This window comes from Lissotriton helveticus, chromosome 11 (assembly GCF_964261635.1).
Source record: "Lissotriton helveticus chromosome 11, aLisHel1.1, whole genome shotgun sequence".
Classification (NCBI taxonomy): Eukaryota; Metazoa; Chordata; class Amphibia; order Caudata; family Salamandridae; genus Lissotriton; species Lissotriton helveticus.
Window position 1 is genome coordinate 75,649,141 of NC_136072.1, and position 259,420 is coordinate 75,908,560.

Here is a 259,420-nt window from a genome sequence, read left to right on the forward strand (position 1 = left end):
TTTAATGTTTGTTGTATTATTTTAGAAAATGTAGTATACAATTAATTTTAAAAATATCGAAAGAATATATATATTTTTATTTATTAAACATAATTATTTACTTTTTATTTATGTTATTGTTTTATGTGTGTAGCTGTATTTGTAATTTATAATACTTTTTAATAATGTATAAGTTATTAAGTAGTTATTAAAATGTATTAAGTAAGTATATATTATATATTTTATATATATGTTTAGATAATGTTTTATTAGTATATATGTATTATTTATTAATTTGAAACATTATTAAATATGTTTATTTTATTTAAAAGTATTATTTACTTTATTTTACACATTTTTTCACAGAAAAAAACGATATTTTTAATTATGATATTTTTAACATCGATATTTTATTTTCGATATTTTTGTACTTACCATGCTGTAGATAGGATGTCGATATTCTTGCCTTCGATATTCCTGCATCGATATTTCTGTAGGTCGATATTCTCAACGTTGATATTCTGTCAGTGATCCTGCCACCACACCACGCATGTTGGAGCATTCAATTCTCTGCTCAAACTCAGTCCATTCTGAGACTCTGAACAGTGACACAGCAGGAGCCCCACCAGTGCTCCCAGACTGCATTTAGGATTGTTAACCAGCAGCACAGCAGCCTGGATGCATTTCTCAATTCTTAAACCAGGTAACCCAAGTCAGAGATGCAGCCCTGTTTGCATTTCAAGTTCTACTTCATCTTGCTTTCCTTAGGACTATATGCTTTTAGCAAATGCGTTTCAGTGGTTTACTACCATGCAACATGTGATTCTTTCAAAGTGTATTACTGTGAACTGAGTCACCTCTGGGTGTCTGGGTAAGTTCAGTTGATGAGTGAATATGCATGAGGGAGCACGAATGACAGCTCTGGGGTTAGGGTTAAGAGTTGCAAGTCCTTCTCACAGTGCCTGTTGGTGATTCATAAAGGTGTTCGGACTATATGCTCATGCAATCATTGGCCTCTTTAAAGAGCACATAGAACAGCATTAATCCCTTACCTTAAGGTGATCCATGTCAGTGATGCAGTTCCTGAAATAAAATCAAAATTTTCCTTTACCTTATATTCACTATGAGTATGTGCTTTTTCAAATGTTGTGTTTCTGTTCTTTTCATGGACCACGTGACACTTGCATTGTTCTAAGTGCAAACAGAGACACATCTTGGTACCTGGGTAAGTTCTGGATATGGGTGGATGTGCATGACAGGGCAAAATAGAGAGTGCTCAGGAGTTGAGGCCAAATAGAGCGAAACATATTTACAGTGCCTATCAGCAGCTTATAAAGGATATAGGGAGTGAATGAGTGTGGTGGACGCATCAAAGAGGTGGCTAAAAAGAAAAGAACAAAGGGGCATATTATCAAGGGGATTTATCTCCGCTTTTTTGGCTTTAAAAGCCAAGAAAGCGGAGATAAAATTATCTCCCTATTACCTAGCTGTCGCTAACACCAGTTAGCGACAGCTAGTAGGAGATAGCGACCATCTTGGGCCCCACTTTGCATGTCAGTGATATTTATCACTAATGACATGCAAAGTGGGCGTGCCAAGATGTTAGCGACTGGAAACAGTCGCTAACATCGCTATCTCCTATTACCAACTTTTGTAGATATTCGCGCTAAGCGCGAATATCTCCAAAAGCTAACACCTGCCCTGAGCAGTTCTTAGCCATGTTATCCAATGGGAGGTGGATAACATGGCTAAGAGCATTAGCTCAGTAATGCATGAATATCGCTGACTTTTCAGCGATATTCATGCATTGCGGCCGATTTTTATCGCATTTGCGATATACCTTGGTAATACCAAGGTTTATCTGCGATAAAAATCGCCGCAGCTCAGCGGTAAATTTTTGTCTCTAACCAAGCAATAGCGATAATTATCACTATTGCTTGGTAATATGCCCCAAAATATTTTAAACATTTCATATTTTCACCCTCAGGTAACTGCATCTAAAATAATGTGCAAACAACTTAACTGGAAAAAATGCAAGTTAAACTAACCAGTGATAAATGTACTCAGGTTATGAAATCTCAGTTGGCAAATATAATCACTGCAAATATCGGTGTGAATGAAACCTGATCTTTGTGTTTGTAATGTTAAGAATTCCAAGCCTCCAGCAGAAAACACTGTGAATATGTATGTAATTTCTGCAAATAGTAATACACAGAATCTAAGCTAGGCTCTTGCAAAATGATGCAGCGTTTGAGATAAAACAAGTTCTTGCGAATTATAGTTTTTAGTAACAAGTAATCAGACTGTACCTTGTGAAAACATTTTTATAAGACCCTCCATTATTGCAGAACTGCTAACACCCCTACATTACCTCTCGAAAATAATAAATCTGTGTCACCTCAATTGTACCAGTTTAACACCCAAATATAGCAATAATGAACTGAACGTTGATCAGTCAACCCTTGTAAAGGGCCTTCCACTGCTCCGGAACACGTTGCCACGTTTTTAGTAATGTTTGATCCATTTGACCTAGAATCAGTTTTTTGGTTAAAATCTGCTGACTATGCATCAAATGATGGATAATGCAGCAAATGTGGGAAACCCATAATTACACAGAAAATGCTGCTACAGAATCATATAATCACCTTGGCCCTTAGGTGACTCAATAAATTAACAGCTGGTAAGAATACTTGTTTTTTCTTTAACACTCTGCATTATCACCACTCCCTTTGCTTTCAGGCAGAGGCACCTCAAAGTCAGCATTAACTATTCAGGAGCAGTTGTTTTTGTACAAAGTAAGTTCAGTGGCTGGCAAGGAGGAGGCCAGCAGGGTTGCATTCAGATGAAGAGTCCCTTTCCTCTTGACACTAGGGCCTAGGAGTAATGTTCCAGGAGAATAAGGAAAGGAGCAGAATTCATGGCTATTGTCAAAGAGATACCCCCGAAGAGGGAGCACTGTGTGTGGCTCATTTTTATGTTTACTAATGGTCAGACACCTCAGAGAGTTACCCCAAGCAAGAGGACGATAGAAGTGGGTGCCTGCTTCTCAATTATGGTTGTCTTACCATGGAAAAGTGGAGTAGGAGGCCATTTTCCTTTCTAGCATTAAAGCCCATGTCCACCTTTTTTGTTTTTTAACACAAAGGGGCAGAAAGTATGATTGGTGTTGGATGTACAGTGGCACCAGGGCCCAGAGGCATGAGGAGTCAAATAAACCCCAATTATAGATATTTTATTATCTTTCTTTGCTTGCGTTAGGGCACACTGTACACTTGCTTTGCCAGTGTGGATTTGGGGCTAGGAACAATGGCCCATGGAGGGGGAAATTAAAGCAGAGGCCTTAGAGAGATGGCAGAGAGGGGGGGTGGCAAGAGTAGAGGCCATTTTTTTAACAGAGAGCAGAGGAGACTGCCCTCTTGGCAAGGTAGTAGCTATTACTGGTGAAGCAGGTGCAGCAGCACTGGGGCCCAGGGGTCTGAAGTGAGAATCACAAGTATGACTGTCTCACTTTAAAAAAGGGGCATGGAGGCTTATTTTCCCTTCTAGCAATAGGACTGCAGGGACCATTGCAGAAAAAAGGGAGACAACACATGGGAAATCATTGTATTGTTCTGGAAGGGACAGAAAGCCTTGCTAAAGATTGTAGTGATGGTCAGGTATGGTGGGGAAGGGGTGAAAGAGGCAGAGGACTAGGCAATACTGCAGTTTTCATTAGTGTATTAGGTGTTTGCATTGCTGTCCAAGTGTTTGAGGGACTGAAGGCACTCCAATTAAGGAGAGCAGTATTTTTGTGTTAATAATTGTTTTTGTTTGATGTATTTTCTGTTTGTTAAGTCTTATAGTTAGTGTGGTTTATGAGCTATAGAAAAAGCCATCCTGAAATGATCACATAAGCCCTGGCTCCTGTGTTCACCCCTGTCCCTCCCTCTCCCCAATCCTTGCCATAAAGATTTGAAGGTGGGGCCTGACTTCAAAACCTTTTGCTTGCGTGGGCTCAGAACAAAACAATTTTGAAGCCCTCTGGCTTACAGTGAGCTGAGAGTTAATGTATTGCTTACTATTTGTTGGCTTCAGTGTCATTGTCATTTGTTTAATTCGTATTCATTAGTGGATGTGGACATTACTTTCTCTTCTACTGTTTGTTCCTCTCCTGGACCAGGGACACATTCCTGTGTCCTTATACTGCTACTTTTTCAGCACTACTTTTTTGTTTTTAAACTCAAGGTTGCATGTGTTTTCTAGCTGCCTGCCTTGTGTACTTCCCTCTTCTACCACTTGCATATTGTTTTTTCTCTGCTCATGTGCTCATTTTCTGCCCCATCATGATGCACTCACTCTTGTGTGCTTCTCCCTGTTTGTTTTTTACCCATGTGCTTCCCCCAGCTCCACTTTGCACCACCCCTCATCTATTTGCTTCCCCTCACTATCCATTTGTTTCCATCTCCATGCCCTTCATGTTGTTACTCTTCACCCACACCTTCCATGTTACATTGGCTCAATCTTGCCATCTGTGTTGCTCCCCCCTACCTGCAACCTCCACATTACTTCAACCTCACCATGCTGCCCTCCCATTGTTTCCACAGCACCCCAGAGTGTTAAAGGTTTAAGGAATAATTATTATGGGAAACCTATTTTGATTTCTCAAATAAGGAACTACGTTTGATTGAAGGTTGTTTAATGTTTAATTTAAATACACACTTTGCTTTGTTTGGCCCTAATTCAATTTGCTTGATTTGAGCTTACATACATTTAGATTAAATAAAGATGCAGTGGGATTGGAAAAAGGCAATTAGTAGAGCAAGTCCACCATTGGCTGAACATAGTAGGAAGGCTTTAAAATCATAACAACATAGAGAATGTTGATTAGGAATCAAAATGGATGAGCCCTTGCAGATTATAGACTCTTAGAACTGCAATCAAAGCCAATGTCGCTTTCACATATAACAATAGGTAATCATGTTATGATCTTTAGCTTACATGCTGTACAGAGTCTCTTCACTTAATACCCCAAGGGCTGAAAGAATGCCAGGATTTCACGTCACCTCCGTCAGATACTTTTGCATGTGAATAATTCATATATAAACCACTGAGCCTGGGCAAACCGAAAAGCACGAGGAGTACCTACCCTCAGAATGGATCTGGACAGCCATACTACCTCATTCAGTGCTTTTGCAACCCTTTTCCATTATTGTATAAGTATGATTTTCCTTGATTAGCAAAACTGATTAAATAAACACAAGAGGCATTCAAACATGCATTACCTACTCTTCACTGTGATCGCCCCATTCCATATTCTATCAGTTATGTTCATTCATTATTGAAACTTGTTACCCATTCAAAAGTTTTCTTTAGTTTCCATAACTAAAGGGAGTTCTTTCCCATAAATCTCTGCTCACCTCACCTCTCTTCCCGTTTTTTAGGTCAGGCCTAGACAGCGTAGCTCTCTCTTCCAGACATGTTGTATATACTTTGTGGGCTTACAGACTGCCCATTGCTTTTCATTTGTTTATGTTAATGTCCTTTAAAAATCCTAGCTTCCTCATGGTTACCCTTCCTATTTGTCCCTCCTTTTCTTCGCTAGTTTACTCCCAGCAGAGCAGCACTACATTACTTGTACCCTTTCACTTGTATGCATTTAGGCTTGTTTCTGCACTCTATTTTTTCTACTGTTTCTGCACACCCGCATGGGAAGGCTCTCCGTTTTGCACAGCTGTTCCCCCTACCTTTCGATTTTGAGTGCAATTGAAAACAGGCCTGTAAATGTAGTCGCCTTTCATCAGCATGGCACCCGCTTCTTTGTTTCACCATTGCGCGCCTTTTCTTTTTATCAGCACTTTTCTTTTATCAGGAGGGAACCCCACAGCTCGTTTATGCTTTCCTTCCCCTGGGAACAGTTTGTAATGAGACACAGCAATCAACTGTTCAGCACATACGCACATCCCTGACCCTCCCACTCATTCTATATCAGGCAGCTGCATTGCAGATCCTAATGCTCTGCAGCTCAGAATAGGGGAGTGCATTTGCTTAAAATGCTGTGGAGTCAGCATGCCACTTTTTAGTTGAAGAGTTATACAGAGGAAGGGATGCTGAGTTGAATGCTGTTATTTTATTGGTGCTATACAGCCTATAGTACATTCACATTATCATTCCTCATTTAAAGCGTGAGTGCATAATTCCTGCTTGATATGACCAAAAATACTTATATGAGTGATAGCTTAAACAACAATATATGTGCCTGTCAAAATGAGTCTCCGCATGACCACTCCGTGATTACATGAGCAACTGAATGACCGGCTGTATTACAGATTGCATAATCTCCTCAGGACATCCTGTATGACTCATTACGTGACATTTTTCAGCAACTTCATAGAACAGAATGTATCGAATCTACCCTAGGCGCATCGGGAATGTAAGGCCTGCTCCAACCACACCAGAATCAGGATCACGTGATGCAGTCAAAAACTGTCAACAGTAAACAGGATCAGCTTCCTGGAGTTGTTTACCCACATGAGTGCACCCAACAAACATAATAAATGCACCAGTGAGCATTGTAAAAGATGGCTGCTTGGGATTATCCACCTGTGAGGGGAAGGGAGATGTGCAGGGAACAGGCTTGGTACTGACCTGCTTTCAAGCTGAGATTTAGGGCTGTGGAAACTGTTTCTGTCAGAGATATGGAGATGTTTTTATATCGGGGTTAGCTCCACTAACCTTAAATTTGGAGAGATTTAGTTTCACAATCCACCACCTGGGAGATGCTTCACCAATCAGACTACAGCAGCCTGATAGAGGAGGGTATGTCAGCAGTGGAAACGGGAGATCTTGATTCTAATATATTCCTTCCCATTTGACTGCATTCACCTTGTGACCCTCAGCAATCACTTTACTAAGTGTATCACACAACTGATCTTCTAATATCGAGACCTGAGAACAAGACGTTACCTGGTATAAAGCACTATATAGTGTGGACAGTCACAATGCACATTTAATAATTTCCATATGCCAGTGCTGGTGTTCCCAGAAATCTGAAGTGTATCTGGCTTCCAGGCTCTGGATGTGTATATTTAAATATGCCTGCTTCAGCTGGCCCTTTTCCTGTTTTATTTAGGTTCTGTGTGGTATTGTGTTGTATTTCTGTTGTATTTTACATGTATTTTATTCCTTAAGTGTATTTAAGTACATGGTTAAGCATGCATCTTTCATATTGTTTTGTAACCTAGCAACATAGAATCTTGGTCTCTTGGAAGCCTCAGTCTTCAGTTATTGAGTGGAGGCTGAGCAAGAGAGACACCTGTTGGATCTTTAGAGTTGTTCTTATAAGAATAAAACATATTTCAACTTTACTTTGGACATCTTGGATTTCTTTCTATTGGATGCAACATAAATTTGGCGACGAGGTGGAGAAGACAACATTTAGACAAATTTAGCATCTTTCAACTTACGACCTCTATGTTGATTCCACACTTAAAAGATTCTGTGAAACTGTGTAAGGTGTAGGTTTAAAAATCACCTGTGGTCTTATAAAGATCTTATGTGTGGAGGAATTGTTAAGCCTGCAAGAAATATCGCTTTACAAGAACATCGTTTTGAAATATGACGAAACCTTGAAGTTTGCTTTGCTAACGACACTTTTGAAGTTTGCTTATGGTCTTTTGGAAGTAGCGTATCTTTCAAAACTCACCGCGCACTAGCATCTTTCAGAACTCTTTGAGTTGTTGCAACTGGTGTGACGAAGGGAGACTCACCGCGAGCCGGCATTTTTCAAAACTCTCTGCGTGCTGGTGGGACGAAGAGAGAATGTTCATTGTTCTTTCAGAACGCGATTCTTGATAGTCCAGGAGAGCGGATTGAACAAAGAAGGCTCCCGTAGATTGATGACGCTATACGTTATCGCGTCACAACGTCACAACGTCATGCTTGTCAACCATTTTGAGATGCTTCTTAGTTAAGTTTCATCGGACTTCGTGGAATCGAGAACGGAATTGTATTCAGCGTGTGTTCAATCAGTGACACACACACTTGAACAAAAGATTAATTTTATTCTATTGTAAGAATTTTCTTCAATTTCATCGGACTGTAAATCGCATCTCCATTAAGTGTAAAAAGCGCGGTGACGCGCACACCATTTATACTTTTTTTAATAGTTTACTTTGCAGTGTCCACATCTCAGTTTGAATTTGCGCATAGTGTTGCATACACCTTTTATGGTTAACTTTACACTTTACAATTTTATTGTAAGTATCTTGAAGGCAATGTTGCACATATTTTTAATGTAACTTTTAAATGTTATGTTTTTAATCCTTTATTGACGATTTGACTAATTTATGATTTTACTCACCATTGTGCTATGTGTATTTAACGTGCTTATTTGTCTTTAAATAATCAATAATTTCTCTGTGCATATATATATATATACATTCATATATTTATATATATTCCCCCTGCTAGCATTAGGAACAAACTCATCTCCTTAGCTCACAAAGGTCACACTGGGATTACCAGTACCAAGAAGAGGTTGCGTTTGAATTATTGGTGGCCTGGAATGGACATTATGGTTGAGACTTCTTGAAATAGTTGTCTTGAATGCTCACATGCAGAAAAATCTCTCCATACTGCTAATTCTCCTTTGTGTCCAGTCAATTTCCCTCATAGCCCTTGCGAAAAACTTGGGATTGATTTTGTTGGTCCTATTAATGGTCTCAATCAAGGGCATAGGTTTATTTTAACCTTGGTTGATTTACCATTCTAAATGGGTTTCTTATAAATTTATGAGAGATCCCAATACTGAGAATGTGATTCAGTATTTGAAACTACTTTTTAAATCTGAAGGATTACAGTCTTTCTTAGTGTCTGATAATGGAGTACAATTTGTTTCACACAATATGAAAAGTTTTCTGCAAAACCATGGTATCAAACATCTTACGACTGCTCTTTATAGCGCACAGGGAAATGGTCTTGTGGAAAGAGTGAATCGTATTTTCAAAGATTCGATTCAATTAGCATCATCTTCAGGATTAAATGTTCAAGAGGTTGTTAGCGACAGAATTTGGTCATACAATAACACTCCTCATGCTACCACAGGGGTTACTCCTTTTGCAATGCTGAGAGGGAGACAATTGTTTAATGAAGTTTCTCCTCAATTGGTTATATCTAATACTGGTTCTAGTAAGAGTATTCCATCTTTAGAACAAATTAAAACCAAGGTTGAACATTCTCAAATGGTTTCTAAATCCAGGTATGATGGGAACAAACATGTTAGGATGAAGTGTTCAATGTTGGTGATAAAGTTCGCATAAGGAGACCATTTAAAGTTAGGGGTTCTAAATTCAATCCAGAGACTATTGTTGTTAAAGTTAACAAACACTCTGTTATGGTTTCTGGAGGAAAATGGTGGAGTAAGAGAAATGTGGCCAGAGTAAAAAAAGCTGATTGCAATTTTAGGTTTTCTAATCAAATTGAACATTCTCGAGTTTCAGGTTGCCTTGATGATGTCAAATTTCCTTTTAATGATGTGACATCTTATTCTCATATTCAAGAAAATACATTTGATGATTCATGTACTAATTCTTCACATAAATCATTTTCACAAGTTCAACCTACTTTAAGAGATCAATTGAGTTCAGATACATTGCACCACTGCTCTAGTGGGATGTCTATTGAGAGTGCTGATGACGATTTTTCTTCTAATGTTTTGAATGATGTCACCTGTTCGAGACAGAGATCTAGACCAAAGTATTTGGAAGATTACATTACTTAATTTACTTATGTTTTAGCTTCCCCATAGGAAGGAAGATGTGTTATATTTCTGTTGTATTTTACATGTATTTTATTCCTTAATTGTATTTAAGTACATGGTTAAGCAGGCATCTTTCATATTGTTTTGTAACCTAGCAGCATAGAATCTTGGTCTCTTGGAAGCCTCAGTCTTCAGTTATTGAGTGGAGGCTGAGCAAGAGAGACACCTGTTGGATCTTTAGTGTTGTTCTTCTTATAAGAATAAAACATCTTTCAACTTTACTTTGGACATCTTTGATTTCTTTCTATTGGATGCAACAAATTGCCTGTTTGGTTGCAGCTTCACTGCAGCAAGAGTGGCCCTCTCACCAGCTCCCATAATACAGGGCAGAGGAATGCCTTGAATGCTGGGCAGGCCTCAGAAGTGCACTCTGTGTTTGGCTACCACAACAAGCTTGGCAATTCCTGTTTACGAGTGCTCTTGCGGATCAGCACATAACTTTTTTATTACTTCAATCACGACAAACATGCAAAGATAATGGCTGAATGGCTGCTCAGTAGTCTCGTTAAGCAAATATGCCTTATGTCTGGAATGCAAATGTATTGTTTTGAGGATGTTCCACTAAGTGCAGAGATACTTTTCATTAATTCAAGGTGCGGGCTTTGACATTTACACTAGGAAAAAAAGCTTTCTTTTCTTGGTGGGCAAATTGAAGTCTGTGTTTTATAGGTGAATACTCCAAAGAAACCAATCAGATTGAGTGTTGTCTTCGGATTCTCCTGTCTTGGCAAACAGAGACACGGAATACTTCTAGGTGGCGTTAGAGATCAAATGTATTAGCTGCAGCTAGTAACAGTAAATCAAGCAATACAACACAGTGTACAACTCAGGAAACTGCTCAATGTTCGTAGAGCAAGACATCACCTTTTATGTACAATTTCAGTTCATTACGAATGCACACCCTCTGCGGCCAATTCTGACCAATAAAATATATTTTACATACATTATTACATTCCAAGAAGCTCAATTTACATCGTACCAACCCACAAGTTAATTATTAGGAATGTCCCAAATTCAATTTCCACAAGTCGGACAAACCCATAATTGAAAGCACTACCCATGTAATGAAAAGTCGTAAGGAAAGAAACAATTCAGAAGTTGAGTAGGATAAGATATGTGCAAGAACACTAAAAGTTAACGATATCCTGAACATTGATTGGCAATTACAGACAACGATCAGTTAAAGAAATTGGCTTCGTGGAAGGGTCAGTTTCAGGTGACGGGGTCAGCATCTTACAGTTCACTCGCAAGTCGAAAAGGGCAAGTTAATATGTACATGGACAACGGAGCCCATGCAACTTTGTTCGTTCGTTTACTTCCAAGGCCTACGTGAGGGCAACATAAAATGGCGTCTCGAGCAACGCAAACAAAATGGAGTCCGGTCCCAAAAACCACGGAACCTCAGGCCCTCCTTTTGCCATTACGTAGGCAATAACCTAAACTCACGTCAATCTGAATCCAGGTCTATATCTATTCTCAACAGGTCATCAAGGTGTTGCTGTAACATCATCTTATTATCCTTCACTTCTCTCGGGACGGGTCTTCTCACACAGATCGTAGCACAAAGACTACAAATGGCGGGACCACACTGGATGCATAAGCAACACGAGAAAAGGATTGCTAAAGCCATACCAAGAAACATCAGAATCTTCCATCCCCATTTGGACAGCAGTTCCCAAAACCATTCTATCAATGACCAGTTCCCTTCGTCTACATGTATAGACTCAGCGGACTTATGTAACCTCAAGATGGCTTGGTACACTGTCGGGCGTTATCTGGTATGACAACACAGCAACTAGACCCGATCAATTTACATACTCCACCTCTATCTGCAAGTATAATATCTAAAACAAAGCGGTTCTGTAATGTCATAAGGCGATCCGCTTGAAGCTCAGCCGTAATATTGCTTAGAGCACCTGCAGTCTCATTGATAGTGCATCGACCACTCTTGTAAGCTGACGAATATTCCTACCATTAGCCATAGGACCCCAAAAGGGCAGAAAACCCTTAAAGTATCTTCCGCATCGATAACACCTCTACCATATCTTGTCTTATGGTAATCGAAAGCAGCTCTATACGTGGGGGGAAGCAAAAATGCCACATAACATGTGCCTGAAAAATCAGAAGGCAACCATGTATATGCTCTGTCGTAACAAATAAAATACGTGCCTTTAGCTGGCACGATTGGTGGAGATTTCTGGGACGTATAGACATAGGTGTGAACACACACACTCTTACCAAGCTGAGCTCTCGGATTCTGACCATTACCTTGCAGACAAAAATGACCTCGGTGGGGTATAATCCAAATAGGAGGAGACCTTTTCTGTCTCTCTTTTTCTGTCAAACTAATGCTATATCTCGTCTTCTTCCAACCAACATATGCTTGTACCTCATCTTTTGGGATAGCATTATACGCATCGATATCTCTAATCATATCTACTATTCCCTGTATCAAGGCATTATTACTCGCATTATCTTTGACGGAACGTACAGGAGATGCTTCATTCGCATAGATAAACATTGATTGGAGTGCCCATCTGACCCATTAGGCGCAAAAGGCAAAACCAAATATGGCATTCCCTTATCTGTCGTATGTGACATAAGACCACAAACCCAACAATTCGTGGTATTTACGACTAGCTGGTGCTGATGCAACATCTGTATAAACGAATTGTTCACAAATTCTGATCTTCATGTCTGTTGATGTTCAGGTGACGTATGAAACTCATGTGGAGAAACAGTAGAAAAAGAAAGAGTAGGTTTGGAGGTAGATGCAAGTGTCTGTCGTGTGACATAGACAATCCAACCCACACATGCTAACGTAACATTCAAAAGCATTAGAAAACACATTATTAAAAAACATTTATTACGGATCAATGTACACATTTTCGCTCTAAAATTAACTCTCTTAACACCCTTGTCGGACTCAAAAGACTCCATCCTCTAACGTGCTGCTCACGGCTATTACCTTCTTCACTTAAGTGTGCGCCAAGATCGCACTAACGACCCTGAACCACAGACCTTGTGTCAATACGCGGCTCACCCCTTAAGGCTGTACCGCGACCCTGCAGCTGAGTCCGGATGGTGACTCGAAAAAGAAAAAGCAAAAAAAAGTCTCTTGATCCGACAAGGTGTAATTCACTACATAAAAAATTCCAATCTTTATTTGTCCATAGCAATAGGCTTTCTTGGCCTCAAATCGTAGCGTTCTTTACCAGGTACAGTTAGATCCTTAAATAAAAGTTCCGGATTGGTGGTGTCGATCTTTAGATGAGGAGGCACAGCAGCTTGCAGAACATCATCATCCTCGCGCTCTGATCGTGTCCATGTCAAATGAGCATCACTAAAAGGCACAAATCAAGGAGTCCTTTCGCATTCTGAGTCTGCTATTCCATCCCTCACCCACTTATCATACGGTAAGGGCAAACGAACTCGTTTGCAGTGGTTGGCATGCACCCAATTCTTTTTACCAGCTACTCTAACAGCAGTCTGAGTTACCAGCAGAACTAAATAGGGACCAGTCCATCTTGGTTCCAAATTTTTAGTTCGCTGAAAGTTCTTGATTAGGATATATTCTCCAGGTCGAATCGAGTGACCCGCATCCACAGAAGCTGAAGGTAAAGTATCATACACCTGTTGGTGAAGAACACGCAATTAAGCAGTCAAGTCATGTAAGTAATCCACCAACATAGGGTACTCAATTCAATTCATTATGTCTTTATTTCGAAGTAAAATTCATAAAAGACAACATACAATACATAAAAACATATTAAAAACTACAGTGAACATATCCCCAAATACCTGAAAGAAAGTTACAAGCATACGACATGTAATTCATATCATGGCAATTAATTTAAGAAGTGTTCAATTTCTTGGTACGGATCAGCCACGCCCAACCCAAAAATTTAGCCACACAGATCACAGAGATCTCAGATCTAATACTACGAAATTTCTGCAGGGCTTCCAGGTATCCCCTACAATCCAAAATTCTACACAAAGGTTTCAGCCATTTGAATCGAGGGGCACTGTATGCTGGGCAGGCAAAAAACATATGGCCAATGCTTTCTACCTGGTCTGGACACCAAAAACATTTGTTACTTACATTCTTCGCCCACTTTGTAGTAAAAGAATTAATGGGTAAAGAACCTACACGAAACTGGTGATAGAGTTTACGATCCAGGGTTTTACATATCAAGTCCCAGTAGGGCTCGAGGGAAGGAGTCACCTTGTGAGTTAAAAAAAACCCCGTTAGGTTCTTATCCGAAGAATGGGTGACCAGGATAGATTTTTTCGAGGCCCAAAAAAGATCCTTGAAAGCTTTTATTGGGGGGAAACTGGATTGCCCAGGGTTAATCCACAGCTCAGGGAGGCCCATTGTGTACAATATGTGTTTGACTTCCCTGAGCCAGGGGATGCTGTGAGCACCCCACAATGATTTAACCTCATCCAGTTCACGGGCGAATAGGCTGAGCTCTGGAGTCGTCCAAAGCCGATGCCAGAGTGCCACTAATCGAAACTGTGCCATCTCGTCTAGAGGTCTGCAACCTAGGTCTAACAGCAGTGGTTTGGTGGGAGAGGATTGTGGAAGCCCTACCAAGCTCCGCAGGAACCTATTCTGAGCAGTGGCCAAAACTGACAAATCCTTGTAACCCCAGATGTCAGCTCCGTAAAGGGTTGCTGCATTGACCTTGGCTTAATAGATTTTTAATGCTGGAGTGATGCGTTTAGTCAAGGATTTTTTCTGTTCTTGCAATAAACAACCCGTGAGACTGAGGAAAATGAAATTTTGCCTGACCAAGATGCCCCCTACGTGTACCCTATGTTACATGTAAGTGCATGTCACCCATGCATATTTCTCTCAGTGGCCTGAATCACAAGGCCTCTGCAATCACGTCCTGCATTAAGGTGCCTGTCATCAAGTTTCCCAAACGTTAAGCTAACATGAAGGCCCATGTATTTGCATTGTGCACTTTTAAATAAATGTCGTAATGAACCCTTTTTGTGGTTCAGTCTGAACCACCAGTCCCTGAATTAGTGTTTTCATAACTCCTGACACACTGAAGGCTGCAGTTACGTATCTCTGACCTCGCATGCTTCTGGCTCAGCCGAGAGAAGCTCAGCAAGGGTTGCCAAGACAGTATATTTTGCTTAACAGTTATCTGCATGCCCAGTGAGGAAGGTAAACAGAACCCGTCCACGGAAGATAGGGCCTAGCTTCTCTGTCTCCATTGAAATAAATCACAGTGCTTGCATCTGCAGAAAGCTCACAGCCCCCATGTAATGAACGAAGAAATATATGCTTTTTCTGTCTTTTAATGATGAGCAACCTTTGCTTCAGATAATACATCCCCTGACTTAAGATATCAGTTAGTACCAGACGTGCTGGTCGCCTTGACACTAAAGATCTCTCTACTAGACTGAAAGTCAGCTCTCCTCCCAGTTACACGTCAATTGCACGTCATGCTCAAATTGCGTGCACAAGTAGGGCAAAGTTCCAGCCTGCCATGTAACTCCTCCTCTATGTAGCCACCCACCTATCACCCACCTGTGACTCATCAAGTGTACACCCTCATGCACGCCCACATGCTCTTATCTCTTTCTTTCTTTCTCTGCCTGGAGTGATCCTCCCTATGTACAAGGAAAAATGTATATATGTGTTGTTCTCTGTAAATAATGTTAGAAGACCCTTCCTGAACCTCAGTGGTGATGGAACAGATTCTCCCTTAACTCGAGTTATTGGAATAAAGCCCTTTTAACTTGGACACCACGGACTCTCTGCCTCTCATTTGATACATGCTAATTGTTAATGCCTAGAAATTATGCCAGGGTAATATTTTATTTACCACATTAATCTGGCGCCCGAACAGGGACTATCCCTTTCCCCACGCGCCGGCGACGTAGGTCCAGCTTTGCCCCCTTCTACAGCCGTGACGGACTTTAAAGTGTACACGCCATCGGGATTTCCCGCTACTCCCTCAGGCCCAGGAGGAGGACGGACTGCGACCAGGCGTCCACACGAGGCGGTGAGGATTGCGGATCGTCTCAACCAGAGCCCACCCGTGAGAGAGCAAGGTCCGAGGTTTCCGAAGCCCACCAGTTCCAAGGCGCAGGCGTAGTAGTAGCAGTATCAAGTTTCCGAGGCCTTCAAGTTCTGCTTTCCCGGTGAGTACCACTATGGGGAATGCATAAAGTTTCAAGACGGGTTCATTTTATATGAACACGGTCAAGACGGGTTCACGGTGAAACGTGAGCACGGTAAAGACGTGCCTCATTCACGTGAGCACGGTCAAGACGGGTCCACGGTAAAACGTGGGCACGGTAAAGACGGCTTCACGTTATTCGTGAAAACGGTAAAGACGGGTCCACGGTAAACGTGGGCACGGTAAAGACGTGTCTCATTTTTGAGACCGGTATGGTTGTACTGTATTCCAGTGCATATAGTTTTTCAAGTACATGTTTAGTTCTCTGTATTGGTTTAGATCATGTTTGTTTTAATGTTATGATGTTTTAGTGTGAATGATTGTTGATTGTTTCAGTCTTTTTTTTTGTGTATTGTATTTCCATTGTGTTGGTTTCAACATGCCACTGTTTTCGAAATTGCGTCAGATAGGGACCAGAAAAGGTATACTAGAAGAGTCAGTTAACATCCCGCCCAGAGACACACCTGGTCATTATATGTATAATAAGCATGGATTAGACGCCATCTTGTTTTTAGATTTATGGGTAGACTATACAAAGGACCTGGAGGAAAAGTATAGATGGCCTATCTCAGGAACATGGGATTCAGAATGCATTATGAGAGTAGAGGAAGCGCTATGGAAAAGGAAGTCAAGACCCTCTCAGAAAGATGCCATCGAGTTATGGCGCAAAGAGTCACACAGGAGAACAGAGAAAGAATTCAATAAAGCAGAGAGAACTAAACAAGCAGAGGAAAAAGCCAAAGAAAAAGAACTACGGGAGGAGGGGGAACGGGTCAAAACAGAACAGACTGATAGAGAAAGAAACGCCGTCGTTACTGGTATTTATCCCGTCCTGGCTGAAGAACTAGCTAGAGTGACCCCCTAAGAAACACCCAGTAGGTCGCGAACGCCACCACCTGTACCCTTTAGAGTATGTAGAAAGAAGATTTCCCTCCCCCCTCATCGGCCATATAAGTTTACTGTGTAGTTCCTTGTAAATAGCTCCTTGTAAATATGGTTTATGAAGAGCATGTCATTATTATGACTTGTTGAGTTTCTTGTGAATATGGCTTGTGAATAGCGCCATGTGGTTATGATTTGTGCAGAGCATGTTATCATTACGTTAGGCAGGAGAGAGCTGGATCTCTTTCAAGTGCTTGGAGAAAACGTTTTGAAGATGTGCGTACGTGTTATGTGATAACGTGGAGAAATGAGTTCATGACTTTCCCATGTACTGCAGTCATTGGGGAAAGATTGTGCTTCAGCTGCCAAAGAGTTAATATCTTGTATTGAGAAGGCAGTATTTGGTTTAACATGCTGTTTAACATGCATGGTTATGTGAGCTGACACTAAAAGTCGGTGAGTGGTTAGATGAATGATGGTTCGATGTAACCTTTTCATTGGTTGTTGGGTCTGCCTATGTGCTTTGTCAGCTTGCTGACTGAATGGTAATATCTTGCATGGAGAGTAAAGAAGTGTTCATTTAACATTCTATTTCAAATGCAGTCTGCGTATTTGCTGGGTCTGCCTTGGAACACTTGATTTAATGTGTTTGACTCAAAGGTCGGTAAGTTGTAAATAAACCAGTCTGATTGAGATAAGGGTTTGTACAGAGGGTGCTTTAATGTTTTCACGGTTGAGAAGAAAATATAAAACAGACCCATCATAGAATGTGCTTTTAATTAGTGTAATGCAACCGTGTGATTTTTCTAAATACAAATATGTTCTACAAAATATTCATTATTATTTTTCCCAATGCAAGCTGCCCTTTAGAATAGCGTGTGACGGTTAATCCACTCAAGTAGAAAACATGGCTTATTGAAATATGATGAATCTGGACCCCTCAACATGGCCCTTTTAATAGGTAGAATAGAAGAGCTTGCACACTTAATTCTGAAAATCTTGGTTTTGCAATGCAAAATTATGGTGTTTCACATGTTATTTTCAAAAAGTAAAATGTGACGTGTTTCCATGTCATGTTGTTCTGTTTCTTTTTTTTCCTTTGCAGCTAGTGACAATATTTTATGATATAATTATTTTAAAATGCTAGCATGTGTCTAAGTTACTAAATAGAAAATATGTCCTTATTAATTACTGATTTTAGGAAGATTTTTATCACGTTTTAAATTTGCTTCAGTTAAGTTAGAGGTACAGATATGTTTTGAATTACAAAGACTGTGTTTTTCAACCTTGAAGTGGCCTGGCTCCCGGGGAAAGATATTTTGTGAAGGGAGGGCTTTTCACTCTTGGAGCTCCGAGCAGTGCCTGTCTTGTTATTATTGGCCATACTCCAATTCCTTTCCGCGGAAGAAATGTTTATATAAGGTGGGGGTCAAGTTGCTCTTCCTTACAGTCAACACTGAAAGCTTCATTGACTTCAAGAAAGTGCATGCTTGCAAATGAATAGTTTTTCCCTCGTAGTGTAAACAGAATATTTGGCAGGAGTTTCGCTCTTGCAATGAGTCCTAGCATTTACAGCCAGGCATTGAAAAGACAGCTAGACAGAATTCATATGCCTCCCAACACTGCCCTACTACAGTACGTAGACAACATCCTGATTACAGCACGTTCAGAAAAAGAATGCGAAAATGCATCACTGACAGTTTTACATTTTCTGGCTGACAAGGGACACAAGGTGTCCCCTTCAAAGTTGCAATTCTGTGAAAAGCAAGTGGTGTACCTTGGACACTTGCTTTCCAAGGAGGGTAGACAGCTAACACAAGAACGCATACAGTTAATTGCTAACCTTTCACAGCCAAAGACACAGAAGGAGGTACGTGCCTTTATTGGCCTTACTTCATACTGTAGGCAATGGATTCCCCAGTATGCCTATCTAGCCAAACCACTCATACAGTTAACTACACAGGAGGCAGCCACTCCGACTGTCCTCCCTTGGACACAAGAACACACCTTGGCATTTGAGGAATTAAAAAGAGCATTATGTCAAGCGCCAGTTTTAGCGACTCCAAGTTACAGTAAACCTTTTATGCTTTTCGTAACTGAACGAGATGGAACAGCGTTATCTGTCCTCACACAAGATCAAGTAGGAAAACACAAGCCTTGCGCTTATTTTTCTAGTACACTAGATCCAGTGGCCCAGGCTCTGCCTGCGTGCCTGAAATCAGTTGCAGCAACAGCCCTAGCCATAAGACAAAGTGACTCGATAGTGCTAGGACACCCTCTGACAGTACAGGTTCCACATGCAGTGGAGGTTCTCTTAAACAGGACACAGACACAACATTTGACTGTAGCAAGACTGACAGGATATGAACTGACATTATTTCAACCACACATAGAGATCAGACGTTGTAATATTCTGAATCCTGCAACACTTTTGCCCTCAAGTACAGTAAATGCACCACCACATGACTGTGTGGAAGTAATGAATATAGTGACGAAACCAAGACAAGACCTGACAGATATTGCACTTCCAGACCCAGACTTAACGCTCTATGTAGATGGATCATGCATGAGAACGAGTGCAGGAGAATTAGTAGCAGCTTATGCTGTGACCACTGCCACTAAAGTCATAGAGACACAGAAAATAGACACACTATCAGCACAAGCAGCAGAGCTCATCGCTCTGACACAAGCCTGCATAAGAGCTAAGCACTTGAGAGTGAACATTTATACCGACTCACAATATGCTTTTGGCGTAGTTCATGATTTCGGAGTACTTTGGAGGGAGAGAGGTTTCTTGACCTCCCATGGGACCAAGATCCAGCACGGCCAGCTCATTCAAGCCCTGTTGGAAGCAATACATTTACCTACAGCCATTTCTATCCTGAAGTGCAAAGCTCACACCAAAGTTACAGACACCATTTCTCAGGGTAATGACCTGGCAGACCGAACAGCTAAACTTACAGCCCAGACAGCCCAGACACCAACAGACACGACAAGGACAGAGGTACCATTACTGACAACATGTATGACAGTCAGGGATCCCACTCAAGATGTACTCGACATACAGACACATGCCACTGCAGATGAGATAAAGAAATGGACTGAACAAGGAGGGGTCCGGACTGAACAAGGTTGGATGACTAAGGGAAAAGGTACATGGTTTCTTCCAGATTCTATGGTACAAGTAATCATAAACACAGCACATAGTCCAGCACACTTGGGAGAAAAGGCAATGATAGACAGCTTACAGAATATCTGGTTTAACAAGCACATGCGTGCAGCAGCGAAACAGAAAGTACGAACATGTATGATCTGTTGCCAGTTCAATCCAGGTAAAGGCATTCCGGTGGAACAAGGTGGATTTCATCCTCCTGACCACCCTTTCGAGGTCCTCCAGATGGATTATATCCAAATGAACAGATGTAGAGGTTACAAGTATGTCTTGGTAGTTGTGTGTGCACTATCTAGATGGACAGAAGCATATCCAGTTCCAGATTATACTGCTGTGACAACAGCCAGGCAATTAGTGCGCGAGTACTTCCCCAGGTATGGTTTGCCTCGGGTCGTATATTCCGATAACGGTCAGCCATTCTCCTCTGAATTAATGAAACAAGTGTCTCTTCTGTTAGGATATACTTGGAAATTCCATTGTGTAAGACATCCTGAAGCAGCAGGCCTTGTAGAAAGACATAATCAGACAATTAAAACGAAATTGGCTAAGATATGTGCAGAAAAAGGCGTGGATTGGATGGTAGCCTTACCGGTTGCCCTCTTTTACATGCGTATGGTAGCCCATTCCAGAACAGGCCTATCTCCGTATGAAGTAGTTTTCGGTAGACCGCCAAATATGTGGGGTACGCCTATGCCTAAAAGAATAACTGATATTTGACAGTAACATGCTGACAGATTACCTGGCTTCCTTGATGTCTGCACTACTCTCTTGTCGTTCACAGGTTGCTGCCGCCTTCCCTGACAACACCCAGGTCAAGGAGCATGCCATATCACCAGGCGATTTTGTATGTGTTCGGAACTTTGATCGTTCAAGCCCCCTCGAGCCTCGCTGGAAGACCCCGAAATTAGTGCTTCTTACAACAAGGACTGCGCTGAAGGTGGAGGGACGCAAAGGCTGGATTCACGCTCATCATTGCAAAAAGCATTTTGGACAATCTGGAACATTGGTAACAAACACAGACACTAAAAACATTAAGGACAATACAGACTTTGCGCCGCCTTTGCTAGAAAAGACTCCACAGCAGGAGTATAAATCTAAGTTAAGATCTAGTAAGTCAGACGTAGTTTAATTGTCTAAGTCCACTCGGTGGTGAATCGGTTAGACTAGATTTCTGACATGTATAAGATCACAGACGAGAATAGTAAGAAAAACAAGATGAAAGCAAAATACTGCAAGCTATTACGCAGTAGATGTATAGTTACTTTGATCATTCTTTTTATTCTGTGCATTGTTATAATATGTATCAGTTTATTACTACATGTTTTCTTTCCTATTTCCTCACATATACACTCTTCCAGTAACAGCACCATAGAGCATACATTTAGTGAACTGCCACCTCATGAATTGTCATATCGACTTGCTTTGCGTAACAATACTTTTATTCGAATGTTACACCATTCTCACCAGACCAGCAATGCGACTGATTGCTGGGTATGTGGCCAACTGCCTTCTTATCAAAAGACGAAGGGAGTTCTGCCCTTATATCCTCTACCGTTCTCACACAATGGTTCATGTGGAGCATGGTTTGCCTTAATGACCTCAATAGATAGAAAGTACATAGCTTATCCAGGTGGCTGGATATATGGAAACCTGAATAAAGTAATGAATGAAGCATGTTTTCCAGACAAAGACGGATTTCCCCAAAGGAAGGGAACCGATCTAGAGAATGAAGAGTACGAGCAGGGAAATGCATCCGTTAATTTTATTATGTTAAACGTTCAGCCCAAGCAAAATACAGGTCCACCGTTTATTTCAGTTCTACCAGCAAAAGGTGATTTATGTGTTAATAAGAAAGGCTCAGTACATATGGGACACAGCGAGTGTAAAGTTGTAGTAGAGTTTAATGATAAAGGACTTTCTTCTTTCAAAACATCACGCCATACCTATTTCATTTGCGGTAAGACAGCCTATGTACATCTGCCCTTAGACTGGGGTGGGACTTGTTATATAGCATTCTTATTGCCACCTGTATTCTTGGCCCCATCCCATTATCATAGAGATTCACGACTAGAACATGTTAGAGTAAGGAGAGAGACAGATGCCTCAGGGATTGATCAGACTGAAACAGCTTGGGAGTAATATACAGATTTCAACAAAGGATTCTTTTTCTTCATAGGTCCCGTCCAAAACAGTAAACTTATACGCAAGTTAACAAGGACTCTTGAGGCAGTAGTGAATGTGACTGCATCTGCCCTGGCGAACTTGACCCAGGAGCAGTCTGCCATTAGACTTGTCGTTCTTCAAAATCGCCTCGTTCTTGACGTCATACTGGCGGATAGGGGCGGAGCCTGTAGAGTGATTGGCTCCACTTGCTGCATTTTCATCCCGAATAACGCGCCATCTGTGTATGCAGCGATAACAAGGCTCCACAAGATCGCTCATGTCATACATCAAGACCCAGGCACATGGACTTGGTCCAGTTGGCTCTGGGGTGTGATATCTGCTTGGGGATGGAAAGTGTTGTCCTTCCTAGGAATGATCCTACTTATGATATTTGGTTGCTGTCTCTGTCTGCAGTGTGGCCTGGCCATTTGCGGCCTGTGTGCAACTGCATGTGTTCCACATCCAAGTATACAAAGGGTTAAGGACGAACAAATGATGCTGTATGATCAACTATACGGTCTCATGAATATAGATGTATCCTAAAGGGTTAAGTAGGGGACAAGGAGGGAATGAGGAAAATGAAATTTTGCCTGACCAAGATGCCCCCTACGTGTACCCTATGTTACATGTATGTGCATGTCACCCATACATATTTCTCTCAGTGGCCTGAATCACAAGGCCTCTGCAATCACGTCCTGCATTAAGGTGCCTGTCATCAAGTTTCCCAAACGTTAAGCTAACATGAAGGCCCATGTATTTGCATTGTGCAGTTTTAAATAAATATCGTAATGAACCCTTTTTGTGGTTCAGTCTGAACCACCAGTCCCTGAATTAGTGTTTTCATAACTCCTGACACACTGAAGGCTGCAGTTACGTATCTCTGACCTCGCATGCTTCTGGCTCAGCCGAGAGAAGCTCAGCAAGGGTTGCCAAGACAGTATATTTTGCTTAACAGTTATCTGCATGCCCAGTGAGGAAGGTAAACAGAACCCGTCCACGGAAGATAGGGCCTAGCCTCTCTGTCTCCATTGAAATAAATCACAGTGCTTGCATCTGCAGAAAGCTCACAGCCCCCATGTAATGAACGAAGAAATATATGCTTTTTCTGTCTTTTAATGATGAGCAACCTTTGCTTCAGATAATACATCCCCTGACTTAAGATATCAGTTAGTACCAGACGTGCTGGTCGCCTTGACACTAAAGATCTCTCTACTAGACTGAAAGTCAGCTCTCCTCCCAGTTACACGTCAATTGCACGTCATGCTCAAATTGCGTGCACAAGTAGGGCAAAGTTCCAGCCTGCCATGTAACTCCTCCTCTATGTAGCCACCCACCTATCACCCACCTGTGACTCATCAAGTGTACACCCTCATGCACGCCCACATGCTCTTATCTCTTTCTTTCTTTCTCTGCCTGGAGCGCTCCTCCCTATGTACAAGGAAAAATGTATATATGTGTTGTTCTCTGTAAATAATGTTAGAAGACCCTTCCTGAACCTCAGTGGTGATGGAACAGATTCTCCCTTAACTCGAGTTATTGGAATAAAGCCCTTTTAACTTGGACACCACAGACTCTCTGCCTCTCATTTGATACATGCTAATTGTTAATGCCTAGAAATTATGCCAGGGTAATATTTTATTTACCACAAGACGGACAAATTTGAGATTTAATGCCTCCAACTGGGGATTCCAACTACGTTGGTAATCAAGTGTCACACCCAAATACGTCATGACCTTGACCTGTTCGATTGGGGCACCGTTCAAACTAACTGAGCTTTTAATTGGGGTTCTCTTGCTAAAAACCATAAATTTGGTTTTATCTACGTTGATTTGCAAGTCATTATTCTTACAGAACTCTGCAAACCTGTTCAAGGCTGACTGTAACCCGCTCCGGGTTTTAGAAAGGAGCAGGGTGTCGTCGGCAAAGATTAGCATCGGATATTTTGATCTGCCTAGGGATGGTGCATCAGTCTGTGTTTTGTTAAAAAATTGGACTACCTGGTTTATAAAAAGGAGAAACAGGGTGGGAGCCAACACGCAGCCCTGGCGCACCCCCCGTTGGACTGGGAAGCTGTTGGTCACCTGACCCTGTTTCCCCCACCTTACTCGGGCGAAATTATCCTCATGCAATCGCATGACTAATTCCAGGAGTTCGACAGGAAAGCCCATATGTCTAAGAGCTTCCCATAGTTTCACCCTTGGAACTAAGTCGAAAGCCGACTTAAGGTCAACGAATGCGGCATAGATGACCCCTCCACCCAGGAAGACCACCTTCCAGTAGAGCATGGTGAGCCGGAGCACCTGGTCTATGGTGCTAGTGCCTAGTCTAAACCCTGCCTGCATAGGAGAAAGTATGTTGTTCTGTTCAATCCACCCCTGGATTCTTGCTAGGGTCATTCTTGCTACTATTTTTTGAAGTGAATCGATCAGGCTTATGGGGCGATAGTTGTTTGGCAATGATCTATCCCCTTTTTTATATATTGGCAATATCTCAGCCCCTTTCCAGGATTGAGGAAACCTTGCCCCTGCTGCGATAGTATTTGCCAATAGGGTGATGTATGGGACCCATAAATCAAGATTTAGTTTAAAGAGGTCCGCTGGGATAGCATCTAGACCCGGGGCTTTACCTGGCTGGACAGAACCTACGGCATGCAACGTGTCTGAGGCGGAAAAAGTGAGTTGGTCCCCAGGGTTTATTGATAGTGCCCCCACTACAGACTCAGTTACCAGTTCTCGCTCGGCGCTCATGTCTTTAAATTGGGCACCGGTCAACATGGTTGACCGGTGTTAGGGAATCAGGATCCCTACCCCACCTAACAGTCTCCCAAAATTTCACTTGATCAGATGACTTGCACGCTATAAGAAGATCTGACCAGTAGGAATCATCCCAATCCCTCTTATCTGTCCAGAGGGCCTGTTTGTAAGACTGCCTAGCTTTCCTGATGTCATGAGAGATCCTAGATTTAACAGCTACTTTTAATTTACTGTGGGCCTCCCTGCAGCTCTTGTTATACCATCTTTTGTGCGCCTTAACTGTCTTATTTTTTGATGGCTTGGTGAGGAGATTTTTAAGATCCATAAAACACTTCTCATGGAGATTGATAATTAAGGAATCGGCCCCACCAGAGGGGGATAAAGCTGTCATCCTGCCCCTTGTGTCTAAAACCAACTCCTCTATTTCACGAGTGAGCTCTGGGTCAACTATGACCCTGGACCATTTAACTCGTCTTCTGTTGTCACACAATACTATGTCGGACATTAGGCAAGTTGTTTCCAGTTGACAATCACCCAGTCCGGGTGCCCTAAGACCCAAAGAGAGAGGATTGTGGTCACTCTCTGGCCTGGGCTCTACCACCATATCTATTACGCGTGACCAAAGTTCTACATTGACCAATATGTAGTCAATACGACTTACACTGGTCCCATTATCAAAAGTTGGTTTCCCGAGACTATCAGACGGAGTGCGGCCGTTCACTGCCCGAAGCCCCCACTCCAGGCAGAATCCCAGCCACTGGAGGGCCGCCTCTGTGCCCCTTACGCCCTTGCTTATGGTTAGTGGGGGGATATTCCAGGCAGTATCTTCATCAATTCCCACATCTTCAGCCAAACTAAGGATGGGTTCGTAAGAACAGTTCAGGTCACCTGCTACTAAGACAAAATGATCACCACTGTGCTTCTTCAGAAGACTATCTAGATCGTTCAAGACCGGTTGCTTCCTACCACCCTGACAGCCTCGGGCGTAAATATTAATTAGGAGAATGTCCTTGCTGTTATCCCTTCCAAGGCTAATACAAAGGAGGTCGGCATTCTCAACCAAGATTTCCTTAGCTCGGAAGCCCAGGGTGTTTCTGATCCACACCACAAGTCCTCCGGAGGCCCTACCCCAAAGGCCCTGTACGGCGGGTTTGTAATAGTTCAGGTAGCCTACTCTACATAAAGGGACAGTTGCCCAGGTTTCCTGAAAAACGACGATATCGTATGTATCGATAAAATCGACCCAATCGTCGCCATCCAGGCGACCCCTTAGCCCTGCAATATTCCAAGATGCCACCCTAATTGTTCCTACTGGGCTACTAAATGGGGTAGTCTGCGATAAGCCCAAGTCGCCTGCCCTGATCTCAGAGGAGACGGTGACATGACCATGGACTGGACTAGGTCCTTCGAGGAAAATTGAACAATCCATACGGACTACTGGGACGGTTGTGGGGGCAGACACCTGAAGGGGATTAGATTCCATGGAGTACATTGAGGCGTCAATCCCCCCCAGTCAATCGACCTCATCCAAACAACCAAACATATTGGAAGTAGGAGCCCCTACCCACCAGTTGTTTTGACCTTGCCAACCATCCCTTCGTCCTTTCCGTCTGATGTTTTGGACTGTTGACCAACTCCCCTCTATCTCAACTTTCTGCCGTGGAGGGTACAAAAATGTAAGGGGTCTGACGACAATAGATGAATCGTCTTCACGAGAGACCCATGAACAAAGATGCTGAGCTGTATGGGGGTCCGCAAAGGACACTACTATGCAGTCACCCGCAATAGACTTGCGTGTGGGGCCTACCCAAGGTACTCTACGTGCCATTAGTACCCTGCTTCTTAGGTGGTTAGGAAGCTGTCTATTGACGTTGAGCCAGTAAATGACCTTGTTTTTTAGCGACCAATGGTTCTCTTGGGTTTGAGGATCCAGGACAGGCACGCCAGCTAACACGATAGCATAGGGTCCAGCTTCTGGTGGCAAATCAATGAAACCCCCAAGGAAATTTGGACGGCTGGATTGCTGTGAAAATGTACTCGTGGTTGCTGGCTGGTTAGGCTGGTGTGGAACAGCTTGTATCTTCGGTTTAGATGGTGCTATGCTTTGGGGGGGACGGGTGGATGGGGCTAAGGTTCTTGGGATATTAGCAGTGGGGTTACAGACTTTTGTACGGGGTTTAGGTATGGGTTTGGGTTTTGGGTGGGGCATGGCCGGAGGTTCTAACACCGGAGCCTGAGAGGGACAATCATTACCCTGGGAAAACTTGGCTTCCATTTGTTTTAGACCAAGGCTAGCCAAGGTAACTATGGTCTTGTCCATTTCTAGTAAGCTGTTTTCGATACGGGAAAGTCTCAGTTCCAGGGGAGTCAGAAGCTGTTTTAAAGTAGCCCAACCGGTTTAAAAAAATTCCTCGTCACCCCCCCTGTCCTTCCCTGGCTCACTCAACCTACCCTCAGTCGGCCTCTCATCGATATTAACAAGAAGGGTCCCCATTGTTGGGTCTAACACAGCGCTAGGTAGACCAGAATCCTTTTCCTCTCCCAGTGAGCAAATATTAACTTTTGGGGCCTCTTTATCAGCCCCAGGTATAATCAGCGGTCGTCGACTATTAAAAAATTGGGACCTCGCAATTTTTGCCTTTTTGCTTGCATAGGCGGATCTGGCAAGACATTTCCTTTTGTGGGTGTCGACTTTTTTAGTGTTAGCAGCTTGTTTGGACAATTCAGGATTGCTCGAAAAGCCTATACCAGCCCCGGGGACATATGGTGCACACACCTCAGTGAGCTTAAGAGGTGACGGTGATGAAATAAGAAGAGGCTCAGGTAAAGGTGTAATTGGGGCATAATGGATGTCCGCCTGTGTTAACAATGATCGTGGGCCAGATGTACGCTCCGGGGTTAAGACGGAAGCTATATTCCCTAGGGATGATTTTTTAGAGGACGCTAAATTCAGGGAAAGCCTTCGTGCTGCTTCTAATTCTATGGATACCCTGTGTTGCATTTTACTGATTTCCACATCAATGGCCAAATTGGTCTTGGTGAGGAAATCGTCTAGAGTCCCATTGGGCTTATTCACCCCCTTAGCAGTTTTACTGCGACTACCCCGTGTGCACATAATGGATACAAAAGATTAACAAAATATCGGGGATGAAATATGGCAGTAACGAGGCAAGGGGGGTGGCCCAGGCCAGGCCTCTCAGACCTCGAACGGCCTCAAACGGCCCGCTCTTAGCCCGGTCTTCGCCCGAGCTACGTCCCGCGCGCGTCCCGCTGCGCGAGACGATTAGGCTGTTTAAATCCTCCTGAGCGGGAGGGGCGGGGCCGCTGCGGGAAGAGGCTTCAGGTGTTGGAAGTGCCTCGCAGTCCCGCAGCGGTGTGGGCGGTGAGGGCGGTTCCTGGTCCAAACGGTGGCAGCTCGGTTTCGAGAGCCGCGTCCCAGGGAAAAGGGATCAATGACGCAGTGTGTCCTTGTCAGCAGCAGAGACAGAAGAGATAACGCCCAGACAGGTCAGCCCACGATTCCAACTGAGTAGCACCCGCGAAGCGGGTGCTGCGAAAGTTTATGCAAAAGCACCGGGCGAGGCGGGGCCGCTGCGGGCAGAGGCTTCAGGTGTTGGAAGTGCCTCGCAGTCCCGCAGCGGTGTGGGCGGTGAGGGCGGTTCCTGGTCCAAACGGTGGCAGCTCGGTTTCAAGAGCCGCATCCCAGGGAAAAGGGATCAATGACGCGGTGTGTCCTTGTCAGCAGCAGAGACAGAAGAGATAACGCCCAGACAGGTCAGCCCACGATTCCAACTGAGTAGCACCCGCGCAGTGGGTGCTGCGAAAGTTTATGCAAAAGCACCGGGCGGGGGGCGGGGCCGCTGCAGGAAGAGGCTTCAGGTGTTGGAAGTGCCTCGCAGTCCCGCAGCGGTGTGGGCGGTGAGGGTGGTTCCTGGTCCAAACGGTGGCAGCTCGGTTTCAAGAGCTGCGTCCCAGGGAAAAGGGATCAATGACGCGGTGTGTCCTTGTCAGCAGCAGAGACAGAAGAGATAACGCCCAGACAGGTCAGCCCACGATTCCAACTGAGTAGCACCCGCGCAGCGGGTGCTGCGAAAGTTTATGCAAAAGCACCGGGCGGGGGGCGGGGCCGCTGCGGGAAGAGGCTTCAGGTGTTGGAAGTGCCTCGCAGTCCCGCAGCGGTGTGGGCGGTGAGGGCGGTTCCTGGTCCAAACGGTGGCAGCTCGGTTTCAAGAGCCGCGTCCCAGGGAAAAGGGATCAATGACGCGGTGTGTCCTTGTCAGCAGCAGAGACAGAAGAGATAACGCCCAGACAGGTCAGCCCACGATTCCAACTGAGTAGCACCCGCGCAGCGGGTGCTGCGAAAGTTTATGCAAAAGCACCGGGCGGGGGGTGGGGCCGCTGCGGGAAGAGGCTTCAGGTGTTTGAAGTGCCTCGCAGTCCCGCAGCGGTGTGGGCGGTGAGGGCGGTTCCTGGTCCAAACGGTGGCAGCTCGGTTTCAAGAGCCGTGTCCCAGGGAAAAGGGATCAATGACGCGGTGTGTCCTTGTCAGCAGCAGAGACAGAAGAGATAACGCCCAGACAGGTCAGCCCACGATTCCAACTGAGTAGCACCCGCGCAGCGGGTGCTGCGAAAGTTTATGCAAAAGCACCGGGCGGGGGCGGGGCCGCTGCGGGAAGAGGCTTCAGGTGTTGGAAGTGCCTCGCAGTCCCGCAGCGGTGTGGGCGGTGAGGGCGGTTCCTGGTCCAAACGGTGGCAGCTCGGTTTCAAGAGCCGCGTCCCAGGGAAAAGGGATCAATGACGCGGTGTGTCCTTGTCAGCAGCAGAGACAGAAGAGATAACGCCCAGACAGGTCAGCCCACAATTCCAACTGAGTAGCACCCGCGCAGCGGGTGCTGCGAAAGTTTATGCAAAAGCACCGGGCAGGGGCGGGGCCACTGCGGGAAGAGGCTTCAGGTGTTGGAAGTGCCTCGCAGTCCCGCAGCGGTGTGGGCGGTGAGGGCGGTTCCTGGTCCAAACGGTGGCAGCTCGGTTTCAAGAGCCGCGTCCCAGGGAAAAGGGATCAATGATGCGGTGTGTCCTTGTCAGCAGCAGAGACAGAAGAGATAACGCCCAGACAGGTCAGCCCACGATTCCAACTGCGGGTGATGCGAAAGTTTATGCAAAAGCACCGGGCGGGGGGCGGGGCCGCTGCTGGAAGAGGCTTCAGGTGTTGGAAGTGCCTCGCAGTCCCGCAGCGGTGTGGGCGGTGAGGGCGATTCCTGGTCCAAACGGTGGCAGCTCGGTTTCAAGTGCGGCATCCCAGGGAAAAGGGATCAATGACGCGGTGTCTCCTTGTCAGCAGCAGAGACAGAAGAGATAACGCCCAGACAGGTCAGCCCACGATTCCAATAGGGTACTCAATACTGCTGTATTCTTTTGGACGAGGCACACCCCAAACATTCGCTGGACGACCAAAAACTATTTCGTATGGGCTAAGTCCCACACGAGAATGCACTGTCGTCCTTGTTGACAAAAGAGCCAACGGCAAGGCATCCGGCCATGTAAGACCAGTGCTCGCTTGTACCTTAGCTAATTTCAGCTTCAAGGTACCATTGTAACATTCAACAAGTCCAGCAGACTGGGGTGATTCGCTGCGTCGAACTTCTGCCTGATACCCAAACCAACGCATACTTTCTTCATGATTTGACCCACGAATTCACTCCCATTGTCCGACCATACAATTCTCGGCAAACCAAATCTGGGGAAATACTCTTTGAGCAAAACCTTGGCTTAAGACAAGGCAGTATTATCCTTTAGGGGGTAGGCCTCTATCCATCTGGAAAAGGCGCAAACAACCACAAGGACATACTTCAAATTATTGCATCTCTCCATGTGAATATAATCTAGCTGTATCACTTCAAACGCATACGTCGGAGGAGCAGAATGACCAGCTGAAGTTGGAGTTCCCTTGCCAGGATTATGCATCAAGCAAATCATACAATGCTTTACCACGTTCTCAGCACATTTCGGAATTCCAGCATTCTGCCATACTGAAAGCCCGTCCACATCCAGCTCTTCTCTATCTGATGATTTAGTGAAACTAAAGAAAAAAGAGGTTCGTCTACTCCTAATGATTAGACTTTTGACTGATTACCTAAAATCCAATACTATTCCACTTGGTCTACAAGTGCGCAACGTGCCTGGGGTCTTCACCACCAATCCAAAATATCTAAAGGGGTTTAGTTACATTAGTACGACCTGTTCAAGGCACTGGATGGTGTTAGGAATTGAAATAGCAACAGAAGAGCTTCAACAATTGAGCACTGAAATAACAGATCTAGAAAAGCAAATTAAAGACAGCAATACTGGATCAGAAACGAGTAAACTCTTAGAAAAAATAAACAAAACTATAGAAGAGTTTCATAAATTCGAACTCAACAAAAAACAAATTAAAGTAAAAAAAGATATCAAGAACTATAACCAGGAAAGAACATATCCCTACCTCACCAAAGATTACTATACTAATCGCCCCTATAGCGGCCCACAGCAACAGAGACCGTGGGGTAGATTCAATAGGAGACAACAATACGTAGGATTCTCCGACACCTCAGCTGACTCATCTGGCCACTCTGATCAAAGTGACAGCCCAGGACCCTCGAACAGAATTTTTTTAGAAGGGGGCCGAGGACAACCGAGGGGCAGAGGAAAGACATGGTCCAAACCACCGAACCCCCCCGGGGAACGCTCTACACGCCGCCAACATTACAGGTGGTAGATATACCAAACCAAAATGCCAATGATTCTTTAACTAACATTTCAAAAACTGGTCTCTCTCCGATCTTTAATCTTACTGACCATATGCTATCCAGCAATGAAATATCACTCCTCAGCAAAGGTTTGTCATTCATACCCACAATACTTCCTAACTTTCAGGAAGCTCAAACTGAACTATTAAGGTTCTTCAGAAAAGTACGCCTAAAAAGCTTTTTCAGTCTTAATCCATCCTTACCTAAGAACTTTAACACTCCGTTCAGACCTCCCTCAAAATTCTCCCCCACAGCCAACATGATCCCAGCGGAGATTCCAACATTTGAAAAACTGGTACTCAAGGACCTATCACACCTTGAAAATAAAAGGTCCTACATCCCATATAACATTACTCTAGATGAGAAAAAAGCGATCTCAACCTTGAAAAATAACCAGTCTTTGATTATAAAACCGGCAGACAAAGGGGGTGGAATAGTTATTCAGGACAGTGAAGCCTACAAATCTGAAGTACTACGACAACTTAATAACGTCGAGCACTACTGTAAACTCCCTCGGAACCCCACTAATGAGATTCAAGACCTTATCTTAACTGTCACTACAAGGGCACTTGACTCAGGATTCCTTTCCAAAAAAGAACATGACTTTCTGAATACCAAATCCCCACGTATCCCGGTGATATACTGTCTGCCCAAGATTCACAAGAACCCTCAATCGCCACCGGGCCGCCCGATTGTTTCGGGCTGTGGGTCAATCCTTGAGCCTTTAGGTCATTACATAGATTACTTTATCAAGCCCTTCGTCCCTGAAACCATTTGTTACATCAGGGATAGTATGGCCATGATAACCCTCATTGAAGAGTATCCCTTTGACCCCACATCCAGCACTATGTGCACGCTGGATGTGGAATCATTGTATACTAATATTCCACAATTTGAATCCCTAAGGGTAATTGAGAAGGTTCTTGAATCAAGAGCACGCCCACACAATGTACCCTCACTATTTATCCTTGAATTACTCGAAATTTGCCTCACCAGGAACTTTTTCCTTTTTGAGGGACAATTCTATGGTCAAGTAAAGGGTACGTCCATGGGAGCTATTTTTGCTCCAAACCTAGCCATTCTGTACATGGACCATCTGGAAACCAGTACCATTCTGCATACGTCTAATCCTTTCCACGGAGGAATTTCTCTGTGGAAAAGATATATAGACGATATCTTCCTGCTATGGAATGAGTCCCCTGAGAACCTCCTAGCATTTCAGCATTGGCTTGACAACAATAGCGGAGGCCTCCGCTTCACTATAACCACCAGTAAAGATTCAATCCCATTCCTTGACTTGCAAATAAAACATAATGAAGGCCGTTTAACTACCACACTACACCGCAAGCCCACTGAGCGGAATACACTGCTCGAATATACCAGCCATCACCCTAGGGCCTTACGCGACTCCTTACCCTTTTCCCAGTTTCTCCGGATTAGGCGTAACTGCTATTTTAGGGAAGACTACTTCTCTGAAGCAAAGACCCTTAGCAAAAAATTAAGAAGCAGAGGTTACCCACGTAAACTGGTGCGGAAGTCACTCAAAAGAGCCTGGTACTGCCCTAGAGAAACCCTTCTTGAGCCTAAACTAAAAAATGAACAGGACAAACTCATATGTGTCACTACGTTCTCACCAGTGTCCAACGCCATAAGAAAAAGTGTTCTAAAGCATTGGCCGGTTCTCAATGCTGGACAACTAACTCTAGATAAGCCTATGTTTGCCTTTAAACGTGCAAAAAATATTAAAGATCACCGAGTAAGGGCAGCGCTCCCATCACCAACACTGAAAACAACGATAAATGATGTGTGGGGGCTCCCACCTGTTACTGGTCACAACAAATGTGGTGGGTGTATGTACTGTGATACCACTATTGAAGGGAAAACGTTCACATATGACAATATCAAGTTTGAGCGAAAGTCCTTCTCTAATTGTAATTCTGCAAATTTAGTTTATGCCATCTTTTGCCCTTGTGGTCAAATTTACATTGGACAAACCAGCCAGAAAATTAAACTGCGTATTGGCCAGCATCGGAGCAGGATCAAATGCAAGACAGCAAATGCACCCCTCATGGAACATTATTCTGCAAATGGACACAACGAGAATGACCTACAATGGACAGTGATCACGGTTATCAAACCCCCCCCCAGGGGGGCAGACATGGCCCAATTACTAAACAAAGCGGAACTACACTGGATCCTACGGACCAACAGCATTCGGAATGGGTTAAATCGGATTGAGGACTGGACATCCCTGTTGTAAAATCCTCCTTTATGTCATTTACTGAAGTGCACATACGTTATTGTCTGACATGTTTTTAAAAAAAAAAAATTAAATTTGGATTAAGGACGGGTGGTCCTTGTTGCATATTCCTTTCATATGCCCATAATAACGTAATGTACGGTTGTTATCTTCATGTCCGCCTTTTTAATAAAATTGCATGCTCACGCTAGTTTAATATCACCACTCTAAGATGGCCGCCAAAATCACCCCCTTCACAAATAGTATCCGTCAGCCAGTCCCTCAACACTGTTTACCTCACCGCAGTTTCATCAAAAGCCTGGGAAGCTAGGTTCACTGCTCACTGGATGCCACACCCGCAGCAGTGCCGCCGCACTCCTCTAGTAAGTAAAATAGCCGACCTAAACCCTTATTTCTTATACTCAGAATCAAGGCACTTTACTGAGACCCTTGTTTTTTTGCCCGTGTTAGAAAGCCATCGCGCTCCTTTGCCATTGAAGCTACTGAGTCCCGGCTCGCTACCTTTCTGCTGAAATCTACCACATTTGCAGAAAACCGTCGGACAGATTAGGTAAACAACACCCGCACTTTTTAATTCAGATGCCCAGCATGCGCACCCTCAATTGTTTTAACGTTCCGGTTTCATTTTCAGATCAAACGATCCTCCGATTTTGTCGTTTTTATTCCTAAACGGCCAGCGTCTTTGTTTTGACGAAGTATGTACACTGCAACTATTCTTTTATCACCAGCACGTCAACATCCCTCTACCCTTGCGCCCACGTGCACTTCTGCTTCACTTTCCCAAATACTGCCATGCATGTAAATCTGCACCCCAGACCATTAGCAATCGATTAATGCTTTGACTAAGGTGCCTCAGTCTCTGGATTCATAAGAATTCCTTTTAAAGACCGAAATCACTTATTTTCACATCCAAATCCCGTGTTTTAGAGTCACTGCGCCGGTAACAGTCACTGCGTCGAAAACTTTGGTTTTAACTCACGCACCACTGGGCTTCACCAAGAAGCATTTCACTTTTTGTAAATAATAGGATCATTAATACATGCCTTTACTTATCCTAATTCTTGTTGTTTTTTCTCTCTCTCTCTTTTCTCCCAATTGTAAATATGGTTGTAAAAGTAAATGTAACTTAAAGGCATTATATATTGCTTTCGCGCAAGACAACAATAATGTTAACCCTTGTCCTGATGATGATGCCCTCATTTCTATAGGCATCGAAACGTCGTCGACTTTTTAAAAAACCCCATATGCGAGCTATTTCTGTACAAATTTGCAATGGAGCGGTTTTCATAATATTCTGTGCCTGCTTTACTGATGTACAAGTATGCAGACTTATTTTCTTGCCTTGTTCACATTTTTTCCTTGTTGTTTTTGTCTTGTATGTTGAGGGTCACGGCTGTGCCCGCTTGACATTCTTCCAAAAAAACCTTATCTATGCACTCATTGATAAATAAACCCTGTCCAAACGGGCAGAAGACATATTACTTATCAAGTATATGATTATTATTTTTCTGTGTGTATTAATTCCATATAGGGACCACTGTTCTTCAAAATATACTGGAGCCAACAACTTGCATATTCCTTTCGAGGTAATGTGAGCCATTCCATGAGCCATAGTAACCACTGGGAGCACATACGCATCGGGCAACAACCATCGCTGGTGTTCTGACAACTCAACCCGACAACCCGTCGAATCCAACACACCCGTGCTTTCTATCCACGTACTCACTTCCTTTTCCGTAGCTTCAGCCTCAATTGACTTCACACTTTCTATTGTGTCTTCACACATTCCACCAGCCATAACCCAATTAGCAGGGCCTGCAACGTACAAACGGCTCATCATATCTCTTGCCGTTTCCTTCGCAACTTCATCCGCAAACGCATTCCCTCGACCTACATCATCCACAACTTTCTTATGCGCACTACACTTCACAATTGCAATCTGTTTTGGGAGAGTAAGTGATTCCAAAAGTTCATTCACTAACTGCCCATGCTGAATTTTCTTGCCATGGGAAGTAAGGAATCCTCTTTCTCTCCACAAACGTCCAAAACTATAGGCAACACCAAACACATACTGGCTATCAGTATAGACATTCACTCGCTTTCCCTCTGACAACACACACGCTCTAGTCAGTGCTATTAGCTCTGCTGCTTGAGCTGAATTCTGTGCTATGCGTGCTGTTTCAACAACTGTATGTAAAGTTGTGACAGCATTTGCCGCAGTCGTCTCACCATTCGGAAGCTTGAAACACAAACCATCTACCCATAAAGTACCATCAACATTCGTAAGAGGAGTATCTTTTAGGTCAACTCTAGCCTTCGTTTCCTCCTCTGTCCGGAGAACACAATCATGCTGTTCTTGAGCATCCGTCTCTGTAGAGATCGGCAACAACGTAGCTGGATTCAACACATTACATATTTTGATGTGCACATGGCTAGCCAAAAGTGTCAACTCATATCCTGAAAGACGTGCACTAGTAAGGTGCTGTGTCTTGGTCCTGTTTAATAAAGTATCCACTGCATGTGGGACCATCACAATCAACGTATTATCCAATACCAAACCAGCAGACTGTCGGATAGAAACAGCCGCTGCCGCTGTAGCTCTCAAACAGCTCGGCAACGCTTTAGCTACCGATTCTAACGTCGCTGAAAAATACACACATGGGCGTTGCTTGTCCCCGAATGGTTGTGTCAACACTGACAACGTACAACCTTCTCTCTCGTGCACGTACAACGTGAAAGGCTTACTATAGTCCGGAGTACCCAACACAGGAGCCGAACACAATGCATCGCGTAATTCAGAAAAACGTTTCTGACATTCGTCAGACCAGGGAAGAGGATGCGGAGTATCTTTCAGAGTCAATGCTAACAGAGGTTTCGCTAACAATGAGAAATTGGGGATCCATTGTCTACAATACGATGTGATTCCTAAAAAGGCACGCACTTCTCTCTGTGTAGATGGCACAGTCATTTGCGCAATCGTTTGAATTCGTTCTGGGGTCAACCTTCTTCCCTCCTTCGACAAGAGATGACCTAAGTAGGTTACTTCTTGTCGACAATACTGTAACTTTGAAGGTGACACTTTATGATGAAGGTCAGACAAATACCGCAACAGAGAAAGGGTAGCCTCTTTACAAATCTTTTCATCATCAGCAGTAATCAACAAAACATCAACGTACTGAATAAGAGTAGCACCAACAGGCAACACAAAACCATCAAGCTGAGTTTTCAACGCTTGACTATAGATGGAGGGACTTTCACAATAACCTTGGGGAGCTCTCTTAAACCGGAAGCTTCGGCCTCTTAAAGAGAAGCCGAAAATATCTCTACTCTCCTGGGCAATTGGAATACTGAAGAAAACATTTTTCAAGTCGATGACAGAAAACCAGGCTGCCGAAGCAGAAATCAGAGTCAACAAAGCAGTGATATCAGGGACAACAGGAAACTGTGGCACAACAATCTTGTTGACCTCTCGAAGGTCGATCACAAACCGGTACACAGGTGGCTGAGAAGCATCAGTACGCTTAATGACAGGCAAAACCGGCCTATTACACACATTACCTCTCGTTTCCTCAACTACACCCTTCTCAACCAGATCATAGACAATCGCTAATAGAGCTCTCTCACCATCGCTCGAAATCTTGTATTGTGGAATACGAGGTAGCCTAGCATTCGACTTAAGCTTAACAACATACGGTGGAATCTGCAAAAGACCAACATCATTTGGACCTGTAGCCCAAAGCGTATCAGGAAGCGAACGCAATTCCAGTGGCAGACAATCTTTAGACAAATACATTGGAGAAATCACTTTCTTACCAAGTTGTACTCCCGAAGGAGAACAATGCAATGTTGCATACAATCTTTTCAGCAAGTCCAAACTCAACAGATTCTCACCACAACCAGTCGTTAGAATAAGAGGAGCTTCCAATTCACAAGGACCAATTGAAAGGGACAAAGGACTAGAAACCGTATTACGAACTGGGGCGCCTGAAAATCCTATGGAAACATTGGTCAAGCCAGACAAAGGTGCGCCAGGAAGTTTAGAGTGCATAATCGAACTCTTTGTCGCACCAGTATCCAAAAGAAAAGGTTCTACCACACCTGATGTAATCACTTCAACATAAGGTCCACTCTGGTCTACTGGAACTGATACTACTCCCTCACTTTGCCCTTGGCTGTCCTAGTTATCATTATAACCAGAACTCTCACCTTCAACATAGTAATCTTCAACATAGTACTGGGCAGACTAACCACTCGGAACATTCTGTCTGTCAAAATAATTCGCAGAATTCTGAAGGGAAGAGGATCGCTCATTCTGGGGTAACACACCACGTCCCCTACCCCTAGGGGCTTGCTGGAAACCACCACGACCTCTCTGACCAGACACACCATCCGCACGCTGTAACAAAGCTGGGCAACTATTCTTGAAATTACCTTCCTCTCTACAATAAGCACACTGATTAGGACCATGAAAGAATCGCTGAGCATAAGGCTCAGGCTTCTGTAACAATCTCTGAAACTGTGGAGGTTGCTGAAATTGAGGCTGATTCTGACGAGGCGGATAAGCTTGCTGCAAAAGAACTTTCGTCTTTAGATATTTCGTTTTCTTCTCCGCTTTATCCTTCTCATCTTTATCCCTAGTCTCGTAATATTGTGCAGTAGCCAATATCTGGGCCGACGAAGAAACAACCCATGAACTCTCAGAGTCCTTTAACTTATTAGAAAGTTCGGGGAGCAAATTAAAGACAAATTTGTCCACGAACAACCTTTGACCACCTTCAGTACTCATGTCCTGACCACTATGATCAATAAACGTTTCTTCAAACCTCGTGAAGAAATCAGACACACTCTCGTCTTTCTTTTGTTTGCATGCTGCTAACTTGTCCCAATTCACTCGTAGAGGAGGCATTATAGTTTTCATCAAATTAATAATTCTACCAGGTAATTCTGCAACTAAGGGCTCAGGTTTGGCACCTCCTACTTGCCGACCATCTGCAGCAACAATATTAGCCCAAGTATCTCCTAATTCTTGCGCATGATTCTCATGACGAATCTTCGCTCACAAAGGTTGAGGAACTACATTACCCATTAACATATCTATGTCAGCTAAATTCATAATACACGCTTCAACTGTCTGGTACAACTCTTTGTAATAACCAGCAGGATTCTTACGGGGGTCAGGTAAGGTCTGCTTAAGAGCCAAGACCTCTGCTCTCTTCCAAGGAACATGTACCCATACTTGCTGAAAATGTGCCGGTACGGCATTAATATTATGAACGGCATCAGCCTGAACTGCGTCTCCATACAGGATGAACCTCTCTCATAGGATACTGTTTCACTTTCCTCCTAACAGAAGAATCAGGTTCATACAATGGCTGAGGCGGTAACCTAGACCTGAAAGCAAGTATCGTCTCTACGGCATCTGTAATATCAGATTCCACTATCGTCCCTTTAGCAAATTCTTACTGAACATCAAGCACTTCCTGTGGAATCAGACCCAACTCATTATTTTCCCATTCCTGATGCAGAAAAGTACACATTACATCAAAAACATACCTTTGCTTAGGCGGTTCCCACTGAAAGAAAACATCCATAACCGCTTGTAAATTATACCTAGAAACATTTCAAACGCATCTACCAGCCAAAAGATCCAACACTGCCTGCTCTTCAGGACCAGGAAGCTGACTACGACCCTGCTTACGTTCCGAAACCGGGGTCAAATTCAGTGACCCAAACAATGGAGACAACAGATTAACAACAGTCTGGGTCATTCGTTTCCGAGCAGAAGGAGAAGAAGCAGACATAAGAACAGGAGAATAAGTATTTTGAGGCAAAAGAGGTGTAGGGACAAGAGCAGTAGGAGTCGAAGATGCATAAGTAGAAGGCAAAGGAGTTTGAGCCAAAGCTGGTAGCAAAGCCTGCGACCCTAGAGTGGGTTGCGCAGTAGGAGGCAAAACCATCTGTGGAGCACCGGGTGGCTGAACAACAACAGGAGGTTGAACAACAAAGGGTGGTACAACCGGGGTAATGGAGGCACAGAAGCACCCTGCACATGAGGGGGTGGCAATCTCAGTAGATGAGAGATCAAAGGATCTTTTTCAAGATCTTCAATTACTTTCCGAGGAGAAGGCGGCAAAGCCGGATAACATTTATCTATGGCCATGCAACGCTGTCTATCTGAGACTTCACTCGCTCGCTCTTCTCCATCTTCCCTAAACTGCCTAGCAGCTTGTAGTATTGACATATTCTTATCTTTCTTATCTCTTTTAGCTTGCTTAATTTCTCGCTGTTTGGCTTCCTTTCACCAAAGGCAGAAAGAGTCAAACATTGCCGGCCGGGCTTTCTTCTTAAATAGCGCAACTTCCAAATTATCTAAAATATTTAATTCAAAACTACCATGTTGGGGCCATCGTAAAACACCATATTTTTTAGTATAGCGGACCCACACATCATTATAAGCAATGGGACCCACTCCGTGTTTTGAATAGAGCTCATAAGTCGGAGTTCCAACCGGAGGTATCGGACACGAGTCCTCCAATCGGGAATCCCTGTTACAACCACAACTAAACCATTTCCTAATTTTGCTAAGACCAGGCATCTTATAGCTCACTAATCTAGCTTCAAGGGGATATCAACTATCGATACACTCATAAATATACAAGCCCCTCTGCTTCGGCTATTGCAACATCCGAATCAAAACCAAGAACCAAAACAAAGTCGTGGGAGCGACCCAATTATACTTAACCAAAATATCTGTCACGCCACCAGAAGACCGTCTATCGTCTCGCTCTACAAAGGATCAATCAAGGGTCCAAAACAGGGCGACAGTCAGGGCAGCAGTCCTTCTTAGCCGTCGGAAAGGGGGAAGCCCAGCAGAAAAGACCTTCAGTCCACGTCGACATGCAGGTGTCATTGAAGTGGTGGCCTTCCTCCAGAATTTCCTCACGTGGCTCCTCACGATCCTCAGACTTGGACCGGTACCGCTGAAGTCACCCCACGTGGGGCGCCAACTGAAGAACCGGGTTTTCTTAGAACCCAGCGGTGCCAGGGACACACCCGAAGTCTTCAGATTCTCCTGTCTTGGCAAACAGAGACACGGAATACTTCTAGGTGGCGTCAGATATCAAATTTATTAGCTTCAGCTAGTAACAGTAAACCAAGCAATACAACACGGTGTACAACTCAGGAAACTGCTCAATTTTCGTAGAGCAAGACATCACCTTTTATGTACAATTTCAGTTCATTACGAATGCACACCCTCTGCGGCAAATTCTGACCAATGAAATACATTTTACATACATTATTACATTCCAAGAAGCTCACTTTACATCGTACCAACCCACAAGTTAATTATTAGGAATGTCCCAAATTCAATTTGCACAAGTCGGACAAACCCATAATTGAAAGCACTACCCATGTAATGAAAAGTCGTAAGGAGAGAAACAATTCAGATGTTGAGTAGGATAAGATATGTGCAAGAACACTAAAAGTTAACGATATCCTGAACATTGATTGGCAATTACAGACAATGATCAGTTAAAGAAATTGGCTTCGTGGAAGGGTCAGTTTCAGGTGACGGGGTCAACATCTTACAGTTCACTCGCAAGTCGAAAAGGGCAAGTTAATATGTACATGGACAACGGAGCCCATGCAACTTTGTTCATTCGTTTACTTCCAAGGCCTACGTGAGGGCAACATAAAATGGCGTCTCGAGCAACGCAAACAAAATGGAGTCCGGTCCCGAAAACCACGGAACCTCAGTTTTCCATGCAGACCGGACGCCAGATCTTCATTGTGAAGAACAAACTGTTCAGTGTTGTAAAGAAGAAGATGTATATACATTTTTAAATGCAAAGATAGCAAAACTTACCATCTTATTTCTAATATGGTTGCGTTATGCTCATCTGAACCATTGACTACATTTAAAGAGTTTATTTGTATATCCTACCTTTTATTTCCATTGCTTGATTTGTCTTGTAATAGTCCATCTGCAAAGAGTTTTTTAAATAAGGTAGATAAAAAATACCTCCACATAGTCTGAACACTTGTTTCAGTCTGGATGATCAGTCACTATTCTTTGTCATTCCAGAATTAGCAATGCGGGTGGCTTTATATACACCCCAGGCCGACAATTCATTAAATGTTTCTTTCTCTGATTTGATGTATATCTGCTTTGTGCCAAATATCTGATCTTCTTTTTGAAGTAACTGGACCTATTTTGCCAGTCCTGCTATCTACCCCCAACCGACCTCCCCTTCACCAACAACCCACCCTCCCATTCACCAACCCCACCCAATTGCTAAAGGCAATGGCTCGCCAAGAAGCGAGACCTACTGGCTTTGCCAATGTTTGTTTTATATACTTTCATTCCAGGGCTTGGAGGAGGGGGCTTCAGAAGTTCATTAAATTTCCATCTGGGGCTTCTGGGGCACAACTGTCTCAAGAGAATTCTGTTCTGCCCAAATTTAACTGCATATTACATCTTTAGGTATATTTTAGCAAGAGACAAATGGTTTCACCAGACATCTCATCTTTTATTGTTAAAAAAGTTCTTCAGGGGGGCGTGGATAATCGCCAACGGGAATAGCTGCTCGGTCATTGCTCCGGAGCGCCACTCCCAAACTATCCTGATTTCCTGGGCTCCCGCTGGCCCGACTCTCACCCTGATGCCATTGGACTACTGCTGTGGTGCCCGGAGATCTGCCTGCAGAGTTTGAGGCAGTTTGGCGATGCTGCGCTGGCAGCTCCGCAGTCAGGGGTGCGGCGGCACACCAGGAGCGCACCAAGCAAGACCGCTGCTTTGGCCTATCCCGACGGGGCTACACAAGTTTGTCGGTGAGGCTGGTGTGTACGTGGCGCCCTGCTCGGGGACTGGCAGCAATAGCGGAAACCCTCCCTTGGGCCCTGGGAGTGTCGGGGGCTGAGTGAAAGGTGCGGCGGCCCCCGCAGTGAATGTAAGAGTAGGCCAGAGATGGCACGGGTGCGTGGGCCTGAAGTGGACCTGAGGCCTAACTACAATTGCCTGATAATGCGCTGTGGGTGGCCTCCTGAGCGGAGGGTGTGCTCCGGGGGACCCATATCTAAGAAATGCCACAAATAAACGCAGCGCTATCCAAGTACAGACTGCTGGGACCAGATGCGGGCACCATCCTCGGACTCAAGCAACTGGTGACCACCCCCACCCACGACGCCGGACACACACTCGACCCCGTCTTCTCATCCAGCAAGGACATCGCCTTCAGCCACGCCACCGCACTCCACTGGACGGACCACAGCTGCGTCCACTTCAGCTTCAAAAGGACCACGATCCACCACCAACAGCAACAGGTTGCACGCAGAAGCTGGAACAAGATCACTGCCGACCAGCTCGCGACCTCCCTGAGCAAGAACCCACCCACCAGTGCAACGAACCCCAGCCAAGCGGCCACCAACCTCACGAAGTGGATCAGCGACTGCACAGACGACCTCGCCCCTCTGAGGACCCCGCCTAGCAGACCCGGAAGCAAGAAAGCCCCATGGTTCACCGACGAACTCAAGAGCTCCAAGAGGAACTGCAGAGCCCTTGAGAAAGCCTGGCGCAGAGACCCAACTCCAGACAACATGACTGCCCTCAAGCTCGCCACCCGAAAACACCACCAACGGATCCACACCACCAAGAAAACTGCATTCAAGGAACGACTGGACAACAACGCACACAACAGCAAGGAACTCTTCAACATCGTTAAAGAGCTCTCCAACCCCAACGCCGGAAACAACGACATCACCCCTTCGCAAGACCTCTGCAACTACCTCGCCTCCTACTTCCACAACAAGATCGCGGACATACACAACAGCCTCAGCACCCAACCGACTCATGCCACGACCGAACCACCGCCCCCCACCACCACCCTCCGCGCCTGGACCCCGGTCAGCATCGAAGACACCGTCCGCACAATGAACTCCATCCACTCCGGATCTCCGACCGACCCCTGCCCTCACCACGTCTTCAACAAGGCCGACGCTGTCATCGCACCCCACCTGCAGGACATCATCAACACCTCCTTCGACACCGCTACCTTCCCGGAGAGTTGGAAGCACGCTGAACTCAGCGCCCTACTAAAGAAGCCATCAGCCGACCCCACCGACCTCAAGAACTACCGACCCATCTCGCTGCTCCCGTTTCCCGCCAAAGTCATCGAGAAGACCGTCAACAAGCAGCTGGCCGCCTTCCTCGAGACGAACGGATCCCTCGACCTCTCGCAGTCTGGCTTCCGGGCCAACCACAGCACCTAGGCCGCCCTGATAGCAGCAACCGATGACATCAGAGCCCTGCTCGACAACGGAGAAACAGCGGCCCTCATCCTCCTAGACCTCTCCGCGGCCTTCGACACTGTCTGCCACCATACCCTAGTACAGCGCCTCAGCAACGTCGGAGTCCAGGAGAAGGCACTGGAGTGAATCATCTCCTTCCTTGCCGGAAGGACACAGAGAGCCCACCTTCCCCCGTTCAGATCAGAAGCTACCGAAGTCATCTGCGGCGTTCCTCAAGGCTCCTCGCTCAGCCCAACCCTCTTCAACGTCTACATGAGTCCCCTCGCAGCCATCGCACGCCAGCACAACCTCAACATCATCTCCTACGCCGACGACACCCAGCTGATCCTCTCCCTCACCAACGACCCCGCCAGAGCCAACCTACACGAAGGGATGAAAGAGGTAGCCGAATGGATGAAGGACAGCCGCCTGAAACTGAACGCGGACAAGACGGAAGTCCTCATCCTGGGATCCTCACCCTCCGCCTGGGACAACTCCTGGTGGCCCCCAGCCCTAGGCAGCGCACCCAAACCAACAGACCACACACGTAACCTGGGCTTCGTCCTGGACTCCTCCCTCTCCATGACCAGACAAGTCAACGCCGTCTCCTCATCGTGCTTCAACATCCTACGCATGCTACGCAAGATCTTCCGATGGATCCCCACCGAGACCAGGAAGACGGTCACCCAGGCCCTCGTCACCAGCCGACTGGACTACGGCAACTCCCTCTTCGCCGGAACCACCGCCAAACTCCAGAAGAGACTCCAGCGGATCCAGAACGCCTCAGCACGACTCATCCTGGACATCCCCTGCCACAACCACATCTCCGGACACCTGAGAGACCTGCACTGGCTCCCGGTCAACAAGAGAATCACCTTCCGTCTCCTCACCCACGCACACAAAGCACTGCACAACCAAGGCCCAGGATACCTCAACAACCGCCTCAACTTCTACGCTCCCAAACGTCAGCTTTGATCGTCAAGACTTGGAACTCCCTCCCGACCCACCTCCGCCTGACCCAGGACCATCTCGCCTTCAGGAAGCAGCTCAAGACCTGGTTGTTCGAACAGTAGCAGACCCTCCCTCACCATGCGCCTTGAGACCCTCCGGGTGAGTAGTGCGCTATACAAATGCTTTGATTGATTGATTGATTGATTACCTACTAATCATTACTAGAATGTCGCAACCTGGGTTAAGATTATTGAGGCTGCGGTGGCCCCCTGCTGTGTGCTCAAGATAGAGCCGTGAACGGCTCGTGAGTGCGGGCTGGAAGCGGCCCGACGCTGGAGTACGGTCTCCAGGGGACACTCTGGTGACGGCCTACTGTTTTGAAGGTACACTTTGGTGGCCCCAGGATTCAGGAATGCCTTGTGTGCGCAACGCCCAATCCGGGAGTGAACCACTGACACCCAGAATAGGCACCAGTGGATCGTCGCTTATAACTGGCCATTGAGAGCTGGAGGGGGCTTCTGGGGGGACCCGATTGGTCGGCAGCAGGATTGGCCCCCGTGGGACAAGTCGTTCTACTGCCAGAGTGCTGCGGAAACAGTGGATCTGCTTGATCCTTGTTGCACCCGATGCACCTTGAGGAGGTCCTGCAGCCCTGAAGGTTCGTGGGACTTCAGTATCCCGCCACGACTTGCTAGATACACAGGAAGGGTGAGACGTGAAGTGGCGGAGTGGTGGTTCTGTCTGCTGGGAAACTAGACCTGACCTTGCACCGGCCAGTCACAGCTAGGGAGCTGGTGTGCATGGTCTTCACTGCTGCATTTCCAAAGTCACGGAACTTGTCATAAACCCCTCTATATAAGGTGCTCTTTGCGAAAACCGACAGGCCGAGTGAAACTCTTCACTGCAGGCGGCGGGGAGTAGCGGTAGTGCCCTGATTCTGAGTGGGGCCAACGTGACAGGAGACATGGCATCCAGATGCAATAACAGGACTATGACCCAAACCAAACTGGAGAAATTCGCGTGGCAGAAGCAGCAAGCTGAAGGCCAGAGACGATGACCCCGGGTGACGCAACGGAACCCTCGAACAAAGATCTCCTCATGGCAATCACGGCAATAAGGACCTCCCTCGAGGTGAGAATTGACACTGTGGGCACGGATGTAGCACTGATCCGAGAAGACATGAAGAAAGTAGTGGAGAGAGTGGGCACAGTAGAGAGCACCAAAAATGAACTGGTCACTGACACTGCCCTGCTCAAGAGACAAATTACTGAACTGCGCTCTTCCCATGAGGCGATGGCCATACAGTTGGACAATTATGAAGGTAGAATGCGGTGGAACAATGTCCGCATTATTGGGGTTCCAGAATGCGCAGAAGGACAGGCTGCGGACCTTTTTGTTGAGGAACTGGCCCTCAAGCATCTACAACCCAAAGGACTCTCTAAATGTTTTACGATTGAAAGAGCTCGCCAAGTGCCGGGAAGCCGTCCGAAACCGGGTGCTCCCCCGAGACTGCTCCTTGCTTGGGTGTTTAACTGTTGAGACCGTGATGTAATTCTTCAAACAGCGAGAGCGGCCCTGCCGCCCACCCTCGAGAACAGCAAAGTCATGTTTTTTCCGGACTTCATGTTGCGAGTGCAGAAACATCGCCGTAGCTTCCTGGAGGTGAAAAGGGCTCTCCAAGACTAAGAAATTAAATACGCAATGATGTTTCCCACCACACTGAGAGTGGAAACCAATGGAAAATCGTGCTTTTTCACTCGCCGGGGGGAAGCCTGGGACTGGCTGGAAGGCTGGCGCACGGTCGAGAAGAAGACAAGGAAGGGATTCTCGGTGGCAGATGATCACGTAGACTGGCGCCAGTAAAGGCGATCTCCGTCACATTCTGACTCAGACTCCCAGGGACACACAGGCGGGGTTTGATCTGGTGATTGGTAAGATTAAATGGGGTTGACCCTGGCCCCTTGGGGCTCTCTGGAACGCCTCTAAGTGTGGACACGGAGACACGGCCTCCTGCACATGAGATCACTGTTCGGTTGGATGTGGGTGGGGATGGGGGGAGCCTGATGCCTATGTGATGTGACTGGTTCTTGTTCCGGGGATGGTCCTGGCGTTCGAATGCCTTTCTGTGATTTTGATTGCTATGATCGTTCAGCATGTTTAACTGTAGGTCAGTGGGTTTTTTTTTTCCAGAGATTCGCTGCCGCACTGCTCCTAGGATGTGGGCACTGCGAGACGACTGCAGGGGGCCGTACCGGGCCTCTGTATTATATACAGTATTTTGAGGGTGGGGATCAGGCCGGGGGTGAAGCATCTGCTGATTCACCGTGGAATGATGGGGAGTGGGGTAGCTCACGTTCCCTTGAGTTGTTTATGGGGGCGACAGGCACTCTGCTTGTTGGGGGTGGCGGGCGGTTCTAGTCCCATTAAGCAGGGAGGCAGGGAGGGGGATGTATTTTCAGACCTAGGGGCAAGGTTAGGTTTATTTTGTTGGGGAGGTTGTAATGTTGGGTGTTTTGCAACAGGACTAAGTGGCAGCTGGTATATGCACATCTTAGCAGGTATCTATATTCAGTTCGCAGAAGCAGTGTTTCAAAGCGTTACAAGTGATATTGAAGGCCGGGGGGGGCGCCCAGACGGAAGCAGTGGACGGTTTGCTGTATTATGTATCCTTAATAACTACCAATGTTTTACCATCTGAAGCTAATGGTAAAGAGTCGGGGACTTAAACTTAACACTTGGAAGGTCAACGTGTTGGGAGACAAAATCAAGAGAGGTATTGTGTTGCAGTATGTCCGCCGCCAAGGGCTTGATTTAGGGTTGTTACAAGAAACCCATTTGATTGGTAACTCTTGCATGGCCCTCAATAGGAAGGGATCTCAGATGGTGGCACACTCAGGTTTCACCACTGGGTCCAGGGGGGTGGAGGACCTCCTTCGGAAAGGATGCCCTTATGTGGTACAAAATACTTGGACAGATCCTCAGGGTAGATACGCAGCTTGCACTGTATGTGAGGGGGCAGAGTTCTAAATATCATCTCTGTGTATGACCCACCAGGCCTGCAACACTTGACATTGACAGATGTGGGGGCGCTACTGATGAACTTACCCGTGGGAACCTTGGTTATGGGAGGGGACTTTAACCTGACAATAGATGGCCGACTGGACCGATCCCCGCCCAGACGTGACTCGGCACAATGCTCACAACTACGGGATTTTATTAACATCCTGGGAATGGTGGATATCTGGAGATGGTCGCACCCCCATGACACACACTTTGCGTTTCAGTCTGGTGTACACGGTAGTCAATCACGGATTGACTATTTGTTCACACATGCACAACACATACACAAATTTACTGACTCATCGTGCTTAGCACGGGGTATCGGATCATTCCCCCTTTTCTGGCGATCCTCTGTACACCGTGCACTCCACAATCTGGTCCAATTATGATTCAACCTTGGGCACTAAAAATTCCACATATCAAGGAAACCTTGCGGAAAGATACTGATTATTATTTTGAGGGGAATTTGCGATCGGTTAAGTCGGCAATTACACTGTTGGGGGCATATGGTGCAGTGATCAAAGGGAGGGCACTCTCTGTGATGGTGGGACATAGGGCTGAGCGCAATCTGAGGGTGTTGGAATTGGAAACTGAGATCTTACGCCTTGAAGATGTCATGATAATCAACACCTGCTGAATATAAAAAGACAGGATTATAGACAGTTACTCCTGAAGGACGCTAATAGACGCGCTCTGGCCTCCCGACATTGAATATACGAACAGGGAGAACGGACCAGCAAACTGCTGGCATGGTTGCAACGCAAAGAGCAATCAGTAGATGGGTGCATGCAGTTAAGGGACCCGATAACGATCTTATTACGGACCCCCGTGAGACCTTTGCAAACCATTACAAAAACGGATACGGTATTCCGCAAAATTCACAAACCTCGTTGGCTGCGGAACTCCTTGCTACTATCGGAGTAACGTGTCTCTCCGAACAGGGTAGGGAGGCGTTGGACGCTGATATTTCGGTTGAAGAAATTCAGAAGGCAATTCAGGACATTCGCGCGGGTAGAGCGATGGTCCCTAATGGGCTTCCTATTGAGCTGCTCAAACCTATGACTTTCAAACTAGCACCCCATTTGCTAAATTTATATAATGAAAGCGATGAAAACACCCTCCTCCTCGCTGATATTCGAGCGGCCACCATCATGGTTATCCACAAACCTGTTAAACCGGTGGATGAGTGCTCCTCATACAGACCTATATCTCTGATCACGGTGGAGGCCAAAATTCTTGCCAAACTGCTGGCCACTCGTTTGCCCCCCATCTCACCGACCTGGTTCACCCAGATTAATCGGGTTTTATGCCGGGACGGAACACAGCGCATAATCTGCGTCTGTACTTGGTGCATTGGGCCGTGTGGACACACTGGAGGATGGAAGGGATCTTGCTAGTGCTTGACGCAAAAATGGCATTTTACTCCATAGCGGGAAACATCCTTTACAACGCAAATTTTACCACGCAGCGCCTTTACGACGCAACTATTACAATGCATGTCAGTACAACGCATTGCACTGGGGGGCGCTCTAGGATAGGGAATGGATTTAATTTACTATCCAACACCTTCCCTGCTATCCACGGGGACTGGAGTTGGAATAGTAAATTAAACTATTCACTATCCAGCACCCCTAAGCGCTATGCGTTGTAACAGCATGCGTGGTAAAAACTGCGTTGTAACGGCATGCCTGTAAAAGCATGTGTTGTAATGTCATACATCCCTCCATAGCATGGGAGTATCTGTTTGCAGTTCTTTCCCGCATCGGGTGCGGACCCAAGTGCATCGGGTGGATTAAACTGATGTACACACATCCCATGGCTCATGTTTCAGTAAATAACCATTGCTCTACTCCTTTCCCCCTTTGTCGAGGTACAAGACAAGTATACCCGTTATCACCGCTCCTGTTTGCCCTGGTTCTTGAGCCTCTGGCGGTTTGGATAAGGGGGGACCCAGGCTTCAGGGGCATTAAATGGACAACTGAACATGAAGACTGCATTTCACCTTATGCGGATGATATTCTGCTCTATCCTACCTCACCCGCGAGCTCACTCCGCCACGTACTTCATATTTTTCATATATTTGGGGCACATTCGGGGAACCAGATAAACTGGTCTAAATCCCAGGTGTTCTCTCTTTAGGGAGATCCCCCACATAGTCCTTGCGGTATGATATTCCGGTGGCATCCCAGGGCTTTTGCTACTTACGGATTTTCATAACTACCAATGCTGCTCTATTTTTTTAACCAAATCTGCTGGGGCCGTTATAGAGGTTTCGTTCGGATGTCACCCATTAGAAGACACTCCCCTTACTCTGTTGGGATGTGCGTCTCTATTCAAAATGCTCGCTCTGCCACGCATTCTTTACACCCTGCAAAATACTCCTAATCCTGTTCCGAACACCTATTTTTTGCAGATTGAAGCAGCAGTGAGAGATTTACTCTGGGACAATAGGCCGCCTCGGATTGCTATAAACAAGCTCCGTATGGGATGGTATGATGGGTGGATTGGATTGCCAGATATGCACCTCTATTATCAGGCTTCGCAACTCACGGCCGTTAACCAATGGGTGTTTGGGTGACATGATGATCCCAGCTTCCGCACCGACCATTGGCTAATGGGGAAGGGGTGGCTACAACAGAGCACTATATACAAACCATAAGAAATTACGTCTGACCGGTTCCAAGGCGCGCACGTTGCAGGTGTGGCACGGGGTGCAGTGGCGTATGGGTTGGCAGAGGCGCCTAACAAAGTCATCCCCCTGTGGGAGCCAGACATTTTTGGATGAATCAGTGTCTATGCGGGGTTTGATAAATGGGATACGATTGGGATCTCCATAGATATGTGGATTAAGGGTAAGAAGGCATTGTTTATGGATCTCCAGACTAAATATCAGCTTGCACAGTCGGAAAGCTTCCAGTATCTCCAGATCAGTCATGCCATTGACTCCTCCCTGCCTAAAAATACCCCACTTCCAGACTCCTCACCTCTCGAGGACAGGCTCTTGTTGGGTCCAATGGATTGCAAGGCCATCTCCCTCACGTATAAGAAATTAATCAATAATCGGTCCGATCCAATGTTGAAACTGCGGGCGAGATGGGAGGTTGACCTGGAAGAAATGGCCGATGAGGACTGGATAGAGGCATTGGCCTTACCCCGAGAAGTGGCCATCCCGATGCGACTTTGATTGTTCCAACTTAAAAGTCTCCATCGGGTATATTTTGACGCCACACTGCTATACCGATTGGGTAGGAGATCTGATACACTGTGCCTCCGACACTGTAACCAGACTGGCACATTCATGCATATCCTGTGGGCCGGCCCCCACATACAACTACTTGGCAGATGTCACCAGAAAATTAACTAGGACTTGTGACAAACTTATATATCGAACCCCACACTATGTCTCCTCCAAATCTGGGAGGCAACGGACCTCACACAAGCCGAACAATCTTCGGTCACTATGGGGTGGTGTATAGCGAAACGGAACATTGCTCAGAAGTGGGGTGTAGACACCATACCACAATTGAGAGATTGGGAAAAGATATGGACCACACCATGAAAACAGTGTATAAAGGGAGAGGATGCCCGCGTAAATGGGATCACAAGTGGGGATGATGGAATAAATATAGGGGGGATATATATGTTTCTCCGACAGTAGAATTGAGAAGGGAGAGACTATTGGTGTTCGAGGGGGAGGAAGAGGAGATTATGGCAAATGATGAGGACAATCAATATTAGGGTAGACCAGTCTTGTTTCTCGCCCCTAATATGTGGTAGCAACCCTCATGAATATTGTTATGATATTACTAGAATGTACTCCGCTAGGCTCCTGCTGGGTTGATGTCTGAACATGTAATGCCTTAATCTTATGAACCATTTACCAAAGATGTCAATGTAATGTCATTATTGCTGCAATGTATTCCTAATAAAAATTGTGTAAAATAAAAAAAAGTTGTTCAATGGTGGAGGATCGATTTCAATACCCCGAGCGCATCCCTCGTATGGCAGTGTGGCTTGCATTGGTCAGAGCGGTGCTATGTTGGCAGTGTGCTGGCTCATCTGCATTTATTTCTCTGTGTGGTGCTTTGTCCCACTTTCTTTTGCTATCTGGCTGTGTACCTGCACTTTGGTCTGCTTCCATTTTCTTTCTTGTTCTGTGAAGTGCCGCTTCTGTTTAACTTTTTCATGCGATGCTACGGACAGCAATAACACCGGTTTCTGGCAATGCTATGGCCCGCGGTCAACTAACAGTGCATTTGCACTTAATAGGCAGTCTTTTCTAGCACTGCTGAGCTACTGTTAGCACACCTGTGGCGTACCCAGTGTGTTTGGGTCTTCGGTTCTATCAGCCTCAGTCTTACAGAGGATGAGTGTGGTGTTTTATATATGCAAAAGGGAGGGCTCTTTTTCTTCACAGATCTACAGACTGAATTAGACGAAGATGTATGCATCTAAAAGAGCCTGTAGTAATGTATGTTTTATTTTAGTTACTTTATTCTGTCAGGCACATTCTTTTGGTGCCTAGGCCTCAGTACCTAGGGGGTCATTAGGAAAGTCCGCCCGCCACCCTAACGGAGATCGGGACCGCCTGCCATAAGGGCGGGGGTCCCATAGGGGGAATTAGGAAGGGCCCGCCACTGTGGCGGGCACATCCTACATGTATATCATTGTGGCGGGCGGTGCACTCAGCACCGCCAGCCACAATGACAAACATGTCAGCACGCATTTGCATATGCAAAGCGGTAGGCACCGCGCGGAGCCTGCCGCCTTGCATATCCAAATGTGGGGGGGCACCATAGGTACCCCCCATGCCCCCCTCCACCTCTGCCATCACCTGGGGGTCCCGCAGGTGGCCCCTGCAGCAATCGCCGCCTGCCTTTCCATGGCGGCATTGCTGCCACCATATTAATCTATTACCGCCGCGGTCGCAAGGCGACCGCGGCGGTAAAGCGGCGGACGGTCTTCCGTCCGCCGCTGTCCCCTCCGCCATCCTAATCTGGCGGGGGGGAATCAGGAAATGGATGTCGGGCGGATTGCCTCCGCGAGGCCGGCGGTGGCCCCCGCCAGCCTGGCGGAGGCAATCCGCCCTACATCATAATGGGCCCCCTAGTGTCAATATAAATAGTTGCTTTAACTTGGCTTGTTCTATACTATTGCTTTTTTGCTTGGTGTAACCATGGGGAAATACTTGCAGAAAAGTCGTATTAACTCTCCTTCTCCTGCAGCTGATATCTTGATGGAGTGGGTGCAAGGAGAAAGAGAGCTAGATCAAAGTCTTTTTCAGAGAGGGGCCTTCAAAATATGGCCAACTCTCTGTCTGAGCCCTGTAATCACCATCATAACAGGACCTCTTCCCAGCCTTTATCTCATTCTTCTCAGGGGTCATCTTTTTTGGTCTCTTCGCCTACTTCATTATCATCATGGGCATCCTAAAAGTATGATGAAGATGATGTCAGGTTTACTGCTGACTCCTCTACACCTAATGAGAAGTACATTCTAAAATAGGAGCTCAAACCAGTGAGCTCCAATGTATCCTCCAATCTTCAGCTGATTATGTTGGAAGAGCAACCCAGATCTAGTGGGAAGTGGGTCCACCAGTTTCATATGCCTTCTTCCCCTTGGCCAAAAGAGACACAGATCTTCCGCAAACTTTAACAGTGTATCTGCTGTTGGCAAGTCCTACTGGAAAACCTTCTCTTCTTACGGAGAATGTAGTGATAGCAGATATTATAGATAAGAAGGTGGAGAATGCCCTTAAAAAATCTCACGCAGGCCCGGTTTGGCAATGTAGCCATACATGCATGCTGTTTATTTTTCTTAACCCCTTGTGCAGGACTTCCATACCCCTTTCTTCCTATATCCAGGATGGTGAGGACTACTATCAGCTGTTAGCAAGAATGAAGTAACAGGCTGAATTTCTGTCAGACCTGAAGTTTGATAATCTGAGAGCAGCGGCAATGGCTTCCATGAGTTTGTTGGCAGCCTGGCATCATTTGTATCTCAGAAATTGAGAATGTTAAAGAAGTCAAACCACATAAACATGCTCTGTTTTTTTGTTATAAACAGGCATCTTCTGAGGGAAGAATAAGGAGATCTTAGAATTTCAAGAGGGACTGGTTTGACTTTCATAACAGAGCATAGTTTCAACTGAAGTGGTAGTCCAGTTCAATAGCTCCTTGCACCAGTCAGGAGGTAAAGGTGGACAAAAACAGAACTGCTGACTATTCCAAGATTTCTCAGCCTGTGTTGGAGGCTGTCTCCCTTAATTTTCAACAAAGATGGAAGGATTTCATTTCACAGCGTTGGGTTCTGCATATTTTTTTAAACCGCTATTCAATCGATGTTTCGTCTCAGATTCTCGGTCCTCATTGGTACGTACAGCTTAGCAGGTGGACACTATAAGGAGGATAGCTCTTTGGGAGAGTGCTTCATTGTTACTCAAGAAGAGAGACATACTCCCAGTACCTTTTCAGGAGAGGGGAGAGAGATGCTATTTCAGAGTGTTGTTAGTGAAGAAGAAATTGGGGACTACAGAATGAAAATAGATCTCAGGTACCTCAACAAATGTATCCCTATAGTATGCTTCAAAATGAACATCATTCATCTGATTGACAAGGGGGAATTCTTGACTATAATATCTCCAGGATACATAACTACATATAACTATATTTCTTCTCTTCAGAGATACCTCAGATTTATCATAGGCATCAAAATAAAGTTGTCACTTCCAAGTGTTACCGTTTGGTCTTTACAAAGGTGCTGGCATCGGTGCTGGGTCTACTGCATACTCAGGGTATCATAGGTCTTTGCAATCTGGATGATCTCTTGGTTCAGGCTCCGCTCCAGGTATAGTCCGTGAAGGACACACAGATGACAGTTCAAAAACTTCAGCGCTTTAGTTTTCAAATTAACTGGGAGAAATCTCACCTGGCATCAGTCCAGATGTTGGAATTCAGAGGAACCGAATTCAATACCATCAAGTCTCTTTGTCAGAGAGCAGGAACACGAAACTCCAGAATCATGAAGATAAATTCACAATTTCATAGGAGCAAGAGATAGTACTTTATTCACCAAGACCAGATTCTAGTATTCAGAATTACTCCTTTCATCCTCTAGATTTCATAAGGACATTGCGGATTTATCTCAAAAGAACATCAGAATACAGAAGGACATATAGCTTTTCAATAATTTCGGTCCCATTAAACAGGGAGCAAAACTATCTTGTTCTACCCTAGTAAGCTGGGTAAAGACGATAATTACAGTGACCTGTCAGAGTAGTGGCAAAGAGATACCAACATCAATTAGAGCAACATTTTTTTTACTATGGGGAGGCTGCTTCCTGGTCAGAATTGTCTAAGGGCACTATATGGTTGTATGTGATTTCATAGAAAATTGATTTCATGTAATAGCATTACTGAGAAATCATTTAACCTGAACTGTTCAATCGAAACTTGCAGGGTGAATGGAATTAAGCATTTCATAGAAAACATATCATAGATTGTTTTTAATAGGCTTTTGTATGCTTATTTTTTTAAGCTGTAAATGGAATGATTACAGTTCCGTTTTTTCAGAAACATTTTTTCCTAGGTCTTCATTTCATTTCTTTACTTCAAGGAACATTATTTTAGATGTATTTCTTTTACATAGTTAAACAATTACTTTTTATACTTTTAATTCACTGACCGCTCACCCCCTCTGAATACCAGTCATCCCTGTCCCCCAAAAATCCCTCACCACAACCAAGCTATACCCATCCCTGGCCCCTAAACTTCATCCATCCCTGAACCCTAAAAGCCATTTTTACACCTACCCTCCACCCTTGACTGAGCCTTAAAAACTCCTTTCAATGCCTGAACTTCACCCATCGCATACCCATAATCACCCCTCATCACCCCTAAACATCACCCTTTACTGAAACCAAAAAACCCTCACTACCATAAAACTCCACCCAAGTTTAATGTAATTTGGGATTTTGTCTTAAAAGTATCTTTATTTTAAAATTCTTACTTTAATATTAGATTTATTTGTATTTTCTTAAATTTGTTGTCCCTTAAAATGTGTTTTCCCTAATTTGGTTTCCTACAATGTGATTTATCAGTTTTCGTTTTTCTTTGAAGTCACATACTTCACTGTTTATCTCATGTCTGTAGATCAACCCCTTTGGGCTTCCCCTCCATGCTCATTACCCAGTTAGGTTAATTGTAGCTCAAGCTTCTGAACTGTCTTTCAGCTAGCTTCCTATTAAGGGGTCCATGTCAGGTTAATGAACATGGTAACTTTTGCTATTTGTCTGGTATTGTGTGGACAAGTAAAATCACAAGACAACACAAGTAATTAAGATAAAATGATTACAATTTATTTTCCTTTCCCAACAGATTAATTTGTACTGATGATAGAGACCCTCCCTCCTCCTTTCTTCCCTCATCTGCTTTCAATTTTGGGCTTCTTATGAAAAGGAAGAGAGGTTATGGAAAATAAAACAAGTTTTGGAATGGGCATGCTTCAGTAATAAAAACTCATTACTCACAGAGTAAGATTCAGAGTAACGAAGATTATCAGCAACTAATCTAGGCATTATTCTTCAGTATACGAGAGAGACCTGAGGTGTTCCCTTTGTTATCTGCTGTGAAACAAATAATAGTGGTCACTGTGTTATTTTGCTTAAGCAAAACAAGTCCCAGAGTCACATTGTTTCAGCTCCCCACTTTTTTTCTTTTTAGACACAAAACTGCTTTGCATCTTTTTTTCTGATCAAACTAGGATTGGTAAGTAAAAAGAATAATAAACACCTCTGTCATTTTGTAGACGGGCGCTACAAAATGATGTGGTAAAGGCCATGCTGCAATGCATTAGGGAAATGATTTGTAAAGCGTAGCTACTACCCAGGGGGTGTCTAAGCGCTGACTACTGTGGTGGCAATAGAAATGAACAACCCTAAAAATTACTGGTTCAACAATCAGGTTTTTATATTTTTTCTGAATTCCCTCAGGTTCTGCTTGTTCTTAATCATAGTGGATAAAGAGTAGCACAACCTGGTGGTGCGGGAGACAAAACTCTTCTCGCCCCGTATAACAGTTTTGGATTTGGTGACGACAAGCCTGCCACTCAATGAAGAGCAGAGAGATCTGGACGGGACATTGGGTATTAAAAACTGTGTTAGTTGAGCTGAGGCAAGGCAATTTATAGACTTGAAGGCAATACACAAGGCCTTAAACTCAATGCGCTTTTCAACCGGCAGCCTTGTAGCTGGTCTAAAGCCTGAGCCACGGATTTATAACTTGGAATACCTAGACATAAGAATCTGAAGCAGTGAGAAGAATCTGTAGCTTATTTAAGCCTCTTTTTTAGGAGCTTGTAAAAAGAGTATTTGCAGTAATCGAGTCTTGATGATATAAGTGCCAAAACGACGATTTTCTGCAAAGGCAATGGGATGTGAGGAAGGACCTTCCGGAGAACCTTTAGGATAATGAAACATGAGGAGGTAGTTTGGTTGATCTGTCCTTCAATAGATAGTTTTGTGTCAAAAATCACACACAGGTTTTTAGCTTTGACACTGGGGGTTGGAAGGGGCCCAAGATCAGGTGCCCACCACTTGAACAAAAAGATGGATTGTTACAGAAGAGTGGAATCTTTGGTGAGTTCAATTTAAAAAATGTTCCCTTATCCAGGAACCTATATGGAGCATACTGTTGTGGAACTGAGTCGCTGTTATGTCTAGGCTAATTGTTACCAACACAACAGTTTGAGTGTCGTCAGCATATGATACCAGAGAAAATCTGTAGGATCTGATGAGGCCAGCCAGTGGGGTAACATACAAATTGAAAAGGGTGGGGCATAAAAAAGAACCCTGTGGCTGAGAGAAGGATGGTGATAGAAATTCTCCCAAAGTCTCGGATCAGGTGCTGTCTGTAAGAAACGAGGATAGAAGGGCAAGAGCTCTATCCTTGATACCAACAGATGCAAGACGGTCAATCAACTATTGGTGGTTGACAGTATCAAATGCGACTGACAGATCCAATAGGATCAAGGATGCATTTCCTCCATGATCCAGCATCTGCCTCAGTTCTTCTGTTGCTGTAATTAAAGAGAGCTCTGTGCTATGCTGAGCACGGAACCCGAACTGCGAAGGGTCAAGAATTTGAGTATTGTGAAGGAAGGTCTTTATTTCTTTATGAATGGCCTTCTCAACTAGCTTTGCTGGAAATGGAAGACACAATAACGGTCTATAATTGTTCAGGTTGCTAGCATTTAAGTTACCTTTTTTCAAAAGTAGAGAGATTGAAGCTTTTTTCCACACTTTGGGAAGTGACCTGAACAAAAGATCTAATTGAATATAAGCATAGGATGTGTGTAAGTTGCCTCCGGAACAATATGCAGGATTCTTTGGGGACAAGGATCACATGTTGAATCCGATTTGACTTGTTTCAAAGGTTTTAATGTCTGGTCCACCATTAAAGCTGGAAGACTAGACTAAGTGTTGTTCATAAATTATGGAGACAGGGGAATCATCCGTTAACACACAGGATGTAATATTCTTCCCTAATGGAGTATTTGATCCATTACTTGGAGAGGAAATTATTCCTGTTGTGTGAATAGTCATATAAGAACCTATAGTGCTAGAGATAGAGAAAGAGTTCTATACTGTTTTAACCTTAGCTCGGAAAATGGCTGCCAAGTTACCACAAAACTGTTGGCTATCCGATACGTTTTTCTCCTCAGGTAATGTAGAATGTTTGTTAACGTTGATGAATAATTACTTGGATGGGTTTTTAGAGGCTTCTATTTTGATTATAATGTATTGAGATGTTTGGCTTGTTGTATAGATGCCTTATATAATTCTTTGTAGTCAGCAACATTTTTGTTTTGAAAGTCTCATATTCTTGTTGAACCAGGGCTCTGAGTGAGTGGATTTTCAGTTGTTGCCGCTCCTGACTATAGCCAGCTGGTGTATGGATGATTACAGCCAATGGTGGTAATTGTTCATAGCAAGATCAAGATCTTAAGAGATCTTGGGGGTGGTCTGGGCAGGTTTTAAAGTTAACTATTCTGCATTGACTTTATGCCAGGGTCGACGTAGGGTAAGATTAGAAGAAGTGTTGCTGATATGGCTGGAAGGATCCCTGATCTTGAGCATGATCGCCTGAAGATCAGACTAAACCAGAGGAAGAGAAGTTAGCGAAAAGCTGTGTGTTATCAGTAAAGATTCCATCGACATGTGTGGGGCCATGGGCCAATTGAGTTAAGCCCGCACTTGACATTAAGTCTAAGAGACGGATAAAGTCCTTATCTACAAGGTTTTCTAAGTGGTAATTGATGTCACCAAGTAGAGTAAAATCCGTGTGATTAGCTTTTAATTCCACCAGATGACCACCCGTCTTGGTAAGTACAGTTCTCGGCCTAGGAGGGCGGTAAATTAAAACTCCATTGAAGGAGTGGTGGCTGCTATATTAAATTTTAAAAGCAAGTGCTTCGCAATCCTGTGCTTCAGAGAGGGCCTTAAAGGAGATTTTGAACTGACACCTAAGGAAAAGCGCTAGCCCGCCACCTCTTTTCCAGCATGGTCAAGCCTATAGATCTTGCATCCTGCAGGTACAGCCATCAGTAATTCAGAAAACATTGGCAAAGCCATTAGGCCCGAAAGGTAAGACCTATTGGCATTGCCAGTGCTTGTATGCAATTGGGTTGGTCATTAACTACACTAAGAGGAAATATGGAGCATACTCCAGGAGCCAAAAAGAGCATAGATACAAGTCCAGAACCCATACAAAGTGCATTTTATCATTGAGTCCCATGGTTGTGCTACTCCCGTACTGTGCAAACCCACTACTTGTGCTCTTTGCTCAACATCAGCTGTCCAGTGCTGCAGAAAGTGAGCAATCTTTTGTAAATTAGCATAGCCTGCTAATTCCTGAACTTTCTTACTGTATAAATGACAAACATTGTCCAATACAAATATTATCTACCAGTAAACATTGCCATACTTAATTGGCCAAGCTAATTACTGAAAATACAAGTCCGATATAATGGATTTGCCAATTCTTGTTTGATTTTAAATAGGGCACAGTTCCAGAGCTCCCAAGTTCATACATGAGTACCTCGTCCAGTTCAGGTTGTTTTCATTGCATTCTGGTTCTTGACGTCAGACTGACCTCTTTAAAACGGGACTGAATGAGGAACTGGCGCAAGGACCTGAGAAAATTAATATATCTGTGCACATATATTGATTGTAGGAGACAAGTAATTTCAAACATCAACAGAAGCTATTTCAAGGGTTATTTTTCCTCTAACCAGCAGCATTTGGCTATCAAACATTTTAAACATTTTCTGTGATGTCTGCCTCCTTCCAACCAATTTGTTCTCCAGGACAGCATATGTCTATGGAAAAGGGGACAGTCCCTCCAGCCTAGCAGAATTTGAAACAAACAAAGGTGTGGTGTTACTTGTACATCTGTGGCGAGGCACAAACAATGACCATCAGGATATGAGTACAATTCAATTTTCTTGAGCTTACTTTGGTTATTATAAACCATATGAACTGGGCTATCTTTTTTTTAAAAAAATGCTCTTTCTCACTCCCAGAACAAATGTTCTTGCTTCCCTACTCACTCTTTATCCTCAATTGACTCCATGGGTGCCTTTGAAGTGTTCCCTGCTTTGATATGTTTGGATACCTGATTTGCCAGTGGCAGATCTGGCAGATTTTCAATCTATTCCACCCTACAGGCTGCCATGTGAAACGCTGCCTACCTTCTACGCAAGCGGAACCTCTGAAATACAGCTCTTTAAGCCTCTTGCATATTAAAATGTTGATTCTTTATCAAGTGGCTTTATATCTGAGGCTCCATTTGAGCTGGAGGCCTGATATAGGATAAACAAATGGATAGCAGGAGTAAATTGAATACTATTACTGTACCCAAGCCCTATGACTCGTTCTCTGCACACTATTAACATTTCAGGAACAATGGCTTTAGGACTCTGTGCACTTTACCACTGCTAACCAGGGCTAAAGTGATTGTGCTCTCTCCTTAAAACATGCTATAAGTGGTCTACACCTGATTGGCACATTCAATTTAATTAAAGATCCCTAGTATATGGTACAATATGTACCCAAGGCTTGTAAATTAAATGCCACTAGGGGACCTGCTCCACTCCTTGTCCCACCCACTACAGTAGTGCTTTAAAACATGTCTCCAGCCGACCATTGCAGCCTGTAGTGAAGTTCTTTTCTTTTTTATACATATTAGTCACAACTACGCTATTCCTCCCAGACAGTGAGACAAATGGAGACTCAGTGTTAGAGGGTGGGCGATTCTGCCAGGATAGTGGAGGTGGAGCTGTTCCCTGCCCCAATTATATTTTGAAGGAGCTACCTCCATGCACACGCACCCACACTCACAAATAGGAAATTGCCAAAAGCCTATTGTCACACCAGACCATTTGGAGCCTGGGTAGGGGAAGGAAGGAACTTTCCAGAACTAGATAGGGGGTGGTCCAGGAGTTTTCACCACTTCAAAGCCTGGCACCAGGTTTAAATATTGGAACTGTTGAACCACTCATCAGATCACCTGTAGACCAGTGGAAGACTCACAAGAAGCACTACCCTACTTCCCCGCTGCTGGAAGGACAGCCCTGATGCCGCGTTGCCTGATGATGTAAGCTTTAACATTTTCCTTGAACCAAGGACCACCAGAGTGACACCAAGGGCTAGTGGACTTGCTTCCTGTTTTGAACTACAGGGACACCACAAGATCCAGAAGCCTCCTTGCAATTGCCCAGCAGACCTGCTGCAACTGAACCTGCTGTTGGAGGTGCATGGGGACTCTGGAATGATTTTGAGCCAATGGTTTGACTGCTTTGTTGATATGAAGAAACATTTGTACGTCCTTCAGCTTCCCTAGCCCTTTTAAGAATTGCAGGGTTCTCTCTCAGAATGTTGTGATGCTCTGACATGGGGCAGGTCATTACTAGGAGGCCTTTCACCCGAGCAGTGATATTGCTGAGCAAACATTGCACTGGGATGTCTCCACGTAAGACATGCACTTCTTCTTGAACAGATGTTTCATTGTATGTTAGTGTCTCTATGAATTTCCCTATGCTCACTATTGGTGTCTTTGCACCCCATGTGAAAACATCGACCGTGGAGGCTTGTGTTTCATCTTCTCATAATATGATATGCAGATGATGTTACATGTGGCTCCACTGTCTAGTATAAATCTCATTGTTTGTTTTCCATCATGCAGATACACTGTTGCTGTCTTCTCTTCTTTATGTGATGCTTGTCAATGAGCTGGATGTATTCCGATGTGCAATTTTGTGCTGGGACATCCGACATGAGGTATAGTCTTTCTGTGATCTCCCATGCATTAGTGTAATTGGAGTCAGCAGAAGGGCTGCAATTGTGTGTTTCCATGTGCCGTGCTTGCCTGTTTGACATATTTTGTGGTTTAGCATGTCGTCCTCACTCTTATTTGAAATTTCCGCCCATGAAGACACTTGCAAAATGGTTTTCTCGGTTGCATTTCCAATATTTGTGTCCCATTGCACAGCAGTAGCCAAGATGCGGGAATTCTAGTCCTCAGCGATAACATGTTTGTTCTTGCTTCTGCTTCAGTGGCGGTGATGGTTTTTTCCTGTCTGCTAGTGTTCACGGCCATGCGATTGGCCTGTTCCATCGTCCACACTTTCCATCTGCTTAGTGGCTCTGGATTCTGTGCATGCCATTGTTAGTATTTTGTCTAATGTGTATGGTTCTTTTATTATTCTTGTGCGGTACCCAACTGATCGACATAGTTCAATCATGTGCAGCCGTATTGCTGCCTCATTGTCGAATTTGTCGAATTTTCAGTATTTGACCAGTTCCCGTAACCTGGTCGCAAAATCATCAATGGACTCATCTGCTCATTGGCATTCAGTGTTAAATGTGTAGCGTTCGTAGTCTACATTTCTCCCGGGGTCGAAGCTGTCAGTGAGACATTTTCTCAGGCCTTTGCGTATTGAAATTGCTTCTGATGGGAAAGTCACGAGCAGGTCTTTGACCTCATCACCAACGAAATTTAGAAATAAGACTCTGTTTTGTGCATCCGTGTCGTTTTTTCGGTTATGGCGCGCATGTAACGTACAAACTTTCTGATCCATTTTCTCTGTGAGCACCCTTCACCTGAGAGTCAGAGAGGTCAAAAGGCAGTGGTTGTCGTAAAATTGTGCTAAGAGTTGCGCTGTCATTGTGTTCCGCCGTCATTGCTCTTGTCGGCTAGTCACAATGCTAGTTTTTTGGTTGATGGGTCACTGGTAGGCCCCTGATGCTTTGCCACCACTTTCTAATTGCTGTGTCCATAGTAGCACGCTATTTTCTGCTTTCATATCAGTGTGCATGACCTCAAAATGGCTGCCAGTGCTTTCTTGGTTCTGATTGACTTGCATGCCTGACCCCAAGATGGCCGCAGTATGTCCGTCTATTGTTCACCTCCTGTCGTCACCAGATGTCATGTCCCTCTTTGCCCAGCCCGCAAGGACCACACAGGAAGGCTGGTGAGTGCACAATGTATTTGTTATTCCTTTCCTCGGCAGGGGGCACGCAGACACCACCGCTCTCCTCGTGGGGTAAGCAGATAGTGACAACCATCCCCTTCCTTGTCCGGAAGTGGTGTCCTGTGTCCAGTCCCCTGCCCCTATGTCCAGTACAGGGTCCCAGGGCTCACCTCCACATGTTGGTCCGACAAATTGCCTCCAAGCAATCTTCTCCAATACAAGGGCTCCGGGACAAAGCTTGTGAATAAGAGCTGGAGTCTGTCAGAGTTATAGTATGAAACATCAGTGTATAAGATGCGTGGGATGCCTGGGCCTGGCCTCTTGGATATACCAGGGTCTTGTTTTGGTGGCTGACATCGCCCACTGATGAGGAAAATATACTGACCAGTTCAGGGAAGGAAGCTCGAGGATTAATTATGTGTACTATGGAAGACTGTGGAATTTTATTGACTGATTGAGCTTTCAAAGGTAGTTAAACAGCAAAATTATCAAATACCTTTTCATACAATGCTGGCTCCAGGGTGTGAGCATCAGTTTCCCTAGGGGGATGAGTTGTAATTGAAGCCAGGGATGGCAAGGCCACTACTAGTGGTTACTAATCTTGAAACATCTATGGGATTTCTGAGGTTTGTTGCAAGTTTATCCAGTAAAATCAGACTTTCGTCATCAAATGAAATCAAAGAAGAAAAAATCCCCTTTGATGAGGGTGCCTCTATTTCCTCTTTCTTCTCTGATGAAGCTTTTCTAATCTCAAGAGGAGGTATGTGATCCGACCTTGAGGTTTTCACTATCTTGGGAGGCTATGGAGTCAGCAGGCTTGAATTTTGCGTTGAGCATTTGCTGAAGTCAAAATCAATGAGAGTTGAATGGACATGAGTCCCCCCAGCTCACTTTCCTTGTTATAGTTGCTCTTAAAATATTTCTTGATGGCCAAATCTTTCCCACCATTTTCCATTAGTGGTACTGCCTCACTAGTCATAGCTGCGGGGAGTCAGAGGCAGGAGAATTTGTTGGATGAGGCGCTGATAATTTTTATGAAATTAAGGGCAAAGTTTTTTCCACCTTGTGACTGCTTTTATTTTAGCATTTTTTCCCTTTCCTTGGTGATACTTTGTAGCGTGGAGCTGCAGATGTGCTTTTGCAAGTAGCCTTTGGAGGGAAAAGTGCGCAGTTACAGGTATCAATTGACCCCAAGAGACGCCGTCTATTTCAGATAAGCTGGCAAAGAAGGGTCTACTTGGTGCCTAGGTACCCTCCTCGCTATGTACCAACCATGAAGCTTTTATGATGGATGAGTGGTTGTGCCAAATTGTAGGCGAAAACAAAATACAATCTGGTGATAAAAAGTGAGCAAACAATTAAGGGCTAGCTAAAAAACTCCAAACAAGTGCGGGCACTACGGTTTGTATAGGCAGTCTACTGCTGGTTTCTACAATGCAGGGTTTTCCGGTGATTTGCGCTTGACTCACATGAACCGCTTGGAGGTAAACCTGAGTGAGGGCACAACTGAGGCTCAAGCCGCACAGGCCTCTAAGCCGCCCGCTTCTGCACCACCAATGCCCCACCATGCTTCAACACAGGTATCGCGGCTGACTGGGTCCTTGCCCCCGCTCTCCTTGCCACACACCTGAGAGACGATCAAGGGAGGCCGGATCGAAAGACCATGGCAGGTCAACGCCTGTCAACGCCTGCCATGGGAGACCAGAGTCCAACCTCGGCTTTTCCTCACCGAGGCCCCTCCTCCTCACTCCTCGGACATGGCTTTCCTTCCTCCTCATCCTTGCTACATGCCTTTCAAACTTCCCGGTCTTCGGACAGATCTTATAGTCCTGTCAGTTCAGCCAAAATACCACCATGAGAATTTACTAGTTCCGTATTAAGCACTGGTATTTAGGATTGGAAATATATGATTTGGTTCACTCATTTGTTCTACGGTCCTTTTATTAATTTCAGAAAAGCCAACTCCCTTATTCCACAAGGGAAGATTAGGTGAGCCCACTTGTTTGGCAGGTAATGTGCCACATAAGTTTATGAAGAGCTTTAAACAATGAATATATTTATGTATAATAATCATAACAGCTATTACCCACTACTGGCATTTGAATAATGCATGAGATAATGTAGCAAGCTGCAAATGTTTAAATATAGTCAGACAGTCTCGTGGTCACATTTTCCATTTTCATTCTACAGGGAGATGTTGTCTGTGGGGAGAGGAAGAAGGCTGTTCGGTTCTTTGATCAAAGCTCATGGAGTTCACGGACAGCCAACACTAGTGAACTTTCATTTCACACATAGGCTGAACAGCAGTGCTGTAGACTTGAACACTGTCCATGCTGGCAAGGTGGCTGTCATGACTGCTTCTACTGATGGGTAAGATCACTTAAAGATTGTTGGATTCCAAATTTTTTATCAATCAGGAGTTTGTATAGCGCCACTACTCACCCAGAGAGTCTCAATGCGCTGTTTTAAGCTTCTCTTGCTGGTAGATGTTGATTGGTTATGCAACTAGTCATCACGTTACTTTTGTGATTTCTTGCGTTTGTTTTTTTCAATAGCTGGTTGTCCCTTATCGATGATCAGTAGTTGCTCTGCTCACCCCAGGTCCTTGTTCATGGGCAAGATAGTTTCTTATCTCTGCTGTTACATTCAGTACAATTTGGGTAATGAGCCCTGTATTGAGAAGGTTTCATGAATAGTACATGCCACTTTTTTTTTAACCTGTGGTTTTATGTTTCTGCACTTTCTCTATGACTTTTACGAATCTTGTTGAGCATTTGCCATGCCTGTGTGCTCATTATCCTCGCAGATAACCTTGCAGCATTGTACTGTCTAGCAGTCGCAGCCGGTGCAAGTAAGAGCGGTGGGGCAGGTGACGTTGCACTTTATTTGTCATTGCAGGCACTTTATATCTTATGTACTATGAGTTATGTATTGCACAGTTTTTAGTCTTGTATGATTGATGAATACTATATTTTATGGATGGCTATATACAAAATAAATAGTTTGATGGTCTAATAAGGAGCTCAGGGGCATATTAGCAAGAACCTCGTTAAAATTATCACTGTTTTAGTGGCAGGAAACTACCCCTAAAACGGCGATAATGGGCTTGCTAATATGCATTATAGGATACCAATAGAAGCCCAGGTTAGATGTGCAGGACATCTTACCTGGGCTTCTATTGGAATTCTATAACGCTTTTTAGCAAGCCCATTATCACCGTTTTAGCGGCAGTTTCCTGCCACTAAAATGGCTATAATTTTAACGAGGTTCTTGCTAATATGCCCCTAAGTGAATAAACTGAAAAGGGGTTGTATTTGAAATGTATCCCTAATATTGTTCATTACACATCCCTAGTATGTTTATCTATATACCTAACTACATAAAAGGTTGCTGGCATACAACTTTGTATTTTAGTCTTGTAACCATATCCTATCATTTGCCTGATCAAGCTTTATGCTAGTAGGCCTGATATAAGAGTCCTGAGCTTCAACATCTCCTTGTGCAAATGTATTTTCCTCAGCTGGTTTACTCTTTCAATGATGTGAGAAATGTTTTGCTAAACTTGTTTTCCATCATAAAAGCTGATATTAGTGAAGGGAGAATTATATTATTCTATTTGCCTGTACCTTTGCATATATTTTACACTCTGTAATTAGCAAGGAAAGTGGGTAAGAATTGACGGGATCCATTCTGTCCTGCCCATCTTTCAAGATTAGAACTAGAGACACTTCAGTGCATGCACTTTCAGTTATGCCTAGCTCAATGCAGCCTGGGCAAATACATAGTAGTTTAGATGACTGGATAGACTTACATTTCTAACAGAATAAATTAGGGAAACCATCTAGTCATGGGGCAGAAAGCCCATCAAACATCAGGGTTTATTAAATTTATATAGAAGACGGGGGGATTGGGCCAAACTTCCCTGTCATCAGGCTGTATCCCTGTCCTTGAAGGCCCCAACAATCTATCTCTACCCCTGGGGTCCAGATTAAGGGGTATACCCACAATATGTCCCCAGTGGGGAGAGAAAGCCCACTTGACACCAGTTTTTTTTATTACTCATAAAAAAGAATTGGCTTCCCTACCCTGAGATCGGGAAATAACCCAACACTATTACCCCAACAGTGCTTCTGCCCCATTAGCGACAAATTGGGACATTTATTATCACCGATATTCCCTTAGGTTGGATAGAAAGCACACTTGATGCTTGGCACACATGTTTTTTTAAATGCAGTGGGGATGTTACTCTTCCAGGCAATGGGCCACTTCCCGAAAACTACAAGTCTTTCCTCTCCCCCTGCATTGACTACCTGTCCTGGCACCACGCTGAACTCCTTTAGAACCTAAACACTTTTGAGTACCACTCTCGCCTGGGGCCTGGAACATCCCCATAGCATGTGAGAGGAAATTATAAATACTTTTTGGGATAGTTTTTACATATGAGTTAGCAGTGACAGAGTTAACCCAACTATTCTGCCTATTCCCATTGGAAGATACGCTGGCTCGTGCCCGGGGAGGGGGATGCTGTGCAGTACCAGAAATTCCATACCTCACACATCTTCAGTTGTTCTCTTATGGTCTTGTGGGATTTCTGACCTCCTCAGAATAAACAGATAGGTGGTAAACACCCCCAATCTGCCTACCCAGTGAGGCTGGATGCCCACCAGACAGTCAAGGTAAAAAGGTGAAAAAAGGAATGGAGTTGTGTGCTGGAAAATCATGCATCAGGTTGCATCCCACTCCCTCAGCACCAGACAATTGTTCAGCTCCTAAGGGGGGAGGGGGGCAGAATGGGTGGTTTACCCCCTTGTTACCCGCCTATATGTCAAAACTGCTTATATGTCAACACTACTAACTAACAATTCCCACTTTCATCTAACTTGCCATGATGAACAGCTGCAAGATTCAGGCTGTGTATCACCCAGTAATGAGGTAACCTTCTAACCCTGGACATTTCTGAAATATAGAAACCCAGGGGAATTCGGAGTGTTGTGGCGTTTGTGGATTCCAGCAGGTTTCCTTACTCGGAATGCCCAAGAACATCAAAGTATGGGTCAAAAAGCTCATTTTTTCCCATATTAATATAACAGAAAACCAATAGCCAAAGTCTTACCTCCTTCTGTCTTGATACTTCTCCTGATTAAAACACAGCTTCTCATGCGCAGGGTAAACCTAATACACGCAATAGGAACACACCAAAAGAGTAACCATGTGAAGACATAATTGCCACCACATTGATTTTACATTGTTCAGGTTTTCACCAGTTCCTGATGTGAGTGTTAGGCCATCCCACACTGATATCATACTTCAGAATGTTGGGAAAGCTAGGTGGTAGGAATTACTTGAATTTCCACAGATTGTGGAAGCTTCACCTCACAGAAATGTAAATACAATTGGTGATATTAGGCAAAGCTTGCCATTTGCCATGTATTGTGTGTAACAAAACATAGTAGAATTCATGCAAGTCACACCATCCTAGACTCCTCTAAATTTGTAGGTTCAGAAATGTCTGTGTTTGGTAGGTTACCCTGGGTGCCAGCCCAGCCCAGATCCAAAATTGTGGCTACACACAACACCACAATGGGAGAATATGAAAGGCAAAAGACGAATGATTCTTTATTGTGTTTAGGCCTTTTCCTGTCACAGGCAACAGGCTCAGTCACACAAGTGGGATACCATTTTTATCGGGATCAATTGTGTGAATCCTGGTTGGTAGGACATTTTGTAGAAGCTCACAGATTACAGAACTTTACCACACAGCAATGTGAGTGAAATGCATTATTTGAGCCAAGGTTTGATGTTTGTGGGGAATTCTGAGTATGACAACATAGTGAAATCCATGCCAGTGACCCCCACCGGGGACTTTCCAAATTGCTTGGTTTATGGAAACACCTGGGGTTGGTAGGTTTCCCTAGGTGCCAACCAATCTCAAGTCCAAATACCACAGCTATCCACTTTATTAAAATGAGAGGAATTTGAAATTCAAAATCTTGATGTTTCCTTGTTGTTTTTTGAGGACTTTCCTGCTGTGTTAGATAGGACCAGAAATACAAGCAGATAAATTTTTACTGGGAGAAACGGGAGAATGCTCGTTGGTAGGATTTCCTGGATCCCCACTACAACTTTCCCTCACAGAAAGTGATGTAAATCTGTGATTTTAGCCCAAATTTGAAGTTTGTGGGACATTCTGCAATCAAAACAGGTCACACCATCTGGCCTAGCTTTGGTGTCTCAATTTCAGAAATGTCTGTTTGGACCTTTTCACTGTGTGCAGGTCTAGCCCAGGCCCATATACTGTAATACACACACCAGAATACTGGTTTATCCTGGCATGGAGATAGGCCTATCCACACAAGTATGGTACTGTTATTATAAGTAAGGGTAGGAATCCATGGGGAAGGGATTTTGTGGATCCCTACAGACTCTGGAACTTTCCCTCACAGAAGGAAAATGTTGGATATGGCAAAAGTTTGCTGTTTGCAGGGACTTTTGGGGAAGAAAACATAGTGCGATTCATCACCAGTCACATGACTCTAGACTACGCTGTGTGCCTCGTTTTCGGATATGTCTGGGTTTGGTAGCTTTCCCTGTGGGACAGTTTAGGTTCAAATACTGCACCTACCCACATCTACAGAATGGATGAATTTGAAAGGCAAAATCGTGATATTTCCTTGTTGCATTTTGAAATATTTCCTGTTAGAAATTGTATTTGTAGTTGGTACAGGTATGCACCCTGTCCAAGCAGGAACCACAAACCTAGTTAGGGTAAGTCACAAACACACCCTAAATTAACTTGTGCCCACCCTCTGCTAGCTTGGCACAGAGCTGTCAGACTTAAATTAAGAGGCAATGTGTTTGTGCAACACTTGAAACAGTAAAACTGTGAAACACCACAAAAGGAACCCACACCAGGTTAGAAAAACAGAGCTTATTTTTTTAAGTAAAACAAGACCAAAATAAAAAATATTCAATAACCAGAACTTGAAATATGAATTTGCAAATAATAAATTGTAAAATTACGCTTAGAAGCATTAAGCGCTTACTGGGGTATCTGATAGTGGCGGACTGGAACAAAGTCAAAAGTTTGGGCCAACTGCAATGGAGCATGGGCCAGAAACATGGACCCAGTAATGCCCGCTGAACAAAAGTACCTTGATCTGGGTTGCATCAAAGAAGATGCGGCTTGCAGCCAAGCGATGCATCGATGTTCCCCACGCAGTTGGGGTATTGTGTTGATTTTCTCCACGCAACGAAGACAGTGCATTGGTTTTGAAGGCTATGCACCAGTTTTTGATCCCGCAACAGCTGTGATGAGTCAATCTGCTCTCGATGCCTAGGTTCTGCTGGAGCAAATACCTTGGGCCCACTTCCAAGGGTCAGGACTGGGGTGGCACCCTTTGGTAGGGCAGAGCCCAAATGTTGAAGCAGGCTGGTCGGAAGTCTTTTATGTCTCTGAGACTTCAGATCAGGAGGTCAGTCAGCTAGCCCTTGGAGTCACTCAGGTTTCAAGTGATGTAATCATAGAGAGCAGCAGGCAGCAGGGCAACACAGCAAGACAGAAGTACAGCAAACAGCGGAGTGGCAGTCATTTACCAGCACAGCATTTCTGTTTCTTGGTAGAATGGTCACAGGTCCAGAAGTGTACTGACATCATTGTGAACTTATACTCAGTTGTGCCTTTGAAGTGGGAAAGACTTCAAAGAAAAGTCTTTGAAGTGCATAGAGGTCCTCCCTTCCTGCCCTGGTCCACACTCACTATAAGGGGATATGAAGTCCTTTGTGTGTAGGCAAGACACAGTTGATCCAGATGTAAGTGTGAGGCTGTGTCCAGCTCCTCCCTCCCACCTCCGAGGATGGCCCATGATATCACACCCAAGCTCCCTTTGTGTGTCACTGTTTAGAGGAAATACACAAAGACCAGCTGTCACCCAACCCTACGGAACAGACATAAGCAGCAGACACCTAATGAAAAAGTCCAGCTTTTTCAAAGGTAAGGTGTCAAATAGGTTAATGAGGAGCTTTAAACAATGAATATATTTATGTATAATAATCAAAACAGCTATTACCCACTACAGGTGTTTGAATAATGAATGAAATACTGTAGCAATCTGCAAATGTTGCAATATAGTTAGACAGTCCCGTGGTCATATTTTGTATTTTCATTCTACAGTGAGATACTGACTGTGGTGAGGGGAAGAAGAAATGTTGGTTATTTGATCAAAGCTCATGGAGTTCCTGGACAGTCAGCACTACTGAACCTTCATTGCATACAGAGGCTGAACAGCAGTGCTGTAGACTGGAAGACTGTGCATGCTGGCAAGGTGGTTGTTATGACTGTTTAATCAAATGAAAAGCCAACTTTCCTGTTACAGCAGCAGCCTGGCAGAGTGCACAGAAGGTCACAACAACAGGCAGTTCTCTGAGAGTCCCTCTGCCGGTCCAGTAGTGACCTGAAGAGTTAGTCTGAAGGTGTTTTTTATTCTCTTGTGCCCTTCATCTAGAAAGTGGGAGAAGCTTCTGGAAAGGTTCTTTGAAGTGCATTGAAATTCCTGACTCCCATGCCCTTGCCCCAAGCTGGCTGCAGTTACAATGCAGGGACATTAGGCTCTTTGTGTGAAGGCAGAGCATAGACTATATAGTTGGAAGAGGGACTGTGCTCAACTCCGACCCTCATCCTGCCAGCAACTGGCCCATTGAGGCACAACTAACCCCTCTATTGTGTGACTGTCTAGGAGAAATTCACATAGTCTGTCAGCTACACCTAGTCAGGCACAAAGGACTAGTTGCAGGAAAATGACAACTTTCTAAAGGTTCACCTACAAAGGGTTTGCGCCTTTTTTGATTAGCTGGGTTAGACCACTGGTATTTTGGATTCATGTAATTAACCCAGGCAACACTTTGTTACTGTAAGATCAGATACTTTAATTAACTTAACCTTTTTGGGGAATTAGGACATTATACTGGTGTAGTGTATTCCAAAAAAGACTTAGACAAATCCTTCAGACAACATTAAAGTGTAGGACACAATATTTGAAGCCCTTTCTTGAACCTTTAGTGTTCATAAAATCACATAGAAACTGACAATTCCAAACTGGGTGAATCGAGGCCATTCAATACTACATACATATAACAGAAAAACATTACTTTTCAAACAGTGTTATAATTTGCATAGCGTTGGAGTTTCAATTGTCAGTCTCTTCTTTTTCCAAGGACTGAAACTCCTAATCGAATCATACCTTGGGGGTTAATACAAAACACTATATTTGAGTAGGCCACCAATGCCTCTTGCAAGATTGCCTACATTTGTTTTTCACTTTGACTAAAAACTCCCCAGAGCCGGTCGTCAATGCATTTCAAACCTCTAATTGCTTTTGGATTCTCCTCACGACCTTGACTGGTTAACTCACCTTCTCACTATGATTTCACTTGTTGAATTCACTCCTTTATTTTTCATGGTACATACTTCGTTTAGTCTGACTTGGTTCCTTCTTCTGTGAGCACAGCTTATTGACCTGATTGTTGCAGCTGTTATTTATTATTTCATGGACATCTTGTTTTCCTCGAGGCTCTGATTTTCAGGATGTATCCTGGGCACACTAAAGCGTGTCTGACCAATTATATGCACAAAAATATTACAATGTCCTAAATCATAAAAAAGGTTTAGGTAGTTAAAAATTACTTGATCTTAGAGTAAAAAGTGTTGACTAAATAATTATCAGTCTGGATAATTGTATGAATACAACTTTCCAAAAGTGGCATTTTGAAAATTGTAATGAAAAACCTGACTTGACAAGTAAAGAGGGTTTATCATTACAGTTTGTCATAGGTAACAAACATGACAAAGTTACCTGCTCTCAAATTAGATGTCACGGACTGTCCGGAACTATGTGGGGAACACAGTCAGGGACTTGGGCAAGGACTGGGAACTAGGTAGGAGATGTACACAGAAAGGAGGAGTACAGTCCTGCCCAGGATCATACAGGGAGTCAGAGGAGAAAAAGGGATCCAAAGGCAAAGCCTGTACAAGTGAACAAGATGGGTAAGACTCAAAGAGGAATGGCACTCACAAGGCAATTTAGCATTCAGACTAACTACTCCCAGGACGGACGTGCAATACATAAATATAATACAACATTAACAATAAGGGGGGTGTGGGGTAAAGCACTCAGGAGCTCCACATGGTAAGACTGAAGCTCAGTAAGTTTCTTACCCACAATTGCTGTTACAGATACTGACTGCAAATCCCCACATGTAGGATATGCATGCAAAGGCAGGGTCTGTGGAGCTTATACCTATGGTGATGTTATAAATGTAACTCAAAGACAATACTCACAGTGAACAAGAATCATCACCCAGGTAGTCAGCTGTGCCCACGGGTACTGGCGATCAAACAGGAACACGCAAGGCAGTAACAGCAAGGGGGTAGAACTAAACACAAGCACAATAGACAAGGAGCTAGTAAGGGGGAGTGCTTAACAGGAAAGGAAGGAAATTACAGGGCACATGTGGCAGAAAGCAGGTAACAAACATACAAGGTAACAGAAGTAAGACAGCAGAATAGAAAGACTGAAAACTAGAACTGGAACCAAGGAAATGGGAAGAAAGGCAGGGACTGGAAATGGACATACAGAAGGGGAGGCTACAAGGGTATACTAGAATAGTGCAGGTTAAGGAATCAAGAAAACAAAGTATTTTAGTAAATATTGTATATGAATTTGATGTTTTTTTATGTAAGAATTGTTTGTATTTTTATTATATGTGTTAAAATTTTAGTCGTTATTTTTTTTATTTGAATTTTGCGTTTTTAGTTCTGTAGCATGTTTTGGGTTTATAGGGTAATAGGGTGGGGGGGAATTTAATTGTATAAAAGTTATTAATTATTTTGATTGGTTATTAAAAAAAAGTTTTTACATTTGCGTTTTTAGTTCCGTAGCAGGTTGTGGGTTTATAGGGGAATAGGGGTGCAAGTCATTTAATTATATTCAATTTATTGAATATTTTTGTTTATTCATATTTGTTTATTTGTGATGTTATAGTGTTAAATTTGTAAAATAATTTATTAATTATTTACTAATTAGTTGTTAATTATTTTAAATTATTAATTAGTATATAATGATGGTAATTGTTTAATTAATTGTAGATGTGTGTTGGGGTGTTCTTGGGTGTAAATAGTGGAAAGAAGTGTATTTTTATTGATGAATTATTAATTAGTTGCTAATTAATTTAAATAAATAATTACTAATTAATTATGGTAATTGTGTAATTACTTGTAGGTGTGTGTTGTGGTGTTTATTGGTGTAAATAGTGGGAAGGGTGGGAGGAATAAATGTTTTATTGATGAATTATTAAGTAGTTGTTAATTAATTTTAAATAATTATTTAGCAATTAATTATGGTAATTGTGTAATTAATTTTAGGTGTGTATTGTGGTGTTCATAAGTGTAAATGGTGGGAAAGATGGGAATTAATTTAATTATTATTGATGAATAATTAATTAGTTGTTAATTAATTTAAACTAATTAGTTAGTAATTATATATGGTAATTGTGCAAAACATTTTAGGCGTGTGTTGTGGATATTATAGTGTACCTTTTTGTTATATGTAATTAACATTATAATATGTGTTCTTTATATATGTTTAACACCTTAACCGCGGCGGTTTTTCAGCCGCGGTGTGGGCGTTCTAAAGAGTGGGCGGGGCTGCGCAGGCTGTTAAACGGCGGCAGCACTAGGGAGGTAGTGCTCCTGTCGGCCAACGGCCAACGGCAGCATGGAACGGTAAATATATTTATTCGTATATTTTTAACATTTTGTTTATTTATTTTTCAGATTATTTAATTTTTTTCAATTGTTTAAATGTTATTAGTAAATTTTGTTTCTCTGCTATCAAACACTTTCCCTACTGTTGCATTCATTGGAGTGGCAAAAGTAATTTTTACCCCTAAGCTATCCAATACTTTCCCTACTGTTGCACTCATTGGAGCGGGAATAGTAATTTTTAGCCCTTCGCTACCCAAATCTTTCCCTACTGTTGCACTCATTGGAGTGGGTATAGTACTTTTTTCCCAACCACTATCCAGCACTTTCCCTACTTTTGCACTCACTGGAGTGGGAATAGTGATTTTTACCCCTCCGCTATACAATATTGTACCTACTGTATCACTCCCTTGAGTTGGAATAGTACATTTAATTCTTCCACTATCCAACATTTACCCTACCTTTGAACTCATTGGAGTGGAAGTAGTAACTTTTTTCTCTCCGCTATCCAACACTTTCCCTACTGTTGCACTCTTTGGAGTGGGAATAACATTTTTTACCCATCCGCTGTCCAACACTTTCCCTACTGTTGCACTCATTACAGTTGAAATAGTTCATGTAATTATTTCGCTATCCAACATTTTCCCTACTGTTGTATTCATTGTATTGCGAAATGTAAATTTTTTAAAATAGTTTAATGTCTTAATTAATTATATAATGTTTCTTATTTTAAATTATTGATATATGTATATATTTTATTTTTATAACATTTAAAAGTTAAACAATTAAATAAAGATAATAGTTAATTTATTTGAAAGTAAATATATGCATATGTATAAATTACGTTTGCGTGTTTTGTATTTTTTTAAGTTAAGTTTATTTTTTATATTTTGTTAACATGCATATTACATTTAATTTATTTTGTTAAAGATAATATTCATATTTGATATATTTATTATATATTATTTTATTTATATTTTTAAATAGATATTTGTGACATCTATATTTTTCACTTTGATATTTTTGCATTCTATATTTTTTTTAGATATTTTTTACATCGATGTTTTTAGCATCGCTATTCTATAAGTGAACCACATAACAGTATGCAGCAAGTCAACAATGCGTTTATAATATGTTCCTTGCTCTGTGTCCCCCCCCGTCTCCCGGTATCTCTCCTGCTGTTTAACACTGTTTTTTTGTTCGCCTCTCGCCGTGTCACATGGAACAGACACTACATCCCAGGGTACAGCCTCGACTCTTTCCTTTTCTTGGGTACGATTTACTGTTTAAATGTTTAAAAATGTGAAACATTTAAATATCCTTTCATTGTAGACTTTGAGTAATATCGTGCATTATAGCTGCCGGACCTTCGGTTGTCGGCTGATGAGCTGTGTCTTACTGCGTTACTGTTACTTTATGAGACTGGCCGGCCCTGGCGGTTGTAGGCTTGTACTTGTATTTCTTTCTTGCGAATAAAGGTTTAAAAAACAAACAAAAAAAAAACCAATGCGTTTATATACTGAAACCTGCCACATGGCACGCATAGAGCATGAAGATTATTTATGGTTACGAAATAATGTCAATGAGACAAGTTGATCATGCGCCTAATGTACACATGCAGCAATATGAATCAACACAGCATTGCAGTGAAAAAAAGATTCTGGCAGGAGGCACACCTGATCATTAATCTCAAAGTTTTGTACAACGCAACTTATTGGTAACCTAGGATTCCAAAGGGCGGAAAGGGTGGACAAAAGCCCCCCACCTCCACTGTCAACAGCCCCAACCACACCGTTAGTCCCCATTTCATGGAACATCAGGGTAAGGAATTTTTCGGCTGACAAAAAAGACAAGATTGCACATTTGTGCAAAAGGGACGTGGTTGCCTCCAGGAAATATGGGCACTGGCCTGTTCTCCTAGGCCAAACTTTATGGAGTTGATGTCCCTGTCCATACAATCGATGAGAGGGGGCCACTGCTCAAATGGAGTTTTGATTTATGTTAACAATGATCGTGTAGATGATTCCCCTAGTTCGGGCAAGGATGATTTACATTTAAATCGTGCCCAGCTAGAGTTGCACCTGGGAAGGCTTCCAATCTCGTATTATTTGCAGCATCTACATCCATACCAACAGCGCCAAGTGAAAATATATCTTAGCCCTCCTTGTGCTGGAAATTAGAGCACTAAAACAGGTGCATGTCAGAGCTATTTAGTTGATTGCCGGGTACTTCAACGCCAATCTCTTGAACATGCTTTGCCGACCAAGATACAACTGGAAACAAATAAGATCCTGTTTAGAAAGGCCTTAAAAACCTGGCTATTTACTAAACCCTAGACTGGAAATGTTCATCCTAATCCTCACACAGCGCCAAGATGCCTCGGCAATAGTGCGCTTAATAAATAATTCAGCCAGTCAGTCAGTCAGTCAGCTCACTAAGGCAAGAGTATGATAACAGATATTAGAACATTACATTCAAGATGATGCAATAGAAAGGAAAGGATTACGCATGGGCGTAAAATCCGCTCCGCTCGCGGATTTTTCGGATTTTCGGCAAATCCGCAATCCGCGAACGCTCGCGAATTTGTCGAAAATCCGTGAATCCGCTCGCGGCGGATTTTTTGCTTGGTTGCGGCGCGCGGCGTGGTGCACGGCGTTCACTTTCCGTCATTTTAGCGTTTGCCGAGTTGTTTTTCTTTGCGAGTGACGCGCCATTTTAGATCTTGCTGCGTGTTCCCGCGGGAGTTTGTCGCCCGCGAATACGTACTCGCGGCTTGCCACCTTGCACAGCACACCTCGCGAGAGTTCGCAATTGCGAACATGTAGTTGCGGCGGAAAGGAACAATCTCGCACTTGCGAAATAGAGATTTTGCAATTTCGCACAAGAAAATCACCAGCAAACAGGATAAACCTTCAGAAAATTATGATTTTTATCAGAATCACTCCTCAGGTTGACATTTGCATGGCCTTTTTTTTTGCAAGGAGTCCATTTTGGGGGGGGGGGGGGGGAAGGAAGTGCCCCACAGTCTCCAACTTCCTGTTCCTGTCCAGCAGGCTCCTCCCAGTGCTTTGTCCATCTCCTGGTCACTTTCATTTGGATCTGGAGCTGGAAGGATTACTTTTTGTGGGTGCTGCTGGATATTTGGATTTGAGGCCTTTTTGACTGTCTTTGGATCACTTTTGGATTAGAAATCAACTTTCACAAGTAAGTTTGTTTGGGGCATTACAGTTGCTGCAAGTACAATTTTGGAACTTTTTCAGAAAATTAAATAAATTATATTGTGGGTAGCCACAGTATCCAGTAGGACCAGGGTTGGTTATGGGTGCATGATACAACTGTTTTGTTGAATTTAAACACCATTGAGGCCATGGATGGGCTGGGATTGTGCAGATTTTATTGTTTTTTGTCGTTTTTTTGGGCCTGCTGGTGTGGCCCTTTGCCCAGGGGTGGTGAGTGTTGCATGGGCCTAGTCTTTCTGTGGGGTGTCTTCTTGAATTTAAACATAATTGAGGCCATGGATGGGCTGGGATTGTGCTTATTTTATTGTTTTTTGTCGTTTTTGGGGGGCTGCTGGTGTGGCCTTTTGCTTGCCCAGGGGTGGTGGTGGTGCATGGACTGAGTGTGCCTGTGGTGTTGTCTCACTCTCTTTGATGTAAACATCATGGATGGCATTGGATTGTGGTGATTTCTGGCTGTTTTTCTGTTTTTTGGGGGTGTACTGTTGATGTGGTCTGGCCATGTGGGTGGTGGTGGTGGCCATCTTGAGTGCTGGCTGGTACAGGCAACATGTGCTTGGGGTGTAAGGGGGCCATTTTGAGGAGAGGCAGTGTCTGAGGCCTGCACTTATTTTGCCTACTTTTCATCCCTTATGCCCAGGGGTAGTGAGTGTTGCATGGGCCTAGTGTTTCTGAGGGGTGTCTTCTTGAATTTAAACACCATTGAGGCCATGGATGGGCTGGGATTGTGCAGATTTTATTGTTTTTTGTCGTTTTTTTGGGCCTGCTGGTGTGGCCCTTTGCCCAGGGGTGGTGAGTGTTGCATGGGCCTAGTCTTTCTGTGGGGTGTCTTCTTGAATTTAAACACCATTGAGGCCATGGATGGGCTGGGATTGTGCAGATTTTATTGTTTTTTGTCGTTTTTTTGGGCCTGCTGGTGTGGCCCTTTGCCCAGGGGTGGTGAGTGTTGCATGGGCCTAGTCTTTCTGTGGGGTGTCTTCTTGAATTTAAACATAATTGAGGCCATGGATGGGCTGGGATTGTGCTTATTTTATTGTTTTTTGTCGTTTTTGGGGGGCTGCTGGTGTGGCCTTTTGCTTGCCCAGGGGTGGTGGTGGTGCATGGACTGAGTGTGCCTGTGGTGTTGTCTCACTCTCTTTGATGTAAACATCATGGATGGCATTGGATTGTGGTGATTTCTGGCTGTTTTTCTGTTTTTTGGGGGTGTACTGTTGATGTGGACTGGCCATGTGGGTGGTGGTGGTGGCCATCTTGAGTGCTGGCTGGTACAGGCAACATGTGCTTGGGGTGTAAGGGGGCCATTTTGAGGAGAGGCAGTGTCTGAGGCCTGCACTTATTTTGCCTACTTTTCATCCCTTATGCCCAGGGGTAGTGAGTGTTGCATGGGCCTAGTGTTTCTGAGGGGTGTCTTCTTGAATTTAAACACCATTGAGGCCATGGATGGGCTGGGATTGTGCAGATTTTATTGTTTTTTGTCGTTTTTTTGGGCCTGCTGGTGTGGCCCTTTGCCCAGGGGTGGTGAGTGTTGCATGGGCCTAGTCTTTCTGTGGGGTGTCTTCTTGAATTTAAACACCATTGAGGCCATGGATGGGCTGGGATTGTGCAGATTTTATTGTTTTTTGTCGTTTTTTTGGGCCTGCTGGTGTGGCCCTTTGCCCAGGGGTGGTGAGTGTTGCATGGGCCTAGTCTTTCTGTGGGGTGTCTTCTTGAATTTAAACACCATTGAGGCCATGGATGGGCTGGGATTGTGCAGATTTTATTGTTTTTTGTCGTTTTTTTGGGCCTGCTGGTGTGGCCCTTTGCCCAGGGGTGGTGAGTGTTGCATGGGCCTAGTCTTTCTGTGGGGTGTCTTCTTGAATTTAAACATAATTGAGGCCATGGATGGGCTGGGATTGTGCTTATTTTATTGTTTTTTGTCGTTTTTGGGGGGCTGCTGGTGTGGCCTTTTGCTTGCCCAGGGGTGGTGGTGGTGCATGGACTGAGTGTGCCTGTGGTGTTGTCTCACTCTCTTTGATGTAAACATCATGGATGGCATTGGATTGTGGTGATTTCTGGCTGTTTTTCTGTTTTTTGGGGGTGTACTGTTGATGTGGACTGGCCATGTGGGTGGTGGTGGTGGCCATCTTGAGTGCTGGCTGGTACAGGCAACATGTGCTTGGGGTGTAAGGGGGCCATTTTGAGGAGAGGCAGTGTCTGAGGCCTGCACTTATTTTGCCTACTTTTCATCCCTTATGCCCAGGGGTAGTGAGTGTTGCATGGGCCTAGTGTTTCTGAGGGGTGTCTTCTTGAATTTAAACACCATTGAGGTCATGGATGGACTGGGAATGTGCAGATTTTATTGGTTTTTGTCGTTTTTTTGGGCCTGCTGGTGTGGCCCTTTGCCCAGGGGTGGTGAGTGTTGCATGGGCCTAGTCTTTCTGTGGGGTGTCTTCTTGAATTTAAACACCATTGAGGCCATGGATGGGCTGGGATTGTGCAGATTTTATTGTTTTTTGTCGTTTTTTTGGGCCTGCTGGTGTGGCCCTTTGCCCAGGGGTGGTGAGTGTTGCATGGGCCTAGTCTTTCTGTGGGGTGTCTTCTTGAATTTAAACATAATTGAGGCCATGGATGGGCTGGGATTGTGCTTATTTTATTGTTTTTTGTCGTTTTTGGGGGGCTGCTGGTGTGGCCTTTTGCTTGCCCAGGGGTGGTGGTGGTGCATGGACTGAGTGTGCCTGTGGTGTTGTCTCACTCTCTTTGATGTAAACATCATGGATGGCATTGGATTGTGGTGATTTCTGGCTGTTTTTCTGTTTTTTGGGGGTGTACTGTTGATGTGGACTGGCCATGTGGGTGGTGGTGGTGGCCATCTTGAGTGCTGGCTGGTACAGGCAACATGTGCTTGGGGTGTAAGGGGGCCATTTTGAGGAGAGGCAGTGTCTGAGGCCTGCACTTATTTTGCCTACTTTTCATCCCTTATGCCCAGGGGTAGTGAGTGTTGCATACTTGCATGTCCCTAGTCTTTCTGTGGGGTGTCTTCAATGTAAACATCATGGATGGCATGGGATTGTGCTCATTTTTCTGTGTTTTGTCGATTTTTTGGGGTGTATAACTGAACTGATGTTCCTCTGTCTTCCATTGCTTTTAGGTGCACAAGAAGACTCAATAGAACCACCAGTGCCAGGAAGAAGTCCTGCAGCGGTGTGTGCAGCATAACGTCACGCGACGTCACGTCTGGACACAGAACCCTCTGCAACTCGTGCAACTGCTGCCTGCTGACCTGCTCTGAAGAAGATGGCCCCAAAAAAAGTAACCTGTAGCTCCTCTAGCAAGAAAGGTGCCAGTAAGGAGCAGAAGAAGCAAGTTACCAAGGACACTGGTGTGCCGCCCGCCCCTTTTTTTGTGAGTAAAAAAAAAAGTATGCCTGCAGCAGCTGCAGCGGGATCTGCTGGGGACCAAGCTGGCAGCAGCACCCCCGCTCCATTGGGCTCAGTGCCACCACCACCACCACGCCAACTTAAGTCCAAGCCCTTGAGTGCTGCAGAGGCAGCCAGTATACTTCTTCAATCACCATCGACCAGTGATGTTGGCTCATCGCAAGAAAGCAGCAGCAATGTCCCTCAATCAACACAGGTTGTTGTAGCTCATCTGACGAGTGTTGAACAACCACAGCGGCAACAACAATCACATGTGCAAGTACAAGCCCAAGTACATGTGGAAGGAGAGGCAGCGCAAGGAGATGCGCATGCAGAGGTGCATGGAGGGTCACAACAAGTGCCCACAATAGTTGTTCCTCCCGAAGTAGGGGCACATCAGGAAATCGACAATCAAGGCGAGGTATCATTTGAGGAAGCCACTCCTCCTGATGATCCTTCATTGTCTTCCACAACCCTAGCAAGGAAGAGATCAAGGGTGGTGTCTACATCCTCTTCAAGCACACCTCCTTCTGATGATACGGATCAAACTTGGGAACCAGCACCACAGCCGTCTGAGAGTGAGGCACACCATGATCCAACAAAGGTACTTAAGCGTAAAAGGAAGCTCGTCCAAAGTCTCAGACTTATGGAGTGTGATGAGGCTCAACAAGAAGTGGCGGATACTGCTGCTGATGAAGACTCTGCCAACGACGACCCAGTCATCATAAAGGTCACTGCAGCCCCAGCGGGCATGCAGCAAACAGACATTTTGACCCTAGCCCGAAGAGCTGCTGCGCGTGATGATGATGATGATGATGTTGTCGATGAGGAGGCAGTGGAAACACCACAATCATTGGAGTTAAGTAGTACACCAACTCGTCCCGCTTCCATATTTCTTTCTGGCAAGAAGAGACCTGCGTCAACCTCGACCTTAATTAGTGGCGGTGAAAGTGGAAAACGTACAAAAGTTGGCCAATCCAGATCCTCCACTTCATCTGGCATTAGCTTCATGACCACCACCACCACCAGTATCGCCGCCTCCTCCAGGTCCCACAGACACTTCAAGTCCCCAGTTTGGGACTTCTTTACTGTTTGTCCCAAAAATCCAAGGTTTGCCATTTGTACCCTTTGTAAGCTTGCAGTTAGTCGTGGTAAGCCAGGTAGCAACTATGGTACCGGCGGCCAGAGTGGTCATCTTGACAGAAAGCACGCTGTCCAATGGTTTGCGCACCTAGCTGCGATCAAGAAAGGCCAAAATCAAGGAAACGTTGATGTTTCATCTGATGTTGACGAGCAGGAAGAAGACGTGTCAAACACTTCCCTTACACCCAGTACCCCTCTCAGCAGCACACCCAATGTGAGGCACACTAAGAGTGTTGGAGCGAGTGAGACACCAACGCACAAAAGTTCACCAGCGAGCAAAATTGGGTCAACGAAGTCATTATCAGCCCGTAAATGCTTGGTCCAGGCCAACATTAGAACAATGCTTACTTCAGACGTGCCATATGAACGCAACCACCCACTGACGCGTCTGTATAACACTAAGCTGGCTAAAATGCTAGCTGTGGACCTTCTACCTTTTTCTTTTGTAGAAGCGGTAGGTTTTCTTGAATTAGTTGCAACGCTCTGCCCTAAATGGAAGGTTCCGAGCCGGTTCTATTTTGCCAGAGTTGCGGTTCCAGCACTACATGAAGATGTGCTGCAGGCGATTGGGGCAGCTTTGCAGAAGAGTGCTGTTCACACAATACATCTGACAACAGACATGTGGACCAGTGGCCCAGGCGATGATTACATGTGCATCACTGCACACTGGGTCTCTTTTTCAGGTGTTATAGCAAAGCTAAACGCAGGTGTTGACCCGGACCAAGTTTTCAAAGCTGCTCGGAAACATGCAACACTAGCCATGTTTGCCTTGGAGAAAAGTCACACAGCAGAAAACCTTTTGGAAGAGTTTGACAAAAAGGTGTTGTCAATGCTATCCCCCCTAAAACGCAAGATTGGTTATGTTTCCACGGATAATGGCGCCAATGTAGTTAAGGCCATGTCACAGGGTCACCATGTTAGAGTGCCGTGTTTGGCGCACTGTATCAACCTGGTAGTTCAAAAATTCTTGAGTGATAAAGAGAGTCCAGCGTTCGAGGTAATGGCCACCTGCCGCAAAATGTGCAACCATTTCAGCCATTCTTTTAAGGCCCGGAAGCATCTGCGGAGACTGCTACTTCAACGTGGAATGCCAGTGAAAGCACTCATCCAGGAGGTGGCAACACGTTGGAACTCAACCTTCTACATGCTTGAGCGTCTGCATGAGCAGTATACGGTACTCGATCACTATTTCTTGACAGAGGCTACATCTCAGAAGGAGGACCTGCGGATGAGTAAGGCGCAATGGGCCATAGTTAAAAGCCTGACAGACATGCTTCGTCCTTTTGAGTTCTTCACGCGTGCAGTCAGCCAGGAGGACTGTAATTTGGGAAAAGCTATCCCATTGTTGTGCATACTGGAGCACCAACTGATGGCGGTTTCTTCTGAGTTTGAAAAAGATGAAAAAAAAAAAACCATTTCATTTTGTCTGAGAAATTATTACATCGCCTACGTGGTGATGAACGTCTTAAAAACATCAACTCAGATCAGCATTACATTTGTGCTACTATTCTGGATCCACGCTACAAAAAGGCGCTGGCAGACAACGCATTCTTTCCTTTCGCTGATGCAGATGTTCAAAAGTACAAACATTGGTTAGCCTGGTCAGCCAAGAGGTTTGAAAAAGAACGGCAGGTTATTGAAGGAGAAGCCAGTACATCAGCATCAGCATCAGCAGGCCATCCGCAGTCACAAGAATCCACTTCTGCACCTGTGGCTGGGGCACAAGTGACCTCTCAGCCGTTAAAGACACCGGCAACTGGATCATCTGCACCACACACAATGACAACACTAACAGTGGCTGGGGAGGAGGATTGGCTAAGTTTGATGGGGTATGTTCTCTAAAAAATGTCACAGGCACAGCAAAAAGTAAGCAAAGTGGAGGAACAGTTGATGACCTTGAGTCGATGGTGCAGGACTATCTGAATGACTCAACAGTGGTCTTTCTTAATGAGGAGCCATTGCAGTATTGGCATGGCAAAAAACAATTGTGGCCACAGCTCTACAACCTGGCTATAAACTATTTGTCTTGCCCACTCGCAAGTGTGTCTTCTGAACGTGTTTTCAGTGCTGCTGGTGGCATTGTAACTGCCAAACGGAGCCGCCTATCGCCCAAAAATGTGGAGCGGCTGACAATGATCAAGATGAATCAGCACCTCATACCACCAGATTACAAAGTGCGAGAAAGCACGCCACATGAAGACGATGAGGACAGCAACGTAGATGAGGGGATTTTTTCTCTGTTCGGTGCCACTGACCTCATCCAGCCTGAATTCGCAGAGTATGATGACGAAATCTTGTTCTTATTCCCTGACACCGAGCCCTGAAAATGAGACAATCAATCAAGAACTTTCTTTTTCGTCCTTATTCACTTTTATTCCTGTGTGCTTTGTGTCTCTCTTTCTTTGTTTTGCACAGTTAATTTAATTCAAACTTTAATCACCTAATCCCAAAAACAAGACCATCATCAGAACTGTCTTCACTTGTTTGCTTATTGATTTGAAGGTGCCGCAGTCTACATTCCTCAGGTTCACAAGTTCTGAAGAACATGCTCCTCTATCCTCCTCCTCCAGACTGCGATTTCCCTCCAAGCAGAGTGCTGGATTACGCACAATGAAGAAAGACTCAGCACTTGTGGGGGTGTTGTACTTCTTTGCGGGTGAGTTGACGGTTTTGGGCCCATTGCTGTGAAGCTCTAATAATGGACAAAAGTGTTTTGGACCAAATATGAGGTGGAAATTTCTTGCCGTTTTTGCTGACTTGCTTGCCTTTGAGGTGCTCTTTGGCGGGGTTCCGGGGGTTTGTGTGTAATTTTTGGTGTCTGTCGAAGCACTGCTGCGACAGTCTAATCTTGATTGCATTTGCTTTTCAGGAAATCCGTGGTGGAAAACAGGAGTTATGATGATTGATGATGACCTAGCTGCACAGCGCGTTACTTTGGACCGAAGGCCGAGAGATATTGTAAGTATGAGATTTAGCTTTTTCGCTGTTTGGGGGTGTTGTCGGGTGATTTTTTGCGGGTGGGTTGGCGCCGGCGGGTCTTGCCTTGGGCATTCCTGGGAAGGTCTAATACCGGATACAAGTGTTTTGGACAAAATCCATAAGGAACAGCCTTTTTTTTGCCATTTCTTCAGACATCTTGCTCAATGTAGCCTTTTGGGGGGCTTCCTGCTGTTCGTGGGTGGGTTGCGGCCGGGGTCTCTGTCGAAGCACTGCTGCGACAGTCTAATCTTGATTGCATTTGCTTTTCAGGAAATCCGTGGTGGAAAACAGGAGTTATGATGATTGATGATGACCTAGCTGCACAGCGCGTTACTTTGGACCGAAGGCCGAGAGATATTGTAAGTATGAGATTTAGCTTTTTCGCTGTTTGGGGGTGTTGTCGGGTGTTTTTTTGCGGGTGGGTTGGCGCCGGCGGGTCTTGCCTGGGGCATTCCTGGGAAGGTCTAATACCGGATACAAGTGTTTTGGACAAAATCCATAAGGAACAGCCTTTTTTTTGCCATTTCTTCAGACATCTTGCTCAATGTAGCGTTTTGGGGGGCTTCCTGCTGTTCGTGGGTGGGTTGCGGCCGGGGTCTCTGTCGAAGCACTGCTGCGACAGTCTAATCTTGATTGCATTTGCTTTTCAGGAAATCCGTGGTGGAAAACAGGAGTTATGATGATTGATGATGATGACGACCTAGCTGCACAGCGCCGCGTTTGGACCGAAGGCCGAGAGACATTGTAAGTATGAGATTTAGCTTTTTCGCTGTTTGGTGGTGTTGTGTCGCGTGTTTTTTTGCGGGTGGGTTGGCGGGTCTTGCCTGGGGCATTCCTGGGAAGGTCTAATACCGGCTAGAAGTTTGTTGGACAAAATCCATAAGGAAACACCAGTTTTTGCACTTTTTGTAAGTTAGGGTTCGTTAGGGTTAGCCCTAGCAGCAGGATTGCATGTGTTTAGGGGGGTTCTATTGCAACGCGGTTCTGTTGTTGTAGAGCACTGTTGGAGCGATGCTGGCTATGGATACTTTTGCTTGCAGGCAAGTGGTTTGAATACAATCCACGGTCTGTATTTGGGTCTCCTGTTACTTTCAAAGTACGTTTTGTAACCATTTTTCTGCTAGGCATCGTTTTTGGAGATATGATTGGGTTCTTCTACATTTTTGCGACTGGCTTTAGTAAGGGTCTTGGTGGGAGCATTGCTGGGAAGGTCAAATTTTGTTCTAAAACACAGTAGTACACCCACCTTGAGGGGAAAGATCCGCTATAATATTTTGGCCATACTTATTGATCCTTAAAAAGGTGACTCAGACAGAGCACGCAATTTCAAAAATATTGTACTGTCTATTAGGGAAATCAAAGTGTGACTTTTTGAACCACACAGCATACATACCTTTTATTTATTTATCAGTGGTATTGTAATAGCACTTCCTGTTTTCCGTTCAATAATTACAGGCCGGGTTTCAGTCAACATCCGCCAGGCAGGCAGTGGACAGGGTGTCTCTTCTGTCAGTGGTCACCACCACATTGATGGACGAAGCGTCAGCTGGAATGGAGGAGTGCCGCCAATAAGAGGAATTGTTTGCTGCATGCAACTTACTTACCAATTTCAACAGGACAACTCCAACAACATACGCAATACAGATACAGTATCCATTGTTGTCTTTTATTCTATGAGTGTGACTGCATGTGCTTACCTTTACTTTGTAACCAAAGATTGTCTGTAAACTCTGTATCTTCAATTATTGTTTGTCCATGCTCTGCTTTTTTTTTCTTCTCTCAACAAAACCTACCCAAAAAGAAACCCCCATTCCCATCCATTTTACAAACCCTAACCCTCTTCCCCCGGGCTGTGTTGTTTTGCTTGATGTCTGACTAAAATGACATCAATAATTCCACACACTTGCTGGGGAGGATAAGGTGATAGCAGCAACAGGCTGGTGAAGGAATACGAGGATATCTTCTAGACTTACTCAGCTTCAGTACTATATCTTCTAGTAGTAGTAGCCAATGTCAAATAAATTCAACGCAAGTACTAGTTATACTTGCAATACTTTACCATTTGTTAGGCTACATTATGGCACTGTTCTAGTGTACTGTCACCTGCTATTTTCTCGATCGTACCGTAACCGTTGTAATGCTACAGTAAGGAGTACAAACAAGGTTTCGTTTTCTTTTTTTCCATAGGCATGCAACTGCCACTGTGTCACACCACTAGTAACACCGCAATGAGGAAATGTCACCCGCCCAGGAATGACAACGTTAATCCCCATTTCACCTGGAGCCAGCCCTGGGCCTAGCCCTAATTTCTAACACAAATTACAGGTAAGATAAGCGTTTGGTGGGAGGTAGTATAATGGAGTATTATTTCGGAGTAGACAAGAGTTTGACGGTTGTACTACTAAAGTCCTACGACTGTTCAGGAAAACAAAGTTACTGTTACACCCCCGCCCCCCACCCACCAGACTGAAAAGCAGTAAAAAACAGGTATGGTCAGATAAAGTAGTTGAAAAATATATTTATTTATCCCTAACAAAATAATCTCCCTCACCCACCCTAACCCCAACGATTGTCTCTGAAACGTCCCAAAACGATCCCAACTCCCAAATCCCACCCCCCAAAAGTCTATAAAAAAAGGGCAAGGGACACTCCACTACTGGAGGGTGCTGGTGCTGGTGCATGATGCGGCATGGGCATCATACTCCTTGCGGAGGGTGGCAAGCTCGGAGCGGAGGCCCTTAACCAAGGTCTTATACCTCAGGACCTCCTGCTCCAGGTTGGACATGCGGACTCGTAGGCGGTGTTGGCGTTCCTTGCAGCTCCTGTGGGGGGCAGCTGGTATTTCGGGTGCTTGGCGGTGGCGGTCGGCTTTCTTAGCCCGGCTCGGTCCCGCTGGTTTAGTCACGGAGGAGGATGCAGTGGTCACAGTCGAAGATGTTGCCCCGCTCGACTGCGTGTCCTCCTCCTCCTCCAGGGCCACCAGCCGCCGATACTCGGCGACTGTGGCCTCCAGCCTCCGTTGCCGGGCCAATCTAGCCTGCTCCCTCCTTGTTGTTGATTTGGAAGGAGCAACTATATGAAGAAAGAAAGACATAGTCTGTAACCAATGCTCCTTATTAATAACACAAAGTGATTGAGCCGAAAGTTGGGTCACAGAGTACAAGTAGCAAATTGAAAGCACAGTACATAACTATTGAGGACAGTATCTATGTAACCCTCCCACTTCTGCATCCTTGCTCTAACAGTAGTGGTAGTTTAATGAACTAATTCTACGACCACTATGGACTTCCATTACAGTCGACTATGACAGTACACCAGTCTTATTCTTCTTCTTCTCTCTTGTTTAGGGAAATGGGTACGTTATCTTATGCAAGCCGGCAGAATGACATGGACACAGCACAGTGAAGTTGCACCCGAGAAAAAAAGTTGCACACCATGATGATGGAGACAGACTTGCGTTACTGTACCGGTCCAGTACATGCAGGTGGTGAAGCTATTACTTTTCTATTACGGGTGGCACTGAGAATACTCTGTTACAAGGGCTACTGCTTAATTAATTTACCTTTCACCCTACAGTGCAAATGAGTACTAGAAAAGGAAACTGAAGAAGCTAACTAATTTGATTATCTATCACTTCACATGGGACGTATTTAATGACAGATGAGATGACTTTAGGTGCTTTGCTTAATATTGAGTGAACACAGTGATACACCCACACATGAATGACGTACTACAAGTAAACTAAAGTTATTAAGAGAGGTACGGAGTGTCCACCGTAATAACCAGATATATGCTGTGAATGCAAACGCAATACAAAGTACTGCTACTATTCATGGTAGTATTGGACACATTTACAATTTCTTTTCCTTGCCTTCCCTGCACTGGGACGGACGTGCGGGTGCGGTGGTACATGCTCTTCAAGGTAACACTTACTTCACCTGGCGACCATCTACTCTCTCTAGATACACATTTGCTATGTAAGAGTCAGAGAATACCATGCTCCAGGCATCCATTCATTCAAAGTATACGCACACATACAGTTTCTGTTTCACCCACCCAGGCTGCTGTCCTTCCACCCATCCTTGCTTCATCATTGACCCAGCCATGCACCATACCATATTCTTTCCTTCCCAGCCACCTCTGGGTCCAAGCAAACACATATCGTTCTTCTTTGCCAGCCATCATACAAGTTTGCGTCCCACTTACTTACACCCTTCTTTCGCTTTTCGTTCATCCCATCCATCACGTTCGTCTAAGAACTTATTGGGATTCTTCTCACCAAAAACTTCACAGCTAAGTCGAAGTACATTTCGAGGAGGCTACTACCTGGTTGATTTGTAATTGTAATACACCCGTGCAGAAAGCACACTATGCAGTCTTCAATCTCAATAAGTAAGGAATATATAGCTTACCTGTTTCCGCCACCACCGTTTGATCCCCCACAGGAACGGCCACCAGCTCTTCTACCGCCGCATCCTCCCCAGAGGCCTCCGAGTCCAAGTCCAACACATCAGCCACCTCCGCGCTGGCCCCGTCACCAGATGTTACACCTACAAAGTACATTTAAGAAAGTTAGAATACACCACTCACTAGTATATAATATTTGGTCTAGGAGAAATGTTAAAAAAACAGAATACAATGTAATAATTTGTGACTGTCTACTCCATAGTAAAAATGTCCCATTTTCCAGGGAAGGCTGTTGTCTTGCTGCACTTTTATGCACAACTGATGAATGCTTGCTTTTGATTTTTAACACGCACCACTTTTTCTCCTAACAGACAGAAGCTTGACTCCTGAGTCCTAAGAACACGACCAGGATCAAGTTCAAAGTAGGTGAGAGTTCGGCTCGACCACAAGAAATGTGTCCAATTAATCGTCAGCACTAACCACTTTTCCGTTTACAGTTAAATAGTTTTATGACAAAGTAGATTTCAATAAATGTGTTTACTTTTAATAAAGCTTTTACACTTAAATAGACTCTGTGGTTTTTGTTCCTCTAGACTAGAGTGGATGAGCTAAAGGTTTTGGAATTTTTGCAAGCATGAGTGCCTCTGACACTTCTTGACTGTGCTGTGACTCCGTACTACTCTCTTGTCCTGCGTACGATAATCTAGAGATCATTGGGGATCTATAATCGGTGACTTCGGGAGCTGAATGACTCTGCCACACTATCTAGTCAGTAAGGAGACAGTGCATAGAGGTATTGCTGAATATAATGGGAGTCCAATGGAATTGCCAAATGTCCAATCTTAGTTAGCTACACAGACAGACTAATAAGAATAGTCTAGTAATACCACAGGGAGTCATATTCGAGGCAGGATAAGAATTTATATCCAGTCTACAAGAAGATCAAAGACGATTTAGAAAAAATCGAATGAGGAACGCTAGGAAAAAATAGGTACTGTTTAGTAAAATGTAAACTTACTGGGGCCAGCAAAGGAGCCCTCGCCTGCCCGATCCTGGCCTGCATCCTCAGCACCCTCCTCCTGTGTCCTCTTGCCCTTGGGGGGAGCTGATGTACAACATGAAAGAAAGAAAAACCATAAAACATGGATGAGATTTTTCAACCAAATCAAACATTTCAAAAGAACAATAACAACATATTTTGGAAAAATAGCAAATAGATAGACAACTATTCCACGGGATCTATCTCATGTGGTATACTACGTTATTCGTATTGCCTGATTTGCGGAACGTTGACTTAGAAAGTTCCTATGTAACTCAATAAACAGACTACTAAAGAGGTTTGCCTAGGCCTGGCACTGCAGGCAGTAGTGCACAACACGTGACAGACAAAGTCCATCCTGCTTGCAGATCAGTGAATACTCAAACTATCAATCCACCCGCCACCACCGCCACTATTTCTTCTGATAGCCATGTGACTGTCTAAAGGAAGGACACTGGACTTCAGTCTGTTGGGGCTGATTTATAAGTCCCTTGCGGAAGTTGCGGCTGATTTTCCTCCATTGTTGCGTGCCTTTTCTGACGCAGCGGCAGAACAAAAGACTCGCCATGGTGTTGGTGCGGCGTATATATTAAAAAAAAAAACACATATGGGCATATGGGCGATGCATCACGTTGTAAAGCCCTGCGCCATCAGGGGGCGTTCCGGCGCAAGGGAGGGCGTACCTGCGCAGGAACGAATCCTAAAAGTGGCTGAGGGAAATCTACAAGATGTCAATCAGTCATTTTTATGACAATGATGCATGACTCAAACCCTGCGCGCTTGAAGCCGACGTACGGCTTGATGCAGCATTGGGGAGATAGGGTACCCCAGAGCATTGCTGGAGCTGCGCCATCGTTGGCACGCAACTCCAGCAATGCGCTGCCTTTACGGCACAGATGCGTAAGGCTTCTGTGACGTTTTGGGCCAATGGGTGGTGGTGGCATGGCACACAATTACTGCCGCATCCCTGCTACTTTGCAGGGATGCGCCGGTAATTGAAAATATGACCCTTACTGTCTAGCATTACGCAGTTCTTTTCTTTACAGTACACTGATACATAATTTCTCAGGCCAATGAAATGCTTCTGAACACAACATACAAAACAAAGAAGCATAGTAGCAAGCAAGGCTACTGAGAAGGAGAGCAGTGCACCTGAAAATGAAATGCATAGAAGATTTTGAAATATAATTTACCTCAATGTAATCGGCAGCATTATTGCTCTTGGTAAAGAACAAAGATTTGCAAATAACAGAGCAGGATAAAACAGAGTAGTAAATGTACTACTACTACTACTCACCAAGCCCGGGGACCTCTACGCCGAGCGCGTCCAGCAAGTCCCGCTCCCGGTCCATGACATCGGTCCAGCGGTGGGTGGCCTGGTTATATGTGCGCCGGACCCCAGAGATCTTGTACATGGCCCGGCACACCTTCTCCCACCGCTGGCGGCGCTCCCGGATGCCATAGCCGGTCGCGATCTTGCCGCCTCCCAGGATCGTCTTGGGGAGGCGGCGCTGGACATGGAAGATCAGTGCCGCCACTTCCTCCGCGCTAAAGATCTCCCTCGGGACCACTTGCTCCCCCCTTAAACGCCCGCACGGGAGCCGGGCACGGGGTGCGGGACCCTTCCCCTTCTCAGGGTGCTTCCCGGCTCCCTTTACCATGGTCTGGGCAGAAATAAACTTAAATGATAAAGAAGAAATAGAATAGTGAAGAAGAAAAGAAAAGAGTTTAAAAAAGTAGTTTAAAAGTAACTAAAAGCTGCAGAAAACACAAAAATATAGAGCTAGAAAAATAGAGGGTTAGATAATAAGTAAAATTAGATCAAAAAAACTTCAAACAAGCAAAGGATGGCAGAGATTGAGAGAGGATAGAGAAAGCATGCCCAGAACCATAGCAATGAATGAGAAACAAGATGGCCGCGCCCGTTCACGACCGCGTGGGTAAGTTCGCGCGAGATTTTCCTTGCGAGTACGCGCGAACTTGTACTCGCGAGCAGCACACTTTGCGAGATTACACATAGCGGGCGGAAACGGAATTACGTCACGCCAACAAGATGGCCGCGCCCGTGTACGACCGATAGGGTAACTTGGCAAACGAATAGCTAGAAGCGCCTCGCGAACACGCGCAAGATCACGCGAATATACACGTCGCAACAAAAACAATTTTGTATTCGCACGTATTCGCGGCTTCCGAAATCGATCTCGCACGGATTCGCGCCCCAAATAACGCGCGAAATTGCAAAAAAAACGATTTTAGCTAAAATGAAAGCAATGAGCAGGTGCAAAAGTTCAAACTTAACATTAGTAACATTCAAGGTAGTGCTTCCTGATGGGCCCCTCCAGAGTTTGCAACAATTCTATGACCCTGCTATGACCCAAACAGCAGGCTCATAGAATAGCACCATAAAGGTCCTGTAAAAAAAAAATTTCACTGCAACAAAAAGCAAATTACAGATAAGGAAGGAAGCAGGTGCCAGCCAGACTGGAACTTTCAAAATTACTGACACATTAATGAAACACAAATTAATTGATGGCAGTTGAAGAAGGGCAGGTGTGCTAGCTTTTTTCAACCACCATAATCTACAGTAATAAATAAACCTAATAGGTGCCTGTGAGGATGTACTAGAGGGTGGCATGGGTGTCCCAGAGGGTGGCAGTGGTGAAACAGAGGGTGCTGTGAACCTGTGATGATAAACCAGACGTAGAAACAACATAGTCGCGGCCGTTGCAAGCCGAAAAGTAAGTTCGCAATTGCGAACTTGTCCCAAAATCGGCGCGAACACGCGCCAACACAAAAAACGGAAAAATCCGCAAGTCCGCTAGAGTTCGCGGATCTTCGCGGATTGCGAATCCGTAAATACGCAAGTTCGCGGATTGCCAATCCGCAAAATCCGCCCATGCTTAGAAAGGATACACATAGAGAAGAGCTGGGCAGTTCCCTCAAAGAATTAGGTTTATGTGTATTGAACAGCAGACTGTCTAATGATTAGCCCGCTGCTTATACCCATTAATCGGATGGCAGATTGGCCACAATGGCTAACATGTGGACATCTATCACCCAATTTTGGCAAATTAAAGACTTTAACCCCTTCGGTGCTCATGACGGAATGGTTCCGTCATGAGCTACGGTTGAGCTGTGCTCATGATGGAACCGTTCCGTCATGACCACGTCCGTTTTCATTAGGGCTCAGCACCGGGGGGAATACCGGCCGCACGCAACGGGTTAAAGTGTGGCCCACATTATCAAGGGACCATGCAATGCTACAGTGTTCTCTGAACATACTGGCCATCCACCGTCCTCAGCAGTGGCTATTCAGCACTCTAGAAAAAACTGAACTTATCAGAAGGATCAAATGGCAGGCCATTAATATGCACAGACCACCCATTTGTTGGAAGGAGTGTCTGGAAAATTTCAATGGCAAATGCTCTCCAGAGCTGGGTCTCCCGTAGCTTAGGGGCACACAAGAAGAAAGTGTGGATCAGATCAGCCAGCAGCTATGACCAAGGAAATAAGACAGTTGAAAGTTTAGATATAACACATGTGAATGCAAACTATGTATACAGTGGTTTTAAGATCAAGAAGGATATTCCACACTAAGGGGCCCATCAGGATGTCGGGCGGATTGCCCCCGCCAGGCTGGCGGTGGCTACCACCAGCCTGGCGGAGGCAATCCGCCCGACATCCGCATTCGAATTCCCCCCTGCCATATAAGTATGGCGGGGGGGACCTCGGCGGACGGAAAGACCGTCCGCCATTTTTCCGCTCTGGTCCCCTTGCGGCCGGGGCGGAAAAGGATTAATATGGTGGCGGTGTCTATTAGACACCACCAGCCATATTACAATGGGCTTAGGGAGATGCCCATCGCCGCCACGGAAAGGCATGCGGTCTTCACTCTGGGGGCCCCTTGCGGGCCCCCAGAGTGAAGGAGAGGTGGGGGGTCAAACGGGGGGTACCTGTGGTACCCCCTGCATTTGCATAAACAAAGCGGCAGGCACCGCGCGGTGCCTGCCGCTTTGTTTATGCAAATGTAAAAGTGAATTTTTAGCATTGAGGCGGGCGGTGCTGAGAGCACCGCCCGTCACAATGCTAAAAATACAGGATACCCCCTGCGGGACCCCCGCCCTTATGGCGGGCGGTCCCAATTACCGATGGGATGGCGGGCGGACTAAGTCCGCCCGCCATCCTAATGGACCCCCAAAAGTATCATGCTGCTCACATAAACAGTAAGACACACAAACACAGAAATTGGCTTTATTATTCACTAATCTTTGAGTTAGCAAAGAAAACTGCATGTGGTCCGCATGGTTCCAATTTTGTGTTTCACAGTGTCATTAATTCTTTAATTTGTATTTTGTGCTGCATAGTTTTATTTTTTCCCAAGATTCATTGTTGATTAGCCGATTTGAATGTAAGAAGGTGTTAGGATATAGCTAGCTTGGTGTAAATCTTGAGAACCTGGTTTAATATATAATAATAGCGTACCTGTGTGAAATTGTATTTATAAGATGCATCGCATATTCTGGGCCATAATTTGAACACAAGCAAGGCGTTTGTTCACATTAATTTAATTAAGTTAGACAGGGATTTTTCTAGATTAGAATGGATGATTCGTAGTTATTTTATTGCTTCACACTTTAATCGAAGTATAAAAGATAGAGATTATCTTGGAGACTTTTGAACAAAAAAGAACTTGCTTGTTTAACAGGCTGTAGTTATTTTAATCAAATGAAAGTTATTCATTAAGTTGATTTTAATCAATCAGAGTCGAGGAGGATTACATTTGTTTCACAATCAAGAGATTTACTTTAATGATAACTATCAGTTCATAATTAGAAAACAATTATGTATGCAGCAAAAAGGTGATTAATATAATTTTTAAGATTTACAGAAATAAAAAGTAACTCCCTGATGAAGGGCTGAGGATAAAAGGCCTTAATGTATTGGGGTCTGAGGTGCTATAACATGTATATATTGAGGAAGGAAGGAATTATTCTGATTAACAAAATCATTTTTAAAATATCAAATGAAGAAAATAAATAAACTTGAAAATCAAACTGAATAGTGGGAGATTGTATTTTTAGTACAGAGTGAAGAAAGCTAAAACTGTCACAAACTGAAAAATAATCTGTTTTACAGTAGTGTAGTAAAAAAAGACGCTGAACCCAATTGGGGAAAGTTCTTAAATATTGAATGTTATCTCCCAGTGATCATTAGGCTATGCCTAGCTATTGTGCATTTAATCATATAAAATTGAATAGGAGCATTTATTTTCTAGACATATATTATTCTTAATAGTTAAGAAAAAAGCAAAACCATTATCCTTTTGTCAATTTCTTGTGCAATATTTCCAATATCAACAATATCTGCAATAAGTACATCAAATCCAACCCGAATCTGCGGGACTCTCAATTAGTAATGCAACTGAGTCACGTGTTCTCGATGCTAAATTTCTTGATTTATTTCTATTCTTTTGTAAATACAAACTAATAATCAGCCCTGCCAATGTGTTTCTTCCTTGCGGACTTCATCAGGGCTGAAAAATGTAACACATACATAAAAATGTATATAATACTTATCAAGTATATATACATAATTGCAAACAATTTTACTTACATCTCATTTATAAAAAAAAGCAAAAAATGAATACAAAATAGACCATGACTCTACCACCAAAAAACCTTATGCACACTTGACCAAGATCAAATATCCTTGATTGCCTATACCTAAAATGCATATATGTACAGAAATAGGACAATCAGCGTTTTTATAAGACATACAGTTTTTACAGGTAAGACAGTCACATTAAAGATTAGTCACCTATACTGCAATGTAACTCCTTTCTCTCCCAAAACTCACTTGCAATGTATCTCCAATGTTCTGATATGTCTCCTATAGAAGTGCCCTGCACTGTATATAAATGTATATCTGACAATAATCTGGGGGGAAAAAAACATAAATCATAATAACTAATAATACCTATAATGTTCATATAACTATCCTAAAGTGATATGTGCACAAAATCGAATTACTTACATCAAAATGCATCTGTATCCCCATCAGTGTGTGTGTAATTTGTGGCTCTACTTATGCTTTGTTTAAAGGGATAGGATCTCCTCACATATATAGGACTACTAATAGATTTGCTTGCTTTACTACTAAATAGTTGTTTCTAACAATTAAGAATAATTAAATGTAACTGCATATCCCATTACCCATCTAAAGAAAAAATGACTGCCTAAAAAGTCCTCTAACCTGACAACCCTACTAACCCTAGCAGGACCGGATATTATAGGTACTTACTTTTGTATTCCATAGCGCAAATCAAGCAAAGACCTCTATCTTCAAGAGTCAGGATGTTAATGCCAAAAGATTCATATTCGTTATTAAAACATATTTCCCAACGATTAGAAATCCATTGGATTCTCTAAAATAAAACACTATCCTACATAAAAGAGTCGGTTTCACTCTGGTCCACCAAGCGGGTCAGCCTATCATATTTCCCCTATAAACCCGGGATGGTAATAGTCAGCCTTCCCATAAGTCATTCAAATTCACCGCTAAAAAACAGTCCGAAGGAGGCTCCGTTCTCATAGTCGTTGAAGCTTTACTGAGCTCCATTTAGTTACACCCAGTGACCAACATCACACCAAATCGTCCATCAGGCCTGTCTTGGTCAGAACCAATCAGATTTCTAAGAGGTAGAAATTTAAAAAATAAATATACAAACCTAGCCATTCACTGTGTTATTTAACCAAACACAGTGCAGCATTTTCCTCTTTAGCCAATGATCTCTCACCTATCCATATCCACTTTCAAATGGAATTGACAATCAATTCTTGAGGTTCCACTTTGAAAGGAAGTGGCCAATTTAATTATATCACGTGATATTCACATCACACCGAGTTGTCTGTCAGGTCCGCCGTGATCAGGACCGATCTAATTTCAAAAGATAGAGATATAAACAGCGATTATACACACCTTTCCATTCACCATATTATTTAAGCATTCACTGTGTGGTATTGTCCTCCTCGGCCAATCATCTAACACCTCTCCCTTTCACCATGATATAGAACTAAACATCAATTACGGTGGTTATACATTGAAAGGAAGTAGTCAATTTCAATTTCAAAAGACTTTATTCGGTTATATGACATAAATAACCATAAAAGTACAAAATACAAACTTACACGATCAAAAAGAGTTAAAAACATACAGTTAAATATAGGCACAATACCTATGACAAATTAAATAATTATAGTTTTCCGTGAATAAAAAACATTTTTAAGAAAAGCAGAGACAGATGCCACAGAAAACATATCATCAAGCTTCTGGATTGCTAAAAAGGCAGGTTGACATTGTCTTAAATTCAAATATCTTAATATGGGCATAATCCACCTCTTCCTTGGAGTTGAATAAAATTTACAAAAAAATAAAATATGGATATCAGATTGGGTGGACAAATTGTCAAAATGACATTTAATAATGCCGCTTGACCAGTCATTAGTAACAGGGAAACTTAATAACCTAAATAAAATCCCAAATCTAAAACGAGTCAAACACAGTTTTTCTTGATCTTTCATCCTCAAGGTTAAATAAGGTTGGATAACCTGCGGTGTTAATATAAGTTGATAAGAGATCACAGTTTTTTTCTTAAACTCAGTTTTTTCCCTGCTGTTCTCTAGGTAAGTAATGCATAATTTTTTCAACACTTTTCTAGGAATCTGGGTCATCAACAGGGGGTTCTCAAAATAATCAAGATGATCAATGTTACTGAGAAATGTCTTAATATAGCTCAACCACTTCACCCTATGGGCACATTCCAGTTTCAGAACATCCCCTAAGATGAAACGAGTAAAATGACATTCATCTGTAGTCCATACCCTATGCCACGAAAGAACCGCCTGTACCTTAATATTATCCTTCAAATAGGGAAGGCCCAGCGCAGTGTGGCAATTGTGGGTGGACATACTCTCAGGTAAAGATAAGAGGTACCTCAGGAAGCTGCTTTCAATTGTCTGCAAAATTGTAACTTTGCATCACCCCAGATTCCAGCTCTATAGGTGGCGACCGCCACACAACTTGCTTTGTAAATGTATAGCAGTTCCTTAACTGGTTTCTTCCCCATCTTTTTACTAAATAATTTTAAGGCCATGAATGACTTGATGAATAACAATTGTCTACTTTGGACTGTTCTCTTTTTATAATTTGCTCCCTTACCACAGTTCATACAAAAGGTTTTTGCACAATTCACCCTCAGGTCCAAATTGGTCATGAAAGTAGTGAATGATAAAATCATAGTTTGCATGGCGACAGGGGTCCTTGCCATCAAGACAGCATCGTCTACATAAATTAGAGCTGGAATTTGACAATTAGATGCCGTTGGCATATCTCGGCAGTCTTGTAGCAAGGTTTTCTCCAAATCATTAATATAAATGGTGAATAAAAATGGGGCAAGGACGCATCCTTGCCTTACTCCCCTCACAATGTTAAACATTCTAGTGCATTCCCCTTTTTTACCGAATCTAATCGTGGCCCTGGCACCATTATACAAACCTCTAAGGAATAAAATAATATTATCCTCAACAACCAAACGCGCTAAAATTAACCACAATTTACTGTGGGTAACACAGTCAAAGGCGGATGTCAGATCCACAAAGGTTAAAAACATCCTACCTCCCTTGGCCTTAGTATATTTTTCTAAGAGGATATATAAATTGAGACATTGATCTATTGTCCCGACTCCTTCTCTAAAGCCATATTGTAGGTCGCTAATAACCTTGTGTTCTTCTGCCCATTTATGTAGCCTATTTAGAATAACTCTGCCAATAATTTTAACAGTCGAATCGAGCAGGGATATGGGACGGTAGCACACACAACTAGTCCTGTTGCCCTTTTTTAAAATGGGAACTATAATTGACTCGTACCAGGTGTGAACCAAACCCACAGAGCTGGCAGCATTAAAAATTCTTGTGAGTAATGGCGCCCATAGGATCATATTACTTTTAAAGATGTCCACCGGAACGCCATCCGGGCCTGTTGCCTTGCCTCCCTGGCTTGAACTAATGCCCTTAATAACCTCTTCTAAGGTGAAGTTGAGGTCTATTTTACCCTCTGGCGAAGTGGTCATATCCTCCCCAATCGGCTCCCTCTGTGTTTCCATCATAGGCAACGAGTCACTATAAAGTTTTTCAAAATGGCTCACCCAATCATCTTCAGTGATGGCAATCTCCATCCATGCATTGGAGTTATCCTTGAAATAAGGTGCATTTACTGCTTTCCAGAAGGCTGTCATGTCTCGCAATTGGGAAGCTTCCATTATCTTCTCCCAAGCTTCCGACTTCAACATATCCCTCCTGCTTTTTTACGCGGTCTTATACACTTTACGTAATTCCTGAATCTGAGTCTTGTCCCTAACATGACTGCTCAGTGCCCGTTTAAGTTTAGTATATGCCTTAGTACAAGCTGTATCAAACCAGCTCATACTTTTGTTTTTTGGGTTCTTTGATTCTACTCATAGGCTGTTCTTAATGTGCGTTGTTATTTGCCTAAAGTTATTAATCGTCTCGGCGTTATCCGCTTCCATATCCAGGCAAACACTAAAGCATGTTTTACAGGCCTTAATTATTTGCACAAAAACTCTTCTGGTATTATTTTTGTCCATTTCAGGGCATATACATTCTGTCTCGAGATAGCAATATCTCTCACCGAAGACCTGGATATATTGTCAGCGATAGGGACAGTACATGGATCTAAAATTTCAACCCTAATAGGGAAATGATTACTTAAGGGGGTCTCCAGCGTGCTATAATTGGAAACACTATCACCATAACATGTGGAGATCAAAATGTAATCTATGGTAGAGAATGCCCCTCTTCCCATAAAAGTGGAAGAAAAGGGTACCTCCGGATGGCACATTTTATTGGCGAAGCCTAAATCGTTCATAAACAAGATTTCATTCTGAGCATCGCCTGTTGTTGTGTGTTCATAATGTGTCAATATGGACTCCTTGTCCATCATTAGGCCACAATTCCCCTTTTCTCCTCTATTACATAGGGCACAATTGAGATCTCCCCCCCATATAACAGCATACTCTTTACTTTCATTACAAGTTAAACTGTTAAGTTCAGATCTCAGGGATTTGAAGACTGCCGGCGTATCTGCAGATGGGACATTATTATAGAGGTTTATGATCAACCAACAGAATCTTTTACTCATGTGTAAACCAACTATATGATAAAAACAATTGTTATGAAAAATCTCCATACCCTTACATTTAAAATTATTCGAAACATAAGTGCAGAGCCCACCTTTGGCTCTGCCATGTGTTGAGCCTATTGCTGGAGTAAATATAGTTTTAAAACCATTCAAATGAAATACTTCCGTCGCCAAGTGTTTCCTGTAAGCATATAATATCGTATTCATCAGTCCTGTGTGGATTATCTAGTTTTGTTCTGAGTCCGGCAATATTCCAGAAGATAATCGACCATTTACACTTATTCATACCTTTAGTAACATCTGGGATAATCGTAGAATTTTCCACGTTACAATCAACAATCCCGTCATTCAAATTTCTGCCCCACGCAATTATATCGCTAATCGTTACAATATCTATTATCTCTATGTTGGCGACATTTATAGGAGGTTGTTTGGGGCGATCAATTGTAGCCTGATTATCCAAGCCTGAATGACACAAAAGATTTTCAGTACTATTATCAGTGACATTCTCCGTTTTTGGTCAATCCACCCCCCCCAAGCCCAGACAAAGATTCAAAACGATTACTTATTGGGACGTTAAAGTAATCTCCTGGGGGAAAGTAAATGCCATCACAATGGAATTTGTGGGGCAGAGGACCTCCATGCACAGCATAAACCACTGGGACATTATAATGGTAACCTGATGGGTAGTTATTACTTCCACCATGTGAATTATAAGACCTTGGTCCACTAAAAACTGCAGGAGCCGGTGGGTAAAAATAAGTTAAATCAAAGGAGAATATTCCTCCAGGGTTACCATAATTCGGGAAACCACTGATATACTGTACCACTCGCGGGTCTCTAAATCTCACTATGATACAGTCTCCTTTAATATCCTTTATTTTATAACCCACCCAGCTTACTCTTCGCACATTTAGAATTTCCCCCTGCAGGTCTGGTCTGAGTGTTCTATTCTTTCCTAGCCAAAACATACATTTATTTTTTTGCTCATAAAGGGTTTCGACCCTGTCATGCTTCCATTCAGGGACACCAGCTAACACTATAACATATGGGTATGAATCAGGGGGAAGGTCTATTCTCTTTCTAATACCTTTCGTACTTGTTTGCGCATCTTTTTCAGGTTCATTAATCCTAGCTGCATTCTCTGGTCTCTTTTCTAAATTATTTCTGTTGCCCTCTACTTTTTCGCTAGTTGCTACAGATCTAGCTTCCTGTAAGGTCTTGCCGAGTATCTTACCACATACTGGCTTAGGTAGTACTTTACTCGCTTGCCCTGGCATCTCACTAGATGTACTCAATTGTTTATCCCTAAAAGAAGTGGTAGATCTAGTTTGGATGGTTTTAGTTTCAGCCAACTTCTTTAACAATAAAGAGTTGTCCTGGGTAGTTTTTTCGAGTATCCCTAACTGTATACTAATCCTTCTAGTTCGTTCTAGTAAGGGTAACATTAAGGATTTGACCAGACGTTCGATGTTTTCTAGCGTGCAACTTTTACTTCTAACATCCTTGATCGAAAGATCGAATATATCATCAGGGGGATTGTTAGAGTTAAGTCCGATTTCCTCGGAATGTTTAAGTTTGTTTTTTCTGGCCTCAGTTGCCGTAGCCGTAAAATTAGATGGGGCAACTTTGGATTTTTTAGTATGCCCCCCTTTCTGTTGGTTACCTCCTCGCTTACGCTTTAAATTATAGCCGATATCAGGCGTATGTTCTGGTATGTGAAGTTCAATAGGTGGCTTATTAGCCAATTGCGAGGGTTTACTGGGGGCGGAATCACCTCTAGGAAAAACCATAAAGGAATCAAGGCTAGCATCAACCTCTCTTGAATCTAGTATGATCGATAAATCCTGTTGCTGTTGAAGTGTAGCATCATACTGAGAGCTAATAATAACTGGTCGTTCTGGAGAGGGTACTGAGGCAATCCCCCCGAGGTAAGATCTTCTCAAAAACATGGGATCGAGTGATAAGCGACGTTCAGTTAAGGCTATCTCCTTCTCCAAGACTGAAGCAGCCCTTGTAATAAAAGCATCTAAAGTGCCAGTTACACTACTACTCCCTCCCCTGTTGACCAGATTTTTCCCTCTCAGATTTTTTTGTGACATAGTATTTCACAGAAGACAGTAAGTATACCTAAGTTTTAAAAAAAATCAATCTAATTAAAATTGCAATTAAACACAAATATAAAGTCTTACTCTAAGAAAAACAAAAATAGAATAGGGTGGCCCAGTCCAATCTCTTCCTGCCTCTGACGGGCTCAGACAGGCTAGCCCTTGGCCCGGGCTTCGCCCGGTCCGTTCCGCGCGCGTCCCGTGATGCGGGATGTGGCGGCAGGTTTTGTTCACCTATGGAGGGCATGGCGGGAGGGTGTCTCTAAGCCCAGGTGTCTTGTGGGCTCTGAAGTTCTTGCTCCCTTGTGACCGCAAATGCCCCCAGCTGCGAGCGTTTCCCGCAAAGCGGGAAACGCGACAGGTAGTTCAAAGATGCGCTGAGGAATGGGGGAGCGTAGATCTCCACCAAAATCGTGGACCCCTCTTGCTGCCAATACTGCTGCTGCTGTTGCTTAATCCGTAGGTTTGACCAGGTATTAGTCATTTTCATCAACCCACTTAAAAACCCCACCCCACAGAGTCCTCTATCAGGTCCATTGTCAATCAAATGTCAAGAAGGTAGAGATATAAATAACGAATATACACAACTTTCCATTCACCTTATTGTTTTGCTCAATCACAGTGCAGTATTTTCCTCCTTTGCCAATCATCTCATACCTATCCTTGTCCACTGTGATGAGGAATCTAAAAATCAATTTACAGAGGTTACACATTGAGAGGAAGTGGTCAACTTGTATCCCAAACTGGTACAAATATCAGAGCTTAATAACAAAAGGGAGAGTGAGGGAAAAGTATATACAGGCACTATGTGAGGTGGGAACTCCTGGTCCCCCAAATCATTTACAGAAAACAATAGAGGAGTAACCCCTCGTAGACAGAGAGTTGTCTCTCTGACAATGAGCTTACGTGCTTAGGTCAGCACAATGTGCCCCAACCTGCTGTTGGATAATGCATATTCTTATAGAAGACCCCTCACTCACCAACCTAGTTGGTGACATGCTTCATCATCGGGGTCCCACCCCATAGGCCGAGTGCCTATAGGGTGTGCTGCGACACCTGATTACAGTGGAGCTGGTTAGATTCCTTTTATGTGTTCAAATCTATCAAAAACTGTATTAAAAAGGGCCAACACTACTCACTGCAAGTATTTTATTCTTGAGTGCTTGAACCCTTGTTAAAAAGAAAGTGTGGCACCTTTGCCTAATTAGGTAGGCTTTGGTGTCATAAGTAGTATTAAAACATATAAAAATAGCAAAAGTGTGCTATGTGAATGTGAATCTTTACAAACTATTGGTTAAGGAGGTCTACATGTTTCAACCCATACATAAATTCAAGGGTTTTCGTCAGGACCGTGGTGTTTCGAACTGGGTGGTCCGCCCTCGCTAAGGAGCGTCCTGCCCTAGTTCGAATAGGAGACCGCAAATTGCGATTTCGTGAAAAAAGGTGCGTTTTTCCTTTTTTGGAAAAAACGCTTGAAAGCGGAATTTATGTATGGGTTGAAACATGTAGACCTCCTTAACCAATAGTTTGTAAAGATTCACATTCACATAGCACACTTTTGCTATTTTTATATGTTTTAATACTACTTATGACACCAAAGCCTACCTAATTAGGCAAAGGTGTCACACTTTATTTTTAACAAGGGTTCAAGCACTCAAGAATAAAATACTTGCAGTGAGTAGTGTTGGCCCTTTTTAATACAGTTTTTGATAGATTTGAACACATAAAAGAAATCTAACCAGCTCCACTGTAATCAGGTGTCGCAGCACACCCTATAGGCACTCGGCCTATGGGGTGGGACCCCGATGATGAAGCATGTCACCAACTAGGTTGGTGAGTGAGGGGTCTTCTATACGGATATGCATTATCCAACAGCAGGTTGGGGCACATTGTGCTGACCAGAGCACGTAAGCTCATTGTCAGAGAGACAACTCTCTGTCTACGAGGGGTTACTCCTCTATTGTTTTCTACAAATATCAGAGCCACACATCAATTTAAAATTTATAATCAGTAAGAATTTTCAATATACGTGATGGGCCAATTATTATTCTCTGTTTACAACTATTTCTTGGAACCATATGCCGCTCCAAGCTCCACTTCCTACCATCACATGATGTGCCACGGCTACATTAAGAATTTCTCTGTTTCTCCTCAGACAAAGCTAATCAAATTCAGAAGAGATTATAATATGTATACTTCAATGTTCCCTCATCTCTATTCGTCGGACCATTAGCCCAATAGGAAAATCCTATTGCCTCCTTTCGACAATCTGCTTGGACCTATCCTTTATCAATCCGGATAATGAATCCTAACATAGGGGTCAATTAGGATGTCGGACGGATCGCCATTGCCATGCAGGCAGTGGCGATCCATCCGCCATCCTTGCCCGTCCGCCACCTATTTCCCCCGCCATATTACGATGGCAGGCGGGACCGTGGCGGACGGGAAGACCGCGGCGGAAAAGGTCTAATATGGTGGCGGTGTCTATCAGACACCGCCAGCCATATTAGGATGGGCTAAGGGGAATGCCTTTCCGTGGCGGCAATGCCGCCACAAAAAGGCATACGGTCCTTGCTTTGGGGGCACGTTGCAGGCCCCCAGGATGAAGGGGGTGGGGGGAGCACATGGGGGTACGTTTCAAAATACAACATGCCTGTCATGTTGTGCTTTGAAACGCACAACATGCATTTTTTGCATTGCGGTGAGCGGTGCTTTCAGCCACTGTGGCGGGTGCATCCTAATTCGAGGCACGGGACATCCGCCCCTGTGGCTGACGGTCCCATCCTCCGACGGGATGGCAGACGGACTTTGTCCGTCCACCATCCTTATTGACCCCATAGTCCATGGATTACCTGATACAACTAGATAGTATGCTCATGAAAATAAGTGAATACATGTAGATACCAATATCACAAACTCTCTATTTGTCAAACCATTGACCTACAGGGGACCCAATATTTCTCTCTTTGGCTAATGAGCTCCAACATATCTTTTAACCAGCCGGATAAAGAATACAACCATATCATGGTGGTTACTTGACACAGCCAAAATGTGGGCTTGTACAACATCATGGTACCAATGCTGAAATCACATATATTTCTATTTAAAAATGCAATTATGTCATATCCTAAATTCAAAAAAATTATTATCCATCTAAATAGTGAAATTAAATTATAAACCAAAAAGTATGCTTACAATTATCTAGGAATGCTATGTTTATACTATAACAATCTCAAAAGGAGGGTAACCGCATCTTACATCTAATATACAATAGCACAACTCTTAAAACTCCCAGAATATCCACAGGTCCCTATACATCAGGTTCTGGTACATTCCCATACCCAAAACAAATACCAATGTTATGCATATCCATAAACCACCACCAGAAAATTCAACAATATAGTACAAATATTAAAAATAGAAAGAAGCTCATAATCTTGGCGAAAATAAGTGAACCATCATGTAAACACAAAACCGCACACCTCAAGGAAAATCATGTTTCTTACTCAGAACCAGAAACAAACAATAAAAACCTACACCCAGTTACAGAACATAATGAAACTCATTTTCCATGTTCAATCCTAAGTGCACTGACCTCAAATAGCTGATCCATGTTGTCTCCTCCTTCCCTAATACTGTCACTTCCTCTTTCATCTTTATGCACTCTTCGGATCGCATAAAAATTGAAACTACAATAATTAGGATGACTTTCTCTTATGTGTTGTACTAAAGGTGATTAATCATCATTGTTGCAAACAGATCCACGATGTTCTTGGATTCTTCATTTCAGCTTTCTTTTGGTACTTCCCAAACATATCCTAGAAAAATACCGGCTATGATTTATGCAACAAAACAAGTATTACAATGAATAAACTGTTTAATGTAGTGAGTAGTACTAGTATTATATATAAACATTTTTACTTTGTTCAGGCCATAGCTAGAGACTACACAGTTGCCACAGGTTGCGCAGGTAACCAGTTTTTCACTGGAAATGACAGGTTTGAGGTAATTTCTCATGATTTTACCCCTAATAGTCTGTCCCTTCCTACTGGTAACTTTAGTCTTTCATGCATGACATCTGTCAAACCTGGGACACCCCTTAAGCGAGACCAGTTCTTACAAAGAATTTTGTAGGTAAAGGAATGAATGATCCTGGCTAAAAGTAGAAACAAAGCTGAGTCTTTCTGGCTGGCTAGATTTTGTTTTTTAATAGGATGTCAAAACGTTGTATATTCCAAACTCTTTTCTCAGCTTGATTGAGTACTTTTTCACCATAACTCCTAGTTTCCAATCTATCCTTCAGGTTAGGTATACAAGTATTAAAATCTCTCTCTTCACTGCAGGTCCTTCTGATCAATTCCCTATAAGGGATCCCACTGGTAACACTGTAAGGATGCACACTATCTGCTCTTGAGATATCATTAGTATCCGTTGCCTTGCGGTATAATCTACTTTGAATGCTATGGTCTGAGATATATAACTCCACAGTGAGAAAATTGATTTGGTTAGGATGATGACACATGCTAAAAGTGCCATTGTGCCATTATTGTTAAGGTATTCATTGTATTCATCCAGATCGTTTACACTTCCAGTCCATATGATGAGAATGTTGTCAATATAATGATCCTAGTAAAAAAGGTGATCTAGCCATTTGCATGCCGATGAGGCCCAGGCATGCTCCCTCTCAGGCCATGCCATAAAGAGATTGGCTTAAGCCAAAACAAGAATGTGACATAACTAACAAAAAGGTTTTCCTTGAATCTGCAAGGAATGACACCTTACAAATAGTGAATCTTTCTGACAAGGTTTTGACTGATATAGAATCTGATATGTTATCACACGGGCTCACTTTCTGTCCTAACAAAACCTGTGATTTTGTTAAATTACTGATTGATTTGTTTAAAGTTGCTAGGCGTTTCAAACGTAAAACATTTTTTTGTAAATAATGCAAAAAAAGGCACAAACACCAAACAAAGAATAACCATCATGATATAGCATCCATTGTGAACAAGATGGTGTTGAGGCCTAACTGAGGCCTCATTAGCCTAAGCCAGAAAAACACACTTTAAAACTCTGGGCCTCATTATGATGTCAGGGGAAGGTCACCATTGCAGTTTGGAACGGCCCAACCTTAGGTCGGCGGTTCAGACCACAGTATAAGGATGCGACCGTCAATAGGGTGGTCTCAAACATCAATTTTCCAAGGAAATCTTGTGCGGCGGGTGAAAAAGGCCCACAGCACAAGTTTCCATTGGAAAATGGATGTTTGTAAACATCCCTGCATCATGTGGCTGTGCCATGCTCTGCCTTCCACATTGTGCAGGGATGTTTAGGGGGGCACTATAGATGCCCATCAGGGGTCTTAGCAAATGGACAGGAGAGATGGTGTCCTGCTAGATGCCCCAAAGTAACTTTCCTACAGCCTTTCTATGTTGGAAAGGTTGACATGGAAAGGCTGTCGGAAAGTGCCATCATAATCATGATGGTAGAGACTAGGCTGGTTCTGCTGTCATTAGGGGATATTGGTGGCTTCCTGATGCTCCACTGGCTCCTTAAGCCCATCATAAGTTCAGCGGAAACCCCCTACAGGTTTCTCTCTGACCGAAGTCATCATAATGCGGTGGTTAGAGGAAAACCAACGATGTCGGCCGGAAAGCCTCCTACAGATGGTCGGAGGCTTTCCACCCGACATCGTAATCGGGCCCATTGTAGTGATTTTGGGGCTGATTATGAAGGTGGACACCTTTGTGTTACAGAACACTGTTAGCTTAAGGTTCCACAAAATATACTGTCCCTACAAAATGACTGGCGTGGTAAGACTGAATATGAAACGCCAAATCACCAGGTCCAGCACTTGGCCATGCACCACCACAGTCCACAAGGGGAAATGTCTCTAATGCCTCTGCTGCCTAGCGTTGAAATGCAAAGGCTGTTCCAGTGCTCCCTAGGCTGATCTAGTGCTCCCTGCTTGCCTAGCACAGATGATTCCTGTCAAATGCTAGAATCTGTAAAAGAAACCACAAAACCAGGAATACCACATAGAAGTCTAGTGTGTTTAATACAAAAATAGCCAACAAGGATTCAAAATATGCACAGCAATTGCCGTTTCAATGGATAAGAGCTTTGCCCTCGGTTAGTTGGAGCATGTAATGGGTCAACATTGATGCACCCTCTGTCATATTTAGAGAAGAGAAAAAAGAACATTTGATGGAAATGAAACTTGTAGATGGGCACTAATGAGCAGGTGCCAGCATCTTCGAGTTGGAAGAATGGGAGAAGACTGGCGAACTGATACAATTAACACCAACAAGAGCTATTTTCTGAAATCATTGCTTCAATGTGCCAAATTCAGAGGCTACACTTTGCTAGAATGGTTCGCCAAGTACTGCAGTGTATTGCACAGGATACAATGATAGAGATGTGTTAACAATTTTGTAAGTTTCAATAATACTAGGGCTTAAGTGGTCTTCAAGCAGGTACAAAAAGGTAAATATCAATTGATTAATGAAATGTGACTGCACACATTAAGGTACACATGAGCAAAGTCATTTTCATTGTACACATGTAAGTATTAAGGCACATTTGTAAGTGAATTCGCTTTCCCAGAAGTCGTGTCAAGTAAATTGTGAATTAATTGGGGACACATGCAGTCATATTTCAGATGCCACTTATTATTTCCTGTTTCTTTCCTTGACTTTTATGACTTCAAATGTGTCATTAGATGATTAACCCCTTGGCCGCGGGGGTAATTCCCCCGCTGTGCTGGGGGCAGAGGGCGCGCACAGCGTCCCGCTGGTGGTGACGAGCTCAGCTCGACGTGAGCCGTGTGCTCATGTCGAGCTGAGCTCGTCACGGCCACACCCGTTTGTGTGGAACGCTCAGCACAGCAGGGGAATTAGCCCCGCGTTCGAGCATTGGAGCCGTTATGACGAGCTCAGCTCGTCATGAGCACACGGCAACCGTGGCTCATGACGAGCTGAGCTCGTCATGAGCATGGGAGGGGTTAAAGACGTTTTCTCTTAGAGATGCCCATTGCTTTAGTTGTAGCTGCCAGGCAGTAACCCTGAACTCCTCGTTGACACCAATCAATCAATCAATCAATCAGTGACACTTATAAAGCGCGCTACATACCCGTAGGGTCTCAAGGCGCTGGGGGGGGGGGGTGCCGCTACTGCTCGAACAGCCAGGTCTTCAGCTTCTTCCTGAAGGAGAGGTGGTCTTGGGACAGGCGCAGGTCGGACGGGAGGGAGTTCCAGGTCTTGGCGGCCAGGTAGGAGAAGGACCTTCCTCCTGTAGTCGCTCTTCGGATGCGGGGGACGGCGGCGAGGGCGTGGTTGGCTGATCGGAGGTGGCGTTTGGGAGCGTAGAAGTTGACTCGGCTGTTGAGGTAGCTCGGGCCTTGGTCGTGTAGGGCTTTGTGTGCGTGGGTGAGGAGGCGGAAGGTGATTCTCTTGTTGACGGGGAGCCAGTGAAGGTCTCTCAGGTGTCCGGAGATGTGGCTGGATCGTGGGATGTCGAGGATGAGTCTGGCTGAGGCGTTTTGGATCCGCTGGAGTCTCTTCTGGAGCTTGACGGTGGTCCCGGCGTAGAGGGCGTTGCCGTAGTCCAGTCGGCTGGTGACGAGGGCCTGGGTGACGGTCTTCCTGGTCTCTGTGGGGATCCACCAGAAGATCTTCCGTAGCATGCGTAGGATGTTGAAGCACGCCGAGGAGACGCTGTTGACTTGCCTGGTCATGGCGAGGGAGGAGTCCAGGATGAAGCCCAGGTTGCGTGCGTGGTCCGTCGGTTTGGGTGCGGTGCCCAGGGCGGGAGGCCACCAGGAGTCGTCCCAGGCGGAGGGTGAGGAGCCCAGGATGAGGACCTCCGTCTTGTCCGAGTTCAGTTTCAGGCGGCTGGTCGTCATCCACTCGGCTACCTCTTTCATCCCTTCGTGCAGGTTGGCTCTGGCGGCGGCGGGGTCGTTGGTCAGGGAGAGGATCAGCTGGGTGTCGTCGGCGTAGGAGATTATGCTGAGGTGGTGTTTGCGTACGATGGCCGCGAGGGGGCTCATGTAGACGTTGAAGAGGGTGGGGCTCAGGGATGATCCTTGGGGGACGCCGCAGATGACTTCGGAGGCCTCTGATTTGTATGGTGGTAGGCGGACTCTCTGTGTTCTTCCGTCGAGGAAGGAGATGATCCATTCCAGCGCCTTGTCCTGGATTCCGATGTTGCTGAGGCGCCGTGCTAGAGTGCGGTGGCAGACCGTGTCGAATGCCGCGGAGAGGTCTAGGAGGATGAGGGCCGCTGTTTCTCCATTGTCCATCAGGGCTCGGATGTCATCGGTGGCGGCGATGAGGGCGGTCTCGGTGCTGTGTTTGGCTCGGAATCCGGACTGTGAGGGGTCGAGGGATCCGTTCGTCTCGAGGAAGGCGGCCATCTGCTTGTTGACGGTCTTCTCGATGACTTTGGCTGGAAACGGGAGAAGCGAGATGGGGCGGTAATTCTTGAGGTCGGTGGGGTCCGCTGTTGGTTTCTTGAGAAGAGCGCTGAGCTCGGCGTGTTTCCAGCTTTCAGGGAAGATGGCGGTGTCGAAGGAGGTGTTGATGATGTCTCGCAGGTGGGGTGCGATGACAGCGTCGGCTTTGTTGAAGACGTGGTGAGGGCAGGGGTCGGTCGGTGATCCGGAGTGGATGGAGTTCATCGTGCGGATGGTGTCTTCGGTGCTGATCGGGGTCCAGGCGTGGAGGGTGGTGGTGGGGGGGGGTGGCTGGTCGGTCGTGGTGTGCGTTGGTTGGTTGTTGAAACTGCTGTGTATGTCCGTGATCTTGTTGTGGAAGTATGAGGCGAGGGAGTTGCAGAGGTCTTGCGATGGGGTGATGTCGTTGTTTCCTGCGCTGGGGTTGGAAAGCTCTTTCACGATGTTGAAGAGTTCCTTGCAGTTGTGTGCGTTGTTGTCCAACCGGTCCTTGAATGCTGTTTTCTTGGCGGCGCGGATCAGCTGGTGGTGTTTCCGGGTGGCAAGTTTGAAGGAGGTCCTGTTGTCCGGTGTCGGTTCCCTTTTCCAGACTTTCTCGAGGGCTCGGCAGTTCTTCTTGGAGCTCTTGAGTTCGTCGGTGAACCATGGGGCCTTCTTGCTGCTGGGTCTGCTAGGCGGGGTCCTCAGCGGGGCGAGTTCGTCCGCGCAGTTGCTGATCCACTTCGTGAGGTAGTCGGCGGCCTGGCTGGGGTTCGCTGAGCTGGCAGGAGGGTGTTGGCTCAGGGAGGTGGCGAGCTGGTCTGCTGTGATCTTGTTCCAGCTTCTACGGGCGGTCTGTTGCTGGTGTTGGTGGGTCGTCGTTCTCTTGAAGGTGAAGTGGACGCAGCTGTGGTCCGTCCATTGAAGCTCTGTGGCGTGGCTGAAGTCGATGTCTGCGCTGGATGAGAAGACGGCGTCGAGTGTGTGTCCGGCGAGGTGGGTGGGGGTGGACACCAGTTGCTTGAGTCCCAGGTTGGCGAGGTTGTCGAGCAGGGTGCTGGTGTTGCGGTCGTTGTTGTTCTCCAGGTGGAAATTGAGGTCTCCCAGGAGGATGTAGTCAGCGGAGGGGAGGGCATGCGGGCTGACAAAGTCGGCGATGTCCTCGCTGAATTGCGTGCGTGGTCCAGGGGGTCGGTAGATCAGGGTGCCTCTGAGGGTGGTGTTCGGGTTGGTGTGGATCTGGAAATGCAGGTGTTCGGCGCTGGTCAGGGTGTTGTCGGTGCTGGTCGTGAGACGGATGGTGTTCCTGTGGATGATGGCGATGCCTCCTCCCGTCTGGTTGGCGTTTCGGTCCCTCCGGACGATCTTGTAGCCCTCTGGGATAGCGATGGCGATGTCGGGAGCTGAAGAGGCGTTCATCCAGGTCTCCGTGAGGAAGGCAACATCAGGGGCTGTGGCGTCTAGGAGGTTCCAGAGTTCGATGGCGTGTCTGTGGACGGAGCGGGTGTTGAGCAGGATGCACTTGAGGTGGGTGTTGCTGGAGTTCGACTTGGCGGGTGCTGGTGCGGGGCTGGTCCGGTTGCAGGAGAACCTGCAAGCGTGGCAGCTGAAAGGTCCGTGGGTGCGTCTTGGAGTGGCTTGATGGCATTCTGGGAGTCGGTCGGTGTTGAGAGCGGTGAGGGTGGCGGCGGAGTACGTCAGGCGGGTCGGTCGGGGTCTTCGTAGGCCAGGGGTCCTGGCACTGGGCGCGGTCCAGGCGCGGACGGGCGCAGACGGGCTTACCGTTGGCGCGCCTTCGGCGCACAATCGGCGCGCCCGCTGCGCGAGACCGCTGCACGTTCGCACGGTCGCCATTTAAGGCGAAGTGCGCGGGTGGGCGGAGCAGCTGGGAGGCGGGAGCGGGGAGGGTTACAGAAGGCAAAAAGGGGCGGGGACAAGCGGCGGTGGCGGGAAGGGAGGGCGGGGGGCGTCGAGGTAGGCGGACAACAAGGAAGGAGGGCAACACGGAAGAAAAATAACAATACAGTACAAAACAGGCACAAATGAACGCAAAAAACAGGGAAAAAACAAGTTTATCCCAGACAAGCACAAATAATCGTCAAAACAAGAAAAACCACTCGCAGCGGCGGCAGCCGGCAAACGAGGCAGCAGCGAGGCAGAGGGCGGCAGGGGGCACACGCAGCAGCTGGTGGCCGTGCGGCGCGGGGGTGTCCCACAAGTGGGTCACACTCACCTGCGTCGCACGGTCGCCATTTAAGGCCAAGTGCGCGGGTGGGCGGAGCAGCTGGGAGGCGGGAGCGGGGAGGGTTACAGAAGGCAAAAAGGGGCGGGGACAAGCGGCGGTGGCGGGAAGGGAGGGCGGGGGGCGTCGAGGTAGGCGGACAACAAGGAAGGAGGGCAACACGGAAGAAAAATAACAATACAGTACAAAACAGGCACAAATGAACGCAAAAAACAGGGAAAAAACAAGTTTATCCCAGACAAGCACAAATAATCGTCAAAACAAGAAAACCACTCGCAGCGGCGGCAGCCGGCAAACGAGGCAGCAGCGAGGCAGAGGGCGGCAGGGGGCACACGCAGCAGCTGGTGGCCGTGCGGCGCGGGGGTGTCCCACAAGTCCCCCAGCTCTTCACTTCTTAAAAACAGGCCTACTTATCTTTTTTGCAGTACATCTCTTCTTCTCCCTATACTTGGAGGATTTAGGGTGGAAGGCTTAATCATACTTTGGGCCTAACATCTCACAGTTAACATCTCCTTGTGTGGGTCTGTTTGCATAGCCACATAGTGAGCAAGGGGTCATCCAAGGTTCAACATGCAGAAAAACTTGGAATAGAAGCACCATGCTAAAACTCCAACTGCAGGGGAGGAAACAGGGAAAATATATCTATTGGAATGCACCACACTCAAACTCAATGTCAGTGTCTCAGACTTTATTCAGACCTGTAACCATGGCCCTTTGGCTATGTTCCATGCTAAAGGAGGATTCCTTCTGCTATAGGTATTGTGGCTACAGGAAAGGCTAAGAGAGAAAGAGTTTCACTTACAAAGCCTGCTCTACTATTAACAGTTTATTAATTTCAAGTTCTCTTGCAGGATTGGGCTTGCCATCGCCCGACGCCTGGCACAACAGGGCGCCCACGTGGTTCTGAGCAGCCGGAAGCAGGAGAACGTGGACAAAGCGGTCAAACAACTTAAATCAGAGAACCTGTCTGTGTCAGGGACCATCTGCAATGTCACAAACGAAGACCACAGGAAGAGCCTTGTGGAACTGGTGAGTGGAAACCTAAAAAAACACTCAATAGAACCCCAGAAGACCCTGAGTGGTTCCTTCTTGTAGAGAGAAGAGAAATTCAGAGTTCTGGGCTAATTCTTGGCATGGTTAATTTCTAAAAGCTTGTGGGCAGAATATCTCTGAAAGATAGTTTTTAGTTTCTATAACATTAATAAATTTGAGAATGAAATCAACCAATTTATAAGAAAAGATCTACAGGCACATGCATCAAGGTAGGATTTTGCGAGTCCTTAATTGCAAATATTAAGGAATCGCAATTAAGGACTCGCAAAATCCTTTGCATGTAGGAATCGCTATAAAAATAGTGATTCCTACATATTCCTTATTTGCGACTCACAAATTGCGTGTCGCAAATAAGGAATGGCTTCCCATTCATTCCTATGGGCCTACAGGTCCATAGGAATGAATGGGAATGGGAATAGGTACTCGCAAGTTGCGCATGCAAAACGACACCCTGTTGCACACCTGAAATTGATCCGTGCACATATGTTGCACACACACATGTGCCAATGGCATGTGTGTGTGTAACCTACAACTTTGAAAAATGCACTTTAGTGCATTTTTCAAAGTTTTCGCTATTTATCATCTGTTACGATTTTGCGGTAAATGGCGGGCCAAAATAGCGTAATCGCTATTTTAAAAGGAATCTTGCATTGCATTTAAGGAATCGCAATTTGCGATTTCTTAAATGCAATCGCGATTTGGGAAATCGCAAAATATTGCGATTTCTTGAATTGCGAGTGGCAAGTTGTTTCATGCATCGCAAAAGCTTTGATGCATGTCCCTGCTAGTCCCTTTAGGGGCAAACAGAAGTCTGAAACCTGTTAGAAAGTATGTGTGTGTCTTACAATGTGTCCGTTAAAGGCGATCCTTCAGTTGCACAATGTGTCACGTCAACCAAAAAACATCATTAGCAGAAAAGGAAGATTAGCAGCTTCTTGACGTTACCCTCACAATGAGGACACTAAGCGGAAGAATGAATACAATATGAGTCTTCATTAAACTGCCCCAATTATACCTGAGTTACATAAATCGGAGACTGCACAGCTGACTTAAAACTGTTAATACTGGAACCTTTTAGAGGAAATGCCTGAACTAATAAATGTCATGTTCAGGTGGTGTAAAGTTTTTTTTTCTTTATTTTAACCTAAAGCACTACTGATGACCCACAAGTGAAGTTAATCCCCTATGGATTTTGTTGCTCCACAACAGGATTTGGTGAACATGTAAATAAAACATCAAGTAACATTTCAAAAATAAATGTACAGCGTGGTAGGCTTCACAATAAAGACTGACACGTATTAAATTGAAAACCATGAATGTTTATTGAAAAATTAAAGGCATTACAGAAAGCAAAATAAATGGCAACGTTTCAGCCAGTTAGTGATTTGTAAAAAAAAAAACATGAAACTCAGAATAAAATGCAATGTATGAAATAGCAGAATAGTGTATAATTCAGCCCAAGAAAATAAGGGCCTGATATTTATGTTGGCGAGAAGAGAACTTGGTTGTGGTGGTGACTGAGGGGCATATTACCAAGCTATAGCGATAATTATCGCTAAGCTTGGTTAGCGGGAATTAAAATATCGCCGCGCTCCGACGATTTTTACCGCTGAGATACCTTGATATTATCAAGGCTTATCTCAAAAGCGGTAAAAATCGTGGGAAATGCATGAATATCGCTGTAAAATCAGCGATATTCATGCATTATCGTGACAATGCTCTTAGCCATGTTATCCACCTTCCATTGGATAACATGGCTAAGAACTGCTCTGGGCAGGTGATAGCTTTTGGAAATAATAAGCGCGATTATTTCCAAAAGTTGGTAATAGGGGATAGCGATGTTAGCGACTGTTTCCAGTCGCTAACATCTTGGCACGCCCACTTTGCATGTCATTAGCGATAATCATCGCTGACATGCAGAGTGGGCCCCTAAATGCCGGCTATCGCCTATTAGCTGTCGCTAACTGGTGTTAGCGTTAGCTAGGTAATAGGGCGATAAAATTATCGCCGCTTTTGCGGGAAAAATTCCTGTTAAAGCGGCACTAATGCCCTTGGTAATATGCCCCTGAGTTCCCTCCACGTCAACATAGTGGTCTGCCCGCCCAATTTAATTTTGGGCCAACCATTAGTTTGGTCATAGTGTAGGCTAGTCTGTGTCCTCTGTGGCCAAACGTCTCCAACCACCCGGGGAGAAAGGGATATCAGAGAAATGGCTACATGTCTGCTTGCCCAATATAGATGAGCGGACAGGTAGGTATTTTTTTTATTGTTTCTTACCACCAGGCAAAACCTAGCAGTAAGGGGCAGTAAAATAGAAATAATGTTCGTTCCGCTATGGGAGAAGACTCCAATGGCGAGGTGAGCATTATTTTTTGCGACAGGACTGCATACTGTTGACGCAATCCCGTAGCATGGAGTAAAATGCATTGCCTGGATCTGCCATGATGGCTTGTATAAATGCCCGCCTGCTTGGTGGTCATTTACAAATTAGGGGGGCAGCCCCTCCAACTTATCAACAGAGTAGTTTATTCCATCTCCGTGGGGGAATGGCAGGTCATCTACCCTGATTTGAATCAGTGCCTATTTCATAAATCAGTGGCCATATGAAAAGAGTGTTCCCTTTTGAAGATCAGTGGAGAGTAAGCCCAATACCCTATTTGTAAAGCTCATTTGGTGTGAATATACAAAGGTATAGAAGTCCCATCGGATCATGTTAAAGAAAGAACGATACAGTTTAAAATCACATTTAGCAGTACTATCCCACAGATTCATATAATGTAGTTTCTATCCCCTGTGCTCCTGTGACATACACAATAATTAGAACAAATTGGTATACATCTACGTTAAGTTCTCCTGAGAATTACATAGCGGTCCCAATAGGTGAGACCATAGGAAATCATGCACTGTGCTAACACAACATGAAAATAAAGTTTGAGGACAAAGCATCATTTTATATATATGTGAGTGAATGACATTGTTTCAAAACATTGTTTACAAAATTTCAACTGTACACTGAATGAAAGGTGACAAAAGGACAAAGACATGATTTCTGTACAGAAAAGAAGGCGAGAGACAGCAAAAAACATTTTGAAATCAGGACCTGCAGTATCCAATGTTAAGATAAGCACAACTTTTCAACAGAATATCTCATATTCATTATATGTTAATCCTACTGTCTTAATACAAGTATGTGTTTTCATTTGACCAGAGGCTAAGTCGATTTTTCATCTGATGTGGTCAAAACTCAAAATAAGCATTAATATGCATTGCACATGTCAATATGTTTTGCATTAATATGTTGCATTGTGCTGTCTCACAGGTACAGCTGACACTATATGCATATAGACATTCCCTGCATTGACACAGGCACACCTTTAACCAAATACTTACACAGGCACACTGCTCATCATAAACACACATAGGAAACCCTGCACTAAGAGAGCAACAGGACACACCATGCACTTAGAGAAGCAGCACTAACTCTATACTCTATACTCTATACTCTAGACCCCCTTGTCCTGCAATCAAATTGGCAAACGGGTCACCCTGTGTTCACACAGTGACTCCCCTAACCCTGCACACATGCATCACCCACACTCTACACTCACAGTACACAATATTCATTGAAATACTGCATTCAACTACATTAATTAGCCTGCAATCATGCAGCTCAGCCTGTACTCACACATTTACATGGCTCTCCCTACATTCAGACAAACTCACAGCTCAAAGTAAACTCAAAGGTAAAACCCTCACCCTGTACTCAAAACAGGCTCTAAAAAGGCACACTCTGATCCCAACTAATTCAATTATGAAGCTTTATTCGGCACATATAAAATGACCATAAAAGCACAAAGAAAATAACACAAAAACATTATGCACAAATATTACAAATTTCAGATAAGGAAAATACCAAAAAAGATACAGACATAATTCTTAAAAAAGCATGTTTTTCCGTGCGCTAATAGACTGGTTTAAAAAAGTAGCAGTATAAAAACAGATATCGACAGATTTTAAATTAAATAATAAACTCATTGCCTGATTAAATAATAAACTCATCGCCTGATCCCAACTAAAGGATTCCCTACCTGAATTTTACAGACAAATCCAATCTGCTCAAACTGAAGAAACATACTTAATAGCTGCAAATGTTACCTGTAAAATCTGGGAAACATCCTTTACCACGCGGATTTTACTCCGCAGGGCTTTAACAATGCGTCCATTACAACGCAAGACGTAACCACGACTTGCGCTGGAGGGCGCTAGAGGATTAAGAATAGTATATTTATTATTCCAACACCTTCCCTAGTGTTCACGGGGACTGGTGTTAGAATAGTAAATTATAATATTCTCAATCCGCGCCCCCAACGCAAGTCGTGGTAACGACTTGCGTTGTAAGGGACGCGTTGTTAAAGCACGCGTTGTGACGGTTCGCGTCATATCGTCATACATCCGTAAAATCTGTGCACAACATGTGGGATTAAAAAATGCACCTGATAGTGAGAAGGGAAGAATGGCCTCTTGGATAACGTCCTGACTCAATTCAATTTAATTCAATTAATCTTTATTCTGGTACAAGAGTATCCACAAAAGTTCAAACATACACAATAAAAACACATATTATAAGTGCAATAAAACAAATAAATATTTAAAACAATACATAAAAATACACTGTAAAAATCCAAACTAAAACAGCCAAACATGAAATCTGTTGGGTTTGGTCCTGAGCACCATCCTCAGTTTTCTACAATATCACTGCAAATGCAAGACACTTGCGCCCTTCCACTTCAACTGACAGAATGACTATGATGCTGAAAGAGGCTTGGTTGTCTCTGGGAACAGAGAACTTCCCAGTTGCCCACCTGAACACCATAATAGGGGTCCACACATCACCCCAACAAATTGTGTGACTACAAGGCTCCTGCTTGTTCTGCCATGAGGTTATATCTTTCAAAGCTGAACCAGAAGAGCAGACTACCTCACAACAGGCACCCTGTGCTGCCCTGAATCCCCAGATAGAGTGCATTGTGTGCTGTAGCTGATTCTCATGCAATGATGGGATCCCAGGATGCTGGACCTGGAGTGCTGCTGTAAGTGTTTCATAAAAGTGCTCCACATGCAGTATCTATCACTGTTCTTGTCGCCAGGTAGGTAGAATTCTAGTTTCTATATAGCAGTTGTTGAAAGGCAGCAGAGGACTGGCACATGAGCTGCCCGGAGGCGTCTCCAGTCCTGGTACCCAGAGCCTCACTTTCTGTCGCCCACGTAGAACTATTATTGTGGCCCAACTGCCTTGATAGCTCTCAGAAAAGGGTACACAGCCATCTAGTGACAACAACAATAGAGATAGATTTCGGGAGTGGGTGGGGGATGAAGCTTCCCCAAATAAGTAGTATTCGGGTGGCCAGTCTATCCTCCCCTCATCCTGCCTTCTGTTTGCTTCATCTGACCTGAGCACCAGCCACCATCTAAGGGTTAAAGTTTATTGTAGATTTCTCCCAAGTTAATAGGAAAGATCAACTGTCAAGTGACACGTTTATGACATTGTAAAGACGATCGTACACCCACCTTTAAATTCTATTAAAAGAAATTTGCCCTCAGACAATATACAGTTGTTAATGCTTTTAACTAATGACTTAAAAGGACTGATGTGCAGGATCAGGGCAGTGGGAGTCCCAAAGGGCTGGGCCCCTGTATGAATAAACACAACTTTTGCAGAACAAAATCCCAAATCAAAACCATAAAGGTTTATTGAAAACCTAATAATCCTTAAAGAAGGCAAAAAGTAGCTTGTTAGTTAGATTCAAATCGTCATCACAAGTAGATCAGAAATGTAAATTTTGCAAGAGGTAAGACATATGGTCATCTTCCATAAGCAAGTAAATGATCACAATGAAAATAGTAGAGTCTAAATATAAATTAGAAAGAGGACCAACATATAGACTGCCTCTGAGGAAAGATCCAAAAAGTCTATGGATAAAAAAGAAGGCAGTCTAACATGGAGTCTGCCTTCAATAATGAGAGCAAAATGTCTTAGTATAAAGTCAGATAACAATCTGAAATAGAGCCTGTACAGTTTGAAGGGCAGGAAAAGTTGGTCGCACGTCCTAGAAATAACACACTATATAGGTTTCAGACAGTAGAAAACCACATACTTTATGTGGTAAGATTAAGTATCATAGGGCTATATTAACAAGGATTCATAACATGAATCAATAATAAAACAAGAAAGCATTATAACTGAAATACAAACAACCCAAGTAGCATCTACTTTGCAGAGGAAATGAGGAAAAATATTGTCACATTTCAGCAGTGAGTGAAAAGAATACACAGTGCACCTAAAGCATACTTGGGCAGGTGACCTTAAATATGTTACACATACAGTTACTTTCAGCATAGCTTCCTTAGCTTTCTTTCTTTCTTTCTTGAGGAAGATACATTATACATTTCAGCTCAGTAGACAAATAACACCGCACATTTTTTTTCCTCCTATTTCCTGAAAAGGACCAACACTACTTAGGGCCTGATTACAAGTCTGGTGGTTCTGAGGGCCACCAGACTCGTGGTGGTGTGGCAGTGGCAGTCCAGCCACTGCAGCACCGGCGGTCTGACCACCCCATTAAGAGTTGGGTGGTCAGACCTCCCTTGGACCGCCACCAGGGAACCGCCGTTCACTGGAGATGGCATGGTGGTCAGAGGCCGCAATATGCTTGGTGGGAACGCTCTGGTACTGCCAAGCATATTATGAGTTTCCCCTTCTCCAAGGTTTAAATGGCTGTTCCTCCTCCATGTAAACCTTGGATGAGAGGAAACAAAGGCCTCCTCCACTTGTGCAAGCACGGAGGGGGGCATAACTGGTGCCCCCTGTGTGCATGTACAAATGTTCCTGCAAGGCATGGACTTTCTAGTCCATGCTGTGTAGGACCTTGTGAGGCGTTCCCATTGCAGTGCCTTTTTCAAAGGCACCGCAGACTTCAAAAGAGGCAAAACCCTGGGAATGCCACTGCGCCCGTGCACCGGATTACAAATAACTTGTAATCTTGCTGTCTGGCGAGCCCTTAGAAATCTCAACTCAAAAACCTCACTCATGAAAAATAAAAGCAACGCTTTTTGTTCAGTCACTTTAAAAATGGTATCTATGGGAGCAGTCTGATGCCCAGTAATGTCAATTTGCAGGCTTAGTTATGTTAACCTTAACATAGTTAAATAACCATTACTTTTAATTAATAAATGTTATTTCACATTGGTAACCCCTTCCTCCCCTTTGGTGGTCTTCAGCCCAGTTGGGCTTGAGTTAGCATTCACTGGGCAGGTTCCACATGTGGTCTTACACTTGCACTTGATGCATTTGGTGCTGTCCCAGCCCCCACCTCTTTTAGGTTAGGCCCTGGGTGTTCATGGCTGCTGGCATGTAGAGGACATGCTCGCAGATACTATTAACAGGGCAGTCACCCACTGCCTTGTGCAAATGCACTCAGTTTTTTTTATAGCACTGTTGACAACACACATGGAAGAAACCAAGTGTGTCCCACCAACAGGGGTATTTCCAATCAGTTAAAACATTACAACCCTCCCCAGGTCCTGGTTCTCCTGGGTCTTTTAGCCCCTCCATTGTCTTTAGCACCCTTCAGCCCAGTTCAGTATGAGATTCCACTCACTGGGCAGATTTAGCATGCTTTTTTATATTTTGCTTGTCCAGTGCTCTTCCACCCCCTACCCTCTCTGGCCCAGATCACCCCAGCTTTATTCCTCCTGGAGAGGTTCAGAATGTGGGTGGAGTTGCGCTACGTGAAACTCCTCGAAGTGGTAAATAAACTCGGCCGCACTACGTGGATCTCCGCGAGCGGTGAGTTTGATAGAAAAATGCTGTTCGCGGTGATTGCACAGTGCTGGTGCTTGTCCGCACAGTGCGATCATTGTGAATGGCACCATGCACAGGGCAGGCTTACCTTTTCTGCCGCTCGAGTAGATTTTTACTCGAGTGGCAGCTTTCGCAACATGAAAGGGTAGTTTCTCAACGCAAGTGGTCGCGAGCATATGCAACCACTTGGAATGAGACACCTGCCCCCCCCCCCGCGTTGAGAAATCTCGCCGAGAGGTTGATTTTCCTCGCTCATGCTCGCCAACTTGACGTTGTTGAACGTGAGCAAGGAAAAAACTCCGCTCTACTGCATGAAGCAGAGTTTTTGGGAACTCTGCGATCTCCGCGTAACACGGAGTGCGGAAAACTAAGCAAACTCTGCAAGCGGAGCGGAGTTCACCGCCCAGGCCTAGCTCTTGTATGCTCTGCCATGCATCTGGCACCTGCTCTGGATTGCATAGCCCATCGTACACAGCCATGACAGAGATATTGCTCACTCCAGCATAGGTTTCATGAGCTCTGGTTATATAAGTAGCTAGTGAAGTTGTTTTAGAGATTGACCTTCATGTCCATTGTCCAAACTAATTCAAAGACATTCTCAAATAGTGTTTTCACCTGAAGTTATCAGATGCTTTCATTTTTTAGCAGTACAATAACAAGACATTGACAATAATAGCTTACCATATCAGATTTCAATATCAGAGATTATCATCCTAGAATGCTTTCCCAAGCAGAGCAGATTACTTTTATAATTAATGCATCTCCAGTGGAAAATTGTTAACTAAATTGCATATTTGTTTAAATTATGGCCAGATATGATGCAAACCAGATGATTTAAATGGCTAAATAATTCAATTTCTAAATCAGGATTTTAAAAAAAAACACATTGAGGCACCTGCATCATTGAAAATACCGGTCAGAGATAGGCCGATTCGCAGAATCGGCCCCCTTGTGACCGCTTTTTTTAAATTTGGGATGCATCAACCCAATTGCAAAGTCTCAATTTAGGTAATCGCATATTTTTCGATTACCTAAATGCAATACATTATGCACTTCTAAATTGCGATTTTCAATTTAGAATCGCTTATTACCATCAACTTCAACAAAAGTGCATTTTTCAAAGTGTCATGTGGTGCACATACATGCCCTTGGGGCATGTGTGTGCGCCACATGTTCTCAAATGGCAATTTTAGGGGTGCATCAGGGTGACCTTTGGGCCCCCTTGCACCCTTGATATTGCATGTGTAATTTTTGAGTACCTATTTAGTACTCGCAAATTGTGCACACAATTCCCAATCATACCTACTGGCCTCTAGGCCCATAGCAATGAATAGGAAGCTATTCCTTGATTGCGAATCATAAGGAATTATGATTCCTAATTAGCGATTTCTAAAACATTTCTATTAAGGAATCGCAATTTCTTATGTTGATGCATGTGCCCCTTGGTGATTTAGCTTCAGCATAACTTCTATGGACATGAGCTGCCAATCGGTCACATGGCTTGTAACACTTTCTCCGAGTTAAGGCACTGTAGTGAACGTATCCACTTTGGACACTGTTATTTTAGAGTCTACCCCTACAATGTTGAAAGTAGAACTAGAAGCCTGGATTAGAAGTCTCAAAGGTCATCATACTGTTGGCTCATAGTTAGGACTGGTTGAAGATGTGACACCTAACACTAACTTGGCTAATACATGTGCAGCACAGGAGCTGCACAGGCCCTTCTATCTTGTGTCTCTTCACTTCTGAGGTTAAACCATGTACTGTTGAATATCCTTCTGTGTAACTGTGCTTTCAGATTTAGTAGGCAATGATTTAGGGAGGACCTGGCTTGGCAGTTCGGGCTGGACTGCTCCCATGGGGCACAGGGTCAAGACTGATTTGGATATGGCTGGGTTCAAAGTGGAATGGCATGGTGAGCAAAAAAACGATGGATTTAGGCCCAGATCTATGTACTGGGGTGAATGTATGACATTATTCTGCATTCTGTCCATCAACTGTTGTTTATGCAATGATTTAGGTTCTCCATTGCACTTTGAATCCTGTTCTTCTGTGAACGCAATGGTAGGGTCTGTGCCAGCGACAACAGAGCTCATACCAAACACTCCATCTCAAACCTACGATAGTCGGCTTATAAGACACAGTTTTGGTGTTCGTTGTGAGTTATCCCTGATCCCTGTGCTGTGTCCTCACTGCAGCTTAAGTGTGCATTCTGCAAAGCATTGCCACACTGGGAGAGTCAGTAAATGCTTGGGGTGCTGCATTGTTAAATTAGATAGTTTGCATTGTACAACACCGTGTTTGCTGCTAGGTCCACCAACCAGTTCCAGCATATTTGCACAAACTCCCAAGAAGCAAGTTATCTACTTTGTTTAAAGACCAAAAGCAGCTAACTTAGTACAACAACTAAGTTGCAAGAAGAATGTTGTTTGGAGTCTTCAATGGTTTCTGAGAGTCCCTCTTTATGGTAGTGATGTATTACTCTTTATGTTCATTTATTTATGCTAGTGTTGGTTAAGGTATTTAGTCATTTCTTTATTATTGTCTCTTTCTTTATTTCGGTATTACATTGTTGTATTTTAAAATACATTCATTGGAGTACAGGGAAGAAGATGAGCATCGGCAATAAGGATAAGAGGTGGGGAAACATACTAGGAGTCTTAATTAAGATGAAAATGCTTAGTGGAAGAGATGAGTCTTCGGGTGTAACCATAATGTTATAATATCGCTTTCCTGGCAGGGTGCAGAGGTGGAGGGTTCCAGATGGTTCCATTGTTGGTGGAGGGACCTGCCCCCAAGCAGTTTGTTTTGGTGTGGAATTTGAGAGAAAGTGATAGGAAGCTGACCTAAGACTTCTATTTATTCAGTTCTCCCAGTCTCCTGTCTCACCAACAGTTTCACTACAAAAAACAGTTTCAGGTTCTTGCAGGCCAGGTCTAGAGTCTTCTTCTGTTTACCTGCTATTTATAAGCCCTATCTTTATTTCCTATATATATCCATATTGCACATCCCTTATAGTTGTTACTGGCAATGTTTTTACACACATTCAGAGTAGAATTAATCGGCTCTATGAGTGCATAGGACGGTAAAGGAGACCGTGTCCTTCTAGAGGGAATATAGTAGTCCATTAACATTGCGCTTGACCTCATGTATGGACCGATGTGCCTGAATCCCATTTATGGAGTAAACGGGCCTGGGGTGACGTGTGAAAACATGTCCTGTGGTGCATTGTAAGTTGGGGAAATAATTCCCCTTCAAACCTGAGGGCCCCTGTGGGCCAACTAGCCCACCAGGAGCTTCCAGTAAGCGCAACTGCGCTGTGTTGCAGAGAGGTGGTCTAGGCCCTGCCCCTTTTTACACCTCTCTGCAACGCAGCTCTGTGGTGCTTACTGGAGGTACCTAGTGGCTAGTTGGACTCTAAGGACCCTCAGGATTCAAGAAGACTTAATCTCACAAATTAAAATGGCCACAGGGCACGTTTACACAGTGATGAAGGGAGGGGACGGGGTCAGACCTACGTTGCAGAGAGGTGGTCTGAGGCCATGCCCTATTGTACACCTCTTTGCATGCAACTCTGTGGCACTTACTGGACATACCTGGTGGGTTAGTTGGCCCCCAGGGACCCTCAGCATTCAAGGGGACTTTATCCTCCAACTTAAAACGCCCACAGGGCATGTTTGCACACATGTGAACTCAGCCCCCCCTCCCTTCACCAGTGTGCAAACGCTCCCCATGGCGCATTTTAAAAGGTGGTTTTAATCCCCCTGCCCTATTATATACTAAGGGCTTACAGCGGAGGTCATGCTAATCACAGGGTTAACCCAACGCGTGGTGTTCCCTAATGTTTGTTGGTGTTTTCACGGTATTCTAAGTGTCTTTTAGCATACCACTGGCTCTAGGTCTGGTTAGTCAGAGTCAGTTAATACCAGTACCGGTCTGAAAAAGTTGTGGGCACAGGATGATTTTGTAACACGGCCTCTTTCTGCTCCTCTGTTGGTTCTTTCTTCACATGTCTTGCTTCTTCCTGCACTTTTCTTTGTCTTTGAGGACTTCTGTTGCTTCTTTTTGCATTACTTTTGCTTCTTTATGTACGTGTTTTCTTCTTTCTTCACATGTCCTAACACTGACCATGTCATGAGTGATGTAATACGTGACGTCATCAGCAGTGCATTGCGGGGGCGCAAGTTATGGTTAGCTGAACTAACTACAAAGGGAAAATTTCTATGGTTTTGTACGACTAAAATGTCCAGCTAACTATAACGCCCCTGAAACCTATGGTTTTTGCAGTGAATATATATATATACATATATATATATATATAATGTCACATGATGTTAGCATGGATGGACTTGGTGTTATGGTGTTATGCAGTAATCAATCAATCAATCAAAGACATTTATAGAGCGCACTACTCACCCGGAGGGTCTCAAGGCGCTAGGGGGGGGGGGGGGGGCTGCTACTGCTCGAACAGCCAGGTCTTGAGCTTCTTCTTGAAGGCGAGGTGGTCCTGGGTCAGGCGGAGGTGGGTCGGAAGGGAGTTCCAGGTCTTGGCGGCCAGGTAGGAGAAGGACCTTCCTCCTGTTGTCGCTCTTCGGATGCGGGGGACGGCGGCGAGGGCGTGGTTGGTCGATCGGAGGTGGCGTTTGGGAGCGTAGAAGTTGAGGCGGCTGTTGAGGTATCCTGGGCCTTGGTTGTGTAGGGCTTTGTGTGCGTGGGTGAGGAGCCGGAAGGTGATTCTTTTGTTGATCGGGAGCCAGTGCAGGTCTCTCAGGTGTCTGGAGATGTGGCTTCGTCTGGGGACGTCGAGGATGAGTCTCGCCGAGGCGTTCTGGATACGCTGGAGTCTCTTCTGGAGCTTGGCGGTGGTTCCGGCGTAGAGGGCGTTGCCGTAGTCCAGACGGCTGGTGACGAGGGCCTGGGTGACCGTCTTCCTGGTCTCGGTGGGGATCCACCGGAAGATCTTACGTAGCATGCGCAGGATGTTGAAACAGGACGAGGAGACGGCGTTGACTTGTCTGGTCATGGAGAGGGAGGAGTCCAGGATGAAGCCCAGGTTGCGTGCGTGGTCTGTCGGTTTGGGTGCGGTGCCCAGGGCGGGGGGCCACCAGGAGTCGTCCCAGGCGGAGGGCGAGGAGCCCAGGATGAGGACTTCCGTCTTGTCTGAGTTCAGTTTCAGGCGGCTGGTTGTCATCCACTCGGCTACGTCTTTCATCCCTTCTTGAAGGTTGGCTCTGGCGGTGGCAGGGTCGTTGGTGAGGGAGAGAATCAGCTGGGTGTCGTCGGCGTAGGAGATGATGTTGAGGTTGTGTTGGCGTGCGATGGCCGCGAGGGGGTTCATGTAGACGTTGAAGAGGGTGGGGCTCAGCGAGGATCCTTGAGGGACGCCGCAGATGACTCCGGTGGCCTCTGACTTGTACGGTGGTAGACGGACTCTCTGTGTTCTTCCGTCGAGGAAGGAGATGATCCATTCCAGTGCCTTCTCATGGATTCCGACGTTGCTGAAGCGCTGCACTAGGGTGCGGTGGCAGACAGTGTCGAAAGCCGCGGAGAGGTCTAGGAGGATGAGGGCCGCTGTTTCTCCGTTGTCCATCAGGGCTCGGATGTCATCAGTGGCAGCGATGAGGGCGGTCTCGGTGCTGTGGTTGGCTCGGAAGCCAGACTGTGAGGGGTCGAGGGATCCATTCGTCTCGAGGAAGGTGGCCAGCTGTTTGTTGACGATCTTCTCGATGACTTTGGCTGGAAACGGGAGGAGCGAGATGGGGCGGTAATTCTTGAGTTCGGTGGGGTCTGCTGTAGGTTTCTTGAGTAGGGCGCTGAGTTCGGCGTGCTTCCTGCTCTCCGGGAAGGTGGCGGTGTCGAAGGAGGTGCTGATGATGTCCCGCAGGTGGGGTGCGATGACAGCGTCGGCCTTGTTGAAGACGTGGTGAGGGCAGGGGTCGGTTGGAGATCCGGAGTGGATGGAGTTCATCATGCGGACGGTGTCTTCGGTGCTGATCGGAGTCCAGGCGCGGAGGGTGGTGGTGGGGGGCGGTGGTTCGGTCGTGGCGTGCGTCGGTTGAGTGCTGAAGCTGTTGTCTATGTCCGCGATCTTGTTGTGGAAGTAGGAGGCGAGGGAATTGCAGAGGTCTTGCGAAGGGGTGATGTCGTTGTTCCCGGCGTTGGGGTTGGAGAGCTCTTTCACGATGTTGAAGAGTTCCTTGCAGTTGTGTGCGTTGTTGTCCAGCCGGTCCTTGAATGCAGTTTTCTTGGTGTCGCGGATCAGTTGGTGGTGCTTCCGGGTGGCAAGCTTGAGGGTGTTCATGTTGTCCGGAGTTGGTTCCCTTCTCCAGTCTTTCTCGAGGGCTCGGCAGTTCTTCTTGGAGCTCATGAGTTCGTCGGTGAACCATGGGGCCTTCTTGCTTCCGGGTCTGTTGGGCGGGGTCCTCAGTGGGGCGAGTTCGTCCGCGCAGTTGCTGATCCACTTCGTGAGGTTGTCGGCGGCCTGGCTGGGGTTCGCTGAGCTGGCGGGAGGGTGCTGGCTCAGGGAAGCGGCGAGCTGGTCGGCTGTGATCTTGTTCCAGCTTCTTCGAGCAACCTGTTGCTGGTGGTGGTGGACCGTCGTTCTTCTGAAGGTGAAGTGGACGCAGCTGTGGTCCGTCCAGTGGAGTCCTGTGGTGTGGCTGAAGGTGATGTCTTTGCTGGATGAGAAGACGGCGTCGAGTGTGTGTCCGGCGAGGTGGGTGGGGGTGGACACCAGCTGCTTGAGACCGAGGTTGGCGAGGTTGTCGAGCAGGGTGATGGTGTTGCGGTCGTTGTTGTTCTCCAGGTGGTAGTTGATGTCCCTCAGGAGGATGTAGTCGGTGGAGGGGAGGGCGTGCGGGCTGATGAAGTCGGCGATGTCCTCGCTGAATTGTGTGCGTGGTCCCGGGGGTCAGTAGATCAGGGTGCCTCTGAGGGTGGTTTTGGGGTCCGTGTGGATCTGGAAGTGCAGGTGTTCGGCGGTTGTCAGGGTGTCGTCGGTGTTGGTCTTGATGCGGATGGTGTCCCTGTAGATGATGGCGAGGCCTCCTCCAGTCTGGTTGTCGCGGTCTCTTCGGGTGATCTTGTAACCCTCTGGGATGGCGATGGCGATGTCGGGCGCTGAGGAGTCGTTCATCCAGGTTTCCGTGAGGAAGGCGACGTCAGGGGCTGTGGTGTCGAGCAGGTTCCAGAGCTCGACGGCGTGTCTGTGGACGGAGCGGGTGTTGAGCAGGATGCACTTCAGGTGGGTGGTGCTGGTGTTCGGCTTGGTGGGTGCTGGTGTGGCGTGGGTCCGGTTGCAGGTGAACTTGCAGGAGTGGCAGCTGAAGGATCCGTGGGTGCGTCTCGGTGTGGCTCGGTAGCAGCCCGGGGTTCGGCCGGTGTTGAGTGCGTTGAGTTCGGTGGCGTCGTAGGTCCGGCGGGTCGGCTTCCGTCGGTGGGGGCCAAGGGTCCTGGCACTGGGCGCGGTCCAGGCGCGGACGGGCGCAGACGGGCTTACCTTTGGCGCTCAATCGGTGCTCCCGCTGCGTGCGTCCGCTGCGCGGTGGCTCCGGGGGCGTCATAAGAAGGGAGCCGGTAGGGAGGGTCTGCGGGGAGGCGGGAGCGGGCCGATCAATCGGCTGGCGGGGGGCAGGGCTGCGGGCTGGCAGCGGCGGGAAAACGGGAGGCCGAGGCTCGGAGGGCGGCCCTGCGGCGACTGGGGCAGCGTCAGCGGCGAGGATCAGGTGCAGCGGGCAGCAGGTAGGCAGGTAGGCAGAGGGGGCGACCAGGCCAGAGGCGCAGTGTTCGCTCCCTAGGAAGGGTCTGGGTGCCCTTAAGAAGGGAGCCGGTAGGGAGGGTCTGCGGGGAGGCGGGAGCGGGCCGACCAATCGGCTGGCGGGGGGGCGGGGTCGCGGGCTGGCAGCGGCGGGAAAACGGGAGGCCGAGGCTCGGAGGGCGGCCCTGCGGCGACTGGGGCAGCGTCAGCGGCGAGGATCAGGAGCAGCGGGCAGCAGGTAGGCAGGTAGGCAGAGGGGGCGGCCAGGCCAGAGGCGCAGTGGTCGCTCCCTAGGAAGGGTCTGGGTCCCCTTAAGAAGGGAGCCGGTAGGGAGGGTCTGCGGGGAGGCGGGAGCGGGCCGACCAATCGGCTGGCGGGGGGGCGGGGTCGCGGGCTGGCAGCGGCGGGAAAACGGGAGGCCGAGGCTCGGAGGGCGGCCCTGCGGCGACTGGGGCAGCGTCAGCGGCGAGGATCAGGTGCAGCGGGCAGCAGGTAGGCAGGTAGGCAGAGGGGGCGGCCAGGCCAGAGGCACAGTGGTCGCTCCCTAGGAAGGGTCTGGGTCCCCTTAAGAAGGGAGCCGGTAGGGAGGGTCTGCGGGGAGGCGGGAGCGGGCCGACCAATCGGCTGGCGGGGGGGCGGGGCCGCGGGCTGGCAGCGGCGGGAAAACGGGAGGCCGAGACTCGGAGGGCAGCCCTGCGGCGACTGGGGCAGCGTCAGCGGCGAGGATCAGGTGCAGCGGGCAGCAGGTAGGCATGTAGGCAGAGGAGGCGACCAGGCCAGAGGCGCAGACGGCTGTACACAAAGGTCTCCTGCCACTTTGTAGAACTGGGATGTGGAAGTGTGGGTGGACGAAGACATTTTCTTAAGCAAAAAGCTGTGGGGTCTGCGGCAGACACCAGAGACAGCACTGAGTTGAGACACAGATGTTTCTGGAGCTGTCTTAAAAACATGCCCAACAGCTTCTAAAAGTTCCCAAAACACAGAATGACTCTGAAATCTTTTAAAATTGATGGCCAAAAACAATTCCACTGGTTGGGCAGCTTCACCTTATTTATACTTAATTTGCATGCCACAGGATGCACCCACTCGTAACTCCTTAGAGGGCTGTTAATAAAAATAGTATATTGTGTAAGGCAAAAAAGCACATTGGCCCACAAGACCATGGTACTGAATCTGGCTACTTTACCCCTGGCTGTGACGTGTTTTGGCATAGTGATATGACATACTGAGAAAGGAACCAATGGAACTGTTAGGCAGTAGAAAGGTAAAGAGCTAACTCGGGAAAACAAAAAGAAAAGAAAAGAAGGAAACAGGCGTATATAATAATTGAGTTGCAAAAACCAATCTATTCAAAGTGCACTTTACATCCACCTCTCCTGCTTTATAATGAGAAGTTCTTCACATATGGACTATTTACTCTACAGTGAAGATTGACATTACACGTAATAAAAAGGAGGGAACTAGTAGAATTGGAATGGTCCAGTGTACGTTCTCCCATATGATTATTAAAAATAAACAAAGGGTGTACTGTTCCAGAATAACAACTCCTTGCCACCGATTTGTGGAGGAGAAGAAGAGGTCACCCAAAGTGATTGTTTCTTAGGAAGAAGTGCCCTCAACCACTCTTAGGTAGCAAGCTTCATCATTGGGCCTTCTCCTCATCGGGCTGGCGCTGCAAGGCCAGATGAGCCCCTCCAGAGATCTTTTGTAGGAAAATGTCGTAAGAGTGTAAAGTATTCCCTGGTTTGTGATTGGTGATGGACTGGAAAGAACGTGAGCTAAAAGTGACTATGGATTAGTGGTGGGCGGGTAACTCCGCTCCGCGGGTGGAGTTTGCAGGGTTTTGCTACTCTGTGCTACAATTGGAGCGTGGAGCTTGGCAAAAACTCTGTTTATTGCCACGTGGCAGAGTTTACTGGCGCTCACCCCTATTAACATGGTTGCGTGGAAAAGCAGATATGTGCATTTTCACATATGCTTCTATAGACTTTCGAAGGCAGACCAAATTTTGGTCATCTCTTTGTCACCAAACTTCTATGCCCGCCTAAGCCCCTTCTCAATGCCATGTTTGCTGTGCCCAAAAGAACCCCGTTCTTCCCTGGGGGAAGCACAAGGAACAGCCAGGCCATACTGTGGTGTGGATAGCAGGCACCATGAGTCTTTCACGTACCCTGTGGCCACACTCCTGAGGATGCAGGACAACAACCAGCTGGAGCTGATGTGCATCTATGGGGAGGTGCTGCCAGGCAGGCGTAAGCGGAGCAGCCTGGGGTGTAAGTGGGGCAGCTCAGGGCCCTTCAGACATGGAAAAACAAACAACCAGCACAACAAGCCAAAGTGAGCACGTAGGAGGCAGTGCAGAGCGCAGGTGATTGCAGCAGGGAAGGCAGTAACAGAAAAGGTTACTGCATCTGGAGCAGTGCAGAGCCCGTGTGATCACAACAGGGAGGGCAGTAACAGCCAAGGTGAGCGCACTTTACAAAAATCACGAATTCAAAGTTGGTTAAGTGATGCATCTGTGAACAGTCCTTTGCGTGAAGAGAAAATATTGTTTTACAACATAGCATATTGAAGCTTTTTCCCTTCATTAGGCGAGTGGCTTTGCATAGGCTGTTACTGAAAGATATGTTAATTGCATTCAATTTCAGAGCAAGGTAAAGAGTGCTGCAGATGCTATGTTCCTCATTCGGGATCTCTTCAGTCAAGCCAGGTGTATTCACTAAATGGTTGGGCCACAAAACTGACGATAAAAAAAATACAACCCAAAAAAGTAGGTTATCTTTATATTCACATCACTTATTTTCATGCGATCACCCTTAAAAGGTATTTTGCTTGATTGAAATCAGGAAGCATAGCGGGCATTAAAAGGGGTGGAGACTCCGAAATTTTGGTACCCTTCTTTGTTGCCGAATTCCAGTGTTTTTGGTGTCTGCAGCCTACAGGTGTTTTCATAACACTAAAAAAAAGTATGATGTAGAGGCCTTGAAGAAACTACCAAGAGGTAACGTGTCCCTAAAGAAAATGCACTGCGCAGGACACTGACAATACACAAATTGCTTCTCATAGGTCAGGCCGTGCACATTTCTTGATGGTGTCGTACTTGCCCCTGTTTTTCACCCACACAAGGAACTGTACATGCATGAATTTAAAGTGGCCGGCGCGATCCTGAGCGCCCACAAAGGAAGGGGTTAATCAATAAGGCTGCGACTACAGAAGGTGAAGCAAAACATGACAGTCCTTTTAATTAGGGGTGGCCAAGCAATGCTCCGCCAGCTCGTGGAACTCCACGGAATTCGACTGAGTTTTTCGGTAACTTCAAAGAATTCCACGGAGTGAAACTCCACGAGCTATGCTCAGACCTACTATAGATACGGATGCTGTCATTTTACTCTGAACGGTGGGACCTATGTCAATCATTATAAGAATCATCTATACCGCCCCATAGGATTGTGCCACTTTTACATATTTTTGAGATAAATATGTACAGTACACAAGGTCTCTTGTTGGTATGTATACCCATACAGGCCCTCCTATATAATCAGTATTACCGGAGCTGTTGCACCCATGAAATTCCAAGGGGCCCATGCCTGAATCTAGGAGGGTAGGAACCCTGCTCTGAGTGGCTGGTAACAGTGGACATGCATGATCTGACACACCTCACACCATCTCTGTGTTGTGTAGGCATGAATTTGGCATGTTAAGCTCACAGCCTGTTTGTTCCACCAATGTGTGCATGTGGACATGTTCTGTGAATTCACATTAGGAAGTTCGCATTATCAATGTATTATGATGAGTTTATTTTTTACAGATCACCTAACTTGGTCAAATTCATACACCCCGATGTAAGTGTGAGAGTTTACAAATATACACTTTAATGAGACCACTATTACTCTCTTAGTCAGAATTAGGCTTTTTCAGTTAAGGTCCTGACGAAATGCCATTTGATCCTTTTCGACTTCTTAGGGCATGAAACATGTCGACCAAGATTTTCTGTAGTGACGACAATCCCACATAAAGGTCTTCCTAACTATTTACCTGAAGTTCAGGGATTCGACGCACAGTCTTACACTTAGAGAACATCAGGCCATTAATCCTGACAGACTTCCACCTCCTGCTTTTAACCTTAACGTAGGTCCCACTGCTCAGAGTGAAATGACATCATCCGTACACATAGTCAATTTTAGCTCACATTCCTTCCAGTCCTTCACTTATCACAAACCAGGAAACACTTGGGGGCATATTAGAAGTCCATGTTCTGGTGTGAACATGGGCTTCTATTGGAATTCTCCAGGGCATATTATCAAGCCCATTATCGCCACTTTAGTGGCAGTTTTCTGCTGCTAAACCGGCGATAATTTTAGCGCTGTCCTTGATAAAATCCCCTTGATACTCTTGCAGCATTTTTCTACAAAAGATATCTGGCAAAGAGCCCTCTTGCGGGGCACGTTGGGCATTGCAGTGTTTGCCCAACGATGACGCATGCCACCTAAGTGTGGGTGAGGGCACCTGCTTGTAAGAAGCAATCGCTTTGGGTGACCTCTTCCTCTCCTCCCTAAATCTGTAGCGAGGAGTTGTTATTCTGGAGCAGTGTATCCTTTGTTTATTGTTGATTGACATTACACTCCTCTGAGAATAGAACCTGCATACCTCGACATATGTGTTCTTGTAAGACTTAACTGTACAGGTCTTTGACTATAGATTGTTGATGTATCTCTGAAAATTGTTGTGTACCCCTTTATTCTCATTCCCTTTTGAATAGATTGGTTTACACAACCCAATCATTAACTACACCAGTTTCCTTCTTTTATTGTTTTCTTTGATTATTAGTTATAACAATATGTTTAATTTTGTTTTTTTGTCACTCATCATTAAGTCAACATACAATTCATTTACAGCAGCAGTTCTTTGAAAGATTCCCTTGTTAGCTCTTTACCTTTCTATAACCCACACCCAAGCTCACAAGGGGTTATTGGGTTGCCCATTTTTATGTATCTGGTGGGCAGTATCAATTACACAAAAGCACACAGACTGAAAACTTCTTGATATCAATATATTATAAAGTTCCTTTGGTAAAATCATAAGTTTTTGTCTAAGGTCAGACCAAGAAATGTATTACTGGTATTATATGTGTGGAAAAATATCTTGAGCGCATTCTTGATTAAATGTGTCAATTGTAAATTCTAAATTTCAGCCTAACCATTAGCAATGTAAATGAGTTTAATTGAGAACTGAGTTGCAAAATGTATGTTAGGTGGAGATTCTGAAAAATTGGGATGGGTCTTGCCCCCCTGGTCCTATGTTGTGTCTATAAAAAATGTCTGTAGTAAAGCCCTGAATATGCAAAAAACATAATGCATAATGAAATGTGACAGATTTATTCTCTTCTAAATTTCTGAATCTGTTTTTGGATAAGGCTTTAGAGAAACATGGCAGAATTGACTATCTATTCTCGAACGCAGCCAAGGGTGTCGAATTCAAGAACATTTTTGACACCACGGAAGAAGAGTGGAATGAGGTCAGACACATAGATTTAAAAGGATTCTCATTTTGAGCGTCTCAGTTTTGTTCAGTGTGTTAAATGCAGTTCAGACGATTCACCTGTCATTCATGCTTTTGTAAGTTCTTTCTGTGCTAGTAATTTGTATGATTCTGAGCAGGATGAATGATGTGTGTGATAACCAGTTGCATCAAAGACCATTATCTCAATTCAAATACATCACTTACAGGTGAATACATTAAAAGATTAGATAACATTGCTTTTAATGATGAAGTGATGAGGTGGAAAGTGGTGATCAGGTTTGTGGTTATTGGTGTAATAGAAATAACCAACAATTAAACAATTCCCTACTATGGTAATCAAACTCAAACTTTAAAGGAGTCTCCTGTTGTGTACTGGAGACACTAGGCTGCCAACTTCTTGAAGATGCTAATTTCGCCTCAAGTGGTTCTAGTGTTCTAGTGATCAAAGGGGCCTCTGATATGCCAGCTATGGAGTACCACAATTACCTCCACCTAAAGAGGCAGTTCAAAAGTGAATTGTATTCCTAGGAGGCTTAACAATATACTTCATACACAATTATATGCAAAAATACAGCTATGGTTAAATTGTCCTAAAGACCTGGATGTAAGCTCACAAAATGTATATCATGAACCAACACTGGTCCTTGTTCTATTTACTAATCGAAAGTTACAATCTAAAAACATTTTAGATGGAAAGAACACAATGTGAAAAATACTACAGATTGCACTATTTATCCAAAAAAGAATGCAACTTCTCTTTAGGTTTCCAGATGAATTACAAGATATTAACATTACTACACATCTGGCTACATTCAATTTGACTGGGCCCCATCTGCCAAAATTAACTTGTATGAGCAGACAACAGCCTGTCCTGATTAGCCTATACAAGTACATGGATGCTTCCACATCTCCTGCATAACCTACCAGACTCCCACACTGACTACAAGCATCAGAAGTTAGACGAAAAGAAGGCATTGGACGTTGCAATTTACACAATTTCAAAGCCTCATCGCTCTGAGTGAGAGTCGATTCGGGAGACTCAAACCACAGCAGAGAGCAAAAAAGAGTATAAAAAACATGGGGCCTCATTTATGAGGCCTTGCGTCAGTTTTGCGCCTCTGATGCGTCACTTTTTGAGACGCATAGGCAGCGCAAAACATGCCTCCTGTTGCGCACTATTTACAAAGTCACGCATCTAAGCAGATGTGTCACTTTCTAATCCCCTGCGCTACATTAAACCAGCGTCGGGTATAATGTATGCAGGGGGGCATTCCCCCGCAAAAGCCTTGTAGAAGTGACGCAGTGAAATCTATGAGATTTCACTGCGTCACTTCTAGGACGCCGTTGCGTCAAAATCTTGCGCCTGCCTCACAGCAGGCGTAAGACTGACGCAGGACCTTTCACATGGGGCTTGCCCCATGTGAAAGGACGCATCGCTGGAGTTGCATCACTTTTGTGACACACTCCAGCAATGCGTCACTTTTGCTCTTACAGATACGTCAGAAATACTGATGTATCTGTAACTCCTCGCGATGTGATGCGTCATACATTAAATATGGCGCTTCAGGTATGTCGCAAGGAGTGCGCACTGAGTAGTGAAGCATCGCTGCTCTTGTTAATGAGGCCCAGGGTTTTTTCACAGGTAGAACCATAAATTCCTACAAAGAGCTTTTCAGAACAGGGAAGGCTTTCAGTTCACCCAGATGTTATCACTCAGCCACGTGCCTCAGTGCCTTAATGCCAATCTTGTGGAAAGGGCACTGTATAAAACCGTTAAATTAATAAATGAATTGCCATGCCACTTCTGAGAAACACCAGGTAATCAGCAGAGAATATTGCTTCCTACCCTCCCAACAACTCAAATACAGAACCAACCAAGGACATAAAGGCCAACTGATTGCCTCTGAAACCAGTAGGAATATGAAGGTCTTTAGAGTCCCCGGCATTGCACAACAGCACTCCTGGGAAATGTCGTCATGAGCTTACCTTCAACCTCTACCCGTTGTGCCAGCGTCCTGCCTGGCATCAATTCCTGGCCTATTCTCAGACTGGTGGAAGGCGTGGCTCTTAGAGTGCAAGACAGGCCAGAAGAAGGCTGGTGGGCCACTACTCTCAGCCTTTAAACGTCTCTCACAGCAGTCAGCATCATTGTCTTTGTGTTTAACATGCCCTGTAATTGATGTAAAGGGCTCCGATACCAACCGGTCAGGTCGGCGCTATATAAAACTCCGCAAATAAAAATAAATAAAAAAATAAAAAATAAAACATTCCACACGCTCACTCTTCTCCCATGCACTTACTCTTCTCCCTGAGGTGAGCATGATTGAGAGATACCTTTAGCATTTCCATGTTATTCGCCTTATTTCTCCCGGAATCCACTAGTGAGGATTTCTGCGATATTATCCTACACAATGCAACATAGCTGCCATCTCTTTAGTTTGCACTCGGTGTTCCGCTGAAAGCTCTAGGATTTTCCTTAGTTCTATTATCTAGTTGTTCAATTTAGTCGATTTTTCAGTTATTCCTGTCTTTTCCTTTTTTTTACAGAGTTTGCCATTCCCTTTAACTTCTTGTCGTTCTCTCGGAGCCTTGCCGCAATAAAGGATATTTCTTGCCTCTGGGCCTTTCCTCCATTTGGGGCTCCTTTTGGAAAGCACTGTCTGCTTAGATACTTTCAAGTGTCAGTGGCATTGTGGCTACTGGAAGGGGCCCTTACCTCTGGCTTCCTGATCGACCCTCAGTCATAGGTCTCTTGCTAGATGACCTTCCACTGATAGATCTACAGAATACATTGCCCAGCTGTAATCCATGGGCCTGAGACAATGGACCAGCTCAAGTGTTGGGTCAGGCAGCGAAGATTGATCCAGCTCAAGCCTTGGTCCAGAGAGCTGAACAACAGCACCAGGATCTTTAACACCTGTGCGATGAGAACTTAGTCCTACGTTAAGCTCTTGCTGCTAGCATTTCTGAAGTTCCCCATGTTTTCTCACCCACTCCATGTTTTTCCGGAGACACAAACAAGTTGAAGGGATTTTTGGGTTCCTTGATGGTCTTTTTTGCCTTCTGTCCTGCACAATTTTCTCAATAGGGAGGCTACAGTAGGATACCAAATAAGTGCCTTATCTGGCCCTTTAGCAGTCACAGATGTTATTTGCCTTTAATAACTGCTCTATTTTGCCAGCAAAGCTATCACCATTTTTCAGCAGCTAGTGGATTAGACTAGGGGTAGGCAGAACACTTCGAGTTGTACTCCGAGGAATTCCGTGGAGATGCATAAAAACTCAGTGGAATTCCACGGAGCTCTGCCCAACCCTAGAAAATACCCAAGTGAGCTGTTGTTGCACTTCAAATAGCATACATTTGCATAATTGATCCCTTCATCATCCGCCCATTTAATTTTTGGCAAACAGGCACTGCGAAAAACAGAATAAATGGCATATGTTGTGTGTGTCGCGACCTTACTGCCACTTTTAAACAGATAACAGACACCGCACAATTCCAGAATCATGGAAAGGCTCTCTAATAGCGCCAATTCACAAGAAAGGCAACGTAAAGGACCCCAAAAATTACAGACTCGTACCCTTAATTGATAATGAGGCCAAATATTATGCTGGCCTTCTTCTAGAGGAGCTCTCGGAATGGTCGAATGAAAACGCGGTAATCCCCATCACTCAGACAGGAGTCCGTAAACAAATGGGAACAACATCAAACATTCTGGCTCTATCACTCCTTATTGATGCCATTAAGACAGCCAATCTGCCCCTGTACATATGTTTTATTGACTTAACTTCAGCGTTTGACAACATCAACAGAAACTTACTATGGTCGAAGCTGGAAGAAAGGAAAATTCCACCTGGGTTACTAACACAGCTGATTTCACTACACACGGATACATGGGTCCAAGTCAAGCTGGGACCAGGAGACCACCTGTCAAGGAAAATACGGACAACAAAGGACCTTAAACAAGGGTGTGTGTTAGCGCCGACATTATTTAACATCTTTATGTCCGACCTTGCACAGCAGCTGGACGAAATTAACTCTCATGCCCCAAGTTTAGGTGGTCTTACCCTCTCTAAACTAATGTACGCTGACGACATTGTGCTAATCAGCAGAACACCGATAGGGCTACAACATCTAATCAGCACAACTTTCAATTATACAACAGTGAATAGCCTAAGCATCAACTTCTCAAAAACAAAAATAATGAGGATAAACGCTAAGGCATCATCAGCAAGGTTCTGCTGGCACATGGGAGGGCTCACACTGGAAACAGTGGAGGAATACAAGTACCTGGGCGTAATTGTGGACAGAAAGGGCTTATTTCAACAACAAAAAGAAGCAATAAAACAGAGGTAAACCAGCATGGCGAATGCACTAAGGAGCCTCAAAATGAAAACAGTCGGCCGCAGCTTCACCCCCCCTGCTTCAAGTGATTCATGCAAAATTAACTCCGGCCATAACTCATGGAAGGAAATGCCTCCGAGGGGGGGATGCTCACCTACTGAATAGCACAATAGCAAAAGCCATGAGAATGATTTTCAGTCTGCCCAACTACACCTCGCAGGCACAAATAAGGCTGGAATTCGACCTGAGAAATCAAGTGCTGGAGCGTATGGGTGCCTATGCCAAAAAAATCCAGGGAGGAGATGACGCAAGTCTGAATCATTATCTATGGAAAGAGATAGAAAGCAAGAGCAACGGCGCAGCTGCAAAATACCTAAAGCATTCAATAAACTCCTTGTGCTTACAAGATGCCTGGAAGTGCAGCGGGTCCCACAACACCTTTAAACAGCTAGTCAACAAATCAGTAAGATCAATCTCGTTAATAGAGGACAAAGCAAGCCTAATCAACCGGGCTCATGGTTGGATAGTTATCCAAAGCTACACAAGTAGCCTCTGTCAAAGCTACTTAGGAGTCGGGTCCACCAGGCGCACAAAGGAGAAGTTCCTGCGCTTAGGCTGGGCTTACTTCCATCACAAAACCATCTCCCCCCATGGAAAAGACCTCGAGCAATAGTGAACTGCCGAATATGTGGGAACGCAAAAGAAGACATCCTACACTTAATATGCACCTGCAAAGGTCTGGGTAAAGAGCGCAGATCTCATCTAAAACCGTCCTTTAATAAGCTAGGAATAAGAACATGCTGACAAGCGGTCAAGGCTTGCTTCGATGGAAAAAACATTAAATTAGCAAGCCACCTTGTCAAATTCATGAAGAAAGCAGAAAAGAAACAAGAATGACAGAAGGCAGGCATTGGACGAAGCATGCCCAAAGGGGTAAAGAACATCGAACTAACCGCTCAATATGGGCTAGGTACAGCTACCCGAACGCAAGCCAGCATACAACAAAATAGTAGAAGCTGATAGCTACGAAGTAATAGACTCCCTCGAATAATAATTTCTTATGCATTAAGCCTACATTATAGTGCGGCTTACACCCAGGAGCAAGATTTTTAACACAGCCACCTTAGGCTATATAAGGGACTTACTTTACTTTTTTAATTCATGATCAGTGTGAAAGAAGTGTAAATCTCTGTAGAAAGTTCTATTTGCCACATGAAACTATTATCATTTTATATCCTTTTTTTAACAATTGTATTTAAATAATGTATTATATGCTACTCTTTGCAACAGTTTTAATTAACTGAGCAATATTTACTTACTTACAAAAAAAATAATTATATATATGTTGTGTGTTAAAACAGGAACACAGTGGCGCTCTGAAAGCGTTAATTATGTATTCTTGCGATCTAAATTTCATATAGTGAATAGTCCTGTGAAGGAAAATAGTACCTTAAAAGTTAAAAGGGATCTCTAGAGTTCTATGAAACAAATAACATGACCTGTTCATCAGAGTGAAAAGTACATGCAGGTTTGTGGAAACTGTAGCAGAACACAGCCAGACTCTTTTTCGGAATCGAACAACTATCCAACAACTACTACTCTGGTGACAGGAGCAGTCGTCCACACTCGAAGTACACAAGGAAAGATTGGAGCATTAGTTAGTACTTGCTGTCAAAATACAGTGCGAATCGGTGTGAGGAAGACTTCACAGCCGTTGCCCTTATACATTTTAGATATACATTTTTAATTCATAAACAATATAAAAACCATGGTTATACATAGGGCCCGATTCACAGAACTAACAAGACAAAATCCTAAACTTGCTACCATTTTGGTATTCATAGAAGGCACTTACTCATTTTGGTATTCACAGAATGCACTGAATCATTTCGGTATTCACAGAAGTTAGGAATCCTAACTTTAGGACACCTAAATGCCTTCTGTGAATACTGAAAGTCTTAAAGTAAGGATTTCTCTTAGTTTAGGAGTCCTAAAGTTAGGAGTTTAGGGGTTGGCAGCTTTCCCTCCAGGCCCCATTCCCGGTTCATAGCTGTGGCCACAGCTGTGGGAGAGGAGGTGGTGCCAGTGTCAGCCATCCAATAGCCAAGCAGGTCTCACATGACTTTGACCCACAGTGCTCTAACAAAAGCATGAGCAGTCAGTGGAGGAGGTGAAAATGTTGCGGCAGAAGCACCCATCACACTGTCTTCGTGAGAATGAAGAAGACCAATGTGAGAGTCAATCTGTATCGTGCCCACAACAGGGGGAAGTGAGTGGGTGCTGGTAAACTCAGATACGAGGTGATGGGCAGAGTTTTTGACGAACTTCTCGTTCCAAGCTGAACGTGGAATGGCAAACTCAGCGAATTACATCAGTGGAGCAGCAGAGTTTACCATCCACCCCTAGCTGAGATGATGTGGTTCGAGTGGCTTCTTGCCTCCTTTTCTTGCAGTGTCCTCAGGGAAGAGACAAAGGACAAATTAGTGCACTTAGGCCTAGCCGATACTATTTCCATGCTTATGGATGACGTAGAACCCAGCCCACTTCTGCTTTGGGAGGAACCCGACTCCCTTTCTGAAAGGCTGAAGCTGCTTCTGAAGGATCTTCTGCTTCTCCTACTGAACAAATGTTATGCTTCTTCTAGTTAAGAGCCAATGCAAATTGGTCTAGCCAGAGGAACATGTTTGGATTCTGTAAGAGAGCATTGACTCACACATGGCAGCGTATGTATTGTGGATAAGCCGAACATTTGATTTGTGTTTGACCAATACATCCTCAGATGTCCTCAGGAAAGACCAGGTCCTGTGCTTTCTAAAAGGAAAGAATATGGGAATATCTTACAACATTTTACTGACATTTCTGGAGTCATGCAATTCACTTTTCCATTTTGCCTTTGCAGCTGGAACTTTTTAATGGAAGGACAGAGAAGATCCTGGCACATCTAGACAGGGAGTCCACTGGTGTATATCTGGATATGGGTTGGACTCAAGAAAAGTTTATCCTCCCGCTCCATAAGGAGACTCCGGAACAATTTCAAACAGTTGATGGAACTCCTTTGGTTTCTCGACCTATTCAAGAGGTGACAGCTCCTTTGAAGTTGACATTTGGTGAACACCATGAGGCTGCTTTCTTTGACCTTATTGCTTCTCCTAACCATACAGCAATCTTGGGAATACCATGGATTGGCCGTTACAACCCTGGGATACTAGAACAAATTCCTTGTCCTCACAACTTTAGCTATGTGACAGAAGAATATTGGACCCCCAATGAGGCCCCCTCGAATCCTGTGGTGGAGTCTAGTACAATCAATCTCCTTCATAGGGTTCAAGCTCAATATCAAGAATATGCTTACCACTTACAGAAACCTAAAGAAGTGCTCTTCCCTCCTCATCCAGAGTTTGATTGCTCCAGTTTCATAGAACAAGGGGCCACTGTTCATTTAGAAGAATTTACTCTCTCTCTTAGAATCTGAAAGAGAGATTATGAGACAATACATGCAAGGAAATGTACAGACTGATCTCATCTCCCAATCCTCTTCGCCTGCAAGGACTTCAGTATTCTTTGTCCCAAAGAAGTCAAATGAATTGAGACCCAATATTGACGTCAGAGGTTTAAATAAGATTACCATCAAGGACAGGTACCCCTTAACTTTAATAAATGAGAGATATACTGGAATCTGTCCTGAGAGCTAAGATTTTCACCAAGGTAGACTTTTGCAGTGTGTATCACTTCTTGGAGGAGGATGAATGAAAGATGGCCTTCTGAACCCCCTACAGACACTTTGAATATTGTGTAATGCCATTCAGGTTGAGTGATGACCCAGCAATCTTTCACTCCTCATGGACCATGTCTTTGCTGGCATACTTAACCAATTTGTTGTATCTATCTGGATAACAGCATTTTTTTAAAGACCCACTTCTTCATCAACATATCAGTCAAGTGCTAACCAGGCTCTGCTAAAATCAGTTATTTTGTAAACTGGAAAAGTGTGAGTTCATCCAGTCTGAGGTGGAATATTTAGGATTCTATTTAAACAATGTTTGAATCATTATGGATTATTGAAAGGTTTCCGCAACTTTAGGTTGGCCGCCTCCTGCCAACATCAAGGAAACTCAGAGTTTCCTTGTCTTTTCCAAGTCTTACCGGCAATATTATTGGGGAACTTGCCCTATTAAATAATGAGATAACCCAAATCTTTAAGAAGGAGGTATTTATCATGGCTTTCAGTGGAATACTACAGCTGAAGAAGCCTTTATTACGTTAAAACAAGCTTTTAATCCAGCCCCTGCACTGCACCATCTGGATACTACCAAGAAGTTCATTGTGGAAACCCATACCTCTGATAGAGCCATTGGAGCCGTACTCGTACAACAGGAGAAAAACAATGTCACTGAACACCCTATTTTCTACCTATCACACATACATCACTGAAACCTCCAATGTCTTCGAAATATGCAGTGCATGAATAGCTGTATGGCCCATTGGCTCTGTTTTTGCAACCAGTTCAACATTATCATCATTCATATCATCATTCATATTCCTGGCACGCAGAATATTTTGGCGGAATCTCTTTCTCGCAGATTTCCTGAGTCTCCTTCCACCTTTGATCAGACTATTCTTTCTCCACAACAAATTATTGGGGTGATACAATTCCTTGACAGAGTGCAAAATAACTATTCTACAGTGTTTAATGGGTGTCTTTACATGTACTGATTTGGAAGCTAGGACATGTTGTGTTTAAAGGAAATATTTTATTCATCTCTTTCAAGGCTCTAGGACTCAAGGGGCCTCATTTATGAAAAGTGTTGCATCGGTGCATGAAAACATTGATGCAACACTTTTTAGTGCATCATCCCTGCGACACTATGGATGCGCGGTATTTACTGTAGGGTACTCCATGTCGCAAGGATTTACAGATACATCAGTATTCCTGACGTATCTGTAGGCACAAAAGTGGCATATTGCTGGGGTTTGTCTGAAAACAGACGCAACCCCAGCAGTGTGTCATTTTACATGTGGCAAGCCCGGTGTGAATAGGCCAGTGTCCCTCCTTATTCCTGCTATGAAGCAGGTGTAAGGATTTGAAGCAGTGGCAATCCTAGAAGTAAGCGTTGTAGTGAAATCTCATAGATTTCAATGCGTCACTACTATAAGCCTTTTTTGCGGGGAAAGCCCACCCTGTTTACATTATACCAGATGCAGGTGTAATGCGGCACAGAGGTTAACAAAGCAAAGCATCTGCCTAGATGCGTCACTTTGTAAATATGGCGCAGTGTGGTGCATATTTTACGCCGCCACGGCGTAAAGGGCTCATAAGTAAGTCCCAAAGGGCCTCATTTATGAGGTTTTGCCATAGGTCAGTGCCGCAGGCCTTCATGCTGCGCTGACCTATGGCAAAAGAAAAGGCAGGATGGGCCATATCTATAAGATACGGCACATTCTTGCCCTTTTCCCCTGCACCAGTGCACAATGGGCTGCCTTGCGCCAATGCAGGCAGCTTTGCACCATGGTGCAAGGGTGCCTGCATTTAAGGGATGATTATTTTTGAGCAGGAAGGCAAACCTTCCTGCACAAAAACAATCACAAGAGGCTTTTTGCTCTTTCTATGTGTGCATCAGAATGCAGCACACATAGAAAAAGGGAAAACGAGGAGAAATAAAGATATTTCTTCTCGTTGTGCCTCCCTTATGCTTCTCCTGGGGAGACGTATGTTTTTGGCACTGCCTCAGCGTTATGATTTCTCGTAAATCCTGGGCAGTGTCAAAAAGCCATGGATGTAGCTGGGAACGCCCCCAGCAACACCCATTACATGCCCCTTTAACGCAGAAAACTGTCTTAAGGGGAAAGATATTTACGAGGCAGCATTAAGCCAAAAACAGTGGCTTAGTGCTGCCTCGTAAATATAGAGCAGGTTCCTGCGCCTCGGAACGTCACAAAAAGCGATGTTCTGGTGACACAAAGGGCCTCATAAATGAGGCCGGAAGTTCTTAGAATGTGCAATGACTCCCCTGTTGCTGGCCACAGAGGCAGTAAATCCAGTGAAGAGCTCATACTTCTTTCATTTTGTTGGCCTTCCATTCAAGAAGACACTGACCTCTATGTGAGCCCTTGCCATATTTGTGCTCAAAACAAGGCTTTTCACACACAGCCTACTAGGTTACTTCATTGTTTGCCAGTTCCACCTGAGCCTGAGCACACTATCTCTACTGACTTGAACACACTATCTCTACTGACTTGAACACAGCATAACTCTAGTCTGCAGGGAACTGACTTATTATATTGACTGTTGATTCCTTTTCTAAGATGGCTCACTATACTGCTCTAAAACAACTACCCCCGCCAATGCCTTGGGACAAATCTTGTCGCAAGAAATCTTGAGACTTCAAGGGTTACTTCTAGCTACAATATGTGACCGAGTACCTCAATATGTCTCTCATTTTTGGAAGTCTTTTTGTAGATTGAGGTTGCCTTATCTTCAGGTTTCAAAATCCAGACTGAAAGACTTAACCAGGATCTCGAATAGTATCTTAAATGCTTTTGCAATTCTGGACTACATTTTTATCTGTGGCTGGGTTTTCGTATAATAATTCTGTCCGCAGTCTACATCCCCAAATTTTTCATTCGGCCCCTCGGGATTCCATTTTAAGTCTTCAAAGTACTAGTTTATTTTGTAAGTTACAAGCTGTCAAAAATTATTCCTTTAGTCTAGATTAAATCTTCTTCTGGCACCCTTCAACTCCAACCTCCTGCTTATCAGATTGGGGACAGGGTTCAGCTCTCTTCTACATTTCTGTCTGCTCACCTTTCCCTGAACAAGTTCAAGCCCCTATTTTACGGGCCTTTCTGGATTGCCCAAATCATAAATCCTGTTGCTTTCAAACTTCAGTTAGCTCTAACTTGGAAAGTCCACCCTGTGTTTCAGACCTCTCAATTGAAACCTTATTGGAAGAATCCTTTTCAACGTCTTTTTCTAGACGAAACCACCCCCTGATTTTCGGGAATTATAGTCCCGAATTTGAAGTTTGGGCGATCTATGATCCTTGTTTCTTTAGGAAGAGATTTCAATTCTAAATTTACTGGAGTGGATATCTACCTAGTGGCAAGTCCTGGGAAACAAAATGTCTTCTTTTCATGCACCACTTCTGATTCAGTGATGTTTAGGGAGTCTCCAGACAATCTTGGAGATGCAGGAAGGGAGCATACTATTGCGCCGGTGTCCAGCCTGGTGGCACCTCCCGAGCTGATATTAGGCAGGTGAGGCGAGCAGCTCAGGGGCAAGTTGGGCTGGTAGAATGCTTGCAGGTCACAGCTCTCACCCTAAAAACATACCTCACGGCAGCCGTGCGCTCACTCTCCTGTGGGGGGGCTGATAGGGAGACACTTTAACATTCTCCATGTTGGTCACCCTCTTTCTCCCAAAATCTTTTGCTGAGGATTTCTGTGACATTACTCTACCCAATGTAAGATGGCTGCCATCTCTTTGATTTACACTGGGTGTTCTCAATCCAAGATGTTTACTCCTTCTTCCTGTGAGCTATTTCCTGTCCCAAGGTATAAAATCCAAGTGCTCCTTTACTCATTGCATTGCAACACTTCTTCATTTCCAGTTGGTGTGTTTCTTGGCTCCTGATTCAGCTATGATTTTCCTGAGTTCTTTTTTCTAGTAGTCCCAGTTGTTGGATTCTCCAGTTGTTCCTGTCTTCTCCTGTTTTTTGGAGGTTGCCTATTCCTTGGGTTGCCCTTTCTCCTCTAAGAGCCTTGCTGTCATCAAGAAGCTTTTTTTTTTCAGGCTGTTTTCTCTGTTCGGGACTCCTTCTGAAGGTACCATTTGCTTAGGCGCTTTCAAATGTCAGTGGCATCATAGCTACATGGAAGGGTTTGCCTTTACCTCTTGTATTCTACAACTGTCAAAACATATGATTCCTTATCTCCCCACAGTCAGAGTTCTCTTGCTAGACATATTTCTTCTGAGAGATATGACCCTAGCAATTCAAATACAGAGTCATTCAGGACAGACAGGCCAACAAATCATCTCAGATGCCTCCATGAACCTAGCTTTATATGAGCCACCTCCTGGTCACCAATAGACAGCAATGACACCACAGAAGATCACTTTACTTCTCGACCAACTAAAGGATAAACTTGCTATTGGCTTATGTGAGCATATGCATCTAGCCCTATGTAAAAAGATGAAAGCAACACATGGGCAATTCGTTTGTATCTTTAAAACACAATGCTAACCATATACAATATCAGTTATGGTTTCCAGTGCTAAAACTCGTACTGTTAAGTGGTCTTTTGCAATCAATCAATCAATAAAACTTTATTTCGGTTTAGTTTGCAAACCATAAAAGTACAAAATACAGCAATCCAAAATTCATTGTTAAAGAGGAAGGAACCATTATCAAGATACAATAGTACAGAATTAGCAGCAGTTTATAGCAGTACAAATTATACTAAAATGTGTAAATGCATATACAAAAGGAGATTTAGATAAAACTCATTAAAAATCCAAGCATTTTCTGTACTTTACAATTGATTTCAGAAATTCTAATGCAAAAAGAATGCTATCGCTATGTAATAATTGTAAATACATCATAGCAGGTCTGATCTGACAAAAATTACGTTTCTTTAAAAGCGGTACCAGATAGCGTTTGCGGGGAAATTCATAACATTTACATAAAAACATAAAATGTAGCATATCCTGCGGAGACTTTCAGGGAGCTGCTTCTTTGTTAAAAATTGTTTTTTGTGGCTTAACAAGCAGATAATAAAATTGATTCATTCGAAATCTAGTTAACAGAAATTTCTCAGAAGGGGTCAGGGAGTCCATTAAATAAGGTTCACTGTGTGGGGTTGTTTTTAACATGGCAAAAACAAAGGAAGGAGTATCCACTATGACTTAGAAGAACAGACGTATCTGGAGGATTGGTTCTTGGCAAAAAGAAGGAAATTCATCCTTTTGATAGAAACCCCTCACTCACCACCTAGTGGTGACATGCTTCATCATTGGGGTCCACCTTGGCGTCCTAGCGACACCAAGGTGTGCTACAACACCTGGACTACAGTGGAGCGGGTTGTGGCTGTAAGTGCAAAAAAATGTTAAAAATTGTCCTGGTTGTACTCAGAAAAAGTAATTTTATTTATAGAGCAACTGAACAATGTTTTAAAATTAATACTGGCGAGATCCTGGTAGGGAGGGTTACGACCCTGGGATCTCTATATGTGTTGGATGGTCAACATGTTTCTACCATAAGGGCTATTGCCCGGTATTCGTCAGGACCAGAAAAAAACAGGTGGACAGGGGGTGCGTGCTCCCTAAAAAGCACTCCCGGCCTTGATCCCCTGTGTGCCTACTGGCAAAAAATTGCCAGTGGTAAATGCCGCTCAATAAAATAAGCGAGCTGGCGGGTTAAAACAAGAGACCTGTAAGGAGAGAAGAGTGGATAAAAAGTGATCAGGTATTGAGTGATAGACTTACTCTCCTGTAACGTCGTGCAGTCTCTCAGTGCAATTGATATATAGTGCCAAATGGGGTGGATGGTTCTCCAGATATACGTAATGCCGAGGTGGGGTGATGCTAGTCAACATCTATGGATAAGGGCGGGTGCCCGCAAAATGCATACAGTGCTAGCACGACCCTGGGGGGGTGAGGGTATTAGATATAAAATACTTGTGCTACACGGAACAGGTCTGTCACGTGGTGCTTAGGCTACTAGCTGGATTTTATATGCCGTGGCGGAACCTATTTCATTGCAGTGGAAGTAAGGTGAGGTGACTTATGGCATAAACGTAACTCGGTAGTGCTATATACATTTGTCAGCAACCGACTCAAAACGTGTAAGTGAATAACATTAGGTCAACAAACAGGGACAAACATACATGTAACACTGAAGGACACACTTAGGTTCAGAATGGCTAGTAAATATGCTTACTCCAATATGAGTACTCTGCGCTTCAACGGGCAGGGCGTAAGGTCAATGCCTGTATAATCACAATTTCTGTAAGAGATAAACAGTGCGCGAGTGGTGTAAATCTCTGCGCCGTGCATGGCGTTTCTAAGGGTGGCGCCCTCGTGGACCCGGTATCTGGATGTGTATCCGGGGCTAAGTCTTATAAATCTACTTACAGTTTCAGGCAGGTAAGATCAGAATCGACCTACTCCTCGCGTCCACTGCTCGGCTAGTGGTTCCGATGGCAGCAGGACGCGGTAAAGAGGAGTCGACCGCTTCCGGGTTTGGGCGCGGCCTCGGCCTGTCGGGGGCGGGGCTAGCAGTGCGCAGTGACGTGCTATCGGTAGCTAGGCTACCGTTAGGATGCAGCCAGCAGGTTAGGTGGTGGCACATCAACTAGCAGGGACGGTAGGCTCGCCATTGGGAGCTCCGCAGTGATGAAAAGAAAACAAAGCGTGGGGGCACGCCGGGACTTGCAAAGTGGGAGAATGCAGCGTAGTGGCTGTGGGCATATATAATTAACGCTGCTTTGAGACTGAAGACCAGTGTCCGATCGCTGGTAAATGGAGTGCCTCATTATCAAAAGGAGCCTTTTATCAAGGTTGTTGGGGGTGATATATTAAATTACACAAAGTAACCAAAATTAACCGGTGGGTCAATTCGGAAGAAACGCTGATGCGTCAGAGCGGATCAGTGGGGCCAAGGTGATTTATGTTAAGGTTTTCCGTAGTGCGAGGAACACAGGGCTTAACATTCAATGGAGCATGGCTTAGGAATATATTAGGAATGTCAGGTGGCAGGACTCTGTTGTTAACTCTGGGTCTTGGTGGTCCTAGAGATGGGGACTCATTTCAGGACCGAGTTCCATGGGATATTGTCGTTGAGCCCAATTTTATGGGAGGAAAGACGATAGATCCATCGCTGCTCTTTTTCAAAAAGTCGTGCTTGTGCATTGGGACCTGGTTTGATTTGCTCAATTACAGTCCATCTCATGTCGTTGGGTGTGTGATGGGCTGTGAGAAAATGATCTGTGAGCCTAGTGTTCGTTTTTTTGCATCGAATAGTGCTGCGATGTTCCGCTATTCGTTGCTTGACCTTTCTAGTCGTCATGCCCACGTAGGGCTTGTCACAGCTACATCGGATGAGGTAGATCACAAAAGTGCTGTTACAGTTAGTATGTGATCTTTGATCCCAGACTTTGCCTTCCTCAAGGTTAAGGGTTTTGGTGTTATTCGTGAGGTGGCAAACGCTGCAATCCCCACATCTGGAATGTCCGGTCACTGGGGGAAGGCCCCAAGCGTTGGTGATGCTTTGGTCGGTAGTCACCATATCCATTCTAGGTCTGGTGTTGACCAAGGTGTCTTTAAGGCTCCGGGCTTTTTTATAGGAAAAAAGAGGTTTGTCCCAATTGTGATTTCCAGTGTTCAGTATTTGCCAGTGTTTTCTGATACTTTTACTGACCTGGTTGGACACCGCATTATATGTTGTCACGCATGTAAGTGGAATCTCTTCCTCCGTTCTGGGTGTGTCCTCTAGGAGGGCCTGTCTTGGCTGATTTCTGGCCCTTTTCTGACATCTCCTTGTGATTTTCTCAGGGTACCCTCGGTTGGATAGTTTCTCCGTCAGGTCAGCTGCCTGTGTTTTGTAATCCTGCAGCTCGCTGCAGTTCCTCCTGAGTCTGAGATACTGGCCATAAGGTAAATTTTCCCTCAGGGGGCGAGGATGGAAACTCTCAAATCTCAGCAGGTTGTTCTTAGCGGTGGGCTTAAAGTGGGTTTTGGTCTTGAGCTTGTTAGTGTCTCTTTCGATCTCAATATCAAGGAAGACCATTTTATCTTTGTCCACATTATGTGTGAACCTCAAGTTGGGGTCACACGTGTTAAGCCACCTGATGAAGTCCATTAATGTTTCTTGTGGTCCTTGCCAGATTGCGAAGACGTCGTCTATGTACCGCCTCCAAAATTTGATGTGGTTGTTGTAGGGGTTATTGGGGGTAATGACATATTTTTTCTCGAAGTCATATACGTAGAGTCCCGCTACGCTCGGAGCAAAGACACTGCCCATTGATGTCCCACCTATTTGGAGGTATAGCTTTCCATCATGTTCAAAGAAGTTTCTTTTGAGTGCAAGGGTTGCACATTCTACAATGAACTCTGTGGGTGTGGTATGGTCCCATGTGCAGTTGTCCAGTGTTTGTTTTAGTACTGTGATGGTGGCGTCTTGGGGAATGTTGGTGTACAGGCTCTCTATGTCTAGACTCACAAGGATGTGGTCCGGTTCAATCCTGATGTCTTCCAGCATTGTCAGTAGACTTTTTGTGTCCTTCAGATAGGTTGCAGTATTTTGAACAATTGTTTTCAGGAAATAATCACAGAAGCGTGAAAGAGGTTCCAAAAGCGAGCCTATGCCTGACACGATTGGTCTGCCAGGTGGTGGGATCTTGCCTTTGTGCATCTTGGGGACAATGTAAAAATAGGGGATCTTACCCTCCGTTTTGCAGAGGTAGTCCGCTTCCTGTTTTGAAATTTGGCCTGATGCCTCTGCTGCTTCCACCACATTGGTTATTTCCACCCTTAAATCATCAGTGGGGTCGGCTGTGAGTCTCCTGTAGTTGGTGTTGTCTCCCAGGAGGCGTTGGCATTCGATGTCATAGTCTGCCTTATTCATTATTACCAGTCCCCCACCCTTGTCGGCTGGTTTGATTATGATTGAATCGTCATTTTTCAAGTCAGTTAGGGCTTTGTTCTCAGCTTGGCTGTTATTATGGTATTGTTTGGTGACAGTTAGAGCCTCAACGTCATTAAATACCGCTTGTTCGAAGGTGTTGATCTCCACCGGGATTGTGTGTGGCGGGGGCGTGAAAGTGGACCTTAGTCTAAGGCCCGTTTCATTCTTGATTTCTTCAGATTCATTGGTGGTAGTCTTTTCGAAATATGCTTTCAGTTTAAGTTTCCGAAAGAAAGCTGCCAGCTCACAATGTAGTTTAAATTTGTCCAAGGCTGCAGTGGGCACAAAACCTAGACCTTTGTTTAGTATAGTAGTTTCTGTAGTTGTCAGTGTACGTGAAGATAGATTGGTGACTAGCTCCTCGCATAACATAACATATGCCCTGACACTCGATTTCTGAACCTCTATGGCTTCCCTCCTCATTCTCCTTTCCATGAGGAATGCCGTTTTGATTGCCTCCACGTCCTTCTTAGTAATGCAATCAGCAGTTTCAAATAGCTCATCCAGCCCTAGGCTCAAGAAACTTGTCTTCAAATGTTTCAGCCAGGGTATAGCAGATGAATTGTCCATAGACAGACAGTATTTTAAAATCATATGCGTCAGGGGAATGTCAGGGTTTAATCATAATTTCAGCCAGCAGGACAGTGGGCGCAGGGAGAAGATATCACTGGCATACTGGATCCCCAGTTCTTCGTGAACAGCTAGGTTGGACGTACCTTGCGGGAGACACAGTAGACGTTTTAAAAAGACCATATCCAATATCAGTTATACTTTCCAGTTCTAAAACTCTTACTGTTAAGTGGTTTTTTGCACATTTTATCTTAAAAAATAGGTGTCCCAGTGATTTTAGCTCCTTATCTTGAAACTTTGTAATTCACTTCAGACTTACAGCATGCTCCTCATTTAGAAAGGTGGCGGCAATGGAATGGATCAGGATAAATGTAAGTATTGCAGCTACTGTTCATTTTTTATCAGCTCCATACCACTAAGAAAATATGTAAGTACTTTTTTGAACTGTAGTGGGAGTTCCAGGAGCTAAACAGATAATAGCATCACTCTCCTGGTATTGTTAAAAGATGTCTAATAAGGTTTCAGCATTACCAGTGTAAATTATGCTACTGATAATTATTCCACTAACTACTGGAAAAAGTTATACTGCATTATGAGTTGCTCTTTATCAGAGGAATGATATGTTGATTGTGAAAAGATGTACAGCAAAACAAAATAAAATCCTCATCTTCCTGTAAACATAATTGGTAAGATGTACTCTCCAAGCCAGCCAATCCTGGGGGCTGCTGTTTTTGACCCTCTCTCAGAAAAAAGATCATCAAAATCTATGTTTGTTCCCCATTTCATTTTGTGCTTTGTGGTTTCAGACATTTCACACAAATGTAACTGCAATGTTCCTGTTGGTGAAGGCGGTCCTTCCTCACATGCAGAAGCTTGGGTAAGACTAACAAGAGCCAAGGAATAAAGAAATAAAGGGTCTAATTTAGGTGTTTGGCAGATGGGATACTCTGCAACAAACAGGGTGAATATCAAGTTCAGCATATTACAAATGCCATAAGCAATAATGCACGTGTTTGAGAGGTTCTCAGTTATCTTTGTGATGGCATATTTCTTCTGCCAAACCCCAAACAGGCCCAAAACCTGATAATGTGGTGTCAGATTATTGTTGCTCAGTGGTGGAGGTATTTTCTTGCTGTCGTGTCAGACTCCATTTTTATTTTAACTAATAAGTTCTAGAGGAAGGGTACAAGATTATGGAGAACAATTTCGGTCACAATTCCCAGGTCATCTTTCCATGGATAAACTGCTTATTATCCTAGAGGACCACAGGGTATTAGGAGCAGTCTACAGCCAAAGAATGTGAATTTCCAAACAACCCTAGCCAAGTAACAGTCTTCACCTGGAGCAACCACCTACTTTCCTTGAACAAATAGGGACTGAACCTACTCTTCATTCTTTCAGGTGTTTAGCAAACACAAATCTTTACTGCATGCACCTATGCCAGCTAAACCCTCTGGACTTCCTTCTGAAGAGAACACAACCCTTTCCACATCCTGAAGGTTATATATGGACAAAAGTACCTCCTGCCGTACATTTTAAAGATGTTGTAAGTCACTGAGGAGCTCCATGATCATATGGAGCAGTGACGTTGCAGAGCATGGTACTTTCAAAGGTCATGGAACTCCGAGGTAACTTGCAATATCCTTATAATGTATAGCAGAGGGTGTTTTATTCCTTATAATGCATGATCACACCATCTAAACTCACTAAATGACTTAACGCGTTGATAGCTTGCTCTTTCCTACAAACAAGATAGTATGGTTGTAAAATGAAGAATAAAAAAGAAATCTGTAGAGCGAGATATACTGAAGAAGCAGGTCTTAATTTGTTGCAAACAGATACTTTTAATGTACGTCAAATTACAACAAAGCTTAAACTCAAAATGTTTAAAAACATACAGAGATGTTCTCTTTCTTGCAATGACCCATAAGGGCATGAAATATATATTTTGCTATAAATATCTCCTTTGTGCTGATCAGTGTTTATTTTAGAGAAACAGAATCGAAGAAAGAGCCAGTTCTCGTTTTTATTGTTTAAACTCCAGCTTTTATTATTCTCGGCGACCTGTCTTTAACCTCGTCTGAGGTATTATGACTATAAAACTTAACTGTGATAACGTATTATAATTGAGCTGCTAGGTTGTTTCTTTATTCCAGGAAACAAGAGATGTCAAAACTCGAATTTAATAAGGAAGTTAGAGAATGGATTTATACAGCGATTGCGGTTTCACCTAATTTATAATTTAATGCACATAAATTAGTGATACACTTTTAAGCGAATTTACTCACACGAAGATGTATCTGTAGTTAAATCTACTCCTTTGCACAAGGAGTGGATGGGATTGGGGTTCATGGACTCAAATGCCAATAAATTGTGTGCACTCCGACATTACACATTTGTAGGTATTCACTAATGTCTCTCAAATCGTTTTCCATTCTGCAGAAGTATAAATATTTACTCTGGCCAACAGTTATCAGTAAACCTCTTTCGAAGAACTCTGAACAAAGTCAAACATTCACCCCAGTACAGAGATCTGGGCCTAAATCCATCGAACGTTTGCTCAACATGCCATTCCAAATTGAATCCAGAACTCTGACTGGGGATGAGTGTTTGACATTATTCAGCAATTCGTCCATCAATTGTTCTTTTTGCATTTGTCACCCCAATTGGGACGGGGTTGCCAAAACGTGGGTCCCGTGCTCTCCATGCCACTGGATTAAAGGTATCCTGGCTGAAGAAGGGTAACACCTCAAAACCGGTCCTAGAATGTTTGTTTCCGATCCAAGCAGGACCTGGCCTGGGTGTTTGGGCTGGATTGTTTCCATGGGGAACAGGGTGAAGAATGATTTGCATGTGGTTAGGTCAAACTGGGGTGGATGGTGCTGGATCATATAGTCTTATTCTTGGCAGTTAACATCACTCACCATCCAATGAAAATGATAAACCACTTGATCTCATCAGTAGGAAACATTACATAGAGAGAAACCAAAAACTGAGAGTTTTTGTCCTGCCAAAACTAATTAAAAACACCATGCTCTTCTCCTCAGTCAGAGCAAGTGATATCCCATGTGTAATTTAAAAGCAAAACATATCTCGAAGAAATCACACAATATATAATTTAATTTCACACGGAGCTCAGAAGAAAAAGTCACCTGTTCGCCCAAGAAAGCTATCACCTCTTAAATTTAGAAAGCACAGAGAGAGATTAAAAGTGATATCTGCACATCGAAGGAGACTGCATCATATTACATGAACTTCTTGAGATGCAGCATGTTCAAACGGAAAGAAAATATACGAAATAAACAGTGAAAAGTGAAACATATAGACCTCAAATTGCTGACAGGATCCCCTGCAACATCAAGGTATGCTGTGTGGGACGTACTGGAGGTAACAGGACAGGTATTTGGCTGCCAAAGACGACTTTGGGGGGCAACTACCCCTCCTGTTACCTCCAGTAAGTCCCACACAGCAGGATTGCTGAGATGTTGTCGGAGGCCACGTCCCCTTTCTCCACCACTCTGCAAATGCGCCTCCTGGCGCACCACTAGTACGGCTTGTTGGCCCCCTCTGGACCAAAGGAGACTTATTATCCCAACCATCAGTGCGCCAGGAGGCATGTTTACAGAGTGATGCTGGTGGGGGGGTGTCCTCCAATGACTTGCCCGAGGTTTTTTTTTCTTTGTTTTTTATGGGAGGGTGTTGTGTGGTCCCCTTCCCAGGGACATTTTCAGCCCTGTAGACCCCATCACCTAGGGCGCTGCTATTTCCTTCCTTTAAAAAAATTAAACATTTCATATTAAGGGGAGGGGGCAGCGTGCCCCCTCTCCTGGGCCTACTTTGGGCCCGGGGACCGCATCCCCCGGGGTAGAGACTTTTCTTTTTTTCCTATTGTTGGAGTGCTCCCAAGCTATTTTTAGCCCCAGGGACCGCATCCCCCATGGCCTGCCCTCCATTTGGATGCCTTGTTTCTACCCATGGCACCTTTTGACATTTTGTCATGCATATCCCTGTTGGCAATGAAGGCTGCATCACAGCCTGCATGGAGAACATGCCCACCCCTCCAACCCCTGGCTGAATGCCTTGGCCCGGCGCTCAGGAACACTCATAACGCTGCATTGAATCGTTTTGGTTGGCTTAGGGAAGGGAGCCTGTTCCTGGAAGCAGACTCAGGAGAGCAAGAGCTCAGAAAACACAGGACCCGGCCTCGAGGTAAGAATGTATATAAGATATATTTACAACACCCACTTCCCCTTGGCACCGCCCACTCCAGGGTAATTTCCCATGTTTCGCACCTCCCAGCTGTCCAGTCCCCCAAGCAGCACTACATAATGGCAGCCACTGTGGGGTCATGCGCATCGGACATACTAATGGTGAACCAAATGGCAAGCCTGTCTGCGTCCGTCTGCCCCTGGACCACACCCAGCACCAATGACCATTCCTCTCGGACACTCAACCGCTACGACGCCAACACCCTCCTCTCCTTCAAACCTTTATGCCGCACCACCTGCCATCTAGCAACACTGTAGAATTCTCTTGCACCCTGAGCCTGTCGAAACTTCAAAAGCACCTTCTGCCACATCAGCACACTCCTGCCTCCTGCCGTCCAGCCGACTGGCTCAACTGCATCCTCCTCAGCGTGCGGTCCCTCCACAAACATGCAACAGAAATCTAGGACCTCCTCGACGCCACCTCTTCAGATATAACCTTCTTCACAAAAACCTGGACCAACCCCTCCTCTGGACTGAACTTTGTCATCACCATTCACAACGGCTAGAAATTCACCCGCACGGACCACCCGAGCGGCCAGGAAGAGGCATTGCCATTGTCTAAAAAAGGCACACTCTCACTGACCATGCACTCTAAAGATCCGATGTTGACCATGGAACACCTCTTCTTCCAGATCCGGACCAACCCCAACACCACCCTTCATGGCACCCTCTTCTACAGGCCCCCCGGGCCATGAACCTCAATTTACCGATGCCATTGTAGACCTCATCACACACCAGACTCTCCCGTCCACCGAGTACATCCTACTCAGAGACCTAAAGTTCCACCTGGACAACCCCAGTGACCAGAACACCACCACCCTCCTGGGGAACATCGCCAACATCAGTCTCAAGCAGCTAGTCACTGCACCAACCCACACAGCCTGACACACGTTCAAGGCTGTCTTCTCCACCAGGAGGAGCTTCAACTACAGCCACACCATAGTACTCTCCTGTACCAACCATCATTGTTTACATCATGCCTTCCCATGCCCACCGTACACCATCACCCTCATTGACCCCCCCTTTTCTGGCTGGATAAAGGCCACGGAAGGACTTCCCGTCAACTCTCTCAGCACCACCACTCCGCTTACGCTTACAGACGCCAACACCGCAGCGCGCAACCTCCACTGATGGATCTCCAACTGTACCAACACCCTGGCACACCTCAAGAAAAGACCATGCAAACAACACTCCAAGAAGTCCAAAAGGTTCACTCCCACCCTCCACTAGTCCAGCCCCATCTGCAGACGTCTCGAGAAGAGATGGAGCCACAACATCAATCAACTCCGCAACACAGTCAGCCTCGCACCATGGCGCAAGGGTGGGTGCATTGGTGCAAGGCAGCCATTGTATGCCAACTTAGGGGAAAAAGACAGGGGGCATATCCATGACCTTGTGAAGCCCTGTGCCACATTATACCTGCATCAGGGTACTCCCACGGGCTTAACCATATCTACAAGGCTACACAAAGCCAACCTGTGTGTGTCTTTTCATGGCTTTGTAGATATGGAGTGAGGTAACTCAGAGCAAGTCGCTGTGTCGCCTCACACTACGATGGGGAGGCATTTGACACATTCCCAGATTTACTACAGTGAAGGGGAGGCACAATGAGGAGAAATAACATTATTTCTCCTGTTTGTTTCCTCTTTCTATGTGTGCTGGATTCAGCATCACACGTAGAAAGAGGAACTTGCCTTCATTGATTGTTTTTGTGCAGGAAGGTGTGCCTTCCTGCTCGAAACAATCATCCCTGTGCAAGGCAGCCCTTTGAGTGCCAGCACAGGAAGAGAGGACAGGTCTGCGCTGTATCTTATAGACACAACTCATTCCTGCCCTTTTCTTTTGATATAGGGTAGTGCAGCAAGCAGGCCCGGACTGGCCATAGCGGGCACCGGGCAATCCCCCGGTGCGCCGCACAGATGAGGGCCGTTCTTGGGCCCATGGGGGCCGTTTTTGCAGTATAGCTGAAAAATCGGCCCTGTACCAAGATCGGCCGAAAACCTGCCCCGCCAAAGAGCTCGGCGACACTCCCCCCCCCCCCCCCCCCCCCAAGTGGGGAGGGGGGTTGGACGGCCGATCACTTTGCCTGGGCCGGTTTTGTTTCCCAGTCCGGTTTTGTTTCCCAGTCCGGCAAGAAGGTTTGCGATGCTGCCATACACCAAAAAATTGTAAAGGAGGTCCTTAGTTTTTTGATTCACTCAACTGAAAGTACCTAAACACACTACCGGGACTGGTCCTCCTAAAGCTCCGGTCCTCACAAAGATGGTGTTTGTCTGGTTCTGTCAGGATTTACCCATGCTGTGAGGACCAATCTCTTCCCCACAGCATGGGGAATTCTTACACATACACACACACATACAAACCCATACACAAACACACACACACACACACACTTATATATTTGATCCTGATTCTCATCTCTCTTTCAGAGGCGGATCCATTGTCCTGACTTCATCTGTAGTTGCCTATTCATTTTTCCCAGTAAGTATGTTTAATTGATTAATGATTATGGAGGCAGAAGTGGAATAAGAGAATTATTTATATAAAAAACAAATCATATTGTGGTTTGAACTATATTGTATCTTCTCACAGTTTGAAGCCCCGCCAAAGATAGCATTGTTACCAATACTTTAACCTATACTTAATAGCTGCCAAGGTTTCAGAATGCTTATATGCGACATTTTCATAATTCCAGTGTAATTATGAGTGACATTCAACGACTATGATTGACACTTTCACCAAACAGTATAACATATAATGTCACCCACACTTAGTAGTAGCGTGGCACAGCCCACAGCCTAGGTCGGACACATGTTGCCAGGTGGGGCTTCAGAGGAACAATAAATTAAACAGAGAGTCCCTGTCTTAGCCAGCCAGTGCCTCCTTGGATGGCAATCAATTGACAGAGTCTGTCCAGGCTCTCTACCACGTGGGACCAGGGGCCGACTACAGGATGCAAGAGGGGCCCAGCTGGGATCTTCTCTCTGCACAGTTCTCAAATTAAGCCCCTCCTTTACTGCAGTTTAGATTGACCTATTTTTTGGCATGTATTTAGAAGCTTTATTTTGCAGCTCAATATCCACATCTGTGTGATACTATGGTTTGAGCAGGGGGTGGTTTTTCAAATTAGTTAGGTGGGTGTGTATTTTTGTGTTTTTTTCTTCAATTCTCTGAAGTTCCTTTAGCTTGCTGAGATAGCATGATATTTCCACATCATTAATATAATGAGAATCCCCTACCTCCCATTGCGCACTAGTGCCACCTTGTGGCATTTGAAAAACAGCTCTCAAACTCAGTTTTTATGCTGTCTGTCCCAGCAAAGCGAGAAACTGTAAATATCGCACTTCAGGACATGGTTCTTTTGTGTGACAATCTCAGGCAGTGTAGTAAAGCCGGAAAATTACCGGAAATGCATTATTCTAATGCAAGGTGCGTGGAACTTGGCAGGTCTGATACTGAGGCCCTGTTTATGAGTAGGTCAGTGTTTTCTGACCCTTGTGTAAATCCCTGTTAGGGTGGAAATTCTGAATGTTCTGCTAGGTATTACACCAGGGTCATGTAATAGCTCATGCTTCATTAAATTGCCAGAATTTAAATGGGACAAAGTGCACAGTCTTTACTGTAAAATGTGGATTTTAGTGCAGTGCATGTTCTTCCCCAAACACCCAGAATATTTGATAATTATTGATTCTCATAAATTCTGAACACCTCAATGTTGGATTTTTCTTAAATATTTTAATGTATACCATTAATATAATATTAAATAAATGAATCTCAATAATATTTAATACTATAAATTGTAGAGTCCTACATGTAATGATCATGCCACACACAGAGCTTGGTATTACATGTCTTCATTCCTCAACTATCAGGCATGGGCGTAGTTCGCAGAGTTTTGCTATGCTGAACTCCGCGAAGTTACAAAAACCTCTGCGGAGTTCCGCAAGTGGCGGAATGCAGTGAGAACTGCTGCTTGCGCTGGTCTTCCTGCAGCTCTCGTAGAAATTCTACCCGAGCTGCAGTTCTCCCTGGCAAACTTAGCGTTCGCGATCACGAGTGGGGACAAAAACTCTGCTGCACTACGCAAAGCGGAGATTTCTGCACTCCTCGAGCTCTGCGGATCGCAGAGTGCAGAAAACTCCGCAAACGGAGCGGAGTTCACCGCCCAGGCCTAGTAACTATTAACCGAACATTCTATAGCATGAATGTTATTCCCCCAACAGACTAATTTGCATATAGCCAGGTTCTGAACTGGGATGGTGCAGTGAGCTAAAAAACGGTGTTGGATCTAGCCCTGATCTCTTGACTGGGTGGGAGTATTCTGCTTAATTCAGAAACTCTGTCCATCACCACCCCTTGTTGTTAAATATTTTGTCCACCCTAAGCGTGGAAGGGTATACTCAGATGTGAGTCCCTTGCTCATTGCACCATCAGGATTCAAGCAAGCCGGGCCGACGACGGCTGAAATGCCAGAAACCGGTCCCCGGAAGCTTGTTTCCTTCCCAGTGTAAGAATTGGCTTGGTAGTTTGGTTTGCCCTGTTCCCATCATGCACTGGGACAGGAACAGACTAATTTGCATATAGCCAGGTTCTGAACTGGGATGGTGCAGTGAGCTAAAAAACGGTGTTGGATCTAGCCCTGATCTCTTGACTGGGTGAGAGTATTCTGCTTAATTCAGAAACTCTGTCCATCACCACCCCTTGTTGTTAAATATTCCCCCAACCTAAGCACTTACGTCACTGTTCTATGGAGTCTATCAGGAACCAAAAGGATCCCGTCATCTCTAACTCACAAGACACTACATCTCCCCCTTTATTAAATTAAAAGTACAAATATTACATTTATACATCACAACTCTTCAATACGTCGGTGTGGTGCTCGAATCACTCCTCCAGATTTTGTCATTTGAGGCTGCAGAGATACAGGAGAAGTATCCATGGCTGGCACTGGTGACAGAGACATTGCTTCAGTCATTGGAGTCTCCAGATTCTCAGTGGATAAGTCTCAAATCTGACATTTGGATGATGGCTAATGTTGAGGCAGGTGCGTGAAATGTGAAGAATGCCACTTAATGGACTTTCCAGGATAAAGAGAAGTTGACATGTGTCCTTCACTAGTCACGACCCTCAAAGAGTTAACATCAAAAGCAGCATCAGAATTGCGTTTCAGTTTCTGCCTGACAATAACATGGTCTCTTCTTTTGAACACAGTGTTCTGGGCACAGTGACACATATCTACGTAGGTCTTCATTCTTTGTGATATGAATCAGTAGTGCTCAGTTTATCCATGCCAATAGACACACACACCAACAACAGTCTTCGTCTGCAACTTCAGATCAAAGTATGCCATTTCAGTGGCATTCTCATTTGCATGTATGATGTTACTGAAGCATTGTTCACAGTTACGTGACCATCGAAATGGAACATTTTGTTTAATTAAGTCTCTCAATGGGGCACTCGCAGTGGCAAAGTTACGTATATACCTTGACGGTAGCTGGCTATACTAAGGAATTATTGCAGCATAGTTAGCATCTTGTGGAGATGAAGTGGATGACACAACTTGTACTTTATTTAGATCCAGAGTCATTCTCTTATCAGAAAAGACCTGACCAAGGAACTTAAGTCTTGATTTATGGAATTCACACTTTTCTGCATTTAAATTGAGCCCTGCATCAATAAGTATACTAAACACTTGTGCAGGAGCTTATCATGTACTTTCTGCGTGGCCCCAAAAGCGAGTTTCTCACCACTGTAATTGAAAGCATTTGTGACTGGCTGTATTATGTGACAAATGATATCCTGAAAGATTTCTTCAGCTGAGAACACACCGAAATTTAGGGCCAGATTCACAAAGGTAAACTGAGATGAAAGTCAAACTTTACGACTTTCGGTATTCATAAAGGGCATTTATGAGTCGTAAAGTTAGACTTTTATTCATTTAAACTTAAGACCAAAACACTTGTTTAGCAGCATGACGGATGTTCTCATTTATGTGAAGTTGCACTTTCATTGTCTTAAGTTTTCCTAGTCCATGAAACAAGGATGGAAATGGATTCACTATCTCATAATAGGCATTGATGTGGTATCATAAAGAAATCAACCCCATATCTGCAGCGGTGCTGAAACTAAGTAAACATGCACTCAAAAAAGTGCTTGTCAGAACATGAGTTAGTGCTTGTACTTTTGTCTTCTTACGTTTCACAGTTGCTATACATGAACCATGACTTTGGGGTTAGACGGGGTTAATTGGGGCACTGGAGACAGTTCATTTTACTTTTTTAATGGCATAAAACTTATAAAGGAGCCACTGCCTTTGACAGAACGTATGGAGCACCCATTCACTTTCAGTGTGGTTTTGGGACAGTGTCCAAATTAATTTGTCACTTTCACTTGTCGATCTAGCTTTGACCTGCATTCTTCCTTGCAAAAAGCTAATCCTACACGTGCACGCCATTCAGTGGTCAAACATTGATATCGCATGCCCATCTTTGTCACTATCATTTGACAATGACGGTGACAAACTGCTAGACATTGAATTTAACGACAATCAACATCATTCGGTTTCTACTTGCCTCAACAGATGTTGCCACTTGGCCTTGTCAACGTGGTTGAAACGTCTCTGGAACTTTCTGACATCCATTTTGTTGTCACTTGATCTTTCCTCCATTTTATTTTCCCAACGATTTTGCTTTCTCCTTGCAAATTGTTACAAAATAGTTCTCTTTTGCGTAGCCTTTGCATATCTTCAATGGAGGACACGTACCTTCATGTGGAAAGTAAAATCCACATCGAAACACACCCTTGTTTTTTGGGAGGCATTGCTTTATGACCTTCTATCTTAGCTTGCTTGCTTTCCACATTCAATGCTAATTAATCTTTCACCATTCCTGCCTCCATGTTAGATGCCTGTCTGTGAGCTCTAGCAACCATTAGTATTCACTCCAAACTGAATGTCTCTTTCAGCATTTGTCGTCTGAAGAAATTGGAGAGACAACTATCTTTCACTCTGAGACTCATGGACCATTTTTGAGCTTGTTGAACTTGCAGTGCTTGATAAGCAAATCTTTAGGTGGGAGCGCGCGGGACTCTGGACATTTCGAAAGAGAACAAGCTACCAATTTAACCTACTCTAAGAAAGCCTTGTTAAAGCTGAGAAATGGGGAGATATATTGTTCTTGTGTTATTTTTCCCTCTGAAAACTGGTATGAGCACTCTCAATGTACTTGTACTTCCTGCAATTACTCTATATCCCTATGCCTAAGTCCTCTCAGCCATACAGGGTCGGTAAACTTACAAATAACCCTGCTAACTCTAGCAGTGGAAAACAAGAGAGTTGTAGTGGTTTACTGACAAATGCGCACTCCCTTAACAAACATAAGTTGGAGTTCGCTATCCTTCTAGCCGAAGCTGAACCCGACTGGGTCTTCATCACCAGAACCTGGGCTAACATCAACCCCCAGTTAATCAACCCATCAAGTTAATATTATGCTGGCTAACTACTCTATTCAGAGGGTAGACAGGGTGGGACGTATAGCGGGGGCCTGCCGATTGATTTTAATTCACAGTTTAAATGCTTGATAGATTCAGGCTTCAACCTACAAACCTGTGAAACCCTTCATTTTAAACTTATTATCCCACCCACTTGCTCATTTGGGGAATGCTGATTTATAGACCCCATGGGCCTAGACAGCCGTTCCTCAACAAATTAAAAAATCTTCTAGAACCTTTTTAGCCATTCTGATTGACTTTATTCACCTAGATGAGACGGACAGCCAAGATTTCAGTGCCCTGTTAGAGACGCTTGCTAGTCTTGGTTTATGGCAATTAGTATCTGCCCCCACTCACAAGACGGGCCACACTCTGGATGGAATCTTTTCTAATCATAAAATAATTACTTTTCAAATAATTATCCCTATCTGCTGGTCTGACCATAGCACAGATACCTTTGATCTACCTCCATCAGCAGCTAGTAATAATAGAACTCCTTACCATCTGGATAAATCTAGAAACTGGAAAGGAGTCTCGGCTGAGGACTCTAAATAGTATACCCTGTGTAATTTAAAAGGATTCCAATAGCGAAGCAGAGTACTTTGCGACATCTGCAGCAAATGTACTGGCCCCCCTAAAGGCAAATACCTGTAAAAAGCACCTCCCATCAGTTCCTTGGTTTAATGATAGACTCAGGATGCTTAAACAAGCCTGCTGCTGTTCTGAGCATGCATGGAGGAAAATTCTAGATGATCAAGAAAGAGTTCTTGCAAGATAAGTATCAAGGAATACAAGCTCGCATTAACGGAAAAAAAGTCCAAATATTGCACCCATAAAATAGAAATGTCATCCTCCACTAAAGAATTATTCAGGATAGTGCAATTGCTTTCGGCCTCTCAACCCATAGCAGAGATTTCACAAGCCTTTTGTAACCAATTCAATTCAATTCAATAATCTTTATTCAGATATAAATTATCCATGAAAGCACAGGTCAAAAATACCAACAACATACAACTTTTGTTAAAAGCACATCATCTATATAAAAAAGGAGATTATCTGATTACAAGAACTTCAATTATAAATATTTGTTAAAAAGAACATTTTTGTGCAAAACGACAATATCATGGAATAGGTTGAAAATGGGCAAATGGCAACATGATAATGTTGAGCACTTTCAGGGGTTCGAAAAACAAATAGCAGCAGATTACGATAAAGTGCAATCGCTTATATACAATTTGCAGCATAATATAAAGTACAGTTAAATGTGATCTTCTGGGGTAATTCCTGAGAAACAGGTAACAGCAGATAATGATAAAGTGCAGTTGATTGTAAACAATTTTAACAGCATAATATAAAGTGCAATTAAATAAGTAGGTTCATACAAAAAGACAGTGTTGTGTGTTCCCAAACGCTAAAATGCATTTACAAAGTGCTCATAGAAACACGTGAACGGACAGCCACTCTCAGAAAGGACCCGAGGCCGAAAATCAAATCGTCCTGCTCAAGTCTGTGAATTTCCAAGTAAGCTGATCTATAGTTAATATTTGCAATTGCCTTAAAATAGGGTATCAAATATTGTTTAGTATATTTTTGATAAAATTACAAAAAAAATTAAAATGTATCATCGTTCACTGTTTAACTTGTGCACGTTTTGGGAAAAGTTACAAAATATAAAGCAGTAAAGGTTTTGATTTCGATCCTTACACGTATAAGCAGCATCATATGTACAAACGTTGGAGAGCTTCAAAACTGTTACCCGGAAAACCGTGTCATTTCCTTTCTCGTGACTAAAAACATCTATTAAATGCCGTAATTGTAAATTGATGATATAAAAAAATATAGTTCAGAATAGAAAACAAAATGCGTACTAATATTTCTCATCACTATGGTTTTAAATTCAAAAAGTGCCAGTATCTGTAAAGCATACAGCTACCTCCAGAGAGGTGTCCCGGCGCTCGGGGTGTCGGGAAGATTAAGCAAGGTATTGCCCATAGTGACATAGTGGTGGGCTAACGTGCCGCCAGAGCCGGGAATTGAACTGTGAACGCTGTTGTTCGAAGGCACGTATCATAGCTGCTGCATCACACTTTTTCCACACTTAGATGTTAATTAGTGCTAATTTTAAAGATTGTTAAATTATAACTTATAACTGACTTCTGTTACAGTTAGTTTTTCACTACAAAAAGTATGCAGGTTTTTAAAAAAATGTACTTAAAAACAATATAGTTCTCAGGGACATTATAGTTAGAAATTAGTATTTATAAAACCTTCGAAATTCACTGAAAAAAACCATAGGTTTTAAAAACATTAAAGTTAGAAATTAGCATTTTAAAAAACCTTAGAAATTCACTGAAAAAACCATAGGTTTTAAAAATGTTATACTTAGAAATTAGCATTTAAAAAACCTTAGAAATTCACTGAGAAAACTATAGGTTTTAAAAACGTTATAGTTAGAAATTAGCATTTAAAAAACCTTAGAAGTTCACTGAAAAAAATCAAAGGTTTCAGGCACGTTATAGTTAGTTGAACATTTCACTCGTACCAAACCAGAGAAATTCGACCGTTATAGTTAGTTCAGCTAACTATAACTCGCGCCCCTTCAATGCGCTGCTGACGACGTCACATATTACATCATTCATGACATGGTCAGTGACATCACTGATGACATCACTGATGACATCTTAAATGACATCACTGATGACATCACTGATGGCATCATCCACGTCAAAATCTGATGCACCTTCTCACGCTCTAATATAACCTTTGATACACCCACTGTAAAATACAAACTACCACTTTCGAAACCATCGACACACCAATACCAGTTATTACATATGCACTTACTGATTCCTAGGTCTATACACACATCCACTCATTCACCCATACAATCACTCATACATGCAGTCACTCATCAATACAACACTATCATATGCACTCATGCACCTATACAGACACTAACACACCACCACTCATCCAAAGTTACTCACACACCTAGTCAGTCTTGTAAAGAATCAATCACACTTCCATTTACTGACCTATACAGTTATACACATACCACATCATTTTTCAAACAGATACTAACACATACTTACTCTCTTATACAGTCACTGATACAAGTACACACTCATCCATACAACCACTTTCACAATCACTGACTCTCATGTATAGTCATTTATATACTCCAATTCTCACATACACTGCCTTTCACATATGCAGTTACTCACACATGTACCACTGAGACATCACTTCACTCACCAACACTCCCAAGCACACACTCACCAGCCATACAGTTGTTTCCACATGCACTCTTTATCCTCCGGCCTGGGCTGGGTCATTACCTCCCTTAAACACCCGGTCCAGTCCAGTTTCGTGCCGCACAGGGGTACCAGATTAAACCTGCGCCGGCTATTTGGGATTCTGCACGTCACGGAATCAAGTCTGGATGACCAGACAGCCCTCCTGTCTTTAGATGCCAGGATGGCTTTTGATAGTATGGAGTGAAATTACCTCTTCGCGGTATTGGGCATTGGATGCGTGAAAGTACTCCACCGGCAACCATTAGCTGAAGTGAGAGTTATTTCCACAGTATCCCGGGTGTTTGCCCTGGCTCTCGAGCCCTTGGCGCCATGGGTACAGCAGGACCCATTAATTTGGGGAATCCCAGTGGGGAGTAATGGGATGAGAGCATCTCCCTATATGCGTACGATATCGTACTATACGTCAGGCGTACAAGACAATCCATAGATAGGATACTGCAGATTTTCTGCATTTAAGGGAACTACTCAGGATACCATATCAACTAGGACAAATCCCTTTTCTTCCCCTTGTCGGCTGGGATCCTTAACTTGACCCCTAAATATAAAGTTCCAATTGAGGGACAATGTATTAAGTATTTGGGGATCTATATAACTAGTTACCTCCAGGAGTTTTATCAGCATAACCCAGGTTTCCAGTTGGACATACTTATTGCAGATGCCAAACACTGGCAGACCTTGCCTCTGACCCTCATGGGATGGGCCGCCCTATTCAAAATGATGATCCTTCCGCATTTACTCAGCGTCAAGCAAAATACGCCGTATGAGATCCATCCAATTTTCTTTCGGAGGGTGAAGGCCGAGCTACAAACTCTACTATGGAGCGGGAGCGAGTTACGCATAGCCCTACGCAAACTTCAGCGGGTGTCTATGATGGGGGTTGGCATTGCCCGATATCAGGACCTACTATTGGGGCACCCACCTGGCCACGGTAAATGGATGGGTATTTGGGGACCAAGCGGAGCCGGCTCACATAATGTATGACTAACCATGGGCTCGAGGAGCTAGCCCGTTATTATATACCAGAAGGGTGATGAGGGACCTGCTGCAGAATACCAGGTCAGGCACATTGGCAAGGTGAGTAGAAACACAACATTTAGCCTGGTAAGGGAGGCTCACAGGGATGCCCCCCCCCATTTAGGAGGATTGTGAGGTTTCCATAAATGGGAGCTGCTAGGCCTAGAGAACCTGGGAGATATCTGGAGAGGACAGGTCTAATACACGTTCTCGACCCTACAAACTGAATCTGAGATGGTGAAGGGGGAATGGTTAAGATATCTACAGCTAGGTCATGCCCTCCGGAACAATATTCATGAGGGAGAGGCTCTGGAAGAGGCTTTACCTTTGTAGGATTGACTACGGACAGACCCATTACAAGAGAAGGCTGTCTCACTTATCTATATGAAAATATTAAGCAACTCACCGGACATACTGGGCCCACTGAGGGTAATTTGGGAGAGGGACCTGTGTTCACTCAAGGGCGAGGATTGGATGGAGGTCATGCTAGGCCCGATGGAGGTGGCAATATGTGCTAGGTTTTGATTGATCCAGCTGAAGGTTCTTCACCGGCTGTGCTACCCCAGGTCAGTTGTACAGCAGCTCGGGCAGGTGGAAGATGTGCTGTGCCAGAGGAGGTGCAGGCTGGTGGGGACCTTTTATCACCTAATATGGAAGTGCCCAGTGATAGGTTCCTACTGGTTGGCGGTCGGGGGATGATGGCTTCTGTAATTGGGGTAGAGGTACAGATAGAGGCCAAATGGCTCTTTTTGTTAATTTCTGGGGAGGAGGACTGGCCGAAACATGTAAGACTATGGTTGGCACTGGCAGCAGTGGTGGCTAAGAGAAATATAGCAAAGAATTAGGGAGCAGCTACCCTACCGACGATAAAAGAATGGGAAACTGACCTGGACTGGTACTGGCAAGCAGAACACGCAATATATGAGAGCAAAGGTTGCCCTAAGAAATGGGAGAGGATATGGGGTTCATGGTAAGAGTATAGGGGTTTGTAACGTGACAATGAAGGATTGATGAAAGTACTGATGATTTTGTCAATGGCTGTGTATCTTCTGACGGCTTGGGATTGTATGTAAAAGACATCATTACAATTGTACTCTCAATGTAATGTTAGCTGATCATATGACAATAAAATAATTGTTTTAAAATAAAAGAAAAAAACTTTGTTAATAGAAAATTATATTTAACCAATATTAGGAATTTACTGGAGTCTGAAAATAATAGATATTCTATTCTCACTCCAGTTTATGCAACAGTAGAGACATTGTAGGACTTTGGAGGCGTAAAACATATTATTAGTACTCCAGTCTGTGCTACAGAACTTCAAACACATTTCATATTTGAATAATCCTAATAATTTAGAAGAAATATAAAACTCTAAATATAAACATTATTACTTAATATAAAATATATAGAACATTTTTAAAAAATAAACAGCAAATATCCAATTTACAAAATTCCTAAACAATGTAATAATTAATGTTCAATTAAAAAATAATGGGTATTTTATTTATTACTTTATTACCCTATAACCCTACAAAGCTAGCAACCCACCCCGCAAATATAATGAAAGTAAATAAGTATAACACAGTTTACATAATTAGTAATTAATAACATGATTAATTAATAGTTAATTGTTAATGAATTATTACTTAACTTTCCAGCCTAGAACCCTACAAACCCTTCAGAACACATCTAAAAATATAAGTAAAATATATAATATTTGCACAATTTACATAACTCATTAAATAAATATTTAATCCTACGTTAATAATAATTATTTTTTAACTATTATCTAAGGTCCTACCCTATACTCCTACAAACCTAGCCACCCGAAACTAAAAAATAACAAGCATATATCAGCAGTAGATAATGTACATAATTAATAACCAGTATAAATGAATTGTTAAGTAATTATTACTTAATTACTTTCCTACATTATACCCCTACACCCCCAGCAGCCCACTTCCAAAATACAACTAAAATACATGATTATCACATACTTTACATAATTATTAATCAATTAAATAATTACAAATAACTTTTAAATTAACATATACGTATAATAAATTAATATTGCATTATATACATAATGAATATCTATCACATACTTACTTAACAAAAAATACTAATTATTGAATAATTAATTATTACTTAATTAACTTACTTAATTCACTTCTGACTCTACCCCCACAAAAACCCAACAACCCTCTAGGACACTATAAATTAATATTAACAATTGTATAAAAAATTCTAATCACTTAAAAATTGGAAACTATATTTTAATAAGATAATTAGAAAACATTACTAACACATAAAATTAACATATAAACTAAAACACATTAATTAGCTGTATTACTTACCTAAAAAAATGAAATTCTTGTCAATGATATTTCTGCATCCCAATATTTTTTGTATCACAACATTTTAAATATATTGTCCACATACCTTTTCATGCTTTCAAGATATGTAAATGCTATGTTTTTTGCCAATTAAATTAACAAATCAACCAACAAGTATTGGTAAAATGAGACCAATTGGCTTATCATTGGCTTTATTGATTAACAATTCCTACCTCCCTCTTGCCAAGCTCACCTCATTGGTATCGTCATTCTCAGTATTGTTTCACTATGACAAACCAACATCTTTGCAATACCTATAAGTATGTAAAGGCGGAAAAGCAGAGGGTGCAGCAGAGTAACGGAGCGCAGCCGGAGCGATAAGCCGAAAAGCCAAAAAACTGAAAAAGCCAAAGCCGTAGCGAGAGAAGGCGGCGGGCAGCGTTCTTTTCCTGGCTGACATCGGCAGGCATCAGTTTTCAGCGCGGGGGTTCGTTTCCCGCACTCCATGCACCTTGGACTGCGTCCCCGCCGTCCTTACTGCACCAGCACCGGCGTGCATCGTTCATCGTTCAGTGGCAAGAGTGCAAGCTTGGTGTGCGGCGCCGGGAGCCGGAGATCGAAATTCGGAATTTGGAGCTTGGAGGAGCTCGGCAGAGAGCGTGGCATTTGAGCGGCGTTCAAGCCGAGAGGAACCGAGAGCCACGGAGCGGGGTACCCCGGTGGGGGGTCCACCAGGCGAGAGCAGCAAGGGAAGCGAGGTGGGCCAGGTGTGAGAGGTGAGCCATTCCATCCATCCCATCATACTGCCTCCCCCCGCAGCACAATCTCGCCTCACCACACAGAACCACAGAAGCATAGAAGCACAGTGCATTAGCAAATTCCCCTGACAAGCGCCGCCTGACCCCCCTTGACCCCCCTTGACCCCCCTTGACCACAGGGAAATGTGCACGAGTGCGGAGGGGGGGGGGAGATCAACTGGCTACGAGCAGTGAAGAGAGCTGTAACATAAATTGTTACATAGACTAGCCGTGGATTTCTGACACCAGGTGGCGCCTGTGAGATACATTTCCTGCTCACTCGATCTTTTTCTTGACTTTTCTTTGACTTTCATGATTGACCCGACGAGTGGCAGAAGGAGACGTGGTGAGACAGCCAAGGGCTGGAGACGCGCCATCAGCCCTCAGCCTAGCAGGCCCCCCAGCCTTGACAGCCAGCCAGCCGGTGGCGCATCTCCTCACTAGTCACTAGTCACCAGCCCCACCCAGTGAGGCTAGAGAGGTTCGGCGCCGGTGCCTGAAAGCTAACGGCGGCAGGAACGGGGCGTTGGCAGCTCGCCATGAGGTCTGGGAGGGAAGGAAAACCTCCAGTGACACAGCCTAATAAGCGGAAACAGAACAATACAAGCACATCCACAAGCCCAGCGCCAGCCTGCATGACCAAGTTGACCCCCTGCAGGAGAAAGGCTCCCGACAATACAACAGGGCACGCAAGCTCGCTGGATGGATTCGATAAAGGACCCAACATCAACACCGGCCTGCTTGACGATCAAGTAGAACAAGTAGACCAAGCGGAAGGACTAGGACCAAGGCTAGGAACAGAGGTCAGTCCCCCCCCAACACTCGAAAAGACCAGAGACAAGAAAACAAAAAATAGCCCATCCCCCAAACAAGGGAGGCGCAGAAGTCAAAAAAGGAAAAATAATCATAAATTACTTAATTTTCCGGAAGACCATAGCGATACAAAATACAATTTTCAGCCAAAAATCTACACCAAATTTAATTTCCTAAAAAACCCAGGGAATTCAATCTATTCTACAAACGATACCATCACAGGCCTCAAATCCCCTCTGCAACCGATCAGCGAACTCACCGCTTGCCCCGCTACTACAACCCACACCACAGTGGAAATACATATGGTATCAACGCCAAACGAACCAACTAACAAATCCGATCACGGATTAGACATCAGGCGCGTCCTGGCACAGCAACACACTGGAACACCGCCAAAAGAAGACCGCGCCAGCCAGTCACTTCTACAAGCGGGCTGTTCAGGGGAAATCCGACCAACGAGCCCACTACAGTCACCCGAAATATCGAACAACCAAGCAAAAGGGGAAGACGGGAATACAGGGTCTCCCAGAAGCAACACGCATTACCAATTTGTAACAACAACCCACTCCCTACACATCCAAGACGCAGTAGCGGAAGACGAAAAAATCGAAGAAATTAAAGATTACCATGAACAAAACACCCACGTAACTATAGAATCCAAGCTTTACAGCAATAACAGGGCTTCCAACTTCCTAGAGCAAAAACTAGAAGACGAAATTTCCATCTCGACTTCCTCACCAACTAAGGATATGACCTTCCTAACCTCGGAAGAATGGATCGACCTGGAGACAGCCTACAACGGCAGCCAACCCACAAACAACACCAGGGAAGAAAGGTCACATCTGCCACCAGAGAGGACTACGGTCCCAGCCAACTCTTTTTGGTCTACTCTTCTCAACACAGTACAGCTATCTTCAACGGCTTTACAGTACCAATCTGACAAGATGGATTTACAACTAACTGTCCTGCAAAGTTTAGCAGAGGCCACAATGGGGATAGACAGGAAATTGGCAGACCTGAATGGACTCATAAAAAGAGGTCAAGACTCAGTCAAATTAATCGAAATCGACAGAACTAGCTGTACCTGCCCGCTAATCATAGACAAGTTATCATCTCTACCCACGATGCTGAGCAACCTTTTGGATGAAGTTAAACAAAAAGCGGAAGCAAGTTTGGAGAGACCCAACCCAAAAACAGACGTGGAGCAGTCATCTCTAACTAAGTCAGGACCTACGGAAAAAATTGTCGATATGCAAAAATTCAACTCGCTGGGGGTTCAAACTCAGAATGTCACCCCCACAACAGCTAAGGTCACCCAAAATACTCTCACAGCAGGACAAACCAATGAACCAGGGAGCCCACAGAATGCACGGACTCGTCGAAAGCAAAAAAGGAAGGGGCGAAACAGAAAGGTCAACGAGGACTGTAAAGGAATAAACTGGAAATCCATAACATCGGAAGGCATGAGGCCTCCAGAAGACGGAGAGCCCAAAAGAAAAGATAATCTCCTACAAGTGAAATCAGAAACCCCCTTGCCCTCAACGGGACCACATACAGAAGGACTAAAAACCCTTACCACTAGCGTGGGTCTAACAAACCAACTAGAGAGAAAACAAACAGTAAACAGAAACGAGTCAACCGGCCAACTTCGAACAGAGCCGGTACTTGGGCACCCGGATGGCCACTCAACAGCAAAAAATAAAAACTCGGAGGAAGAAACAGAAGATAAGGATGACCCAAAACACATTAAATACAATGCGATATTGGACGGTCACTCAACAGCAAAGAACAATAACTCGAAGGAAGAAACAGAAGATAAGGACGACCCAAAACACATCAAAGACAACGCGACATTGAACAACTCAATAACACGGAGCACCTGCAAGAAGGAGACCACGACATTCAGCAATGCAAACCCTCAGACTCCATGCACAGAAATCACTGGAGACAATCACTCAAGTGATCAATCTCAGTGGGATATCTTGGAGCGCAAACCAATCGACAATAACACCAAACTCTCACAAGGAACACGCAAAATTAAGGAACAGACCTACCAGAAATCGCTGCCCCCAAGGGAAGTAGATACAGAAACAATCTTCTTCATTCCCGAATACAAATCGAAGGGAAGAGTAGACATCTTAAACAGGGGCAATATACTAAAGTTAATGTAAATGTAAATGTATTGCAACTTATATAGCGCACGTATCACCCGAAGGCATCAAGGCGCTTGCTTAGGGAACCCGTCCTGGTATTCCCCTGTGAGATACCTCGGCAGGGTATCCCAAGGTGAAAGCCAGGCATCCCGACGCGAGGGGCCGTAGTGGAGATTAAGCAAGCTATTGCCCAGAGTCGCAGAGTGTGACCCCGTGAGTCGAGTAGGCACCGGAGCGAGAATTGTCAAGTCCGTGGAATTTTTGAGCCCGAGTCCCGCCGAGGCGGGGAATCGAACCCTGGTCCACGGCCGATCTCAGCTTCCGGGTCTGCCGCCTCTAACCACTGAGCCACACTTCTCCACTTAATAGACAATCTAAAATTCATAAATACCTCGGACTTGCTTCTAATTGAATTCCAACCTTCAACAATCCCACAAGGGAACGAGATAACCAGGGCAACATGGAAAACTAGGGAGGTAGCAAAATCAATCATGGAGAATGCTCTCAGTTTCTCCCAGTGGTGAATTCAGCTTGAACCAGAAATAAAACCAGCTTACCCCACACCGCTACTTGAAGGAAGGAAGGAAGAACGATCTCTAGCGGCCAAGTCAATACTTAAAGGGGCACGAAGCTATTCGCCAACACGGGACGAACATCTGGTGAAATCGCAAAACCCATTGTTTCAACAAACTGCCCCTTGTAAAGAAAAAATAACTCGTACAATAACAGGGAGCAACACCTACTTCCAACAAATAGCCCCCAGCAAAGAAAAAACAACTCGTTCAATAACAGGGAGCGACATCAACTGACAAATAAAGTCAACTTCAGCCACTAAAACTGTGGCTTCCCTCAACAAAAAAACCAAACTTAGTATTTGTAGTTGGAACATCAACGGATTAGCCAACAAATTAGAGGACCTCGAAACACTGAGCTATCTGCAAACCTTCGACCTGATTCTCCTCCAGGAAACATGGGAACCCAAAGATATAGCCCTACAAGGATATACAGCTTGGACATACCCGGCCCGTAAAGAATCACAGTATGGCCGTTACTCTGGAGGCCTGATAATCCTCGCATCAATATCAGTTATAGGAGAAATTAAACCAGCAATTATAAATATCACACCACAAACGCAATACAGGCAATTTCACTCAAAATCGAAAATAACCAAGAAAGCCATCAGCTACTTGTAGTAAATGCTTACATTCATCCAAAGAATAAGCCGACTGGGGTAAACAAACTAGTTCAAGAACTTACAAGACTCATAGAGGATGAGGAAATGGACAACATACTCCTGGCCGGCGACTTCAACCTCCATCTATTTGGTGACCCGGCAACTGATGACATGACACTGGAGATGGACACAGTATGGAAAATACCAACACAATCTACCCCCTCCAGATACAAACACAGCAATATTGCTTCACAGTTACTAAAAGCGCTGGAGCAATTGCACCTGCGCGTTCTCAATGGACGATTCAAAGAGGATATTCCCCCAGCGCCAACATACCACTCGTCAATTGCCTCATCCCACCTAGACTTTATGCTAGTCACTCTCCCGTTGTACGACAAACTACAATCATTTAAGATAGGAGATAGAGCCCAGAGCGACCATCTGCCACTAGAAGCTCACTTAGCTCTGACCTGTAAGATCAAGGCAACAGAAACCAGAAACATATGCACAGAATATACTGCTAACTACAAGCGTATAAGATGTAAGATCACGGACATGGTAACACTAGCAACCAGCGCAAAAACAATAATACAGGATATATCCAATAGAACCGACAAACCCCTTGACCTCTGGGAAGATTTTACAGCGGCACTAGGAGCAAAACATGCGACCGCGAAGAGAACTCAAAAAGGGAACACCACAAAGTTCACGCTTGGCAAAGTAACAACAGTAGAAACAAAAAACATCAAGGCCAAGATAAAGAAGACCCTCAGGCAACTCCGCCTAGATCCAAATAACTTGGACAACCAATTACAACTACGCAAGTCAAAAGCATTGTTAAAAAAGATAACTTGGGAAAGGAAAAGGCAATTGAATGAAGAACTCTGGGCAAAAATTCTACATAACTCCAAGCAGAAGAATAGCTCCAGTTTTTGGAAGATCATCCATAGGCTCCAACGGCCAGAACACAACGGTATTTACTCAGAAATATTGGAATCCGACTGGGCCAATTATTTAACAAGTCACTTTAATACAATCAACCCTGCAATGAAGGAAGCCGTAGTGGTGGATTTGGAAGAGGGAGCTCTCCAACAATTGGATAAAACTGACACACAATCCAAAATAGCTAACCAAGCGCCCAAGAAAAAAACAACCGGGCCCCACACTCCAACAAAGGCAGAAGCCAGACCTAGGTCAGTCGAGCATAGGAAAAGCGAAAACGAATTACCAATTCAGGAAATAACAGACACCATTCTCAAAGAAATTTCTAAGGGAAAACGTGAGGGGGCTCCAGGACCAAACGGGATCCCCCCGATACTATACAAACAGGACCCAGGCTTTTGGAGCACTATTCTTACCCCAGTATTCGACGAAGTAAGGGAAACAGGAACAACACCAACATCATGGAGCGGCTCAATCATAAGCCCAATATATAAAAAAGGTGCGAGGACCGACCCAAGTAGCTACCGTCTGATTGCACTGATAGACGTAGAGGCAAAGTACTACGCAGGCCTTATATTGAAGGACCTAACAACTTGGGCAGAAAAAAAGAACATCATTCCAGCCACACAGACGGGCTTCCGGAAGGGCCAGGGTACCCTAACAAATATCATGGCATTAACCCTACTGTTTGACGCAGCAAAAACAGCAAAGAGCTCCATGTTCGCGTTTTTCATCGATTACAGCGCCGCATTCGACCACGTAGACCGGCACAAACTATGGCGGAAGTTGAACACATGGGGAATCCCCGGCCCCCTGCTACAGCAGTTGGTTAGGCTACACACCGATACCTGGGTCCAAGTAAAACTGGGATCCGGCACGCATCTATCGAGAAAAATAAAGACCACCAAAGGACTAAAGCAGGGCTGCGTCCTAGCCCCAACGCTGTTCAATCTCTTCCTCGCGGACCTGCCCGAAGAACTAAACACAGTTACATCTCACGCACCTCGGCTCGGAAATATTACGCTCTCAAACTTGCTCTATGCAGATGACCTGGTCCTCATCAGCCGGTCGCCCATCGGCCTCCAAAACCTTCTGGATAGAACTAATGCCTTTTCGAAAGCAAATTCCCTAACAATCAACTTAAGCAAAACTAAAGTCATGCCAATGAACTGCTACAAAAAACGGAAACCCGCATGGTATTTGGACAATCAAAAATTAGAACAGGCGACCTCATATAAATATCTAGGAGTCATAATTGAGGGCAACGGCTCCACCAAACAACAACTAGAGGCCATCCGTCGGAAGGGCATGACCTTTCAACTATCAACAAGGCCCCTCCAGAAAGCTCTCCCTGACAGGACATTAGCGCCTCTCTTACAGGTAATAAAATCTCGCCTTCAGCCCATGCTCTCCTATGGCAGCGAATCAATGCGAGGCAAAGATGCAAGCACACTGGACAACACAATCAGTCGCGCATATAGGGCAATTTTTCACCTCCCTAAAAACTCTTCGCCCGCTCAAATTCGACTCGAATTTGGACTACAGAAACAAACTGTGGAGAGGAAAGGCCAATATATAAAAAGTTGGCGCTAAATAAAAGACGCTGAGGAAGGTTCGCTAAACGCCAACCTATGGACCGAGCTTAACGCCAAAGAAAACTCACCTGCAAGGGCCTACCTAACAAACTCATTGGAGAGCCTGGGACTAAATACGCTCTGGGAAACAAGAACGGATTTCGGGACCTTTAAGAAAGCAGTGTCGAAAACCACCAAACTGGTCTCTTCACTTGAGGACAGAGCCACCCTAACCAAGAGAGCGCACGGATGGGTTGTACTCGAAGTGTACAGAACCTTAAAGCCACAAGAATATCTATCAACGGGCCTCACTCAAAAAACAAAAAACAAGTTTCTAAACATGCGTTTGGGCAGCATACCCATTGCTCGTCATCTGGCACCATGGAAAAGGCCAAATCCATCAAACGCCTGTCGCCTTTGCCAATCCGCGAGGGAGGATCTTATACACATCATTTGTATCTGCAAAGCACTTATGGGTATAAGGCGCTCCATGCTACGGCCTTTATGGAACCAGAAGGGCGTAAAAACCTGCAGGCAAGCAGTGATGCTCTGCTTCAACCCCGAAGAGACTCAGTTGAATTGTAGAACAGTCAAATATTTTGACCTAGTGGCCAAAAAACTAAATGAAATTACACTTGGGCGGGACAACCCTACCACTCTACGCGAATAGTAGACCTCCCTAATGGCCTCAAAACAATAAAGACCCATGAGTAATTAAGCTAAAGTAATCAGAACACAATATGAAATTACTTACAAAACAAACAGAAAAGACAGCTGGGTGAAAATACGGCCTTACCACCAAAAGAACAATAAGGATCAAGGCCAAGTCTAACAGGAAAGACTTTTAATCTATTATGGACCCCCTGTGATTTTACCAAAGCGCTATACCTTTTTGTATAACCTTTTTTAATATAGTCAAAAGACTTTCTTACCTATTGTCTATTAATTGTGAGTTTTAATTAACTGTACAATAAACAAATTCAAATATAAGTATGTATGTATGTATGTACATATGCATGTATGTATGTATAATGTAACAGTACCTGTATGCCATGAACATAGTTTGAAAGCAATTGATTGCTGGAAAGTGGGTCTCCTGCAATCAGCATAAAGTTTGTGAGCCTCTCATCACAATCTCAAGCTTTTAGTTGACGTCTTAAGGTGTGTGTGCAATAACTCATGATCAAAACCACATTGCACAGCAACACCAATGCCATTTTGCATGAATTCTTTCCCGATCAGGACTGGACTTTACCTTACCAGTAATCTTTTAAATACCTGTGCATTATCAACAACAATTAGAAAGCAGCATACAAATCAGAGAATAAAGTCCATGGTTAGTGGAGATCCTTTCAAGGTTGATCAAAACTTTTCAAAAACACATTTTTGTCTGAGAATACTGCTGGTTCTAAGTCTTTGTCCTTACCAGTCTGTAAGCTTTTTTTGCCAAGGAGACAACAAAATAATTTTTTCTCCATATTGTTGCACGAAAACCATCGAAAGACAAAGGGAAAGATAATGGGAGTGCTAAACTTGAATGATGACCTAGGGGAATCAATGCACAAAATGTATGAGTAGTAGTAATGATAAGGCATCTAAATCGGAGGTGAGGAGAATGATGATTAACTATTAACTGAAACTGATTTGGACAAGGAGAAAAGGAGGCATTCTTTTTTTAACTTGAGAGAAGTGATCTCAGGGAGAACATGACTCTGCGATCTGCTCAGAAACTTGTATTAACTAGAACAGTTAGGGAACGCAGACTGCTTGCAAGACAACGGGCCTGATTCACAGAACTAACTTAAGACAAAATCCTAAACTTACTACTTTTGGTATTCACAGAAGTCAGGATTCTGTCTTAAGTTTGTCTTAAGACAGACTTAAGACAAAATCCTAACTTAAGTCTGTCTTAAGTCTGTCTTAAGTCTGTCTTAAGACAAACTTAAGACAAAATCCTAACTTCTGTGAATACCAAAAGTAGTAAGTTTAGGATTTTGTCTTAAATTAGTTCTGTGAATCGGCCCCATGATGTTTTAAGTCCAGCAATCTCAAAACAAGCATCTCATGCAGACACTATCATATCAATGCAAGCTTCAACCATGGGCACTGAAAATTTTACCAAACAGTGGGAGAGGCCTATGTGTGAGGATTGACCTACAAAGGTGAGTAAGCTTGAAGAAGCAGATTGATCTTAAAAAGATAATCAAATCCAAGAATTAGATTTGTCTCAAAAACAGGTTTGAACCTGGTTGGGGAGAAGGAAATGAATGGGATGATCATGTGTGCTCTAAGACTGCCTTTGAAAAGAGGACTAGACTGAAGAGGAAATAAAATTCGGAAAGAAGGGTGGATCACAGGAAAATGGGGGGGACTCCGAAAACAGAGAAAAATCCTTCAGTCTCTCATACTTCAGAAACTCCCACAGAAGTAAGGGAAATGTGATGTAAAAAAAGGTGAATCCACTTAAATCCTGAAACAGAGCATATTGTGGCAGAAACCCTTACTGCCACAATAACAACTGTAGAAGAAGAAGATTCGATATATTTTCAAACTAGCATTTCAGACACTTTCCATTGCTAGTGAAATAACAGGCTAGGAAGGTAGCTTTGGCAATTTCCAAACCTCAAATACCTTTAGATCTTCATAACGATTCAGAGGAGGAAGTGGATCAAGATTTATAGCAGAAGGAATAACATGTGGGTGAAGAGTAAGATAATGTTTAGAAGGAATCCCAGGTGGAATTTGAATACGAAATTTAACTATCCAGTTAAGTGTCTCCACTGCTAAAGCCTCAACCTACTATGTTGCAATGCACAGGGCAACATTCTAAGTTTGCCATTCCAGCAGAAGAAGTGAAAGGAAACGCCTAGAAAAAGACTTTTTCAAGAACTCATAACGAAAAAGCATCACCCTCCGACACTAAAGACCCCCCCAGTACTGCTAAGAATTTCAAAAATATATTCATACTAGGGATCATGTACAACCAGCCTCAATGCTGTTGCATACTGCAAGGAAACATCCTTTCACTCAATGGAATGGTCCCAGTCTAAGTGCTTACAAGGAGCTGACAACTTAAATCACAAGGTCAACTCAGTCACAGTGGCTGGAGATGCAGGATATCGTTTAGTAGTACGCCAGCTATATCATCTACATTTACATTGTCAGACTAGTATTAAGTAGTAATAGCTTTGGAATTGTCTGCTGAGTTTTTCATTTTGCCAATGTTTATTTTGCTTATAAATTTAAGAAGGGCTGTTGACCAAAGACCTGCACTCACCTAATAATCAATTATTGTGTTTTGTATGGAGATTTGTCTATGCATCCAATCTAGGTATTAGCCCTTACACCTTGTTAGTAAGAAACATGAGAATACTGGAAATGCATATTCCATATTCCACAGAAATTAAACTAATCAAATGTTTAATGGGATAGGCACTGTAGCACTTCAAGATAGTTTGGAGAAGAACATATTCTGAGTGTCAAAACATTAGAGTCCTCTTTTAATATCGATCAGATGTCATTCAATTGTTCACTCATTCATATTGATCAGCCAACATTTGTTTCACCCTATGAGATGGCTGAAAGGCCTATGGTATTCTCAAGGCTCATAATGAGTTTGTTGGGCGTACAAATGCAGATAGATTCAGGACCCATCGATTGGTCAATAAATTGGTTAATCCATAATGTATTGATCATTCATTTCCTTTCTTATGGTAGTTACTTACTTTACCTGAATTGGTCTGACCCATTACGCTTCTGAGCAATGGGAAGTGTTGAGTCCCAGGGAGATCAAATCAAAAGATTGTTAACATTTTCGGGGTTCATTGACAGAAGAAGGTAACACACCTATAAGTTGATTGTCAAGTGAGGTCTGTGGCAATTCAGTGCAGTCTGTAAGCTGCCAGCACCGGATTAACACAGACCGCTCCGCTTAGCCTGATGAGACCACAGTTTCATTCCAGATTGCATTGTACCTTGCTGCTCCTCGGACTGAACCAGGCCGCTCAATATGAGCTCACACCTTACAGCACTGCACTGAATTGCCACAGACCTCACTTGGCAATCGACCTTCATGTGTGTGTAACCTTCTTGCATCGATAACCCCAATGAATAGCAACAGTCCTGGACTTATCCTGGACTTATCCTGGCATCTAGCTTTTAGATATGTTTGGGTTTGGTAGGTTTCCAGGGTTCCGGGTGAGCTAGGAACCAAAATCTACAGTGAGCCAAGCTGCAAAAAAAGGGCATTGATTTTGGGTGTAAGAGTTTGATCTGTCCATGTTGCATTTTGGGCCCTTTCCTGTTGCAGGATTAAGGCTCGCTCACACAAGTGAGGTACCATGTTTATTTGTAGAAGTGGCTGGAGATGCAGGATGTCTTTCAGCAGTAGGAAACTTGTTGATCCCTACAGATTTCAGAACTTTTCCTCACAGAATTATGTGCAAAGGTTGTGGCACATTTTGAGATTTGCAAGCGCTTCTGGGTAAGAAATTCTTGTTAAAACCACACAAGTCACACTAATCTTGAACTCACTGGTTTCTAGTTTTTAGAAAGTCTGCGTATGGTATGTTTCCTGTGTTTAATATGTTTCCATCATTGTGGCTGAGGTAGGGCCTAAATAACACAGCTACGCACAATGTAAAATATGATGTCTCCAGGTCGCCATTTAGGCCCAGTAACATAGAATAGTAGAACATGTGGTATTAACTGTATTTCTCTGCATTTGATCTAAATGAAAGCCACATGTACCCTCCTGCACCCCCTCTCTCACCACATGCACCTCACACACCCAATACACTCAACACACACGACCAAGGGAACCCAACCCCCCACTTTGCTACACCCCTCCCTGTCCTGCATACTCCTCACCACTCACTCCCACATGCTACCAAAGTGTGATATCTCCAACACAACAGCTCACCAGAGCTGTCTTTCCTGACTAAAACCTGGCTGATTCCTTCATCAGCTCCCATCATCACCACAGCAAGACGCCCATTCACATGATCACAAGCCAGGACTGGTCAAACAGACCTGAAGGTGAAATCACTATCATCTTCAATGAATCCTTCTAATGCTCCACCACCTTGGAATGCACCACCAGCAACATGGAATACTTGACCTTCAAACCTTCATCTCTGTCAACTGCACCCTCTTCGACCCACTTCCTGGACGATGTGCCAACTTCGGGGGCACCATTGTGGACTTAAATGCCCCCATGATCATCAACTTCATGGTCTTCATCTTCCTCGGTCACTTCAACTACCACCAGGAGGGCTTCACGAATCCCAGCTCGATCCCCCTCCCTGAGGACCTGTCCAACCTTAGACTCACCTAGCAAGTGGAAGGCCCCTCACACACTGCTGGACACCTAATAGACCCCATCCTCACCAGCTTCAGTAACATCACAGAAGACAAGCCCACACTGATCACCTGGCCTGACCAAACCAACTTCAGCATACCCATCCCACTTCACAGCAGAAACACCATCACCAGACATTCATGACAGGACTGGAAGACAATCTCAGAAATATTCTGCTCTTCTGAACTCCTATTCCACACGCTCTACACAATAACAACACCCCTGAAATCATCTCCAACTTCAACACCTGGAACACATACTGTGCAGATGTCCAGGCTGCTCTCAAAGCCAATACATCCACGAAGACCAGACCTGAAGCAAGCTGGTACATAGAAGAGGAGCCACAGTCAGAACAACACCGAAAAAGCACCTTCACATCCACACTCAGGCGCTACCATCAGCGCCACCAAATGCTCCAATAGCGCCAAGCAAATCTTTGCCTTCACCTCTCAGCTAGCAAGCCCCAATTGCATAATGCCCTCTCAGGACCTCTGCACCAAGCTGTCCCTGTTCTTCAGCAACAAGATACCCAGTATCTATGAAAACTTCAAGCTCCAACTGGACCCTTCCACCCTCACAGCCTTCCTGCCCATCTGTACTGGCAGCCAGAGGAACACCTGGCCACTCAGTTTCAACACTCAGCGAGCATCCTCTGACCCTTGCCTTCACCACATCTTCATCAAAGAACAGCGCCTCCGTCACCCTGATCCTGAACAACTCATTCAACACAGCCACCTACCCAGATGCTAGAAACATGCCACATTACTTCCTCTCAGGAAACCCTTACCAGGCCTGAAGATGCTAGCCAAATACTGGCCTATCTCCCTCCTACACTACTTGGCAAATTAATTGAATTGACAATAAAGATACACCTACCCTTCCACCTTACAGACAAACACCTCCTTGACACCACTTAATCTGGATATATGCCCAGTACAGGTATCACACTCATCGTCACCATGGACAACATCTGTATAATAATGGACAGAGGTGACGATGTGGTCCTCATCCCATGGGATCTTTTTTGTGGGCCTCATCCTGCAGGATCTTTCTGCGGTCTTCAACAGTGTCTCCCACCCTATCCTTATCCAGGACTGAACAAAGCCGATATTCAAGGACCCGCATTTCACTGGATTTGCTCCTTTCTGACAGGCCTCAACTAGATGATCAGCCTGGTCCTCTTCTGCTAGAACGTCATCAACCTCATCTCCAGAGTTCCACACCGATCGTCTCTCAGCTCCACGCTGTTAACTCCTTCCATGCTCATGACGAGCTCAGCTCGTCATGCAGTACAGTGCTCCTGTCCTCATGACGAGCTGAGCTCGTCATGACCACACCCGTTTTTATTGCTGTCCAGCACAGCAGGGGAATCGCTCTAGCAGCGATGCGGTTAAATGCCTACATGACCCCACTTGCCAGCATAATCCATACCCACAAATACAACATCTTATCTTCTGCTTATGAAACCCAACTCTTGCACTCCCTCTCCAAAAAGTGGCTAAACTCTGCCAGAGATGGTCCCCTCACGTATACATGATCACACGATGATGTCACACTACGACCAGCCACATATCAGACATCAGCAACTCATATCCCTCTGTCCCCCCTTACAGCTTTCCTACTTTACCCCCCCCAAGGTTGAAGTTAACGCTATCCATCGGCAGTACAAAGGCTGGTGATCATTAAAAGGGAATGCACTCCTTATTTCTAGCACTACATAGCACCCATACGTCATCATGGCGATAGGCACACGCTCGGACTCCCAGGAAACGAGCCCAAGCAGGCTCTTACATGTGTTTATTAATGTATCCGGACCTACTAAACAGGTAGCATCTAGTGTGTATCACCGGTAAATGTTACTTGTACATTGTATGAACAGTTATTACAAACTCGATTTCTTGTAGATGTATTCCTGTTTGTCCGTATTACAAATACGAATTGCTCAAATATGTCTGTACAACACCAATCAGCTATGTATGAGGTTAAAAACCAATAAACTAATTTAAACCAAAAGAAAACAATCAGACACATTTTTGCATCTATATGACCAAAGTAACCAGATGGATGAAAGCCAACTTCCGTAATCTCAACACGGACAAGACAAAGAAGCAATATTTGTCACCTGGCTCTGGGACTCCACTTCGTGGCCTGCAAACTTAGACCTATATCCCTCCTAGCAACTCAACCAAAGATCCTCAGAATAGTAATCAACAACCAACTCACCATGACCAGTCAAATAAATGCTACCTCTATTTCCTGCTTCCACACACTCAAGATGCTCAAAAAGATCTTCAACTGGCTCCCTGCCAGCACTTATAGAGCCATCTCCTAAGCCCGCATTACTAGCAAACTGGACAACAGCAACTTACTTTAAGCTAGAATCAAAGCTTAACTGACCTGAAGACCCCAGCCAATACATATATCTGTGGTTATGCTCACCCCAACCTCCCACCCCACACTCACATCACCCTGCACTTCAAAGAGCTCCACTGGTTCTCAATCCACAAACGAGCACTCCTCAAATTCTGCACAGAGAGATACAAACCCTTAACCAATGTTGGCCCTAGATACCTCATCATGCGCCACCACTTCCACAGACCTACCAGACACATCCACTCAGCCGTAATCGTACTTGCACACAGAACCCACAACCGCAGAACTGGATCCGGCAGTCGTGCCTTCTTCTCCCTCGCTTCTAAAGTCTGTAATGACCTGCTCTTACACATCAGAGCCTCCTTCTCAGATGTTAAATTCTGCCAGAAACTGAGGAGCTGGCTCCTCAGCTATGGCCTTCTCTGGCTTGGCTCATACAGCTCCTGCTACAGCACCGTGAACCAACTGCGGTGAGTTGTGCCCTATATAAAAACACACAACATAATACACATTTTGAAAAATGCCTTCTGAATTACATGCTAAGATGCTGGTGTACATTTCAGAAATAATATATATTTTTTACGCTTTGTATTTTTCCATATGACTAGGTGTATACTCGGTACACAATGCAAAAGCATTGTAAGATGCAGGTCAGTATGTGGCTATGGCAACCTGAGGGTCTTGAAGAACATACCAAACCTAGATATCACCACAACCAGAAGTGTCTAGGTGATGTAATGGTATATTGCTTTTCAAAATCAGCCATTGTGACAAGAATTTAAAGTTAAAAACATTGTCACAAATGACTGTTTTTTTCCTACTCATCTTCAATATTCTTTTATTTCAACAGTTTGTCTCTTGGTAAAACCATGAAGAATCTACACAAATGGCCAATTGGTGAATTCATAAATATGTCTACTTTTTAAAAATGTATAGCATTCTGATATCACACATGGGTTTCATCCATGGTTTGACACCTGTTTCTATCACAAACTGAAAGTAGAGTGAAACCACCAAACATATTATACATGGTCTACCTCTTACAAAAATATCAAACCTGAGGCAACAACTTGTTTTTTTTCTTACAGCTCAGCATCTCTCTCTATCTCTTTCTCACTCTCTCAAGCCTTTACCTATACTTTGACTGTTTTCTTGGTCCCTTCCAGAGTCATCTACAAACTATGGGCACCTTTAGAGTCCCCAAGATAATTGAAAACAGGATACAAATTTGTCATGGTTACCTTATATGGAAATAAGTAATGGAGCTGTAATAGGGAAGTACCCCAAATAACAAAAAAGGTGCTCACCACTGGGGTCAAAAAGCCTCAGCAGAAAAGGGGTTCATTTAGCATATGTTTTACTCGTTTTGCCCCCTCCCCCCAAAAAATGAATAGTCAACTGATAATAAGGTGTTCAGTTCTCAAAGCAAATATTCAAAAAGACCTCATACAATTTGTGGTATTTTGACCACTGAAGAACAGTATAGATTTAGGGGGTCATTTAACTCCTATTGGTAACCTGTCTGCAGGGTCAGAAGATGCCCTTCCCTCTACGCCCATACCAGAGGACTGCCCACCATATGTAGTGATTCCCACCTTCCTGGCGGGACTCTCAACACTGAGCTGGCTTTATAAGTCTTTGGCCCGCTAAGTATTCATGTTTCATTTATTCTGAAGCAAATTCCATGGCACAAAAGGAGTTAAATTGGATTGGGCTACCATTCCTGTGACTTGGTGGCCATGGGGCAGATGGGCCGCCAGGTAAAGGGTCTCCAATGGCAGATGGCAGATGTTGAGGCTCTGCTAGAAGAAACCTGAGGCTTCTCCTGGCAATATAAGGAAGGAGAACACCACATTTGACATTGCAGGAGATTCACCAGTTTATTGCAGGGATTCTGCTAGGCTAGCCTTTAAATGAAGCCCTTTGTTGGGTAGCTAATTACTACCAACATATAATTTCAAGGGGTCTGTTCACAAAGAATCTTCTGACGTAGATTTTCAGTTGCTTTTTGTGTCGACAAAGGAAATGGTTCTTGAAAGCTGCAATGTTTTCTACGAGTGTTTTGTGGCTTAATTCCTTCACAGGTGTGGGCATATTTACAACGAAGTGGTGGAGCATGGCGTTAGCCTCCTTGTCTTAGCACTGTGCTCCACGGTGCACAGACATAATATCGACTCCAAAATATCGTTTGGACAGAATATCGAGTTTAAAATATCGTTTGGACAAAATATCGACAGGACAGAATATAGACAGCCAAAATATTGTTTTTAAGGTAAGTGAAGTAATATCGACTGTAAATAATATAGAAAGTGAAAATATGTAAGTATATAATATAGATAGTAAAAAAATTCGTTTTTATTTTTAGGGTTCAGGGTCAGTTTTGGGTTTTTGGGTAAAGGGGTATTTTTAGGGTTCAGGGTCAGTTTTCAGTTTTTGGGTAAAGGGGTATTTTTAGGGTTCAGGGTCAGTTTTCAGTTTTTGGGTAAAGGGGTATTTTTAGGGTTCAGGGTCAGTTTTCAGTGTTTGGGTATTATTTTATTATATTTTGTTACTATATATATATGTTTTAATAAATATGAAATAAAAAAATATTTATTTAACTTTCATTAATTATTTAATTATTATAAGTTAATTTAAGTAATTTTAAGTATATTTTAGTAATTAATTATTAATATTAATTTAATTTAACACTGTTTTTAGTAAATACGATATTTTTTACAACTATATTTTTGTAAACGATATTTTTAACTCGATATTTTTGTACTTACCTGTTTGTAGATAGAAACTCGATATTTTGTCTCTCGATATTTTGTCAACGATATTTTTGATGGTCGATATTCTGTCCCTCGATATTATTTCAGTGATCCGTGCTCCACCACTTCTGAAACGCAGGGCTGCACCATATTTATGAGAGTATGATGCAGCCTTGCATTTCCCCCCGTGCTGGCACTGATTTAGCTGCCTAGTGCCAGGGCAGGCACCCTTGCACCAAAGTGCAAAGGTGTCTGCGTTGCAGGGGAAGATTGTTTATGTGCAGGAAGGTGTCCCTTCCTGCACATAAACAATCTTTAAATGGCATTTTCTAACTTCTATGTGTGCTGCTTAATGCAGCACACATAGAAATTCCAACTCATCATTTTTTTTTATGATTGTGTATGTGCAGGTAGGAACACCTTCATGCACATAAACAATGAATGGTGTTTTGCTGTTTGTTTCTATGTTTGCTGCACAACTCAGCGTACATAGAAACAAAATAAAACATTTCTGCTTGTTTCACCAGGGTAAGACCAGGTTTTTTCTGGTCTTCATTTTTTTACGCCACCCTTGTAAATATGGGGCAGCGTCAAAATCAGTTGGTGTTGTGGCAGAATGTCCACCACAAAACCCATTTCCCACCCATTTCACGCTAAGTATAGCGTGAAAGGGTGCATTATTTACAAGGCAGTGTTAAGACACGTGGCTTAATGCTGCCTTGAAGAAAACAAGCAGGGAATGAACCCTGCGTGGGTAGCACTGTGCCTGAAGCCTTTGCCAAAGTCAATGAAAACACCTTTTCAGTTCATTAAAATATCTGCAACAATAACACATGAAATTTCTTTATCCAAAATTGTATTAATCAAGCAAAAAGTTTTTTAACATAAAATATAGTTCAATTTGTGTGGATCAACATTAATGGTGCCGCGTAAGACATGTGCTATTGCCTAAATAGTGATATTTTTCGAGAATGCTGTGATCATTTCAAGTCCAGCATGCTGGTGACGGCGTGCTCTGATTACAAAGAATTATATGCAATGATTTCTTTGTGTGCAGTGATAAATATATGTCAAGTTCTAATGTTACAGCTGGGGGTCCATTTAAAGAATCCGGGTGTTCAGGTCTATGTGATCGAATGGTCTAATCCCAGTGCTCCCCGTGAAAAACAACCGATCTGTGCAGACGTGGCTGAAAATATATTACGTTATTGTTATTGTTATTGTTATGTTAGATTTATATCGCGCCAAATTACCTACAGGTCTCTAGGCGCTCGGAAATCGATGGAATTTATACAATAACTTCATGCAACACAAAGAGGTTGTGCACTAGCCAACTTACATTGCACCCAGAACCTTTCCAAACAGCAATGTTTTTATGGACTTTCTGAACCGCAGGAGATTCACTTCTCTGCATAGCCCCTCAGGCAGCTTATTCCATAGCTGAGGGACCAACACTGAGAAGGCTCTCCCTCCCTTGGTTACCAGTTTGTACCGAGGGCAGACCAGCAACTGAGAATCAGAAGATTTGAGTGTTCTTTTTGGGCTATACACTTTCAGACGGTCTCTGATGTAAAGAGGTGCATGGCCATAAATTGCCTTATGGGCCGTGCATAGACTCTTAAACTCTACCCTCTCTTTTATGGGGAGCCAATGCAGGCTCTGTAGTAGGGGAGAAGCCTTGGTCCTTCTGGGAAGTCTAAAAATCAGTCAGGCCGCGTCGTTCATCACAACCTGCAGTCTATTAGTCAAAGTTTTGGGGAGGCCTAAATAAAGAGCATTCCCATAATCTATTCTTGAGATAATTGTCGCCGTTACAATTGTTCGCAACATGGACTGAGAAAGAACGGGGGCTAGCTTGCGTAACTGCCTGATGATATTCGTGCAGCTCCCAACAACAGAGGAGATTTGGCTGCCCATTGACAAGTCACAGTCCAGCTTAATCCCCAAGCTCTTTACATTTGCGCTCGGCTTCGGAGTTGGCCCTAACTCCTGTGGCCAGTAGAGATCGCTCCAAGGTGAGGTGGTAGATGGAATTACCAATACCTCGGTCTTGTCCGGATTGATCTTCAGCAGATTTCCAGTCATCCACCCAACCGTATACCTCAAGATATTCTGCGCTTTGGACTGCGCGGCCTCTGTGTTATCGATACTCAGCACACGCTGAGTATCATCAGCGTAGTTGAAAACTCTGCAGCCCATATTGGCCAGAGATGCAATCAGAGGTTGTAGGTAAAGATTAAACAGTAGTGGGGACAATGCGGAGCCCTGTGGCACCCCACACTCTAAGGTCCCCACATCTGATATCAAATCCCCCAGTTGTATCCTCTGTGTCCTTCCCAAAAGAAAGGATTGCAGCCAATTAAAAGCCAAGCCTTTGACCCCAAAGTCGTCCAGTCTTTCCAGGAGTAGGGCATGGCTGACAGTATCGAACGCCGCTGACAGATCTAAAAGAATCAGGGCACTCGGTTTCTTAATGTCAGCCATGCCTCTTAATTCATCCAGCACCGAGAGCATCACCAACTCGGTGCTGTGATGTGCTCGAAACCCTGCCTGTCGCTCGTGGAGTAGACAATGAGACTCCAAGTGAAGAGATAGAGACTTCAGGACATGCTGTTCTAGAATCTTCGAAAGAAAGGGCAGCCGGGTGATTGGTCTATAGTTCTTCAAGACCGCAGGGTCCGCACCGGGTTTCTTCAACAGGGGCCTAACTCGCGCTTCCTTAAATTCAACAGGTAGGTACCCCGTTTCTAGTGATCTATTAAGGAGAGAGATAATGCGCTCCTCCAAAATGGGGCGTGCCACGCGAAATACACTAGGGGGGCACGGGTCTGCTGGGGAGCCAGATTTAGTTCTACCCATCAATTGCTCCAAACTCAGTACGTCTATAACTGGGAACTCCACAATAGTACAATCAGTGGGATTATGGGGGTCAGGGTGTAGGACAAGCCCATTCACTGTATTACTTTTTATTTCCGAGATGATGTTCTCCACTTTTTCTAGGAAATATCCCTGAAAGGTATTACAATTTATAGTAATTTCTGAGCTTTCCGGTTTCTTGCTCAGCTCAGATAGGATTTTAAAGGTCTCTTTCTGGATATTCCCAGCCTTGTTTAAGCGAGACTCATAATGCCCCGCCTTTACTTGCAGTATAAGTTTTTTATACATATGAAGGGAAGCTTTATACTGATCCCTAGCTATGTCGTGTTTAGTTTTCCTCCAGGATCTCTCCGAAGCCCGGAGCTTCCGTTTATGTTCCCTCCTTTGCCTGGTCCTTTACTGAGCTGTGTCCTTTCAGGTGCTATCTGATCGATAGCTTGACACAAGCTCCACGTTAAATCCGTGTATTCCAGGTCCAAGTTGCTTCCAGCACCAAAAGGTCGGGCCACTTTCGGAAATGTCTCGGTCAGGGTTTTTAAATCAACCTCATTCCATTTACGGATTTTCCTAACTCCCCGAGACAAGTGACTTAAATGGCCATCAATATGGACTTCACAGTTCACAAAATAATGGTCAGTCCATATACATGGTAGAACGTCTCTGAGAATCACGTTTGGATCTGAGGTCCGTGCATGTATTAGGGGATCTAAAAAATAACAAAAAAACTGCTGCAAGAATACCTGCTATTAATGTCAGAGACGATGTCCATAGGATGAAATGTCACATATAGTGACACAGTTCGAAAAAGTCTAGGGAAAAAATAACTCGTGTTATTGGGGGCCGATTGCGAAAAAGTGATTGCCTTACTAGTGTGGCCAAAAAACGCTTACCGCTTGAGGTTTACTCGATCTCGAGGTGTGCGGAGGAGATTGGACCCTAAAGTTGAAAACATGAACCACTTGAAATAACCAGTCCTAATGTGAGAAAAGGGAAAGAAAACTGTGCCTGAGCCGGTTCTTACCTGGCAACAGTGCAGATTGTGACGATACCCGATAGGGACGCAGGTGTCTGTAATACGATACATAGCGATAAATATTCAAGTAATTGTAGTAGCCACAGTTGATAATGAGGTCGAGATATTAAAAATGCTGGAAACTCACCAAACTGTGCAAAGTCGAATTTCTCAAAGATACAACCCGACTCGGACGCGGTAGAGTAAGCTGAAACGCTGCGTAGGTGCCACGGTAGAACAAGCATTTGCAATGCAATAGGTCTCGCATTATTAAAGTTTGAGCTATTGGTGTTGCATTATTTAGCACTGCCAATAGCTCAAACTTTAATAATGCGAGACCTATTGCATTGCAAATGCTTGTTTTTAACTTACAAGGTGCCAAAGGCGAGACTTATTGGCTATGCCAATGCTTGTTCTCTGTTTACTACTCTCCCATAAAATCTCCTCCCCCAAGCCACTTCCTGTATTGATCTCTCTGTCCTCGACAAACAAAGTAAGCCATGCTTATTGTGTATCCTTATGTTTTTCCTGTTGTGGCTAGAGGTACTTGCATTAATGTTATATTCCATTGTGACTGACTGTGGGAAGAAGTTTCTGTTTGCTTACATTGCAGCCGCAGTTGCTGGGCGCGTAGGTCACTGATTACCCACATGCTTCCCAGCCATGTGCTGGTCTGGGACGGGGAGTCATTCATTCAGAGTGATAAGGCTGCTTGAGACCCTGATGGCAGTATCCTGGACCATTGCTGGTGAATGAAAGCATGCATCTATGATATGTGACAGCATTGTTTGTTTAGTAGCAAGATGTTGCAAAGTGCGTGATCCAGGTGCTAAGCTACTATGAAACAGGAAGGACACCGCTCTAGTACGTCTTTTCCCTGTTTATGAAAAAGGATGGCAGAAAGGCGATTTCAAAGCAGAACAAAGTGGTACTGCAACAGGGAGAAGAGTAGAAAAAAGTCCTCCATATCTCCACAGACACTGCAATGGCAGGTCTGAGACAAGCTTACAGGGCTACTCATGTGGATGGCACAATCAGTGCTGCAGGCCCACTAATATCATTTGATTTACAGGCACACACAGTGCACTTTACTTGGGACTTGCCAGTAAATAAAATATGCCAATCATGGATAACCAATCATACTCACAATTTACATAAGGAGCACTTGCACTTTAGCACTAAACAGCAGTGGTAAAGTGCCCAGAGTACATAAACCAGCACAAAGAAGTCCAGCATACAGTACAAATCACAGGCAGTAGAGGCAAAAAGACTGGGGAAACCACACCAAGGATGCCAGGTCTAACACTCCTAAAAAGATTCAGATTGAAACATCCACCTGTTCACAACCCTGTTCCTATATGGGATCTTTTTATTGTTTTGAAAGATTTGCAACGTCAGCCTTTTGAACATTTAGAGAACGCAAGTTTAGCAAAGCTTTCCTCTAAAACAGCATTTGTTGTTACTATTACCTTTGCAAAGAGATTAGGGGAGTTGGGAGCCATGGGAACTTATTTTCTTGTTTGTTTCCAGACAGTGTCATTCTGAATGTAACCCGAAGTTTGTCCCAAAAGTCATATTACGTTTTCAGTTAGAACACGACATTATTTTGCCTGTTTTTTCACTCTCTAGTTCAGGGGCCTGTCCACTTGGGATATTAAAAGAGCTTTGCCCACCTATTTATACCCCATTAAAGATTCACTCTTCAGCAATTATGGGCCAGCCAATAACGGCAAGAGAGCAACAACACAGACTATAAGCAGATGGTCTGGCAGGCAATAACTCAAGCTTATAAATCAGTGAGGGTGATGGTTCCTGCTCTCCTCCAAGGCTGTTCAAACAGAGGAGTTTAGGAATTCAGGGCAGAGGCAGGGCATTCCTCTTTTCAGGAAATATGTTGGGCGGCGACCTGGACATCACACCACAAATGTGTTAAATACTGCAAGCTTGATTTATCGGATTCAACTGATGATAAGTTTGGGTATACTATCTGAAAGTCAGCAATGAAGTAACTGTTAATGTTAAATAAATTCTTTTTGGAGGCATATATTATTGGGGCAATTTTCTCTTTTACCTAATAAATCATTAAACTGTAAGGTATGGGACAAGGAGGGCGGAGATGATGGAGTAGTGATTCAATTACTTACCAGAAATCTTCATTACCCCGATTTGTAGTCCTTCTCGTCCCAGTCCAAGACCCTCCTTTTCCCCATTATTTGCACCTCCAATAAAACTACTTGAGAGGTAGAGCAAGTGGTGCATGGGGATGAGACTTTTAGAGAGATATGTAAACAATGAAGAAATGTAAGAAAAAAGGTAACTTTGCTCCTAATTGCCATGAATCTCTCGCAGAGGTGTGGCACCTCAAACTATAAGCAGTGGGACAAAGAGGACTACAATTCTGGCGAATGAAGATAACCAGTAAGTAACTGAACCATTACTCTCTGGCCTCATGGTCTGGGCTATGTGATGTATACTTCTATCTCCTATACAGTACTTGCATTGTAATGCATGTTAGACTATTTTACATCTCAAAAATACACTAACTCATTCAATAGTTTTTTTTTTTTCTAAAGCAAAAGGCTTTTAAAATATTCTCCTCAGGACAAAGGCAAACCAGATATATTGGTTTTGCCAAAGCGGTAAGTTGTGTGATTTTTTTTTTGTGCGAAATTTCCCCAATGACATTGGAGCGCTTTTTGCAAGAGCTAGATTATTGTGCAGGTTTTGCTAAACACTGGGAGAATAAGAGATTGCCCGGGCTCGCGGGGTGTTGGGAAACGACATTGGAGCGCTTTTTGGAAGAGCTAGATTATTGTGCAGGTTTTGCTAAACACTGGGAGAATAAAAGATTGCCCGGGCTCGCGGGGTATTGGGCTGTGTACTACGATTCTCTACTTCCACAATCAGCAGCTCGGGTCGTTAGGCATCGTGTCAGTAACGCAGCAGAACCAAGGGAGGAATACAATCAGCGCAGGCATGAGGACAGATAACAAGAAAATCACTGTAAACGTGGGACATTGAGGCTGGGAGGCAGGCTGGCACGCATCACAGGCTGTTCCGTGATCTGCAGCTCCCCTTCTGGCCTCCGCAGTCTAATTCATTCCTGTCTCGTCTTCTTGGAGTGCGCAGACTGATTGTCACAGCTGTTTAAATCTGCGCTTACCCGGTCGCCGTAGCGCAGACGTAGCGCCTCTATCCTGCTATTGCCTCTAGAATTCTGAAAAACTGCAGCGAGAAAAATGGATATGGGGCAATTCTGCACATCGGCTCTCGTGGACAAGTAAAACTACTTCCCCCAACATGCTGCATACTGGCGCTCAAACCCGCACTGCTGATTCAATGACATTCTTTTCTATTTTGTAACTGGATTTCCCCCACAAAATTTTTGAAATATTTACCACTTTTTAGGGTGCGTTTTTTACGGTGTCGGGAGGGGCCGGGCAGCAGCTGCCGCACAAGTCAGAGGTGGCTGTGCGTGTCTTCCCTGCCTTTCCTTCTTTCTGGCTGACCTGACGCACTTTGCACGTCGGATCCGCGAACCTTCGTTGTCATTCTGCAGCCAAGGATTGCGTGGAGCTACAAGTCTGGAGCACGCCTTACGGGATCAGAGCAGGATAAATCTGGAAGACAACGCACACTGCCTCACACGGCAGACTGCCATTGCTCTACCAGTACACCTGGCACTGACGGGAGTCTTCAGGGGACCCACCAATATTGCGATTCTGCCGGTTCCTGTTTCCAGTGTATTTTTAACATGAGGACTTGGCACACGGGGGATGTATGCCTCCTACAGCGTTTCACAGCCTCCCTTGGGGCGGGACTTCCGCCTTCTGCGGGAAGCCCGCGCCCACAAAGTGATTGGACGAGAAGGGCAGAAGGCGGAAGTCCAGCCCCAGGGGAGACTGTGAAACGTTGTAGGCACTTAGGAGGAGCAGAGGCCGCCGATGCAAGTGAGGGAAGCCCCACGTGACAGAGCCTGTAGCCCGGTGAGTGGGGCAGGTGGGGCTTAGTTGTAGGGTGTGTGTGTGTGTGTGTGCGCCTGCGTGTGTGAGCATGCGTGTGTATGTGTGCGTGTGTGTGCCTGCGTGTGTGTGCATGCGTGTGTGGGTGTGTGTGTGTGTGCATGCGCGCATGTGTGTCTGTGTGTCATCCACTTCTTGGCAATGTAGGACAGGAGATGTGCACGGTGTGTGGGTGAACGTGCGCGCTCACATGGGTTATTCTCCTGCGCGTGCCCATCCCCTGTCTCACATTCCCAGGAAGTGAGTAACAAAAGATGCTTCGCTGGACGCTGGGCTTCGCACTGCTTACACCAGCTCGACCTAAAAGGGACTACTGAAGCTGAAAACCAATAACGGACTAGTGAGATGGCAGTGTATGATATGAACATAGAAAGGGGACTATCGGTGGAAATTGCTAAAACGTGAAACAAGGAGCGATTGTGTGTGAGAGCATAGGCAACTATCTGACAGCGGGAAAGAAAGAAATTATGTGCAGGAGTGCGTGTCCTAAGTAGTTCGGAAAAATAATATTAATAGAGCTGCGAGAAACCTGATGTGAAAATGTTAGAGTAGCGAGAGCAGTACAAATGCATCAAGCTTAATTAACAAGACAATATAGGGAAGCCCAATGAAATCAGTGAAATGTAGGTCTCACTTATGCAATGAATGTTCACAACGTATCTGAATGAAGGTAAGTCTCAAACATCTGACACAATTATATCCCTCGTGGCTTGGTGTGTAGATCCACAGTCTATTCAGGAACATGCACATATATTGTAATATAATAACAAACGAAAAAACAATCCCAGTTAAATGCAACCCATGTCTCTGTACATTGCCATGATACACCCAAGATGTTGTCGGCTGTTGAAGGAATAACAAGTACCTTAACAAGTCAAACAATTAAAATATGAAACAGATCTTAATGAATCTATGGTTGAAACTATCCAGTATACTTCGTGCCCCAATTAAAAGTTCTAACCACATTTTGCATGAATAATATGTCCAGGGTATTGTATGTACAATCAATATTGACATAATGACATATTATCTGTTATCAAAAAGAAGCAACTATAGTCGCCCCGTTCATTTAATCCTTTCAGAGCTATTGTTTCCAGCTCCTCAATCCAATAAATTTCTCTCTGTAACAATCTGTTGTGGTTATCCACTCCCTCTAGCTGTTGTACTACTTCAATAATCTGACTTCGTATTTGTGAAATGCTGTGTCTGGCCTCTTGCCAATGTGTGGCTACAGTGGATGTTGTGCTGTGAGTACGTATGGTGCTTTTGTGCTCCGTTAATCTTAATTTGAATTTACGTTCTGTGTTACCGACGTACATGAAGTCACAGGGGCATTTCAAACAGTACACAACGTTGGTTGTGTTACAATCAGCCGAATGTCGTAATTTTATTTTTTTACCCGAATCAGGATGTGTGAGGTGTGGACCAAGTATCATGTTGCTACAATGTATACAGTTGTGACATTGTGTCATGCCTTTGTGATGTGTCTCAACTGGAAGTCTTGGAGATTAAATTAATTCCTGAAGGTTCTTTCCACGTGTGTACCCGAATGTGGGTTTATCACGAAATAAACCTTTGAAATCCGGTTCTGTTTCCAAAAGTTTCCATCTTTTTCTGATGATATTTTGGATCTGTTTGGAGCTTGTGGAATACTTACATACATATATGGGGGGTTTGGATTCTGCTGTTTTGCGCTTAACAAAAAGTGATGAGCTTGTTCTCAACGCCACTCTATTCAAGTTTGGCTGATGGTGTGTGTGAATTTGATGCGGGGATCCTGTGTGTTGAGTTGACTAATCAATGCTTCGAGTTTTTCTGGCCGTTCTGTCCTTAGTACTAAAATATCGTCTATGTATCGTGCATATTGAGCAATGCCTGAGTTCCAGTCAGGATCATGAAGTATGTGATCACTCTCAAATTTGGCCATAAAGATATTGGCATATGCGGGTGCCCCCGAAAACCCCATTGATGTACCAGTCATTTGGGCATAATATTTTGTTTGCCATCGGAAATAACTATGATGTAAACAAAAGTGTAACAGTTGTAACAAAAAAACCTTGTCCACATTGATGTCTGTCATTTTCAGAAGAGCCCATTCTACCGCTTCCATGCCTTGCTCGTGCGGAATCGAAGTGTATAGGGCAGTGACGTCAATGGTGTACATGCTCCAATGCCTTTGTGCGTAGTGTTCAATATGATCCAGTTTTTTCAGAAAATCCGTGGTGTCTCTAACATAAGTACACCAGTTTTGTACAAACTTTTGAAGAAAGTAATCCAAGAATCTGCCAAGTGGGTCAAAGAGTGACCCACATCCCGAGACTATTGGCCTAAACGGAGGGTCAACTGAATTCTTGTGAATTTTTGGGTTCATGTAGATCCTGGGTCTTCTTGGGTTTTTAGTAGTCAAAAATTGTTTGCAAGATGTATCGATGAGCCCCATTTTTTCTGCATATTGTAAAAGATCCTCCAACATGGTTTGTAGCTGATTAGTGGGATCGTTAGGCAATTTAGGGTATGTTGCATCATCTGTAACATGTTGCTCCTCCTTAGATATGTAATAAGTAGTGTCCATCATAATGAGGGCCCCGCCCTTATCCGCTGGTTTAAATGTTAATGCTGTGTTATTGGCTATAGATTCAATCAACCTTTTTTCATGGATGTTAATATTTTTGGGGAGTTTCGTTTTCTTATAATTGATCCGTGAAAGATCCTTTCTGACCAATTCTTCGAAAGCATCTAACATTTTGTGTGAGACAGGGCGTTGGAATTTGCTCGGTGGTCTGAACCTCGTGTGTTGCTCATCCAGATCTACAGTGTGATCAACAATGTTGTTGAAATAGTGTCTTAAACGTAATTTCCGCATGAATCTAAAAAATTCCACATTAGTATCCAATTTTGTGGTATCTGTAGTAGGAACAAATGACAGTCCTGTAGACAATAAACTCGCTTGTTGATTCGTGAGAGTGGCTGAAGAGATGTTGATAATCAAGGTTTGGTCTTGCTGCGAAGATTTTTGCCTCCCTTTTCACCGCCTAGTTTTGTGGCTGTTTCGGTTGTTTTTGTTTGAGACAATATCGGTGGAAGATTTGCATCCTGAGCCTGTGATAAAAAAGCAGTTGAAGATGGTAAGGACTTTTGTGGTATATTAATTTCCCCTGATTGTGTGGATGGTCCAGCAGTTGTAATTGCACTGTCTCAAGCGGTAAGCGTTTTTTGGCCACACTAGTAAGGCAATCACTTTTTCGCAATCGGCCCCCAATAACACGAGTTATTTTTTCCCTAGACTTTTTCAAACTGTGTCACTATATGCGACATATTATCCTATGGACAGCGTCTCTGACATTAATAGCAGGTATTCTTGCAGCAGTTTTTTTGTTATTTTTTAGATCCCCTAATACATTCACAGACTGAGTGCACATAATATATTTTCAGCCACGTCTGCACAGATCGGTTGTTTTTCACGGGGAGCACTGGGATTAGACCACTCGATCACATAGACCTGAACACCCGGATTCTTTAAATGGACCCCCAGCTGTAACATTGGAACTTGACATATATTTATCACTGCACACAAAGAAATCATTGCATATAATTCTTTGTAATCAGAGCACGCCGTCACCAGCATGCTGGACTTGTAATGATCACAGCATTCTCGTAAAATATCACTATTTAGGCAATAGCACATGTCTCACGCGGCACCATTAATGTTGATGAGATAACCTCCTATGTACGCATAAAATACACAATTATGTTATTCATTTGTTTTCAGATGTACCCCTGAAGAAGGGACCACGGGGTCCCGAAATGCATTGGGTCGTTTTTTTAGATCTGCTTACACCAGAATTCTTGTTTGAAAAAATGTGTTGTTCATTGTGAATTGCGTCTGTAAACTTTTCACTAATAAGTGGAGACGAGATCCACACGAATTGAACTATATTTGATGTTAAAAAAAGTTTTTGTTTATGGAATACAGTGCACACATTGTATGATTAATACAATTTTAGATAAAGAAATTTCATGTGTTATTGTTGCAAATATTTTAATGAACTGAAAAGGTGTTTTCATTGACTTTGGCAAAGGCTTCAGGTACAGTGCTACCCAAGCAGGGTTCATTCCCTGCTTGTTTTCTTTGTATTCATTTCCTGTGGGGTCACAACAGGCAGTGGATATGCACCCTTAACCTTAAAAAGCATAAACATTGAATACATTTAATACATAGGCAGATTGGCAGTGCATCTCCTAATTCCTAAATTAATGCTGCCTTGTACATAAGGCGAAGCCAATATCGCCACAGGAACGACTTTAAAAGTGACCTTCCTGTGGCGATAGAGGCTTGTAAATATGCCCCATAGTTTCTTAGGTTCAGTGTTACTGTATATGTGCCATTTGTTATTTGTTCACATATATTTACTTAAAGGGACAATGTTTTCTCTTGCTACTTGACCTTCATCATCTATATGTATCCCCTCAAAGTAATAAACACTCTTCTTTTCCTCCTTGTAACAGAATATTGGCCCCTACAATGTGAGTAAGACGGCCCTCACTGGTTTGACCAAGATTCTGGCATCAGAATTACATCCGATGAATATCCGGCTAAACTCGCTGGCTCCTGGACTTACGAGGACCAGGTTCAGCTCTCCTGTAAGTATAATCAAGTTAAAATGTATTATGTCCACACATAAAATAAAATTTTACATATTCCTCTTCTTTGGACAAATAATTTAATGTAAAAAAAATGCTGCCACATTATTCTTTGATCCATTCTCTGTCAGACTAGCACGTCCAGTTTCTAGCTAAAAAATACAATCCAACACAATACATTTCCAAGCAGATCATTGCAACACAACAACGTATAAAAAAAACTGTGATGCTGTTTCAAATTGCTTTAAAAATTGGCGATGAGCTTCATTACATATTTACATAGGGTATTAAACAATAATTTCAATTATATCATCAACTGAAAATCAACGTAACAATTTACAAAATCCTCATCTTTTTATGCATGCCTACTTTCGATGGGGAGTATAAACCTCCTTACCCTACTCAATACCTTGAGAGTGACTCCACTCGAGCAAGGGAGTCCATATTTTCCAACCTCTTCTGCGTAATTTACTGCCCTTTCGTTTAATATATATCCATTTCCAGATAGAAGATGGCGACCATCCTAGGCAGCCATTGTTGAAAAGATGAAGCATTAGAATCCAGCCAAGCAGATGCAATACACATTCTCAATACTGCCAGAGCAATACAAATTAATTCATGTCCTATAAATTATACCTGTCTGATGGGGGGGGGGGAGGAGGGGGCCCAAGGGGGGGTCTTTTCGGAAAATGAATAAAGATTGTTTAAAAAAAATAAAAAGGGCGATGAGCACCACTCTGTAATGCTAGTGTTAGATCAAACAGATGTAGCTTTTACAATTCTCCTAAAGTCATACAGCTGGTGAGAGAGGGTTATAGACTTCTGTGTATGCAGATGAAACACAGATCTCTTTAAACATACCCTTAGTTCAGGGCATCTATGCTCTAATAATGTGCCCCTGGAACGTGCATACATTGGATGTGTTCACTATGATCACTATAAGCAAGCTGCAGTCTTTAACTTTGCTTTAATACATACTACAATCATATGTGTGCACTGGAAATAGCTTTACAATAATATTTGAGACCTAGGGGCTGATTACGAGGCTGGAGATGGACAGCATCTTTTCTCTTCTGCATGTTAATGTTCATTCTGTCACATTCCTATGTCTTGCTGAAGTAGACAGCAGACTGTCATTTGATTACGAAGGAGTTATTAAAATTACAGTTGTGTTTTATAAGGTGTGTTGGCATTTTTTCTTTTGTTGATGCGCACAGTTTACCAACACCTTTTGTGAAGGAGCACTTTATAAAACTCCCAAATAAAAATGTGTGTTGTTATATTGAAAGAGTATGTGGTGTGTGTGCTCTGAAATCGCTCTTTAAATTTAGAAAAAACTTAACTGATATAAGCATGGTTGTGTCATTTAAAATTATTTTCTTGGGCAAAATATTACCTTTACTGTCTTAATTCCTGTATTTTTTTCAGCTGCCTAGAAGAGATAATCAAATTTGTGAGAAAAATTAGTTTGATTGCAATCGGTGAGAGTGAAATAAAATTAGAGACCTTTCCCTTACTTACTTCCAAATTTTGCGCAGTAAACAGATTAAGTTCAAACAAACCTTTCTATAGAATATTGGCAAGCTAAATTGGAGCACAAACAGTTCTGAAACATGAGATTACATAAGATTCTCTATTGCCATACTCCGATTATCACACCATGTCTGATCATCATCCCAAAAAAGGACTTTACATGCTCTTTATAGATCTTCTTTATTCCTGGTAGATTGATGTTTACTTTCTCAGTTTTAGAGGTATTGAAATTGTATCCTGGAATATTGCAAAACTCAGTAGCTTTTTCCAGAAATCAAGTAAGAGCTGCCCTTGCACCCCTTGTTACAATATCTAAATTATGTGTGAAAAAACCTTACTTGCAATACACTTAAGATCACTGACATGCATCTTCCCTTCAATTTAGCAGCGAATGGTTCAACAAATATAACAAATTACGCCAGTGGCAATGGGCAGGCTTTAATTGTTACCGTACTTGTCTGACTTTTTTTTTGCTTATTGGCAGATAAAAACAACAGTTGCATATATATTAAAATACAGTTTCCTAAAAGTCAAAAAGGTTTATTGCATAATTAATTAAAATTATTACAATTTTCACATAAAAATAGTAGTACAAAATGTAATTAAGTTTACTAAAATGGTTACTGCTCCGCGGCTAGGAAATGGTATAAAACAATATTTAAAACTTTGGTCCAGAGCATCTCCATCCATCTCAGGGTCTCAGTCTGTTTTTACAGGTTAAGATTTCCTTGACAATCCCTGGAGTTAGGGTGGCCACAATGTCCCGCCTCCTTGGCCTTCCCCCTGTTCTGTTTGACCCAGACGTTTTTTCACCTCTGCCAGGAATTTGATTCCCCGGCATGCCAGAATTATAGAACGGCCTCCAAATCAACTTGTTACAGCTTGTCTACAGGAACGGATCTTTAGCTCGTTAAAGATGGATTTCAAAAGTCGTTGCCTCTGAGCCATAAATGCCGGACATACACAAAGAAAATGGGCTAAGGTTTCAGTTTTGTAGCCACATAGACGACATTGCTCCGTCTGGTGGGTACCTTTCCAGGATGGTAGTAGATCCTTCGAGATGTGCATACCCATCCTGTAATCTATAAAGGCTCTTTTTAGATACTCGCTGAAATGGGAAGTTAAGTAAACGTGTGGTTTTCCTGCTGTAAAAGAGTTGATGATGGTCCAGCCGTGCCGACGTTTTGTGAGTATGTATTTATCTTCTTCAAAGGATTTCCTTTTTGCTGCCATGTAGGCCGATCTACTTAGGCCTGCTTTGTCCATCCCGGATTCCCATGCTGATTCCAGCTCCAACTCTTTCAAACAAGATTTCAAATACTTTCCCCAGGTGCACGGGGTTCCGGTATCCCCCTGATTTTTAATTTCTTCCCAATTTAGCCAGTCCATTGTATCCGGGTCTGCGGATCTAAGTTTATGACAGAGTTTGACGAAGCCGCTCATGCCCCGGAATCTCTGATTTTGCAGACCAAATTCGAGCCTGACTTGCGATGCTGAGGCAGATTTTGGAAGATTAAAAACAGCTTTATAGGTTTTGATTTGTAGATCATTTAATAGGTCGGCTTCCTTGCCACACCAAGTAACCAGACCGTAAGATAGGCTGGGTAGAATTTGGGCCGCCATAACTTTTAACAGATGCTTGTAATTCGGGCAGTCCATTTTAGCTTTTAGTAAATGGTAAGCGAAAATTAAGGATTGGGCTTTTGCTTGTATTGCTGTTTTGTGCTCCGTGTGTTTCGCTCCTTGTGATATTATTATTACAAGGTACTTATATGACCCTTGTTCTTCCACCTTTGCACCGTTCGCCATCCAGTTATACTTCAGCTTATGTGGATCGACTAGACGGACCACTTTTGTTTTTCTTTGTTTAATTCCAGCCCTTCCTGTTTCAAATATACTGTTAGTTTGTTTAGTGCTCTTTTTAAGCCAATTGGCGTGTAACTTAACAATACGATGTCGTCTGCGTATTGTAGACAAGGAATTCGATTGTTAGCCAATGATGGTGGGTGAACTTCAGCCGACTCCAGCACACAAGAGAGATCCGAGAGGAAGAGATTAAAAAGGGTAGGGGCTAAAACGCAGCCTTGTTTTAGACCTTGGTGCGTTGGTATACTCGTTGTTGTACAGCCTCCATTTCCCAGTTTCACTTTTGCCCAGGTGTTTTTATATAGTGCTTTTATTGCCTTAACTAGTTGGCTCGGCACACCCCAGTTCTTTAATTTTCCCCACAGGCGCTCTCTGTTGACCCGGTCGAATGCAGACTTGATATCATCATAGCAGGCGTACAGCCATGCTCCCTTTGCTACCGCTCTGTCCATTATTAATGACAGGCTGGTCAGGTTTGTTATTGTTCTCATACTTTGCCTGAAGCCTGTTTGAAACAGGGGCATTATATTTGTGTCTCCTATCCAGTCTTGTAGGTTTGATAGAATGCAAGAGGCGTAGAGCTTAGTCTCTACATCTATTAACGATATCAGCCTAAAGTTTGCTGGATTACGATGGTCACCATGCTTAAATATTGGATGAATAATATTACCCTTCCAAGAGGAAGGGACCTCGGCTTGTTTGTAAAGGTGGTTAAAAAGTGGCATTAGGGTCTCTGCCCAAAAAGCCGGATCATGTTTGAAGATTGCGTTTGGCAGCCCATTCGGGCCTGCTGCACCTTCTGACTTCAGTCTTGATATTATGTTGCTCAATTCGTCTCTGGTGGTTAAATCGAGCAATTCGGTAGGCTCTTTTGGATCCTCCTCCGACTCTAAGCCGTTAGATTCCTTATTTTTTCTTCCCTTTATTTTCTCCTTGTTTGCATTTGTTGCCCGTAAGCCATTCACGAGGCCTGCGGCTGTGTCACCATATAAAGTTTGCACATGCAGGGCCTAAGAATCAGCACCGACCCCTGCTTCCTGATGAAGTTTTGATCCTTTGTTTAGATCGTTAATAATTCCCCAGAAGTCTCGACTGTTAGGAAGTTTTCCTGTGCTTAGAAGTTTGTTCCAGAGCATTTCCTTGTAAGAGGACTTCGCGACTCTTAGTGCCTTCCTGTAAATGCTCCTAGCTTCCTTCAGGTTACCTTTATTTATGTTTAACCCCCGTTTTTTTTGGCAGGCAAGTGCTCGGACCTCTTTAGCGACCTTTCTTTTTTTTGTTCTTAATTCCAAATTAAACCAAGGCTCCTTCTTGAAGTTTGAATTACCCTGTTTCCCTGGAGCTGCTGGAAACTTTTGAAGTAGGTCCAGAATCATTTGCTCCCAGTTGCTTACAAGATCTTCATCCTTTTGGGGCCCTAGGTTGGACATTTGAGCTTTTGCGGTGGACAGAATTTTTTCCAACCCTTCTCTGCGCTATTTTAATTTTTTTAAGTTGAATTTTGAGGCATGATGTAAAAGGGAGGTCATTTTCAGCGCCAGGGTGGGCGCGGTATTCAATCTTGTTATTTGGGGGAAGTGATCACTTTCTGCACGTTGATCGATATAAAATGGATCAATGCGTGGGATTAGCTCGTCACTTACTATGGTGTAGTCTATCGTTGAGTGGACCCTGCCACTCAAATACGTTATGCCTGCAGGCCTGTCCTCCTTTGTGTTACCGTTCAGAATCGACAGACCTAGTTGTCTTATGCTGGTTGCTAACTTAGGTCCACCGCTGGTCGATGACCTCTTTGCTTTTGCCCAGTTTTTGCCAATAAGATCGTGGTTGAAGTCCCCGGAGATAAACAGTGGGCATCGCGAATACGTTCTTTGCATCACTTTTATCAATGATATTAGGCTTGCATGTTTTTCTTGTTGCGACTTCCTGTCGGGGTGGATATAAACATTGATTATCAAGAGTTGCTACTGTTTAAACCCAAGTAGCGGTGTTTCAGTGATTCTGATCACTTGAGCCCAATTGAAACCCACATCCAGTACTTCCGATACCCAGTTGTATTTTTGGGCTATGTAGGTTGATAAACCTCCCCGGGGGTGCCCAAAGTTTGAAAATCTTTCTGCCAATATATGATGGTCTTTGAATCCTGGTATTACTGTGGGGGTTAGTTTCCATGAGTCCTGGATCAGGATTACGTCTTGTTGATGGATGAAGGCTTGTGTGTCGTGGTCGAGCTCCATTTTTTGGAAACCGTGTACGTTCCATGAGCAAAGTGAGAGACTTGGTGGTTTGTTTTCGCTCTGCATGTTTTTCCCCATATCGGTCACCGTGGAAAGATATTGCTCAGGGTTAGGTAGCTTTATTACTCAGGACCGTGGGAACCCAGGACCAATCCATTCTGTCCATGTCGTACTGCCTAGTTGTTTGCACGTTTTCTGTCGGGAGTACCATATTCCTTGTACTAGATGCTACAGGCGAGGTAGCACGGGCACTTTGTAAACAGGTAAAGGGCGATCCTCTGTTTCCGTTCCCCTTTTTTTGGTTATGCAAACTGTTTTGTAAGGGATAAGGATATCTTGGGCGTTTATGTCGGACAATGGATATGCCCCATGTTTCGATGTGAGGTTTTGTGGAATATATCTTGTCTGCAATGGCCTTTGAGGCCCAAGTAGTAACGGTATTTTCAGTGTCCGCATTGTGACTGTTTTGTTGAAATTCAACAGCTAGAAGGTCCCGAGAAGTTATGTCTCTTAATGCTGATGTTACGTTAAACAATTTTAGCAGGTTACCTCGATTGAGAATATCCTGTGGCCCCTTTGTTGGATATTCTGGGATGAATGTTAATTTGTGATCAGGTGACTCAGGATGGTGGGGGAGTTCTTTAGACAGTATTGTTAAGCCTGCTTTGGTCGATAAAGGGTTGTTGGGTTCATTGGAATCGCTCATTGTGGAGGGGACGTGTCGTTCTTGTTCCGTCTTTGCAAACTTCATTGAATTTTTTATGTTTTGGTTTTGTCCAGTACTGCATCCCTTGGTTGGAAAAGGGATAGATTCCCTTTGGGTTAGCGAGCAGCTACGCTCTTTTTCAGAAACTGTGATTCGCATGGGGGTTTGTACGATTTTAGTCTCTGGTGCTGGTAATTCTCCTTGTTTTTCGTTTGAGTTTTTCCCCAATCTTACAGATGTATACTGCGTGCTGGAGACTATTGAGCCCTGCTTGGTGCCCGCTTTGGGCATGCTCTATATACCCAGGTTTTCTCCCAGCGTTCGTGTTGAATTTACTTGCTCGGGGCCTCCGTTACCGCCGATATTTATAGGCTTTATAATTCCCTACCGCGGCTTTTGATCTTTCGTTCGCAAGACAGATCTTGTTTCTCTTTGATGACTATGGACTGTGGTCGGTGAGAAGCTCATATTGCTTTGTTGTTTAGAGGGGATGTTTATAGCTCCCCGACATATACCTCCTTCCCTTGAGGAGATTTGTAGGACCGACTTATCTGGAGAGTGATTTAATCCCTCTTCTCCACCTAGCGGCAGGTTCAGCGATGTAGTGTTAATTCCCTGGGGGTTGTTTGATTTAAAAATCGGGAAGATATTGTCCTAGATCTGTATTTAGTTGTTTTTTATACTTTAATCCGGCCTTCCTGGCCTTTTTCCATTGCCTCTTTGTTGGTTTTTCCTCCCTGATGGATTTTTGGGTGGACTGTGTTACTTCCAGATCTAAAGCTGGTCTTTCTAAACCTGCTTCCCTTAAGTTTTGATCTGTATCCTTTAATGGATTGCTGCTTGTGTGCTCATTTCTGCGCTTCCTCTTGGCTAATGGCGACTTGTCCGGATTAAGTATGGTTTCTTTCCTCAACGGGCTACGGGATTGTTTTACCTCCCCTAGAATGTCCGTCAGGATGACCGGCAGGCTTGCTAACTTTTCAATTATACTCCCACGCCCACAGTTACATTGTTGTTTATTAAAGCAAGTGTAGGCATTTGATTTCCCCTGGTTTGTAAGAAGCGACGATAGTGTGTCCAATTTTGTGTTTATGCCTGCAATGTGACCCGCCACTAAGTTAATTAGGTCTATCTGAACCTCCATTTTATTCGATTGGTAGTTCAGGACCCTAATTGCTTGGCCTAGGGAGCTTAACAGGGACTGAGTCCATGATGTAGCTGGCTGATCTTCTTGAAGTTTGCTTGGGTCCTTGAGATCTGAATCCAACGTGTGGCCTGATGAAATAGTAATGGGCACAGAATGATTTGGGTGAAGATGCTTTATTGGCATGATAATACGGATATATGACGTTACAACGCATACTTTTACAACGCCTACCTTTACAACGCATTTTTTACAATGCAACATCCATTACAACGCATTCCATTACAACGCATGCATTTACAACGAATATTTAAAAACTACCTTTACAACGCATTCCATTTCATCGCATACTACCTTTACAACGCATACCATTACAACACATAACATTACATTGCATGTAAGGTAAGTATTGGATAGTGTAGGGGTAAAAATTACTATTCTAGCTCCAGGGGGTGCAACAGTAGGGTAAGTGTTGGATAGTGTATGGGGTAAAAATTACTATTCTAACTCCAGGGGGTGCAACAGTAGGGTAAGTGTTGGATAGTGTAGAAGTAAACATTACTATTATAACTCCAGGGAGTGCAACAGTAGGGTAAGTGTTGGATAGTGTAGGGGTAAAAATTACTATTCTAACTCCAGGGGGTGCAACAGTAGGGTAAGTGTAGGATAGTGTAAGGGCACTATGTGTTGTAATGCTATGGGTTGTAATGGTATGCGTTGTAATGACTGCTTTGTAATGACATGCGTTGTAGTGGTGTGCGTTGTAGTGTCATGCGTTGTAATGGTTGCATTGTAAATGCATGCGTTGTAATGGATGTTGCGTTGTAAAAGTTTTGTTGTAATGGTAGTGCGTTGTAAAAGTAGCGTTGTAAAGGTTCTTTCCCTGATAATACTGTTGTTTATTGTAAGGTTTTGTTGGTCTCTTTTTGCCGCTGGGCAACGCGTAGTGGAAACCACCATGCCTGGTCTCAAGTGGAGGTTGTTAGGACCAGGTTCTGTTCGCAGAGCTCTACCTTGGGTATCTATATACTTGGAGATTCTCTCCGTGAGTTCCTCCAGTTGGGAATCATTTGGTAAGAAAAGGGGTTTTAGCCATGGATCCCCTTCATGAGAGGATATGGAGGATAAATTGCTATGTCTTGCGGTTCCCTCCTTGGGGCCCTTGGAGCCATTGGGAGCCTTTGTTTCAACCGATTCGGTAGTTGTTACACTGTTACTCGGGTTCAAACAAATATCCTTTACGAGGGAATCATCCATGATGTCCTTTGAAGCTTCCCCTTCAGTATATTCTTTTGCAGCTGAGGGGGGGTTAGAATGGTGCACTTGGGCGGTAACAACGGCTGATTTTCCCTGGGGTAGAGGACCCGGAAGCTGCGGAGAGGAATGTGACCCTTGTTGATCGCTGATCCCATTCAATGGGCTTTTGGCCGATAGGGAAAGTGCGTTAATTGGGACAATGGGGCTTGGCAATAGGTGCGTAAATCGTGGCAATTGGATCCTTTAAATAAAAGAATTTTAAGAGACCAGATTTTCGTGTGGGGTTCAGTGTTGGTTCTGGGGTTGGTGCTGAAACCAGCCTCTCCCTTGGGCTCAACAGGACCCCTGTCAATTTATCTTCCGCGTTTGACTTCCTCGATTTCTTTTGGGTCTTTTTGCTTTCCGCAGGTTGTCGCATTTTCCCAGATCTCATTTCCAGTATGAGTTTTTCACGATGCTTTTAATCCTGCTTGGTAATCTGGGCATGACAGTTTTGAATGTATTTTTTTATATTTCTTATTTGTCCCTCGATTGTAAATTGCGGTAATGAGGTAACCTAGTGGTGGCCTTTGTTTAAGGACAAGCTTTTCAAATGATGTTGTTCTTATTGCTCCGGTTGCTCCTTACAGCAAGGTTGGCAGGATAAAAGCAGGAACGGAAGCAGAGGGAGTGCAGATCCCGGTTCCTCAGGTTTGTGCACGGCACATCTGCTGCTGGTGCTTCCGCCTCTAGTGCCTCAGCTACCGCACCTTTTACAGCTTCTACCCACGCTACGCACTCCCAGCTTCTCCTGCCTTGTAATAGATGGTCGATAACAAAGCTAGGCTTGGCTTGGCGCTTGACGATCTCTGTGACAGTAATGGGAAGGCGGATGCAGCCCGCAATGAACTGCAATGAACTGGCCCCGTGGATTGATGGTGACTGCTAGAAGGGCAGGTACGTGCTATCCGCGCAAAGTTTGCCGGTAACTGCCACAGCGTTCCTGTGGACCAGGGTCAGCCACACCTCACCACAGTCTAACCGCTGGACCCGCTGGACCCTCTGGTAGCTATTATCCTCGCCCCTGGGTTCCGGGTCTGGGTCACGGGTCACTGGTCACTGGTCACGGTCACGGACACATGACCCAGGTCGCATGTCGAGGCACACAGGGCACACGGGGCGCAACTGGTCGGGGTATCACCTGGCTTGCTGGGCTAGCCTCTGGTGCCACGGCTGCTGCTGGTATACACCGACCGCCAACCGCCTCTCCGCTTCTTTGCTGCTCCGTCGCCACCAATGGTCCTGCCTCTCCGTCTCTTTGCTGCTCCGCCGCCGCCGAATTTAGTTTAGTTTCCTAAATGATTGCTGGAGCATTAAGCAACATTTTTTTCTAGCCCCATAAGTATAAACTCTGGTCTTATCGAGGTGCCGCTGAAATAAACCAAGAAGTATTGATGAAAGATGCGTCTTCACCAGAAGTCTTGCTAGAAGAAGAATCTCCACAGTGAAACAGGAGCTGAAGACATCCACCATGCCCGGCAATTACATGTTTCGTGGACCTCATATTCTGGGTGACCATGCACCAAAACAGGTGGAAGTTCAGATGGAAGGTGATGGTAAAGATCAGGAACATTGGGCTTCAAATGAGATAAACAAAAAACTGAAAGGCACTTTGAAGTATCAGGCAACTTCAATCAAAGGCCACAGGATTCATCTGATGAGTTGTCAAAATTGACCTGGAGTGGGATGGACATGAAGAAAATGAGAAGACAACCAAACCTTCTTTCCAGGAGAAACCTAGGGCCTGTTTTAGAGTTTGGCTGATAGGTTACTCCATCACAAATGTGGCAGATATCCTGCTTGTCTTATTACAGGTGTGTTATATCCTATGAAGTGTAGTCAGACGGACTAGATATCCGTCACATTTGTGATGGAGTAACCCATCCACCAAACTCTAAATCAGGCCCTTAGAAAGAATTTGATTTTTATTTATCAGCATATTCCTACATCTTGACCTTTGAATGGCATAGGCTTTCGGAAGGAAGCTGCCTATGCGTGTCTAACAAATATAAATCATCAGTAGTCACAGGAACAAAAGGTTCAGTAAGAAAAGAGGTTAGAACACTCTTGGATGAAATTCCTGCACAAAGAGCAAAGGTGAAACATTTATAGCATTGTAAGTTTGAATATTTTACGAAAACTCCTCAGCTGATACATAAGAAGCCATAATACCTTGAAAGGCATTACAGTAACACAACACATTTTCATCAGTTCTGTCTCTCTCTCTGTCATTTGAGCGAGGTTTTTAGCTAGAAAAATTATTGTTTTCATTTATCATCGACTTCCACAAAGCTTCCTAAAAAGTATATTTAGTATCTCAATCAGAAATGATAGTATGATGCAATCCAAGAAGACAAAAAAATATTTAAAAGACATTTAGACATTTGTCAGCCATTGGAAGTATGGGCAAAGGAGACAAATCTGTAGAAATTGTATTGTACTATTTGGGTTCAGAGTTTTGTACTTCTGGAATCGCTGCTTACAAAAGATGTGGCTTACCTTTATTGAGTAGAAACAAAAAATTATTACCCATGTCTCTTTTGGAAGTGTGGCCTCATCCAGGTGGGAGGTATGTACTAGCAAAGATATCCATGCAGGAAAGGATTCTGGTGATTGGTTCAGAATATGCCCCCACAGGTCCTGAACTATTATTTTTGCCATCTATCTAGAATTCTTACACAAGTCAGTAGAGATGAATAAATTCTGGTAGGAATATAAAGTTAGACACGGTCATCAACAGGTCTAGTGCCCTGGATGGTAGTAATATCAGAGACATAGATCTTTAGAAGGATTTATTGGGTAGTCGTGCACATCCTCACATCTGGACACTTAGGAATCTAATATAAAGAGAATGCGCTTTCACTTCCTCTGTGCAGAGCATCTACACACATTTTTAATATTTTCTGATATCAGCAGACTCCCCTCCATATGTGGTAACTTGCACCAGCCTTGAGAAAGGCATTTCTGACCAGTCTCTGATTTTTCTACACTTAGATCTGAGTCTTAATATTTCATGGGTAACATATTGGTACATGAATACCTTTCAGCAAAATAAGGAATCGCATAATTTGCAATTCCCTATTTTGCAATTGCATTTAAGGAATCACAAATTGCGATTCCTTAAATGCAATGTAGGAAGCACAGAAAAAGTGCAATATGGCTGTAAGGAGTTGCAAACTACCACCAACTTCAAGTTAGTGATAATTTGCGATTTCTTAGAAAAATGCACTTTTCTGCATTTTTCAAAGTGCCATGTGGCGCACATACATGCCCTTAGGGCTTCTATGTACGCCACATGTGCACACATACATATTTCAGGGGTGCAACAGGGTGTCTTTTGACACCCTGGCACCCTTGAAATTGCATTCTCAATTTGCGATTCTCTAATTGCAAATCGCAAATTGAGAATGTCTTCCCATTCATTCCTATGGGCCTCCTAGCCCATAGGAATGAATGGGAAAGAATTGCTTATTTTCGAATCTCAATTTGCGATTCGCAAATAAGGAATATGTAGGATTCACAAAATGTTATGTCTATCAAGACAACAGTGCAGGTCAGTTGTTTGAGATTTTTCTCAGGCCCGTTTAAAATTAGCGGGGTCGACAGGAATATCTCCTCTCTATGTGATTGTTTCTTTTAAAAAAAATTTTTTTATTGATGGTATTTATACATACAGTAAACAGGGATCCCTTCCCATTGGGACACCCGCCAGTGTGCATACAGGTTGAAACATACAATACAAGTTTAATGTCGAGCCTCCTTTTCTTGCTTGTAGTAGTAGTGTTGGGAGAAAGAAATAGGAAAGATATGAATATGTAAAGAGAGAGTGAGATACTAGTTTAATGCTGGTAACGATTGAGGCATTGGGGAGTGTATCTTCCTGCAGGAGGTTCATTCTGGTTGGTTGCTTCTTACGGTGGGTCGAAAGTTAGTAGGGACTTGTCCAGTGGTTCCCATAAGTCTCTAGAGGTGTTTTTCCAGGGCAAGTACTTTATCGCCAATGAGTCAGCTCCCCGTAAGTATGTGATCCATAACAGCCATCCGCTGTAAGGTACTTTGCTTGTGTCTTTCCAGTTTGTAAGGATTAGCTTGACTGCAGCGATAAGGAGGAGGTCCAGGAGTTCTCTCTCCCCTACTGTGGGGAGGTCGGCACAGATAGAGGCTGTGATGATAGAGGGGAATAAATCTCTTGGCATTCTACAGTTGAGCACTTTGTCTATGAAATCAAAGACCCTTCCCCAGAACCCCGTGAGAGTGGGGCACAGAAAGATCAGGTGTTCTAGGTCCCCCCTAGCGCAGTTGCAGTTCCAGCATGTGTTGTTGTCCCCGAGTCCTAGCTTGTGTAGACGCTCCGGTGTCCAAAATGTTCAATATAAGAGCCACAGTTTTGTTTGCGCCAGTGTTGTCAAAGCAACATCCATCATTTGCGGGCAATTTTGCAAATAAATATAATTAATGGAAACATAAGCTTTTTTTTTTTTGCTAATGATATCCTCATTACTTTATCGCAATCATAGTTCTCGATCATCCCTAAGATTGTGTCTTTGATATCCGAATTTCCACTTTTCTCTTGGTACTGTATATGCTGGTAAAAGTGTGAGTCTCTGCCATTTGCAGAATTTGCAATATTCAATCACAGGCCATCTTGGGAAGGTTTCCCTTTAGATGGGTCCCTAAACGGATTAGTATCTTGGTATCCTGCTTCACAGGAATATAACACAAATTATGCCAGAGAGCTTATGTTCACTGATGTAGAAGACAGCTAATGGCTTCCTTTGATGGTCCTCTTCATAGCTATCACTTTGGGGCAAGGTGCAGATAGTGAAACCAACTGTGGCACTTAGGTTCAATTATGTATTTGTAATGATCCCTGTTATCCTTCCCTAATCCATTTTGAGTAAAATGGGGTCCTTGATAAAAACAGGTTTTTGTGCACGCTGACAAAACATAGAATTACAAATTTTGAAAACTACATGCCAAAATGTAATCTGGGGGTCGTGAGTACTGTAAATTTGTGGTTACTACCTAGCACATAAAATGCAATGCTCCTAGAACTTGCGCTTATAAATCTACCTTGGTGGGTTTAAAAAAGAACCCGTTTTCTATTGCAGGGGACTTGGTTGTTATATATGAGAAAGGCAAGGGCAATGCTGCAGGGTGTAACCCTATTCCACAATACACTGTAAGGCATGGCACACAGCCACAAACACCTTAAGGTGTGCAACCATTCACATAAGGAGTCTGCTCTCCGGGACAATAGGACGATCTTGACTGGGGGCTCAATTGTTCATTGGTAGGATTTTGAAGTTTTTTGCAAACAATAAATTGAAGACATTCTAAGTAGTATCCCTGCAATATGACCTTTGCCAATCTTAGTGGTAGAAATACAAACAACTCAGGCACTTCATTGGTTCCAGTTTGTGCCCCGCACTGGTGACTTAGCAATCTTCCCAGAACCGTGTATCCCTCTGCACTTGGGATCACTTTAGGAGTATGGTCTCTTGATTGGAAACAGTGATAATTAACTGTCCTTTTTTTCACCTGTGACTTTGAGCAACCTCTGAGCCCAATAGTGGCAATTTTTCAGTCCATTTCACTGACGAAGCATGGTCTAATATATGCCATAACCCAGGAAATTGGGAGGTATCTTTGAAATACACTTTTTAAATATTTTGGTTGAGTGACACTGGTGGTCCCCACTCAGGGTGAAGTCAGCTAGCCTTAGCCCCAACTTGGACTGCTATGAATACTAGCAGACCAATAGCGGTCCATGCAGGTAAGCAGGATGGGGCGGGGGGTGAAAATGACAAAAAGACGGGATAGTGAATGTAAAATAAATAAATAAATAAAACCACTTACCTTGCACTCGCCGCAGAGTTGAGTTGGCTTGGTCCATGATGATCACTCAGTTATTGTTACCTTTAAGAACATGGATGGGAGACTGTGAGCGAACACAGTCCACACTGTCCCTCCCTTGCCTGCTCTTGTGCAATCAGCTCTCACTGGGTGTCCCACAGATGCCAGGGATGCCATGGGCCTCTCTCCTCCAGGGCAGTCCTTCATCCTGTTGGGCGAAACAAGCTCCTTCCCATGCTCAGCAGGTAGATTGTTTCAGAGCAGACCCAAAGCTGGACCAACAGAAAGTGTAGATTTCAGGTGATGTCCTTTGAAAACTGTGAGACTGTCTGACAGGCAGAAATCAGTACGCTGTGGAGCACTCTCTTCCCTCGTCATAAGGGACTTGGAACTGGAACAAAGTGGGATCGATTATGTTTTACCTTTCAAAGCTCGACACCCTTTGTACTCCCTCCACTACTCCCTCTACCACTTCTTCCACTACTCTTTCAAGGGTGCCCCACCAGATCCTAATCCACCCATTAAAGCATACACATAATAGCAGAACTTAACACAACTTGGCCAGTTGAATTTACTCATAGATAAATGGTGTGGTCACACTAGTGAGATCTTCTGAGAAACAGTGCTATACCGAGGACAGGGGTAATATTCTACTGCCTACAATGACGGCACACTTGCTGTGCCCCTCTAGGCTATAGGACAGGTCCAGGACTTCACACTGTTATGGACAGGACTAGAGCTTCAGGCACATGCTTAGGTTATCATGATGCCAGGGCAAAAATAAAAGTTAGGATATCTGATACACATGCAATGGGGCTCTCTGGGCAATGGAACACAACTGTTTACCATGCAGGGGCTACTCCCTAACACTGATAACTAGTTACATTAAACAGACATTGAAGACACACTTCATAGAAAATCAAAAACTCCTTTTCCCACTTTTACTTATCCCAAAGCTGAGTAAAACTCCCAGATATACTAGAAAAGCCCAGTATGTAATGACTTTAGCAAATCATTTTTATTAACTATGCATCATGCATCTTTTTCTGTTAAAGACAGCTCAGAGATTCCTAAAAAATAATGGGTTTGACCCTCAACTTCGGTTTTCCATTTATAGGTTTAATGTGTGGGATTTTTGATGATTGTAAATCACCAAGTGACTTGGTGTAGAGCATGATGATGATGAGCAATAAGCAAGGTGGATTGTAGGTAATGGGTGAAGTTTATGGGTCAAATATTTTGGATGATTAAAGGTGGGTGTGTTTTCTATGTATTCTGGAAGTTGTGATGTATTTAGTACCTTAGGTAGATTCTTGAGACTGTGTGCTAGGTAAAGAAATTTAGAGCATAATGTGAACTCATGTACCTTATGTGATTGGTAGAGGCAGTGCATTGGATGGACTGATGTTTTGTGTTTGGTGGATCATAAAAAGATTAATGAGTGGATGATTGTATATTGAGAAGTGGGTTGATGTATGTGGAGGTAGATGCATGGTGTGTTATGGCAAGATGAAATCCATTGTGTGAGTGAATATTGTTAGTGGGGTAGACAGAAGCATTGTATGGGTCGATGGATATGCTATGTGGGGATACTGTAATACATGTGGCGCGAATGTAGTGCATTTGGTTATAATGTAGTGTATGTGGGGAGGGATTATTTAGTAAGTAGGTTCAAGGTAGTATGTGGGGTGTATGGATTTATTGTTAATTTATGTCACAATTCCGAGGGACAAAATGGGATGTGTGACATTACAACGCAGGCTTTTACATCGCATGCTTTTACAAGGCGGTTTTTGCAACGCATACCATTACAACGCATAGTGCTTTTAGGCGCTGGATAGTGAATTGTTTCATTTACTATTCCAACTCCAGTCCCCGTGGATAGTAGGGAAGGTGTTGGATAGTACATTAAACACATTCCCTATCCTAGAGCGCCCCCCAGCGCAATGCGTTATAATGGTTTGCGTTGTAAAAGTTGCGTCGTAAAGGCACTGCGTGGTAAAAGTTGCGTTGTAAAGGTTGTTTACCGACAAAATGCCATCCTCCAATAATATTGTATCCAGAATATCAACTACCACAATACTGTGAAGCTAAATATATATTGTTAAGTATAGGTTTGCCATATTAACCCCACATCTAGGTAAATCCACATCCACATAACAATACATATTGTAAAGGTTAGATGATGTGGAGCTAATATATCAACTTTCTCTATAGTGTGGTAGTCAATAATCTGGATACAATATTTTGGCTTGATGGTATTTAAGACTTGATAACGTGTTTCAACGTCATTTATTGTGTGGATGATGGGCAAATACTATGAATACTATCAATTGCTTTGCTTGTGGAGAATGGATATAAGTGGGGTCAACATGCTGGATTGAGGGATTTATTGTGAGTTATGGACAGTGCATGCAATGGATAGATGCAGTGTCTTGTTGAACCTCCTGCGTGGCGGGATGTGGTGTGCATGCAGAATCGTTGTAGTACAAAGGAGGAATATGTTTTGAGAATAATGTAACGCCTAGGGACCTATTTACAAACTGGATTTTGTACTCTGTTTAGTAGTACTGCAATAGTAATACAAAAGTACTACAAAATGCTACTCCCAAGCCTATGAGTCTAATTCTCTACCTCCAGCTCTCCTATCTTTTCTATGGGATGAGTCTCACACATGTAAGTTTACTACTCTGAAGTAAATGTAGACTGGACTTGTGGGAGTAGTTGGAAAAAGTGGCAACATCTACTACTAAATTAGATGGGTTTAGGGAAGGGTAGGTAGGGGTTTAAGGATGTTAGGGAAAGGTTTAGCCTGGGACTTACACTCACCTCCAGAAGAGTATGCTCATTGCTATTCAGAAAACGGCACTTCTAAACTTACTACTGCTAAAAAAAGACGCAAAACAATAGTAAATGACTGTGGTTCAGAGCTAGACCAAATCCAACCCCCAGATGGCCAACCACTGGTACTGCAACACGTTCACATAGAAAACAATGGAGGGAGGGACTTAAAATAAAACCCCATTGGAAATATGATAACTTTATATTGAATTATTTAAATTATAAATACATATGTAGTTTAAAACATATAAAAATAAAAAATTATTTACTTGTACAATGTTTTATTAACTTTTAAAAATTCATAAATTAATGTAACTTTTATGTTGAAATATAATCATATTTAAAAAAGTAATTTCTTACATCAATCTTATTAATTATTAATCAACAACTTAAAAACAAGATGTAGGTAGGAATCTATTTGAAATTTAAATTTCAGACCAATAATTTGTATGTTATTTATTATAATTACATTAATTACATATTCATTTCAAAGTTAAGTTAATAGTGCTTCAGCATATGTTATTTTGTTCTACATTTAAAAAAAAAAAAAAGAAAAAAAAATATATATATATATATATATATATTACCTACTGGCGATAGCCAGTAGGTATATATAGTTAGGATTTTTTTCCTATGGGATTTTTGAAAATTCTATGTCGAATAACTTTGGCGTTTGAGGACAGAATTGGCTGAAATTTTCAGGAAAATGGAACATTTTGTTTTTGAGCAGCCCCTGAAAATTTGGGGGGGTTTCGTCAAGGGGAGGCCGAGAAAAAAGGAGGGTCTCAAAACGTGTTTTTCCCATGCAATTTTCCATAGGGCGGTTGGCCTCACTTTTAGCCTGAACGGCTGAATGGATTTACACCAAACTTGGCAAAATTGTAGGGACTGGTAGCCCGATGTCCCTTTGCTATGTCTCAAGATATAGGCTCCAGTGGTTTTTACGAAAATTAACTTTGAAAAATATATATTGGGCTACATTGGGCTATATATATGTTGGAGCCCAAATGTAGCCCAATGTAGCCCAATGTAGCCCAAAGATGGCCACCAGAGACAAAAAAAAACAAATGTAGCCCAAATATCAGCCAGATGTAGCCCAACTATAGCCCAATGACAGAATGTCCCAGAGTGTTCTAAAGAACAACTAGAGTGCTAACAGTCCTACTTATTACAAAGGTATGGCACACCTGAAGCCATCTTGATTGGAATAAAGTGGTAACTCTTAAAACATTTAATTTAAAAAGGAACAAAATGAGGGGGTTCATTTTGCCATAGAAAGTATGATTAGCGAATATATGACGAAATCCCGCATACCATCAGTCCGCAAAAAAAATCCCGCATGTACTATTAGGCCGCAAATTAAAATAACGAAAACTTTTAGAACAAATATGCCTTTAGCATACACTAAACAACTAAACTACCCTAAACCCTAAAACACTACCCTCAGCATGACCCTACACTACACAAACACTACAACACTACCCTAAACCCTAAAACACTACCCCCAGCATGACCCTACACTACGCAAACACTACAACACTACCCAAAACCCTAAAACACTACACCCCAGCATGACCCTACACTATGCAAACACTACAACACTACCCTAAACCCTAAAACACTACCCCCAGCATGACCCTACACTACGCAAACACTACAACACAACCCTAAACCCTAAAACACTACCCCCAGCATGACCCTACACTACACAAACAGTACAACACAACCCTAAACCCTAAAACACTACCCCCAGCATGACCCTACACTACACAAACACTACAACACTACCCTAAACCCTAAAACACTACCCCCAGCATGACCCTACACTACGCAAACACTACAACACTACCCAAAACCCTAAAACACTACACCCCAGCATGACCCTACACTACGCAAACACTACAACACTACCCTAAACCCTAAAACACTACCCCCAGCATGACCCTACACTACGCAAACACTACAACACAACCCTAAACCCTAAAACACTACCCCCAGCATGACCCTACACTACGCAAACACTACAACACAACCCTAAACCCTAAAACACTACCCCCAGCATGACCCTACACTGCGCAAACACTACAACACTACCCTAAACCCTAAAACACTACCCCCAGCATGACCCTACACTACGCAAACACTACAACACTACCCAAAACCCTAAAACACTACACCCAAGCATGACCCTACACTACGCAAACACTACAACACTACCCTAAACCCTAAAACACTACCCCCAGCATGACCCTACACTACGCAAACACTACAACACTACCCAACACCCTAAAACACTACCCCCCAGCATGACCCTACACTACGCAAACACTACAACACTACCCTAAACCCTAAAACACTACCCCCAGCATGACCCTACACTACGCAAACACTACAACACTACCCTAAACCCTACAACACTACCCCCAGCATGACCCTACACTACGCAAACACTACAACACTACCCAAAACCCTAAAACACTACCCCCAGCATGACCCTACACTACGCAAACACTACAACACTACCCAAAACCCTAAAACACTACCCCCCAGCATGACCCTACACTACGCAAACACTACAACACTACCCAAAACCCTAAAACACTACCCCCAGCATGACCCTACACTACGCAAACACTACAACACTACCCAAAACCCTAAAACACTACCCCCAGCATGACCCTACACTACGCAAACACTACAACACTACCCAAAACCCTAAAACACTACACCCCAACATGCCTTTAAAACGTAATTCTTTGTAAAGGCATGCGCGATAAATGCACATGCGTTTTGAAAAAATGCAGGATAATGGTATGCGAGGTCAATGACCTTGCGGGATAATGGTATGCGGACTGAAAGTCTGCAAGATAAAAAATGCGGGAAAATGGCTGCAAACCATGATTAGCAGCAGACTTCCCTGGTGAGCACTAGCTTTACTACAGTGATCTAATGAGCAACTAGAGTGCTAACATTCAGAATTTATGGCAAATGTGTGACACATCTGAATGCCTTCTTGATAGAACCAAAGTAAACAAGCATTGAAAATGCAATAGATCTCGCCCTCGTTTAAGTTAAAGCCATTCTGTTTGTAATGAGGTGGCTTTTTAGCTTTGCTTTTATTAGTGTTTTTAAAACTTTCATGTAAATAACATGCATATGTATGCATATATGTATATGTATGCATGCATTTATATTTATATAGATATGCAGATTATATATGTTTATATATGTATATTACCTACTGGCGATAGCCAGTGGGTATATATAGTTAGAATTTTTTCTCTAGGGATTTCTGAAAATTCTATGTCTAATAACTTTGGCGTTTGTGGACGGAATTGGCTGAAATTTTCAGGAAAATGGCACATGTTGTTTCTGAGCAGCCCCTGAAAATTTGGGGGGGTTTCGTGAAGGGGGGGGCGAGAAAAAAGGGGGGTCCCAAAACGCGTTTTTCCCATTCATTTTTCCATAGGGCGGTTGGACTCACTTTTAGCTCGAACGGCTGAATAGATTTACATGAAACTTGGCAAAATTGTAGATATGGTTTGCCCGACGTGCTTTTGCTATGTCTCAATATATGTGCTCCAGTGGATTTTGAGAAATTAACGTTTAAAAAAATATATATATCTGTGACAGCGCTCCGGTTAGCGCCCCGGTTCGCGTACCTGACGCGTAACGGAACTTCGCGAAGCGAAGCTGATTGGCTCTCCGGTGTCTGCCAACATTCTAAACAGTCCGGAGCGGCCGCCATCTTGTCTCTCGGTACGATCGAGAGACAAGATGTGGTGAAAAAAGAAGGGGGAAATGAAGGAAAGGGGGCAAGGTAGACCACTCCTGACCCCCTAGGATTGATGAGGGGGATATTAAAGTGCCCCGCGATTTTTCGTGGTAGAGGCGCTTCCCGGTACGCGAACCGGGCAGCTAACCGGCAGCGTAACGGGAGTCCGCCATCTTGTGTTTTTGGAGCGTCCGGTTCGCGTACCGGTTAGCGTCCCGGTAAGCGTAACAAGGGGAAAACCAAGAGAAACAGTAAAAAAAAAATGAAGGGAATAGATTTCCAGCAAACTTGGCAAAATTGTAGGGACTGTTTGTTTGATGTGCCTTTGCAAGGCCTCAAGATATGTGCACGTGTGGATTTTGTCTAATTAAGGTTAAAAAAAATATATATATATCTGTAAGCGTGCTCCGGCACGCTTACGTTACGGGTTTTGTTTGCGCTGCAGAGCCGATACGTCACGGTTATGCGACGCGTCATGAGGCGTCTCACGTGGCTACGTGATATGTCACGTAATAAGAATATATTTTACAGCTATAGATATTAGCTTTTAAAAAACCAATGAAATTCACTGAAAAAACCATAGGTTATAGACCATATATAGTTAGGAATTTGCATTTACAAAACCTTGAAAATTCACTGAAAAAACCATAGGTTAGAGACCATATATAGTTAGCTGGACATTTTATTGACATAAAACCAATGAAATTCCATATATAGTTAGTTGCACTAACTATATATCGCGCACCCGCAATCCACTGCTGATGATGTCACACTTTACATCATTCATGACATGGTCAGTGACATCACTGATGACATCACTGATGACATCTCAAATGACATCACTGATGACATCACTGATGACATCTCAAATGACATCACTGATGACATCATGACACACCAATACCAGTTACTACATACGCACTCACTGATTCCTACGTCTACACACACATTCACTCATTCACCCATACAATCACTCATACATACAGTCACTCATTATTACAACACTATCATATGCACTCATACACCTATGCAGACACTCACACACTGCCACTCATCCATGGAGTTACTCACACACCTAGTCAGTCCTGTAAAGAATCAATCACACTTCCATTTCCTCATCTATACAGTTAAACACAGAACACCATACTTCAGTGACATCACTGATGACATCACTGATGACATCTCAAATGACATCACTGATGACATCTCAAATGACATCACTGATGACATCATGACACACCAATACCAGTTACTACATACGCACTCACTGATTCCTACGTCTACACACACATTCACTCATTCACCCATACAATCACTCATACATACAGTCACTCATTATTACAACACTATCATATGCACTCATACACCTAGTCAGTCCTGTGAAGAATCAATCACACTTCGATTTCCTCATCTATACAGTTAAACACAGAACACCATACTTTTCACACATATACTAACACATACTTACTCTCTTATACAATCACTGATACAAGTACACATTGATATGCACAGAGTCACACACCTCCCAGCCAGCCACACACACACTCAGTCTTCCATACATCCACTCATTCTTCAATATGTAAAACATATTTAAACTTTACAAAAACACACAGACACTAGATGATGTCAACAGTGATGTCATTTGAGATGTCATCAGTGATGTCATCAGTGATGTCATTTGAGATGTCATCAGTGATGTCATCAGTGATGTCACTGACCATGTCATGAATGATGTAATATGTGACATCATCAGCAGTGGATTGCGGGTGCGCGATATATAGTTAGTGCAACTAACTATATATGGAATTTCATTGGTTTTATGTCAATAAAATGTCCAGCTAACTATATATGGTCTCTAACCTATGGTTTTTTCAGTGAATTTTCAAGGTTTTGTAAATGCAAATTCCTAACTATATATGGTCTATAACCTATGGTTTTTTCAGTGAATATATATATATATATGTTTTTACCAACACTGTGAGCGCAAATTACATACTACTGATGTACATGTGACAAGTAAGGACTGCCAATACCATAGTGCTTTGCGGCATACACCCACTGAGGTGGGACACATGCCCACTGGGGCGCGATCAATAAATAATGTTTTGCAGAAGACTTACCTGTCTGTTTGCCTTCTTCTTGCGTGTGGGGCTCTTGACAAAGGACGTGAGTCTGAAACATGGTGAGCCAGGGAATGTGATGTGAGGGCAAAGCTGTTTCTTCGTGCAGTCCTCAGCAACATGAGAGGAACTTTCCGGGAGGGCTTCCCCACAGATGCTGCTCTTTTTGTTGGATATATTCGGCTGTTGTCGGTCGAGGGGAAGAACCGCCGCTGTGCTTAGCGGATCCTGAGCGGCTGGAAATCTGGCTGTCTCATTGGGAGCGGAAGGCTCAGGCTGTGTGACATCGTATTGCAACGGTAGCAACATTTGTTTGTTTCATCAACCCACTGGGGTAGAATTTTACACTACGTTGGATAAAGACAAGCACCCACATTGGTACATTTGACAAGTAAGGACTGCCAATACCATAGTGCTTTGCGGCATACGCCCACTGAGGCGGGACACACGCCCAATGGGGTGCGATCAATAAATAATGTTTTGCAGAAGACTTACCTGTCTGTTTGCCTTCTTCCTGCGTGTGGGGCTCTTGACAAAGGACGTGAGTCTGAAACATGTTGAGCCATGGAATGTGATGTGAGGGCAAAGCTGTTTCTTCGTGCAGTCCACAGCAACATGAGAGGAACTTTCCGGGAGGACTTCCCCACAGAGGCTGCTCTTTTTGTTGGATATATATATATATATATATATCATGTGAGCAAGGCTACACGTTAGCTGAAACGCGTCATCCTGCCCGACATCTCGCACCATTTATAATTAAATAAAGTCACTTCAGCCAGCAGTGTATGCTGATTTTGGAGTCCGTGTCTTTCTCCGTTTGGTGATTACAGGCGCCGGAGCGGTAATTGGATATATATATATATATATATATATATATATATATATATATATATATATATATATATATATATATATATATTTATATATGTATATATATATGTATATATATATATATATATATATATACAATCATTTTTCATTAATATTTAATATAAAATATTTTTACATTTTTTACTTAAAGATGTTGACTTTCCTCTATACTTTATCATACCAGGATGTCCCTATGGTAAAGTATACAGAAGATTAAAAATATTTATTATTAAACTTAATTACAAATATTATAAAAAATATTGTTATAAAATGGTATTTGATATGTAGATGACGGAAACATGTATAGGAAGTATAGATGAATAGAAACATACAAATGTAGACAGTAGGTGAGAGGCCTATTTATCATTCTTATTTCCTGACTAGACTTGAGACACAGACCCCACGTGATATCTATCTTTGACCTTGCGTTGTGGAGTAGGTGTAGAACCATTAAAGCCTGGTGTAGAGTTTGTTGGTAATGGGCATTTTGAATATTTTTAAAGGAAATGCCTAATTTACCAGGTCATCCACTGGGTGAATTTCCTCCACCCACTTATACCCTTGATGGAGAAATTCCACTGTTGGATTTTCCTCTATATGTAGTATTTTCTGTAGCCAGTGGAGGTTTTTGTATGATCATTTAATCAAGTACTTAAACATTTGGACGCGATTCGGTGATCTACAAAATGGCGGCCAGTACTTTGCCGAGGACGGTATCGGCTGAGAGCGGCTCCGGGAGGTAGGCTCGACGTACGAGCGTTTTCGCCCTAAAGATACTCCCGCTGCCCCTTCCTGACCCGGGGGCTTAATAATCAGCTTCACCTGGTGGCTGCTCTCCACCGGGACTTTCTGCCTTGGAGCCTGCCTAACCCCAAGATGGCGCTCGTCGGCGCATCGCGGATGCAGATTGAGGCCTTTTCAGTACCGGTCTTACAGAAGAGGTCCTGTTTCTTTCCATGTAGTCGGTCGGACGCCGGGGAGATGGGCCATGGATTCCCTCCTTGGTCGTCACCTACCCAGTCGGTCTTTAGACAGACTTCCTTTCGTCTCTCCTTGTTGTCTCTTCCCTTATCCTCCCTTTCTCTACTCCCCTACCCCCTCCACTACTTTTCTCTATCCTTTCTCTCCTCTCCTAATTGTATTGCCTATTTTTTTGATGTATTGTGTAATTGTTGATCTTTTTCTGTTACATTGTTGATTCTCATGTAAAGCGCTCTGATACCTTCGGGTCTAGCAAGCGCTATATAAAACTCTTTAAATAAAATTAAATAAAATAAGTATATAAACAAAAGGATCACTTAGGGGCATATGTAGGTAGCCGTATGCGATTCACAAACGCCAAAATTCGGCGAATTTTGGCGTTTGCGAATCGCAAATGGCGTTTTGATATGTAGGTGCCACCTAGCAAAATAAGGATTTGTAAAAATTGCGATTCCTTATTTTGCTTATAGCATTTAAGGAATCGCAATTTTGCGATTCCTTAAATGCTATGTAGGGGTGCTTTAAAATTGCGATTTTTGTATAAGGAATCGCAAAATACCACCTACTTCAAGTAGATGGTGTATTGCGATTTCCTTCAAAAATGCATTTTTTTTTAAAATTCAAAGTGCCATGTGGCGCACAGACATGCCCTTAGGGCATGTATGTGCGCCACATGTACTTACAGGCACATTCCAGGGGTTCAACAGGTGTCCTTTGGACACCCTGGCACCCTTGGAATTGCGATTCTCAAATTGCGATTTTTACCTACATTCCATTTTGCTATTCTCAAATAGCGATTCCTTAAAAATCGCTATTTGGGAATCGCAAAATGGAAATTACCTATATATGCCCCTTACTGATCATGAGGTGCACTTTTCTGAAAAGCAAGGCCATGAATTGTAAATGATGAAAAGTGGGAACATTCTGAGGGACTATGAGACCATTAATAAACCTACAACAGTTTTTTGTATCCTTTCTTGATACAGGCATGGACTAACGAAGCTTTATTGAAAGACCTGATCAAAGTTTATGGATTCCTAAGGTAATTTTTGTTCTGCGTTAGATTGATCCCATCATAGTCATTTTTTAAGCCGCCTGCAGTAAATCTCCTCATGCAGAATAAATCTCTCATGTGGTCAGTCACACTTCATGTATATGTTAGCTTAACCTCCGAACTGTAGCCTTTTACTTACCTATAACATTGTTCATTAGTGTGAAGACCAACAACACGTCTTTCTATGGGTACCTTGAATGGTCTGATATCACTTTCTGATTTCTAAGCATATTACCATCATATACACATGCGTTGAGTACATCCTTACTGGTTTTATACTCTACTTTCTTACTATTTTAACCTCCATGATATGCACACCTTAGAGGTTACAGCACAGACATCCTCATTCAGGTCAGTATTGCTCTGTGAAACCTTTCTTTCTTCTCTTTCTGCATGATATTCCAAAATGTTGATATTTTACTCTGGTAGTCTTAGGCCAACCTTTGGAGTAAAAGCCCTACTTGTTTTGGAGTTCACAGTGAAGTTGCACAAGTATTCCGGTGAAGCTGGGACACACCGATTTCCAGGATTAGTTCTAGAGTTCTTTCAGATTTTAGTTTCTCACAAGTGAAAGTATCTTTTCTGTTTAAATATATATATATATATGGAGTGAGGTATAGAAAAGCTATACTTACTTTCCATTTCAATATTTTGTCCTTCGATATTATGTTCATGATATTTGGTGCCATTGAGATTCCTAGCTCGATATTGCAGAGGCACATCATTATGTGGGTGTTCCCTCCCTATTTACATTAGTCATAGGGATTTACCACTGAAACAAACTACCAACTATATCCTGGGTGAGTAACCACTATGTAAGATAGTCATCCTTGCTCTTTAAAGCTGATTTTTTCAAATGTTTTACTTCCAGCATTCTCCTCTAGTCTGCTTATTGAGAGCAAACAAATTTTTTAAGGTGTAAAGTCATAATTCCTGAACACAAAATGTGAATTGCACTCGTGAAGAGAGGAATTTGTGCTTCTAAATTCAAATGCAACTTAGAGGTGATTTTTTTTTGAGAATTGGCCCTTTGAGAAGATCTAGTACTCATTTTAATCACTCATTTTAATTTGTGATTGTGAGAATCCGGAGACTCCTATATAGGATGGCATAACGCCTGGTGAGTGAATTAGGGGTGAGCAAAGTTATGAATATTTTCCTGCATAATCTTTTGAAACGTTTTTGTAAACTTTGCATGCTTAAGATATTTGACAAACTTTGCAGTAAAAACTTGTTTGGGCAAAAAAGAAAACAACCCTGCCTCAACTTACTTTAGTGAGAGATGCTTTGGTGCAAACTGTTCTTTCGTGGCTATTTCTCAACAATCTAAGTGTAGTGAAACTGTAGATACGTGTGTCACCCTAGCAAAACCTGGTCACCAAGATTATAACTTCACAGTTGTCATGTAATTCATCTACTGGTTCATGTCCTTCACATGTCTGGAAAATATATTATTAGGCCAGCAAAATTTAAAAAATATCAACATTTCTAGTTGCATAAAGTTTGTGAAATTTCTAAAAATGCTGCATTCTATGGTTTTACTTACTACTTTGCTCACTAGAGACAGGATCCCCTCTTGACCTTGTGCACGGGGGTGCATGCAGGGCGGCCATTTTGGTTTTTATCAGTTTACATTTCGAATCTCTGAATCTGTTTAGACGCCAATGAGGAAAGTTCACTAAAACATTACATCAGCCCCATTTTGTGTGCGAGTAGAGTGAAGGTGTAGAGCACATGCATTGAGTATACTAGCTACAGTAGACGCCTCAACTGTAGGTATAGGGGAAACTATTTACTTTTCCTGTGCAAGAGGATGCACTTTCAAAATTGCTTCCTGTACTACTGTGAAGATTTTCTCAGTACGAGTATATCGTTCCTCTACTATAGAATATGTGTGTGAGCTGTGTGAGCTTAGGGGTCATCTGTCCCACATTGTATACTATGTATATGTAGCGTTAAATTCTAGAAACAACCCTAATTACTAGGTTTGTCTTGTTATCCCACATCTATTAGCATTTTGTCTCTAACATGTGGGCTTGCAGGTTGCACAAGATAGCACTATTTTTGTGTGTTTTTTTTCAAATTATTGTCAAGAGATGTTGGAGTAATTAGTCCATAAGGAATTAACCTACTCCGCATATTGCAAACAAGTAGGCTCTTCCAAAGTTTAAAGCGCCCTCTGGTGCCAGTCCTTTACCCACACTGGATAATTCATATATAAGGAAGAGTACATAAAGATGCAAAATCTTAGATCATTTAAAAGTTTATTTTATTCCTATGCTATACTAAAGGACTCACAATTCTGTCACTAAGTGCTCAGTTAAATTAGCATCTCTGATGTAGACGTCATCAATGTATGACAACACCTCTAAATCTTATTGTGAGATCTCCATTACTCTTGCCAGAAAAAGTGCCCAACTTTTCTAATACCCCCAAGTCAAACTCGTAAAGGCATACTGAAATCCTCAGATTGAGAATGATGCTATATTTACACTCAAGAACGTCTTTCAGATATTGTAAGAAATTGGGTTATTAGCTGAGGGGGCTAAGATCCGACCTCAAGTAAAATTCACAATCCTTTTAAGGGGGGGAACCTTTAAAGTCACTAAATAACTTGAGCTCAGCCCCTTATTTACTAGTGCACAGGGCAGACAATCTTATCTTAGAGGCAATGGATACAGTATGTATTGCAGTACTAAAACACCAATAACATCGGAATGCACAATAATATAACTCTAAAAAAATGAATTAGGACAATAGGACATGCAAATGACAAAAAAACAATAATGGGAACCAGAAATGTGAATTTTTTAAAACGGGATAAGGGACCTAGGCAAAACTTGACATTGGATGAGATGGAGCATGGGTTGGATACACTTACCATTTCTATCCTGATTTTAGTCCTGTAAGTCCCAATACACCATAGGATTACACTTCTGTAGCCCCTGAGAACCTCAGGGAAGACACCTGGAGACACACTTGATGGCTGGCAGAGGCTAATAGCAGGATCTTTTCCAAGTCCACCTGCCATTGATCAGGTGGGAAGTTGCGAGAAAAGGTGCATGTAGCTTGTTGTGTCCCTGTAGCTTTAACAGGAGGTTAGTCGTATGACCCTTGGAGTCTGCGTCTTTGTACTGAATGCAAGTGGAAGAACAGGTCCAGTATTCTGGGCTCTTCTCAGGTTTCAGACAATGGGCTCAGTCTGCTTCTGACCTTCAATGAGTGTTCTGAAGTGGGTGCCTGGGGAACCCATATTTATTCCTGGCACAAGCTAGTGGGTGAGAATGACCCCTGAGGATGACCAAAGTGATGGGGTAAAGGTTCCTGGAGCTTTACTTTGGTCATTTTCAAGAAGACAGAAGATACACGAAACCTGGGCTCTGAGGGCCTCAAGATTGTGAGAGGATGTACATTGGTAATCCTAATTTCCTCCAACATCTAATACCACAATCTAGTCCCTGTACCCACAACAACTTCAGAGACAAAAATCCAGGAGATCAAAGCTGATTTTTCAAAAACCAGACATGGGATACCCAAGGACTGTTTTGGCAACCTGCCTTCATACTTTGAAGGGCACCCAAGCGTCATAGACGAAAGACTGTGACATTGTAATGTCAAAAAGAAACCCACTGTATTTGGGCCTGACTGGCTGAAGGGACAAAAGCAGGGTCCTGCCCAAGTGTCAGCTAACATTTTCCTGTGACAGGGGATGCCTCTTTAAGGTTTGCCCAAGTGCTATGTGAAAAACCCTGGTAGACCTGTCAAGCAGGGTGTGACATGTAAGCAGAACTTGATACATTAATGTTAAAAAGTATCCTACTAGCCCCACTTGCATATTCTGTCAGTTTGAGATAAGTTATCTCTGCCCATTCAGTTCAGTGCATTGTTAGCTCCTAGGAGCAAGTTCATACCTCATTAACGCCTATTCAAATGCAAACTATTAACTGGCAGAAGTTGTACAGCTAAATTTAGATTTAGTTTATAGGTAACTAGCAGCCCGTCCCGACGTTGTCCGGGTATGAATTGCTGTCGGCCAGTAGTATATTGTTTTGTAGGATTTCGTTTTGATAGCATTTCTTATCTGTGACAGGCCTGTGAAACGCTCCGATTCACAGTGCACTGCTGATGCACTTAAGAGTGCGCGTTCAGTAGTGTGTGAACTCGAGTTTCCCTACTTTATTTTTCCTTGCAATATTATATAGCGCGAACTCGTCAACATGGCATGACCACAATTTACATTACAGAAGAACACATTGATTTGTGGTAGGCACAGGGAGACAAAGAGATTTGCCTGGAATCACAGGATGTTGAGCTGATGCTGAGATTCAAACGTAGCTCCCCAGCTCTAAAGTTCGCAATTCTAGAACTTGTGGCGGGAGGTGTGTCTCAAAGTGTATGTCGGTGCTGGCCATCAATGAGAGAGACCTGTGCAATTTTCAAATCGGTGGAGAAAAAATATGAGTATGTTGCTGGAGATGTGGCCCGCCGTGCCACCAATGTACTTACCGGGGAGGGTAAACACCCATTATTCCGCAACTTTCTTTCCGCATAACATGACTCCGCATACTTTCATTATGAAAGTACCATGACTCCGCAATGCCATTATAACGCATGGCATTACATTTTATATGCTTTTACCACGCATACATTTACAACGAAATTCATTGTAAATGTATGAATGGCAAAAGCCTGTTTTTTTAAATGTTTGGATAAGGTAAGTATGGGTATAGGGGTATATGTTTTGGGGTACTGAGGTATATGTTTTGGGGTGTTTGGGTATTTTAAGGGTTCAGATATAGTTTTGGGTTATGGGGTACACTGGTAGTTTTAGGGTTTAGGGATAGGTATGGGTTTTGGGGTACAGGGGTATTTTTAGGGTTCAGGACTAGCATTGGGTTTTGGGGTATAGGGGTATTTTTAGGGTTCATGGGTAGGTTTGGATTTTGGGGTACAGGGGTATTTTAAGGGTTCAGGGCTAGGTTTGGGGTTTGGGGTACAGGGGTATTTTTAGGGTTCAGGGCTAGGTTTGGGTTTTGGGGTACAGGGGTATTTTTAGGGTTCAGGGGTAGGATTGGGTTATGGGGTACAGGGTTATTTTATGGTTCAGGGCTGGTTTGGGGGTACAGGGGTATTTTTAGGGTTCAGGGGTAGGTTTGGGTTTTAGGGTACAGGGGTATTTTAAGGGTTCAGGGCTAGGTTTGGGTTTTTGGGTACAGGGGTATTTTACGGTTCAGGGGTAGGTTTGGGTTTTGGGGTACAGGGGTATTTTTAGGGTCCAGGGCTAGGTTTGGGTTTTGGGGTACAGGGGTATTTTTAGGGTTCAGGGGTAGGTTTGGGTTTTGAGGTACAGGGGTATTTATAGGGTTCAGGGCTACGTTTGGGTTTTGGGGTACAGGGGTATTTTTAGGGTTTAGGGGTATGTTTGGGTTTTGGGGTACAGGATATATTTATAGGGTTAAGATGGGTTAGTGTTTAAGGGTGTTGGGGTATTTTAAGGAGTACGGGTGGGTAATGATTATGGGGTGCAGGGGTATTTAAAGAGAGCAGGGTGGACACCCGGATCTGGAATGTACAGAACCTGGGAAGAAAAACCAATGAAATATTGGGCACAATGCTCGCTTTTTTTTCCCGTAATCCCGCGCCCCGCACACACCCACAGCACACGATATGAGACATGGAATGAAGGGCAGAACGTATCACATGCCCCCAGCGTTTGTCATGCCCCCAGCACATGCCCACAGCACAACGCAGACACGCCCACAAGGGACTACTTTGCTGGCACGGTTCTTTTACCTTTTAAATGTATATGGTGGGCGTCTGCATAGCCCATGTCCTTCTGCTGCAACTGCCCTTTCCAACGCTGTATTGGGTGTTGTGATTGATGCTGTGGTTCCTGAGATTACCCGCCTCAAAGGTTTGGGCTCTCTCTTTATTATATTAGTAAGGATTGAAGCAGGTCAAAGGTAAGTTTACAAAACGTACTTTTGCGTCATATTTACAAAACAATCTGACTTCCCCATTGAATTGGCGATGTAACAACTTTAAAAAATAGTTGTTTCATTATTTTCTAGCTAGTCCAATTCTCGAAATATAGTATTAGCATATATTATTACATCTCATTATTTTTCGTATAGAAATGCCAGCCTTGCTAACCTGAAAATAGCTTTGAGGAGCTAGCAACTTCTGAGTGGACGTCCTTCCGGGCCAGTTGTTTCTGTCTTCTGGCGGGGCAGTTTCCTGCTTCCTGTTTCCATCGCGGTTGCGGCTGCGCTGCGGCTACGTGGCCGATTTGGAGTGAGGCAGTCCTGGGCGCTGCCAGACTGCACCTCACCTCACAGGCTCAGTGCGATGCCCGACCTGTATCTGGACCCAAAAGCTGAGCCTTGTGGGTCCACGGGGAGGTGTCTGAGGGGGGGGGCCCTGAGTGCCGGAGTGTGGTTGACCTGCGGAAACTACAGGGAGGGGCCTCCTTAGCTGACATGGCTCCGCTGAGGCCTTTGCAGCAGGGCAGGGGGGGAGACGTACAGCGATCCGCCCACAGTCCCTTCACCCAAGTAAGTTCACGTGGCCTGGAGTGCAAACCAGAGGGCACCTGCAGTCGTATGTCTGAGCAGGGGGACACACAGTCTGTCACCCCCTCCCATCCATCCACCCAATTGCCACAGAATCTTTCCCTTTAGTCCAGGAAGGGCACCCAAGAGACATCCCAGACAAGAGGCAATTAGCTAAGGGGCACACCTCACATTGCTTTATTCAGAGGGAACCTCTGAGTATACTGTAAGCTCAATGAAATAATGAAACACTGAAAAAATAACTAATGCAGTTTTACCTTAGATTTATTTCATTTTCAACAATCTTCATGTTTTTTGTGTCCTTAGACTTGCAGAACCGGAGGAATTTGCTGGGATTGTGTCTTTTCTCTTTTCGTCGGAGGCCTCTTACCTTACTGGAGAGACCGTCGTGGTTGGTGGAGGGTTAAAGACAAGACTCTAAAAATATTACATCATTCATCTTTTAACCTTGGAAACTGAACAAGTAAACACACCGACGTTGATACAGCTTTTACACACCGAATCACAACGACCTTCATACCCTTTGTCAGTATTTTTCCTGCGAGTATTGCAAAAATGGTACAGAGTGCATTCAAGTCTAAAGCATAAGTATACTACGTCAACTATCATTTTTGTTTTTAATGCTATTTCGTTGGTTTGCTTTAAATCATGATCATTTGTATGGGGAGGAAAGCTTGTGATTAAGCCCCTGAAATCACCTTGTGGCAGGGAGATAAATCAGCAAATACTCTGTACTTTTATAATCATTAAGGATTCTATTTAGTATATTACATATGGCTCTTTTCACCTTAAATAGTATGTGTGACCGATTCAGTTTTGACACATAGCCTTAGTGTTTGTGTAACTGGCTTATTATAGAAAACAAAATTCTGCATACCTTACTACATGCTGTTCTCCAGAGCCATCATTGGTAAGTGCAAGACACTTAGGAAAGCAATATTGCAGTTCAAGTGAGTGATCTGAAAATCTAAAGCATGCTTTTTGTAATGAAGTGATTTATTTACAGTTTATCACAATGTATTTGAGGTTAGTGTTCATCCCAAAAAGATTTTAATAAAAAACAGAAAGATTTTGACATCCATATGTTACTTGTCTGATGTCTGATTGTCCTATGCACCTATTTAAGTTTTGGAATCACTGTTTCTTAGTATACCCTACAAGGTGACAGTCATCAGAACTTTCAAATGTTGAGGGATCCCCTGAGACAATGAAGTGGCTCATAGCCGATATTGGCTGGTAAACTCCTTCTTCTCCAACATGCCAGTGTCTGCCTTTCTGTTGCTCCCTTTAGATTTAAAACATTGTACCCTCAGTGCGTGGTCTTTTCTAATAGCAGTATGGCCTTCTTCCTTAAGCTATACTGATTGTTAAAGGCCCTCTCCCTATTTAAAGGCCTTTGCCCATTACTCAGGCCTATAACTTGAGAAGATGACCCTCAACAACTATTGTAGTCTGGTGAAGGGGGACCATAAAGCTACATTATTTACTTGATTGACTCAGCCTTGGCCCCAGATGACTCTTATATTGCCTAGTATCGTAACAACAGTGCAATGTGTGACAAGTTCTGGTCTTGAATTGGTTAGATCACTACTTTACCAAGTTGTTCCATATAAGCAGGTATTCAGGTTAAGTTATGTTGCCCAATAAATTTAAAGTCAGCTACTATTGATAAGACATTTTCATTGTGACAAATCTACATTCTGTCTTGATATAACATCGTTTAAACCTTTACATGTAGCCTTCTGTCACAACCCACAATATTCCTTTTCATATTTTTTCCCTAGTGGCCTGGGAAAAAACTTAATTTGCTGTATAGGGACAGAACGATTTCTGGACCCTAGATAGTAGAGGAGTGTTAGCCCCTGCCATGTGATAATATCACTGGTGGACTAGTGGAATGTATTCCTTCTCTGGACCCTCCTGCAGCAATCCATAAGCAGCAATCTGCCTGGGGGAGGTACCACGAGAGAGGGGACAATACCTACATACCTGCCAACCTGAACAGAAATCTTACTTTGTGAGGAGGGGACGGGACCTTGGAGGCGGCAGGACCTGGTGCAGAGAAGTACCTGAGAGGCACTTTTGAACACCCCCCCTGCCCCCAAGACCCCCCCTCAAAATAAAAGTTTACTGAGGCTGTTGCTGATGTCCTGGGATGTTTTCACACACCTTAATGGGTGTTGGCTGTTCAAGGCCTCGGAAAACAAGTGAGAAAACCATTATGTACAGTGGTTTTCAGTGCTTTTTCCATGCCCCCGTGTGATATTGGCTCCTCACCGGGTGATTGTGCGAAGGAAGCCGATATCTTGTGTCACATGGTTGTATCGTGTGATTTGGTAGGTAAGTACCGACCTCTTTGAGTTTGGTGTTTTGTGGGATGTGCCCGGGAGCCCTGATCTCAGTGAAGGTGGCCAGAGCTGTTATATCTCCGGAATTCCATGGCAGGCTGGTCAACATTGAAACAAAAAAACTGATCTTGGTATCTAGGGAAAGCTCTTCTCTTGCAGTCCACGGTGGGGGCCTGACAAGGGATTCCCACTGGTGGTAATGACTTCTTTATTGATTCCCATTAATATCCATTTGATGATGAATTTGGAAAACATTTCCAACAAAATGCATATCAGCACCAGCATATTCTGTTTTAAGGAAATACATAATGCAAACAAGCATTGTCAAGTCCAATAGGTTTGGCATTGTTTTTGTCAAGCTATGCGTTATGCATAGTCATAGCTACCAGGAGCGTATGGGGGCCAGGCCATCACATATTTGTGCCTGTTCCCTTATTTTGAAGTTTGCATATATTTCACTGTTGTTAATGAGAAGGCTTCAGTTTGAATTGTTGCATGATTTATTGCACTTTGTGTCACTTACCTAACAAAAGTGATCTGGTGCCTTTGGTGGATATTGGTTTTAGGATGAAAGATGAATTGGAGGGTAAAATGGTGCTGGCAGGAGCACAGATTTACAAAAAGCTATAGTAAAATGAGCTAACTAGATCTTGTGCCCCCACCATGCCCAGGGTTTTCATCAATTATGTCATTGGAGATGGTATCAGCAATGTCATCAATGTTGATATTGAACATGTTATGGCTGATGCAGTCTCTTAGGTCATAGCAGAGCATGGTGGGAGCACTAGTTCTAGTTAGCTCAGTAAACTATAACTAGTGAATTTCAGTGTTTTTTCAAGTTAAAAGGTTTTCTTTTAACTGACATTTTTACCTAACTATAACGTCACTTTAACTTTTAGCAGAGAATATCTTTTTTTAAATATAAAGTAAGATATTAATACAATACATAGATAACGTCACTTTAACATTCGTTTTTTAAGCTGTTTTTTAAAATGAAAAGGAAGATCTCATTATTTTACCCAACCCACACGAGTGCCAACCCCACAGGCGCGTCCCAGACCTTGTCTCACTTCCCAGTGGGTGACCAACCCCCCACACACATTAACTCCACATTTTTTGTTTTGTTTTAATTCATTTTCCTAGGTCTTTGGGTCTACCTCTAGAGTCCGTCAGTCACCCCTACTCTGCTGCTTATATGGTATTCTTAAAATATTTTGAGCATAGGGGAGAAAGCCCCCGAGTCCTGTAATGGGTGCCGCAAAAGTTCTGTTTATGTTGCACTTGCTCCCATAAACCACCTCAGCCAATCAGAAAGCTTGTATATTCTAGTTTCAAACCAGCTGTCTATATAGCTATACCCTTTGAATCTTAATTTCTCCAAAGCTAATGAACGGACTTTCGCCAAATCCCAAAAAGCACACTTTTAGAGTAAAGATCTAGCTGCCAAATGGAAAGTTTTGTTAAGATTCATCAAAGATTTATCAAACCGTGCCAAAGTTATTAACAAAACAGACAACACTCCATAGAAAGTCTGACTTAACTATAACTGCAAAGTATTGCATATTTTGTTTCCACTGTGAAAAAGAAAGGTTAAAGTAACAACAAAGTTAGGTGAAATTCTTAGTGACAACATTAACGTTTTGAACTAAAAAAAGTCACAGAAATTCACCAGTTATGGTTAGGAGAGCTAAGTATAACCTGCTTCCCCACCATGCACTGCTTATGAAATCACGTGACATCACTCATAACAGGTTCTATGACATCATTTATGACATTTCTGATGACATCTCAAATGACATCATTGATAACATCACTGATGACATCATCCAACGAGTGTGCTAGTATGTTTTATCATTTACATAGTGGCGGGTAAATATCATATTACTTGTCTACCTAATTTTGTACAACCTGGGTCCAGCTAATTGGTGTAACTGTTTACAAAAGTGTGTGCTCCTGGTGCACCATAACTGTGTAGAGATATTGAAAACATTATAAATGTTTACATGCAAGAGTATCTCTGTTTGCAAGTGATAGTTGACTTGTATAGATTATGCTCCACACAACATTTTGGTGCTGCCCCAAAAAAATTCTAACTGGCGAAAGATTCAACATAGTAGAAACTAACTTTGTAAGCAGCCTTGAGTTACTAGCGAGAATTGTGTCACCATGATAATTCATAGTTAACATGGAAGCGTGTGTGCACCAAGTTCTAACCTATGTATGTGTGCTTGTTTTGCTTCAGAAGAAGGGCTATCCGTAAAGTTTTCACCAGAGTATGAAGGCTGCAGATGGTATGATCTTTAGCACTCTCAGATCTTGGTTATTATTAGCAAATAGTGCTTTTTTTACAACTGTTGCATAGAATGTACACTACTCCTATTAGATTTTTTAGTATTTTGGTCTATTTTTCTCGTGAGAGTTTCACTGTTTACATTTTTTGGGGAATTGGCATTCACCATTTTGACTTTCTCTGAACAGTTGTGTACAGATTGAACACTGTACTGAATGAGGGTTTCCCGTATATCTGTGGTTGACTGTGAATGTGAACTATAGTAGGTGTAAAGGCATAGCAATTTATACACCAATATGAGGTAAAATGAAGCTTGGATTATGTCATGAGTGATATAACATGTCATGAGTCAGTGGGGACCGAGTGGCGGCGGGTCATGTTGTACCTATACTGTGGCCCGACTGGGCGTGATCATTGGCCATGGGCTTTAAATTTTTAATGTGGAATGTGCGTGATTTGGGTACTTGCACCAAGAGACACAGGGTCCTCACCTTCCTTAAGCGACATGGGGTCTCGGTTGCTTGTCTGCAAGAGACCCATCTGGACGACGATGGCGCACAGCGGCTGTCCAGGAAATGGAGGGGCCAGATTTTCCATTCCTCCTTCTCCTCATATGCTAGGGGGGTCCTCATTTGGGTGGCCCCGGGGATTCCTTGCGCTGTTCAATATGTTGATGCGGATGTGGACGGCAGGTACCTGTTAGTGACGCTTAGATTGGACGACAAGGAACTCATACTCCTTAACACTTATGCCCCCAACTCTGATGACCCGCCTTCTTCTCTCGAATCCAGGACCTGGTGGCTTCGAGTTTGGACGCACCCCTCCTTTGGTTTGGGGATTTCAATTGCATATTGCACCCTGAGTTGGACCGTCATCCGCCCAGGTCGGGCACTAAGCCCTGTATGATGGCGCGTTTACGGGAAGTGATGCACAATATTGGGGCAATAGACGTGTGGCGAGCTTGCCACCCCACCCAGAAGCTCTACACGTGTTACACTCCGACACACGGTACCCATAGTAGACTAGACCGCGTTCTTGCGGCCAACCTCTCCCCGTCTCTTACCTTGACAGTTACTCATCAGGCCCGATATCTGTCGGACCACGCCCCAGTGACGTGCATGGCGCAGTGGCCTGATCGAACTGCAGTCCACGCACATGGAGGCTGCCTGCTGACCTCCTCGAGGATCAGGTGGGCAGAGAACATGTAGCGACGGCACTGTCGAATTATTTGGAGCTCAACTGGGCGGGAGATGAGCTACCCTACTCTACAAAGTGAGAAGCCTTGAAGGCAGCGGTGCGTGGCGAGTGTATGGGCCTTACGTATGGGGTCCGGAAACAATTGTTGTCTGAGCTGCACGATGCAGAAGTTGTGCTCCGACGCGCCCAATCCCGGTCTGATCCGAGCGCGTTAGATCAGCAAGCGGAGAAAGATGCCTTGGTGTTGATACATGACACGCTCACCCGGCTTGACAGATTCACACTGGGCCAGTACAGGCAACATCTCCACCGCGAAGGGGATAAAACTGGACGATTATTGGCCTGGATACTCCGTCGTGAGTTCACACCTGAAAGGATAGTAGCCCTGCGGTGCTCTACTGGAATTATGGTCCACTCTGAGTTTGATATACTTGAGGTTCTACGGGGCCATCTACAGGCTGTATATGAGGCTGACCCGTTGATTACGGAGGATGTCTATCACTCATACCTTGAGGACCTCCATCTCCAGAATTTGCCGGAGGCTGCGGTAAAAGAACTTGATATGAAGCTGACACTGGGTGAGATTACTGCGGCGATAGCCGCCCTCCCTCGTGCCAAGACCCCTGGTGGGGATGGATATCCGGCCGAGTTTTATCATTCCTTCGGGCACGTCCTGGCCCCCCTCCTGTTGCAAGTTTACACTGAGGCTCTGCACACTGGCGCCCTTCCACCCACCATGAATCAGGGAGAGGTGTGCATGATTTTGAAGCCGGGCGGTGACAGTACTGATCCCGCGGCGTACCGCCCTATCACCTTGATTAACACAGATGCAAAAATCCTTACTAAGTTATTGGCCACTCGCCTTGCCCCGCTCGTGACTCGACTGGTCCACCCCGACCAGTGCGGATTTATCCCGGGTCGTAATACGGCGATGAATTTGCGTCGCCTAAATCATGTGCTGCACGAGGTACAGGGGAGAGAGGGCCCTCACGTGTTGGTCTCAGTTGATTTGGCTAAAGCCTTCGATACGGTACATTGGGGTTATCTGATGCAGGTGCTTCAGAAGATGGGGTTCGGACCTGGATTTCGCAATTGGATCCGGGTGCTCTATGGGGCGCCCCGAGCCAGGGTGCGCTTGGGATCGGCCCGCTCGAATGAGTGGTCATTGGAGAGAGGCACCCGCCAGGGCTGTCCTCTCTCCCCACTCCTGTTTGCTCTTGCACTTGAGCCCCTTGCCGTTTTCGCCCGCACTGAGCTGCAGAACTGGGGGATAGTGGTAGGTGACACTACCAATGTGGTCTCCCTCTACGCAGATGATGCGCTTTTCTACCTGACCTCCCCCGTTGAAGCTCTCCCCGCCTTGTTGCGGCTCCTGGACCGATTTGGTGCAGCCTCTGGGTTACGTATCAATCTTAACAAATCTCTGGTTTTCCCACTGACGAGCTCTGTCCCAGACCCGGGAATGGATCTTAACTACTTAGGCCTCCGCTGTGAGCGAGTGCCGTTTCGATATCTGGGCATTCAGGTGGCCACATCTGATGAGACTCTACTGACTCACAATGTTGACAGAATACTCAAGGCCCTACACAAATCTGTTGCCTTTTGGAACACGCTTCCTCTCTCCCTCATGGGGCGATTGGCAATTGCCAAAATGGTGATGCTCCCTAGGATTCTATATGTTTTACAGAACACCCTATGTCCGTTACCTCCTCGAGTGTTTCGCACGTTGAACTCGCTCCTGACCTCCCTACTTTGGGCGAGTAGGCGCAGCAGGGTAGCTCTACGCACCGTAACGAGATGTTGGGATGAAGGAGGCCTTGAAGCCCCGAGGTTTGACCTGTATTATTATGCAGCGCAGCTTCTCCCAGCCGCAAGGTGGTTCGCCGAGACTGATAATTGGGAACTTGCACTGCTGACTGGTACGGCAGATGACAGGGCCCTGCAGGCTTTGATGCAGGGTCGTGGCGCCGACAGCACTCTACCATATGTGGTGCGACACACTACCGAAATTTGGCAGCGGTTTGTCGAAAGGGTGTTGAGGTGTGCTCCGTTTCATAGGGAGCTCCCTATTTGGATCTTGGCCCCGATACTCCGGTTGGAAGAAAACATGTCCTACCGGGAGTGGCGATCGGGCGGATGTGAGACTCTGGCGGACCTCTACCCGAATGACTCCTTCGTGTCCATTGAGGGTGCCATGGAGTCCTTTGATCTGGGCGCCGGGCAATACCTCCACTACAGAAGTCTTCAAGACGTGGCCAGGATAACGTGGCCCCAATTCCCAGAAGCGCCTCCGCTCACCAATACTCTTGATATCATTTTATCCTGTGGGAGAAGTAAGAGATTGATCTCCCTTCTATACTCGGCCATGCGCCGAGACTCGACCCCCCCGACGGCACCGGCTTGGGCAGCTTGGGAGGCGGACTTAGGGGTGGAACTGGAACCTGACCAACGGAAACGGATTGGGCTCTTGACCCGTAAAGTCTCCTGTAATGCACGTTTTAAGCTTATCCATTTTAACTTTGTCCATTACACCTATATGACGCCTGTCTCCCTACATCGCATATCGGCGGATAGGCGCCACGAATGCCCTAGGTGTGGGACACGGAGGGCGGGTTTCCTGCATTTGGCGTGGGAGTGCCCCCTGGTTCAGGACTTTTGGCGCAAGGTGGTGGCCCACATTACTCGAGCCACGCACATTCAGCTTCTCTTAGATCCACTCCACTGTCTGCTGGCACTGGTACCCAGGCCCAAAAAAAGAAGCTGTCCTATAAATTCCTGCAACTCTTGTTAGTTCTGGCGAGGAGACGTGTGGCTATCACTTGGATGGGTCAAAGGGCACCCGAGATTCCCCCTTGGCTGCGGGATGCAAGGGAATGGGCTCTAGCTGAAGAGACACACATGCAGAGCACTCGCAAAGATGAGAAACTACAGGATGATTTACTCGCTTGGAGAGTGCTGTGCATGGAGGGGCTGGCGGAGGATGATTCGGACGCCACCAGCGCTGAGTTATTTACTCCCGCTGATTCGGAGTCTGACTGTGATGGGGAGGGAGCTGTTGTGAGATGTCTGGGTCCGGTGTAGGGACCCAAGTAGCCACGCCGATATTCCTTAATATGTATGCCTGTATATATCTGTGATTCCCATGGGTCAACGCTACACTATAATGACTGCGCTTTAGCTAGCCCTCACATAAATGTCCTACATTGATCGGATCTGTACTTAGTGATACCATTCATGGGGTAATTGGTTATTGTTAAACTGTTACGTAGTATGAGAGTGCACTATGAGAAAATGGCGAAGGTACTGATAGTATCATATCCTTGGAGCACAAATGCAATTTTCCTCCTTTTATGCATGCTTTACTCCTACGCCGCCCAGCCTCCTGGATGTGGGCCATATACGGCTGTGTATTGACCTTGGAGGGACATGTTATTACCAGTTGCATGTCGGTGGTATTGATCACTGTATGCTTTGTGCCCTTTTTTCTATCTTCGCAATAAAAAATATATAAAAAAAAAAAAACATATCATGAGTGATATCATATTTGAGGTCATAAGCAGTGCATGGCAGGGGCACAAGTTATAGCAAGCGCTGCTAACTACAACTGGTAAATTTCTCTGACTTTTTTTCACTTCAAAACGTTATCATTGTCACAGAGAAATTCACATAAGTATAATGTTAATGTAACCATTTTTTTTTTATCAAGGGTTTTTAATGAAAACAAATATTGTTATTACACCTAAGCATAACATTACTTTAACCTTCTGTTTTATTTTTCAGTGAATTACTAGTGTCAAAAAAATAAATATATATATATATATATATATATATATATATATATATGTAAATACTTAAAAAATAAGTACTCCAACTATGTTTGTGTGAGAAGTTTCAACTTCTTACTTGTTGTTATTAACATACTCAGAAATATTCCAGGCATACTCCTCAGTCTTTGTATCAATTTTTAGATAAACATCATATTTCTATTTCAGCGAGACAGTGATAAGTTTTTCCTATACTGTAAACTACATGTTTTCACTATGTGCATCCATTTAAAAGGTATATGAAAGCTTTCGCGAAAGACTCGCGGGTGGCTCTTGGGAGACTCGCGAGATCGTTGGATTTAAAATGTCATTATAATCTATTGTACAGAGCTCTTTTTCTAGTGGTGAGTTATTATTGAATGTTAATCTTTAATAATAAAGTCAGTACAGTATGTGTATTGTATGAATTATTTTGCTTGCAAACTTACAGCTCTGACAAGACAATCGCGGGAACCAAGCACACAATCCCCAGCGTGGACTACGAGGGGGCTGTACTTCCTGTTCAGTTCTCACGACACACTCGTGAAATCGCACATTTGGAATTAAGGGGCCGATTAGGATGGCGGTGAATCCGCATCCTCCGGGCCGGCGGAAGCCACCGCTGGCCTGGAGGATGCGGATTCACCGCCGCGGCCACAGACATCACCCACCGCCAGATTAGGATGGCGGTGGGATTGCGGTGGGACCAGCGGCAGATGGCAGGTCCGTCCGCCGCTGATCCGCGGGGTGTGGAGGGCTATTTGGTGGCGATGTCTGCAAGACACCGTCAGCCAAATTACGACGTGCATTGACACATGCTTTTCCACGGCGGCTTTTCCGCCATGGAAAAGCATGTGGTCTTTGATGTTTGGGGGCCCGTTGCGGGCCCCCAGGGTGTCGGGGGTGGGTGGTGTACATGGGGGGTACCTATGGTACCCCCCAGCATTTACATGCACAAAGCGGCAGGCACCGCGCGGTGCCTGCCGCTTTGTACATGTAAATGTGAAACATGCATTTTTAACCTTGCGGCGGGTGCTGCTTCAAGCAGCACCCGCCGCAATGTTAAAGATACAGGATGTGACCGCCAGGGTGGCGGTCACATCCTAATTGCACCGGACGGACCACCGCTGCCCCTGCAGACGGTCCCTCCACCTCAAGGGTGGCGGACGGACGCAGATATCTTTATTTTGCAAAGAAAAATTGCTTCCTTGCATCATTTGCCTATTGAATTTTTCAGTGATTACACATTTTAAGCTACCTCTCTGACTTTGCGGGTGTCTGTGATCAGAAAGTCATCATCTGATTCAGATGAAAACCCTTCTCCTGTTCCTGCAAGTTGGCCACCTCAGCCTGCCAGGGAGTCCTTGCTCTGGCAATTTTTTCAGGTAAGGCCTGGTAGGAAGGAAGGGTCTGCCAAATATGTAATTTGTAACATATGCAAAAAAGAGTTCAGCAGGGGCAGCCGGAACAAGCAATATTCCATGAGTACCACTGGGATGTGGCAACATTTGAGAGCTATACACCCTGAATGCCTCGCTCGGGCTGAGTTAGCCCATGCTGCAGAGCTTGATATCTCCTCAGGGGCGTCCAGAGATTTTCAACCTGGTGATAGTGTGCCTGTCCAGGTACTCACTGCAAGCAGATAATAACCGGCATATCTCAATTAAGTCCTTTTTTGCTGTTTTTTGAAAGAGAATATTTCTCCTTCAGAGACAAGCAGGGGTGCAGTAGTTTTTTTCTAAAAAAAATCTAAATTTTTCTCTTTCTCATTTTGAAGGAGATGCTTTTTTTACTCCCAGTTTATTGTTTTTGGTCTATCCCTTTAAAAAAAAATATACAGAAAAAGTTAAAAATGTTCAAGAGCCATCGTGCTTCCATACATAGCATAGGTGATTCTCATGAGGCTCTTGCGGGAGTCAGGCGCACAGTCCTCCTTATCAGCTGCGAAGAAGCAGTGTTTGCATTTGCAAGCATCTCACAAGACTGTACGTTTATAATCAAATTAGCATTTTCACTGAACATATCTTGTTCTACTAGGTATAATTTAAATGGACCAGTTTTTCACTATCGCTCCATGATTTTTTTCCTGCGATCCCACAAGACTCTCACAAGATCGTAAATACACTTTAGAGGACAATTTTAAATTTTCCTTCATTTCAATAGTTGTCCCTTATAATCCCCATCACTAGACTAAGAGGAGAGACTGGCCTCTCCACTGAGACCTTGCATCAAGGTAACTAGTGTGTATAGTAAAGTAGAGTGTAAAGAGACACTGCCTCTCCCTTCAAACCTTTCCCAGGCTCAGTAGTATGCATAGTAGAGTTTAGATGGTCTCACCTCAAATGTAAGACCTCACTATTCCATAGTAAGTATTAGCCTTCCCTCTGACATCCCTCCACAGAAAAATAGCCATTTTCATTAGTGTGTGGGAATTGATTTTCATGTCCACTCACAGCTCTCACCCACATGACAGATATAAGATATATACAGTAGTATATAGAGACACCTTTTCTTATGCACTAACACCTACCTCCAGGAAAATTTGGATATAGAGTATGATGTAGTGAACCACTGGCATCTGTTCTCACACTTCTAAAACAACAGCGATATGTAGTTCTGTGTGAGAAGAAGTCACCTCTCTGCCAACATATCTTACCATGGTAAGTGGTGTCTCTAGTAGGGTTTGAGAGAAATGTATCTCTCTACTCATACCTCTTTTCATGGTGACAGGTAAGCATAGTAGGCTGTGGGGAGAAATTGACCTGTTTCATGAGACAAGTCACTTACATGCTATTTCTGCATAGTATAGTGTGTAGAGAGACTGGCCTCTCCCCTGACAGTGTGTCTTGGATAATGCTTGTGCAAATTAGGGTGTGAAAAATGGCTTACCTTTGTGGTCACACCTCTCCCCATTATGAAATAAGTACAAGTAAAGCATGGATTTGAAAGTATCTTTATGCTCATACGTTTATCTTGCATAACAACTATAAAGACTATGATATTAAAACACACTGCCCTCTCGGCTGAGATATCTCCTCAGAGTACCACCTGTGCAAAATACGATGTGGGTAGAGACTGCTGTCTGCTCACACCTCTCTTTGTGATAATGAATGTCACTGGTAGAGTGTAAAATTAAGTAGACTGTCTGTAGACAACTCCGTCTTGCACAACCAGTGTGTATATGTAAATGTAAGGGCACACTCACCTCTGTCTCAGACATCTCCTTATAGGGACAGGTATGTGTAGTACGGTGTACACAAAGACAGAGCTCTGGGCTGAAACTTCTCTCCAGAGTGACAAGCATATATACTAAAATTTTCAAAAGAACTGCCCTTTCTGCCAACAGACAGCAGTGTGTAGTATACTATGAGAATCCACTTTCCTCTGTCCCAAAACCTACCTCTTGTATACAAATCTTTATTCTACAGTAGGAAGAAACACTAATCTCTCTATAATACCTTAAACATACATACACAAGAAGCAGAACAGTTACAGTTCTTGACAAATTGGCTGCTACTTTAAGTTGACAAAAGAAGACTGTATTAATTTTCAAATCTTTAAAAGCTATTAAGGAAAGAAATCAGTAGTAACTTCAAACATTTCATTAAAAAAACAATGTAACATCATAACAAACAATAACAAGATTAAAAACAACAAGCTTTACACATTATTGTTTATCTTTAGTGATTTGTACAATATGCAAGAAGGAGTTCAATATAGCATGAGTACCCCTTGGATGTGGTGACATTTGAGGGTTATACACCCTCAAACCATTGCTCAATCTGAGTTAGCCCGTCCTGCAGCGCTTGATAACTCCACAAAAGCTGTTGACACTGTGTATGCCCAGGTAGTCAATTCTTAAGCAGATAACAACCCTCCTTCTATAAATAAAGTACTTCTATGCTGTTAAAGTAAGCGGATCATTTTGTCATCAAAAACACTCGGCTGGCCTGTGAAGACAACAAGCTTTTAACACAAAGCCACACACTTAAGTGCCAAGCAATTAAGTGTGTGCCAATCAATTCCACAACACACAAATCCACACTGCATAAATCCACTACACACAACACATTCCAACATCTCATAATTCTACCCCACACAATTCAACTCCACATCACTCCACCCCATGCTACATTATTATATTCCAATAAATTCAACTCTGCAAATTTCCACTCAGCTCCATGCCACATAATTCCATTCCACAAAATTACAAACTTCACCATACCACATAATTCCACACAACACCACACAATTCAATTCCACACAATTTCACACCGTGCAACATAATTGTTCTGCACAGGCCACTCAACACCACATACAACACCACATAATTCAACTCGACACCACAGAATTCAAACTCCACATTAATCCACTCCATGCCACATTGCAATACTCCACGTAAATACACTCCATACACGTCACATACTTCCACTCAACATAATAGCACTCAATGCCAAATAATTCCATGCCACAGAATTCAACTCTACACAATTCCATTCCACACCACACAATTCCACTCCAAACCACATAATTCCACTCCACAAAATATAATCCCACTGCACACCACATACATCCAATCCACACCACAGAATTCCACATCATGCCACATAATTCAACACAATGCCTCATAATTCCTCTCCAATAAATGCCACTCAACAACACACAATACCACTCCACAAAATTACACTCCATGACACACAATCCCACTTCATATAATTCCACTGCACTCAATACCTCATATTTGCTATCCACATAATTCCACTGCACACTATGCCACATATATCCACTACACATAACTTCACTCAATGCCACACAATTCCACAACAACCTGCATAATTTCATACCACAAAATGGCAATCCACACAATATAATTCAACATCATGCCACATAATTCAACTCCACTACATGCCACTCCACCCCACACAATTTATTCCACACCATGCACAACAAATTACACTCCACATAACTCCACTTCCTACCATGCCACATTTACACTACAAATATTTCAACTCCCCACCACATATATCCACTCCACCCCATAACACATAGCTAAAAGACATTGACAACCCCAATAGGGCTCGGATTGCCAATGCTTGCTTGTAACTTCAGTAGTGCAGTTTGCGAATAGAAATGGTCTTACTCTTTCATGGGAGGGTTTTTGTCCCTCCTATAACTCCTCCTTTCTTCTCCCTAAACCCATCCCATTTTGTAGTAAGTACTCCCCATTTTCCAGGCACTCCCTGTCTCTACCACATTTTATGCAAAAACATATCCGTGCCTGTGCGGAGATCTACACAGTCGGGGTGGCAATCTCCCCATATAAAAGATAGGAGAGGTGAAGACAGAGACGTAGGTTTGTGAGTAGCAATCTGTAGCATGTGAGAAGTACTGTTGTTGTAGAATCATACATACTACAAAATGCTATTTGTGAAAAGCCCCCTAAGGCCCCAATTACAGTCTGGGAACTTAACTGCGATATGAGTAGTAACCTTTGGTACTACATATATTGTAATTTCAAGTTGCGCAATAAGCCTCGCACCCAGGCGTAAATGTCATAGATAAATCTGCTGAAATTTACCAGAGCAAAAATGTGGACAAAAAAACAGAACAGTGTATTTTGGTGTGGAAAGCACCAAAAAAATGTCATACCCAATTTCTAAGGCATTAATTATTATTGGGCGCTATTTCTCAGAACCATTATTTTCCTGTGCAAGTAGTGTAGGAATATATTGGGCACTATACATATTTCACCCTTATTTGGACTGACCTTGTAACCATGAAGCTGTGTTTTTCACAAATTCACAGAAAGAAATACATTGTTCAAGACTGCCACAAACGAACATCTGTGTTGGAATTTGGCAGTGAGATCAGCTACAACAAACAGGCTGCCTGCCAAAGTCCATGAAAAGTGCTTTGTTTTCTCAGTCCTGTTTTAAATATGCCTCTAACACCTGTTTGTGAAACGAGAAAGATCGATTGTGCAGGAAAAATAGATGTCAACTAAGTGGAAAGATTAGTTTCACTCCTTTTCAATAATTGCATACCTTTTTTCAAGAGAGCATGCATCAGATGATTAGAAACAGAGTGCTATATTTCACAAAGCTTCAAGCCCCTAAACATGTAACCTCTTTTTTTAGAGCAAAAATAGCATTTTAGGTGGTAGATTTGTAGAGTTCCCTTTTGGATGTCACAGACCAGGACAGGACACTCTTTACTAGTAATGAAACATTGCTGTGCTAAGGCAGTTATGCGTTATAGTAACTTGTGCTGCGGTAAGCCAGTTTATGACATCATGGATGCATAATGTGAACAATATGGGCCACCATGGTGTAAGGTCCCAAGGATGGGTCAGAAATTCTGATGCATCTGTGGGAAGGATGCCGCAATGCATCAGCCCCAAACGTTGGCGCATTGCTGAAGTTGACCTTTCAACAGACACAACTACAGCAATCTGTCAGAGTACAGAGGCTATGCATTGGTACTGACTGACACAAGTAGCTCAATGTGTAGGGACCAATATAATAGAGTGTGAAAAGGTGAAAAAAGCACCTTGGACTCTTTTGCATTGGTCCTGAATGTAAAGTGTGAAGTATCGCTATGCGTCCCTGTACATCTACATATGTGTACAAAGATACCTAAGTATGTCTGACATACTGAGTGGCACTTGAATGTGAGTGGTAACAACTATATGTTGTCATGTAAAGCGACAATTCATATGTTTCCTACCTTATGTGTGAACTTACCTTTTGTGGTTTGGAGTACACTTGGCTGGCCTTGGGGACCCATTCCCATATGGAGATGTGGCAATCCTGGCCTGTGCCTTTCAAGGAGTACACAACGTCACATTGTCTTGCTGCAGTAGATGATGATTTTATAGGTGCCATGGTCCCACGTTGGTCAAGGGTTCCTACAACATTATTGATCCATGTTTAGACCTCCAATAGTTGAGAGGATGTTGTTTACTTACTTTTCACAGTGTGTTAAGTGACTTCACTGGGCCAGATTGCTATTACACAGCACTGCGTCATTTCCTATGCATGGGTTATAGAGGAGTTGGAAGTTTGATGTATTCCAGGCTTAGTGCGAAGTAACTAACTAATGCGTCACACATTGACATACTGGTAAATAACACTGCATCAGTCGTAAGTCAGATTTTACGACAGAATGCCTAACCTGCATACATTATAAACTGGGTGGCACAGCCGAATCTAATGCAGGTATTTTGTGCCTCAGACCTAAAAAAACTGGCGCATTGAGCCTACTGCGTCACCTTGTAAATATGGAGCAAAGAAAGCACTACTGGAGCATCAAAAATAATGATGCAACTGCAGGGCAAGCCCCTTGTAAAAAAAAGCCCCCTGGTGTTTGCCATATTTTAGGTGAATAACCAAAATCGATTTCAGAATGATAGTAGGTTTGCATAAGATCTAGAACTTAGGTCGAGTTTTTCTAACAAATGAATTTAAAGAAGCCAGATGCTAAAACCAGTGATCCAATCACTTCATAGGTGCATGGCACATAAGAAAAATAACTATGATTCAATGAATTGGGAGAAAAAACACAGACATCTGTTGCTCTGGTTGTGCATTGTCTAACATGTACTAGATTTATTTCAATGAACGTGCCCACTCTTTGGCTACGCGAATAAATGTATCTTTTAACATTGTAAAGTAAAGGTACTGAGGTGGCAAGTCATCGCACCTTCGTGAAAAGAATATCAGTACTTTGGAATGCTGGGACCTTCATTGAAGACAGCAGAGATTTGGGCCAGATGTATGAAACATTTTTGAGGTCGCTAACGGTCCGATTCACAGAATAAGGCTGTTTGCAACTATAAAAAAGCATTTTCTTTTAATCTAGAAATGACCAATTTGTGATTTGGTAACCTATCATTGAATTGCAAATTGGGTTTGTGATTTGGTATTAGTAAGGGGCGTGTATAGGAAGTTCCTTCCTAATAGCGACTTGCAGTGGTATTTGTGAATGTTCAAGTTGGTGGTAACCCATTTGCAAATGGGAAGGGGTCCCCAACGGAAACCTTCCCCTTCGTGAATGTTTGTGAAAACATTTTTAAAGAGAAGGCTGTGGTCCCACAGGCCCCTGCCTACTCTTAGATAATGACAAGATTGTTTTTCATTTTTCATTTCAAAATGCATACCATTTTCCTTTAAGGAAAACGGGCTGCATTTTAAAATAAAAAGAATACTTTATTTAAAAGCAATCACAGACATTGTGGTCTGCTGACCTCAACAGGCCACCATCCCTGTGATTTTTGTGATTCCCAATGGGTCGCAAACCAAGACCTCCCTCATGAATATTAATGAGGTTGGTCAATTTGTGACCCACTGGGAATCACCAATTGTGTTAAACACACATTTGTATATTGCCTTTTGTAATTACCAAACAGCGAATCACAAATCTTCTCTATTAGGTAATTGTAAACCCAAAGCTACATACATCTGGCCCACAGAATCACAGTAGCTTACCACTCACAACGCTCATAATCTTTGAACCCCAATAACGCTAGAACCTGTGAGTCTGCCCTGCCGCTGTGGCCCCATCCACATAAACTCCATGTCCTTCTTACTCTATTCCTCTCTTCCTGGGCTACAAGGCATAAGCATTTGTACAGTGGAACAAATTTAGGGGAGGCAAAGCTACTTCCATCATTTTTAGATTTTAGTGCTAAATAATACAGCATTCCATAAGTGTGGAGAAATTACAAAGTGAGGAATGCCAGCCTGATTAAATCAAACTAAGAAAATGTAATTCTGGGAAAGGTCTTTAATGATGAAATACCTTTTCCGCAAATGCAGAATGATTAGTGGAAAAGGCAATACCATGTGTGCATTTTCCTGGATTAAGTCCGGTTAAAAAAAAGAAAGCTTTTTGCAAAACTCGTTGTGGAAGTCTGTTTTTTATGTCTACCACGATCCAGCAGTGAAAATGAATATGACAACGAATAAGGGGAAAGGAAGAGAATAGAAGGTATAAGGTAAGATGGGAAAAGGGGAGTTGGAGTTGAGGGAGTTGAGGCTGGGGTAGCTCAGAGGGGAAGGGGGTTGTTAGGAGGGTTTTGAAAAAATGCAACACTACCATTGGTGAGTTAAGGGAGGGATAGGTGCTTTAGAGGGGGGGGGGGTAAAAGGCAGTGTGGAGGGGGAAGATGTCTAGGAGTTAAGGGCGGAAACAATCTATTCGAAAAGAGCCTTTAAAAAGGCGAGGACGTGAAGGGTTGGGAATTGAATAAGTAACATACAGAATAACCTTTTTTTTCACCAAGACCGGCATTCTACTGGTCGATTTCATTCTCTTGGTGAAATCCATTCTAGTTGGAAAATTACATAGAACAAGTTTTATGAAAATATATCCACTAGAACTGTTCTTTTCATGTAGTATTTTTGTGGAGTAAACATACAACCAAATAAGACTACAAGGAAGTGGCTATTGAGACTCCACCAGCCAGACTGTACATGATATCAAGGCAGCTCTGGGAGATGGGACAGTCCTTTCCACAGCAATAGGTCGGAATACACCCCAAGGCTCATTGAAGAAGTGACATGAATGAAGCCCCAGGGGCAGGGTGTTGCACCTGCAAAAAACGTATTTATTCATTATTTTATTTTTTAATTAAAGCAATGGTTTAGGGAGTCAGAAATGGAACTAAAGAGTTGCAGGTAACTCAGGAGGTCAGTATATGACAAGTTGTGCTGAGAAAACCAGCTTTGCAGACAATGAAATTATTGATGAATGTGAAGGAGAGAAGGCTTGTAGAAAACACTTAGGGGCAGATTTACAAGAACCAGACGCATCTGTAGAGATGAGTCAGTTTCCCTGCGCCAGCCTGTGGTACCCTTGCGCCACCAAAGATTCGCCGTATTTACAATACGGTGCACCATGGCGCAAAGATTGAGTGATGCGTCACAAATTCTGACACATCTGTTGGCCCAAAAGTCACGCATTGCTGGAGTCATGTCACAAGCACAAAGCAACTCCAGCAATACATGGGGAGGCCTATACTCATTGTACTGTGTCACTCCTTATGCCTGCTTCAAGCAGTTGTAAAGTTTTGACGCAGTGGCATCCTAGAAGTGGTGCAGTGAAATCTTGTAGAGTTCACTGCATCACTTCTACGAGGCTTTCCTGCGTGGGAATGCCCACCCTGCATACATTATACCTGACGCATCTCCCTAAATGCATCACGTTGTAAATTGGCTGCATTGTTTACATTGCCGCTGGGTCACAAAAGTGATGCAACGGCAGTGCAAAAGTGTCGCAACGGGCTTGTAAATCTACCCCTTGATATTCAGAATTAGTAGCAAAAATGCACCATAGAGTGAATATGTAGAGCAGAGCATTCACACCGGAGAAAGGCCTGTGGAGCTACTTATGTGAATAGAAGTTTATTGTTACCCAACTCGGTGGTACACATTTTAATGGCCCTGGAAAAATAAAAGGCTGAGTGAATCCAAGAGGGATTCAAACCTATGACTTTGGGTCAATCAGATCGACAGATATATTAGTCCTCCGACCTGGCTCCATGTTTTGAGGCTGGGGGTTTGAGGGGCGCACTTGGTACATAGAGTCAACCTGAGACATGGAGCAAGAGTTGTAGAGTATCAAGGTTAGGAGTTGGCAGGGACTTGGGAGCATCCGAAGTCATGAAATGAAAATGAAATGAAAAGTGAGTCTTATATAGCGCGACTGTCACTCCTAACGGAGTCTCCTGGCGAATGAGGCTTAAAGAAAAATCCATCTAAGTCCTGGGAGCATCCGAGGCTCTCACGTGTGTCTCTCTAACTAAGGGCCCGATTAGGATCGTGGTGAATCCGCATCCTCGGGGCCGGCGGAAGCCACCGCCGGCCCGGAGGATGCGAATTCACCGCTGCGGACACAGAAAAGACCCCCTGCCAGATTAGGATGGCTGGGGGGTCATTTTTCTGTCCGCCGCTTTTCCGCCGCGGTCGCCTTCCGACCGCGGCGGAAAAGCTCTAATATAGTGGCGGTGTCTATCAGACACCGCCAGCCATATTAGGATGCCGGCAGAGACATGCTTTTCCACGGCGGGTTTTCTGCCATAGAAAAGCATGTGGAGTCTGAGTATGGGGGCCCGTTGTGGGCCCCCAGGGGTGTTGGGGGGTAGGGGGTGCACATGGGGGGGGTACCTATGGTACTCCCCTGCCTTTGCATGCACGAAGCGGCAGGCACCACGCGGTGCCTGCCGCTTCGTGCATGCAGAGGAAAACATGCACATTTAACCTTGCGGCGGGTGCTGCTTGAAGCAGCATCCGCCGCATTGTTAAATATAGGGGAGTCCGAGGGAGGGAACGCGGCAGCCCCTGCGGACGGTCCCTCCACCTCGGGGTGGCGGACGGACGCTGGTCCGTCCGCCATCCTAATCGGGACCTTAGTGTTTCACAAGATACATTTCCCCTCACAAGTCCTAATGTAGAGGCACCTCTCTCATAGACCTAACCCACCAATGACAGAAAAAAGACGAACATTGGAAATTGTTTCTAAAAGGCTAAAGGGTTGATTTGTATAAAGTGGGATCAGTGTGCCATGCTTCCACTACTGTCTATTACAGTATTTTGTATTCCAATGAAGGGATTGTTTTATAGTGTAGCACTACCAAGTATTTTATCACTTCTTACCTGAGGCCACCATTCTGCCTCTAACAGTATTATGATATATAAACCCAAGTTCCAGCAAGAACAGTCAGGCGTGAGTGGTTAGGCTAGCTCCAATCTAAAGAGAAACAGAAGTGGCCTCTGAACGGTTTCAGCCTTTTCAAACTTCTCAGTGAGGTTTTATCACAGAGTTCACAATGCTAAACTTCTTTCTATTTGTCGCAAAGTTTACAAAGAGAATCCTTTTCTGTTGTATTTGCAGGACATTTCACAATAAAAATCCCATTACTTTTCTATTGATCAAAGAGTACATAATTTACACCCCTTCCTATTAGAATTATTATGATTTAACACCGTGCAAGTGCCATCTGGCTAAATTTGACACTGGGTCTGAGTTCTCGGTGTCTCTGTCAGTTATGAACAGGGCCACTGGAATTATGCGATTGTGCGGCCGCTTTTGCATAGTGTTAGATTGCCACATTTGCCACTTTTTCCATCATCTGCCACATTATCTGCAGATTTTAAGATAAAAACATTGTTTGTTTCTAGCTCAAATGGTTCAAAAGTTACTAAAAGTGCAGCAACACTTGCTGCCGTGCAGTGGAAGGCCATTTGCAAAGGTTGACTGGTCACCTTTCTGTAGCTTATTGTTATATGTGGGTGTTAAACTGGTACTAATGAGGTGCCACTGATGGCCATACAGTGTTAACAATCTTAAAAATGGCAAAAAATTAAGTAATACTATCAGAAAGGTTGCAGCATAATTTACCTGTCTTGCCGCATAATTTACTCAACACTGCTGCATAATTTGGCCCTCCCCTGCTGCATAATTCCAGTGACCCTTGTTATGAACAATATAACTATTTCACAAGCATACTAACAAGACTGCTCCCAAAAGTGTCTATTTAAAATGAGAAAAACTCATTCAGGTCCTTTCTATGTAGAGTCATATATTCTAGGTGTGGTGAAACACCCCTTTTGCAGGTTCACCACCACTATTTGCCACAAATGTTTTCTAGCTTTAGGGCTTGTTTACTGACTCTGAACACTGGAGCTCTTAGTGTATGTGTTCTAACCCACAAAGTATATGTGCAATTGTCTAATACCTGAATGGCATACTTAACTTTCCTATATGTCCCTAGTATATGGTACACCGTGCACCCAGGACCTGCAAGTTAAATGTTAATAGTGGACTGCAGCACAATGGTTATGCCACCACTACAGTGGCAAGGTGAAAACATGACTCTAGGTCTGTTCAGCAGCCTAGCATTGAAGTTTTACAAACTGCTAATTCCACCTGGCAAAATACACCTTTTGCCAGGACTCAACTTTCCTTTTTAATATTTTAAAAGCCCAACTTGATAGTAAAGTTGGATTCTAAATTACAATTTTAAAATTGAAATTTTTAGAAAGTTGCAGTTTCTAGCCCAAAAACCTATGTAATCCTTTCTGAGATAATCCCTGACTGTCACCTGGCTGTCTGCTGGGAGGTGCAAATTGCTCTCAAGAAAGGGAACAAAAGGGTCCTTGGCTGGGACTGAGATGTGACCTGCTCCTAACAAGTTGGCCTGGGGGTTATTCCCACCAAATGTACAAGGTTCAAGGGGACAACTCCTGTCGAAGGCAGATGTCATGCCTTGGCCTGCCCCTACCTTTATCTAAGTAGCTAAACTTAATGTTTAACAATGGAGTCGTTGCAACTAAGTATACATACCACCAAGCTATAAATTAGAAGGTAAACTGTTCATAAGGTCTACCCTGGTCCCTGTAGCTGGCCCATGCTCCATCGCGGCTTGCCTTAGAATTTGACTTGGGCCCGGTCTAGCGCTCCC

At 43.9% G+C, this 259,420-nt stretch overlaps 1 protein-coding gene across 1 annotated transcript; it reads left to right on the plus strand.

The window, feature by feature from the left end:
* Nucleotides 1-66,010: 66,010 nt before the first annotated feature.
* On the plus strand, nt 66,011-237,396 carry LOC144792887 (dehydrogenase/reductase SDR family member 4-like). Its single transcript, XM_078668091.1, has 8 exons — nt 66,011-66,186; nt 115,621-115,798; nt 136,853-136,954; nt 155,360-155,430; nt 161,251-161,302; nt 203,335-203,469; nt 229,681-229,736; nt 236,627-237,396. Exons 1-8 carry the CDS (start codon nt 66,011-66,013, stop codon nt 236,739-236,741), a joined length of 885 nt encoding a protein of 294 aa, XP_078524217.1. The 3' UTR covers nt 236,742-237,396.
* Nucleotides 237,397-259,420: the final 22,024 nt, after the last annotated feature.

Excerpts from the sequence above, each read along its gene's own strand:
- LOC144792887 (XM_078668091.1), top strand. The coding sequence starts at position 66,011 with ATGTTGTCTGTGGGGAGAGGAAGAAGGCTGTTCGGTTCTTTGATCAAA. Across the intron at positions 115,799-136,852 it reads GGAAGAGCCTTGTGGAACTG|GCTTTAGAGAAACATGGCAG; the intron begins GTGAGTGGAAAC and ends TTTTTGGATAAG. Across the intron at positions 203,470-229,680 it reads GGACCAGGTTCAGCTCTCCT|GCATGGACTAACGAAGCTTT; the intron begins GTAAGTATAATC and ends TTCTTGATACAG.